The 254,966-nt window shown below is 37.0% G+C and overlaps 3 protein-coding genes and 1 long non-coding RNA gene across 6 annotated transcripts; 1 reads left to right on the plus strand and 3 right to left on the minus strand.

The window, feature by feature from the left end:
- Window positions 1–2,629: 2,629 nt before the first annotated feature.
- LOC137398581 (lysosomal thioesterase PPT2-like) lies at window positions 2,630–23,250 on the minus strand. 2 transcript variants are annotated; one of them, XM_068084742.1, is made up of 7 exons: window positions 23,196–23,250; window positions 21,411–21,580; window positions 18,994–19,101; window positions 15,728–15,930; window positions 9,316–9,458; window positions 5,339–5,478; window positions 2,630–3,393 (listed from the first exon to the last, which is right to left on the minus strand). In XM_068084742.1, exons 2-7 carry the CDS (start codon window positions 21,570–21,572, stop codon window positions 3,250–3,252), a joined length of 900 nt encoding a protein of 299 aa, XP_067940843.1. In that variant the 5' UTR covers window positions 21,573–21,580; window positions 23,196–23,250; the 3' UTR covers window positions 2,630–3,249. The 2 variants fall into 2 exon arrangements, with proteins under 2 accessions (XP_067940843.1, XP_067940842.1); XM_068084741.1 differs by lacking the exon at window positions 23,196–23,250 and adding an exon at window positions 23,059–23,175.
- A 232-nt stretch (window positions 23,251–23,482) lies between these two features.
- On the plus strand, window positions 23,483–84,682 carry LOC137398949 (calcium load-activated calcium channel-like). Of its 2 annotated transcripts, XM_068085113.1 has the most exons (7): window positions 23,484–23,640; window positions 37,609–37,686; window positions 43,195–43,251; window positions 44,660–44,774; window positions 45,149–45,293; window positions 81,291–81,454; window positions 84,338–84,682. In XM_068085113.1, exons 1-7 carry the CDS (start codon window positions 23,577–23,579, stop codon window positions 84,348–84,350), a joined length of 636 nt encoding a protein of 211 aa, XP_067941214.1. In that variant the 5' UTR covers window positions 23,484–23,576; the 3' UTR covers window positions 84,351–84,682. The 2 variants fall into 2 exon arrangements, with proteins under 2 accessions (XP_067941215.1, XP_067941214.1); XM_068085114.1 differs by lacking the exons at window positions 81,291–81,454; window positions 84,338–84,682 and adding an exon at window positions 54,755–55,230 and having other exon boundaries at window positions 23,483–23,640.
- A 1,235-nt stretch (window positions 84,683–85,917) lies between these two features.
- On the minus strand, window positions 85,918–132,928 carry LOC137398210 (uncharacterized). The gene is made up of 17 exons (XM_068084317.1): window positions 132,484–132,928; window positions 131,243–131,446; window positions 128,088–128,261; window positions 127,231–127,451; window positions 118,377–118,446; window positions 117,041–117,163; window positions 116,086–116,304; window positions 111,583–111,732; window positions 110,260–110,480; window positions 108,501–108,687; window positions 107,247–107,348; window positions 105,447–105,556; window positions 96,683–96,744; window positions 92,637–92,727; window positions 90,669–90,781; window positions 90,432–90,542; window positions 85,918–86,261 (listed from the first exon to the last, which is right to left on the minus strand). The coding sequence occupies exons 1-17, from the start codon at window positions 132,926–132,928 to the stop codon at window positions 86,066–86,068; spliced, it is 2,799 nt and encodes a 932-aa protein (XP_067940418.1). The 3' UTR covers window positions 85,918–86,065.
- A 104,490-nt stretch (window positions 132,929–237,418) lies between these two features.
- LOC137398927 (uncharacterized) lies at window positions 237,419–246,852 on the minus strand. The gene is made up of 3 exons (XR_010979066.1): window positions 246,744–246,852; window positions 243,361–243,514; window positions 237,419–237,523 (listed from the first exon to the last, which is right to left on the minus strand). It is a non-coding gene; the product is annotated as an uncharacterized lncRNA (long non-coding RNA).
- Between the last annotated feature and the right edge of the window lie 8,114 nt (window positions 246,853–254,966).

Consider the following 254,966-nt stretch of genomic DNA (forward strand, 5'->3'; position numbering starts at 1 on the left):
GGATAATGACATTATCGTCATTATCCGAGTCCATTGAGTCCATTGCATCTCGTCTAGTTTAATGGGTTAGCTTGTTGCCTTGTACATGGGAAGCTGCGTCTAGTTTAATGGGTTAGCTTGTTGCCTTGTACATGGGAAGCTGCGTCTAGTTTCATGGGTTAGCTTGTTGCCTTGTACATGGGAAGCTGCGAGATCAACTTTTTTATGGTACAGATTTTTTTCTTGCTTGATTTTAATTGCTAACTGGATGCAGGGTGTGATATAGATATATATAATGTAATATATAACGTATGTAGTATATTGAGTATATTATATATATTCAATATACATATATGTTCAATTGAATATATTATAAACAAGTGCCACAAGTGGTGGATATATATATATATACATATATCCACCGACCTGAATGCAATATATTCGATTAAATATATTTTATATATATAATGGATATATATAATATATTCAATATATTATAATGCATACATTATTCAGTTAATCAGGTCAATTAGTGATTAACAAACAACACTCTCCTTTTATACATTATATTATTACTATTATATTATATTATTATTCACTCTGCACAATCCGTGCTTTTTCTTTATTACTTTTCACAAAACTAGCAATGATAAATCTATATATATATATATATATATAAACAGTTAAAGACAATAAAGTATTAAACACATAAACACATTAAAGTATGTGTTTTGGTTTGTCCAGCTACAGCTATTAAAATTTAGAAATGAAATCTGTTTCATACTGGAGCATAATAGCAAGTGGTCAGTAGAAAAGAGTCCATTAAATCAGACTAATAATGACTCCGTTACATCAATAACAATTAATTCTTTCTGTTTGTATCAAAGTCCATTTTCTAACTCCAAAGCTTTAAGGCTTTTCATTAAAACTTTGAAAGCAGCACCATAGAAATAGTCAATAACTATATCAGGCTGATAGTAGTTCCCAGTTTAATGCAGTCTTCATACGTCGATGTATATGAGAAAATGCTTTAGTAATTACAATGGAATCTGTACTACTATATTGAGGGTAGAGCTGCTTAGCACACATGTGCAAGATTACATGGTCTTTTTTGTTTGCACCCAGTGTATTCTAAATAGCAATGCGTAAAAGTTTTACTCTGTTAAAAAAAGGTTTGAACCCTAATAATAATATCGACCAGTTCATCAGCGCAGAAGAGTTGAAAAGTCAGAAGACACTGTAGAAAGTATTAAGCATCCAGAAGAGAATGAAATGGTTTCAAACATAAGCAACAATCATAACGCAACTGGCCGAGCAGATGATGCAAATATTGTTTTAAAAATGTTAATTTTGTTTCTGCATGTACAGCAGTATGGTAAATATGGTTTGTTTGTCACTTGTTCGTGAACATATATTTTTAGCATTTGATTATTATTATATAACTTATAAACTTGCAGATTTGTAGCATATTATTTGGTAGCATGATTGCGGTAATCTGATCATAAAATGGATTGACGCTCATAACTCCTCCTCTATTGCACATAAAAAGCCAGTTTTGGCTGCAAACTGTAGCAAAAATATTAATGAGTGTAATGAGATTTGATACAACATTGTTAAATATAGTTAAATATGTACAGTTTTGAATGAATTAAATAATTGAAAGCTCCAACAAATTGCGACGCAGACTATAAGATCATCGTAGGTTGATTGCAAGTAATAGATACCAACTGGTAGAGATATTTCTGTGTTCAGCCACTCAGCTTATTAATAGATCTACGAAAAGTGGGAGGTAAGTTGTATGTTAGCAGATTTGCATCCAAAAGGGTTAATGTCACTCCGCCCGAAGGAGAGTGTAAAACATAGGCAGCTATCGCTACGCCCGTAAAAAGGGATAAATTGATCTTTCCAAACTTCTGATGAACTATTTGAAAAAACCTTTATTTTTATTTGAACGTCACCTTGAATAAAGCATCACCTTTAATACAGCGTCACCTTTAATAAAGGTGACGCTTCTTCCCCTTCAACTAGAGTTGAAAGGGAAAGAGTTAAAAAATAGAGTGCCATGGCGGTCAAATAGAGGTTTTACAGTAATTATATTTCTCTGTGCATCAAAATCACCTGCAGATTGTCTAGTTGGAGTTATTAGACCTTCGATGACGGAAAGTGTCCCTAATTATACATCAGCTGTAACATCTTCAAAAACCCTGGTTTACATTTACTAAGTTTTCATACTGCGATATTGTAGCAACATACCCCCTTACGGCGCTGCAATATCATCATGGCAACAGCTAAGTTGCTGTCATTCTGTCGTGATTCAGTGTCTCTGTTTGAAAACAAAACAACCATGCGATGCACCATCTTTGTGCTGTGAAAACGACCTTAGCAAGCAACGGCGTAGAACTTGTGCATCCGCATGGGTCTTGTTTTCCTGTTGCTTCATATACAGACCTATGTACTGCACTGGTGTACCCAAATGCCTCGACATATGTACTGCACTGGTGTACCCAGATGCCTCAACATATGTACTGCACTGGTGTACCCAGATGCCTCGACATATGTACTGCACTGGTGTACCCAGATGTTGCTACAATACCGCTGTATAGAGACTTGGTAATAATCAGCTTGTTTACAAATTAAAGACATGTCAAGGTCAAATAAATCAATAAACTTTTATTTCTTATAAAGCTTCTCGAGAGGTAACAAAACATTTATATATATATATAAAGCGGGTAAAGAGAATAAAAACAGTCACTTAGTAACAGAATCAGCACAAATACTAGGAACATAAACAATGCCAAGAGGACGCAACCGGGAAGAATGTAAAGCTTGTACATGACTAGAATCAGGTTCTACTATTTGGAGCGATGAACATGGACAAGCGATGGTAATTTGTGCATATGATGGGGGCCTGAGAACGTCCCATAACCGCAATCAGGTTCAACTTTTAAATATTTAAGAAGCTATAAAAGATATGAAATTTCAAAATTTAATTCTCGCATCATAAAAGATGATGTGGTAAAGCAGTTCCTGAACAGGTAGTAAAAACTAACAGATAGTTTCAACATATAGTTTCAACATATAGTTATAATTTTGTAGCCAAATGGAGCAGTCATGTGACCCCAAAGGTTAAGTAAACCAAATGGAGCAGTCATGTGACCCCAAAGGTTAAGTAAACCAAATGGAGCAGTCATGTGACCCCAAAGGTAAAGGAAACCAAATAGAGCAGTCATGTGACCTCAAGAGTAAAGTAAAGGTGATGATATAAATAGACTACTTGATGTAGGGGATAACACAACAGTCAAAGACAGCAGGAGTACGATACCAGTAGATGTGCTCAAGACCGCCATATGTGTGTCTCATCACCTTATTAGCTTCATTTAGTGTTCGCAGCCCAAAGGCATCATTCAGGTACCACTGCAATATAGGGCTAGCATAAATACGAGGTTTATGCATCATTCAGATGAATATCTTAGTAATCCATTGAGATACTTGCAAAAGGAGACTTCTTGTGAAGACTGCAAACTGTTTCCTTATAATAAAGATACGAGCGCAACACTGCCTAATGGGGTGCCGACAACATATCATAGCACTAAGACGCCTGTCACATGAATAAAATATTTACAGGCTTTCCTAATACTTATAAGGGGTTATTTATGTAACCTCGTAACCACAGTGAGAATACATCATGTGATCACATAACCACAGTGAGAATACATCATGTAACCATGTAATCACGGTGAGAGTACATCATGTGACCACATAACTATGGTGAGAATACATCATGTGACCATGTAACCACGGTAAGAGTACAGTCATACTTCAACCTACGAGCTTAATGCGTTCGGAGACTGAGCTCGTATGTCAATTTACTCGCATGTTGGTGCAATTTATTTATATATAGAACAATTAAATATATATTTATTGGTTTCCATACTCTGTAAAATGCAAATAAAACACTCAAAACAAGATATTGTAACAGAAAGAACATGTTGGTTATTGTCCTAACTTAGAATTTTCTTTCAAAAAGCAACAAATAAAAAATAATGCAAGGAAATGTGTTAAATTAAAATGTAAAATTAAATACATACAATAGCAGCTAACGCTAGCATTTGCCAGAGAGAGATATATAAGTTATCCTTCATTACAACATTTGACTGATAAATTTGGATTTTATCAATGACTTAAAAGACAAACTTAGAAGCAAATCTAAAAGCAAACTTTCATTTTTAACTTAACGTAATTAAAATTTCTTCGGCGTTCATAGCTTGAAGTTTCTCGCTAGTTAGCTAATTTTTCCTTTGTTTCGCTTTCACGACTAGCCGGCCGTTTTAAGATGAACCTATCTAAGGACGTTTGCCTTTGTCGCCCTTTCAACATGTCGCGATTAGGACGAACACAGGTGTCGTCACAAAGGTTTAATGCGCGACCACTATCCAACTTGTCCGAATGTCAATTTTTATAGTTTTGATAGATAGCAACGGCCTTTTCAAATAGCTTCGTTTCAGTTACGCTGTCACCGGCCAATTGTTTATCTTATATCCAATGCCTGAGCGGTCTCTCCATCAACGGTGGTGAAGATCGCCGCGCCGTTTAGAAACTACGGTTAGTACTTTTGCGAGCTAAATGCCCTGAATATAATCCTTCTGTTTGATAATTGTGGATGTATTTCTGTCCTATTGTTGAGCTAGCTCAATCATGCATACACATTTCGCATATTTTTCAATAATTTTCCGTTTAATATCAATTAATATCATTTGCTTTTTCTTTGCATTATTTTTCATTTTACTGTCAAACTTTCGGTCTACGCACAGTACTTTTAATTCACATAATTCTGCACTGAAAAGCGTGCACAAAAACACGGTACAAAAGTATAACCTGCGCAGTTGAAAAATACAGATTGATGCTGTTGTCATAAAACACCTCCGGCATACTTGGCAACTGACTCACGTGCTCGTATCTCAAATATGGCTCGTATGTTAGTGCTAAAACTTGCTTAAAAGCTGGCTCGTATCTCAAGTTTCTCGTACGTTGGAGCACTCGTAAGTTGAAGTATTACTGTACATCATGTGACCACATAATCACGGTTACAATACATCATGTGACCACGTATCCACGGTGACAATACATCATGTGGCTTCAGATTTAAAGATTTTAGCGTCGCATTTTATTCACTTTTAAAATGTGATGCATTTCCATAAAATAGTTTGTCGGAAGCGAAATGAAATATTCAAGGTATATTTTAAGCATACCTAACCTAAGTTCATCTAGCCTAAGTTCTTCCCCATCAACGATATTCCTACAAAATAAGAAATACTCTATGAAAAATTTTATGCTCTTGAAGAAATAATATTTCGCCTACCGGTTGCTTCTCAAAGGGAAGAGCCGTCTCATTTTTGTCATAGAAGCCAAAATGAGCACTTTGCCAAGGAGTGATGATTGTGTCATTTGGTCCGCCAATCATCACGAGTCTCTCCAGCCTCACAAAGTTCCTCTTATACTCTATTGGTTAACCACACGACAGGATCGGTATGAGGGGTTTAGTATATCAAGTACTGTAAGCTCATGTATAACATTCTCAAGTCTCATCCAGTACATACAACTAGTCCCCTTATCCGAGACTGTGCTAACAACATCCATCTACTCAGTAAAAGCACTTATAATAACGCATCCTTTGTTACTAAGAGTTTCAATCTGAGTCTCGTTAGAAACTAATGTTCTGTTCGAAGACATTTTATATCTTTCAATCGACTAGAAGTGCCCTAGAAGGTAGACTAGAAGTACCCTAGAAGGTAGACTAAAAGTGCCCTAGAAGGTAGAATAGAAGTGCCTTAGAAAGTAGACTAGAAGTACCTTAGAAGGTAGACTAGAAGTACCCTAGAAGGTAGAATAGAAGTGCCCTAGAAGGTAGACTAGAAGTACCTTAGAAGGTAGACTAAAAGTGCCCTAGAAGGTAGACTAGAAGTACCCTAGAAGGTAGACTAAAAGTGCCCTAGAAGGTAGAATAGAAGTGCCTTAGAAAGTAGACTAGAAGTACCTTAGAAGGTAGACTAGAAGTACCCTAGAAGGTAGACTAGAAGTGCTCTAGAAGGTAGACTAGAAGTGCTCTAGAAGGTAGACTAGAAGTGCCCTAGAAGGTAGACTAGAAGTGTCGTAGAAGGTAGACTAGAAGTGCTCTAGAAGGTAGACTAGAACTGCCCTAGAAGGTAGATTAGAAGTGCCCTTGGTATTTGGGTATCTCAAGAACTAGGGTTCAAACTTTGAAATTACACTGAAAGTGTACACCACACAAAACGATTGAAATTACTTAGTCCTATATGTACGTAAAGCGGAAGTATGGAAAAACAAAGTGAAACAGCAAAGTCAAGTTTACTCAGGCGTAGGATCAGGTGGGAAAGCAACTCCCCGAATTATCATTGGCGCAGGTTTCAAAGTCTTAACTGAATTTAAACTGCTTCCTGACACAACTTAAGGCCATGTGCATCACGTGAACATATCTATATATATAAATATGGATATGTTCACGTATATATATAGATATATATATACGTATATATACATACATATACATATATATATCTATATATCATATATACATATATATATATATATATGATAGATATATATATATAGATATATATATATAGATATATATATAGATATGTATATATACATGTATACATATCTATATACATATATATATATATATGTATATAGATATACTCGCCAGTCCGACACCCTACTAATTTAGCCACACAAGCTTGATAGATTCCTTGGACGCCAATGGGAGCAAATACAGTACGCTTTCTGTCACTACGCAAAGTCATGGCGAAACGTTATGAGAATCCATAGCTCTTAATAGTAAGCTTACCCAAATTATCCATTGGCAATGTGTCAGGGTTATAACAAGTGGTAGGCAACTCTCATTACCTGTTTATAAGCTGATTTTTAATACTCGGGCAATGCCGCGTAGCACAGCAAATTCTTTTACTATAAAGTGTAGTCACAGTTTCACTCTCAGCTCAAACTCGTTATTGCATTTTTACTTGTCTCACTTTAGCTTGTTTTCCACACATCACCAGCCCATCACCAGCATAGCACCAGCACAGCATCGCACCAGCATAGCACCAGCACAGCATAGCACCAGCACATCACCAGCATAGCACCAGCACAGACCAAGAACAGCACCAGCATAGCTATTGTCATCATTGTTATTGGGATTGCAATTCTGGTATTTCAACACAAACCATATACCCTACAGGATGAAAATATTCGATAGATATAAAAATTCACGATTTCTCGAACAGTCAATTCCGCGAATTAAATTCCGCAAATAATTAGTTCTATTTTTAAACACAAGGGAGAATAACTACTGCTTCAAATTAAAAACTAGCTGCTAGGCAGAAATACTAAACATAGCCGAGTTCCAAAACCAGTTCCAAAAAAGTTACAAAATTATTCAAGGTTGTCACAAAATATGCAGAATGGCATCATCACAAAAATCTCTCCTACAGTCTTTTGACATTGAAATCAACTCCATCAATCTCTAATACCGAAGTTGATGACGATAATGATTCTGATCTGGACATTATGGTATGTATTTGATTTGCAGAGCAGATACGTTTTTCCATAATTAACTGCGTTAGTTCACTATCTTGTTTAAAAACTGATCGCTTTCATTAAATACTTCAGCTAATGTTTTTGTACTTCCTTAACACTTCTTAATATTTTTTTGTGTTTACTGCAGATTGAGAATGAAACATAACCTATTCCAAAAACTAGAGACAATTAGTAATATTAATCAAGGCAGGAATATTAGCAGAGAAGCAACCAGTCAACCTAGATCCCTTCGATGACAACAACTCCTTGATATCGCTGCGGCAAACATGATTAAATTATATATTTTATTTCATGTATAGATATATTATAATTTATTACAAACTTGAGTGTACAAATAAAATATTTCAAATACAAATAAAATTTTACAAACAATGAATGGAGTAAATATGAATTAGTCAATATGGCGGTTGTCTAGAGCAATAAAATTAAACTGGTACTCTTGATAAGTGAATACTAGTGTGTAATGGTGCTCTCTGACTAGTTATTTTGGTAATAGCAGCTCTATATCGCTGTCACTGTCTTGGGTAGATGTTAAGGCAATTCTCTCGCTACTACATGACTGGTAAGAGAGTTACCATCAGAACTCTCCTCGTGGCTTACTATTGCAAAATTCTGCCGGTTGACCAAAAATTTGTGCTCGTAAAGGCGTTTTTGTTCCTTTTTTAAAACAGATATATTCTCCTCGTTAACAGCTGCGGTCACTTCTACCTCAATTTCAAGACCTCCCTGAATGATTGGTGATCTTGTAGGAATGACATCTACCACTCTTGCAGTCATTGTGCCTCCGTGTATGATGAAAAAGCTGCTTACTCTACTTATTTCACGGGGTAGATGAACAACCGTTGCGCAGCCTGCGTTTATAAGCTTTATTGCAAATAGGTCGTGCAGATTATTGGACTCTCTCTCTCACACAAAAACAAATAATGAAGCGATAGTGATGGGAAAAATAAATCTTGCGTTTAATCAACGTAAAATTCAATTATTAATTTAGTAAATGGTTTTGAGAAAAACTCATTACTTACCACAAGTTGTTGGTTCATCAAAGGCCTGCAAATCGATGAATATTCGTGAAAATCTCTGAACGCAGCAAGAAATTTATAGCTTAGCATGATCGACTCGTAGTTGTAAGCTAAATAGAAACCTAAACACGCGGTGTGCGCATGCGAAGGGTTAACTCTATTGCTAGCCGCAATAGAGTTAATACTTAATAGAGAGTGATTGTGTTCACCTGCAAATAAATTAGTTCGCCAATATGCATGAAAAAGGCAATTTGCGCGAAACTTAACTCCGCGAATAAATTCATCCTGTAGGGTAGCTTACAAAACAAAGGTCCACGCTACCTTGCGTGGTTTATTCTTATTGCGGCGCATGATATATGAACTTGACACATCAAAAGCGCACCAAATAAGTTACTGTCTTTTTACCAGTTTGTTTATTTGCTATACCAGGTCATTCACACAACTTCTTATCTGCTGCTTTCACAAATCTCCCCTGCTAGACTATGTCTAGACACCCTGCTAGACTATGTCGTTTCTACACGACTTGAACTTTAGACAACACCACATCTACCACATCTCATTTGATTTCATACAACATCACACCTGTTATGTTGTATCACCTCACAGCAAATCTCCCTGGTTAACCGAGTAAACTTGAACAATAATCCAAATGCTCATATCAAGAAACAAAAATATCACATAATCCCAAGAAATGCATTACCTGCGGTAAAATTGTGCGCGAACTGGTTGTTGAGTCGGGCTAATGGTACGTTCAGTTCAGGGTCAGCGAATTTAGTCTGGTGATGTGGATCATTCCAGTAGTTGCCGATGGAGATCGCTTGCCCTTCCCATGAGTACCAAAATCTACAAACAGCGCAAAAGAAAGAGTTGTCCACCCACACAAAAGCTAAAGTTGTCTACCCTAATGAATTATCATACCTGAATGATAGAAGAATTATACGATGATATTAACAACCAGGCATTCTGTTGTACTAGAAGCTAACACACGTGTCTGGCTCATGAAGGTCATGTAAATGTCACTTCATAGTTCAACTAAATGATGTATTTTATACCACTTAAAGCAGTGGATATAGAACTATACATGTAATACTGAATGCCCGACGTTGCCCAGGCAATAAAAAAGTTTTTGGATAGAAAATTTGTTTTTAATTAATATATGCAACATTCACCATCCTAACTTTTAAACTTCATACCATGAGAAAAGTATTTTTTGTGCAGTTCAAATGAATTGAGAAAAAAAAACAATTGTAAAGGTTTTCAAACAACTGTAACTTTTAAATTTCATACCATGAAAGAAGTGTTTTGTTGAAATAAATTAGGAGGAAATTGGGATAAAAATGTAAAGGTAAAATCATTAGCAAGTAATGGCTAAACATAGTTCTGTTTGCTACGATTACAATAAAAAATGAGAGAAGTGTGTCCTGTAGTTGAAATAAATTAGGAGAAAATAAAAACAACTGTAAAGGTTTTAAAACTTTGTCAAACAACTGCAACTTTCAAGCAATTAGCCTGGCACATTGCCAATGGAAAATTCCACTAAGCTAGTTCATACTGCTAGGCTTTTAATGAAGGTACTCCATGACCTTGCATCAGCATTGTCCAGCTCGGCTACTCTAATAATATCTATAGCTGGAGGGACATACATACTTTGAGAAATATATAGACTAGCTGCATTACCCACCTACAGGAACAGATTCACGTGCAGCATAAGGTTTATTGAGCCTTTCATACTGTAAAACAACTCCAAATATGCAGTCTACTGAAATTGTTGCCCTGATCAGAGTATGCATACACATATATACAGTGGTGTGCATAAACTTGGAATCACATTGTTTTGTTCACTCTATATCGAATGGATATTCCATTTGCTTTCTATTTTCCCGCCAATTATGGTGCCATGCCAGATATTATATATCAATCTGATCAGCAGAAGATGTGGTTGTTCTCAGAAGGCAGTCTACACAGCAATCAAGACTTGGACCTCCAATGGCAGTCTTAAACCCACCTACTCTGCTGGACGACCCAAGAAGATGACTATCCATGAAGATCGGTACCTGGTACGAAGGTCCCTCGCTGACAGACATCTGAACAGTACTCAACTTTGTAAGGAGATCAAGGACAACAGAGATATTGAGATTCACCCCAGTACAGTGCGAAGAAGACTGCTTGCAAATGGTTCGAAAGGCGGCAAGGCGCAAGCCCTTAGTTTCTGAGAAACAGCGAAAGCGTCGTCTAGAGTGGGCTAAAGATAAACGGTTCTGGACAACAGCCCAATGGCAAAGGGTCTTGTTCAGTGATGAGTCAACATTTACCATCCAAAACCACTCTGGAAATTGTTATGTGAGGAGACGACCTGGAGAGGAGTACAGCCCGGCTTGTACGCTACCAACCATCAAGCACCCTACTGGAGTCATGGTATGGGGTTGCATGACAGCTTTTAGTGTGGGAAGACTCTCCATTTGTGAAGGCATGATAAATGGAGACAAATACATCAAGACCATGGAAGATGTCATGCTTCCAAGTGCTCGGAGCCTGTTCACCAGCAACGACGAACCCTGGTACTACCAGGATGACAATGCACCCTGCCGCCGTGCCAAGAGAGTCAAGGAGTGGATGACCAGAAGTAATGTGAGGGTAATAGACTGGCCAGCACAAAGCCCTGACCTGAATCCCATTGAAAATCTTTTGCAGCGTATTGGTGTGGTAGTCAGCAAAGAAAAACCAAAGACAAAACGGGAGCTCATAGAGAAGATTATTCATGCTTGGAATCACATCATCACTCCTGAAGAGCTCAGGAAGTTGGTAAACAGCATGCCTCGACGGTGCCAGATGGTGATCAAGAACAAGGGCTGGCCAATAAAATACTAATGCTCAGCTCAAGACACCTTACCAGTCCTTCTGAAGACCAACAATAACCCAACGGCCCTTCTCAGGGCCACCAATTTGTATAAAAGAGTTTTTTTGTATCCAATTTTATCAATTTTCACTAACAACATTCATAGCCTGCAATAAGTCTGCCTTTCGGTAGATCCACCCCCAGCGATAAAAATCTGAGAATATTTTCGAGTATTTGGCATCATCTTGTTCTTCAGAATTCTCCCTTTCAAATGATATATACATGTATATTGATGGGGTTGAGGCACTTAACTCCAAAGAATTTCTTAGACAACAGCATATAAACATACATATTTGAAGATTTAACTGGTGATTCCAAGTTTATGCACACCACTGTACATGTCAATAATGTTGAGAACAATGGAAATCTGCAATACGGTTTACAGCTAGTCTACAATGCATCAGTCTCAAACCACTCAAATTGGAGTTGCCCTATTTGTGTACAGAGAACTGATAATGAAATTGACATTGCTAAGCAAACTGAAAATCTTCAAACTGGCAGTAATGAAAAACTTTGCATCTTTTAAAAAATTATACAAACTATTTTTCTATCACTAGCATTAATTGAATGGTGACTTCTAAACACTAATCATGGCTCACCAGTTCTTCATCTATAGCCTGTGTTTTGACATGGTATATACTATATACAAACAGTAATGAGGTTGTGTCGATAAAATTTATATGTATAAAAGCACAGACAGTATGATGTCAAGGCAGATACGGCATTAGCACCTCACAATGATAAAACATAACACCAACACGGTAGCCTTTTTATGAGATACAATAAGGAAAACAAATGCATGAAATATATATATACTGAAAAATATTAGAAAATGCTGCATGTGGATAATATGTAGGTAAAGCAAAACACGGAGAACATAGCCTGACATAACAATAAAACTATGTTAGTTCAACGCAACACTTGCGAATAGACAAAATTTTTTGTTTTTTGTCGGGTGTATGAACAAACAGTTTTCGGCTTGTGCCTACTTTGTAGCAGGTGACGTACAGCTGGTCATGGCTAAAGCAGGGTGACAGTAAGTCGATACGAGCTGCTCTTTTTCTTTTCACCATCGCCTATCCCAACCCTCGGAGTACTCGTGCAAGTTCTGTAGTAGTAAGTTACAGTAGGCCTACTCGTAGCTGGAAAAAAATTAGTAACTCAGCTGCTGAAGGAAATGAACATGTTCCACTACCACGAACAGTGGCAAATCCAACGTTTTTAAGTAGTTGAGGTATGGCAATTCATAGACAATACACTACAACTTTGAATGAGAAGTACTTACTTTTTTGAAGTAGAAATTTAGTAGGTAAAACGCAATAGCAGTACCCGTGCAAGTTCTGTAGTAGCTGTAGTTTTGTAGCACTTGTAGCTGAAAAAAAGTAAAAATAACTCGGTTGCGGAAGGAAATGAACATGTTTACTATCACAAACAGTGGCAAATCCAACATTTTAAACCCTTTCACTGAAGTAGACTCATTTATGCGTTTTCTATGGTAAACCGCGTAGACACATTTTTGCCACTTTACCAGCAATTGCTAGTAACTGAATTTTATTATTCGCTGATAACATAACCAACGATCTTTAAGACTTTTATGGTAATGACAGTGTTGTCCTAAGATTTCTCTATAAAATTCGCCTAAAGTTTAATATTTTAATCTTTGTTTGGGAATTTCCAACTTAAGAATGAACATTTTTTGTGTAAGTGTACACAAAATGCGTCCGAGTTAGAAAACAAATACCGTGCTTTTCGGACTATAAACCACACCCTTTTATAAGCCTCATCTGCTTTATTTTCCAAAAATGATAATAAAACAATACATAGGTCGCACCTTTGTATAGGCCGCAGAACTCAGAACGGTGCTTTTTAACACGGCAGCAACTTTGCTGTTTAAAATGGAACAGTGCCTAATGACACTGTTTCGTACTAACCGACGCTTTTAATTTAGTGCCAAACGGAACAGTACCGTCAGGCATTGTTTCGTATTTTCTTTCACCGCTAGAGGCGCACTAACCGGAGACTGGTTAATGTGCCCTAGCGGTGAAAGAAAAAGCCACAGATTACCCGCACCCATATATAAGCCGCATGGCTCAAATCATCAGAAAAAAGTAGCGGCTAATAGTCCGAAAAGTACGGTAACTACTAGATTGTCTTGACAAACTTGTTTTTGCGGAGTTGTCCCCCGTCGAGCGGGCGAGTAACAACAGCTTGTCACAAGACGTACTGCACCTGATGCATCAGCTGCACTTATAGGGAGCTGTTCTCTTCTGTCTACGCGGCTTGGCTGCGATGTTATGTCGGTCGCTCCATTGGTAATCAACGGATTTCACACAAAAATTTATGTAGAAAAAATAAGATTACAACGTTTAACTAAAGACCAGTCTCTATAAACTTTAGTAGAACTTAAGAATAAAATAAATTGAAAATAAAATCAATAAGAACAAATAAAACTTGACTGATACAAAAATAGAAATAAAACTGACTGAACGCACAAATAACGACATGTTTAGTCGCTGTTGTTGCCTAAGTTCTCAAATTCTACTAAAGTTTACTGCAGAGACGGGTCGCTAATAAAACGTTCTTATCTTAATTTTTCTACATTAATTTTTGTGCAAAATCCGTTGTGATTACCAATGGAGGGACCAACATAACATCGCAACCAAGCCGCGTAGACGGAAGAGAACAACTCTCTATAAGTGCAGCTGATGCATCAGGTGCAGTACGTCTTGTGACAAGCTGTTGTTGCTCGCCCGATCGACGGGGGACAACTCCGCAAAAAACAACAGTTTGTCAAGACAGGCTAGGTAACTACCTATGTTGATGACATTATAGCTGATTCAGATTTCTGTGATTACGCAGATAATTAAAATAGCAATAGCAGCATTGAGGCTGATGGCGATGGAAGTAATGGTTTTGTAAGAATAAGGAACATTGGTAGAAGATCGTTTTAGCTTCGTAGCTTCACATCGCTTTATCAATGCACAAAGGATAGATACAATGAATTTTTTGCACAGCAGTGTTTGTTAACATGTTGGCAAAATGAAATTTATAACCAAAACAAATGTTCTAAATGGAGTTTGAAATTGAAATAATATTGTATACATATGAAGCAATATCGGCAAAATGGCTGGCAGTAGGCCGATAGCTAAATTTATACATGGACACAAGTGAAAGGGTTATGTAGTGGAGGTGTGGCAATTCATAGACAATACAACATTGAATAAGAAGTACTTCTTACCTTTTTGATGTAGAAATTTAGTAGGTGAGAACAGCGTTTTTTCCAGTGGCCGCAAAAAACAAACGTTCACGTGACCTTCTCAGTACACATTGGCAGTAAATATTAATTACATGTAAATTACTACTCATTAATTTACTTTATTTAATGAGTAGTACATTTGTATAGCTGTATAGGCACCTTTGTATAGGCCGCATAACTCAGGACGGTGTGTTTTAACATGGCAGCAACTTTGTTGCTTAAAACGGAACAGTGCCGTTGGGCACTGTAAAGAGATTTCGGTTAATGAGCCCTAGCGGTGAAAGAAAAACCACAGAATCACCGCACCCTTATATAAGCCGCTTGGCTCAAACCATCATAAAAAGTAGCGGCTAATAGTCCGAAAGTACGGTATTTACTACTCATATTAATTCAGTTGGCTTCGTATGACCGAATGGAAACAAGAAAGCTCTAAAAAAGACCGCTCTATAAATTGTTTACTACTCATATCATATTAATTCAGTTCGCTTCGTACAACCGAAATCCATACGACGAAAAAAGGAAAGACCGCTCTATAAGGTGGACACACACACACAACGATTGCTGTTTATATAGTAGATAACACAATTCACAATAACTTGTTTTATTTTAACCCTTTGAAGGCACAAGGCCATAAGGCTGATTCCCAGCTGATCAGTCCGAGTAAACTCTGATGCGTAGACCTACCTTGTTTATTTTAACTTCCATTTCATGTAAAAGTGTGAAATTTTGGTCGCTTTGAGCGTAATAAGTTTTCAGTATAATTCAGAAGTTTCAAATTGATTGAATAATTTTTGTTCTTGAGAGATACCGACAACCGAAATACCGACGGCACTTCCAATCGACCAAAAATAAAAAATGGCTACTCGGGTGAATGAAGGTAAAATCAAACAATTATTCAGTTTATAATGAAAAGAGTTAGCTGAAGAAATGGGACTTTAACATGCCCAGTCAATTACGGACCTCCACAAGAACGCCCGATCCTTGCTAGGAACAAAGGGTTCTACGTCACTCGTCACCCCATACTGTCCACTCAGAGGAGAGCTGAGAGTTATCAAGGTGTGGACATTGTGATGAGCCAGCATCTCCACGGCAGCTCTGCAGATAACTCCTCCCTGCGAGTAACAAAGTAGGGTAACTCCTGTATCTGTATGGTTGTCCATTATCTATAATGAACAGGCATTTGTCATTATATTTACAAACTGTGTGTTAGGCGTAAGGGAGCTGTATACTGGCTGTATACCAGCTGTATATCAGCTATATACCAGCTGTATACTAGCTATATACTGGCTGTATACTAGCTATATACCAGCTGTATGCTAGCTATATACTAGCTGTATGCTATAACATAACACAGTACCTATTATGAGGGCAGGTTATTTGCATCTAAAAGGCCCCACTAGCAATTCTAGGACATACTACAGCAAGGAACAACTTTTCTGGCAATCCCCTATGGGCCTGTAAGAGGAAATTCATATTTCCAACATCAATATGTCATGTCATCGGCCTCAGTGCCATGAAACAGTTGGAAAGGTTGACCTCTGAGTGAACTCTATTCTCAAACTTGAAGCAGGCGTGTCATCACAATACCCTGCATCGAAAGTGGCTTACAACCAGACAGGATGCTTTCGGATTCTCTATGCACTCGCTGCGATTGGGGTGTATGATAAGAGAGCTGAGTTTGTCGACAGTACCATTAGCCGAGATATTCATAGATAAATTAATGTTTTAGGATAGGATAACCAAATGCTTGCATGACAGCAGTTGCATTTAATGTACACTAAAGATGTTTTATGGCATCGACTGATTTGTCATCAGTAGAATTATCCCTATAATGCAGGTCCCAAGTCGCTGAAGAAAACGTGTAGATGATAACTCCATGTTCACGTATTAATACAGGAACAGCGAATGCTTACTGGCGTGCCCCATGCCACAATAGATATATTTTCAATATTCCGCCATACATGTTATCAGCCATACCGCCCTCTAGACTATATATAGGGAATATGTTGGGTATATGTAGGAAAGTGTAGGGTATATGTAGCGACTATGTTAAGATTGGAAAAATAAAAGTCTCGCATGTAAGTTTAGGCTCAACTGCTCAATAAATATTTATAGAGATATAAGAGGAATGCGAAGGACCAACCCATCTGCCAACCCACTTCCCTGTTAACTGTAATAACATACTAGTCACGTACTTACAGATATTGTAGCAAATCACATGACAGAGATAAACAAGTGGAAAGGATACAGGTACAGGCAAATAAACACTGGTTAATTCAGCTATGGTAACTGTCTTGCATGAATAAATCACGAATGAATCACGCTCAATGCCCTTAAATATTAACTTTAAATGCTCAAAAGAGTTACATAACTGCCAGCTCTCTAATGCCATCAAATGCCTGACAGGTACTGCTAATACTGCCACCACACGAATTGCTTTTGTAAACTTATGGCACTAAACTAGGCAGAGCCCAACGTAGAGCTTTGATAATTTACTTTGCACAATAGTGATGTTTAAGAAACTTATTGGTTCTGTTAGCACCGTGTTACTAGACAGTCTGTTAGCACCGTGTTACTAGGCAGTCTGTTAGCACCGTGTTACTAGACAGTCTGTTAGCACCATGTTACTAGACAGTCTGTTAGCACCGTGTTACTAGACAGTCTGTTAGCACCGTGTTACTAGACAGTCTGTTAGCACCGTGTTACTAGACAGTCTGTTAGCACCGTGTTACTAGACAGTCTGTTAGCACCGTGTTACTAGACAGTCTGTTAGCACCGTGTTACTAGACAGTCTGTTAGCACAGTGTTACTAGACAGTCTGTTAGCACCATGTTACTAGACAGTCTGTTAGCACCGTGTTACTAGACAGTCTGTTAGCACCGTGTTACTAGACAGTCTGTTAGCACAGTGTTACTAGACAGTCTGTTAGCACCGTGTTACTAGACAGTCTGTTAGCGCCGTGTTACTAGACAGTCTGTTAACACCGTGTTACTAAACAGTCTGTTAGCACAGTGTTACTAGACAGTCTGTTAGCACCGTGTTACTAGACAGTCTGTTAGCACAGTGTTACTAGACAGTCTCGTGTAGAATCACCAAATTTCACGTCATTATAAGTTCCTATATAACAATGTAACGATATAACTGGCAAAAATACCCAGATATACTTCATCAGAGCTCAAACAACTAAAGGTTGGTTCATACCATATTGCTGTATGGTGTTGATGACCCACTTCCGTTGATCATCGATGTACACACTATCCCAAACCATTTGCCTTTGCATCAGCGAATACTCCGCGTCGTAGCATTCTCATTTTTCTTGTAGCGTTTTTAATTTTTCTCGAAGGAACCTCTTTGTTATTGTGTCAGCACATGAGTCAGCACACGCAAACGTTAGCGTAGTAAAACCTGGTTCACACTATATCACCACTCGTTATGGCTTGCTCGAATCAAATACTAGTCTCGCGACAACTATTATAAATGAAAATAAACCAATCACACTATCCGTGATAGCGAATTACCATTGCTGACATGGTGCACATTGTACAGGCTGTCGTCGATGTTCAACAAAATATTGGGAGTGTTTGATAGCGGCAGACCTATCCGCGTTGCGCCATCGATGCTATCATTTTACGATGCACATAGTCAACGATGAACGCCGAGAGGACAACTCCTACATACGGCGATATAGTGTGAATCAGCCTTACGGTTTCAACCGTACGATTCTACATAGAAGACTCTGCCTAACAACAAATGTTCACAGGTAGTTTCACATCAACACGGCTCAACAGGACTACTGAGGATTTTACCTGCTGTCACCAATACTATAATTACTGACTTCTCCCGAACAACCAGCCATGAAGGCAGGCTTGCTGAGGTATGACTATTTAGTGCCAATCAAGGTAATTGTGGAGCTTGACCAGCTGTGGTGAGGATTATATTGACGACAAGCTGTGTGCCAGCACTCGTGCAATTGTCACACCAGCTTCATTCTCGAACAGTTTGACTGACTCGTGGTGTCAGGTGGTTGAGTATCACATTTGTTTATATATTCATCTGCATCTTCCGTCATATTTTGTGTTCATTTATGTGCGTAGATAAGTCTAGGGAATGGAACTAGTGTGAACATCTATTTGCTACGCTGATACAGGTGTGATATCTAAAGTCTGTGCAATAGAAATGGAATGATAATAATCATGGCTGATACAGGGACCATTGATAGTACTCACTGCTTGCATGGTCGGTAAAATAGTGGAGAGCTGTGTGTCGATATTGCGGGCACTTTCCACTATCCCATTCCATAAGTCAATATGATAGAACAGGATTCCTGGAACAGCCTGAAATGCGACCTTTTTACATGATTTTTTTCCCACAATTTTCACCACAATAGGACAAACACCAGGGTTTCATTACACGTTAGGCCCGGCAGGTAAACCAAGCTTATCTACAGGCCTGACGTACCCTAAGCATTTGGACTAACAATGCTCAGTACTATGTTACATGATTGCTATATATAGCATCAGTGTGTTACATGATTGCTATATAGAGCATCAGTGTGTTACATGATTGCTATATAGAGCATCAGTGTGTTACATGATTGCTATAGAGAGCATCAGTGTGTTACATGATTGCTATATAGAGCATCAATGCGATACATGATTGCTATATATAGCATCAGTGTGTTACATGATTGCTATATAGAGCATCAGTGTGTTACATGATTGCTATATAGAGCATCAGTGTGTTACATGATTGCTATATAGAGCATCAGTTCGTTACATGATTGCTATATAGAGCATCAGTGTGTTACATGATTGCTATATATAGCATCAGTGTGATACATGATTGCTATATAGAGCATCAGTGTGTTACATGATTGCTATATAGAGCATCAGTGTGTTACATGATTGCTATATACCCTAGGACACTTATATTTCGCTAGTATTTAGTTTCGTGAGTAGCATACAGAGTAAAATTTCGCTGCAACTCAATTTCACAGCTCTGATGAGTGCGAAAATATAGTGATGTGAAAATAAATGCAGTAAAACGAACAGGCCTGTATTCACTGGTTGCAAGTTGGGGCGGCTAATGTTAGTCGACTAGTTATGAACACCTGGGGGTGTTGAGGGGGGCGGTGTAAGCCCCCAACAGGTTTCTCTTATGTAGGGCCTCAGCCGGGCCTCTCATGTGAAGTTTTAAAAGATCTTATCGGAAAGTATCAACATTTTTCTATTTTTTGAGATTTGTTTTGTTTTAGGTGATGTGACTGACGAGACGTTTTTAGATTAAAATAGGCAAAACTTGACCGCAGTTAAAATGCTCAGAAAAAGACATCCTTTTCTTTTGAGCGTTTTAACAAAGATCAATTTTACAGATTTTATTTTAAGTTCATATGGAGGTTTCCACGCTTTCGATGGGGCATGGCCAAACGGATATTTGGTAAAACTTGATATTTTGCAAACCTTTATAAAGGTCATTAACAAGAATATTTTGCCACTGATGATGATAATAATGACGCCTAAGAACTACTAAAAGTTGATGTTTGTCTCTATGGCTTCAAATAAAGTGATATTCTACAGCGATAAAAACCGTCTCAATAGCCGTTGGGCAAAAAACTTTTCGAATAAATGATGTTGAGGTCGAGTTATCTGAAGGGTTACTCTGAGTTATCATTGCGTGGGAACGGACCAAACAAATCCGTTCGAGTTAACCTTGTGTTTGAGATGAAATGTTACATTTTATCCGAGGGCGAGTTATCCGAGTTTGACTGTACTTAGCCGCGGAAAGTTCCTAAGAAGTTGGGGCGGCTCAGCCGGCCAGCCACCCCAGGGAATACGGGCCTGGGAACAAACGTAATTAGATTGCTCAGGTTCAGTTCACCAAAAAGAAAAAAATTAAATTTGGGACTAGGCTGTAATTGTAAACCGCAGGTAGAATGGTATGGGCGAGATCGATAATGCAATTTGATAGCTTGCTGCCATTTGTTTCTTGGACTATCAACGAACAAAGCTATTTAATTTAGCGTTTTCGCTCGTTCGTTATCATAGTTAAGTTTCGCACATGAAATTTTCGCGAGAGGATGACTCCGCGAAATCGCGAAAGTTAGATGAGACGAATACATAAATGTCCTAGGGTAGAGCATCAGTGTGTCCCATGATTGCTATATAGAGCATCAGTGTGTCACATGATTGCTATATAGAGCATCAGTGTGTCACATGAATGCTATATAGAGCATCAGTGTGTTACATGATTGCTATATAGGGCATCAGTGTGTTACATGATTGCTATATAGAACATCAGTGTGTTACATGATCGCTATATAGAACAACAGTGTGTTACATGATCGCTATATCGAGTAACAAGTATATAAAGTAACAATTAAGTAATTGTCAAGCAATTAGTCATGCGGTCAAAAGCCTATATACACGTATGTCCATATACTACGAAAACATACAATGGTTTAAAATATAAAACTGAAAAGGAGGTGTTTATTTAATATGCAGCAGATGATTCAAACGCTGCTGAGTAAACTAGACTGCAGGTAGATAGCGTTGTCTAACTCCCCTTATACATAGACTATGGACATTATCTCACGGGTAATCAAGGGCGAAGTCGTATACAATACGAATTATGTATAACAACACACCTGTGAAATGTAGTCTCTTGAAAAGTTTGATTCACCTGGCTTGTTGAAGATGCCATGCATGAATATGACGGGACGTAGTTTATTAGAATTGCCTTTGTAATTTGGAATAGAGGCAATTCTAGAGAGCAGCAAAGAGAAGACAAGTCCTGACAGTAGTTTCATGTTCTAGTCTACAAATAATAAAGCAGAATATGGTATGTTTAGTCAGTTTTCCATTTCTCCAGACTATGGAATACTGTATCAACTATCGCCTCCGAATATCAACAACTACCCCATGTTATCCATAGAATTATACTATCACCCCTGATTATTTGTAGAATTTCAACTATTACCCCCAAGACTATCCATAGTTATCAACAGCTTTTAAAGCTGTTGATAACTATGATGGTTGATAAATGCGAGACTAATATTCATCAGCTGACGATTAGGTCTAAAGTTGTTAACTCCTTCCCTGACTTTTTTGTATTTGCAAATGTCACTCAACCTGTCACTCAAATGACACTCAAATGTCACTCAACCAAAATAAATCTTGGTTTACCATAAATCTTGGTGAAAATATCTTTTTCTTACGCAAACGAAAGATGGCCCGATAGCGCAGTTGCATGTCCATAACTACATAATGCTTGCAAACTGCAGTCCTGCGAGGGCTAATACCAAGCGCATTACTAAAGATAATCACAGAATGAAAACCTTGTCTTTCGGCCAAGGTTCAAAAAATATAGCACCAGCTGAGGGCTGCCAAAAGATAGCTTATCACAACCAGGTGGCAAATCTGATTAAAGCGGTCACACAAGCATCCATACCATGACACTTGCAGCAGGTGTGCAAAGAAAGGTCTTAGAATTAGAAGCCTTTTGTGTTCTAAAAATAAAAATATACAATACACTATGGAAATATGGGACTTATATGGGAGGTTATTGTATGGTCCTTGATCTTAAATAAAAAAATAAAAAAATGGGAAAAACATTTTGCAAACTTTAAAAATGCTGCAACAACACTGACTACATATACTTGTACCTTAACTTATACTTGTAAAATATGGTCTATTGAAAGGTTGAATTCACCAGGATTGTTGAATATGGTCTAGAATATCAGGATTCTCTTTCAGCATTGGAACAAAGTTTTACTAATTACTGTTTTCTACTTAAATGAATGTGAGTACTTATAACATGGCTATCAATTACCCAGCTCTCATAACCTTTTAGATGTTCAGCATCTACTAACAACTTCATCCAGCTTCATGTCTTCTAATAAGTTACACTAGTTGTGCAATATTACCTTTCACAATTTTGTCTTGCATACTTTCTCTCTTAAAATACTGCCAATACGTCGAACTAAGAAAAACAAATAAATATAGTTATTACAACTTAATAACCATACTTCAAACACTCCAATTTTACCTGAATAACTTTATTTCGTAAGTAAAAAAATAAACACAATGATAAGTGCATTAAAACTAGTAGCAATTCAATTTTACAGCCAACACTAACTGTAACTGATCAAAAATACGTTTATAATTATTATCGTTCGCCAGACAGACTACTGAATTTTGGGCCACAAAATGTTTGTAAATACATTAACTATCTGTAAGCACGTGTGATCAAATCGCAGTAGCGCAGAAAATGATTGTCAAAATACGATGACTTACATGACCATATAAAGTTCGAACAATAGCTATAAAACAGTTGCTTGCGGAGACTAGATTAGAAAGCCACGGTTGCAATTCTTTTATAGCAAGAACCCTAGTTATATCACAGTGTGTTACCAAGACAAATAAATACCTACCTATATAAAGACTGACCATAAAAACTAAACACATTATTGGACGATTTGTTTTGCGATTGGTCGAAAAGATTAGCGTAAAACCTGTAATTTCATAGACTATGGTCTCAAACTACCCACCTCAAATTCAGAGCCATATATGTGCACGATGCGGCTCTGATCAAATCGACGAGTCATTCTGTTCGTGCTCGTACATACATACAATCGTATGGACTGGGATCCACAACGAAGTTTCGCCAGTTCTTTCTGTTGCGACTTGATTTGAGTTGTGGAGGATGCCACAAGTTTTATGCTAAACAAGCGAGTCGGCGAAACGTGTCTCATACGAGGCTTCCCGTTCACTGCCGCTCATCCATTTGCTCTCTCACCAGCACACTTTTGAAAATGGTGCTGTCTGATACACTTTTGATCGTTGCAATTTCTACATGCACTGCGCTTCTCGGAGAAGGTAATAACTGAACTGTAATATAATTTTTACTTCCAAGATTCTTGCATCATATGTCTATATATGTATTGTACCAGTATGGATAACTTGATTGGTTAGAAGCGAGGTCTGGCAACGACTTCATCTTTATTGTAAAGTAATTAGTGTACCTTGTTAAGAAAATGAACATAGGGTTAATGAAGGTTATGAAACAAAAAGTAAGCATTGCCTGAAATTCTAAATTGACTGACTAATTGAATATGAGTTGTGTAAATAATAAAGAGAGAATTTACGCTAAGTAATATACTGTTAAACTTTACAAATTTATTGCCCTCTTTTATTACCTAGAATGTGTTGCTTGCTGTACTAGATTATTATGTCACGTAGACTGCACCACCGGTGAGGAGGCAAAATAATAATGAATTAATCACTTAATCGAATACTAACTAAAAAACTTAATTAGTCTAAAAGGAAAAAAAATTGACAGAAATCTAGAAAGCAAAATGATATTCAAAAATAATAAAATACTATCAAGTGCACATATAATAAAGAATTTGAAACTCTTACATGAGTGATGCTGTTCCTTTGATGGAGTATTAAAACTAGAAATTCCACTGTCATACAGCCCACGACCAAAGTGATATTGGAAAAAAGAAAGGGTACTGATGGTTGAGAAATGCATTATTAGCAGTCAAATAGGACAACTGCAATGGTAGCTGTAATGTACTGGGTGTGGGTGTTATTATATACAACAAATAGCAATAATGAAAGGAAAAGATTATATGTTTATATCTCTCCTCCTGCAAAAAGAGAAATGCAATATTGGCCAATATTAGAAGTAAACTGCACTGATATTATTAGAATAACCAATATTATTTATATAGTAGGCCTAATAATAAAAAACCAATGTACAATTTTGTCTACATTTCAAAACGGCATAGCTAACAATATCACGAAGTTGTGATATTTATATAGATTTTTAGAAAATCTGTACTACGTAGTCATTGTTTTGTAGTCATCCAAACTTATAATTAATTATTGTAATAATCTCATTAGAACCGTTAGAAAAAATATCATCGACATGCCTTTACTTACACTGCGTTAGATTTTTAGAAAATCTGTGCTACGTAGTCATTGTTCTGTAGTCATCCAAACTTATAATTAATTATTGTAATAATCTCATAAGAAACGTTAAAAAATATCATCGTCATTTGCTTTACTTATACTGCGTTGGACATCAGTTAGAATGCGAAAGTATTCAAATGTGTCAGCAAATGAAAATGAAAAAATTGAAGTCGGCAAAAATGAAACGATTTCTGTACTCCTATGTTAATTGCCGAAACCTTCGGCAATTCGACAATGCTATAGACTGGTGAAAAGTGCACGTTATTTTTTCGTGAAGTGCGCAAGACTTCATCGTTCTATTATCTGTCCCTCGACGTTTCAATTTTCGGTCTTAACTTATATACAACCAAGCTTTTCAAGCGTTTTGTGGCGATTTTCGTCCTAATTAATTTGTCTATTTGTGCATAATCCGATCGGTAAGTTTTAAGATAATACCGACGGTTTACAAAGACTTGGTAACATATTTAAATAGGTTTAAATGTGTTTTGTATCGTTATTATACTTTAACGACTATACATAACGATGCTTAAATTTGTTGATGAAATTTCTTGACGAGGGTTCGTTTCATTGTTGATGAATAATTTTCGTAAGTTGTGTGCACATGCATTTATTATAAAAACTCCCACACTTCGCTCGGATTACATAATTTCTCTCTAGTAAAATATAGAATATGAACGGAGTAAAGGAAAGAATATATGATAATATTTTAGCACTTGTCAGCTCAGCTTGACAGTTAACTAGCATTTGTAGAAACAACTGTTTGAAGAAGAAACCGCAGTGGTTTACCAGGAATTTAATATTAGGCTGCTATGAGTAACCATTTGTTATTGCTAATTGATATGAATAGAATCGGAGCTTTACTGATACATTCCCAGGATGAGATTTTACAGAAGGGTCTGTCAAGTACAAACCGTGAATAATAGTAATGTTAAACGTATGATATTGCTACATACATTCAAAGTAAAGTTGATACTGAATTAGGGACCAGGCAACAGGATCAGCGAATCAATATTGCGTCAGTGAGAAAGTTATCAACAGGAATTTGACCGATTTATTATTGTCCGTTTGGGATACAGTCTGGAGATCAGCCTAGTGACGGGAGCACACTCGCCGCTCAGAGTTCAGCGAGTCAGCTTACTGCTCTTCCATTGGCACAAGGAGGGCTAAACGGTGGACACTACGTATTATAATGGTATCCTCAGTACTTTGATACCACTTTGATACCTCTGTGTCATGTGCAACTTGTTCAGTGCAGAATCTTGTTGGAAAAAGAATCAATAACGTCATCTACATATGTATCTGTTTGCAGTAACTCTGAAACTCTTAGGTACTCCTGTTGGAAAAGCTCCGCTGACTTCTTAATAGCTTCTGAACTAATTGCTGATGCTGCGCGATCTCCCATATTTACTCTGTTGATCACATAAACATCGGGCTTTCTCTTTTCAAAGTCTTGTCATAGAAATCAATGTGTATGTTGTTCTATCCTGCCAGTGAATATGGAATTATACATCTTTGATACATCTGCTACGTCAGCTATTCTCTCCTTTCTCCATGTGAGCAAGAATCCCAGTATATTATTGAGATATGAATCTGGGCACTAGGCTAGGCACAAATTCAGCAACACCCCTTTGAAGAGCTGTGAGAAATTAAATACGATTCTCACTGGAGCGGACTCTGATTTTGGGCTATGAACTGCCAAATGACTTACATAATAGACAGGCACTGTCCATTGATTCATCTCTTTTTGGGTGGCGAGCAGCCTGTCGATCGATCATATCTCTAATGTGCCCGAATAGATATTGGCCTACCTTTCGTCTTTGGAAAGCGTCCTCTCTGTGCTCCGAAGAGTAGCTAATGCCGATGAAAAATTATCTGGTAATGTGGCCGGGTCAACCAAGGATACGAGATGACCCATTGTTGATTGGTTTTGTCATACTTTAGGCTTTTATGAATCATTTGAAGTTCCTGTTCCTTTTTGAAAGTCGTTTGATGGGACATTTGCTACATCGACAAGCTCCGAATTTGGGCTCCACCTCCACACCAAGCTCTTCACATGTTACAAAGTCTTCCAGGGCGGATTTCTCAGCCCTCGTAAGGCAAGTGAATATTGCGCTACTGAATAACCGGTGTTGAGGATCGGCGCAAGGCGACCCATGCAGAGAAGCAGATGCCCATGCTTGAGCAGTGAGCAGGTAGTGAGAAGTCATATTTGACAAAGCCGGATGACTTCATTGCAGACACAGACCAAACGGGATCCTGAGAACACTGAGATGCTTCCCAGCTTTAGCTACTTCATTTTTTGGATGGAGCCCAAAATAATCGTTGCCGACAAGGACATCTACTTGGCGGGTTTTTTGAGAAGCTGATTGACATCTATACCAGAGAAAAGCTCAGCAAGTGTCGCTGAATTCAGTTGCTGAACTTCTGATGTTATTTGGTCAAGCCCGTACCCCTTGACAGCCACAGCCTTTTCTTCATTGGATAGTAAGTCAAACATGTACTAGACTGTTAATTCCAACCTGTTGTTGTTACCGAGCGTAGTTACATCTAAATCAACTCGATGTAATCTGGCGCTGAATCTCTTTGCCGGATTGTTGGAGATGAAGTTCTCGTTGGAGCCTCCGTCAAAGAAGACTAGAGTGGCCTTCTAGCGGATGTGCTTACTGTTGGTCACCACGGTCTGCTAGAAATCTCAAGGAGATGCAGTATCTGGGTAATTGTAGGCCATACCAACGAGCTCTCTAAAAGCACTTCACCAGGACAGCACGCAAACGTTCATCAACGTTTATTTGATTAGTTGTTTGTGACATTTCCCCCTTGCCTCCCTTTGTTTTTAGATTTTTGGAATAATAATATATGGTGATTTATCATGTTACAATTTGGACATTCTTTCGCTCGGCATGATTGATTAGCATGTTTTCCTAGACACTTCACGCAACTGCCATGAGATTTAACCAGATCAAACCCTTGTCTTACCGCTAAACTAGCAAAACTAACTCTTGATCTAAGCCGGGTAAGTTTTGCGTTCACTATTTTGGTCAACTCATGAAACCATTTGTTTAGTACTTGAATCAACTAATCAAGTGTGACCATTAAATTTTTTTATACAAATTGATACTAATAATGACTAGATAACGTTGATAACGATATACATGTACATGACTTCAGGAATGCAGTTAGGTTTCGCCATGTAATCAAGCATATTCTTTTCAAAGATGCGACTTGCTTATTTTATCTAGTGACTAGTTTTCGGTGTGGGTAGCAACTGAAAACTTCGCTGATACAAAGGCCGCGATGAAATAAGTTAACTTGACGACGTAATTACCGTAGACCGGCAGAATCGTAGTCGGTACTCAAATGTTTACACAGCATTTAGAGGAAACTAATATGACAAATTTTTCAACTTCACTTATTTGAGGCATTTGAGACATTTATAATGTGTCTGTTGCAAGATTTAAAATTTTGTCGTAACAATCATGAGCAAATACAAAATAAAATATATGCCAATAAGCCGCGTAAGATTAGACTTTTATCGCAATAGCCGATGTGAATACAAGAGATAGGGTCGGGTTGTTTCACTTTATACATCATTTTGAGCAAGTCTTGGCACATCTTTATTTTTCTGAGCATTTTTACCGCGATAAATTTTTGTCGATTATAAACTTTAAATCTCTTGACAATGACATTGCTTGAAACAACATCAACTGATAGCAAAAGATCAATACTTTGTGTCAGACTCAACAAAAGTTTGACGCAATCACATCTTTAAGACCTGAAAGCCAGCTACAAGTGCTACATTATGGCAAAAAAGTGCCATCCATTTCCTCATGCTTTCATTCTTCCTCCTTGAATTTTATAAGTTGTCGTAAGCTGCTAGAATGTGTAGGATAGACAGCTTACTTTATTAGACCCTCTCCAATTGTTTGCAATTGTTGAGTACTTTTTGCCCTCACAGTCTGCCTTCTTCAAGATTGATTCTTTAACCTGTGTCCTTTGTCCCACCTATGCTCGCATATAGGTTAAGAAGCCTTCTCGTTCTTATCGTTCTATTTCCGTGAAGTCTAAACCTCTGCTTGCACCACTGGCTTTCTTCCATAACCTCTCTTGTTCATAGAAGTCTCTAAACACAAAAACCCTCACTCATCTTTCATTTTCTTTTGTCTCGCTGCTATAGTTGTCTTTTTGCGCCTCTTTCTATTATTGCTTCATTTAGGTCATTAAATCTGCTGAAGTTGTTAACCATAGCCAAAGACTTAAGATGTTTTGGCTTGAAGGGTTTTGTGTCCCTGTTATGGGGTTTTCCTTCGCTAGACCTATCATGATTCTCTTCCTATTCAAACCATAGCTTAAAGATTGGACTTCTGCTACAGCAAAGGTTTGTATGTTTTCATTTTTCAAGGTCATCGGTGCTGAAATTTCTGATTGATTGTATTTCTGCATACTTCTCATCATGCTATTTTGCTCATTTTATATACATCCAACGTGCTGTCCATTACGCAAACATGTTTATCCCCTCAATATTTTATTCATCTGTTTATGAAAAAACTTGTTTAATTACTGGAGGGGGTTATGAAAGTAATCAGTAAAGGGTCTGGGATCTTCAGTCGTATCGAGTGTTCTCACAAATTGGTTTTGGCTCCTTCAAGTGTATAAACTTTTCATCTGGTTTTCATTTTCCTTAGGTTGGAATAAGCCAAATAATTTTTATAATTTATCTGTAATCAGCTTTTCCATCAGCTTTAAAAGATACTTTGTGGGTTATCATCTATCTAATCATTTGTTTCTCTGAACTTAGAGGCTGCCTTTTGCCACTACAATATTCTTTCTTTTGGCAAAGTGGCTCTCAAACTCTTCTCCGAGTGATTCATATGGCACTGTGTTGCTTTTTATTTCGCATGTCACAGTAATGTTAAAGCTGTATTCACCTATGCTGCCACAAAAGTCTGCAGCTTTCTTTTCAATTGTATTTTTCTCTGGTTTTCCTTGGTCCCTCTTACCTCTCGATTAGGCTCTGTTTATTTTCTTATATTTATTTCAGTTTAATAACTGCCATATCAAACATCCCACATTCTAGGAAATATAGACTTCCAACTCTCCAATTAAGCTCCACTCTTAATATTAGTATTTTAATAAGTTAATTTATCCTAATTTTAAATCTTTTACGATTTATTCACCTTTTTTCGACAATAGAATTGCAGATGTGGCACTTTTTCTGGAACTGAAGGACAAACTAAAATGTCATAGAGTCATGAAAACTGTTTCTATTCCGGTTCAAATGAGAACTTACTATATTTGGAACTCCCTAGCACTCAGTTTATTCTCGGCTCATCCGACAAGATTGATTGTCTGACTTCAGACACGAGAAGACAACTTCTTATTAGCCATCAGTTCTAGAACACTTCTGACGCAAGAAGACTTCTTATTAATTATCAGTAACTGATGGTTAATAATAAGTTGTCTTCTGGTTTCTGAAGTGTTCTTTTAAAACTGATACTATGATCCTATTCAGTTTAGTCAGCTTAACACCAGTCAGCCTTGCTGCTAATCCCTGCTGCTAGTTGTAAATCTCATTGAACTTCTTTAGATCATTGGTAATCGCAGGAGTCATGCCTCGTACGTCACAAGTAGCGCGGTTCGTTCACATTTAGAATCTGAATGGTTTTGTAAGTATAACTAGAAAAACAATTATCTTTTTAATATTCATATACCCTACCCAATACTATTCATGGAGTTATATTTTGCAGATTAATATTTTCATGCATTTTCAAAGACTATTTTATTCATGGTGGAACTCATACGTAGATAAATTAATCTGGTCATGAAGCTAGCGATAGAGGGAAAAACTTTCACATGCGTATAGCATGTGTTTAACTTTTTATTTGACTTTTCTATTCTACATGTATATGTAGATGTATCTATAAATAAAATCATATACCTACCATGTCTAAATCATTGTCAATGTCATCAACTTCAGTATTAGAAGTTGTTAGAAGGGATTTCACAGTGAAAAACTATAAGAGCATCTTTTGAGTGACGGGCCACTCAAAAGATGCTCTTACAGTTGGCCTTTGACTGTGACGGACCATTCAAATGTGTGGTGCCATGCTGAATTATGAAGAAATTGTGACAGCCTTGAATAAATTTATGAAAAATTGTGATGCATGGACAATGGCGCGCATGCAATTTTTAAACCCTTCGAATAATATCATCCTGTAGGGTATCATAAGATATCTTCAAATCGAAGCAGACGAATTTATAAATACAAAAAACATTGTAAAGGACGTCAGCTTGATCCATTACTCAACCACATCAATACACAAGGGAATAACTTGTAGTTGAAATTCAATGAATATATTTGTATGTAATTATATGGCGAAATACAAGAAAGGTACAAAATGAAACCTAAGTTCTCTCTTCGATGGTGAATCTTGGCCCTTTATATAGTAGGTCTCGCTCGGCCCAACCCTCTAGTTAATGTTGAATCACTCGTTGCCTATTTCGCGCATCATCTGACTAGCCCTTCTGTCGTGTCGTCTATTGAGCTAGCTTGGCTATGAGTCAGCTGACCATAGATATAGTAAACCCTAGATTGGCGAATAGCTGTCAATACAATGGAGCAAAAGTGAGGCCTATAATTGGCTGTTGTTTTCACGACGTTACGTCGTAGTGATGTGCATCACAGCATCAAAGCCTTCAATTGAGCAATAAGTTTAGTAGCGGAAGCACGCTTGGCATGCTAGTTTTTAAGCCATAAACATAACAATAAGACCAAATTCTTAGTGAAATGTCATCAGAAGAGACCACAACACCCCAGGTATATCCTGAATTGCCCATAACAAAACAGAACTTCAACTCAAAACAAGAAGTTCTCAACAATATCATAAGCTATCTATGCCGATTAAAGACACCAAGCTGAAAGCTGCTAGTGGAAAATAATAGGAAAATCATCATCATTTCGTCATTGGTTTTGAGTCAGCAGCCAAATCTGTACATGACATTGCTCAATATCTTTTCAGCAACTACCCTTACATTAACTACTTCCTAACCTTTAAGATCAACCAGGATCTCATTGAGATTCTGTTTTCCACAATACGATCTAAGGGTGGCTATAACAATAATCCGGATGTGCAGTGCTTTAGATCTGCACTTCGAGCACTGTTCATAAAAGCAGATATCACAACATGTCCCAATGTTAACTGTATTGATCTGGATGTGAGCAGGGCTGAAAAAACTGGCCAACTCCTGCTACATTCTCTGGCTAGAAAGAAAAAGAAAGAAGAGACAAAAGCTGAGGAAGGTGAAGATGAGGAGTTCGGTGATGAGGATTATTTTCTAACTCAAATGTGATGAGCGTATCAAGTTCTTGACCGGTGTCGAAATAGGGGGAAGTAGAAATAGTGATGACATAACCCTAATCTCAGTTAAAAACAGAGGAGGATTGGTCACCAGATTGATAGGCCGAATATGAATTGCTGCAGAAAAGTGCCTACGTTCACACATGGAGAGCTGTGGTATCACACAGAGAGCTTTTAAACAAGTAACAGCACAGACAGTAACATATATGTCTTCTTACATAACCTCCATCAAGGTTTTACATGTACAGTGCATGCCAACCGTCTACTCAAAACTATAGTAAATCCCTATACTAAAATCAGAAAACACTATGCCACTTCAAAGCAGGAATCTAGTTCAACCAACCTTAGACAAAAACTATCTCGTCTAGTTATCTTCAGTCATGTCTAATGGGTGTTTAATACAGTGGTCCAGCGTAACTGCTTCTAAACCTCATTTGATTCATTAGTTTGTTATTAGTTTAATTTCTATTTGGTCACTCTTTGTATTATCAATAATATAGAAGCTTCTAAATCATTGGTATTATTCATTATCGTGTGTGTAAGATTCTTGCCTTTCTCATCCAAAGTCATTACAGTCATACTTCGACTTACGAGCTTAATTCGTTCAGAGACTGAGCTAGTATGTCAATTTACTCGCATGTTGGTGCAATTTATTTATATATAGAACAATTAAATACATACTGATAGGTTTTCATACTCTGAAAATGCATATAAAACACTCAAAACAATGTATTGTAACAGAAAGAACATGTTGGTTATTGTCCTAACTTACCACATGCTTTCAAAAAACAACAAATAAAAATAATGCAAGGAAATGTGATTAATTAAAATGTAAAATTGAATACATAAAATAGCGGCTAACGCTAGCATTTGCCAGAGAGGGAGAGATAAGTTATCCTTCATTACAACAGTTGACTTTGATAAATTTAGATTTTATCCAAGTCGTAAAAGACAAACTTAAAAGCAAACCTAAAAGCAAACTTTAATCTTTAACTTAACGTAATTAAAGTTTCTTCGGCGTTCATAGTTTTAAGTTTCTCGCTGGTTTGCTAATTTTTCTTTTGTTTCGCTCTCACAACCAGCTGGCCGTTTTAAGAGAAACCTATCTAAGGATGTTTGCTTTTGTCGCCCTTTCAACGTGTTGCGATCAGGATGAACACAGGTGTTGTCACCAAGGGTTAATGCACGACCGCTAGGCAACTTGTCCGAATGTCTATTTTTTATAGTTATGATAGATAGCACCGGCCATTTTACGTAGCATCGTTTCAGTTACGCAGTCACCGGCCAATTGTTTGTCTTTTATCCAAAACCTGAGCAGTCTCTCCATCAGTGGTCGTGAAGATCGCTGCATCGTTTAGAAACTTTGGTTAGTCCTTTTGCAGACTAAATGCCTTGAATATAATCCCTGTGTTTGATAATTGTGGATGTATTTCTGTCATATTGTTGAGCAAGCTCAATCACGCATACATCTTTTGCATATTGTTCAATAATTTTCCATTTAATATCAATTGTTATCATTCGCTTTTTCTTTGCATTATCTATCCTTTTACTGGCAAACTTTCGGTCTACGCACGGTACTGTTAATTCACATAATTCTACACTGAAAATCGCGCACAAAAACATGGTACAAAAGTATAATCTGAGCAGTTGAAAATACAGATTGATGCTGTTCTCATAAAACACCTCCGACATACTTGGCAACTGTCTCATGTGCTCGTATCTCAAACATGGCTCGTATTTTAGTGCTAAAACTTGCTTAAAAGCTGGCTCGTACCTCAAGTTTCTCGTACGTTAGGGCACTTGTAAGTTGAAGTATTACTGCACATAAGTTTTACATATTTTCAATAAAATATGCAGTCTCAGATGCACAAACTATAGAAAAATTGAGCAGTTTTTAGTGCTAAGTCAATAGGAGTTAATACCCTAGGACACTTATATTTCGCTAGTATTTAGTTTCGTGAGTAGCATACAGAGTAAAATTTCGCTGGAACATAATTTCGCAGCTCTGATGAGTGCGAAAATATAGTGATGTGAAAATAAATGCAGTGGAACAAACATTAGATTCCTCAGGTCCAGTTCACTGGTACGAAATATTTTTCAATTTGGGACTACCGTACTGTTTGGAACCGCACCTCTATATAAGCTGCATGTGCTTTATTTTCCAAAAACGATAATAAAACAATACATAAGCTGCACCTTACTATAGGCCGCAGAACTAAGGATTGCTTTTTAACGTGGCAGCAACTAAGCCATTTAAAACGGAACAGTGCAGAACGGCACAGTTTCGTATTATCCGACGCTTTTTAACTTAGTGCCTAACGGGACAGTACCGTGAGGCATTGTTTTGTATTTTCTTTCACAGCTAGAAGTGTACTAATTGGAGATTCCCGTTAGTGCGCCCTAGCGGTGAAAGAAAAAGCCACAGAATAAGCCACAGTGATTAGCCGCACCCTGTAGGCCTACCTATAAGCCGCCTAGCTCAAATCATCAGAAAAAAGTTGCGGCTAATCGTCCGAAAAGTACGGTAGTTTGTATTTGCGAACCGCAAGTAGAAATGTGTAGGCGAGATCAATAATGCAATTTGATCGCTTGCTGCAGTTTGTCTCCTGGACTATCAATGACGTCAAGGTCACTGCTGCAGTGACTGATGTTGTACCAATATTAGAATTCAAGTATTTATAGCATGGCGGTGGCCATGGCCCCGGGTTGTTATTGCTTTTGGTTGGTAATAAAATTCACCACCACAATAATTATTATTCAATTTTATGACTTTCCCTACCAGACTGTCATCCTCATCAGTTACAAATTCAATGGCAAAACTAATATCATCATCTTCTTCATTTGTCTAGGCTTTTCCAAAAAAACTTATCTTAATTTGTTTTGCCAAGCTGCTCAGTCGGTGTATTAGCTATGAGTTTAGCAAAACTTGCCCAATGAGCCAATCACATACGAAAATTGCCTGCATTTCTAATATGACGATTTTATAGTGAATATCAATGAAGAAAGCCATTTATTTTCGCTCGTTCGTTGTGATAGTTTAGTTTCGCTCATGAAATTTTCGCGAAAGGCTGTTGCCGCGAAAACGCGAAAGTTAGATGCCGCGAATACATAAGTGTCCTAGGGTAGATCAGCTGATTCGCTTTGCACATCACCATGACGGTGCGTCATGCTAATTATAGGCCTCACTTGTTTTGATTATTCGCATATCTAGGGTTTACTATATCTATGCAGCTGACTCCAGCACAATATGACACATCTAAGCCATCTATGACACATCTAATCACGTACTATTAATGTCTTTCTATTTAGATGGCCAGCTCAGCCATCGGTAGTTGAGCTGGCAGCCATACATGTGCATACCAGGGATTACGTGTTTGTCACAATTTCCATTTCCATAACATTTCCATAATTCATTTTCATATTATTTCCATTTCCATAACATTTCCATAATCTATTTCCATATTATTTCCATTTCCATAACATTTCCATAATTCATTTCCATATGATTTCCATTTCCATAACATTTCCATAATTTATTTCCATATTATTTCCATTTCCATAACATTTCCATAATCTATTTCCATATTATTTCCATTTCCATAATTCATTTCCATAGTTTTTTTCCATTTCCATAACATTTCCATAATTCATTTTCATATTATTTCCATTTCCATAACATTTCCATAATTTATTTCCATATTATTTCCATTTCCATAATATTTCCATAATTCCTTTCCATATTATTTCCATAACATTTCTATAATTCATTTCCATATTTTTTCCATTTCCATAATTCATTTCCATATTTTTTCCATTTCCATAACATTTCCATAATTCATTTCCATATTTTTTCCATTTCCATAACATTTCCATATTTCTAAAATAAAATTTCCATATCCATTTCCATAAAAATTATGGAAATATTTATGTTTATGGAAATGGAAAAGTAAACATTTCCATAATATGTTTAGCGATTCCTGGTGTGTATGTATGTGTCGCGCTTGCGTGTCAAATGAGCGTGTGTGTGTGTGCAATCGTCAACTCTTACCGAATATGTGATTAATTTATACATAATATGAATATGATATTTGCTTGCTAATATACTTTATTTAGGGTCCAGGCAACATCAAAACTGTATGCTACCATTGCCTATAACTAAGCCAGAGACGATTTGAGATGTTTTGAGAGTTTCTTTCAGACTTCCTTAATAGTTTCTGTAATACCACTGATGTTAGCTGGGTTTGTGTTACCATTGTCCGTACATGTAGCCAAGTCCAGAGACAGTTTGAGTTAATTTCTCCCAGACCACTTTATTAGTTTCTGTAATACCACGGATGTTAGCTGGGTTTGTGTGTTACCATTGTCTATACATGTAGCCGAGCAAGAGACAATTTGCGTTAGTTTATTCCAGACCCCTTTAATAGTTTCTGTAATACCACTGATGTTAGCTGTTTGTGTATTACCATTGTCTATTCATGTAGCCTAGTCTATACAATATAACTCCCCTCTGTTTATATCTTGGATTACGTGTATGTTACAATTTCCATAATTCAATTCTATATTATTTCCATTTCCATAAAATTTCCATAATTCATTTCCATAATTTCCATATTATTTCCATTTCCATACCCTTTCCATAATTTATTTCCATATTATTTCCATTTCCATAATATTTCCATAATTCATTTCCATATTATTTCCATTTCCATAATTTATTTCCATATTTTTTTCCATTTCCATAACATTTCCATAATTTATTTCCATATTATTTCCATTTTCATAACATTTCCATAATTCATTTCCATAGTTTTTTCCATTTCCATAACATTTCCATAATTTATTTCCATATTATTTCCATTTCCATAACATTTCCATAATTCATTTCCATATTTTTTCCATTTCCATAACATTTCCATAATTCATTTCCATATTATTTCCATTTCCATAACATTTCCATATTTCTAAAATAAAATTTCCATATCCATTTCCATAAAATTATGGAAATATTTATGTTTATGGAAATGGATATGGAAAAGTAAACATTTCCATAATATGTTTAGCGATCCCTGGTGCATACTATCACCATTAGCATACACTTGTTGGTGTCTGTTCTTTGCAGGAAATATTCAACGTGGTACATTTATTAGCAAATTAGAGTTAGTGTAAGTTTCTCCACATATTCCTATCAATACCTTTACCTCCAAACTGAGCCTTCTTGGTTACTTTAGTCTTTTGCATGATTCTGGAATTTTATATGTGGTTACTACAAATCTTATAATTGTTTTTTGAGCTTTAGAATGAATCAAATAAAAAACCATGCATTTTTATAAGAATGTTTGAGATATGAGATAGAATACTTTACGCCACATTAGCGACAAGTGGAAAGAGGGAACAGTAAGAGAAATTCGCAGAACAAGTTAGTTTTATGTGTAGATTTAGCACTAATCAAGCGTGTCGCTTGCTGGTGATAGATAACTCTTGTTGTCTTCTCAGTGTTTGGGACTACTTGTAGGTTTAACATGGCTGCTCGTCTACCGAACAGAGAACTATCAGAGATTAAAGAATGAAGTGGAAAAACAAACTAAGAAAGGTTTGGCTCTACTTCATAACTACTGATATACTATCCCTTTGTATGTTGGTTAATCCCAGTACATGCTACTGATATACTATCCCTTTGTATGTTGGTTAATCCCAGTACACGCTACTGATATACTATCCTTTTGTATGTTGGATAATCCCAATACAGGCTACTGATATACTATCCTTTTGTATGTTGGATAATCCCAATACACGCTACTGATATACTATCCTTTTGTATGTTGGATAATCCCAGTACACGCTACTGATATACTATCCTTTTGTATGTTGGATAATCCCAGTACACGCTACTGATATACTATCCTTTTGTATGTTGGTTAATCCCAATACACGCTACTGATATACTATCCCTTTGTATGTTGGTTAATCCCAATACACGCTACTGATATACTATCCTTTTGTATGTTGGATAATCCCAATACACGCTACTGATATACTATCCCTTTGTATGTTGGTTAATCCCAACGCACGCTACTGATATACTATCCTTTTGTATGTTGGATAATCCCAATACACGCTACTGATATACTATCCCTTTGTATGTTGGATCATTGCTAAAGATGTTAACAGTGTCAGAAATATAGAATACACCGTAAAACCTTTCGTTGAACGCCATGGCGCTCTATTTTTCAACCTTTTGCTATAGTGTCGGTCAATTGAAGGTGACGTTCAAATAGAAGAAGCGTTGTATTTTTAAATTGCTCATCAGATTTTTAGGTAGATAAATGTAGCCCTTTTACAAAAAAAGCGAATTTATAGCGAAATGAAAGGGCTATATTTTGCCTTCCGCTGGAGCGACATTAACCCTTTTGATGCAATAAATCTGATAACCTACCTCCAACTTGTCAAAGATCTCTGAATAAATACGCATTGGGAAGCCGTGAAGTATATCTATCAGTTAATATCTATAGCCTGTGTCTTTCTTTGCAATTTGTTAGAACTTTCCATTTTTATTTAGTTGCAAATTTGAAGACATACATGTATTTTTATTTATTAACTATATTTAACAATATTGAATAAAAGCTCATTGCACTCATTGATATGTTTGCAAAAACTATCTTTTTATGTTCAATATAAGAGGAGTTACGAGATCAGATTGTAAGACCAGACTGCAATGATGCTATCAAGCAATGTGCTATAAATCTGGAAATTTATAAGTAATATAACAATCTATCAAATGCTACAAATATATATTTATGAACAAGTGAAATAAACAAACCATACATGCAGAAACAAAAATTAACATTTTCGAAGCAAAAATGTTTGCATCGTTTGCTTGGCCAGTTGCGTTCTGACTGTTGCTTTCCATGTAATGAACATCCTCTGATTGTTCAATACTTTTCACAATATCTTCTGATGTCAACTCTTCTTCAGCACTGCTTCACTAGTGTAAATTAACTTCTGATGTCAACTCTTCTTCAGCACTGCTTCACTGTAAATTAACTTCTGATGTCCACTCTTCTTCAGCACTGCTTCACTAGTGTAAATTAACCTTCTGATGTCAACTCTTCTTCAGCACTGCTTCCCTAGTGTAAATTAACTTCTGATGTCAACTCTTTTTCAGCACTGCTTCACTGTAAATTAACTTCTGATGTCAACTCTTCTTCAGCACTGCTTCACTGTAAATTAACTTCTGATGTCAACTCTTCTTCAGCACTGCTTCACTAGTGTAAATTAACCTTCTGATGTCAACTCTTCTTCAGCACTGCTTCACTAGTGTAAATTAACGTCTGATGTCAACTCTTCTTCAGCACTGCTTCACTGTAAATTAACTTCTGATGTCAACTCTTCTTCAGCACTGCTTCACTAGTGTAAATTAACGTCTGATGTCAACTCTTCTTCAGCACTGCTTCACTGTAAATTAACTTCTGATGTCAACTCTTCTTCAGCACTGCTTCACTGTAAATTAACTTCTGATGTCAACTCTTCTTCAGCACTGCTTCACTGTAAATTAACTTCTGATGTCAACTCTTCTTCAGCACTGCTTCACTAGTGTAAATTAACCTTCTGATGTCAACTCTTCTTCAGCACTGCTTCACTGTAAATTAACTTCTGATGTCAACTCTTCTTCAGCACTGCTTCACTGTAAATTAACTTCTGATGTCAACTCTTCTTCAGCACTGCTTCACTGTAAATTAACTTCTGATGTCAACTCTTCTTCAGCACTGCTTCACTAGTGTAAATTAACGTCTGATGTCAACTCTTCTTCAGCACTGCTTCACTAGTGTAAATTAACCTTCTGATGTCAACTCTTTTTCAGCACTGCTTCACTGTAAATTAACTTCTGATGTCAACTCTTCTTCAGCACTGCTTCACTAGTGTAAATTAACCTTCTGATGTCAACTCTTCTTCAGCACTGCTTCACTGTAAATTAACGTCTGATGTCAACTCTTCTTCAGCACTGCTTCACTGTAAATTAACCTTCTGATGTCAACTCTTCTTCAGCACTGCTTCACTAGTGTAAATTAACTTCTGATGTCAACTCTTCTTCAGCACTGCTTCACTAGTGTAAATTAACGTCTGATGTCAACTCTTCTTCAGCACTGCTTCACTGTAAATTAACTTCTGATGTCAACTCTTCTTCAGCACTGCTTCACTAGTGTAAATTAACTTCTGATGTCAACTCTTCTTCAGCACTGCTTCACTAGTGTAAATTAACCTTCTGATGTCAACTCTTCTTCAGCACTGCTTCACTGTAAATTAACGTCTAAACAATTTTTTTAGCAGAGCAAAACTTGCGCGTTCCATTTGACACAAATAAATGTAATGATAAACTTTAGTCGCATGAGCGTTAAGGACGACTTTTTGCCTAAAACTAGTCATTCGTATACCATTGTAAATGTAAACCATTTTTTATATACTTCAAAGTATCAAGAATGAGTTAACCAAGCGACTATTATTAGCCTTTTTCAATTACTAATTTTATAGTGTTCCTTTCAAAGTTTTAACGAAAAAATACAAGAAGTCTTAGAGTTGGACAACGAGAGAATTAATTGTTATTGGTGTAAACCGTAGATATAGTAAACCCTATAGTAAACCTATATAGTATAGGGTTTACTATATCTATGGTGTAAACCATTCATTATTATTATGAGTTTGAGGAGACTTTTCTACTGATCACTTACTAATCACTTGGGTTCGTAAAGATTAAAGAATGTCAAATTGGCGCTCTATTTTTCAACCCTTCTCCCATAGTGGCATTCAAATAGAGGTGGAATTATAATAGAGGTGGATTTCAAATAGAGATGGCGTTCAGTTACAGATTTTACGGTAGGTGCCTTGATATCTAGCAAGCTCGGTGTTATTGCTCTCTAGTTGACCTCTTCCTAATCGGCCATGGCACTTCTAAGGTCAGCTGAAAATAGTCAAAGTTTCTAGCGTAAAACTTGAACAGCATTCAGAATACTTGACACCGTCTCGTGTTTGTCTGTAAGAGATAGAAGTTATACACTGTGTTTCCATGCTTTAAATGGGTTTGGAGTGGCCCGCTGCCGATAAGTTTGGACCCTACCGCTTCAATGATTTGGAGTTGCTCTATGAAGATCTTTGCAAGATTCATAATGCATCCTTCAAAATGAAACTTCTCTTTCATGTCATGGTCACTTTTCAATTCATGCATAGTCAATTACCAGATATTTAAAAGTGATTATTCCGCCATCAAACAGGCAACCCATCCTTAGCATGTAAATGTTAATATAAAGGCGGAAGGTCAAGCAGAAACAGTAGTGAACAGCAGTAGAACATTTTCATAGCAGAGACCCGCGTGGTTGTGTGCTGAAATTTTTCCTCCATTGTGGAGAGCTTAGTCTAGTCCCACGACCAAACAAGAGTGAAACAATTGATTGGGAGAATTATGGTAAATGCACATGTGCACACAACTCCCGAAAAATTATCTGTTAACGGCCGTCACCAAACCCTTGCAACGAAATCCTATCAACAAATTTAACTATTTTTCAGTAAAGTCGTTTAAGTATAATAATGATACAAAACGCATATAAACCTATTTAAATATGTTACCAAGCCTTTGAAAGGTTACCGCAAATTCCTAAAACTAACCCATCTGATCGGATTCTACACAAATAGACAGACTTTTTTGGACGAAAGTCGCCACAGAACGCTTGAAAAGCTTGGATTAATAAAAGTTAAGACCGGAAATTGAAACGCCGGGCGACAGAGAATAGAACGATAAAGCCTTGCGCGTTTCACCAAAAAAACGTGCACTTTTCACCAGTCTGTAGCATTGTCGAATTGCCGAAGGTTTCGGCAATTAACATAGGAGTACAGAAATCGTTTCATTCTTGCCGATTTGTATTTTTTTCATTTTCAATGTCATTTGCCGACATATTTGAATACTTTCGCATTCTAACTGATGTCCAACGCAGTGTCAGTAAAGCAAATGACGATATTTTTTTAACGTTTCTTATGAGATTATTACAATAATTAATTATAAGTTTGGATGACTACGTAGTTCAGATTTTCTAAAAATCTATATAAATATCACAACTTCGTGATATTGTTAGCTTTGCCGTTTTGAAATGTAAAAAAATAGTGCTTTTGTTTTATATTACTATATAAATAATTTTGGTTATTCTAATAATATCAGTGCATTTTACTTCTAATATTGGCCAATATTGCATTCTCTTTTTGCAGGAGAGATATAAATATATAATCTTTTCCTTTCATTATTGCTATTTGTTGTATATAATAACACCCACACCCAGTACATTACAGCTACCATTGCAGTTATCCTATTTGACTGCTAATATTGCATTTCTCAACCATCAGTACCCTTTCTTTTTCCAATATCACTTTGGTCGTGGGCTGTATGACAGTGGAATTTCTAGTATTATGGATACCGATCCATCAGCAGTGAGCGTTTGTTTTTATGATGTCAAATAGTACTCTCACAGTGAATGTCTTCGCACAAGTTTAATAAAGCATTTGGTTTTACAGTTTTTATGATTTGAAATGGAAGTAACTTCAAACTTCCAAACTTCATAGCAGAGACTCGCTTGCTAGTGTGCTGAATAATTTGGCCTCTGGGGAGAACTTACATGTAGTTGAGTATTATCGATTCGCATCCTTCAGCACTCAACGTATCTATGATATCGAAGTACACTCACAGCCGAATGTTTTCACACAAATTTAGCTAAATGCTAAATCTGAAGCTAAAACAAAAAGCTAAATGGTGTCGAATGCATTCCGATTTTACTTTTTTTGGTTCAGAGTGGAAGCAACTCCGTCCGTACCTCTTCGCAGGTTGGAAACGCAGTGATAGATCAACTGTAGCCTGCTACAAGACGGACATGTTCTAGGCTAGCTATGTGACAGTGACACAGTAGGGTGACAGTGACACAGTAGGGTGACAGTGACACAGTAGGGTGACAGTGACACAGTAGGGTGACAGTGACACAGTAGGGTGACAGTGACACAGTAGGCACAGTAGGCACAGTATATGAAATGAAGTATTTAGCTGGCTCCGCTTGCTGTCCTCTTGTAGTTGAGAAACAGAAGGCAAGCATTAATGAGAGTGATAAAAATGCAAAGAAGAAGCTGGGTGAGTTTACTTTGGTGGGTACCTACATGTAGGTGTCTTAAGCTGCTTTACATATTATATATATATACATGTATATATATCATCAGTAGTCCTTGTTCACCATGGTAACTATGGCAACCATAGTAACTATGGTAACTATGGCTTCTGTTTAAACTATATTTGAACATGTGACCGAAGTTCTGCGCTAGTTTCTAGCCATGGTTTCTAGCCATGGTTTCTAGCCATGGTTTCTAGCCATGGTTTCTTACCATGGTTTCTTACCATGGTTTCTAGCCATGGTTTCTAGCCATGGTTTCTAGCCATGGTTTCTAGCCATGGTAGCCAGTAGGAGTCTATGTCTATGAGTATAACAATTCAGCCAGACTATCAAGATAGTTCAACATGAATTTTGGACAGAAAATATCAGACTAACTTTATTGTATCTGATCACCAATTATATCCTTATTTATTTAACGAAGTAATAAAATATGTATTTGAGATTACACTCGGGCACATTTATTATATATATATATCATTTATTATGGTGGTTGTGTAAGTCAGTAAATATTTGAACTTGTTTTTTGTATTTAGCCAATGGTTGAACTTGTTTGTATTTAGCCAATGGTTGAACTCCTTGTTTGTATTTAGCCAATGGTTGAACTTGTTTGTATTTAGCCAATGGTTGAACTCCTTGTTTGTATTTAGCCAATCGTAGAACTCATTGTTTGTATTTAGCCAATGGTTGAACTTGTTTGTATTTAGCCAATGGTTGAACTCCTTGTTTGTATTTAGCCAATGAGTGAACTCCTTGTTTGTATTTAGCCAATGATTGAACTTGTTTGTATTTAGCCAATGGTTGAACTTGTTTGTATTTAGCCAATGGTTGAACTCCTTGTTTGTATTTAGCCAATCGTAGAACTCATTGTTTGTATTTAGCCAATGGTTGAACTTGTTGTTTGTATTTAGCCAATGGTTGAACTTGTTGTTTGTATTTAGCCAATGGTTGAACTCCTTGTTTGTATTCAGCCAATATTCAGCCAACTCCTTGTTTAAGCTATAAGTAGTTATCTACTTGTTCAGCTACACGTTATCTCTTCTGCTAGAGTCTCGCTGTCCTATAGCTCTTCAGGTGACTGAAAGTAATCCAAACACCCACTCTACTTGATAAAATCTTGCTCTAAATATCAAATTGAGAACAACAAATTACATTTACGTCTTGCAACATTTCAAGTTTAGTTACCACCATGCCTAAGGAAAAATGTTTCTTTTTTTTTATCTTTTTAAAATATCAACTGTGATTTAATGTAAAAAATATGTCTCGCGCTTCAAACCGTTAATTAACTTACCAATTCACATTGCCGTTTTAGTTTTTGTGATGCATTCTTCATATTTGCAGTATTCATGGAATTGTCTATTTGTTTCTTTCCAGAGCGGCAGGAGGAAAGACTGAAGAATGACAGCAGAGACCTGAATATGACCAAAATGAAGTCCATGTTTGCTATTAGCTTTGTCTTTATGGCTCTCTTGAGTGTGTTTAACTCTATGTGAGTGTATTTGTTATCTTTTATACCTCTTATACCAGCAACATTACGATCATCTACTCATTTGTTTGTTCTCAAAAGGCATGAGCGCTTAACACTGCTCGTTTTCGAAAATCAAAACAAAAATGAATGCTGTTTTATTATTGGAGAAACCTTCACAGATAGCTCAAAAGCTATAAAAATAAATGTTAGTTTTTGAGCTATTAATTGTAATCTGTGAAGATTTCTCTAGGGCACATTTTCAGAAAATGGAAAACCCAAACGTGCAGGATGTAGCAGTGTTACGGAAACACTGGCATGTTTGTCTGGGCACCGCTATAACCAATTGTCTAACAGATTTAAATAGTTATGTAGCTTCATGCTGTCTTCTCATCTAGATTTGATGGTCGGGTGGTTGCCAAGCTTCCCTTTGAACCGATCTCGTGGTTCCAAGGCATCAGTCACAGGAACCTCTCAGGCTCAGATTATACTGACTGTTCCTTTATATTTCTATACATTCTCTGCACCATGAGCATCCGGCAGGTAAGGACATAAGACATAACATCAAGGGACAGGTGGGGACATATGGCATAGTGTCAAGGGACAGGTGGGGACATATGGCATAGTGTCAAGGGACAGGTGGGGACATATGGCATAGTGTCAAGGGACAGGTGGGGACATATGGCATAGTGTCTAGGGACAGGTGGGGACATATGGCATAGTGTCAGAGGGATAGGTGAGGACAAATGGCATAGTGTCGAGGGACAGGTGAGGACTTTTAGCACAACATAGTGGGAGGCCTGTAGGCGTGGTCGATAGTCACAATGTTATAAGGACACAACTAATACAAGGAATTGCTGCCATATTGGCTGTCAGTGGTTTACTGCTTGTCTCTCATTAGTTGAGAGGGTCATGAGGCTGCCATGCAAGGTTCTGTCATTGGTGGAGAGGGTCATGAGGCTGCCATGCAAGGTTCTCTCATTGGTTGAGAGGGTCATGAGGCTGCCATGCAGGGTTCTGTCATTGGTTGAGAGGGTCATGAGGCTGCCATGCAAGGTTCTCTCATTGGTTGAGAAGGTCATGAGGCTGCCATGCAAGGTTCTCTCATTGGTTGAGAGGGTCATGAGGCTGCCATGCAAGGTTCTGTCATATGTATAATATGATTCTTTCTGTGTTGGTTTTAAATTGATACCCGAATCTAAAATGAGAAAAATTTATTTATATGACAATAAGAGAGCAGTACATTTAGAAAAATATAGTGAGTATACATGTGAATTCAATTTGGTCTGTGATCTGCTCCATATAGGCATTAATGTTCCCTCATGTTCTATATTTGAAGTTACAACAATTTTGCGCTCATCCCATGCTATATTGATGTAATAAATATATACTGTATGTAATAATATATCATAATATATGTTTATAAAAATATATATACATGGTAAGTAATATTGTTACAAGTGATAATAAGAAACTGTAGTTTGTCTGACTCGTTACAAACTCCTTAATATATGCTGAAGGCAATTACACATTGTGTGCACCGTGCGTGGGCGGACCATGTGTGTGTGTGTACCGTGCGTGTGTGTACCGTGTGTGTGTGTACCGTGCGTGTGCGGACCGTGCGTGTACATCTATTTTGGCTTTAATTTTCACCTCAAATCTTTTCATTTACATCTTTGTACAAGCCTCTCTACGTCCTAGATATCTGTTTGTGTCTGATATATCTACTGTCTCCGTGTCTCAATACCTGTAATATACCTACATACCTACGATATCCTACAGCTCTATCTGTAGTAATAAGAGAAAATAACTCATTAATATGTCATCTTTGGTAAATAGGTAACTGAGGCTGTCTTTAACAGTAGTTGCTAGTGTAACTGTTATAACCATATTCTCATCTCTCTCATAGTCTCGCTCATAGTCTCTCATTTTTATTTCCTATATTTATATGACTCAAGAAAGGCCGGGGCATTACTTGAATTTATATTATTTGCTGCAGTGACATTGCTGCCACCTTCTTACCTGGATAAGTGTTCATAAATATTCTGTGGTTAAATTCTCATACAATCACATCCAGTAAGTAACGATGAACGATGTTCTTTAGCAAAAGAGGCTCCTGTGACCTCTTTAGGTTAGCCCTGATACTCGCTACTATCTCCTACATATAGCTTGACATGCGCTCTTCATGTCTTCTGTGACTTAGTTCCCATGTCAATTCACTGGTATCTCCTACATATACCTTGACATGCGCTCTTCATGTCTTCTGTGACTTAGTTCCCATGTCAATTCATTTGTATCTCTTACATATACCTTGACATGCGCTCTTCATGTCTTCTGTGACTTAGTTCCCATGTCAATTCACTGGTATCTCAAATAGAATACTCAAACTACATACAAATTAATCCATTCACATCTCAAACAAGACCGCCTAAATGAGATATTACAATGAAAAATTGGTTTTTAATTATTTTAATTTACCACCTATGCTCACAAAGTAACAAGTGATTATGTGTGATTAGTGATTAACTTAAGTGTTTTATGTTATCAATTATCTTCCCATTACTTTCAAATGTACTTTGTAATATTAGCTCTATGTTTGATGGTCGGTGATTTTGCCCTCTAGCATTTAGAATTATGGATTTATCTTTAAACTCTGGGTAGTTTTATAAGTAGCAACACCATTGTGGTATTTATAAGTAGCAACACCATTGTCGTATTTATATGTAGCAACATCATTGTCGTATTTATAAGTAGCAACATCATTGTCGTATTTATAAGTAGCAACATCATTGTCGTATTTATAAGTAGCAACACCATTGTCGTATTTATAAGTACCAACATCATTGTCATATTTATAAGTAGCAACACCATTGTCATATTTATAAGTGGCAACAACATTGTGGTATTTATAAGTAGCAACACCATTGTCGTATTTATAAGTAGCAACACCATTGTCGTATTTATAAGTAGCAACATCATTGTCGTATTTATAAGTAGCAACACCATTGTCGTATTTATAAGTAGCAACACCATTGTCGTATTTATAAGTAACAACACCATTGTCGTATTTATAAGTAGCAACATCATTGTCGTATTTATAAGTAGCAACATCATTGTCGTATTTATAAGTAGCAACACCATTGTCGTATTTATAAGTAGCAACATCATTGTCGTATTTATAAGTAGCAACATCATTGTCGTATTTATAAGTAGCAACACCATTGTCGTATTTATAAGTAGCAACACCATTGTCATATTTATAAGTAGCAACATCATTGTGGTATTTATAAGTAGCAACAACATTGTGGTATTTATAAGTAGCAACACCATTGTCGTATTTATAAGTAGCAACACCATTGTCGTATTTATAAGTAGCAACATCATTGTCGTATTTATAAGTAGCAACATCATTGTCGTATTTATAAGTAGCAACATCATTGTCGTATTTATAAGTAGCAACACCATTGTCGTATTTATAAGTAGCAACATCATTGTCGTATTTATAAGTAGCAACATCATTGTCGTATTTATAAGTAGCAACACCATTGTCGTATTTATAAGTAGCAACACCATTGTCATATTTATAAGTAGCAACATCATTGTGGTATTTATAAGTAGCAACAACATTGTGGTATTTATAAGTAGCAACACCATTGTCGTATTTATAAGTAGCAACACCATTGTCGTATTTATAAGTAGCAACATCATTGTCGTATTTATAAGTAGCAACACCATTGTCGTATTTATAAGTAGCAACACCATTGTCGTATTTATAAGTAACAACACCATTGTCGTATTTATAAGTAGCCACACCATTGTCGTATTTATAAGTAGCAACATCATTGTCGTATTTATAAGTAGCAACATCATTGTCGTATTTATAAGTAGCAACATCATTGTCGTATTTATAAGTAGCAACACCATTGTCGTATTTATAAGTAGCAACATCATTGTCGTATTTATAAGTAGCAACATCATTGTCGTATTTATAAGTAGCAACACCATTGTCGTATTTATAAGTAGCAACACCATTGTCGTATTTATATGTAGCAACACCATTGTCGTATTTATAGGTAGCAACATCATTGTCGTATTTATAAGTAGCAACACCATTGTCGTACAGACGGTTCCCTACTTACGAACATTCGAGTTACGAACAACGGTACATACGAACGCATGTACGTTGTTCGTAACTCGATTAACTTTCGAATTATTTGTTTGAACTTTGTTTGAACTTTACATACGTATTGTAAAGAGATTTGCCAGCCTTTACTTGGCAAGATCTTTACTAATAAATAAAGATAAGAGAGTGCCTGTAATTAATTAAAGTGCTTTTAATTAGCGAAGGAAATTCACCAGCCGAGGAGCATACGGCTATCTGCTCTGCTCAACTAAATGGGCGCACTCATTTATATAAAATAATATCAACCGTTCCGGCTAACGGCAAACGGTAAGAACACCGGCTAACAAGGTGAATGAATAGGACCGCTAGCGCGTTGGAATGACAACAATCTAAGTGACGATAAGTGATAGTATTATGACGGTATATCAGATGTAACAATAGCATAACGAGTGAGACAGCGATATAATAAACGGACAACACATACAAAAAAATAAGACAACAACGATAAGTGATAGCATAACGATTAAAACAACAATGTAATAGAAAGGACAATACATACCATAAATAAGAAATGCAGTGTCATGGCCCGGCGTCCACCAAAGTATTATTTCCATTTTATTAAATATTTTTTCTCAGTACAAACCAATACAGGTTAATTATACAAGCCTTAAACATACTTATATAAACCTTCAATATACTTATATAGGCCTTAAACATAAATTATAATACAAAATATAGCACAGAAGCAACTTACGAACAAATTCACCTTACGAACAACCGTCCGGAACGTAACGCGTTCGTAGGTTGGGAACCGTCTGTATTTATAAGTAGCAACACCATTGTCGTATTTATAAGTAGCAACACCATTGTCATATTTATAAGTAGCAACATCATTGTCATATTTATAAATAGCAACACCATTGTCGTATTTATATGTAACAACACCATTGTCGTATTTATAAGTAGCCACACCATTGTCGTATTTATAAGTAGCAACATCATTGTCGTATTTATAAGTAGCAACAACATTGTCGTATTTGTAAGTAGCAACATCATTGTCGTATTTGTAAGTAGCAACATCATTGTCGTATTTATAATTAGCAACATCATTGTCGTATTTATAAGTAGCAACACCATTGTCGTATTTGTAAGTAACAACACCATTGTCGTATTTATAAGCAGCAACACCATTGTCGTATTTATATGTAGCAACACCATTGTCGTATTTATAAGTAGCAACATCATTGTTGTATTTATAAGTAGCAACACCATTGTCGTATTTATAAGTAGCAACACCATTGTCGTATTTATAAGTAGCAACATCATTGTCGTATTTATAAGTAGCAACACCATTGTCGTATTTATAAGTAGCAACAACATTGTCGTATTTATAAGTAGCAACACCATTGTCGTATTTATAAGTAGCAACACCATTGTCGTATTTATAAGTAGCAACAACATTGTCGTATTTATAAGTAGCAACATCATTGTCGTATTTATAAGTACCAACATCATTGTCGTATTTATAAGTAGCAACATCATTGTCATATTTATAAGTAGCAACACCATTGTCGTATTTATAAGTAGCAACACCATTGTCGTATTTATAAGTAGCAACACCATTGTCGTATTTATAAGTAGCAACAACATTGTCGTATTTATAAGTAGCAACATCATTGTCGTATTTATAAGTACCAACATCATTGTCGTATTTATAAGTAGCAACATCATTGTCGTATTTATAAGTAGCAACAACATTGTCGTATTTATAAGTAGCAACATCATTGTCGTATTTATAAGTACCAACATCATTGTCGTATTTATAAGTACCAACATCATTGTCGTATTTATAAGTAGCAACATCATTGTCATATTTATAAGTAGCAACATCATTGTGGTATTTATAAGTAGCAACAACATTGTGGTATTTATAAGTAGCAACACCATTGTCGTATTTATAAGTAGCAACACCATTGTCGTATTTATAAGTAGCAACATCATTGTCGTATTTATAAGTAGCAACATCATTGTCGTATTTATAAGTAGCAACATCATTGTCGTATTTATAAGTAGCAACACCATTGTCGTATTTATAAGTAGCAACATCATTGTCGTATTTATAAGTAGCAACATCATTGTCGTATTTATAAGTAGCAACACCATTGTCGTATTTATAAGTAGCAACACCATTGTCATATTTATAAGTAGCAACATCATTGTGGTATTTATAAGTAGCAACAACATTGTGGTATTTATAAGTAGCAACACCATTGTCGTATTTATAAGTAGCAACACCATTGTCGTATTTATAAGTAGCAACATCATTGTCGTATTTATAAGTAGCAACACCATTGTCGTATTTATAAGTAGCAACACCATTGTCGTATTTATAAGTAACAACACCATTGTCGTATTTATAAGTAGCCACACCATTGTCGTATTTATAAGTAGCAACATCATTGTCGTATTTATAAGTAGCAACATCATTGTCGTATTTATAAGTAGCAACATCATTGTCGTATTTATAAGTAGCAACACCATTGTCGTATTTATAAGTAGCAACATCATTGTCGTATTTATAAGTAGCAACATCATTGTCGTATTTATAAGTAGCAACACCATTGTCGTATTTATAAGTAGCAACACCATTGTCGTATTTATATGTAGCAACACCATTGTCGTATTTATAGGTAGCAACATCATTGTCGTATTTATAAGTAGCAACACCATTGTCGTATTTATAAGTAGCAACACCATTGTCGTATTTATAAGTAGCAACACCATTGTCATATTTATAAGTAGCAACATCATTGTCATATTTATAAATAGCAACACCATTGTTGTATTTATATGTAACAACACCATTGTCGTATTTATAAGTAGCCACACCATTGTCGTATTTATAAGTAGCAACATCATTGTCGTATTTATAAGTAGCAACAACATTGTCGTATTTGTAAGTAGCAACATCATTGTCGTATTTGTAAGTAGCAACATCATTGTCGTATTTATAATTAGCAACATCATTGTCGTATTTATAAGTAGCAACACCATTGTCGTATTTGTAAGTAACAACACCATTGTCGTATTTATAAGCAGCAACACCATTGTCGTATTTATATGTAGCAACACCATTGTCGTATTTATAAGTAGCAACATCATTGTTGTATTTATAAGTAGCAACACCATTGTCGTATTTATAAGTAGCAACACCATTGTCGTATTTATAAGTAGCAACATCATTGTCGTATTTATAAGTAGCAACACCATTGTCGTATTTATAAGTAGCAACAACATTGTCGTATTTATAAGTAGCAACATCATTGTCGTATTTATAAGTACCAACATCATTGTCGTATTTATAAGTAGCAACATCATTGTCGTATTTATAAGTAGCAACAACATTGTCGTATTTATAAGTAGCAACATCATTGTCGTATTTATAAGTACCAACATCATTGTCGTATTTATAAGTAGCAACACCATTGTCGTATTTATAAGTACCAACATCATTGTCGTATTTATAAGTAGCAACATCATTGTCATATTTATAAGTAGCAACACCATTGTCGTATTTATAAGTAGCAACACTATTGTCGTATTTATAAGTAGCAACAACATTGTCGTATTTATAAGTAGCAACATCATTGTCGTATTTATAAGTACCAACATCATTGTCGTATTTATAAGTAGCAACATCATTGTCATATTTATAAGTAGCAACACCATTGTCGTATTTATAAGTAGCAACACCATTGTCGTATTTATAAGTAGCAACAACATTGTCGTATTTATAAGTAGCAACATCATTGTCGTATTTATAAGTACCAACATCATTGTCGTATTTATAAGTAGCAACATCATTGTCGTATTTATAAGTAACAACACCATTGTCGTATTTATAAGTAGCAACACCATTGTCGTATTTATAAGTAGCAACACCATTGTCGTATTTATAAGTAGCAACACCATTGTCGTATTTATAAGTAGCAACATCATTGTCGTATTTATAAGTAGCAACATCATTGTCGTATTTATAAGTACCAACATCATTGTCGTATTTATAAGTAGCAACATCATTGTCATATTTATAAGTAGCAACACCATTGTCGTATTTATAAGTAGCAACACCATTGTCGTATTTATAAGTAGCAACACCATTGTCGTATTTATAAGTAGCAACAACATTGTCGTATTTATAAGTAGCAACATCATTGTCGTATTTATAAGTACCAACATCATTGTCGTATTTATAAGTAGCAACATCATTGTCGTATTTATAAGTAGCAACAACATTGTCGTATTTATAAGTAGCAACATCATTGTCGTATTTATAAGTACCAACATCATTGTCGTATTTATAAGTAGCAACATCATTGTCATATTTATAAGTAGCAACACCATTGTCGTATTTATAAGTAGCAACACCATTGTCGTATTTATAAGTAGCAACACCATTGTCGTATTTATAAGTAGCAACAACATTGTCGTATTTATAAGTAGCAACATCATTGTCGTATTTATAAGTACCAACATCATTGTCGTATTTATAAGTAGCAACATCATTGTCATATTTATAAGTAGCAACGCCATTGTCGTATTTATAAGTAGCAACACCATTGTCGTATTTATAAGTAGCAACAACATTGTCGTATTTATAAGTAGCAACATCATTGTCGTATTTATAAGTACCAACATCATTGTCGTATTTATAAGTAGCAACACCATTGTCGTATTTATAAGTAGCAACAACATTGTCGTATTTATAAGTAGCAACACCATTGTCCTATTTATAAGTAGCAACATCATTGTCGTATTTATAAGTAGCAACACCATTGTCGTATTCATAAGTACCAACATCATTGTCGTATTTATAAGTAGCAACATCATTGTCATATTTATAAGTAGCAACAACATTGTCGTATTTATAAGTAGCAACACCATTGTCGTATTTATAAGTAGCAACATCATTGTCGTATTTATAAGTAGCAACAACATTGTCGTATTTATAAGTAGCAACACCATTGTCGTATTTATAAGTAGCAACATCATTGTCGTATTTATAAGTAGCAACATCATTGTTGTATTTATAAGTAGCAACACCATTGTCGTATTTATAAGTAGCAACATCATTGTCGTATTTATAAGTAGCAACATCATTGTCGTATTTATAAGTAGCAACATCATTGTTGTATTTATAAGTAGCAACACCATTGTCGTATTTATAAGTAGCAACATCATTGTCGTATTTATAAGTAGCAACATCATTGTCGTATTTATATTTAGCAACATCATTGTCGTATTTATAAGTAGCAACATCATTGTCGTATTTATAAGTAGCAACATCATTGTCGTATTTATAAGTAGCAACACCATTGTCATATTTATAAGTAGCAACACCATTGTCGTATTTATAAGTAGCAACATCATTGTCGTATTTATAAGTAGCACCATCATTGTCGTATTTATATTTAGCAACATCATTGTCGTATTTATAAGTAGCAACATCATTGTGGTATTTATAAGTAGCAACACCATTGTCGTATTTATAAGTAGCAACATCATTGTGGTATTTATAAGTAGCACCATCATTGTCGTATTTATAAGTAGCTACAACATTGTGGTATTTATAAGTAGCACCATCATTGTCGTATTTATATTTAGCAACATCATTGTCGTATTTATAATTAGCAACGCCATTGTCGTATTTATAAGTAGCAACATCATTGTGGTATTTATAAGTAGCAACACCATTGTCGTATTTATAAGTAGCAACACCATTGTCGTATTTATAAGTAGCAACACCATTGTCGTATTTATAAGTAGCAACATCATTGTCGTATTTATATGTCGCAACACCGACACATTGTATTTTTTGTAGAATGTGCAGAAGATGTTGGGCTTTGCACCTTCTCGTGCCGCATCAAGTCAAAACCCATTCTTTCCTACTGCACCCGAATATAAATAGACCTTTTTGATTGTCATACTTGGCAGGTGCTCTGCCCGCTCCATGTGCCCCAATTCACGTGAACAAAATAGCCAATGCACGGAGACAAAGATGGTATTGGTAATTTCCTAATGTTGGAACACTTGTATTGAACTCACAGGCTTTTGCAAGTTTATCAATGTGGCTTTCAGCTTTTTCAGGATTATTATGATCATGAATGGTTTAACATTTCAATAAGTTTTTATTCAGTGATGTCTGCGACCAGTTGATGTGAGAACATCTCCGCAATCTGTACGAACACCTTGCAGCCAACTACCAGACCTTTAATTACAGTATTTTGTCAATTGATGTACTATTCCATTAGCAATTATGGGATCATCTCACATTTTAAGAGACATTTACTGGTAGTGGTGATTTACTGCCTTAATTTTGCTAGAAACCACCACAAACCGAATATCATTAGATGCTGAATTTTCTAGTGATTAACATAGATTGAGTTATGAATAAGCAGCAATTAGCAATCGATTTGTTTAGATGGAAATGTGTATGCAACTGACCTTGACATGAATCAAAATATAGCCTGGTTATTTGCCTATATTCTCAATTATTTAATTTTGTGATACTCCTGCAGCACTCAACAACTTGCAGTAACTGGTGATCCTGAAAAGGGTTATTGGGGTGTTTAAAGTGATTTGTGATAAAACGCTGTAGATGTAACAGGATGACACAACTCCATCACCTCTGCTATAAAATGTGACTTAAGCTTTTTATTTGCTATATTTTGCTAGAGAAAGGAAAAACTGCTGCATTTTATAAGATGCTATATGTAGTAGGTATATGGATTCATGTGGCTCCAGCGAGGATGCCAAGATGAACAAAGAAGCGAGTTATTGGGTAGACACATAACTCGCGCTGTAGGTTATGCATATAAAATCGGTAGAAGAAGTAAAGATTATTGATGGTTGTCAGCTGACTGGAATCCGACAATTGATCTTTCCTTTAGACTTGTACATTGTCAGAGATACGGTGCTATTATGTGCTACCAAACTCTCTTAATAAAAGCAATAAACTTAGCAAAAACGGTATAATTACAATTTACCTTGAATGTGAGGATGTAAGTGGCTCACACTGGCTGCTTGTGAAGGCTACTGAAGCTGAGCAGTGAATCTTTACTGTAACTAGAGTAATGTAACGAGTAACCCGCTAAGAGTACTAGGAGAGACACTGCACCTCATGGCAATCAAACCCAGATATTCCGATATACTGCTAAGTTCAATCCCATCTGCACCACCCACCCGCCTTTCTACATCTGAGAATAATTGAGTTCGTAGTTATTACACATGACAATCTCTCACAGTGCATGTGACTGCCAGGGTACGAGTCTCTACGGTAACGAAAGACATGACACTGCCAGGGTGCGATTTTCTACGGTAATGAGACCCATGACTGCCAGGGACTTTCACAGCCCACCGGATTGCCAGGCTACTACTAGTATGTGCAGACAGTTATTACATATGGCAATCTCTCGCACCACTCGAGACTGTCATCAACAAATGTGATAAGTTTTCGCTATTTCTAGCATGATCAAGTGGATTAAAAATTACAGTGAACTAAAATGTTTTGTGTCTATAAATAGGCTCAAACTAGCTTTAAAATTTATATTTTTTGGATTAACGTTCCAATATGAATATACTTTATATTTTAGAGTTTTACTAGCCTCAAAAGCGAAATTAATGTATGATCATAATAAGGAGTAATAACATGGAATATGCAGATGTGTGCGCCATGTGTAACTGCATTATAATGACAGAAGCTGTAGGATGTCGCTAAGCAACAGCAGACTTTGAGCAACAGACCTATCGAAGGTAAACCGGAAACCAGAAAGTCTCATGGTTTTATCTTGAAATCTCACGGCGGTTTTATTACTAGAGTTACAAGTCAGCGGGTAACCGAGCATTACGTATATGTTATTGAGCTAGCTAAAACATTCTAAATTTAGTAATATAAAAATTGTTTTATTTCAATATGAATATCTTCGCTGTCATTAGGTATAGCTTGTAGCTGTTCTCCAGCAAACAATCTAATAATAGCTGTCTTATTGATTTAGTTTTACTGACCTCAAAGTACATCCAAATGGGAACAAATGGATCAGTTACTCAATATTCATTGTCTCCTCACTACACTGAGCTTGTATAAATAATGGATGGTCAAGTCTATGGGAAAATCTTCCAGAATCTCTTTATGTTCCGTAATTTTCAATATTATCAGTCACTGGCTTGCCATTCTAATTTCTTTATCATTTATTGTTTCTTATCCTTCCATGACGAGCAATTTATTATCCACCGGTATTTGGGATTATTTTTAGTTTCTTAAATTTTAGTGTCGTTTGTTTCGGTTTTATAGATAAAGGCTTAGTAAATCTTTCTACAAATGACAACATTTTAGTATTTTTTGTTTAGTTAATTCAAGGACTTTTTTGTTTAGATTGCGGAGGCTGCCGTGTTTTTTGATTTCCAAAGAACATTGTAGTTGCTGTATAGAAATATTAGCAAAAGCAGATATCAGAAGGGAGCAACTCCTAAACCACAGAGATACAATATGTGTTATTACAATGTACAAAAACACCCAGTACATCAGAGGACCATGAAGAAAAGGAGCCATTCACAAGTGGATTAGAAACCTTCATGGGAGAAAAGAGGCGCCAGTCGGCCTGCCTGCGGGGCTGAGCGAAAGAACATGGATGACCGTTTGTGTCAAAGTTTGTGTAAGAGTTTGTGTAAGAGTTTGTGTAAGAGTTTGTGTAAGGGGGTGTAACTCTCACTGGCTAGTTTAACCTTTTGTCATTAATATTATTATTGCTTTAGAATGTTTTTAGTTGTTTTTAATTTTAATGTTTAGTCTTGAGAAATAAAGAAGTATCTTTATTGGTAAATACTGGTAGTGCTTATAATAGACTAACACTTCACTGCTGCCTGAACGAGTAATAATCCAATTAGTTTACGAAATTTATTATTAATTAGTGAACAGCTTTTAATTAGTTCCTAATGAATTAGGATTCCTAATTAATTAGTTACCAATTAAATTTAATTAAACTAAACGCTGCCAAAATAGAATAAGAAGACCAAACAGACTCAACACTGATGTTGTGGATTCAGATTGGATGGCGTATGACACAAAGTAGGGGACTTCGACAACTATTAGATACTGATAAACCTAATAAAGGGTTCTTACTCAAGTTTATGTTGTTAATTAGTTAACTTTATACCATCAGCCAACAATTTCTCAACTTGGCCTTGATTTATTACGATTAGTTATAAAAGCAAACTTAGCAACCCTTGTCAATATCAGGGGTGTAGACCAACATTTTCAATTGAGGGGTCCATTTAGGCGACTTATATACAACTGGGGTTTGGGGGGGCGTTGTGAGCCACCCAATGAGGTCTGGGGCTTCACCCCAGACTCTTGTAGTCTTGTAGTCTGGGGCTTGTAGACCCTGTGTAGTCTACAATGCACCATATGGCCATATGGTGCATTGTAGACTACTTAAAACATTTTTCCTGAGCTTTGAGGAATGGTCATAGGAGATGGTGTGTAAATGATATGAACTATGAATGCTCAATATGAACACAAGGCAAAACATGAGATATCTATGATAATACATGGCTTAGTGTATTTTCTGTCAGCACCATAGAAATATCATCACATATCACAGCAAGAAACCATGTGACCAGAAGTAAAACCGTAAGGGTAGCAGCACTACCCTAGATATAAATAGATAACACAGCTAGTTTACTTGTAAGTGGCAATATCACGTTCTCTACCAGCAAAGCCTCTCACATATTCAGAGATGACTTGCTGTACATCTAAGCTGTCTGTTTCTGTTTTGCAGGTATGTAATCATAGAAGATGATTCAGTCTCTGTTAGCCCATCAGACCTGCCAACCCAAGAGTGGGGCAATGCATGAGATTTGGTTTTGGGGCAATTGATGTATCAATGATAGTATATATAAAATTGTGGAAATTGGGGCAAAAATCTCTCACATTTCTCACGCATTTTCATTTTTTCTTTGGGATGATTGCGTGAGTCTCACGCCCAATAGTCGGCAGGTATGTAACCCATACAGGCCATACTGTTACCATGGCTGTCTTTAACTTTTTCAAAGCACTGAATGACCTTTCACTACCAGCATTAGTGGCTGGCAAAACAATGATGATGACAAGCAGGTCATAGATAGTGGGAAACAAAGTTTTGTACACAAAACAATCTGCTTTAAATATAGAGATAAAAGCAATGATATTTGCAGCTTGATTGTCATATGCAAAGAAAACAACTCACTCTCAAGAGTAGGTCTGTCCATCTTCTTTTATCTATTTCTCAAACTCCGTCTGTATGTCAAAAATCCAATTATAGATCTTAAAATCTTGGAATAAATATTCCGTACAGATGAGGACTCAATCTCAGACCAAGCCGTTAACCCATCTGACACCTTGACCACAAGACTATCATGTCAAATCACTAATCTGCCAATATAAGTCATTATATCAGAGCAAAACCTAACTGCTTTGTGCGTGACCTGACCGGGTCATAGCATAACGTCACGAGAAGCTGTCCGCTCACATTATTAAACTTGCTAATAGCAAAACTCTCACTACTTCTCAATGTTTATAAGACAAAAACTTTTTTCATGATATGTAGTTTGAAAGTTAGAATGGTAAACGTTGTTATATGTTAAATACAAATCAATTTTCTGTCCAAATACTCTTCTATTGGTCTATTACAATTTACATGGGCAACACCGGGTGGCACAGCTAGTCTTATATAAAGAGCAGAGCTTGGTGATCACCTGCATATCACAGGTAGGATCAGTAAGCACTCTCTACCGGTATATCGGAGTCATTGACCTACATGTAGGTATTTACTATACTAGACTGGGCAATGCGAGGCCACGGCGTCCTACATGAAGAGCCACATTCTTTGTGACACAACGTCAATGCTTTGTTCACTTGCAGCTGGTCAGGCAAGCGAGTCATCATTGTTTACGTTGAAAGAATGAAGAGAAACTTTTGTTGCTCCATGTAATTTGACATAACTACTAAGTACACAAGATGTTGGTTTAAAATTTTAGATACCAAGTTTATACACTATGCATTTTCTACCCTGGGAATTTGTAAGCATAAAGTAGAATATTTCATATGTAAAGTGCGAGTAAAAATTGATCTATTCCAAAAATATTGCAAAATTATCAATGTTGCCCAATGCTATGGGCTAACATGTCAGGTAGATAGGTGTACAACTGATTTCAAATGCTTACACACTGGTAAAGGGTACACTGATCGCAGTCGGACATGAATATAAATGTTACGTCTTGGGTGTTATGCAAACAGCATCAGAAAAATCGTAGAAAACAAGCGACATATGGTGCACCTTTTTATGCGTGTTGCGAAGGGCTAGACATGACTAAAGACAACCAGTCGGCTGAGCTTGGATCTGAGATTACTCTTGTTAACTGCTGCCTTTGTAGCCTCCTGGTGAATTCTAACAATTCTTGACATATCTGGATGTATTAGTTTTAACTAACGCTGTGCTGTGGATTGAGCATGAAGATTCCTGATGCAAATTGCTTTGTAAAACCAAAGAAAGAGTCTTAGTGACCACCAGCTTGCGTATGTCTGCAGTGACTCCTTGTAAGTCGACACACTGCTTTATGATATGTTCTGAGTCTAGACATATCTCTGTGATGACAGGATGAGGTGTAAACAGACCACCTCTATCTTTTACACTGATCAGTGCCGCATAATCACTGGTGCATAAATCTGGACCAGAGACTAAAAAGCTGGTTCAGTCATTGCAGTTGAGTTTTAAGGATCGCATTCTACAGACTCGAGCCAGCATCTTAAGCTATGGCCACACGTAACAGTTTTTTCGTTGATTCTGACCGAAATCACGAATTGAACGAAAAACGCAGAATTATTCGCATGAAATTCACAGAATTGTCTGAGTCGTGCATGCACACCGAAATTGTCAACGAAATGCTTTTAATTGGCTAAACAAATTATTAGCGAGCGTGATTCTAGCAGCTTTCAAGATTTATATAGTCCAAGACACGTATGACGACACGCAATAAAAGTACCAGCACAATTTGATATAGTAGGCCTACATACGATGCATCTGCCTAAATTGCGCTGTTGTTGATTCTTTATCGTTCGGAAACTATGGCTACAAATCATTTCTTTTTTAATAATAACAATTTATCTTTTTAGCAGCAAAAGTTCCGTTGTAAAAAGAGTTGCCATCTTCGGCACAATCAAGTCAGTTGCATCGTATTTACTATGGCAAATCGGGTTAGTAATTTCTTGCGTGTCGTGTTATGTGCCTCGAACTATATAAATTGCAAAAGCTGCTAGACTCGTGCTCCCTAATAATTTGCTTAGCTAACTAAAAACGTTTTGTCGATGATTCGGTGTGCATGCACAGCTCAAACAATTCTGTGAGTTTTAGCCGAATAATTCTGTGTTTTTCATTCATTTCGTGATTTCGGTCAAAATTCAACTTTTGGCCATACTTTTAGAGTTCGTTCATTAGAAAGTTTGAACAACGTTCTGAGATAGGCATATTCTTTTGGAGAATAGTAGTACACAGTAATAGCAAATTCTTTGATTTTTGTACTGTAAACCGTTTTGGTTTTTGTATTTTGGTTTTTGGCTCCATTTTCTACTAGCTCTTGCAGGCAACCATCTATTGAGTTAAGCTTAGCGCTTTGGATTTTATCTTCTTTTTGCAGTAATGCAAGCAAATACGTCTGAATAAGTATGGTGTTTTGAAGCCTTTGAAGCTTGTGGTTAAGCTCGTTGACTTTCTTTAAAATATTTGGTATACATATCTCTGATGCGATATGTGATCTACATGTACCTTGTGCGTGCTTATGTAGAGGATCGAGAGCGACCTATTCAGATTGCTTGGCAGCTGTTGGCTCTTCAGAGCAAAGTGAAGGTTCCATGGCTGGCTCATCTCCGTCTGGTGTAGATGATGTGGATGGTGTTGGTCGGCATAGCGAGTCGTCTATGCTTTGGTTGATTCGGTTGTAAGTATTTTGGCAGGGAATCAAATATCCTTGGTGCAGCAGTAGGCTAAATGGTGAGACATATGGCAGCCATCTTCTGGCAGCACTTCTTTGTAGTTCTTCCTTAGCGTTTGGTCAGAGGTGAGTTGAGCAGTGGTGTAATTGGTCTCATCGTATCGTATAGGCGCTCTCCTAGCACGTGGCTCTTTAGACAGATTGATGGCAAAAAGTTAACATGCAAATCATGAATGACTAATTTGAGAAACTGCTAATTAATAAATGAACACCCCACGGCTGGGTGACAAACTAAATACATGTAATGTATGATGTACATGTAATGTTGGATAAACAACGTGCACCGATAACATAGTAATCCTTTCTTGTAGCTGTGATACAAGTATCACAAAACACAAGGTCTCTTGAGACATCATAATGAATCCAAGGATGTTTGGCGTAGTACCCATGACTAAATCTCTTCTCTCACTTACCAAACTTACGAGATGGGTATGTGTAAGTATGTGGGGCTTGAAACTTTAAATAGCTTGGATCTAAAATATACAAATTATGGATTACTAAACAGGAGCTAAGATTTGGTATTAAGGGATAACTTTTTTACCGTAAACCATAAGCTATGACTTTCATTAGTGTGGTATGTAGTGCAGCAGAGTTCAATTCACAATCTCCTGATATGCAATTACAGCCGCTGGGTCATGTTAGCAAATGAAAATATTATTGAGCTTTTATAAAGTGACTAGTGAATACATACAGTACACATGTAGCTGGGCTACAGCGCACCTATGGCTCCATCATCATTATCTCGTGCTCAGGTTGAGTGAATTTTGCTATACTCTTTTCATTTTCTCACTAATTTGTAATTAACCTGATATATTTACTAATATGCAGTTTATTTTTCTGTATTGTTTCTGTTAATGAAAATAAATACACACACACATACACGCACGCACGCACACACATTTTCTCACCTTCAAGTGGTTTAGGTTTAACGAGACTAGCATCAGCATGTGCAGGTATGTCAGTCTGGATCTCTGGCTCTCTTACTTCTTGTTCTACTTCCTCTGGTTCTTGAGGCTGCTCTTGACCTTGACTTAGACTGCAATAGAATTTAAAAAGCTACACACACTATGACTGTCAGAGAAACAACTTGCCATTTAATAAATGCTGGGTTTAAGCCGACATCATATTATATTCATATCATCAGTCAGCCATACCAGTCAGACTAACTGGTATGTCTGGGGACTTAGTCTGACTCAGTCAGACTAATTTATCAGCCATACCTGACTCTGCTTTATTTCATCCACTCAGTCAGTCACTTAATCAGTCTAAGCAAGACTAGTAGTAGAAGAACTAGTAGTAGTAAAAAAGTGCATTGACTGTGAGCGTGATATAAATTAAATAATCCCACGACCAAACACGAGCGTAGCGAGTATTTGGGAGCTTTATGATAAATGCATATGTGCAAACAATTCACGAAAATTGTTCCTCAACGGCCGTCCCAAACCCTTGTACCGAAATCTCATCTACAAATTTAACCATTTTTGTATGGAGTCGGTTAAGTATAATAACGATACAAAACACATATAAACCTATTTAAATACATGTATGTTACCAAATCTTTAAAAACTGTAGACAATATCCTAAACTTACCCATTTGATCGGATAATACATAACTAGACAGATTAATTTGGCCTAGAATCACCATTAAAACCTGGCAAGCCTTTTTTAATCAAATTTAAGACCGGCCAACGAAACCGCCGATAAAGCCATACGACAGAGAGTAGAACCATTAAGTAGTGCTCATTTCACGAGAAAAACTTGCACATTTCACCAGTCTATGACCAATTGCCGAAGGTTTTTGTAATTAAAGTAGAAGTACTGAAAAGTAATAATTTCTTTTTTGTCGATTTTAAAGATAACTGACATTTTGGACACTTATAATGAGTACTTTGGTATTTCAACTGATGTCCAAAGCAGTGAAAGAAAATGAAATAGCGATATTTTTATTTATAGATTCTTATAAGATTATTACAATAATTAATTATAAGAATAAGTATTTGATTTTATAAGATTATTATAAGATTTAATTATAAGAATAATCATTCGAATTTACAAGATCAAAGGATATAGTGACCGATGGTGTGCAATATGCCACGGCTATTATTTTTCTAAAGATTTTGTTGATGATACTACGGCTGTGCCCAATATCGCGGGACTGCCAAGCCGTTTTTAATGTCTGCAAAATTAAGTTATAAGCCTACACTTTCTTATAGATATACAGCTATTTCTATGACAACCAGCTAAAATCTGCTTAGATTTTTAAATTCAGCATAATTTTTTGCATGTAAATACAAAAATCTAGATAAATATCACAACTTCTTGATATTGGTTGCTATGACGTTTTGAAATGTAAACAAAATTGTGCATTGGTTTTCGTTTCTTAAACTTTAACACCAGTTTTCTCAAAACTATGTCTTCGCACTAATAGTAAACATGCATTCAGTTTATTGATCATAAAATCTGCTGTAATTAAGCTGGAATCAAATTTATTTCGCAAAATAACTGAGAATTTTCTCCTTCTGCTAGTGTAGACAACTCTAAATCTCACGCCCGACTTAACCATGGTTTCTGTGATCATGACCCATTTCTTTATTTTGGTTACAGATCGCTGTCAAAACCATTCTACATTCTTTAGTGGAACTGGGCTGGCCTTACTCTAAGTGTTGGCTTTCCTTGCTTATGTTATGTTACATAGTTTTGTCCTTGACATCGGTGATCATCTTGGGCATAAGTTAAATATAATAAATAAACTACGAAAAAAACCACAACTCTTCAATTCTACCTTTAGCCAAACGCAATAATACTACATGGTGGCAGCGAGTTGGTTTGGTGATTCCCATGTTCAGTGATCTCTGTTGAACCAGAGAGCCAATTATTTAACTCAAGTACCAAAGATATAGCAACTGACCAAACTGTTTTTGTGAGCCGTGAGTCAACCTGCAACATGTCAACAGTATATCAACCTGTCATACAACAGCCCGCTGCAATTGACTTACTGCAAGACAAGGAGGAAAATTACAGGTCAGTTGTGTCAAGCTGGAAAACATTTTATATACTAACCGAGCTAAGCAAACTGCCGAATGAATACCAAGTGGCTATTCTAAAAAATTGCGTAGGCGTGTAAGCAGTCAAAATCATTGAAACAAGCCCACAATATGAGGAAGATTCATCTAAATTGGACGATATTCTTACAATCTCACATGTATACTGTGTTGGAGAACGTAATGTCATCCATGATTGATATTTATTCAACTCTATGTCACAGACTGGAGGACAGTCATTTGAGGCATTTTATCTTGAGTTGCATCAAAAGGCTCTGAAATGCCAATTTGGTTATGTAGAGTCAGACCTCCTTCGTGACAAGATTGTTCTAGGCATCCGCGAAGACTGTACTAGAAAAAAGCTGGTAGCCTTCGGGAAAATCTTACAGTTGAAGAGGCTGTGAAAATCTACAGATCACAAGAATTGGCTGCCAGGGTGATGAAAGATATCAGCTCACAAGCACTCACCTCTGACTTGCCAACTACATGTAAATCAATCGAAGCCGTCTCCCGTTCATCACGACGACAAAAACCAGCTCATGTAGGTAAACCAAGTGGTGGCAAGTCAGACACATGTGGCTACTGTGCAAGGAATGCAACAAAGTTAGTCACTGGGTAAAGCTTTCAGATCAGCTATCTATTCCAAGCGAGTCAATTTGGTTGAAACAGAATCTGATGGCCCCGCAAAAAAACTCTGTTTTGCGAGGACCTCAAGATCGATAGTGTCCACAACCATCCAGGATGGTCAGCTACTATAGTGAAATTCAAGCTCGATTGTGGCGCAGATGCTTCAGTTATGAAAATTACGGAGCCCATGGTTTAGAGGATCAATCTGGACCAAGCCCGGTCTCGTCTTCGTGGTCCTGGAAATCACAGCAGTAACTGCTTAGGAACTTTTACAGAGTGCCTCAGATATGTCAGAAAATCTACCAATGAGACTATATATGTGATAGCTAACCAGAACATCAACCTACTCAGTAGGGAGGCCTGAAAAAACCTTGGGCTGCTAATGTGCAATGTGTACCAGGTTGAGACAGGCATAGAGGCAATATATCAGCAATACCCTACAGTCTTCAACGGACGAGGGTTTGTCAAGGACTACTCTCACGAAATAAGTCTCAAAGAAGATACCCGACTTATGTGTATATACACCGCCCGCTCTGTACCGCGGCCTCTGTTACCGAAGGTTAAAGATAAACTCCAGGAGATGGTAAAAATGGGCGTGATATCCCCGGTAAAGGAAGCCACGGAATGGTGTAGTGGAATGGTGCTGGTACCAAAACCAGATGAATCCGTGCGCATATGTGTGGATCTGTCCTACCTAAATCAATCAGTTAAACGAGAAATTTATCCAACTGCTTGTGTCGATGACAGCCTAGCCAAACTTGAACAGAGTAAGGTTTTTCTCGTCTGGATGCCAATTCTGGGTATCATCAAATCAACCTCACAAAACACTCTCGATTGCTGACCACTTTCCTTACACCGTCTGGTAGATATGCATTCAACAGACTGCCATTTAGAATTTCAGCCGCACCAGAGTTTTTTCAGCGATATATGAATGAGGTACTAAGTGATATCAAGGAGGTAATAATTCACATAGATGATATTCTGATCCATGCTGCTACTAGGGAAATCCATGACGACCATTTCAGGAAGGTTCTTGATCGTATCGCTCACTCAGGCATGACTCTCAATAGAAAAAATTGTCTATTCAGGCAGACATTGGTCAATTTTTTTAACATACCATAGATGGGGAGGGCATACACCCTGACACTGAGAAGACCAAGGCCATTTTAAAATTTCCTGAACCTCAGAACCAATTAGACATCAGACGCCTAAACGGTATGTTGAATCAGCTAATGAAGTTCATCCCTAATCTAGCGGAGCTCATGGCACCGATTCGTCAGTTACTTCAAGAGAACCAAGAGTGGGTCTGGGGCACGGCCCAGCAAAACGCATTCGCAAGACCAAAAGGAATACTAGCTTCTGACAAAGTTCTTGCTCCATATGACCCAAAACTCGAGACAGTATGTGCCACAAATTCGTGTAACAGCGAAGTAGGAGTGGCCTTGTTTCAGATACAAACTGATGGTACACATCGATCAGTCAGCTTTGGTTCAAGACTCTTGACGGAGGTTGAAGAGAGATATGCAGTCATTGATAAAGAGGCGCTGGCAGTAGCGTGGGGCTGTGAACGATTCAACCAGTGCTTACACGGGCTAATGTTCACTGTAGAGGTAGACTACAAGGCTCTAGTCACGCTGCTCAATTTGAGGAATCTTGCAGATATGCCGACCCGTGTTCTTCGATTTAGTTTTCATCTGATGAAGTATTCTCCCATAGTTACTTATGTTCTAGGGTCGAAACACCATGTAGCAGACTATCTATCGAGAACCAATGGAGCCCCGACTACTGTTAGCGAGGTGCAGTTCATTGATGAAGTGGAATACTTCAATAAGGTGTTCATACCAAAGCACTCATCTGTGAATCGCATACGAGATGCTCAAAATGATGACCCAATTCTGCGGAATGTAATAGAGTTCCGTCAGCCTACAAAAGTGAACATCCATCACTTACACCTTATTTTGATCATCAGGGCCATCTGACTGTAGATAAAGATGTGTTGCTCTATGATGGGAGACTTGTGATACCTGGCGGTCTTCAGCTGTAGGTGCTCAATCTTTTACATGAGGGCCATCAGGGCACAGCGAGATGTAGAGTGAGAGCAAGGAAAAATATATGGCTGCCAGGTTTGAGTGGCGACATAGAAGCGGTAGTTCGTCAATGCAACATCTGCCAACAAGTTCTTCCTACTCCAAGAGAGACACTGGCACCCAGCTCCTTTCCTGATCGCCCATAGGAGAGACTCGGGATAGATCTGTTTGATTTAGACGGGAAGGTCTACCTTCTGATTGTAGACTACTATATTAGTAGAGTAGACTACTTCGATTACTACTACTACTACAATATTAGTAGACTACTTGGATTGAGGTTTATGAAACCACGAAGAATCAGACTTCAGCTAACACAGTAGCCATATTAGACAAAGTCTTTGCGACACATGGGTTCTCAGACTATATAGAATCAGGCAATGGTCCTCAGTTTGCATCACATGGTTTTGAGCGATATGCAAAAGACAACAATTTTACATTCATTACCTCATCACCCCGCTACCCACGAGCTAACGGAATAGCTGAACCCGCAGTTGGCACCATGAAGCGCCTAGTGGTTAAAACAGGAGACCTCTCCACAGTTCTGCTGATTTATCGATCAACCCCTCTAGAGAATGGATCCTCTCCTTCACAGCTTCTGATGAGCCGACGCCTCAAAACGCGTACACCTATCCTTCAGGATCACCTTATGCCTGCTCTTGCCAATCAACAAAAGATTTGCAGCCGGGAGAAGGGCAGACGAAAGTATGCAGCAGAGCATTACAATAAACGTCATCAAGCTAACGACCTTCCAGAGGTGAAACCAGGTCAACAGGTATACATCCGGGATCAGAAAGCCACAGGAGTAGTCTTACGACAAGTAGCTCCTCGTTCCTACACTATAACCAATAGAGTAGACAACACAATATGCCGAAACAGATCAGCTCTCACTCCAATGACAGCCCCCTCAGATACTCAGATGAGCACACCAGCTAAACTACAGTGTAGACCAGTGGATATACCGAAAAAGGGGCAAGACATTCAGTCTCCAAACATTAACAGTAGACAGTGACGTGATCGCAAACCACCACCATATCTTGTAAAAAACTACCAAACATCCCTCGGATAGTCATGACATATATATTCTATGATGTACTTTTTGTACTGAGACAAATTCTGCTGATAATCATTTTCGTTGTATATTCTATCTTTTGCCGTACACACTTTAAGTTAACATTTGCTGCTTTTCTCAAATTCCAGAAGGGGAGATGTAGTGGAACTGGGCTGGCCTTACTCTAAGTGTTGTCTTTCCTTGCTTATGTTATGTTAAGTAGTTTTGCCCTTGACATCGGTGATCATTCTGGGCACAAGTTAACGCAATAAACTATGAATAAAACCGCAACTCTTCAATTTTACCTTTTGCCAAACGCAGTTATACTACACATTCAACACAACCAACTTACAAACTGTGTATATTACACAGCAGCCATTTTACTTCTAATATTGTATTTCTCCTATTGCAGGGGAGAGATATAAACATATAATCTTTTCCTTTCATTATTGTTGTTTGTTGTACATAATAACACCCAGTACATTACAGCTACCATTGCAGTTCTCCTATTGCACTGCAGTGCCATTTGACTGCTAATATTGCATTTCTCAACCAGCAGTATCCTACCCTTTTTTTCCAATACCACTTTCGTCGTGGGCTGTATGACAGGGGATTTTCTAGTTATTAAAATATTTAATTTATATTATAATTGATCTAAATGTTTGTTGTATAAATAATTAAAAAAAATCGTTATTTTTGTAGGAATATTGCAGTCTGCTACAAAACCATGTGATTACAAGGAAAATCATTAAAAAAACTCAAACCTGCTGCTTTTTTTGCCTAGAAATTCATGAGAGTTGGTACCTTTCTTTTAGGTGTCATGGCGCTGACTTCAATGACATAATAGTTGCGCCAGGAGGCTGACTTGCTGCTGTTCTCAGAGTCATCCTCAGCCTCTGCATTTAATTTTCTCATAACTTTATCGAAGACCGGTGCGCAGGCCTGCCAACCCAAGAGTGGGGCAATGCTTGAGATTTGGTTTTGGTGCAATTGATGTATCAATGATAGTATATATAAAATTGTGTAAATTGGGGCAAAAATCTCACGCATTTCTCACGCATTTTCATTCTTTCTTTGGGGTGATTGCGTGAGGCCGGAGCGCCATTTGCCGGTATTTGCCATTTGCGGTTCTCCAATGGTAGAGGACATAATGAGGAACAAAAGAGTATAGGGCATAGACCTATTAACTATGCAGTTATTATACTGTATAGTTAATTATAAGTCTATGGTATAAGGCAGTTCGTACTGGCAAAAGCTCGTTTCCTGGTACTTAGTTGACTCGCTGATTGCCGCGAGATATAAGATATTGGCCTGAGTAGTGAACCTACATGTAAGTTACCGTTGGAGTATCTGGAAACTATACAATAGGAACCTGTTATAATCTTTCAACAGAATCAGAATGAGTTATCTATCTATTTAGGGTATCTCCGGTGGCGTGATTAGCTTGTGTAGATAATTGTGTTTAATTTTAGGAAAATAGAGGAAAATGTTAAATAAATTGCGAAACTTTAATGCTTCAACAAAAAATAGATTTTCTATCGTGTTAGTATTTATAGTATTTATAGTATGCCGTAAGTTGTTGCACCTAGTAAAATATTGAGAGTTGGTTTGTGTGAACCGATGAATAGTAACTTTAAGATCCTGAGATTGGATTTTACTGAAGGTGCGCAATTCTTTCAGCTCCTGTCTGTGTTCAAGGAATTACCAGTTGCTACTTATCACTTTAAAGGAGATATAATTAATTCTACTAAAGCTATATATGTTCATATAAAAACCTTATGATTAATTTTCTCCAATAATCTATATAACTAAGTATTTTAGATCAGGATACCATATCTCTGACGCGTATCCATTATAGGCAAGCAAATACCAAATGAGCAGTTCACTTAGCTAAAGAGGAAGCGTCTTTGAAGGTCGAAAGGGGTGGCATTTAATTCCTGAACAGTATTGTTTATAAACCCAGTAAAGTCTAAAAATATAGCTTGATATGGTATGCCTAATATAGCAATCAATCAGCTGATAGTGTTATTGTATAAGGAAATGTTCGACTTATGTGGGAACTACATTTATTATTATATCTCCTAAAGAAAGTGTGCAGCAAACTTGTAGACAACCAGTTTTATCCTAAAATTCTCTCCTATACTAGTTGAGCACAATTGTAAATGTTCAGAGACATTCTCAAACAGTTTGAGGGAGTAGTTTGTTGTGAGGTAAAAGGGAATGCAGCCTTCTGTTGAGGATATAATTTATAGTTATCCATTTTGAATTTGCTTTCAGGGGTTCATAGGCCAAAGGTAAGACGGATTAGAGCCCACACTATCACTGACAAGGTAAGACTTTGTTGTATAAACCATAGTAAATAACCACAGTACCCTTTTGATGACATAAGCACAGCCCTTAGTCAAGGTGGCACATTTCATATAACACAACTGGAAACTTGAAGGACTATCTATTTTGCAAGATTTTTCCTTACTATTTCTTCACTGTAAGAGGCTAGATTTCTGTTAACAAGTTTGCCTTTGCTCAGTTATTCCCATTGCGTGCATGTCATATAGCTCACAATGACATCCATTTGGAAACACCTGGATGGAGAGATTATTGATTGTGGCTCATATATTTTATGCCTGGTTTGTTGTAGATTCACTATGTATCACTGGCCATACAACAAGCATCAGCTTGAGAATGACTATCATAGAATAGCATATCTATGGTTCAGTGCAGTACTTGCAACAAGTGATACCACAGGAGATGTATAACTCTCGAGCTAACATATCTCTGATCTATACTTTCTGATTTTTGATCTATACTGAAAAGATTTCTGATCTACACTTTCAAGCCTATCTTCTTGTTGAAACAGATTACATATACTCTGTCTTATATACCCACTGATAATAAGTTTCCATTATTTTCTATGTCTACTGTAACTGGGGATAACATACTTGGTGTTGTGCACGCACACCTATTGTTAGCCTGTCTTGACAAACTGTTATTTTTGCGAAGTTAGCCCTCCGCTGAGCAGGCGAGCGAAACAACAGCTTGTCACAAGACGCACTGCACCTGATGCATCAGCTGCACTTAAAGGGAGTTGTTCTCTTCCGTCTATTCGATTAAAGCATCAGACTTGTAAGGCTGGTGACATGCTTTCGGCACATTAGCATGACTTCGTGGAATTATCGATGGTAGTTGCATGAAACAGATATTGTGAGCCACAGATCCCAAAATCAAACGGGCTTACTTCGACAATTATTCTATATGCGAGTATAGTTCTGGGCTGCATAACATTTGTATTTACATGTTGTTTCTGCAAAAGACATAGATAGAACAAGAGCTGTTACTTCTTTATTACAATAGCTATTGTTCGGTCAATGTGTCCATGGAAGAAACCTTTCAAATTCTTCAAATTTATGGAGCCTTACAGTGCCCCGTGTTCCATGTTATCAAACCGAGTTGTTGAACTTGGGTTGCTGTTCAAAGAACTCAGGCTGGGTTTTTGATGAACTCAAGCTGTGTTACGCAAAACTAACTCGGGTTTGTAAAAAGAGAGCAAAGTGAGTAATTGGGGTGTCTCATTTACAGAACCGCATTTGCGCATTATATAATGTAATATATATGCGCATATTATATAAAATTTAATAATTAATTAATAATAATAATTTTACATATTTAAATTATATATATTGGCGATATTTGGGCATGTTTATTTATATAAATGTAAAAAGACAAAAACAATTGTAGAATGTAAAAAGCAAACTAAAAAACAATCTATGTGGGGGCTGGGCAACTTCTTTTTCAAATGAAAAAAAGTGTTCTCCTTCTAGAACCTGACAAGAAATTAAATGAACACCGGAAATGAACAAACAAAAATTATATCAAGGTCATTTAATGATGCACCAAAAAACTTCCATATAAAATTATAGCTACAACAATCATTAAAAATGAAATTATGAGAACAATTGAGTTGTTAGTTAGTAATCTTTTATTTGGCTGATAAAAAATAACAAAAAGCCTCTATTTGCAGGCATAAAATAAAATCAGGCATCAAATAAAATGAAAACTGTAAAAGTGTCCTGAATGCAAAATAGTAGTGAACAGTTCATGTTTAGTTTGAGATTACTTGTGTAAAAATTAAAAGAAAATTCACATGAGAAGATGACTTCAAAAAAGTAATGCAGGATAACTTATACGAAAATAAATTGATTGATACTATATACAAGGGTTCAGGTCTGAAGAATAGATCCTCTATGAGTATTGATGTGGCAAGATTGATTGTTATTAATAATTGGATGACTATATTATGGTCTGTATCATCTGTCTGTGTAAGTATCATTGATGTTTACTTATATGGTTTATCTGCAGTGGGTTAATTATGCTTTCAATTGAATCAGCCACTTTCATGTACAAATTCTAGTTGTTTAAAGTGAGTTGGATTATTGCCAACTCGGAAACGGTAACTCGGGTTTTCAACTTGCTTTCAATCAGATTTTCCCGGTTTGCAGAAAGCGAGTTCTTCAAAATTGGTTTATAACTCGATTTCCTGGTAAAAGCAATGTTTTAGTTTTACAGTACGTACATACATAGTTTAATTTCTATTAGCCAACGGGACCTGTCTGTGTAACATTGTTAATATAACCAGATCTACGGTTCAGCTACCGTAACACTAGTATATTTGTTGTAGCTGATTTTGTTCTAAATGAGCTATCTATCTTCAGTATTAGTATGAGTCCAAATCTTCTTATATATGGATAGTCTTCACTTCAGTTGTGTTTGTCGTTAGGTGCAGAGGACTCTGGTTAGCTGGTGCCATAGTGTTATTCACCGTCTATGTGAGTGTCGATGCCGATAGGTAAGAGGTAGTCTAGTGATGGTCAGGTTACGGTTCTACAACAAGGTTAATCCAACCTATAGTTCATGTACCGATGCCTCATATATACACTACTGTACGTACACCTCCAACCAGCCCTCTACAGTCTGGGTTGGGGTTAGAATAGCAGTCTAGACGTAAGATATTACGATACAATATACATGTTGTTCGATCAACTATTAGTATACAATTAAATGATGTTGCTTCCTTAGTTGCTCGACATAGAATGAATATAACTATTAAGCTACTTACCGTATATATGTATGAATGGACCTAATAGGAGTTGTATTCCTACTATAGTGTTGCTATGGATTGAGTAGATAAATCCCAACTCCACAATAAATGATAGGAATATTGTACATGTAAGCAATGATTGTTGTTGTATGGAGAATACTGCAAAAACAAGATACCGACAGGGAGTGCAGCCAGACCGCAGGATAAGCATATAATACGTACAAGCAGCAAGACACCCAAAGACATTAAAATATTCAAAAATTAGAAAATGTCAAAAGCAAATTAGGAACTTCAGATTTGGAAGAAATCAGTCATGGAAACTGTGTCAACACCAGATGGAGAACATGCCAAAGGGAAGTCGAAGCAATTAAACCTACCAAACACCATCATCAAAAAGCCATCAGAGAAACATTAGAGACGAGTCAAATGAGTCACATACAGATCTGCCACTCCTGTCAAACATGACCTAGACACCAGGAGTAAGTCACGAGCTCCACTCTACATGTCAACATTACGTGCACCAGCTGAAGACTTACGCAAACAAGATATCTTCACACGCCTGACAAAAAGCATTGAACCTTAACACTCAACCTACACCTACAGGCTAACCATCCCACATGCCAGACATCTATAAAAGAGAACAGCTCCAATGACTTAATATCTCTATCCCCATCTTTATCTCCGGCTCTAGCTTGAGCTCTGGCTCTCTCTCTCTCTCTCTCTCTCTCTCTCTCTCTCTCTCTCTCTCTTCCCGAGGGCCTCCTTGGACGCTTTCCCATCTGCCTGCTGAGGAGCCTCTCTCTTCTCTACCGATGGAGCCACTTTTCTTTCATCAGCTGAGCCTCCTCTATGCCACTATCTCAACTGCCGACACTCTCTACCTATGGCCTCTCACGACTCTCGGTTTAACTGTCAAAACTAACAGCTGTACAGGACTGATCAACAAGCATAGACAACGGTTCGAGTAAGGATGTAATTTTCATTAGCTATTCTAATTGTTTTGTCATTAATATTATTGTTTTAGAATTTTGTTAGTTGTGCATTTTAATTGTTCGACTTATAGAATAAAGAAGTAACTTGTACTGGTAAATATCAGCATTACTTACAATAGCTTAACATCTCCCTAGTACCTGAATCAATAATAATCAAATTAGTTCCCACAAGCTAAGCAAAAGTACACAAACTAAACATAGTCAAAATAGAATAATATGACAAGCAGATTCAACACTGATGTTGTGTGTGGATTCGAATTAGTTATTCGTAACACAATTTCTCCACAACCACACATAACATTGTTAAGATGCATACTTGTTTCTGTTAGTGGGAGATAATATATGCTGTAGGAATGTATTGTAACTGCTAAGTTTCTTACCTAACAACTAATCTTTTGACATTTACATGCGTGAGAACATGGCTAATATACAGCTATTTCAAAAACATGATTTTCCCCTATAACATATTGCACCTTATTTTTACAAATTCGAGTTTGTAAATATAACTCGGAATATGCAAACCCGGGGCACTCTAATCCGCCATAAAAAGCGATAAGTTCTAGTTTCACAGTACATACATACATAGTTTAATTTCTATTAACTAACGGGTGACTGTCGGGATACCATTGTTAATATAACCAGGACTACGGTTATGCTACCGTAATACCAGTTTATTGCACCTTAATTTTACAAACTTGAGTTTGTAAATACAACTCGGTTTATGCAAATCGGGGCACTCTGATCCAATGAACATATATATCACATACTCTGTTTTTTTGTACGCCTACTGATATTAATGAGTATCACATAGTTTTTTCGCATTACAAAATGTTGCTTTTGTGTGTTGAGACAAAATTGTGAATAGTTATCACATACTATGTATTGTTTCACACCTACTACTGTTTAGTAATAAGTTACCAACTGCTGCAGTAAGTACAACATACATACGGTAGTAGTTTTATGTAACAAAATAAAGGGAGCTCGTTTACTTTCAGAAACCTGTTAAACTTATTGTTTTGCCCAGTACAAGGGGCCAGGCACACATTTTTGGTTTAATTTCCAAACATTTTTTTAAAATTAGAAATCATAACAAGAATTATAATGTTCACTATAAGAAAAACAACAATCAATTAATACCATAAGACAATATTAGTAACAGTGAATTTCAATGCAGCTCACGTTTTTGTGGTGATAACATTTACATGTCTCTATAACAAATGGCGCTTCTGCTCTTACTCTGCTCTTCGGAATGCGGACCAATGGTAACTACCTATAGTGTGTGTCATTGTGTGATTGTATCTTGGCAACAACAAGCAAAATGGCGACCTCCATGAAAACTAATTTTTTTTCTCACAACTCTCATTTTTAACCAGTTATTATCATTTTCTGCGAATTTTGGGACAAAAAAATAAAGCGGTGTCATCAGTCACCTTAGGAATTTACGGTCTTGCTTAAGAATCTACGGCCTTGGACAATATACTAAACTTTTGATCATGAATTGCTGGTCCCTGTACAGTCCATTAATATTTTTTAGGTAAAAATACATCTAGTAGAAGTCATGAGTAGTGAGTTGCTGAATGAGAGAGCTAGTGGAAGTCATCAGTAGTGAGTTGCTGAATGAGAGAGCTAGTGGAAGTCATCAGTAGTGAGTTGCTGAATGAGAGAACTAGTGGAAGTCATGAGTAGTGAGTTGCTGAATGAGAGAGCTAGTGGAAGTCATGAGTAGTGAGTTGCTGAATGAGAGAGCTAGTGGAAGTCATGAGTAGTGAGTTGCTGAATGAGAGAGCTAGTGGAAGTCATGAGTAGTGAGTTGCTGAATGAGAGAGCTAGTGGAAGTCATGAGTAGTGAGTTGCTGAATGAGAGAGCTAGTGGAAGTCATGAGTAGTGAGTTGCTGAATGAGAGAGCTAGTGGAAGTCATGAGTAGTGAGTTGCTGAATGAGAGAGCTAGTGGAAGTCATGAGTAGTGAGTTGCTGAATGAGAGAGCTAGTGGAAGTCATGAGTAGTGAGTTGCTGAATGAGAGAGCTAGTGGAAGTCATGAGTAGTGAGTTGCTGAATGAGAGAGCTAGTGGAAGTCATGAGTAGTGAGTTGCTGAATGAGAGAGCTAGTGGAAGTCATGAGTAGTGAGTTGCTGAATGAGAGAACTAGTGGAAGTCATGAGTAGTGAGTTGCTGAATGAGAGAGCTAGTGGAAGTCATGAGTAGTGAGTTGCTGAATGAGAGAGCTAGTGGAAGTCATGAGTAGTGAGTTGCTGAATGAGAGAGCTAGTGGAAGTCATGAGTAGTGAGTTGCTGAATGAGAGAGCTAGTGGAAGTCATGAGTAGTGAGTTGCTGAATGAGAGAGCTAGTGGAAGTCATGAGTAGTGAGTTGCTGAATGAGAGAGCTAGTGGAAGTCATGAGTAGTGAGTTGCTGAATGAGAGAGCTAGTGGAAGTCATGAGTAGTGAGTTGCTGAATGAGAGAGCTAGTGGAAGTCATGAGTAGTGAGTTGCTGAATGAGAGAGCTAGTGGAAGTCATGAGTAGTGAGTTGCTGAATGAGAGAGCTAGTGGAAGTCATGAGTAGTGAGTTGCTGAATGAGAGAGCTAGTGGAAGTCATGAGTAGTGAGTTGCTGAATGAGGGAACTAGTGGAAGTCATGAGTAGTGAGTTGCTGAATGAGAGAGCTAGTGGAAGTCATGAGTAGTGAGTTGCTGAATGAGAGAGCTAGTGGAAGTCATGAGTAGTGAGTTGCTGAATGAGAGAGCTAGTGGAAGTCATGAGTAGTGAGTTGCTGAATGAGAGAACTAGTGGAAGTCATGAGTAGTGAGTTGCTGAATGAGAGAGCTAGTGGAAGTCATGAGTAGTGAGTTGCTGAATGAGAGAGCTAGTGGAAGTCATGAGTAGTAAGTTGCTGAACAAGAGTTTTTACCATTTTGCATGGGTTTATAATCTGTTGTTCTCCTCATGCTTTAATTGACTTACCACTCATGTCAGCGTCCTTTTTACAGCGAAGGTCTCTCCAGCTCTCAATATTGAGTCGCAGCTGTCATTCCATGTGACAACATGAAACCAACATGCAACGTTGGTGGTCTTATCTCCAATTTCTTCTATCATTGTTAATTTTGCTACTTTAGCAAATTATTTTTTATGTATTTTTTAAATGATCCACTGCATCAGTGACTACTAACAATTTATCGAATGATAATATCAATTACAATTAATTTATTACTTACGTATATTTATGAAGTTGAGAAAATATTCAAACTTGGCTAGCACTACGAATAAATTTCTTCATCACGGGCATGAACACTTAAGCAAGAATTGAACTTTTTATTTGTGTACAATTTTAGACAACCCGAATTTCAACAAAGCTGAGTTTGAAAAATGCTTATTGTAGATGCTTGAATATACGCAAGGAGAACAGCATATCCACTTTTATTAGTTATTGCACTGCATTCGCTATAATGGTGATTGCAACATTTTAAACAAATATCATTTGCCTGACATTGAAATAGCAAACTAGATGATATTATATAACATGTCTTTTATAACTTTTTGATGCTAATATAAATAAATGAGAACAACAATGGTAAACATTATGAAATGTTTCGGTATATTAAGGTATAAAGATCAAACCTAGAGACCAATTCAAGACATGACCAAATGTCAACAATGATATGGCAGAATAAGCGTCTGCATTTATCAAATTACAAAAGCAACTGCTGCATATCTTTAAAAATCTCTAAAAAAACCTTTGATGTTTTTGGAGAGCAAACAACTTTTACATAAAACTTTCAGTTTTTATGACACTCCAATAAATACTTCATGATACATGAATGGCCTCCTGTAACTAATGTACATGTAGTTTTTGTATTCCTAAAATTCAATTGCTCATTTGTTCAATGATATCACAATATTAAAAAAACCGGATTTGAAGCCAACTGTTATCTATATGCATTGTTTTATAAAGTGTTATAACACAATTATATTATATATATGTTATAAAGTGTTATAACATATATTATATATATGTTATAAAGTGTTATAACATATATTATATATATGTTATAACACTTTACATACAGACAACAGAACTTGAACTTTAAATACTCAATAATATTATTGTCTAAATACAACTTTGGCTCAAAACTAACATTATTTCAGATAAGTAAGCTAAATCAAAGAATATTTATAGAAATATCAAGGGCTGCGTTTTTTGCCTGTTTAACAAATTAGAAGAATCACTTTAGTTAGGCCCACTGTTCGTAGCAAAATCTGCTCTGAAGGAATTAATCTAAGAGTAACCTTGAAAGCTTATCTCATGTAAGTGCCGTAGTTAGAACAGGTCAAACAAAACCTATTATTACATGCTAATAACTGGGGTAAGATTTCAAGCACATGTAGTGGATAGAGCAAATTTATAAGCTGTTACATCATATGCATTTGCAGATTACAACACCTAATTTTGTTGCATCATATCTACATTTTGATTAATACACTTTTAGTACAAAATTATGCACTTGCGTGTTATCGGGGTGTTATATGGAGCCTGTTTAAGACTTTGTTATATACAGTGTTATCATTCCAGATTCGCTTTTTCATCTACGTAAATAAATCAAGAGTTGTCAAAACATGTATGCAGAGAAGACAACTACCATTAAAACAAGAGCGTTTTTGCTTTTCACTCTCAGTGTGCTTGGACGGCACAATTATTTTCTAGTTTTGTCATTTTGGATTTTGTAATTTTCAAAAAAATTTTGTCAACCGCTTGCGCTGTTTGGACCAACTAATATAATGATTCGGTTTTGCCTAGGTTCGTTCTGTAATTCGAATCGCAATAATCCATGCAAAGTATTTACGTATGCGAACAGGGCACACGTTAGAAACCGATTTGCTTTATTTGAGATTTATCTTCCCATCATTTTACATCGCGCAGTTGCAGCGGATATGGAATGACAGGAAACAACAGTCACATGACACCAACAAGCTAATAAAGTGGATGATCCTTACTATTAGACCGGTGTCTAGAAACTGGTCATCAGCAGCTTCGAACACACTTTCAGTTACAATGGCAAGCAACAGTCAAGGAGTTCAACAACTTTTACAGGCAGAAAAGGCCGCAGCTGAAAAAATATCTAGTGCTAGAAAAGGTATAGTTGCTAGAATTGTGGCTAGTTTACTACAATAAAACGTCTTCATTGTTCTGTTTTTAACATTGCTAACTTATTAAATTATCATTGACTCTGCATATGTCAAAATATTGACCTTAGACGCTAATGCTTTTACGTAATTTTTTTAAAGTTTGACCGTAACGTCTGATTTTGATACTACTTTTTCTTCAACTGTTAGCAGTCTGCATTTAAAATGTGTTTCATAAGTTTGTTTTCATGTTTGTAGATTGATGTGGTTTATCTTATTTTACAGCTAAAGCAAGAAGGCTAAAGCAAGCCAAAGAAGAAGCACAAGCAGAAATTGAAGCCTATAGAAAAGAAAGAGAAACTAATTTCAAACGATATGAAGAACAGGTGACTATTGTCCCATTTCATCGATGTGAGGAAACCTTTGCCATTTATTCATATTTTCCATTGTTTTAAGGCAGTCAATTTGAACTTAAAAATTCAAATGTACATATTAGAATGGCTTACATGTCATATTTGGCTGAGAATCAGAAATTAAAAGAGTCATATTCAGTCATTGGACTTTTGTGTGTTTTTGTTAAGTATCGAAAGTATCATAATCGTACCTCACTAACTTGATTGTTTGAGCTATTTAATAATAAGGTGGTTGCTAAGTAAGTAATAGGTTGCTCATAGCATGACAGCTACCTGTAACACAACAGATTGTGATGAATAGCCATTTTTATTAAATCTCCAATGCGCAGCTACTTGACGTTCACAAGCTCACCTAGTGAATATTTTCAGTTATTGCATAGGTAGACATGTTTTTAATGTTTGCTTGTGTTCACCTAAAGCCACGCCACTGATGACCATATGCCAAGCTGCTATAAAAGTTCAAGGAAATAACTGTACTTGACAGAGAAGCAAGATTATTTGTTTCATATCTTCTGCGATATTCTGACAGCAATCTCGTGCCAACCTTCACCTGTTAAGTGTATTTTGAGAAGGTTTCATTTGCAGTTCACCTACAAAAATTGGAGCAACTTTAAATTCTTGCCATCATCGTTCGCAACACATTGTGGTACTTGGGGCCTGAGACGTCCTTGTAAATGGCAGACAAGCTTTTCGCTGGTGCAACATTGAAAACAGACTACCTCGCTGTTTCAAATGTGCACATTCATTGTATGTTTAAAAAGCATTCAACATGAATATCGGAGAATAGTTGGTTCGCCACTTAACAGTTTCGGAGTCATTTTTCACAATTGAACACTTGATGTTGTGACAAAGCATTTTTTACAGCCATGTTTTTAAGTACAGCTCAAGCCTGGGTTCACTATATATGCAGGTGCTAGGGAGCAAAGATGATATGGCCTCTACCATAGATAAAAAGACCACACAAGAAATTGCCAACCTCGGTCATAGGGTCAATGAAAAACGGGAAGATGCTCTCAGCCGGTTGCTCGATATCGTATATAACATCGATGTGGCTGTCCACACCAACATGCAAGTGTAGGTGCTAGGTTTGGTTTTCATGAGCTATACCATCAGCTGATTAGATATTATAGATAACCTATGTAGTTGTACCATCAGCTGGTTGGATATCATAGATAACCCATGTAGTTGTACCATCAGCCGATTAGATATTATGGATAACCTGTGTAGTTGCACCATCAGCTGGTTAGATATTATAGATAACCTGTGTAGTTGTACCATCAGCTGGTTAGATATTATAGATAACCTTTGTAGTTGTACCATCAGCTGGTTAGATATTATAGATAACCTGTGTAGTTGTACCATCAGCTGGTTAGATATTATAGATAACCTGTGTAGTTGTACCATCAGCTGGTTAGATATTATGGATAACCTGTGTAGTTGCACCATCAGCTGGTTAGATATTATAGATAACCTGTGTAGTTGTACCATCAGCTGGTTAGATATTATAGATAACCTTTGTAGTTGTACCATCAGCTGGTTAGATATTATAGATAACCTATGTAGTTGTACCATCAGCTGGTTAGATATTATAGATAGCCTGTGTAGTTGTACCATCAGCCGGTTAGATATTATAGATAACCTATGTAGTCGTACCATCAGCTAGCTAGATATTATAGATAACCTATGTACATGTAGTTGTATCATCAGCTGGTTAGATATTATAGATAACCTGTGTAGTTGTACCATCAGCTGTTTAGATATTATAGATAACCTGTGTAGTTGTACCATCAGCTGTTTAGATATTATAGATAACCTGTGTAGTTGTACCATCAGCTGGTTAGATATTATGGATAACCTGTGTAGTTGCACCATCAGCTGGTTAGATATTATAGATAACCTTTGTAGTTGTACCATCAGCTGGTTAGATATTATAGATAACCTATGTAGTTGTACCATCAGCTGGTTAGATATTATAGATAACCTATGTAGTTGTACCATCAGCTGGTTAGATATTATAGATAACCTATGTAGTTGTACCATCAGCTGGTTAGATATTATAGATAACCTGTGTAGTTGTACTATCAATTGGTTAGATATTATAGATAACCTTTGTAGTCGTACCATCAGCTGGTTAGATATTATAGATAACCTATGTAGTTGTACCATCAGCTGGTTAGATATTATAGATAACCTGTGTAGTTGTCCCATCAATTGGTTAGAGTCACACATCTATTATAACACGTAGCATGTTCGCTCTCTATTTTCATTCCCATCACAGTAAGAAAAGACTGGTCAAACGGTATAACAGATCATATTTACATTTCCTGTTTTCTCTTGTATCTTTTGTTACCCTCTTGCTCATGCAAACTGGTTACAAGTTCAACTATTTATTAAGTTTCATTCTTGTTTTCACATTTTAAAAAGGAATGTTCTCTACCTTTTTTACATTAGTACTAAATTATTACTAAACTCAACCCAGCAGAACTTGTTTTTATGTTCATGTTGTTATTATTGTTGGTATAGATAAGTCATTATCCGCCTAGCCTCCCTTCGATATATTACCAGAGTAAAGGTCCGGCCACACGTAACGAATTATTCGTTCAATCTGACCGAATCCACGAATTTCACAGAATTCACAGATTTATTCTGCCGAATATCATAGATTCGTCTGAGCTGTGCATGCACACCGAATTCGTTAACGAAACGCTTTTAATTGGCTAACCAATTTTTTTTAGCGAGCACGGTTCTAGTAGCTTTGACAAGTGGTATAGTCCAAGACACGTACGACGACCCACAATAAAAGTATGACCGCGATATGACTTGATACATACGATGCAACGGCCTATATGCGCTATTGTTGGTTCTCTCTCGTTGGTTCACCATGACAGGAACTTCTCATCGTGTATCCAGAATTTTCTTTTAGATGTTTTAGAAGCTATGAATTATTTCTTTTTCAATAATAATAATTTCTTTTTATGCAGCAAAAGCTCCGTCGCAAAAACAGCCGCTATCTCTAGCGCATATAGGCAGCTGCATCGTATGTATCAAGTGATATCGCGGTGATACTTTTATTGTGTGTCGTCGTACGTGTCTTGGACTATATCACTTGTCAAAGCTACTAGAATCGTGCTCGCTAAAAAAATTGGTTAGCCAATTAACCGTGTTTCGGTAACAAATTCGGTGTGCATGCACAGCTCAGACGAATCTATGATATTCGGCAGAATAGATCTGTGAATTCTGTGAAATTCGTGGATTCGGTCAGATTGAACGAATAATTCGTTACGTGTGGCCGGACCTTAACCGTGGCCTCTTACATCATCAAAATGTCTGTTGGAGTTGTGAGACCCTTTAAGCCATATCTACTATACCATCTACCATACCTCTATCATGTATGAGATATGAGGGCTGTGGGGGCAACAATGGCCTAGTGCTCTAGAACTCCTGACCTCTAAACAGCAGGGTTGGGGTTAAATTCCCAGTAAAGCCCACTCATGTTGACAGGAATGATATCCAACATTAAATTTCTCTCTTCAACTGGCTGTCTCCAGTCGTCGAGGGTTCCTAGCCACGTGACTCACACATGTCCAGCCAATATCCCAGAGACATTATTTGTGAAATAGTAATTTTACAAACATGCATAGCCTCTCCTTGCAGGAAGCTAAGCATACATCATGCTTGATCTTTGCGGGGTTGCTCACTTTATTCTGTGGCATTTAATTCTATACTCTGCTATTTACATCTGCGCTGCACATGCTGAGACGTGACTAGATGTTTGAGTGTTCCATGGCTGTAGGGATGATGGTATCCATTACCCCACCCCATTAGCCTGTGGTCCATCATATTGAGATTCAACAAATAATCATCATCTGTTACAACTGATAAGAAAGCGCTAGCTTGTGTGTTTTCTATCTAGCTGTCCGCTTACTCCAACCAATTATTTTCTGCTGCTGTTTTTAGGAATGCAGTCTAGTGGAGTTGCCTCCTCATTGAGTCAAAGATGTATGCTGTGCAAATAGCAGGCAAGCTCTTCTTTCACCAAACCAATCTAAGTACCTGCTGGGTCACTTCTAGCCAAGTTCTCACCGCTGTTAACACTTTGAATGTCCTACTCGAATTGCATATATACCTAAATGGGCAATTACACCATTATTACTATTTTTGGTGGTTAATATACGCAAAACTATATTATTATTCTTGTGTTTTACTAAATGTTGTTGATTAGTCGCTCTGGTATGCATACTAGAGCGACCAGGTATGCATACCATAATACTTACTAAATATTCATTATTTCTATGAACCTTATTTGAGTTCATGTTTTACTTATCAGTGTTCATACTGAGTTTATCTTGTGTCGAGTTCTTCGAGCAGCGATGCACTATTCAACATAGCCATATACAAACCATTGAAATTCAATTCTTCAATCGTTAATTTAAATGAATTTATTTGAGACACATGATTAAGCTGTTCCAAAAAAATTGACAGAAAATTATAATTGAGTTAAGGTGATTCCTAAGATAAAGGAAGCTATCAGAAGATTCGGTACCTTACATGGTGGCATTTTACCATGGTGGCTCATATATCTTGTTTGGACAGCTTGAATACTTGAAGTGTTTTGCAAACAAAAAAAAGTTGCAGATAGCGCTGCCTACAAGACAGCGCTGCCTACAAGACAGCGCTGCCTACAAGACATCGCTGTCTACAAGACATCGCTGCCTACAAGACACCGCTGCCTACAAGACATCGCTACCACAAGACATCGCTGCCTACAAGACATCGCTGCCTACAAGACACCGCTGCCTACAAGACACCGCTGCCTACAAGACATCGCTGCCACAAGACATCGCTGCCACAAGACATCGCTGCCACAAGACATTTAGTTGGACAAGTAATCTTTACTATAATCTTCTTTACTATAGTAAGAGCCATGTTTGTCTGTTCGAATCCACACTGAGAATCCGCACTGAGAGTGTTAGGAAAAAGACTACACTGCATGGAAATGGGACCCGGAAAATCAGATTATCAGCCAAGCACGCTACCATCTACACCACTCGACCACCATTATACACCCCGGAACAATTGTGCGCGTACTTATTACACATGACGATCTCCTATGGTGCACAGGGCTCTCAGGCTACCGGTTGTTAATTGTCGGTAAAATAACTGCTAGCAACTATGGGTGGTATGTCTACGAGCCAAGCCAGAACTTTGCTTTGATGAAAGCTAATATGAAAACTGCAAACTATAGAACTATTATGGGTTTGACAATGTTGAATGCCTAAACCTACAAAAAGCATACATGCATTGCTAATAACATCATCTGACATAATTCGCGCCGCATAAGTCGCTGGAAATAAGGTAGCCATACTTCCTTTGGTAAAGTTTTAGCTTCTTTTAAAATAAATGCACGTGACCTCGAAGTGATGTGTTGCAATCAACTAATGCAAGGTGGGGGGGCAGAGTTGTCTTGAGTAATCCTAGAAAATCAAAGACCTAAAATGCTACAATCCGTTTGAAATTAACAACCTGATCCATTTTATCCAATCAACTCCCTGTTGCTTTTATTCTAAAATACATTGTATAAGTTGCATGAAATCAATATTTATTTACAAATCAACATTCAGAGAGAATCCCGAACTAATATAGAGCTGTCTGAAACACAAACATCTTGTGTATGTTAGCAAAGATCTAAGCAAGCTTGGCGCGACTGGGATTGGGTATGTTAGACCAGCCTGATGTGCCTAGGTTCTCATCACTCTCTTCAACAGGCATTCTGTTGAGCAGGGCTTGAGAGGCCTTCCTTTTTTCTTCTGCGATTCTCTCTTGTTCAAGTTGGTGTGCTTTCTTAATTGCCTCTATTCTGTCTCGCTGTGCCTTCTCTCGGCTGAAAATATGCGCAACTCGACCCATGTAAACAACTGACAACTGTACTACCCAAGGACACATGTATTCGCCTCATCTAACATTCGCATTTTCGCGGAGTCATCCTCTCGCGGAGATTTCATGAGCGAAACTAAACTATAACGATTGAGCGAAAATGCAAAATTAAATAGCTTTGTTTAATGATTGATATTCACAATAGAATCGTCATATTAGAAATGCAGGTAATTTTCATGCGAGGTTGGGCTCATTGGGCAATTTTTGCTACACTCATTACACCTAATAAACCGACTGAGCAGCGTGGCAAAACGAAGTAAAATAATAAGTTTTTTTGAAAAGCCGAGACAAATGAGGAAGATGATGATATCAGTTTAGTCACTGAATTTGTAACTGATGAGGATGAAAGTCTGGTAGAGAAAGTCATAAAATTGAATAATAATTATAGTAGCGTTGAATTTTATTACCAACCAAAAACAATAACAACCCTGAGCCATGGCCACAGCGTGCTAGAAATACTTGAGATATAATATCGGTACCACATCAGTCACGGCGGCAAGGACCTAGACGTCATTGATAGTCCAAGAAACAAATAGCAGCAAGCGATCAAATTGCATTATCGATCTCGCCGACACATTTCTACCTGCATTTCACAAATACAAACTAATCCGAAATTGAAAATTTTTTTCTTAGTAGTGAACTGGACCTGAGGAATCTAATTATGTCTGGTTCACTGCATTTATTTTCACATCACTATATTTTTGCACTCATCAGAGCCGCGAAATTAAGTTGCAGCGAAATTTTAGTCTGTATGCCACTCGCGAAACTAAATACTAGCGAAATATAAGTATCCTAGGGTATGTAAAGTTTAATGAGATCGTAACAGCTTGCTACTAAATGGTAGAGGACAAACATATCTCGCTACTGTGGCGCTCTCGGTACTGCGACACTCTCGCTACTATGATACTCTCTTTGCTACGACACTCTCACTACTATGACACTCTCACTACTATGACACTCTCACCACTATGACACTCTTACTACTATGAAACTCTTACTTCTATGACGCTTTTACTTCTATGACGCTCTTACTACTATGACACTCTTACTACTATGACACTCTTACTACTATGACACTCTTACTACTATGACACTCTCACACTCTGACAGTAGGACTATGTTGAATAAGATATAGGTACAGACAATAGGACCATGTTGAATAAGACACAGGTACAGACAATAGGACTATGTTGAATAAGATATAGGTACAGACAATAGGACCATGTTGAATAAGATATAGGTACAGACAATAGGACCATGTTGAATAAGATATAGGTACAGACAATAGGACCATGTTGAATAAGATATAGGAACAGACAATAGGACTATGTTGAATAAGATATAGGTACAGACAATAGGACCATGTCGAATAAGATATAGGTACAGACAATAGGACCATGTTGAATACGATATAGGTACAGACAATAGGAATATGTTGAATAAGATATAGGTACAGACAATAGGACCATGTTGAGAAAAATATAGGTAGAGACAATAGGACCATGTTGAATAAGATATAGGTACAGACAATAGGACCATGTTGAATAAGATATAGGTAGAGACAATAGGACCATGTTGAATAAGATATAGGAACAGACAATAGGACTATGTTGAATAAGATATAGGAACAGACAATAGGACCATGTTGAATAAGATATAAGTACAGACAATAGGACCATGTTGAATACGATATAGGTACAGACAATAGGAATATGTTGAATAAGATATAGGTACAGACAATAGGACCATGTTGAGAAAAATATAGGTAGAGACAATAGGACCATGTTGAATAAGATATAGGTACAGACAATAGGACCATGTTGAATAAGATATAGGTACAGACAATAGGACCATGTTGAATAAGATATAGGAACAGAGAATAGGACCATGTTGAATAAGATATAGGTACAGACAATAGGACCATGTTGAATAAGATATAGGAACAGACAATAGGACCATGTAGAATAAGATATAGGTACAGACAATAGGACTATGTTGAATAAGATATAGGTACAGACAATAGGACTATGTTGAATAAGATATAGGAACAGACAATAGGACTATGTTGAATAAGATATAGGTACAGACAATAGGACCATGTCGAATAAGATATAGGTACAGACAATAGGACCATGTTGAATAAGATATAGGTACAGACAATAGGACCATGTTGAATAAGATATAGGAACAGACAATAGGACTATGTTGCATAAGATATAGGAACAGACAATAGGATCACATTGAATAAGATATAGGTACAGACAATAGGACTATGTTGAATAAGATATAGGAACAGACAATAGGACCATGTTGAATAAGATATAGGAACAGACAATAGGACCATGTTGAATAAGATATAGGTACAGACAATAGGACCATGTTGAATAAGATATAGGTACAGACAATAGGACCATGTTGAATAAGATATAGGTACAGACAATAGGACCATGTTGAATAAGATATAGGTACAGACAATAGGACTATGTTGAATAAGATATAGGTACAGAGTACAGACAATAGGACTATGTTGAATAAGATATAGGTACAGACAATAGGACCATGTTGAATAAGATATAGGTACAGACAATAGGACTATGTTGAATAAGATATAGGAACAGACAATAGGACCATGTTGAATAAGACACAGGTACCGACAATAGAACCATGTTGAATAAGATATAGGAACAGACAATAGGACCATGTTGAATAAGATATAGGAACAGACAATAGGACCATGTTGAATAAGACACAGGTACCGACAATAGAACCATGTTGAATAAGATATATGAACAGACAATAGGACCATGTTGAATAAGATATAGGTACCGACAATAGAACCATGTTGAATAAGATATATGAACAGACAATAGGACCATGTTGAATAAGATATAGGTACCGACAATAGAACCATGTTGAATAAGATATAGGAACAGACAATAAGACCATGTTGAATAAGATATAAGTACAGACAATAGGACCATGTTGAATACGATATAGGTACAGACAATAGGAATATGTTGAATAAGATATAGGTACAGACAATAGGACTATGTTGAATAAGATATAGGAACAGACAATAGGACCATGTAGAATAAGATATAGGTACAGACAACAGGACCATGTTGAATAAGATATAGGCACAGACAATAGGACCATGTTGAATAAGATATAGGTACAGACAATAGGACCATGTTGAGAAAAATATAGGTAGAGACAATAGGACCATGTTGAATAAGATATAGGAACAGACAATAGGACTATGTTGCATAAGATATAGGAACAGACAATAGGATCACATTGAATAAGATATAGGTACAGACAATAGGACCATGTTGAATAAGATATAGGTACAGACAATAGGACCATGTTGAATAAGATATAGGTACAGACAATAGGACCATGTTGAATAAGATATAGGTACAAACAATAGGACCGTGTTGAATAAGATATAGGAACAGACAATAGGACCATGTTGAATAAGATATAGGTACAGACAATAGGACTATGTTGAATAAGATATAGGTACAGACAATAGGACTATGTTGAATAAGATATAGCTACAAACAATAGGACCGTGTTGAATAAGATATAGGAACAGACAATAGGACTATGTTGAATAAGATATAGCTACAGACAATAGGACTATGTTGAATAAGATATAGGTACAGACAATAGGACTATGTTGAATAAGATATAGGTACAGACAATAGGACCATGTTGAATAAGATATAGGTACAGACAATAGGACCATGTTGAATAAGATATAGGTACAAACAATAGGACCGTGTTGAATAAGATATAGGAACAGACAATAGGACCATGTTGAATAAGATATAGGTACAGACAATAGGACTATGTTGAATAAGATATAGGTACAGACAATAGGACTATGTTGAATAAGATATAGCTACAAACAATAGGACCGTGTTGAATAAGATATAGGAACAGACAATAGGACCATGTTGAATAAGATATAGCTACAGACAATAGGACTATGTTGAATAAGATATAGGTAGAGACAATAGGACCATGTTGAATAAGATATAGGAACAGACAATAGGACCATGTTGAATAAGATATAGCAACCAACAAAGAACGTGTTGCTCATCAAACTTACGCTTTCCGAGCGGCTTCTTGTTGTTTCTTGAGAGCAAGCCGCTTAGCTTCTTGCTCTTCTCGTAGTCGTCTTTCCTTTTCTTCCTGTTCCCTCTTTAGCCTTTCTTCAGCTCTGCAAAAGGAAAAAAGATTGGTCCAACATTTTTGAAAGTGCATGTAAAGAAAGAAATCAAATGAAGTAAATGGCTGTGAACTAGTCGTATGAATAACGACTATTGCCTTTAGCCTATCTTCTCACTCTTTTTCTGCTTTGATTCTGGCTGCTTCCTCTTCTTCACGCCTTCGTCTCTCCTCTTCTATTCTTAGCCTCTCAGCTTCCGCTTCTTCCGCTAGTCGTTTCCTCTCGGCTGCCTGGAGATCATTAACAGATCTGAACAGTGTTCTAGAACAATCCACTCGGTAGAGCCATGACGGCAAAGAATACCTTATGCTCAGTATAGATATGCTCATTCTACGAGTCAAGAGATCATTAACAGATCTGAACATTCAGTGTACGAGTCAAGCCAGTTTTGTTACTCACAAATATTTATGGAATGTTTCCTTGCAAAAGATGGCAACGGCACCTGCGAATGATGCGCAAGGAAATGCCAAGTGAGCTGTTCCACTTTAACCATTTTCTACACTTTGTTTGTTTCTATTTCGAAAGTGCGCTGCTAATCAAGACAAAAGTGTGCCAAAATAAAATTCGGCATAGAATCTCTTATCTTTTTTAACAAAGTGCCTGCATTAATCAGAAACACACGACGGTCTTTTGAAATGCTTATCACACTGTAACTCAACGTGTGCACAACTCCAAATCAGCAACTCAATGGGTGTACAACTCCAAATCCGCTCCATCTGCACTTTTGAAACAATGAATGCCACTTTCTAGCTGATCTGTATATGTTATCTGACCTTCTATTAGAAACTCGTCATATGTTAAACTATTCTCTATAGACATGTTCATCACAGACCTAAACTATACTCTATAGACATGTTCATCACAGACTTTAACTATTCTCTATAGACATGTTCATCACAGACTTTTACTATTCTCTATAGACATGCTCATCACAGACTTCAACTATTCTCTATAGACATGTTCATCACAGACTTCAACTATTCTCTATAGACATGTTCATCACAAACCTAAACTATTCTCCATAGACATGTTCATCACAGACTTTAACTATACTCTATAGACATGTTCATCACAGACTTCAACTATTCTCCATAGACATGTTCATCACAGACTTTAACTATTCTCCATAGACATGTTCATCACAGACTTTAACTATACTCTATAGACATGTTCATCACAGACTTTAACTATTCTCCATAGACATGTTCATCACAGACTTTAACTATACTCTATAGACATGTTCATCACAGACTTTAACTATTCTCCATAGACATGTTCATCACAGACTTTAACTATTCTCCATAGACATGTTCATCACAGACTTTAACTATACTCTATAGACATGTTCATCACAGACTTTAACTATTCTCCATAGACATGTTCATCACAGACTTTAACTATACTCTATAGACATGTTCATCACAGACTTTAACTATTCTCCATAGACATGTTCATCACAGACATAAACTATTCTCTATAGACATGTTCATCACAGACTTTAACTATACTCTATAGACATGTTCATCACAGACTTTAACTATACTCTATAGACATGTTCATCACAGACTTTAACTATTCTCCATAGACATGTTCATCACAGACTTTAACTATACTCTATAGACATGTTCATCACAGACTTTAACTATTCTCCATAGACATGTTCATCACAGACTTTAACTATACTCTATAGACATGTTCATCACAGACTTTAACTATACTCTATAGACATGTTCATCACAGACTTTAACTATTCTCCATAGACATGTTCATCACAGACTTTAACTATACTCTATAGACATGTTCATCACAGACTTTAACTATTCTCCATAGACATGTTCATCACAGACTTTAACTATACTCTATAGACATGTTCATCACAGACTTTAACTATTCTCCATAGACATGTTCATCACAGACATAAACTATTCTCTATAGACATGTTCATCACAGACCTAAACTATTCTCTATAGACATGTTCATCACAGACATAAACTATTTTCTATAGACATGTTCATCACAGACTTTAACTATTCTCATAAAGTTGTGTAAAGCAAAAAAAGCAAAAGTTATCTCATATAAACTCACTGCTCTAGCTTTCCGCTCTGCAATTGCTTTTAATCTAGCCTCTTTCTTTAGCTTTTTCTCCAGAGCTTTTGCTTCTCTTTCCTCTTCCTCTCTGCAAGTGCATACCGACAAGCTATGGCATTTAGGCTATGTCACTGTATAGCTAATATCAACAGCAAAACATTATTCTAGCCGCTGTATACAACTAGTTGAGGAAGCATTAGTTCAATATTATAATTTCTAAACACATAAATATAGTGTACAGAAATACCTCAACATACGAGTGTCCCAATATATGCCAAGTTTGCGATTCGGAACAAAATGATTTGAGATGAGAGTGAATTGACATACAAACTCAGTTCCGGAATGCATTAAGCTTGTATCTCAAGGTATTACTGCATTCAATGATTACAAACAATTTTTAATGAAGCATTGCCCTTAAACTTATACGTAACGTTTATTACGTTATATAAAATATAATGTTATATGTTAAAGTGAATATAAACACATAATTTTAACATTGTTTTATATGATTGGTAATGCATCATACTATGTTAATTGAATGAGAAAACAAAATTTTAGCAGATATTTCCACTAGTTTAGCAAGTTCAAAGTTGAAAATATATTTTGGTGCATTTACGTCGGACCATCATTGAATCCTAATAAAGCCATTTCCGGTAAAGATTTCTTTACTTTTTCGTTAGCAATTCAACGAATTTTATTTTCTTTTAACTACAGTCAGTTAATTATGATGGGTAGATGTCTCTTTGCTAGTTGTGAATCTGACAGTAGAAGTCGTAGCATAACCTTTTTTTAGAGTTTTTGTCTCTCAGTCGCCAAATTTAGCGAAACTATGGCTGTTTAAGGCAAAGCGTGCCGACTTAACTTTTCGCTAGTGCGGCCGTGTGCAGTAGGCACTTTCATAAGAGCCAGCTTTATTCGGAGCAATTTGGGACAACTATACAAGATTAAAGGTGGGAGAGGTTCCATTCCCTAATGGTGTTATACCATACAGCAAGAAAGCATCGTCTAACAGGAAAACTTCAACCGTAAGTAATTCATGAAGAATTTTAAAGAAATATTAATAACAAATATAGTTATTTTACAATACAAATTAATAAATATAATAAGTCAAAATATGTAGTACTGTACATTAGTACAAAGAAATGATTTGATATGACTGGGTGACAATGAGACTCAGGCTGAGTTACTCAGGCTGAGTTGCATAGGCTACGTTTGATGTTAACCTGATTCACTTGAATTAACGTGGTTAACCGAGTAAATGTTAGTAAGGGAATTTAAATTTTCTGTTCGGTCTGAATTGTCAGAAATGCTCTAATTGTTCATAAAATGTACATGTATGACTGATATTATCACAAAATTTGGATTCCATTATTATTTATGATTCATGCTACCTTTACTAATATGGGCTTTACAGATCACTTGAAGCGATTAGCCCGCATGATTATATTTGTAATATTTGCGTTGTTTTGTAATGTTGTTTCATCAAAAGAAAACCTAATTTTTACAATCTAATTATATAATAAATTGTAGATTTAAATTAGGCCTCAGTTTGTTATTGTTTGTGTTGGCATTTATTTTTTCCTCTATACTTTTAGCAATCATCCCATGCAAGTATACAAACCAAGTCGCTAATATTCACAGGAGCTTTCCAGGACACAACAAGTTCATCCAGTGCTTTCATGAACCAATTGATCCGTGAGTGATGAAAAAATATATTATTTATACCCAATGTTGGCATGAAAGCTGTATGCTGAATCTAATAATATATTCAGAAATATCAAAGCACAGGGAGATGTGTAATATAATATTTTATATATCACTTAGAATGCCTTTGGTTTGTGATATAAGAATATGTAGTCATTTGTTGCATAATAGTAAACAGAAATTGTACAAATGGTTAAATATTCTGCATCTGGTTGACATTTGAATAAACAAAAACTTTGCAGATTTATAATATTTTGAAAAATAACAACGAATAATTTGATGTTGACAGAGAAATGGAAAGAAAGGTGAAATGGTTAATTCCAGCAAGTGTAGGGCACAAAGTCCTTTGTGATTCGTTAGGACAAGCGAGACTGCAAAAACACATTGCATGTGTTGAACCATGGTCAACGCACGGGTGCTTTAGAAAACCTCCACAGCCTCATTAGACAACCTCAACAGCCTCATTAGAAAACCTCCACAGCCTCATTAGAAAACCTCCACAGCCTGTGAAACATTCTGTAATTACCATGATGGTGTAATATACAAATATTTGAATTGCAGGACAGAGCAGCTCCACTTTCAAAAAATCTTATAAAACCAGATGGTAACACAGCGAAAGAAATGCAAAGGTCAAGATTTACATAAAAGTTAAACTCAATCCCTAGTTTTATGTGAAATATGTTTTGATGAAGTTAATATAACAGGCTATTCAAATTATAAATATTATGCAGTTCTTTGTATAACACGATTTAGATTCATGTAACGTAACTTGTTAAATGTGGTGTTTTTATGTCATGGCGCAAGTCAAATAATTGAAATATAATTATTTCTCAAACCATACATTATTCACTTATTCACTGTACAAGTCATGAAGATCTGCTAAGTAACGTTGCTGTCAGATTCAGTTAAAAGATTTATAAAAACCATATTTTGCTCAACTGAACTTACATTAATTTCCTTCATCCATAATAAAAAGCTCCACTTCATCTGCGTCATTCTGATCTTCATCTTCCGATTCCACATTTTTGAAGCCTAAATAACTCCCATTTGGATCAGGCCACATTGTGCGAATATAGGCAACAACGCATGAAGGAATATCTTTCCGGTTTCTTCTTCCAAGGTATCCAAGGTACCCGTAGACAAAATCTATATAGTTTCTATAAGCATGGTATCTGTAGTTTAAATTAGTCATGTTAGTAAACAGAAGAGCATCCCCTCTGAAGCCAAGATACCTTTGATGCTTGAACCATGAGAGTTGTATGGCAACTTTCCCCAATACCTGATGTATTAGTAAATTAGACTGCAGGATGCAACTATTTATACCGGGAATATACTGATCATCCTGAAAGTTTGTATTAGCCAAATTTTCAGTGTAGCAACATACTTTTTCAATAGCCGTCGGCAAGTCAGAACAATTGCAACACCTGCAAAATTTATCTGGAGTTGGTAAGACGCCAGTGGAGGTAGTTGTAGGCGAAGCAATTGTAGTTGAAGCAGTGGTAGTAATAGTAGTGCTCGTGGTCGTTGCTATACTAATCGTTGTTGAACATGTTGATGATGAATCTGACTGTCTGTTTCGCTTGCGCTCATTGAATAGTTCACCACTGATATATTTATATCTTTGCCCATCTTCAATTTCGTCATCAATTGGGTAGCTTCTATAAGGAGTGGTTGTTTTAGCTGTGAGTTTTAGTCATTGTATTGTGAACGTAATAGAACAACGACAAAAATATATTTAAGTGGAAATATTTTAGTGATATGTGTATTAACAACAACGGTCAAAGACGGGTTCTAAATGTGCACTTGTTTCCGGATTGTCACAATTGCGGGAGACGTGCGATGTCCCTCACATTAGATCACGATTCAAGTCAAACGCTACATGTCTCGTGATTGGATGAATGATTAGGATTCAGTGTTCCCAGTGGAGAGTCCGTTTCACACTCATTTTCGCAATGGCGTTATCTATCCGATTTTTGTAAAATATGCGATTGAAAAGAGATTCTGTACTTAGTTATATGTGTATGCACAGGCATTTTTTGTTTTGAAAATATTATTCTGAATATTTATCTGCTGTGAGAAATACTTTATATTTTGCTAAACGCAGTAAATTACACATAACAAATAGGGTAAAAGTTGGCCTTCATCAGCAAATTGTGTTTACTTTCCCTTTAAATCTATACGTTATGCGACAGACAAAACATGATGCTAGTCTCCATTCTGACATACGCCCCAACGCCTCAACAACGTCTCAACATTTTGACATCCTGACATACACCCCATACGCCAAACAAGATAAACTGATGTACAACAAGATGCATGATTAATTAGTAGAAACGAACCTTCTGCGTCTCTCTGCTTCCTGTCTTTCTAGCTGCTCCCTTAGCAGCCGCTCCTCCTCTTCCTACAATAAGAGAAAGATAATTCAGAGATGATTTTCCTGGTTCATGAAGTGCACAAATTAAAGTTAATATTATAACTATAATATATTATTATGTAATATATTACTTAACGGCACATTTTTACATCATGTTTTTCAAGTATAATATATTTACTTGAGAACATACTATACTATATAGCATATTATGCTATATAGCATAATATGTGCAACATCATAAAAGATGAACTGGAATGAATAATATAGACTGTAACTTGGAAGATGTACTTTAGGATGTACCAAACTCCTGGAGGGTGAGCTGACAAACCTGACATACCCGCGCTATCAATATGGTTCAGAGCAATGTGTTTTAACCTTTTCGAGTCAAGGCACATTTTGTACTTTGGAAAAATTTTGTGGCACACCACTAACCAAAACTGTTATAAAATAACACTCTGAACAGTATATTTAATCACAATATAATTTCTCAATTTATTTATACTCAGTGTGAAACCTGGGCCTGTTTAGACAAACACAAAGCCGATATCCCGGCAGGAATAAAAGAAAGACACACACACAAAGCTCTTCTTCAACAGCTCTCAGTCTCTCTTTGTTTTTAGTTTTTAAACAAGTTAGGGTTAAAAAGCTCAGCTCACACAGACATGTGGTGGAAAATGGGAGCAGTGTGAGAACAGCTTTTTTGGCCAGAATTGGAACTCCTTGGAAGCAGTCAACTAAAAACTTCAAAAGATTATCAGGAAATTTTAGTTTTAAACCTTGATCCTGTTTCAGTTTAGTTTCCTTTTGCTCTTGTAAAGTCCTTCCCAACCACTGAGCTGTACGGGTCCCTAACCCAGTCAAAGTATTCAGTGGAGGCTGAAGAGAAATAAAATGACAACTTCTGTTCGAGACTTTTCAGATGTTTACATATTACCTCACACAGTGCAGCAGTGGGACTTTGCCGTTTCTCTGTGAGTGAAAACATTGCCAGGTTGGCACGTAGCATATGTGTCATGATCACAGAAACCATGGTTAAGTCGGGATTATAAGATTTAGAGGTATCTACACTTGCAGAGGGAGAAATTTCTCACAGCCATTTTGCAAAAAAAAACTTTGATTTTAGCTTAATTACAGCAGATTTTATGACCAATAAATTGAATGCACATTTACCATTAGTGCGAAAACATAGTTCTGAGAAAACTGGTGTTAAAGTTTGAGAAACGAAAACCAATGCACAATTTTGTTTACATTTCAAAATGTCGTAGCAACCAATATTAAGAGGTTGTGATATTTATCTAGATTACTGTAATTATATTCAAAAAATTATGCTGAATTTAAAAATCTAAGCAGATTTTAGCTGGTTGTCACAGAAATAGCTTTTTATTAATAAAAAAAGACGTATTACCTAATTTTGCAGATATTAAGAACAGCTTGGCAGTATCGCGATATTGGGCACGGCCAAATCATCAACAAAATATTTAGACAAATGACAACAGCAACATATTGCACACCATCAATCACTATATACTTCGATCTTGCAAACTTGAATGATTGTTCTTAAAATTAAATCTGAAAACAATCTTCTAAAATCGAATAATTATTCTTACAATTAAATATTGTAATAAGCTTGTAAGGATTGTTAGGAAAATATCATCGAAATTTCCTTTACTTTCACTGCTTTTGACATCAGTTGGAATACCAAAGTACCCATTATAAGTGTTCAAAATGTCTAAGTTATCTTTAAAATCGGCAAAAAATAAATGATTATATTTATCGGACGCCACTTTTTAGTACTTCCTGTTTAGCATAGTAACGGATTTAAAGGGGTTTTTCCGAGGGTTAAAGACTTCTATTGGCTAAACAGACTTCAGATTCAGAAAGATCACTCTTTGATTGGTCCAGATGCACGTGTTACAAAAATCGTTACCAATATTATAAAATCAGTTAGTGCAACTTCAAAGTCAGATAACTCAACTTTGTTATTTGCGACTTAACCATGGTTTCTGTGACCGCAACCCATATGTTGTTGCCAAAGGTGAACCTTTAAACGGGATCCATTTACTTTATCTGTGCAGGTGTTCATTTCGACTTTGCATCCTTGTGTTCAGTTCGCTCAGGTGATGAAATATACCAGCCAGGTATGCCAGCTTTGTGCACCACTCATCACTTGAAAACAAATTTGAGTAATCAGACTTCTCAGTTGTCAGAAACCTTCCAAGTTCTTCTCGCAGCTCATACTCACAGGCCAGCACCTTACCGCGTGACCACCATCGGACCTCCGTATGGAACAATAAGACCTTATATTCCTCTCCCATTTGCTCACACAGAGATGCAAATATACAGCTTATTAAAGGTCGTGTCTTTACAAAATTCACTAAGGGCACCACATCATCTGTGCAACCGCTTGTGCGGCTTTCCCATGTAAGTCCTCCACGGTTCAGATATTGCAATGTGACCAGAAAAACTTCTTCCCCAGTTTTTTTTCTGGCAGTGCCTTGCAAGATAGGAAGTTTTCTCTAATGGCATCTTCATCCACAAAACACACATTAGCCAAGAGCTGAGAATGTCCACTAATATCTGTAGACGCAGCAACTTGCAACGCAAATTTCCTCCTAATGCGTATCTTTTCCAAAACATGGCTTTCGATGTCTGTAGACATGTCATCAATACGTCTGGCAATTGTGTTATCAGATAATGGTACTTTAGCTATGTCTTTAACAGCGTCGGGGCCGAGCATCTCGTTGGCAATGGCTATACAAGCAGGTAGTATTCGTGTCTCTGCCAGCGTGTGGCTTTTTGGACTTAGCTGTGAGTTCGGCTACTAGGTAACTAGCTTTTAGCGCTCTATCATGTACTTTTGTGGATTTTCTCATAAAGGTTGCTTGTTTCTCTGTATTTACCGCAAGCGAACAAAATAGTCTGTCGGCTTGTTTTGAAGCGATGGGTGTTTCATTTGGAGATGGCGTTTAAGCTTGCTCGGCACCATCGAACCGTTAAATAGCTTCTCACCACACACCAGGCATAATGGAGTAGGGATTGTCTCATCTCCGGTGAAAGTACATCTATACGAAAGATAGCTTTCACTATATTGCCTTGAGCTCACCGTCTTTGCTTTCTTTTTCCCACCAATTATACTAAGGCCTTCATGTGGGTCAGAATCTTGTACAAAGCCCAATTCGGAGTTTGCAATTGTCCTTTTCAAAAAAATTCTCCATGACTGTCACCACGACCTCTCATGTACATCAGTCAGTCAGCTGTGTGTTGCGACACAGATGAAAATTACCGTAAAACCTGTATTTGAAGGCCACTTTTATTTGAAGGCCACCTATATTTGCGCGACACTTTGACATTCATCACGCTAGTTAGTAATCAGAGGTACCCAACTAGGCATATTGTACTAAACGGCCACTCCCTTTCGGTTAACTTTGAGTTTTGTGGACCAATGCATTGACCACGCATCAAACACGTGAATAGATGCACCTGGATCAGGGTGCCTGGATATTTAGCAGCCATAAATTATATACTAAATTAATCCTTACTTTGTTATGGTTTTATATATGTAAACTAAACAGTTGCCAAATTATGTTTTTAAATGATTATGTAGGCAAATTCAGAATATTTCATTTTGTTAATGGTTGAAGATAACCATCTGTACAGATATTAGCCCAAACACGGCTCTTTGCTTATTTGCTGTAGGTGCATCAGCTATAGCTATTATTTTAGCATTGTGCCCACGCGTTACGGTGCAGCTGTTAAGAAATGTTTTGGATTTAAGTATATGGAACACTTTGCTTCTTCGTCTTTTGTTCCTTAGGGCTCATTTGTTTTGCATCACGATATCGACTATAGTTTATCTCCAACTTAAATTTTGGCAATTTTACGTTTTCGGCCATTTGATTATATTATACGTCATTAAAATGTTATTATATATATATATATAAATCTCAAAGTTTATCGTTCATCTGTCCAGTAATAGCAATAAAGTTCTAGTAATGAAACTTTTTATACTGCATTTCAACTCGCGACATTCACACAGGAAGGAAAAAAATAAAAGCAAGAGTCTACTAATAAGCGTATTTAACCACATGTCTAAGAAACCACTAGACTAAGGAACCATTAGGCTGAGGAACCATAAGGCTACGGAACCACTAGGCTAAGGAGCCACTAGACTAAGGAACCACTAGACTAAGGAACCACTAGACTAAGGAACCATTAGGCTAAGGAACCACTAGGCTAAGGAACCACTAGATTAAGGAACCACTAGACTAAGGAACCATTAGGCTAAGGAGCCACTAATTCTGATCTCTTCATCAATCCTTATAGCAATTGCAAATGCTAAACACGTACAGTGCGCCCTTAGGTTAGGAAAACTCTATTATACAAATTTTTGCCTTACGACGTGGAACACCTTGTAAAGCAGAAAAATTGTATTGCATGTTCGCACTTGCCGTATAAAATCTTTTTCGCTATACGAATCAACTAAAATTTTTTTCGAAATTCAAATTTGGCAGACGGTGTGCTGAATACGTCGAAATAATAAATATGCCGACATGCTATTCACCAAAGTCCCTCCCATAACGCCTGAAAGGAATATGACGCTCGCTCTCTCTCAGTTTAATTTTATTCGTTATTAGTTATTGTTATTCGTTATTAGTTATGGTGACAACAAAACCAGAAACAGATATGTGATAAAACTTTAGCCGAAGAAAAAGTTGAAGTTTAGTAAAATACTACTAAAACTTAGCTTTAAGTTTGTGTTTACTAAGCTAACTTCATTTAAGTTAAATTCAACGTTTATGTGACACGTTTGGCTCAAAGGAACTTCCTACGGTATGTACTGCGCATAGTACATTGTAATGTTACATTGTATTGCAGATCATAACTACTAAATGTGACCCAGGCTGTCAGATTGTACAATCGTGCTAAAACAACATTTTTGAATTATTCAAAGATTTAAAATCAGCAAATTCTGAGGAATTTAATGCATTTTAAATTTTGTAAATCGGATTATATATGCCCAGGTTATGGAAGATTTAGTAGAGAGGGTCTCGTGGTGAACTAACACTGTTGTTTTGAGTTTAAGCAGGATAAAGTTGACGATTCATGAATCATAAATCATAGTATTTGTTTACAAATCGAAATGCCATAGCAACTGACCACTTAATCTCAACCTATATTGATGAAACCTGGCATTCTACACATTAAAACCCTGAAAAAGGTGATGGTTGTATTTTTATTCAAATTTGATTGACGGTTGACTTCCCAATGGTCATGGTAAGGACAACAATATATGTGGCTAAAAGCTCACTGTCTTGGAGCCACTTATTGTGTAGGCAGCTGTATTTCTAAAGTTCCCTTATTATCACAATCCTCATCATCGCTTTCGCCATGATTTGAAGCAGCTGACTCAGATTCTAAGTAGAAATACTCATCTAAATTGTTAGCATCAACTAGCCGTAAATATTGCGACGGTTCCATTTTGTTTTAGCCTGAAGCGTTAAAAAGAAAATAGCCACATACATGCGTGCACCCACAATTAAAGCCTATACTTATGATTTTGGGTTATGAAAAATCCCATAGCAACCACCGATATAGATAGCGTTAAATGGCAATTCTAGCTTTATGATTGGTTAGGCACAAAAATAAACAAGACCTTGTGAAAGAGCAGGGTTGAATGCACTATAAACCACTGTTTACAAAAATAGTGACGGTGAGTCATGTAATAGCGTAAAACACGCGGAGCGCGCTATTGTGAACAATGCAATTACCGCACGATTGTACATTTTGACTGCCGGGGTCACAAATACTAAAATTACTGCAGGTAACTATAGTTACTGCGGTTAATATATTATTTTGTCACTAACTTTTAATATTTACAGTACGTATATCCAGTTTTTACATTTGTACCTGTATCGAGAAGTACCAATATTGCCCATCAAAACTTTGAATAGAGCGAACTTCTGCTGCAACAATAACCTTTTTATACACACACACTTCTGTGTAGTCATTGTTATCATTAATTCAACATATTCATGGTTTTTATTTTGTCTTCTCAGTTTGTATTAATTTACCAATATCAAATCATGTTCCATTGTAACCATTGTAGTAAAACAAACTATCTAGCCATTACTTGCTAATTACTTTACATTTAAACACTTTTACAGGTGTCTAATTTTTTCTCTTAGTTTATTTGAAAACGCAAAACACTTTTCTCATGATATGAAGTTTACAAGTTGAAATTGTAAATGTAATAACAAAAACAATAATGTTGTATATGTTAACATATACAACATTTACAATATGTATATGTTAACATATACATATAACAATAACTAATTACATTCTGAAAAAACCAAGATTAGGTGGAAGATTGTAAATGGTGAAACCCAGCACTTTATTGGGCTGTGGTCAATACCTACACCCCCAAACAGCTACACTCCCAGATAGATACACCCTTACACAGCTACAACTCCAGGTAGCTACAGCTCCAGATAGTTACATGTACACCCCCAGACACAAATCAGTAGCAGATTTAATAAAATCTGCTACTGATGTTCAGATGTTTTCTTCTCAAAGACAAAAAACTATGTCACAGTTTTTGTTTTTCTCAGCATATTACATACACTCCTTTTTTAAAATGGCTGACAAAAGTGACAGTGATGTAAAAAAATTAAAAAATATTATATAAAAATAAAATTTCACAAATTAAAAAAATGTTATTAGGCCTACATTTGTAAAATTGTGGACTTTTTATGGGAAGTTGGGTGCAATAATCTTGAACTGTTCCTTGTCACTTCGCTTAAAATGTACCAATATTCCACCCACTGCGATGCTTTGCTAGTACTTGCAATATTCCACCCACTGCGATGCTTTGCTAGTACTTGCAATATTCCACCCACTGCTACGCTTTGCTAGTACTTGCAATATTCCACCCACTGCGATGCTTTGCTAGTACTTGCAATATTCCACCCACTGCTACGCTTTGCTAGTACTTGCAATATTCCACCCACTGCTATGCTTTGCTAGTACTTGCAATATTCCACCCACTGCTATGCTTTGCTAGTACTTGCAATATTCCACCCACTGCTATGCTTTGTTAGTACTTGCAATATTCCACCCACTGCTATGCTTTGCTAGTACTTGCAATATTCCACCCACTGCTACGCTTTGCTAGTACTTGCAATATTCCACCCACTGCTATGCTTTGCTAGTACTTGCAATATTCCACCCACTGCTATGCTTTGTTAGTACTTGCAATATTCCACCCACTGCTATGCTTTGCTAGTACTTCCAATATTCCACCCACTGCGATGCTTTGCTAGTACTTCCAATATTCCACCCACTGCGATGCTACCTTTTGCCTGCTTGCCTTTTGCTTTCAAACTAATACCAATAGTTTTGGTACTATTAAACTCCCACTAAACTAGATTAGACTTTGACAACTAAAAACATCAAAATGATCAAACATATAAGCAGAAAGTTGTGCGGGACTTGTGTGAGAAATTCCTCGAAAATTGAATATTATTTTTATTTGCTTTATTCCATCATTAATATATGAATATATACAAAAGAAATGAAAACTAGACAACGAGCATCTAGAGAAGATGATGATGAGGCCATGTGCGCGATAGCAAAATCTAATATTTAGCACGGACCTAGGGGGCAGGATACAGGCAAAAATTTATTAAACATTATAGTTAAAAAAATTATCCCAATAGCCATGCCCTTAAGCTCATCTTAAAACCCTAACACATTTTGTATACTGCTAATAGAGATAGGCAGAGTGTTCCATAAAACAGCTTCTTGATAAATTGTTCCTTTGTGACCAGCAGCGGAAGATGATTTAGGTAGAGGTAAGTTGAATTTAGAATTGCGAGTGAAATAGTGCTGTGAGAGATGAGAATATGACGAGTAAAAAGATATATGAGCTCTAAGCAAAGTTCGAAATTTAAACAACTGACTAACATTCAAAATGTTGCATTTATGAATGTCAGTCAGCAATGTTGCATGTATGCTTAGCAGAGACTGTAAGCAGAGAATGCAAGTTTTAAGAGTCAGTGTTACATGAACAATGTCTCTGTGATCCTGGCTGGACATGTCTGAGTCCAGTGGCAGTTCATTTCTCAATGACACATGTCCAGTTGCAGAGAACATGGATGACATTCCTGTCACCAGTAACAGCCTTTGTTGGGATTTGAACCTCAACCCTATGATTCGGAGGTCAGGAGGTCAGGAGTACTAGACAACTAGGCCACAGCCACTCTCGATGAACTACAGGGGAAGTAGAAAAACCTCTTGCAACAAAGAAATGGTGAGTATTGGCTCCGTACGAGATACTCTGAGCCAAAGACCCTTCTAGTGAAGTCACCAAAACTGAAGGAATAGTCAATTTGGAAGAAAGAAAGTAGGCGCTACTAGCCAAGACAAAAGTGTTGTTCAAACGATATTACTCGCAACTGCTTATGTATGCTTATGGTCAATTGTATTGATTGTCAACTTATTTCTTTACTAATTAAATAAATACACTCATATGTTGCAAGCAAACCAGGCATTCCTGCATTTCTCTTTAGCAGAGTTTTCTATTTAGCGGTAGGAAATCTACATTTAAATTCTAGGCTATTTTACAGCAACATCTTATAACCGCATCCTCTTCATTTCTCCGCCTAATTTAGCCATAAAGATCCCCTTATCACTACAATATAATGGCATTCTTGTATAGTATTACAAACCCGTTTAAGCCTTTCTCTCTCCGCTCTCTCCGCCTTCTCTCTAGCTTGTTGCTCACGTTTCTCTTTTAGCTTCTGGAGATACTCCTGTTTTCTCCTTTCCTGTTCTTCCTCTGTGAGTAAACAGAAGGTCATAGGGTGCATAAAGGGTGCATAAAGGGTGCTAAAAGGGTGTTAAAATGGTGCATCGTGTTCATCTGGAGTCCGCATGATATCATATTTACATTGTGCTTTTAGGTCTTAAACCAAACCTTAACTTGTTTGCCAAAGTTGGCCTCAAACTTGATAGCCATTGTAAAAGCGGAAGCAAAAATATGTTTACTATAGAAACAGACCTAAAGTAACAGGTCTGTTTCTATAGTAACAGACCTGTCAATAATAAATAAAATCTAAGGGGGAGACAGAACAAATGTCAACGGCAAATGTAAGGGAGGCTATTGGTTGGTTTTTATTGCATGGAATACCCACAAAAAATTCTGACAAGTCAACTTATAGACAGCATTATAGACAAGTGCATTTTTCACTTCATAAATATTTTGAGCTGACGCATGAAACAGGCCTCTTTGGATAGTAGTATTTTGGATCTCCAAAATAGAAGCGTCAAAAAACATACACATTAAGAGGACCGCCATAGACTGTTCCACCTTACCATATCAGCCCCAGAACGAATTAATGCTGTATCCCAAGGATTTACTGTACCATCACCTATTACTAAACACCTTGTACTACATACGACCAGCTTGTACTACATACGACCACCTTGTACTACATACGACCACCTTGTACTACATATTACCAGCTTGTACCACATACTACCATCTTGTACTACATACTACCACCTTGTACTATATACTACCACCTTGTACTACATACTACCACCTTGTACTACATACTACCACCTTGCACTGCATACTACCACCTTGTACTACATACTACCATCTTGTACTACATATTACCACCTTGTACCACATACTACCAGCTAGTACTACATACTACCACCTTGTACTACATACTACCACCTTGCACTACATATTACCACCTTGTACCACATACTACCACCTTGTACTACATACTACCATCTTGTACTACATACGACCACCTTGTACTACATACTACCACCTTGTACTGCATGCAACCACCTTGTACTACATACTACCGCCTTGTACTACATATTACCACCTTGTACCACATACTACCAGCTTGTACTACATACTACCACCTTGTACTACATACTACCACCTTGCACTACATACTACCACCTTGTACTACATACTACCATCTTGTACTACATACGACCACCTTGTACTACATACTACCACCTTGTACTACATACTACCACCTTGTACTACATACTACCACTTTGTACTACATACTACCACCTTGTACTACATACTACCACCTTGTACTACATACTACCACCTTGTACTACATACTACCATCTTGTACTACATACTACCACCTTGTACTACATACGACCAGCTTGTACTACATACGACCACCTTGTACTGCATGCAACCACCTTGTACTACATACTACCACCTTGTACTACATACTACCATCTTGTACCACATGCTACCAGCTTGTACTACATACTACCACTTTGTACTACATACTACCACCTTGTACTACATACTACCACATTGTACTACATACTACCACTTAATACTACATACTACCACCTTGTACTACATACTACCACATTGTACTACATACGACTAGCTTATACTACTTACTAGCTAGTACTATAAACTACTGTTTACTACTACCGACTACTTCCTATGACTAGCTATTTAGGTAACTGACCAAACTCTCGTTCCATTCTGTCTAGCTCCTCTTCCTCAGCCTTCAATCTTGCTTCTTCTGCCTCCCAATATTTCTTCTGCTTCTCAGCCTTCGTAGGAGCGCCTGGATGCACAAACATATTAGTGTTCGTCAAATAGTAGTAACAAGTGAGTACTTGTGTACTTGCAGGGTTTAACCCAGTTGATGCTGCACATCACAATTTTAATGTTACTGTAGTAAGATGCTTACGGCCAGCCAGTACATACAACGAAACCAATGAAAAGACAGTTTATGGACTGTATGAATAACATGGTTAACTTACAGAAGACAAACACAACAATGTGAAATCATCACCACAACCCAGCAGTAATACAATTGTCATAAGTTATTGTCATATCTGGCTTGAAAAAATAACTTATCTCATTTACCATTTATGATCTAAAACACTTGATTTGCAAACAACAGATTGGCGGTTCAATTTCCACAAAGGCAAATAGGTGGTAACAGGAATACCGTCTAACCTTAAATTCCTCTCTGCAACTGAACATGTCTCTAGTGATCAAGGTTCCCTTGCCACTAGACTGAGACATGTCCAGTTAAATCACAGTCAATGTTTGTACAATATGGTTCTTTAGAAAAACACACACAGCCTCTACTTGCAGTAAGATAAGCAGACACAATACTTGATCTTCAAGGGATCGATCACAGAGTGCTACCATAAATTGGCAGACAAACCAATAAGTTTAAAACAATTTGATTTTAAAAAATGCAACTGCGATAAAGACCTAAACGTTTTGCACAAACCGGTCATAAAACACACAACTGAATTTAAGTGATGGGCTTTATCTAGTGAAATAATTTTTAACCATTCAATATGCTTGCAGAGGTCTGTGACAAATATACTTGCAGAGGTCAGTGACACCTATGCTTGCAGAAGTCTGTGACAAATATGCTTGCAGAAGTCTGTGACAAATATGCTTGCAGAGGTCTGGGACAAATATGCTTGCAGAGGTCTGTGACAAATATGCTTGCAGAGGTCTGTGACAAATATACTTGCAGAGGTCAGTGACACCTATGCTTGCAGAAGTCTGTGACAAATATGCTTGCAGAGGTCTGTGACAAATATACTTGCAGAGGTCTGTGACAAATATGAACTACTGTCGCTATGGACACCCACCATAATTCTGTTGGCATTTCAAATGCTAAACAAATAAGTGATTCAAAAAGTTACTAGCATGTCAAGTGAAGCAATGAATGCATATGAAATCCCCTTACATTTTCTATATAATAAGAATATGAGCGCCAAAAGGACAAGGAGGCCTGCGAGTGCTGAAATGGCGATCGTAGCCTCTGGTATCACATTGATTTGTATGGCTGGTGCGGTGGGTGGCGGAGTAGGCTCCCCAAATGGTACACACACTCCAGATTCAGAGCAAGTGGCCCAACCTCTACATTCCAAATTCTAAAACAGTGGGGTGTGTGAGCCTGCATAGACACCATCTTATATCTTTATAAATACTATCTTTATTCTTATAACTAGAAATTCCCCTGTCATACAGCCCACGACCAAAGTGATATTGGAAAAAAGAAATGGTACTGATGGTTGAGAAATGCAATATTATCAGTCCAATGGCACTGCAGTGCAATGGGACAACTGCAATGGTAGCTGTAATGTACAGGGTGTGGGCATTATTATATACAACAAAAACCAATAATGAAAGGAAAAGATTATATATATGTTTATATCTCTCCCCTTGCAATAGGAGAAATGCAATATTGGCCAATATTAGAAGTAAAATGCACTTATATTATTAGAATAACCAATATTATTAATATAGTAATAATATAAAACCAATGCACAATTTTGTTTACAATTCCAAACGTCATAGCTAACAATATCAAGAAGTTGTGATATTTATATAGATTTTTAGAAAATCTATTTAACAAAACTATTTAGCAAAAATAATAACAGTAGCATACCATCATTGATGTTGTTACTGTGACTATAAGACTTCAATTATAGTCATCCAAACTTATAATTAAATATTGTAATAATCTCATAAGAATCATTAGAAAAAAATATCATCGTCATTTCCTTTACTTTCACTGCTTTGGACGTCAGTTAGAATATCAAAGTACTCAAAAGTTTCCAAAATTTCAGTTACTTTGAAATCGGCAAAAAAAGAAACAATTTCTGTACTTCTACGTTAGTTACAGAAACCTTCGGCAATTCGACAATGCTATAGACTCGTGAAATGGGCACGTTATTTTTTTGTGAAATGCACACGACTTAATGGTTCTATTCTCTGTCGCTCGGTTGCCCGTCCTAATTTTTATAACAGTGAGGCTTAGCAAGTTTTAATAACGGTTTTCGGCCAAATTAATCTGTCTATTTGTTTATAATCTGATCAGATGGGTAAGTGTTAAGATAATACCGACGGTATACAAAGACTTGGTAACATATTTAAATAGGCTTATATGTGTTTTGTATCGTTATTATACTTTAATGACTCTACAAAAAATGGTTAAATTTGTTGATGATATTTCGAAACAAGGTTTTGCGACGTTGTTGATGAATAATTTTCGTAAGTTGTGTGCACATGCATTTATCATAAAAACTCTCAAACATTCGCTCTGCTCGTTTGGTCGTGGGAATACTATCTTTATCACTATAAATACTATCTTTATCCCTATAAATATTATATTTATTCTTATAAATACTATCTTTATTCTTAAAAATACTATCTTTATTCCTATAAATACTATATTTATTCTTATAAATACTATCTTTATTCCTATAAATACTATATTTATTTTTATAAATACTATCTTTATTCCTATAAATACTATATTTATTCTTATAAATACTATCTTTATCCCTATAAATACTATCAACCACCTCACTGTATTGTGAATAATTGTGCACATAGTTACTACACGTGGCAATCTCTAATCTCTCACAGGACTGCCAGTATTAAATGAATTGGATTAATGTACAAGGAGAGATATTAGAAAAGTTAATGATTCGTCTTACCTTGCTACATTTGACAATTAGACATTGCAGATCTCCATCCGCATTCTCAACGACAACAGCTCCTCTCTCACAGGTGCACTTGCCATGGTAACAGAATGCCGTACCACACTTCCTGTAGTAACACGCTTCAGCGCTGTACTTTCTGCAGTCAAGTGAGTCGTCACACTTGGCATCGTCACTATTCACACCAAACGTCGGTATACCCGTGGCAAAGTCAACAGCTGTGAAATGTATCAGACAATGACATTTTTTCTACATTAAAACAAATCAATCAACTTAGTTATCGGGCAAAGAAACGAATGAAACATGGAAAAATTCTGTTCATCTGCCATCCAGAAACTGTAACCCCTTTTAGTTTTGTTTTTCTCCAGACTCTTGCATCTCATCTGCAGACTCATTCAAGCATCTCGCACAAGTCTTGCAGTAATCTCAACCCCGGTTTACTATAAGACTCATTTCAGTCTGATAGGTAAGACAATTCTGGGGCAGCCAACTCCGATGAGCGATTGCTTGAGGCAATTGTCTAAGCTGACAAGAGATTCTGCATGATGTGCTTAATATACTCTAAGTAAACCCTACCAGCTGCGCCAATCCAACCACCATTCAGATTCATAAACTTATCTTTACTAAAACAGGAATAGTGTTCCGAGATGTTAAAGAATTCTCTCATGGGGAGGAATTATAAGAGCAGACTGCGGAACTGCACACGTTACCTACGGCTTATTTAATGTGAAAATACAGGCCCACTACAAGCAATGCTCAATTTGTGATCTTAGAACTTCCGTTTCTGAAATAAATGTGCCATGATCAACTTGATTTAAAACTTGGAAATGCGCCTCTGCATGCATTAAGGACAATTGTATTGTTAATTTATTGTTAATGTATTATTAATGTATTGTTAATTTATTGTTTATTGTTAATGGGCTTGCTGCTATTACATAAAAATTTACTGATTGACATGGACTCCAAGTTGCTAGTAAGTAATACTTCAATATTCCAATCAACATACTAGAGTAAGACTGGAAGTACACATGTACAGTATGTTGATTAGAACATACTGTATTCTATGGACAGAACTTTAGTAAGATGCAATTACTAACTAGAATTTAACAAAATTTCATCTATCCTTTTAACAGAGAAGGTATTTGAAACGCTACAGTATATGTCAAACGATTTATTTGATTGTATTTTCTAACTGCTGCCCTTTTTTGTTTTTTATGATTCTTGGCATAATTTGAAAGCTGACTCGCTCCGAGTATAAGTCAGAGAAGATACTATAATATATTACAAGGCCGGTAGACTTGGGTGAATGCTGTCACCTACCAGTACACTGTGCCTTCTCCCTGCACATCGTGTTTAGACATACCGTGTCCTCCCAGCAATTAGTAGAATTAAGGTCATTAAGGCATTCATTCACATCTGGTACACAGTCACCATCTTGGTAGCACAGGCCTGGTTGACAGATGCATCTACCTGTCATACAAGTGAAAACCACTAGCGAGTGACTCTGAGACACCCAGTAACAAATCTATTGGAGAACAATATTAGATATCGAACTTTGACTAATCATTGCTATATTTTTAATATAATTAAAAGCATGTCTGTGAGGTAGGAAAAAGAGAGTTAGGAGAACGGAACGAGAATCCAACCTAAATACCCTGATTCTTAGTCAAGCAAACTAACATCTGCCCCACTCAACCACCTTCCCACATCTTGGAATAACTGTGTACATGGTTATTATACAGGATGATCTCTCACGCCGCACAAGACTGCTTGGGAACTGATAAGTATAGATTTTGTAGGAGATTCTTGCAAAAATGTAGAGTACTAATGTGGTTTCTTATATTTTTCTATTTCGTTGACCAACAAAAACAGTAGGAAACGTTGGTAGTAGGAACCGTTGTTAGTAGGAAACGTTGTTAGTAAAGACCGTTTTTAGTAAGGACAGTTGTTGCTATTTTAAATGATGATAATAGAAAAGGTAACAAACAATACAATGTATAATAGACTGTTACAGTTTTAACATTAGTTTAATAAACAGTTCATATAGAGTTTATGATTTTCAGAGATGTATTTGAAGCAGCATTTGAAAATTTTGACGATGTTTGAAGATGACAGGCTTGAAAGACAGTCTCATTAACGTAAGTGTTGAGGTAGTCTGTCACATGGTGGTTAGACCATAAATAGTCAATTTTATACCAGTGAAGTTTGTGGTTGAAAGTCTTGAAGTAGTCATTCGGGTGTCTGTTTTGAGACAATCAGACACAATGTAATCAGTATACAAACTCTGGTTTATTAAAGAAAGTCAGTATACAAACTCTGGTTTATTAAAGGAAGTCAGTATACAAACTCTGGTTTATCAAAGGAAGTCAGTGTACAAACTCTGGTTTATTAAAGGAAGTCAGTGTACAAACTCTAGTTTATTAAAGGAAGTCAGTATACAAACTCTAGTTTATTAAAGGAAGTCAGTATACGAACTCTGGTTTATCAAAGGAAGTCAGTGTACAAACTCTGGTTTATTAAAGGAAGTCAGTGTACAAACTCTGGTTTATTAAAGGAAGTCAGTGTACAAACTCTGGTTTATTAAAGGAAGTCAGTATATAAACTCTGCTTTATCAAAGGTAGTTATATATATGAGCAATCTTTATTGCGGTCAATTGTCTTATTTTTCAACATGTTTTCTACAGGTACCACGGCAAGTAAACTAACTAAAAACAATGTACAAAAAACTAATGAATATTCTAACTAATATAATCATGCTGGAATTGAAAGCCTAAAATATGTGAAAAGCAAGCTTGAGGATTGATATGGATATTATTTAAACAAAAAGTAGACAAATAAAAGCTCTGTGAAAATAGTTATCCGTATCTATGACAACCAAGTTTTAGTTATGAAAACAACATAAAATATAAAAATGTTAAAACATGTCAGGCTAGATGGTGAATGGTCTTATCGGTCAGAGGATAGTAGGTGTAGTTTGTGTTTTGTTTTCAAAGATTGAAGAAGGAGAGTTCTTAAAGAGTGCAGAGGTTATTAAATGAATTTAGTAGGTTACTGTTGAGTTTGTTGTGGTTTATGGTAATTTAAATCTGGTCCTGGTTTTGTGATCATGGTTTACGGTTTGAAAGCTATAGCTGAGATATTCAGGGCAGTTATCGTGGAGTATTGAATGAGCAGTGAGGCAGGTAAAGTACTGTGATAGCTTAGGTAAGGGAAGAACACCAGTAGTGCTTGTTATTAAGTTGGTAAGTGATGATTTTTATGGGGTATGTTTAGGTCTTTGCATATAAGTCGTCAAGCTTATTTTTGTAACATAAATAGTGTGTTGGTATGTTTAACAGATGTTGTAGGGTAGAACACATGTAGGCCATATATAACATAGGAATGGATAAAGTTAAGTAATATAGTCTTCATAAGATGACAAATGTTATAAAATAAACGTAGGTTAGATGATATTTTATTTGAAATGAATGCGATGTGGTCTAGCCATGATAAAGAGTCATTGATGATAAAGCCAAGTAGTTTAGAAGTAGATTGTCTTGTTAGGGTACTGTCGAATATAGAAATTGTCAGAGGGAAATTCAATGGTGGATTTTCTAAGATATAGTGAGATTCCGAAATATTAAGAGGCATTTGATTTGTCACACACCACTGCTGGATAAGTCTTAGGTCTGAATTTATTTTAGATTGGAGGCATGAAGGGTCAGTTTTGGATAGAGAATGAGGTATCATCAGCATAAGCATGAGGTGTGCTGTGGAGTTGCAATTTAAGTCAATCATTTATAAAAATTTGAAACAGTGTGGGTGCAAGGATTGAACCTTGTGGAGGGCCAGTAGCTATAGGGAGAACATCTGAGCAGGTATTTTCTATTTTCACGCATTGGCGCCGTCCATTCAGATATGACTTGATGGTGTCAAGAAATTTACCAGTTATTTCTATGTTTGCTAGTTTTGAAATAAGGAAATTATGATTAACCATGTCAAAACCTTTTTGAAAGTCAAGAAAGATAATGACTAAAGTATTTCTGTTTTTGACCATGTTTGACCAAGTGGAGTAGAGATGATGAATGGTGGTGATGCAAGAGTGGTTTTTCTAAATTATGACTGTAGGCTGTTTATAGTTTTGTTGCTATCTAAGTGTACTTGAAGCGCAGTAAGTATATGTCTTTCATAAAGTTTAGAAAGTATAGGAAGAACAGATATGGGTCTATCATTAGATAAATTATTTCTATCACTACTCTTTTGTAGTAGGGTAACTATAGCAGGTTTCCATAGTTCAGGGAAGGTTGCTTTCTTAATAGCTCTATTAATGATATCTGTGAGCAGGATGATTATGAATAGCAGTGATATGAGAAAAATTCGAATCGAGTTATTGTCAATACCTGTAGCTTTGTCCGAATGAATGTGATGCAGTATGTTTACTACGCCGGTTGTATGTAGTCGGAGAAATAGTTCATGCGAATTCAGTCGATGACTTTTCAATTGTTACAACGTCTGACTAATAACTCAGCAAAACATGTCTGATTTGGTTTTGATAACTAGACAAAAACTTAAAGAATAGAGAAAGCATAATATTTTTATGCTTTATTATTTATCTTGAGGTGTTGACTGATGTTCTAAAAAAAGAATCAAGGAGATTGACCAACCAGAAGCTGAGATATAGCCAGCCAAACACAGGTCTACCAAAAAACATAAGTGTTTTGGTAATCATCAATATATGACGTATGAAATCGACTTGTGCGCCATTGGTCAATTAAGCCAACTAATGCGCTCTCCTTTAACAATCACGGCGTTTTAATTGGTTTAATCTCTGGAAGTATAGAACAATCAAATTGGGCCTAACAATCATTGCTCTGAGAATTCCGAACCAGTCCCTCTGACGTGTAGATTAGTTTTAGAATAAAATAATTACACGCATCTATTATTTCGCAACTTTCTGCTGTCACTTTCTACAAATTATATTAGTTACATCATTTATTCTATACGCAGTTATATTATTATTTTGTATAATATGCATTATGATTATAATATTAATCATAAAAAATAATCATAGATAAGATAATAGATCAATAGAAAAATCAAATCAAAAGTTATCGTTTTCTTTTTTACAGCAAGAGCAGCACGGTCAAGTTATTCTTTTTAAGATTATGGCTGTAGTGAACTTACAGTCTGTTAATAGTGACGATAATCATGAAAATCAACTAAATGCTGCAGTAGATACACAATAGAAAAATGATGAATGAACAAAAATTCACATTCTCATTTCTTATTCTAAACGACTTGCAATCGACTTGCAATCGCGGATGTCGCATATAGACTATACACGCGCCGTTCGTTGAACAGAGGATCTTCGGAGCATATCCGTGGAGATCGAGTTAAAATTTGAAGCACAATAGTTAAAATATGCTCTTCTGTTTTGACAAATCACGGCGAGGGGTTGTGGGCAAATGCCTTTACCACACAATGTTTGCTTGATTTTCTTGAGAAACCAGAGCTAGTCTGTAAATTATTTACTATCGCGAGAAGCTTTTCACATTTCGTAGCCAAAACAATCATTATACGTAACGGCGGTAAGGGTGGACAACTCCGGCACATGAACATTAAGTCGATTTTATACGTCACAGTTTTCGGGATTTTCGAAGGGTTTTCCTCTGATTCTTTATTAGGTAGACCTGTGTTTGGCTGGCTATATCTCAGCTTCTAGTGGGTCAATCTCCTTGATTCTTTTTTTAGAACATCAGTCAACACCTCAAGATAACTAATAAAGCATAATAATATTATGCTTTCTCTATTCTTTAAGCAGAAGTTGGTAACCATCAAGCATACCTGCTGCTGGGCTGCATATAGTCGAAGGAAAGCTAGCGCAGTCAACCTGATGTCTGCATGGGATATTGCTTGTTTCCCCAGAGAGCCTGCTGCAGACTAAACCTGTTGGATCCAACTTGTATCCCTCAACACATACGCATAACCTACTTAGACTATTGCAGACCATATTAGCTCCAGAGCAGCTTCCACTGCAGGCTGGACAGCTGTGACACACCTTGTCTAAAAGTGAGTAAAGATTTTGGGTTAGTAAAAAAATGAGTGTAATATGAAAATGACCGAAAACCAAGATTTGAGGAAAATTGATGGTTCAGTGACAGGCAGTAGACACAGACTATAGATAACTTAGCTACACAGACTATAGATAACTTAGCTAGATATAAAGTTATGGGGTACATATACATACATGTATATATACAGATAAAATGGCATTGGATAAATATAAATAGAAATTATTAAGAATTTAAGAATGTCATATGCTCGTATGATACTCAATAAATAGAATATTTAGTTATCAATATGGTTTCATTTACCAGCATAACAGATGCCTACGAAAACCAGTCACACTATAGAAAAACTTAACTGCAGCCCTACCAAGCTGCTAATGTGCTATTGAAGTATGTCAAGCAGAAGTTGGTCCTTTCAGTCAAACTTTATGTCTTGAATTTCTAAGAAATTAAAAAGATGCATGAGCGGGAGAAACAGAAGTGTGTATATATGAGTGTGAGTGAGAGAAACAGAACTGTGTATATATGATTGTGAGTGAGAGAAACAGAACTGTGTATATATGACTGTGAGTGGGAGAAACAGAACTGTGTATATATGAGTGGGAGTGAGAAAAACAGCACTGTGTATATATGAGTGTGAGTGGGAGAAACAGAACTTTTGTAAATAATTTTATTAATATGAGTGAGAGAAACAAAACTGTGTATATATGAAGAAGGTGTAAAGATCTAACCCAAATCCCAGACACATGTGCCATCAGTTGACCTCATGCCTCCCAGCTGACACTGGCATATGTTAAATACACATTCCTCAATTTTACCACAGTCACGGTTGTTAGCACAAGAAACACCAACATCTGAAACAAATGAGAGATTAAAAGGTTGGAATTTTACAACTCTCCAACTTATGGATTTCCTACATGAAGCAATATACTGTAAATAAGATATTACAATCCATTTGATTCTAGTATATACATAGTTGTTTATAATTGACATCTACTACTACTAGTATATACATAGTTGTTTATATAAGACATCTACTACTACTAGTACATATGTATATACAGTACTTAGTTGTTTATATAAGACACCTACTACTGCTAGTATATACATGGTTGTTTATATAAGACATCTACTACTACTAGTACATATGTATATACATAGTTGTTTATATAAGACATCTACTACTACTAGTATACACATAATTGTTTATATAAGACATCTACTACTACTAGTATATACATAGTTGTTTATATAAGACACTAGCCTGTCTTGCCAAACTGTTATTTTTGCGGAGTTGTTCCCCCGCCGAGCGGGTGAGCAACACAACAGCTTGTCACAAGACGTACTGCACCTGATGCATCAGCTGCACTTATAGGGAGTTGTTATCTTCCGTCTATGCGGCTTGGTTGCGATGTTATGTCGGTCGCTCTTTTGGTAATCATAACGAATTTCGCGCAAAAATTTATGTAGAAAAAATAAGATTACAACGTTTAACCAGCAACCAGTCTCTGCAGTAAACTTAAGTAGAAATTAAGAACTTAGGCAACAACAGCGACTAAACATGTAGTTATTTGTGTACTCAGTCAGTTTTATTTCTATTTTTGTATCAGTCAGTTATATTTGTTCGTATGGATTTTTTGTTTTCAATTTATTTTATTCTTAAATTCTACTACCGTTTACAACAGAAACTGGTCTTTGATTAAACGTTGTAATCTTTTTTTTTACATAAATCTTTGCGCGAAATCCGTTATGACTACCAATGGAGCGACGGACATAACATCGCAGGCAAGCAGCATAGACGGAAGAGAACAACTCCCTTTCAGTGCAGCTGATGCATCAGGTACAGTGTGTCTTGTGACAAGCTGTTGTTGCTCGCCCGCTCGACGGGGGCAAAACTCCGCAAAAACAACAGTTTGTCAAGACAGGCTAATAAGACACCTACTACTACTAGTATATATGTGTACATAGTTGTTTATATAAGACATCTACTACTAGTATATACTTGTTTATGCGACAGTAGAAAAAAAGTTCCATTTGCTTCTCCTATTTTCGACGGTTGATATTTACCTGCTGATGGAAGCGGTCCAGGACACTGGTACTGTTCATGGTTGCATCTGCATCGGCCATTTATGCATTTCTGTGAAAAAGAAACAATTCGTATTATCCCTAACATGATAATGTTTTATTTTTATCAAAGTATGGCTTACATTCATAAAATTCTACTAATAGTAAATCACTACAGAAAAATAACTCTATGTTGCTCAATAAATATTTTTGCTCAGAATGTTTTTTCTTTAGTGAAGGACAATAGTAAACGACATCAGTTTAAACATTTTTAAAGGGTTCACTCTGGTGGTCGTTTATACATAAAAGGCAATACAAACTGCAATGTTTGACCAAGCAAAACATTGCCTGCCTGTATAAAAGCCTTTACCTCATTAACAACTGCCAATCTGGATGAGGCTAAAATAATAAATGTTGTCTCTACTCTTTTTATCAAAGATGTATACATACATGTATATTGGTATATATAGACTATAGTATATATATATACAATATATATATATACAATAGTCTAATAATATATATACAATATATAGTATATATATATAGTAATACTAGAGTATATATACCATGTATATACCATGTATACTATATACATGTATATACTATATATATACTACATATACTATATATATATAATATATACTATATTTATATAGTATATATATATAATATATTTATATACTATATATATATATTGATATACTATATATATATATATATATAATTATATATATATATATATATATGTATGTACATATGTTTCAAATGTGCCGTTATACTTCTATTTTCGGTTTTTTAAGAAGTCGGCATGTGAAATTGCTGAAAACTAGTACTTTTCACGCGGATATTATATATATTATATTATTATTATATGTATTATCTCGAGTAGGAATAGCTTTTACATTCTCTCTCCGTTCAATCAGACAAAGTACCAGTCAAAAACAGTCCGATATTTTATTTTACAATTCTACTAGTATCGAGACTCATCGAGCGGTACCAGTATCAACGTTTTGATGAACAGCTTCTGCTGGAAGAGTAACCTTTTTCATACACACACTTCTATGCTATGCTTCTAAACTCATCTTCATTTCCATGTATCCAGTATGTACGTATATGCATATATACAAAAAAATGTTTCCTCACCCCGGATACCCCGTATGGGTGGTAAATTCTGCTCTAACTCGGGTCTCTTACCAGAGACCTGAGAGTTTGACCACTCGCCTCAAGATCTTAGCTGTTCCCAATAGCGCACTTTTCTGCAACTCGCCTGAGTTGATTGTTGTTGGTATTTGGGCAAGCCACATTTTATACGCCGGTGTTATTGCGCCCAGTGCCCCAATGACTACTGGGATTACAGTTGTTCTTACATTCCAGCATTTTTCAATCTCTTCTCCAAGAGGGAGATATTTCTCTACCTTTTCTTTTTCTTTGCTAGCTATATTGTAGTCATTGGGTACTGCTATATCTATTATAGTAGCTCTCTTGTTCTCCTTGTCTACCACCACTATATCTGGTTGGTTTGCTAGGACATGCTTGTCAGTTCGGGGGGTAGAAGTCCCAGAGGATCTTAGCGCAGTCATTTTCATTGATCTTACCAGGAGCTTCCCACCAGTGTTGTGGTTTATTAAGGCCATACTCATCACATAGACTTCTATGCACAACACCTGCGACATGATTATGCCGCTCAGTGTATGCGGTTCCTGCTAGCTGCTTGCATCCACTGATGATGTGTTAGATGGTCCCAGGTGCATCTTTGCACAGTCTGCATCTAGGATCATCTCTAGTGTGATAGATTTTCGTTTGGAGTTGCCTTGTTGAGAGCACTTGCTCCTGGGCTGCCATGATTAGCGACTCTGTATTGGCCGTTAGGTTTCCTTTGTTCAGCCACATATATGTCTGGTGAAGATCGCCAACCTTAGATATTTGTTGGTGGTAAGCACCATGAAGAGGTTTCGTGTACCAGTCAATTTCCTCATCATCAGGGCGTAGGTCCGTTGTAAGAGCAGCCGATTGAAATTCAGCTAGCAACTTATCTGAAATGGCCATGGAGGCTGCATATGCTTTGATGTTTTGCTCCTCCTCTTTCACTGTCTGCTGTACACTTTTGAGCCCCTACCGCCATCTTTCCTATCAAGGTACAATCTAGTAGTATCAGATTTTGGGTGAAGTGCTCCATGCATGGTCAGCAGTTTACGAGTTGCTATATCTGTTTCTTTGATGGCTTCCTCAGTCCGCTTTATTATGCCTGCTGGATATCTTATTACTGGCAGTGCGTAGATATTTATTGCCATGACTTGGTTCTTGGCATTGAGCTGGCTCTGTAAGACCTGCCGAAGGCGTTTCTTGTATTTGGTAATGACTTTGTGACGTACCTCGGCTTTGTGGTTGATGATGCTTTGCATAATCCCCAAGTACTTGTACCCTTCTTCTATATCTTTGATGGTACCATTTGGCATTCTTAAGCCATCTGTGAGCATAGAATGGCCTTTCTTAAGAATTAGCCTTCCACATTTCTCAATACCGAAGGTCATTCCGATGTCCTTGCTGTATACCTGAGTGAGGTGTATTAGCGAATCAATGTCCCTTTCTTTGTTAGCGTACAGCTTGATGTCATCCATGTAGAAGAGGTGGTTAATCTTGGTGCCACTCTTAAACTGGTACCCATATTGAGTCTCCTCCAGCATATTGCTTAGAGGGTTTAGGCATATGCAGAAAAGCAGCGGTGATAAGGAATCACCTTGATAGATGCCTTGCTTAATTTTTACACTCGCCAGCTTTTTGCCATTAGCCTCCAGTTCCGTCTTCCATTTGGTCATTGACATCTTGATGAATGCCACAAGAGCAGGGTGAACATTGTACATACTGAGGCACTCAAGTATCCAACTATGGGGAATTGAGTCATAGGCCTTTTTGTAGTCAATCCAAGCCATGGCAAGATTGGTTTGCCTTTTCCTGCTGTCTTGACAGACCGTCCGATCCACCAGTAACTGATGTTTGGCTCCTCGGGTGTTGCGCCCAATTCCTTTCTGAGCACTGGTCATATAGTGACTCATGTGCTCTTCCAGTTTGTCTGCAACTATTCCTGAGAGCAGTTTCCAAGTGGTAGTATATATATATACATATATATATATATAAAACCTCAAAAATTGCTAATCTAATACTCATACAATCTTTATTTTTAAGTATCATTCTGTAAATTTAATACCATTATAACACTGTAAAAATCTGTACAGGAACAATTACACGGTAGATCGTATTTATACACTCTCAAATATTAACCTTTCATCTTGGCTCGCACAAAGGGGTATTTTTCTGTTTTTGTATTATTTTTAATCAATAAAGAGTTCATCATATGTATATATATAAAATTGTTTCCTCACCCCGTTAACCCGTATGGGTGATACGTTTCTGCTCCAACTCGGGTCTCCTAGCAGAGACTTGGGAGTTTGAGCACTCGCCTCAAGATCTTAGCTGTTCCCAATAGCGCACTTTTCTGCAACTCACCTGAGTTGATTCCTGTTGGTATCTGGGCAAGCCACATTTTATGCGCCAGTGTTATTGCGCCCAGTGCCCCGATGACTACTGGAATTACAGTTGTTCTTACATCCCAGCATTTTTCAATCTCTTATCCAAAAAGGAGATATTTTTCTACCTTCTCTTTTTTTTGCTGGCTATATTGTAGTCATTGGGCACTGCCGTATCTATTATAGTAGCCTTTTTGTTCTCCTTCTCTACCACCACTATATCTGGTTGGTTTGCTAGGACACGCTTGTCAGTCTGAATGTAGAAGTCCCAGAGGATCTTAGCGCAGTCATTTTCATTGACCTTACAAGGAGCTTCCCACCAGTGTTGTGGTTTATTAAGGCCATACTCATCATATAGACTTCTATACACAACACCTGTGACATGATTATGCCACTCAGTGTATGCGTTTCCTGCTAGCTGCTTGCATCCACTAATGATATGTTGGATGGTCTCAGGTGCATCTTTGCACAGTCTGCATCTAGGATCATCTCTCGTGTCATAGAATTTTGTTTGGAGGTGCCTTGTTGGGAGCACTTGCTCCTACATATATATAGTATATGTGGTTTACACTGTAAAGTGCTCAATAATCGAGTAAATTAGAGCTGTGTATGAAGTTTATTAAAAACTACAGGTTAAAATCATTACTACTATTAGTTTCATGCAATCACGTTGCAATCTTCAGGTAAAATGACTAAAATGTATAATGTACAAGCTATAAAATTACTTTATAAAGCTGAGGGCTCAATACTATTGCATGATATATACATAGTATATACAGCAAATATGTAGTCAAATTATGTTATGTTACATAATTTGACTACATATTTGCTGTAGCTGACTACATATTTGCTGTTTACTATATATATATATATATATATATCATACAATAGTATTGAGCCCTCAGCTTTATAAAGTAATTTTATAGCTTGTACATTATACATTTTAGTCATTTTATCTGAAGATTACAACGCGGTTGCATGAAACTAATAGTAGTAATGATTTTAACCTGTAGTTTCTAATAAACTTCATACTATATATATACATGTATATATATATACATGTATATATATATATATATACATACTAGCTGCATTACCCGCCTACAGGAACAAATTCACATGCAGCATAAGGTTTATTGAGAGTTGTCTTTCATACTGTATAACAACTCCAAATATGCAGTGTACTGGAATTGTTGCTCTGATGTATTATTATGTAATTTGTCTACTGACATTGTTGCCCTGAATATGCCTACAAATATACACATCAATAATGTTGGGGAGAGCAATGGAAAACTGCAATGTTTTTTACAGCTAGATGCGTGTCAAATCTAGTAAATATTCTAGATTCATGTGTCTAGATTCAAGCATCCGTTCATACCCGTCTATATTTGCAGTTGACGATCGCTCACTGCTGCCGCCGAGCCCCCGCCTTGGCTGACCAGTCTATACTCGCTTCGCAGTTAACCATCGCGCTCTTGCACTCGCCTCGCAATCAATTGGCCAGCAGCCGCCTCGCAAACAATCGCCTCGCACTCGCCTCACAATAAATCGCCTCGCAATTAATCGCCGCGCAATCAATCGCCTCACAATAAATTGTCTCACACTCGCCTTGCAATCAATCGCCTCGCAACCAATCGCCTCGCAACCAATCGCCTCGCAATCGATCGCCTAGTACTCAATCGCTTCGCAATAAATCGCCTCGCACTCGCCAACTCATTCATCTGCAAAGCCGCTCCTGGATACTCTCACTGCACTGCGGGCAAAAAAGGTCTCCCGTGCATCCTCGAGTGATGCCACGGCCCTAAACTAACATGGTAACAGATTCATGTACAGCAAAATGTTTATCGAGATTTGTCTTTCATACTGTAAAACAACTCCAAATATGCAGTTTACTGAAATTCTTGCCCTGATCACAATATGCATACACATATGCAGTCATACATGTCAATAATGTTGGAAAGAACAATAGAAATATGCAATGGGTTTTACGGCTAGTCTACAATGCATCAGTCTCAAACCACTCAAATCGGAGTTGCCCTATTTGTGTACAGAAAACTGATAATGAAATTGACATTGCTAGGCAAACTTAAGTTCTTCAAACTGGCAGTGTTAAAAAGTTTTGAATTTTTAAAAAAGTTATACAAAATATTTTGCTATCGCCAACATTTATTGAATGGAGACTTCTGCATGCTTAAAATACTAATGATAGCTCACCAGTTTTTCGTCTATAGCCTGTGTGTTGACATGGTATATACAAACAGTAATGAGGTTGTGTCGATAAAATTTATATGTATAACAGCACAGGCAGTATGATGTCAAGGCAGATACAACATTAGCACCTTACAATAATAAAACATAGCGCCAACATGATAGCCTATGTATGAGATACAATAAGGAAAACGAATGCATGAAAATATATATATACTGAAAAATATGTTAGAAAATGCTGCATGTGGTATAGCAGAACATGAAGAACATATCATGACATAACAATAAAACTATGTTAGTTCAACGCAACACTTGTGAATAGACAAAATTTTTTGTTTTTTATCGGGTGTATGAACAAACAGTTTTTGGCTTGTGCCTACTTATGAGCAGGCGACGTACAGTTGGTCATGGCTAAAGCAAGGTGACAGTAAGTCGATACGAGCTGCTCTCTTTCTTTTCACCATCACCTATCGCAACCCTCGGAGTTCAAGTGCAAGTTCTGTAGTAGTAAGTTACAGTAGGCCTACTCGTAGCTGGAAAAAAATTAGTAACTCAGCTGCTGAAGGAAATGAACATGTTCCACTACCACGAACAGTGGCAAATCCAACGTTATTAAGTAGTTGAGGTGTGGCAATTCATAGACAACACACTACAACATTGAATGAGAAGTACTTACCTTTTTGAAGTAGAAAGTTAGTAAGTAAAATGCAGTAGCAGTACCTGTGCAAGTTTTGTGGTAGCTGTAGTTCTGTGTACTCGTGGCTGGAAAAAAAGTCAAAGTAACTCCGCTGCAGAAGGAAATGAACATGTTTACTGTCACAAACAGTAGCAAATCCAACGTTTTAACCCTTTCACTGAAGTAGACTCATTTATGCATTTTCTATGGTCGACCGCGTAGACGCATTTTTGCAATTTTACCAGCAATTGCTAGTAACTGAATTTTATTATTCGTTGATAACATAACAAACGGTCTTTAGGACTTTTATGGTAGTGACAGTGTTGTCCTAAGATTTCTCTATAAAATTAGCCTAAAGTTTAACTTTAAATCTTTGTTTGAGAATTTCCAACTTAAAAACAAAGATTTTTTGTGCAAGCTTATTAAATGCGTCCGAATTAGAAAACAAATAACTACTTATGTTGATGACATTATAGCCGATTCAGATTTTTGCGATTACACAGATAACTAAAATAGCAATAGCAGCACCGACTCTGATGGTGGTGAAGGTAATGGTTTTGTAAGAATAAGGAACATTGTAGAGGAACGTTTTAGCTTCGTAGCTTCACATCGCTTTATCCATGCACAAAGCACAGATACCATGAATTTCTTGCATAGCAGTGCTTGTTAACTTGTTGGCAAAAAGAAATACATAACCAAAGCAAACGCTCTAGATGGAGTTTAAAATTGAAAAAATATTGTCTACATATGAAGCAATATCGACAAAATGGCTGGCAGTAGGCTGATAGCTAAATTTGTACATGGACGCAAGTGAAAGGGTTATGTATTGAAAGTGTGGCAATTCATAGACAGTACAACATTGAAACAGAAACACTTACCTTTTTGATGTGGAAATTTGGTAGCTGAGAACAGCGTGTTTTTCCAGCATCCGCAAGAAACGAACGTTTACGTGACCTTCCCGGTACACGTTGGCAGTAAATATTGATTGCATGTAAATTACTACTCATTAATTGATTTTATATACTGAGTAGTACATTTGTATAGCTGTATAGACACCTTTGTATAGGCCGTAGAACTCAGGACGGTGCTTTTGAGGACAGAGCATTGCCGTCGGGCACTGTAAAGAGGCGTGGTAACCAATGATTTCGGGTAAGTACCCTAGGGATGAAAGAAAAACAACAGAATCGCCGCACTTTTATATAAGCCACCTGGCTTAAATCGTCAGACAAAAGTAGCGGCTAATAGTCCCAAATTACGATATTTACTACTCATATACTAATTCAGCTGGCTTCGTACAACCGAATGGAAAAAGAAAGACCGCTCTATAATTTATTTACTGTTACTACACATATTAATTCAGTTTGCTTCGTGCGACCAAAATTCGTTCGACGATAAAAGGAAAGACCGCTCTATAAGGTGGATACACAGACACAACGATTGCCGTTTATATAGTAGATATATATATATATATATATATATATCTAATGGATATCTTCTGACTAAAAAGTGCTCAATGCCGTAAAGGCAGTGCATATAGAATAATATAGGACCGGAGAAATGTTTTTTAACACGAAACTATCAGTAGTGTAAATATAATAGTCAAAATTCTTATCTTCTTTTAAATTATTCTATATATATAATATATATATATATATATGCCTTTGTGCAAAGCTCATCACTTTTGAGATTTGAGCACTCTGGTGTCAGCACATCGGCTTTTTTAAAGTCTGTGAAGCAACTTAAGTTTTTTCATGGCAGGAAGTCAACTCTCATTGGCAATGGGATTTGTGTCCCTTGCCTAAGCTCTGAGCTCCACTGATGAGGCTTCAATAGTACTGTCTGTAGCATGAGTATATGCTCCCTTACTTCAGTTTGGTTGAGCACTCTGTGAGAGGTGCAGCACTATTTGCCTTCATGCATAGCTCATCACTTTGTGATTTGAGCACTCTGGTGTCAGCACATTGACTTTCATAAAGTCTGTGAAGCAACTTAGTTGTTTTCACCATAGACTGACCTGACCGTTAGTCTCATGAGTCTAAACTCTCTTTACCTAAGAAAAGTTAACTTGAGCCCAGAGACAGGTCTCATATCACTATGCTGAACATGAAGAGGCTGAATTAAGACAAAAACTACTTTAAAGCTGTTAAAATTATGAGAAGTGATTCTCAACTTTTCATAATCTTACAATTATGAGAAATCATTATTTCATGAATGTACGGTGCATGGAAAGCTATGGAATGTGCTGAAACTTCAAAGCCAATGTGTTCTACTTCTAGTGTCACTCACTCTGAAAATTGTATCGTACAAGATAAATTCATTTTACACATTTATATTATTTATGCAATCTCTTTATATGGTGGCGCTTTTCAAATTATCTTTCTGAAGAATTTCGACCGAGCCATAAAATTGTCGCATCGTGAATCGCTACTTAGCACTGTTGTCTAACCTGATTCGCTGCACAGGCCACGTCAGTTGCGCACTGGTAGATGCAAAAACCATTTTCGCACCTCCAATTTAGAGAACAGAGGAGTTGGGGACCACATCGGGCTGTAGTGATGCCTTCGATGCAAGGAGTAGTAGAAAGAAGGGTCCGAGAGCACATTGTCACACAGACGCCATCATTTATCCCTCCAAGACAGGACTGGCTGCTAGATGCGCAGCCAACATCTGCAATAGTGTGACAGACTACAGTCACCAAATGACACCACAGAACCGTCAAGTGTGTAAACATAAACTCATCTTGATTTGTTGAGGATAGTATGCTGTTTTACATAGAATAGATCTAGTAAAAGTTGTCCAACACAAATATATATATATTTATTAAGTATATTTGTGTCGGATATATTTATTATTTCATATACATATTTTTGACTATATATATACAGTCATGTATGCATAAATAGTATATATACATACATACACATACATAGCCATATGTATAAAAGTGAGCTTCAATGGCTAAAGAAGTGCGAATGGAAAATTCCAACGATTATGAACATTTTCTTACACACAAAAGGATAATGGTTGAAGTAGCAAAAATCTTTTGAAGTATAACAAAGCGGTAGAAAATAAGACAAAAGTGAGCAATATGTGTGTACTCATGAGATATTGACGATTAACTGAGTAACAGGTCTGAACTCACCTGGGTAACAGGCCTGAACTCATCTGAGTAACAGGCCTGAACTCACCTGAGTAACAGGTCTGAACTCATCTGAGTAGCGGGTCTGAACTCATCTAAGTAACAGGACTGAACTCACCTGAATAGCAGGTCTAAACTCACCTGAGTAACAGGTCTGAACTCACCTGAATAGCAGGTTTGTAAGCAGAATCCATTCCTGCATCGTGTGTCTAGAGGACAGACGTCTTCTGAGGTGCCATAAATATCTTCATCTCTCTCAGGGTCTGTGACACATTTTGTGTAGCAAGTGAAGTCATAACAATCCTGAGTTGGTCCACAATCACTCTTGTCTGAGCAGCCTACGTAAAGCAGAGCTAACGTAATGCATGAATAACAAATTACATCTAAACTAACCAATATCTTCTAAATCTGCTGATGATTGGCTTATAATTTTTCTTCCTACATTTTTTAAATTCCTAACTATTAATTTTTGAGGTTCAAATCTTGAAATTTCACAAAACTGGAGCAACAAGAATTACAAAGAAAATTTCTCAGATGCTTCAGTTGATGGTCGACAACAGAGATATAAAATGCAATTTTCAATAAAAAGCGCTGCAGTAACTGGGACCTTACTCTGCTGGAATATATCTGTGTAATCATATAGATGTGAGTGTCTGTCATTTGTGTATCCAGCTATTGCGATAAAATACTAACAAAAAACCTGTTTCACACAGGATTTGAACTCAGAATCATCGGTTTGTCAGACAGGTGAGCTAACCGCTATACCAAGCAGCCACATTGATATACCATGGAATAATCAAGCACACGCTTATTACACATGCATGCCAATGATGACTTGTCAAAATATCCATACTTTATACTTAAATACCAGATGAACAATACATACCCAAAATGCTACAAATATATGTGTATATAACATAAAAGTAATTAAACTTATAGCGCACACGATAATACACCTTCGTTTGAAAGTTATAAACATTTAAAATCATAAACATCTTCATTTAAAAGTTAGAATGGTATATGATTAGAAATAAATTCTCAATGCAAAAACTTATTTATTGCCTGCGCAACATCGGGCATTCAGTAGTTATATATATATATTTATATAGATATAAGCATGTATATATACTAATATATATATACAGTATATATATTAGTATTTATCAGAAATACATATAGCTAATAGCAATCTCACCGCAAATAAAAACGTTCTTACTAGTTACTAGTTAAAAGAAACTTGTGGAAACCTATCCAAACTTAAGAGTTTATTTATTCGACAATATTTTAGATGATTACCATAGTAAGTGCTAATCAAGGTCTACACAAATATATTCAAAGATTTGAGCCTACAAATAACTCTTTGTGGCGTTTTGTCTCTCCATCTTTGTAGTCATCTTCATTCTATTTTGATATAATCTTACTTTTACTAACACTTCGTCTCTAGCCGTGCTTTGTGTGTGAGAACATATCCTTCACTTATTGTGGGGAGATAACCGCTGCACCCTCTTTGTAATGTTGCGTGTCACATAACAGGTGCTTGCATCTGTATATACAGTATATATGACAATATTTCCTCCCCTCTGTTAACTCGAGTGTGTGTTAATGTCTCCTCATCCTCGGGTCTCCTACAAGAGACCCGGGAGGTTGAGCACTTGCCTTAAGATCTTAGCCTTTCCCAATACATACAGCTCTCTCTTCTGCAACTGAATTGTATTGACTGTTACTGGCATTTGGACTGTTGCCATATTTCATGTGTAAGTATAAATCCACCCAATGCTCTATTCACTTCTAGAATTACAGTTGCTCTTATACACTAGCACCTGTCAGCACTTTTCAATCTATGTCACAGTGGGAGATACTTCTCCACTTTCTCCTTTTTCATGTCTAAGTTGTAGTCAGTGGGTACTTCTATGCCTATTATAGTAACACTCCTGTTCTCCTTGTAGCTGTTTCAGAAGATATCATGGTCATTCTCATTGATCTTATTAAGAACTTCCCACTAGTGATGTGGTTGAAGGAATATACTCTTTGCATAGACTTCTGTAAAGCACTAGTGTTATGGTTGAAGGGCTATTCTCGTTTCATAGACTTCTGTAAAGTATATCTGTGATATAATTTTGCTGCACGGCGTATGAATTTTCGGCTAGCTGTTTGCATCCACTGATGTGTTAGATGGTCTCTGGTGTATCTTTGCACTGTCTGCATCTAGGAGCATTTCTAATATGATAGATCCATATTTGAAGCTACTTAGTTGAAAGTACTTGCTCCTGCGATGCCATAATTAGTGACTCTGTTCTTGCAGTTAGATCACCTTTGTTCAACCACCTATATGTCAAGTGAAAGTCGCCAACTTCAAATACTTGTCAGGGGTAAGCACCATGGAATGGTTTTGTGTGCCAGTCAGGTTCCATTGTCACATCAGTCGAGTACGATTCAGCTAATAACTTATCTATGTTGGCCATAGGCTTTCATGTTCTGCACTTTTTCTTTCACTGCCTGCTGTACACTTTTGAGTCTCTTGCCTCCATCTTCTTACTACGATATAACCCAGCAGTATTGGACTCTGGGTGGAGTGCTCCATGCATTGTCTACAGCTCACGAGTCGCTTATGACCATTGTCAACTTGTTATACCTGCTAGATACCTCATTACCTAGTATCTATATACGGTACATATATATACCGTATATAGATACTGTATATATATACACATGTATATAGCAATTTCTTAGTAACTTCTTCCATGTGCATGACATCATGTTGCATCCATGGACTGGTTGCCACATAGTTTATATCTGCATGAGGAGCGCCTGTCATCACTGAACTTGTGGCCAAAAGACTCCAAACTGAAAGACTTTACATCAACATCTTTTGGAGCACAATGCACACAGCCAATCAGTTCTAACTAAATGACACCTGCGAAAACCGACGAGTCTTGTCTTGCATGCACAAAACCGCACATTTGCACTTAGCCCTTTGCTTTGCTCTTTTTATGAAATGCCTTTTCTCATTTGTAATTCTCTCTTGCCTTCGCTGATATCTCTCAATGTGAGCCCTTTCTGTTGATCCTCTGAGCCTTTAATCTCCCTCCTCACCAGAAACAGAGAAATATTAATGATCGTCTTTTCACGTTCTTTTGGCTTTCTTTAAGGCGGCCAAATATATGAAGATTAGTTAGAGCTAACTATAAATAATTCATTTCAACACTATCTATTATTACTTATTAAATAAAGTTGAAGTTTCATGGCAGTTTTAAAGGTAAAAACAAAGCAGAGGCTTCAAATGTTGATGAAAATATAGAAGTATAAGTCTGAAACATACTCTTCAGATCGGAAACACAACCAGTTGAGCTAAGTCGAGCTCCGTCTCGGCATTCACACACCTGCCTCTCGGTGTCACAGACAGCCAGATTGTCTAATTTGGTACAATCAGCAGCGGCGGTGCAAGAGGTTAACTCCAAGCATTCACCAGTGCTCTGCTTAACACACTCGCACTGTGACAGGCCGTTGCAGTACTCCCCAGAACCTACATAATGTATAACTGACTGAGCGCTGAGATATACATAAGTGACCTTTTAAGGAAACTTATTTTTCACAAATCATGTTATCATATGGTGATGGTCTAATGACATAATACGAGAGTGACATGGCATGGTGTGAAAGACAAAGAATGGTATGGTATATACTGTATATAGCGTGGTATATACAAGGCATGGCATATACATGGCATGGTATATACATGGCATGGTATATACATGGTATGGTATATACATGGTATGGTATACACACGGTATATACATAGCATGGTATATACAAAGCATGGTATATACATGATATGGTATACACATGGTATATACATGGCATGGTATATACAAGGCACGGTATATACATGACATGGTGTAATATGTACATGGCATGGTGTAATATGTACATGGCATGGTATATACATGGCATGGTATATACATGGCATGGTATATACATCGCATAGTATATACAAGGCATGGTATATACATGGCACGGTATATACATGGCATGATATATACAAGGCACGGTATATACATGGCATGGTATATACATGGCATGGTATATACATGGCATAGTATATACAAGGCATGGTATATACATGGCATGGTATATACATGGCATGGTATACTCATCGCATAGTATATACAACACATGGTATATACATGGCTTGGTATATACATGGCATGGTATATACATGGCATATACATGACATAGAATATAAATAGCATGGTATATACATGGCATGGTATATTCATGGCATAGTATATACTAGAAATTCCCCTGTCATACTGCCCACGACCTGCTAATGGAATAAGTGATAATGGAAAAAAGAAATGGCAGTGCTGGTTGTTGAAAAAGTAGTTGTCAGCAAGAATTAGCAGAGTATAGTGCAAATGAAAGTTGTTCGAGATGATATAAAATAAATTTGAGGGAGCACGACTTCAAAAAGGAGCAAATAACAACTTTAATAAATATAGATAGGTTAAATAATTTCAGCGTTCTGTTAAAGGTCATGCAGTCTAGTCTCCTCTCTTTTACGTTGTAAGATTTGGTCATTGATAGCTAATCGAGTGATGCGCTCCCTAGCAAAGTTGTTAACAAGTAAGTCATTAATGTTTCGAACTCGAGTGAGAGCAACAAACGATATTCCAGCGGCCATTTCGTGGTGTCCTATATCAATGACAGCCTTAGCCATGGTAAGACCTTGACTCTTGTCGATTATCAAACCCCATGCTAGATCAAGAGGAATGCCTGTACGGCTAAGAGTGGCATGGCCAGCAGTCCAAGTACGCTCGATAGGTATAACTGAAAAACTGTTGGGGTGTTCGGGAAGAAATGTTGGACCAGTATAATCTGGAAATATGCAGACAATGAAAGCAGGTAATGCCGGTGGGCCTTGATTTGCACAGTATATGATACGCAAGACAGTACCAATTGAACCATTGACTAATCCCTTCTCAACCCAAAGATTTGCTCTAAGCATAACTCGCGAACCGCCTGATAGAAATTCAGTTGAAGACTGCATGCAAGAATAGAAGATGCCAAGTGAGCATTGCGGCCAGCGTGTTTTGATTTAATCTACTTTACACCTAATCAACTACTTTCTCAAACCTATGTTTTACAACAATAAAATAAATATTAATTAAAGCTGTAGGCCTAACCTACTGTAATGTATGTAATTTAATTACAACAATAAGGAAATATGTTTATTATAATTCTGAAATGCAAAATTAGAAGTAAAATGGCAAGCTACTGTGTACTATACACAGTTTGAAAGTTGGTTGTGTTGAATGTAGAATGGTTTTGATAGCGATCTTTAAGAGAAAGCAAGTATGAGCGTTCACGCGTCTGGTAGTTTTCTGCAAACTGGAGCAAAATAAAAAAATGTTCTCGTCATAAAGGGGCATTGTAGTTTGGCCCTAGCTTGTACATAAGTTGTAAAGAATTTCGGCTAACGTTTTAAATAATTTAATAAAACCTTCGGTAATTGGACAAAAAATATAGGCTGATAAACTGTGTACCACAATTTCGTTCCTGTAAATCGGCCTACGCCCCAAACGGTCTATGTTTATTACAGAAACCTTCGGATAAATTCGTTAATTACTCTTATAATTACATCTAACAAAAATATTAGAAACCTTAGCAAGTAAACAATGCCATAGACTGGTGAAATGAGCACATTTTTCTCTCGTGAAATGCGCACTGCTAAATAGTTTTACTATCTGTCGCAGGGCTTTATTGGCGTATCGTAGGCCAGTCTTAACTATTATTAAACCAAGCTTTTCAAGCGTTTTGTGGCGATTTTTGGCTGAATTAATCTGTCTATTTATGTATAATCCGATCAGATGGGTAAGTTTTAAGATACTGTCGACACTTTTCAAAGACCTGGTAATATATTTAAACAGGTTTGTATGTGTTTTGTATCGTTATTTTACTTTAACAACTCTACAAAACCATGGTTAAATTTGCTGATGAGATTTCGGTACAAGGTTTTGCAACGTTGTTGATGATTAATTTTCGTGAGTTGTGTGCACATGCATTTATCATAAAAACTCTCAAACATTCACTCCGCTCGTTTGGTCGTGGGACAAGGCATGGTATATACGTGGCATGATAGATACATGGCATTGTATACACATGGCATATACATGGTCTGGTATACACATGACATAGTATACACATGGTATATGCATAGCATGGTATATACATGGCATGGTATACACATGACATGGTATATACATGGCATGGTATATACATGGCATAATATATACAAGGCATGGCATATACATGGCATAGTATAACAAGGCATGGTATATACATGGCATGGTATATACATGACATGGTATATACATGACATGGTATATACATGGCATGGTATATACATGGTATGGTATATACATGGCATGGTATATACATGGTATAAACATGACGTGGTATATACATGGTATGGTATATACATGGCATGGTATATACATGGTATGGTATATACATGGCATAATATATACAAGACATGGCATATACATGGCATAGTATAACAAGGCATGGTATATACATGGCATGGTATATACATGGCATGGTATATACATGTACATGGTATGGTATATACATGGAATGGTATATACATGGCATGGTATATACATGGTATGGTATATACATGACATAGTATAACAAGGCATGGTATATACATGATATGGTATATACATGGTATGGCATATACATGGTATGGTATATACATGACATGGTATATACATGGCATGGTATATACATGGTATGGTATATACATGGTATGGTATATACAAGGCATGGTATATGCCTTGTTATGCCAAAGTTATATGTTATATAGCGGACAATACAAAGGCATGGTATATGATAGTGGACAATACTCACTGCAATCAAAGGTTCTGTTGCATGTTTTGCCAGGAGTTCGCCGAGAAATGCATTCCGAAAAATAACACACCAAATCTTCTTCCCCACATATAGACTTCAACATACATACAACATGCATACAACATATAAGAAACATATGTACAACATATATACAATGAACACACAACATACATATAACATATGTACAACATATCTACCAAAATGTACAACATATAACTATATAACTTACACACAACATACATATAATATACATACAACATATGTACTACATATATACAACTTGGTACTACATGTATATGTTTACCTATTGACAGCTTTGTGTCTTTCTTCCTCTGTACTTCTTACTGTCATGCAGCTATTTATAAAGATCATTTGTGTGTTGTGTTACGCTTACCTTGATGTTAACACTAGAAACACAAGACTCCCCAAGAGACGACTGGCAGAGGTCATTGTCTCCGCAGACCTGTCCTGTACTGACAGCACACTCACTGTTTGTGCTGCAAGCTATATAGCATCCACCTAGAGTAGTATCACACCTCGATGCATCTCCTCCACACTGGGAGTTGTCTGTACAACGAGCTGTGCACAATCCTATAACAATTGGACAATTATCAGCCCCTTACTTATAAGGGCAAGTATAAATGTAACTGAATGCATGCATGTAAGTGAATGCATGCGTTTATATTTATATGTGTACTAGCCGAATGTCCGACGTTAAAAAACGGGTAATAAAAACTGCTTATTAATTAGTAGCAGGTATTGTAACTGCCTGCTGCTTGCCATTAGCCTGGTACATTTCCAATGACTAATTCGAGTAAGGTAGTATCTGTATTGCTAAACTTACTAATAATAGCCGTGATAGCAAGCTTTAGTGACATTGCGTAATGCAGAATGCTATGCATATTCTAGCCGAGATAACGACTCATATGACCTAATGAATCCCTTGTATCTTGCGTAGCTCAACGGTTAAGTTATGGCCTGATGAATGTTCCAAGATGAAAGTCAGCCCAAAGTAAACCTATCATTCCTAGCTTTTGATAGCTTTAGCTAGACAGACCCAACGGCGATAGACTTTAAGATTTCTATAGATGTATTAGTATATTTATGTAAACATATGTATGTATTTGTATGTATATGTATGTATTTGATATATTTATGCACGTCTATATATTTCACATTTGTAAACCTTTGCAACTCTTACAGTGCTTGCAATATAATCTTTTATTATTGCTATTTGGCAAAATATTGTACATATACATTTAATTACCAAATTTTACGCAATCTGAGACAAGTTTTTTTGCAACTTTCTAAAAGGTATGTGTACATTTGATTACAGATTGACAAGCATCAATAGTATAAAACAGTCATTTGATGACCTCTAATGACCTTTGTGTTAGTATAAAATTGTTCAGCTACTGAGAACAGCCCAGTTCTTATAGCATTCTGAACATTCGAGGCTGTTTTTTTCTAATAATAATAATGGCCTCATATTTCGTCATACTGGATGATAGGACTGTGTCTAATTTGGTGGTGATTCAAATACTTGAAACAATTCATTTGTTTAATAACTCAAATCAGTTTTCCTTTGATTTGATTTGGGCAGATGCGAAGGTGGTTTGAGTTCTGGATTTCATAAACAAAGTAAATTACCAACAAAAACTTTTCTCATGCAATCTTTGGGGAAAGTTTATATTATTCCAAGCAGCTGAGCCTTACTGAAATCTGAGCCTTACTGAACTTGTAGATCCAATTCAAGGAAATAATACTTTATTTTTCATCTACTTATTACTATTACTTGTATACAGTACTATAATATATAATACACACAATATATAACATTATATATAATATATACAATATATAACATCATATATATAATATATACAATATATAACATCATATATATAATATATACAATATATAACATCATATATATAATATATACAATATATAACATCATATATATAATATATACAATATATAACATCATATATATAATATATACAATATATAACATCATATATATAATATATACAATATATAACATCATATATATAATATATACAATATATAACATCATATATATAATATATACAATATATAACATCATATATATAATATATACAATATATAACATCATATATATAATATATACAATATATAACATCATATATATAATATATACAATATATAACATCATATATATAATATATACAATATATAACATCATATATATAATATATACAATATATAACATCATATATATAATATATACAATATATAACATCATATATATAATATATACAATATATAACATCATATATATAATATATACAATATATTAAGTAGAATAAGAATAAGAAGAGACTTGTGGAAACCAAACTCCAAACGTAGGAGTTTATTTATCCAACAATATTTTAGATGATTACTAATTTGATTACTACGCAATTAAAAACTAATATCAAGTGATATTAGTTATGAATTGTGTGTAATCAAAGGTAACTCAAAAGTAACAAAGTAACTCAAAGCCTGATTTGAGTAGAGTTGACACAATCAGATTATTTGATTTCAGTGAAGTCATCAAATGAACCATCAAATGAGATTTTATTTCTAAACTGATTTGAAATCAAATCAGTTTGTAACTGAATTGACTTTAAATAAAACATTGATTTGAACACAGTGTTGGGGCAAAAACTCAAACTCAAAATTTATAGTTGGAAGGTCTAATTTTACTTGCTGAGCCTCAGATCTGCAGCTACATGCATACTAGCTGTTTGTTTGGAGTCTAAGCAATACACATTCTAGCCTCATTTCAATAGCCTTAGATCATAAACTAAAGTGTGTTTAATTGTGCATTGGCAAATTTTATAAAGAACTACCTGCTGCACATGCTGCTTCACCACAGTTTGTGGTAACTCCAGTAACACAAATTAAAACACACTGACCATCATGGCATCTAGCACCAGGCTTTGCACAATCTGCATCTGTCTGTAATAAAAGGTTTTATTATGTAGGTCAGCTCATTTAAGTCATGACGCAATGTCGCAATGACTTATGTCATAATGCAGTACTTTGGCGGACGTTGCATTTACTTTATTTACTCCTATATGCCTTATACTGTCTTGTCCTATTAAATATCGTGATTCGTCTCCCCTGTCTGTTGTATATGCTTATTTTTTATTACTATGTACGTTTTTAATGGGCTACGCCAATAATTATTTAATCATACTTATACTTCTTATTATATTATTATTATATTCAGTTTCGACCGTGTGCTATGTTTTTACTTGTTTTTGTACATATCCACCTTCCTTTTATATGGTAGTAAATTGGGTGACTTGGCAAGATGGGCCAGGCTCCGAGTTGAGCCGTGAATGCCTCTGTTGTACATTGATTGTGGCGCTTACAGTCAAATACAAACTTATTCACTTTGAACTCATACACTCTTTCTCTGCCTGAAACAGGGGTGGATTGCAGTAGCCAGTTAAGGGAAGGTTGACCTTAACAGTACAATATGAATATAATATGTAACAATAACACAAAATACAATAATATAATGAATGGTAATATAGTATGAACTATGAACAACTTACAACATAATTATTCAATATAATAGCAAGAAACAACAAACATCGAATGTAATTTAGGCTAAACAGATAATTAATGATTTATGACCGATTTTAAGTTAACATGCTTAAAACTAGAGTAATTCCCTCAAGTAATCGCTAATAATTAATTATTGTTGTAGTAGATATGTTACGTTACTGGCTACCAACTCAGTTAACTAGACAAGTTACTGACTATATACTCAGTTAACTGTATAAGTTATTGTTATTGGCGATTTCGTGAGAGCCGCGATAACTGTTCGTTTTTTAGCTTTCAAGAGCTTGTAATGACATTTCTACATGTTTTGCACCTTCTACACAGCAGAGTAAGACATGGTGAATCTTTTGATACCAAAAAATTGTAACGTGAATTTGGTTGCAATTCAACTTTTAAATAAAAATAAATTTTTTGTCCGAAAACTTTTAATTAACGGCAATGCCGGGCATTCAGCTGGTTCCACAATAAAGTATGATGGTTGAGTGGCGCAGATTATGGTGTGCCTTGTTGCTGCCCTAAATCTCGGAGTTCTAACCTTTTGCAATGTAATCTTCTTTTTCCACATCTACTCATGGCTTCAGGCGGGTGGATAATAAACGCCGTGTTCCCTGGGACATGGCGCTTATTATAGGAACCATTGAATTACAAGTTAGTACTATTAAACCTTTTTAAACGTAGTTAAATTTCAAAATACAAAGCTAATCATTTTCAATATTTGCTTCAGATGTTGAGACCACATTGTATGTTGAAGCAAAGATTCTCATAGAAATACATTGTGTAATGTTTTATGGTTTTTAGCCCAAAAGCTTTAACAGTAAATACTCGTAGTATGTATGAGTAGCATTGAAAGCATTGAAGCATTATAAATCGCTGTGCAAAAGCTTGACAACAAAATTATAGATCACAAAGTAATTACATAAAATAAAAATCAATATAGACCTGTTTTGTTGTCCTATCACATGGTTTATATAATTCATTTTCAATAATGTTATTAGTTATCATGAACAGCTGATGGACAGCTTTTACTTTCACTTGTTATAAGTTTTACTTTGCTCAACTTTCACTCTCGTGATAACTGCTAGAGTCACTACTAGAGTCACTGCTAGAGTCACTGCTAGAGTCACTACTAGAGTAACTACTAGAGTCACTGCTAGAGACACTGCTAGAGTCACTACTAGAGTCACTGCTAGAGTCACTGCTAGAGTCACTGCTAGAGTCACTACTAGAGTCACTACTAGAGTCACTGCTAGAGTCACTGCTAGAGTCACTGTTAGAGTCACTACTAGAGTCACTGCTAGAGTCACTGCTAGAGTCACTGCTAGAGTCACTGCTAGAGTCCCTGTTTATTTTTATTGCTTACTGTTTTAATTTTTAAAAAATCTCGCCTTTTCTTTTCTTGTAACTATTAATAATAGTAAGACTACTGTTGTCTGAAATCTGAAGCCCCTCACTTTTCCAGCTTCAAAGGTTTTTGCTACAGTCCTTTTGCTATATAACACATTGTATAATATATCATAGCCAGCAACATATAAACAGTCCTTTTGCTATATAACGCATTGTATAATATATCATAGCCAGCAACATATGTCCTTCTAAATCTGGTTTTGACTTAAATCAATATATGAAAAATTTATTACTTCAAAGAATTTGTAATGCACCCGTATTACATTTCTCTACATCTATTGCGACAAGCATAACTCTGTGTTTTATTGAACTCGCAGGACTTACCGAGCATGTGGGGGAGCATAGTCCAAGTTTACATTGGTAGGAAGGAGGACAGCTTGATGAGAGCGAGCAGGTAGGCGTACATATACCTACGAGGCAATGTTCACCAGACTTGCACTGTTCATCTGTGAGGCACAACGCCATACAACTCTTTGATAGTTCATCACATATTGAATGGACGCCACAGTCGAAGGCTATCCAATAAATAGTATGAACAAGTGATATAGTTACCAAAATTCAAGTGCTGCCAAATTCAATTCTTTGCTGCCCTCAACCTTTGACTTAAGTGTGTCAGATGGAAGCTCAAAGGATATTGTTAAAAGTTACAAGTGCTAGTAGTTACAAGTACTAGTAGTAGTTACAAGTACTTGTAGCTACTAGTAGTTACAAGTACTAGTAGTAGTTACAAGTACTTGTAGCTACTAGTAGTTACAAGTACTAGTAGTAGTTACAAGTACTAGTAGTAGTTACAAGTACTTGTAGCTACTAGTAGTTACAAGTACTAGTAGTAGTTACAAGTACTAGTAGCTACTAGTAGTTGCAAGTGCTAGTGGTTATTAGTAAGTTACAAGTAAACCTGTCACTATTGCACATACATGACTTTTGTCGAGCCAATCATAACTTGTTGTTGAGTTGGTTATTGCTTAGTAAGCAACAACAAAAATGACGTTTTTCATCACATGCCAAAACAAAAAAAAAACCAAAATGAGAACACAGAAACCAGGAATTATTGAGTGAGTTGAACAGACGTGTTTTAAAAGTCTGTAATTTAATAATATTACGGAGTCAGGATAGTGAATTGAAAGTTACAGTTATAAAAAGTGAGTCATAGTAATAAAAAGTTTATAAACAAAAATATATGATGATTGATGTAGTATATCGGGGTCATGGGGTCATGGGGTCATGGAATAGATATCATAGCTCATGACGAGATAATCAAGAGAATTTCAACTCAATATCATATACTTCAACTATAGAAAGCCAACATGCTTTATTCATATAATCCAGTTTGACTTGATTTGAGAATATGTTTACAATGTTTCATTGATTGACAGTTTGTCAATATAGAAAGCTGATGAATAGAAGGATAGATTACTTTAACAAACTTCCTGTCACAGCCTTCAGAGCGCGCTGAAGGAGCATGCCAAGGCAAAGTTGCACTGCGCAAAACAGGTCTGGACATCAGAGCAGAGCTTACGAAACGCACCATAAATGACCCGTATATCCGTACTCACATGATTGACAACTCTGGACACATATGGGACGCCTACAGAAAGAGTTTACTCCGGTTGTGGTGTTCACACAATTTCTGTTCTCCTCGCAAAGTCTACAACAATAATGAAAATAATAGAAAGACTTCTAGTGAGAAACTAGTCGATATAACATAGAGAAAAATGATGAATAACTAGTCGATATAATAGAGATAGGAATGATGAGAAACTAGTCGATATAACATAGAGAAAAATGATGAATAACTAGTCGATATAATAGAGAGAGCAATGATGAGAAACTAGTCGATATAACATAGAGAGCAATGATGAGAAACTAGTCGATATAATACAGAGAGAGCAATGATGAGAAACTAGTCGATATAACATAGAGAGCAATGATGAGAAACTAGTCGATATAATACAGAGAGAGCAATGATGAGAAACTAGTCGATATAATACAGAGAGCAATGATGAAAAACTAGTCGATATAACATAGGGAGCAATGATGAGAAACTAGTCGATATAATACAGAGAGAGCAATGATGAGAAACTAGTCGATATAATACAGAGAGAGCAATGATGAGAAACTAGTCGATATAACATAGAGAGCAATGATGAGAAACTAGTGGATATAATACAGAGAGAGCAATGATGAGAAACTAGTCGATATAATACAGAGAGCAATGATGAGAAACTAGTCGATATAACATAAAGCAATGATGAGAAAATAGCCGAGAGCGAGAGTATAGTGAGGAAAACTCTGTCAAACGTCATCAGAGCACATTATGGAGACTAAGGTGGCAGACTAAGAACAAGGCCTTCACGAGCTACATGTATATCCCTACATATTAATAGTAGTAACAAGCCTCTGGCCCTTGAATGGGGCTCAGGCTTGCTTACAAACAGTTTTGAAGGTTGTGATAAAAACCTCCCATAATAGTAATAGTGCCCATCGCCAACCATTATTATGAGAAAGCTTTGTTGATTGCGTAAACAAATCATATGAGAATGATATTGGTCAGCTCTTAGAGAGCAGATAGGTTTGATGGATAAATTGGCAGACACTGCGGCACGGGTCACAATAGCCTCCTATTTCTTTGTATACAAAATAAAAACAGTACAACTACCCTACCGAATCATTTAACAGAGCCTTTGCTTACTTCAGAACTCATACCAGTGCTGCCTAAAGCTGAACAGCAATATTCAACGTTATTTAAGACTTTCCATAGAGTTATTTCTAAATGTTAGTATTCCAGGTAGGTAAAATTTTCATAGAATTATTACTAAATGTAAGTATTTTAGCTAAGTAAACTTTCCATAGAGTTATCACTAAATGTCAGTACTGTACTTCATCTAAATATACTTTCCATAGAGTTATTACTATATGCCAGAATCCCAGCTAGGTATACTTTCCATAGAGCTATTACTAAATGCCCGTACCCCGGCTAAATTCACACCTACTCCTTAGTTTTGAAGAGCCTCATTTATACAACCAGAGAAACGTCATTACATATATTGTAAGACATTAATATGAAAAAAATTATGCCAGCGTTTCTTCTATTGTGAGGAACTGTCTACTCACGCCCGACATATGCCAGTATCTGTTTCACAGCTCTGCTGTATTCCGCATGGATCAGAGGTTACACCATCGCAGACTGTCACACAGACCTCTCCGATGCATCTCTGATTATAATCGCAGTTGGCTAAGAACAGATGAGACGCACTAAATCAAACTGGTGCCTGTGTGTGGATATCAAGAAACGTCAAACTACAGTCAAACCTCTACACATTTCAACATACCATATAAATTTGAGCAAGTTTCCAACATCTGATATTCCAAGTTTTTTAAAACATTACAGGTTCACACCAAATCTTGTGAAAGGCCAGAGTAAAAGAAGAATTTGAAAAGGTTTGACTCTAACTATATTCATTTTAAGGTTTTACTGTAACTATATTCACTCTGAGGTTTGACTGTAACTATATTCATTTTAAGGTTTTACTGTAGCTATATTCGCTCTGAGGTTTGACTGCAACTATATTCACTCTGAGGTTTTACTGTAACTATATTTGCTCTAAGGTTTGACTGTAACTATATTCGCTCTGAGGTTTGACTGTAACTATATTTATTTAAAGGTCTGACTGTAACTATATTCATTTTAAGGTTTTACTGTAACTATACTCGCTCTGAGGTTTGACTGTAACTTCATTTCATTCATTCTACAAGTCATTTACCGAAGTTCTAGAGCCTCTCAAAACTCTTGTTTACAATATATATACACAAATATATATATATTTTTACACATGTATATATATATATAAATGTATAGATGTGATTGTCCAGCTATAGCTATTATTTTAGCATTGCGCCCATGCGCTACGATGCTCTGCTACGAAATATTTTCGTAAAGTTCAATTACTGTATATGATGTCAAGGCCAATTCTTCTCACACGGACATTTATACAAAGCTTTGACATTCTTTTTTCATTCAATCGGACTAAGACAGTATGATATCTTATTTTTTACATTTGTACCGGTATCAAGAGGTACCAGTATCGTCGTATTCAAAGCTTTGATGGATAGTTTCTGGTGGAACAGTAACATTTTTTATACACACACACTTCTATGCAAGAATTGCTATTACTTCTACATAATTATTCAGGATTTTTATCTTGTTTTCTCAGTTCGTATTAATTGTGTCATTACCGAATCATCTTTTATTGTAATCGTAGCAAAACGGATTTAATTTAGCTATTACTTGCTAATTATTTCACAATTATGTCTAAAACCTTTTATAGTTGAGTTATTTTTTTAATTTGTGTGATCGGTACAAAACTTTTTCTCCTGATATAAAGTTTAAAAGCTGTTTGACACAGTTTGAAAACCTTTACAGTTGTTTTTATTTTCTCTTAAATTATTTCAACTACACAAAACACTTCTCTCATGATATGCAGTTTGAAAGTTAGAATGGCAAATGATGTTATACGTTAAATACATACCAATTTACTGTTCAAAAACTTATTTATTATCCTGGCAACACTGAGTTGCACAGTTAGTTAGATTATAAAACAGGCACTCAATTGCATGAACTGAACCATAAGTTGATGTTACTCCTCAGCTGTCTAGTTGAGCATTAAATAATACACCTACCGTGACCTCTACACTTTAAAGAACAGAGGCCATTGCTGCAGATGAAGCCATCTAAACATGGGATTTCTGGGCCACAATGCTGGTAACAGTGGAATGATATGCATGAGCCGGTCAGACAGTCGTCATCTGTCGCACACACTGTGATAACAGAGTCAGAATGTTTCACTTGGAGTTGTGAAAATTTTACATTTTACTTAATAGCCATCATGCTGGCTACTATTCAGTTACAATGCAAAACACATGTACATGTATATGCAAAATATATTTTACGTCAAGTTGGAGTTGTCTTCTCAAAGCTTTTGGGTTTATATGACTAAGGAGGGAGCCATAACTAAAGACTCGCATGATATGCAGTGTTAAACTGTTACAGTGATGTGTGAAATAAACTGGACTCCTTTGTTATTTATCCAAAATTCTCATTTATGCTACTCATTATGAATTTAGTCAATAGCCATGAATTATTTATTAAATTAATCCTTATTTTGTCCTGATTTCAAATATGTAAACTAAACATCATTATGTCAAATTATATTTTTAAATGATTATGTAGGCAAATTCTGAACATGTCATTCTTATTATGGTTGAAGATAACCATCTATACAGATATGACCACATACATGACTCTTGGCTTATGTCGAGTCGTATCTATGTATACGACTTGTAATCAGCAAATGAAATCTAAACTCTAGTAGCTGAAAATCTAAACAATTTATCATTGTTTAGACTTTCAGGTAATCTTTCCTGAAAGTTCCGGTAAGACTTTCAGGTATCTTGATTTTAACATATCCTAATATTACCTTATCTTGATATTAGCTTATTCTAATATTAATTTATCATAATATCACCTTATCCTGATACTAACTCATCCTGATGTCAACTTGTCATAATCTTGATATTAACTTGACCTTATCTTGATATTAATTTATCATAATATTACCTTATCGAGATCTTAACATATCCTAATACAGTAAACGCTCCTAAAACGTAGATAAGCCATTCAGAGAATGCTTACCTTAAAAGGATTTTAGTATCATAATTTACATTATATGAACTGTTAAAGCACATAAATTACATAATTTTTTTATTGTATATTTCAATACATCAGAGTCTTGGCTTTCGAATGAGCTATTGTTTGCTATGGCGAGACAGACATTGGTTGGTGTTTATAGGATTTCCCCGGAGCTCTACTGCAGAAATGTTTACTGGCGTAGGCTTGGAAATTGTGACGAAACAAATTTCATATGCGGTGTTGTGTGCTCTTACCGCCTATTTTATTGCTTACCGCTTATATTTATCAACTACGATAATGACGCTAGTGTCAGACGAAGGTAGGACAACTTCAGAGAACCAATGAAGATGACAAACGAATCAGTATCATTAGTTCTCCATGTACAGATTATTTCTATAATAAATAACTCAGATTCCAAGCACCATACTATGTTTTCCCGATGATATTATGCACTAGCCTTCTCATTTTATTGTGATGTTGAGGGTCACGACTGAGACTAATTAGTTTCAAGCATTGCGTGATCTCGAGAAAGCCAATTGACATATAGTCCTAGGGCCATGCAACCGCAGGTCACAGTTTAATCGATGTGATTTCATTACCTTTATCAACGACAGTACATTTATTGAAGCATAATTAATTAACCCAGAACATGTGTTTGTATTGGTCGGCGTTAGCTCGATCGCTGGCATTGTTGATTATCTAGAATCTTAGTTTATTATTAGCGCTCTCTGGGTTTAACAGCACCGATTGTCGCAGAAAAGTGGAGCCTCAATGGCAGCGAAAGAGATCGATTACCTAAGGCTAAATAATAATTGTGGCATCACATTTTGAGAACCTGAACCAAGTGTTTTTTTTGCAGGACATACTTTTGACACCCTGTTTTTCATAGTTCTATTATTCTTTGTGTATTGAATATAGGCTCATTCGAAAGCCAAGACTCTGATGTATTGAAATATATAATAAAAAAATTATGTAATTTATGTGCTTTAAATACAGGTAAATTGCCTAATCCATTCCAAGATCATCACAAACTCACCCTTTTGGACCTTCTGAAAGGAAAAAACCACACATAACTTTTCAATTTTACAATTTGGGTCGCGGTCACAGAAACCATGGTTAAGTCGCAAATCACGAAGTTGAGTTATCCGACTTTGAAGTTGCACTAACTGAATTTATAATATTGGTAACGATTTTTGTAACACGTGCATCTGGACCAATCAAAGAGTGATCTTTCTGAATCTGAAGTCAGTTTACGCAATAGAAGTCTTTAACCCTCGAGAAAAAAAACCCTTATAACCGTTGCTATGCTAAACAGGAAGTACTGAAAAATGGCGTCCGATAAACATAATCGTTTCTTTTTTGCTGATTTTAAAGATAATTTATAATGAGTACTTTGGTATTCCAACTGATGTCAAAAACAGTGAAAGTAAAGGGAATTACGACGACATTTTCCTAACAATTCATACAAGCTTATTACAATATTTAATTGTAAGAATAATTATTCGATTTTAGAAGATTGTTTTCAGATTTAATTTTAAGAACAATAGTGATTGATGGTGTGCAATATGACACTTGTTATTTTTCTCAATATTTTGTTGATGATTTGGCTGTGCCCAATATCGCGATACTGCCAAGCCGTTTTTAACATCTGCAAAATTAGGTTATACGTCTTTTTTTTAATAAATATAAAGCCATTTCTGTGACAACCAGCTAAAATCTGCATAGATTTTTAAATTCAGCATAATCTTTTGAATATAATTACAGAAATCTAGATAAATATCACAACTTCTTAATATTGGTTGCTACAGAATTTTGAAATGTAAACAAAATTGTGCATTGGTTTTTGTTTCTCAAACTTTAACACCAGTTTTCTCAGAACTATGTTTTCGCACTAATGGTAAACATGCATTCAGTTTTTTGACCATAGAACCTGCTGTAATTAGGCTAGAATCAAAAATTTTTTTGCAAAATAGCTGTGAGAGATTTCTCCTTCTGCTAGTGTAGATAACTCTAAATCTTATAATCCCGACTTAACCATGGTTTCTGTGATCATGACACATTTTTCAGCAGCTGTAGCATTATTGGATTGTACCAACAACTGGTCTTTTTTCTTATCAGTTTCACTCAGTTTAGAGCTCATGATTACAATAATTCTACTTTAAGTTAAGGAGAGCGCACAAATTCAATATTATTCACTTTTTCCCTTTTTCTACACAGCAATAATAAATTTTATATGTCAAAAATAAAGTGAAACAAAACTATATCTATATAAAGTGTTTTAACCGCATCAAGTTTTGTCGTTTTTAATCTTAAAACATTCTAACAGTCAGATCACCTCAAAAATCAAAAACAATTGCAAAGATAGAAAAATACAGTTACTTTCTGATAAAACCTACTAAAATTTCTGTAAGTATATCTATAAATATCTTAAAGTATTTTGGTCATGCTATTATGTGAATTGTTAGTCGTGTGTTTGTAATTGAAATATAAAGTGATGACTAACATGTGGTGTTGACGCAAGTTCTGGCTATTTGCACTTGGCCCTCCGGGCATTCACATGTCCTTCTTTCCTCGCTGCAGATGGAGCCTATGATCTCATCTTTGCACTTACCAGGAGATTTGGTTATAGAAGGGCAGTAGTTAAGGGGCCCCAGACAGTCGCCCTCGCTATTCCGGATACATTGGCAAATTCCATCCGCGCAGACCTCGTTGAACGCTTAAATATATGAGACTTTATCAAGACTTGATCATCTTTAACCAAGATAAAAGTCTGTATGTTCTCATCATTGGGGAGCCTTAAGGCTTGTTATCCATCTTACTCACCACCATAATACTTGGGGGAAACTTAAGGCTTGTTATCTATCTCACTCACCACCATAATAATTGGGGGAACCTTAAGGTTTGTTATCCATCTCACTCACCACCATAATAATTGGGGGAAACTTGAGGCTTGTTATCCATCTCACTCACCACCATAATAATTGGGGGAAACTTAAGGTTTGTTATCCATCTCACTCACCACCATAATAATTGGGGGAACCTTAAGGCTTGTTATCCATCTTACTCATCACCATAATACTTGGGGGAAACTTAAGGTTTGTTATCCATCTTACTCACCACCATAATAATTGGGGGAACCTTAAGGTTTGTTATCCATCTCACTAGCCACCATAATAATTGGGGGAACCTTAAAGCTTGTTATCTATCGCACTCATCACCATAATACTTGGGGGAACCTTAAGGCTTGTTATCCATCTCACTCACCACCATAATACTTGGGGGAACCTTAAGGTTTGTTATCCATCTCACTCACCACCATAATAATTGGGGGAACCTTAAGGCTTGTTATCCATCTCACTCACCACCATAATAATTGGGGGAACCTTAAAGTTTGTTATCCATCTCACTCGCCACCATAATAATTGGGGGAACCTTAAGGCTTGTTATCCATCTCACTCACCACCATAATAATTGGGGGAACCTTAAGGTTTGTTATCCATCTTACTCACCACCATAATAATTGGGGGAACCTTAAGGTTTGTTATCCATCTCACTAGCCACCATAATAATTGGGGGAACCTTAAAGCTTGTTATCCATCTCACTCACCACCATAATACTTGGGGGAACCTTAAGGCTTGTTATCCATCTCACTCACCACCATAATACTTGGGGGAACCTTAAGGTTTGTTATCCATCTTACTCACCACCATAATAATTTGGGGAAACTTAAGGCTTGTCATCCATCTCACTCACCACCATAATTATTGGGGGAACCTTAAGGCTTGTTATCCATCTCACTCACCACCATAATAATTGGGGGAACCTTAAGGTTTGTTATCCATCTCACTCACCACCATAATAATTGGGGGAACCTTAAGGCTTGTTATCCATCTTACTCACCACCATAATACTTGGGGGAACCTTAAGGTTTGTTATCCATCCCACTCACCACCATAATAATTGGGGGAACCTTAAGGCTTGTTATCCATCTTACTCACCACCATAATACTTGGGGGAACCTTAAGGTTTGTTATCCATCTCACTAGCCACCATAATAATTGGGGGAACCTTAAAGCTTGTTATCCATCTCACTCACCACCATAATACTTGGGGGAACCTTAAGGCTTGTTATCCATCTCACTCACCACCATAATACTTGGGGGAACCTTAAGGTTTGTTATCCATCTCACTCACCACCATAATAATTGGGGGAACCTTAAGGCTTGTTATCCATCTCACTCACCACCATAATAATTGGGGGAACCTTAAAGTTTGTTATCCATCTCACTCGCCACCATAATAATTGGGGGAACCTTAAGGCTTGTTATCCATCTCACTCACCACCATAATAATTGGGGGAAACTTAAGGTTTGTTATCCATCTCACTCACCACCATAATAATTGGGGGAAACTTAAGGCTTGTTATCCATCTTACTCACCACCATAATACTTGGGGGAACCTTAAGGTTTGTTATCCATCTCACTAGCCACCATAATAATTGGGGGAAACTTAAGGTTTGTTATCCATCTTACTCACCACCATAATACTTGAGGGAAACTTAAGGCTTGTTATCCATCTCACTCACCACCATAATAATTGGGGGAAACTTAAGGTTTGTTATCCATCTTACTCACCACCATAATACTTGGGGGAACCTTAAGGTTTGTTATCCATCTCACTAGCCACAATAATAATTGGGGGAATCTTAAAGCTTGTTATCCATCTCACTCACCACCATAATACTTGGGGGAACCTTAAGGCTTGTTATCCATCTCACTCACCACCATAATACTTGGGGGAACCTTAAGGTTTGTTATCCATCTTACTCACCACCATAATAATTTGGGGAAACTTAAGGCTTGTTATCCATCTCACTAGCCACCATAATAATTGGGGGAACCTTAAGGTTTGTTATCCATCTCACTCACCACCATAATAATTGGGGGAACCTTAAGGCTTGTTATCCATCTTACTCACCACCATAATACTTGGGGGAACCTTAAGGTTTGTTATCCATCTCACTAGCCACCATAATAATTGGGGGAACCTTAAAGCTTGTTATCCATCTCACTCACCACCATAATACTTGGGGGAACCTTAAGGCTTGTTATCCATCTCACTCACCACCATAATACTTGGGGGAACCTTAAGGTTTGTTATCCATCTCACTCACCACCATAATAATTGGGGGAACCTTAAGGCTTGTTATCCATCTCACTCACCACCATAATAATTGGGGGAACCTTAAAGTTTGTTATCCATCTCACTCGCCACCATAATAATTGGGGGAACCTTAAGGCTTGTTATCCATCTCACTCACCACCATAATAATTGGGGGAACCTTAAGGTTTGTTATCCATCTTACTCACCACCATAATACTTGGGGGAACCTTAAGGTTTGTTATCCATCTCACTAGCCACCATAATAATTGGGGGAACCTTAAAGCTTGTTATCCATCTCACTCACCACCATAATACTTGGGGGAACCTTAAGGTTTGTTATCCATCTCACTCACCACCATAATAATTGGGGGAACCTTAAAGTTTGTTATCCATCTCACTCGCCACCATAATAATTTGGGGAACCTTAAGGTTTGTTATCCATCTTACTCACCACCATAATACTTGGGGGAACCTTAAGGTTTGTTATCCATCTCACTAGCCACCATAATAATTGGGGGAACCTTAAGGCTTGTTATCCATTTCACTCACCACCATAATACTTGGGGGAACCTTAAGGTTTGTTATCCATCTCACTCACCACCATAATAATTGGGGGAACCTTAAAGTTTGTTATCCATCTCACTCGCCACCATAATAATTGGGGGAACCTTAAGGCTTGTTATCCATCTCACTCACCACCATAATAATTTGGGGAAACTTAAGGCTTGTTATCCATCTCACTCACCACCATAATTATTGGGGGAACCTTAAGGCTTGTTATCCATCTCACTCACCACCATAATAATTGGGGGAACCTTAAGGCTTGTTATCCATCCCACTCACCACCATAATAATTGGGGGAACCTTAAGGCTTGTTATCCATCTCACTCACCACCATAATACTTGGGGGAAACTTAAGGCTTGTTATCTATCTCACTCACCACCATAATACTTGGGGGAAACTTAAGGCTTGTTATCCATCTCACTCACCACCATAATACTTGGGGGAAACTTAAGGCTTGTTATCCATCTCACTCACCACCATAATAATTGGGGGAACCTTAAGGCTTGTTATCCATCTCACTCACCACCATAATACTTGGGGGAAACTTGAGGCTTGTTATCCATCTCACTCGCCACCATAATAATTGGGGGGAACCTTAAGGCTTGTTATCCACCTCACTCACCACCATAATAATTGGGGGAACCTTAAGGCTTGTTATCCATCTCACTCACCACCATAATAATTGGGGGAACCTTAAGGTTTGTTATCCATCTCACTAGCCACCATAATAATTGGGGGAACCTTAAGGCTTGTTATCCACCTCACTCACCACCATAATAATTGGGGGAACCTTAAGGCTTGTTATCCATCTCACTCACCACCATAATAATTGGGGGAACCTTAGGACTCGTCCCCATAATAATTTCAATTTCCATGCAAATACAACAGTAAATACCAACAGCAAATACCAACAGCAAATTCAAACAGCAAATTCAAACAGCAAATACAACTAGCAAATACAACTAGCAAATACAACTAGCAAATACAACTAGCAAGTAAGGATTTACCGCATTCTCCCCTTGTACACTTGCTGCCCACCAGAACTCTTGGAGCACATTTACCCACCTCAGATTCATCCTCTTTTTTACAGTAAAAGTGAGGAGCGCATTGCTGTTCTTTTACACAGTCAGTTTGGTATATCTAAGATTATCAGAATAGCAGCTTGAATACTGTTACTTTATCTAGATGAGTACCTATTACTAGTAGCTATTACTAGTAGCAATTACTAGTAGCAATTACTAGTAGCAAGTACTAGTACCTATTCTTAGTACTTATTCCTAATACCTATTCTTAGTACCTATTCTTGGTACCTATTCTTAGTACCTACTCTTAGTACCTAATCTTAGTACCTATTCTTAGTACCTAATCTTAGTACATATTCTTAGTACATATTCTTAGAACCTATTATTACTACCTATTATTACTACTTATATCAGTACCTATATTAGTACTTTTTATTAGTACATATATTTAGAATTTTCAGTACCATAGTTTTATTTTATTAGGATAGTCTTATAGTCTTATTTACCTGCCAGCAGAGGGCATCTCTGCACACTTGTGCTTCATTACAAGTATGTGAACATGTTGGGGCGCACCCTTCTATGCTGTCTCCTACATCAATACATCAACCAACAAAACATTGAAATATATAACTAACATATTTGCAGATGCCTAGGGGAAATACATATTCTCATGTAACCTACGGAAACAAACAATAAGAAAAATCATTTTATTTCCGTTTTACATTCTTTGCCATTAAGTCTTGAACTATAACATATTGCAATATAATACTGACACATGCAAAGTACTGCATTCGTACACTAAGTGTACATACAGCCCAGTAGTCATTCCTCGCACAATCAAAGGGCAAACAGCAAGATATGTTGCTAGACCCCCTAGTCAGATTACTGTCTGAAACCAAAGTAAGCACACACTCTCACAATGATTTCTTTTACATACAATGAATATAGATTCAAGAGTTACTGTATTACATGTTGACTAAACTTCCATACAGTGATAGTGTACTGACAGGTTGGCTTCAAGTACTGACAGGTGGGTGCGCCAGGTACTGACAGGTGGGTGCGCCAGGTATTGACAGCTGGGTGCGCCAGGTACTGACAGTTGGGTGCGCCAGGTACTGACAGGTGGGTGCGCCAGCTACTGACAGCTGGGTGCGCTGGGTACTGACAGCTGGGTGCGCCGGGTACTGACAGCTGGGTGCACCAGGTGCTGAAAGCTAGGTGCGCCAAGTATTGACAGGTGGGTGTGCCAGGGACTAACAGCTGGGTGCGCCAGGTACTGACAGCTGGGTGCGCCAGGTACTGACAGGTGGGTGCGCCAGGTACTACAGCTGGGTGCGTCAAGGTCAAAACGCTAAGGTTGAAGTGCTACACTTAGCCGACAAGCGGAAGATAACGCGTGATCTTTCCAAAGGGTGTTACAGTAAAGCGATGGTTGTGCGACGCCTTATGGTATTTTATTCAGCTTCAAGTAAAAATCAACAGATTAAAGAGTTTTAAGAAATGCCATCACTGAAACCACAACAGAATGAAATTCTGTTGTGGTTTCAGTGATGGCAGTTCAGCAGCACCATGTGGTGGAGTTTCGCTATGTTATCACTCAATGGAATCACTCTATGGAAACTTAGTGTTTACAATGAAACAAAGCAGAGCACACATCAAAGAAGTGCTACATAACACTATGCAGAGTATACAGTGAATTTACGTCTGATACAGTCATCTCCCCTGTCACAATTTCTATCCCCAATGCCATCCAGCTGACACTCGGAGCTACAAAGGCCAGCAAAGCAGATCTGGGGAGGGTTGTGACAGTCGCTGTCGGAGAGGCACATGAGCCGGCATGTCTTGGAGAAACAAACTTCACGTGTGCCGCATTCAGAAGAACCCTTTAAACAGAGCCAAATAAGAATTGTTTTACAATCATCAATACACGGCGTCTAAGAAAATATACTAGCGCATAGATAAACAAAACCCTTGACCAAGTGTAAACTCACAAGTAAAGCAAATATTTCATAGTGTAAAGGTACAGAAGCGAGGCAAGACAAACCCTTAAGAGTAAAACAAACACTATATATTACAGTAACACCATAACCACAATTGTTCACTTACTAAACACTCGTTCACTTACCAAACACTCGTTCACTTACCAAACACTAGTTCACTTACCAAACACTCGTTCACTTGCCAAACACTCGTTCACTTACCAAACACTAGTTCACTTACTAAACATTCGTTCACTTACCAAACACTAGTTCACTTACCAAACACTAGTTCACTTACCAAACACTCATTCACTTACCAAACACTAGTTCACTTACCAAACACTAGTTCACTTACCAAACACTCATTCACTTACCAAACACTAGTTCACTTACCAAACACTAGTTCACTTACCAAACACTCATTCACTTACCAAACACTCGCTCACTTACCAAACACTCGTTCACTTACCAAACACTCGTTCACTTACCAAACACTAGTTCACTTACCAAACACTAGTTCACTTACCAAACACTCGTTCACTTACCAAACACTAGTTCACTTACCAAACACTCGTTCACTTACCAAACACTCGTTCACTTACCAAACACTAGTTCACTTACCAAACACTCGTTCACTTACCAAACACTAGTTCACTTACCAAACACTAGTTCACTTACCAAACACTCGTTCACTTACCAAACACTCGTTCACTTACCAAACACTAGTTCACTTACCAAACACTAGTTCACTTACCAAACACTAGTTCACTTACCAAACACTAGTTCACTTACCAAACACTAGTTCACTTACCAAACACTCGTTCACTTACCAAACACTCGTTCACTTACCAAACACTAGTTCACTTACCAAACACTCATTCACTTACCAAACACTCATTCACTTACCAAACACTCATTCACTTACCAAACACTCATTCACTTACCAAACACTCGTTCACTTCCCAAACACTAGTTCACTTACCAAACACTAGTTCACTTACCAAACACTCATTCACTTACCAAACACTAGTTCACTTACCAAACACTCGTTCACTTACCAAACACTCGTTCACTTACCAAACACTCGTTCACTTACCAAACACTCGTTCACTTACCAAACACTCGTTCACTTACCAAACACTCGTTCACTTACCAAACACTAGTTCACTTACCAAACACTCATTCACTTACCAAACACTCATTCACTTACCAAACACTCATTCACTTACCAAACACTCGTTCACTTACCAAACACTCGTTCACTTACCAAACACTAGTTCACTTACCAAACACTCATTCACTTACCAAACACTCATTCACTTACCAAACACTCATTCACTTACCAAACACTAGTTCACTTACCAAACACTCGTTCACTTACCAAACACTAGTTCACTTACCAAACACTAGTTCACTTACCAAACACTAGTTCACTTACCAAACACTCGTTCACTTACCAAACACTCGTTCACTTACAAAACACTGGTTCACTTACCAAACACTCGTTCACTTACCAAACACTCGTTCACTTACCAAACACTCATTCACTTACCAAACACTGGTTCACTTACCAAACACTAGTTCACTTACCAAACACTCGCTCACTTACCAAACACTCGTTCACTTACCAAACACTAGTTCACTTACCAAACACTCGTTCACTTACCAAACACTAGTTCACTTACCAAACACTAGTTCACTTACCAAACACTAGTTCACTTACCAAACACTCCTTCACTTACCAAACACTAGTTCACTTACCAAACACTAGTTCACTTACCAAACACTAGTTCACTTACCAAACACTCATTCACTTACCAAACACTCATTCACTTACCAAACACTCATTCACTTACCAAACACTCGGTCACTTACCAAACACTAGATCACTTACCAAACACTGGTTCACTTACCAAACACTCGTTCACTTACCAAACACTCATTCACTTACCAAACACTCATTCACTTACCAAACACTCGTTCACTTACCAAACACTCATTCACTTACCAAACACTCATTCACTTACCAAACACTCATTCACTTACCAAACACTGGTTCACTTACCAAACACTCGTTCACTTACCAAACACTCATTCACTTACCAAACACTAGTTCACTTACCAAACACTCATTCACTTACCAAACACTCATTCACTTACCAAACACTCATTCACTTACCAAACACTCATTCACTTACCAAACACTCGTTCACTTCCCAAACACTAGTTCACTTACCAAACACTAGTTCACTTACCAAACACTCATTCACTTACCAAACACTAGTTCACTTACCAAACACTCATTCACTTACCAAACACTCGTTCACTTACCAAACACTCGTTCACTTACCAAACACTCATTCACTTACCAAACACTCGTTCACTTACCAAACACTCGTTCACTTACCAAACACTAGTTCACTTACCAAACACTCATTCACTTACCAAACACTGGTTCACTTACCAAACACTCATTCACTTACCAAACACTCATTCACTTACCAAACACTCGTTCACTTACCAAACACTAGTTCACTTACCAAACACTCATTCACTTACCAAACACTCATTCACTTACCAAACACTCATTCACTTACCAAACACTCATTCACTTACCAAACACTAGTTCACTTACCAAACACTCGTTCACTTACCAAACACTAGTTCACTTACCAAACACTAGTTCACTTACCAAACACTAGTTCACTTACCAAACACTCGTTCACTTACCAAACACTCGTTCACTTACCAAACACTGGTGCACTTACCAAACACTCGTTCACTTACCAAACACTCGTTCACTTACCAAACAATCATTCACTTACCAAACACTGGTTCACTTACCAAACACTAGTTCACTTACCAAACACTCGCTCACTTACCAAACACTCGTTCACTTACCAAACACTAGTTCACTTACCAAACACTCGTTCACTTACCAAACACTAGTTCACTTACCAAACACTAGTTCACTTACCAAACACTCGTTCACTTACCAAACACTAGTTCACTTACCAAACACTCCTTCACTTACCAAACACTCATTCACTTACCAAACACTCGTTCACTTCCCAAACACTAGTTCACTTACCAAACACTAGTTCACTTACCAAACACTCATTCACTTACGAAACACTCATTCACTTACCAAACACTCATTCACTTACCAAACACTCGTTCACTTACCAAACACTCGTTCACTTACCAAACACTAGTTCACTTACCAAACACTGGTTCACTTACCAAACACTCGTTCACTTACCAAACACTCATTCACTTACCAAACACTCATTCACTTACCAAACACTCGTTCACTTACCAAACACTCATTCACTTACCAAACACTCATTCACTTACCAAACACTGGTTCACTTACCAAACACTCGTTCACTTACCAAACACTCATTCACTTACCAAACACTAGTTCATTTACCAAACACTAGTTCACTTACCAAACACTAGTTCACTTACCAAACACTCGTTCACTTACCAAACACTCATTCACTTACCAAACACTAGTTCACTTACCAAACACTAATTCACTTACCAAACACTCGTTCACTTACCAAACACTAGTTCACTTACCAAACACTCGTTCACTTACCAAACACTCGTTCACTTACCAAACACTAGTTCACTTACCAAACACTAGTTCACTTACCAAACACTAGTTCACTTACCAAACACTGGTTCACTTACCAAACACTCGTTCACTTACCAAACACTCGTTCACTTACCAAACACTCATTCACTTACCAAACACTGGTTCACTTACCAAACACTAGTTCACTTACCAAACACTCGCTCACTTACCAAACACTCATTCACTTACCAAACACTAGTTCACTTACCATACACTAGTTCACTTACCAAACACTCGTTCATTTGCCAAACACTCATTCACTTACCAAACACTCGTTCACTTACCAAACACTCGTTCACTTACCAAACACTCGTTCACTTACCAAAGACTAGTTCACTTACCAAACACTCGTTCACTTCCCAAACACTAGTTCACTTACCAAAGACTCGTTCACTTACCAAACACTAGTTCACTTCCCAAACACTAGTTCACTTACCAAACACTCGTTCACTTACCAAACACTAGTTCACTTACCAAAGACTCGTTCACTTACCAAACACTAGTTCACTTCCCAAACACTAGTTCACTTACCAAACACTCGTTCACTTACCAAACACTAGTTCACTTACCAAACACTAGTTCACTTACCAAACACTAGTTCACTTACCAAACACTCCTTCACTTACCAAACACTAGTTCACTTACCAAACACTAGTTCACTTACCAAACACTAGTTCACTTACCAAACACTCATTCACTTACCAAACACTCATTCACTTACCAAACACTCGGTCACTTACCAAACACTAGATCACTTACCAAACACTGGTTCACTTACCAAACACTCGTTCACTTACCAAACACTCATTCACTTACCAAACACTCATTCACTTACCAAACACTCGTTCACTTACCAAACACTCATTCACTTACCAAACACTCATTCACTTACCAAACACTCATTCACTTACCAAACACTGGTTCACTTACCAAACACTCGTTCACTTACCAAACACTCATTCACTTACCAAACACTAGTTCACTTACCAAACACTCATTCACTTACCAAACACTCATTCACTTACCAAACACTCATTCACTTACCAAACACTCATTCACTTACCAAACACTCGTTCACTTCCCAAACACTAGTTCACTTACCAAACACTAGTTCACTTACCAAACACTCATTCACTTACCAAACACTAGTTCACTTACCAAACACTCATTCACTTACCAAACACTCGTTCACTTACCAAACACTCGTTCACTTACCAAACACTCATTCACTTACCAAACACTCGTTCACTTACCAAACACTCGTTCACTTACCAAACACTAGTTCACTTACCAAACACTCATTCACTTACCAAACACTGGTTCACTTACCAAACACTCATTCACTTACCAAACACTCATTCACTTACCAAACACTCGTTCACTTACCAAACACTAGTTCACTTACCAAACACTCATTCACTTACCAAACACTCATTCACTTACCAAACACTCATTCACTTACCAAACACTAGTTCACTTACCAAACACTCAGTCACTTACCAAACACTAGTTCACTTACCAAACACTAGTTCACTTACCAAACACTAGTTCACTTACCAAACACTCGTTCACTTACCAAACACTCGTTCACTTACCAAACACTGGTGCACTTACCAAACACTCGTTCACTTACCAAACACTCGTTCACTTACCAAACAATCATTCACTTACCAAACACTGGTTCACTTACCAAACACTAGTTCACTTACCAAACACTCGCTCACTTACCAAACACTCGTTCACTTACCAAACACTAGTTCACTTACCAAACACTCGTTCACTTACCAAACACTAGTTCACTTACCAAACACTAGTTCACTTACCAAACACTCGTTCACTTACCAAACACTAGTTCACTTACCAAACACTCCTTCACTTACCAAACACTCATTCACTTACCAAACACTCGTTCACTTCCCAAACACTAGTTCACTTACCAAACACTAGTTCACTTACCAAACACTCATTCACTTACGAAACACTCATTCACTTACCAAACACTCATTCACTTACCAAACACTCGTTCACTTACCAAACACTCGTTCACTTACCAAACACTAGTTCACTTACCAAACACTGGTTCACTTACCAAACACTCGTTCACTTACCAAACACTCATTCACTTACCAAACACTCATTCACTTACCAAACACTCGTTCACTTACCAAACACTCATTCACTTACCAAACACTCATTCACTTACCAAACACTGGTTCACTTACCAAACACTCGTTCACTTACCAAACACTCATTCACTTACCAAACACTAGTTCATTTACCAAACACTAGTTCACTTACCAAACACTAGTTCACTTACCAAACACTCGTTCACTTACCAAACACTCATTCACTTACCAAACACTAGTTCACTTACCAAACACTAATTCACTTACCAAACACTCGTTCACTTACCAAACACTAGTTCACTTACCAAACACTCGTTCACTTACCAAACACTCGTTCACTTACCAAACACTAGTTCACTTACCAAACACTAGTTCACTTACCAAACACTAGTTCACTTACCAAACACTGGTTCACTTACCAAACACTCGTTCACTTACCAAACACTCGTTCACTTACCAAACACTCATTCACTTACCAAACACTGGTTCACTTACCAAACACTAGTTCACTTACCAAACACTCGCTCACTTACCAAACACTCATTCACTTACCAAACACTAGTTCACTTACCATACACTAGTTCACTTACCAAACACTCGTTCACTTGCCAAACACTCATTCACTTACCAAACACTCGTTCACTTACCAAACACTCGTTCACTTACCAAACACTCGTTCACTTACCAAAGACTAGTTCACTTACCAAACACTCGTTCACTTCCCAAACACTAGTTCACTTACCAAAGACTCGTTCACTTACCAAACACTAGTTCACTTCCCAAACACTAGTTCACTTACCAAACACTCGTTCACTTACCAAACACTAGTTCACTTACCAAACACTAGTTCACTTACCAAATACTCGTTCACTTACCAAACACTAGTTCACTTACCAAACACTCGTTCACTTACCAAACACTAGTTCACTTACCAAACACTAGTTCACTTACCAAACACTAGTTCACTTACCAAACACTAGTTCACTTACCAAACACTAATTCACTTACCAAACACTCGTTCACTTACCAAACACTAGTTCACTTACCAAACACTCGTTCACTTACCAAACACTCGTTCACTTACCAAACACTCGTTCACTTACCAAACACTAGTTCACTTACCAAACACTAGTTCACTTACTAAACACTCGTTCACTTACTAAACACTCATTCACTTACCAAACACTCATTCACTTACCAAACACTGGTTCACTTACCAAACACTCGTTCACTTACCAAACACTCATTCACTTACCAAACACTAGTTCATTTACCAAACACTAGTTCACTTACCAAACACTAGTTCACTTACCAAACACTCGTTCACTTACCAAACACTCATTCACTTACCAAACACTAGTTCACTTACCAAACACTAATTCACTTACCAAACACTCGTTCACTTACCAAACACTAGTTCACTTACCAAACACTCGTTCACTTACCAAACACTCGTTCACTTACCAAACACTAGTTCACTTACCAAACACTAGTTCACTTACCAAACACTAGTTCACTTACCAAACACTGGTTCACTTACCAAACACTCGTTCACTTACCAAACACTCGTTCACTTACCAAACACTCATTCACTTACCAAACACTGGTTCACTTACCAAACACTAGTTCACTTACCAAACACTCGCTCACTTACCAAACACTCATTCACTTACCAAACACTAGTTCACTTACCATACACTAGTTCACTTACCAAACACTCGTTCACTTGCCAAACACTCATTCACTTACCAAACACTCGTTCACTTACCAAACACTAGTTCACTTACCAAACACTCGTTCACTTACCAAAGACTAGTTCACTTACCAAACACTCGTTCACTTCCCAAACACTAGTTCACTTACCAAACACTCGTTCACTTACCAAACACTAGTTCACTTCCCAAACACTAGTTCACTTACCAAACACTCGTTCACTTACCAAACACTAGTTCACTTACCAAACACTAGTTCACTTACCAAATACTCGTTCACTTACCAAACACTCGTTCACTTACCAAACACTCGTTCACTTACCAAACACTAGTTCACTTACCAAACACTAGTTCACTTACCAAACACTAGTTCACTTACCAAACACTAGTTCACTTACCAAACACTAATTCACTTACCAAACACTCGTTCACTTACCAAACACTAGTTCACTTACCAAACACTCGTTCACTTACCAAACACTCGTTCACTTACCAAACACTCGTTCACTTACCAAACACTAGTTCACTTACCAAACACTAGTTCACTTACTAAACACTCGTTCACTTACTAAACACTCATTCACTTACCAAACACTCATTCACTTACCAAACACTGGTTCACTTACCAAACACTCGTTCACTTACAAACACTAGTTCACTTACCAAACACTAGTTCACTTACCAAACACTCGTTCACTTACCAAACACTCATTCACTTACCAAACACTCGTTCACTTACCAAACACTAGTTCACTTACCAAACACTAGTTCACTTACTAAACACTCGTTCACTTACTAAACACTCATTCACTTACCAAACACTCATTCACTTACCAAACACTCATTCACTTACCAAACACTAGTTCATTTACCAAACACTAGTTCACTTACCAAACACTAGTTCACTTACCAAACACTCGTTCACTTACCAAACACTCATTCACTTACCAAACACTAGTTCACTTACCAAACACTAATTCACTTACCAAACACTCGTTCACTTACCAAACACTAGTTCACTTACCAAACACTCGTTCACTTACCAAACACTCGTTCACTTACCAAACACTAGTTCACTTACCAAACACTAGTTCATTTACCAAACACTAGTTCACTTACCAAACACTCATTCACTTACCAAACACTCATTCACTTACCAAACACTGGTTCACTTACCAAACACTAGTTCACTTACCAAACACTCGTTCACTTACCAAACACTAGTTCACTTACCAAACACTAGTTCACTTACCAAACACTAGTTCACTTACCAAACACTCATTCACTTACCAAACACTGGTTCACTTACCAAACACTAGTTCACTTACCAAACACTAGTTCACTTACCAAACACTAGTTCACTTACCAAACACTCATTCACTTACCAAACACTCATTCACTTACCAAACACTGGTTCACTTACCAAACACTAGTTCACTTACCAAACACTAGTTCACTTACCAAACACTAGTTCACTTACCAAACACTAGTTCACTTACCAAACACTAGTTCACTTACCAAACACTGGTTCACTTACCAAACACTCGTTCACTTACCAAACACTCATTCACTTACCAAACACTCATTCACTTACCAAACACTCATTCACTTACCAAACACTCATTCACTTACCAAACACTGGTTCACTTACCAAACACTCGTTCACTTACCAAACACTCATTCACTTACCAAACACTCATTCACTTACCAAACACTCGTTCACTTACCAAACACTCGTTCACTTACCAAACACTAGTTCACTTACCAAACACTAGTTCACTTACCAAACACTCATTCACTTACCAAACACTCATTCACTTACCAAACACTGGTTCACTTACCAAACACTCGTTCACTTACCAAACACTAGTTCACTTACCAAACACTAGTTAACTTACCAAACACTAGTTCACTTACCAAACACTAGTTCACTTACCAAACACTAGTTCACTTACCAAACACTAGTTCACTTACCAAACACTAGTTCACTTACCAAACACTAGTTCACTTACCAAACACTAGTTCACTTACCAAACACTAGTTCACTTACCAAACACTGGTTCACTTACCAAACACTCGTTCACTTACCAAACACTCATTCACTTACCAAACACTCATTCACTTACCAAACACTCATTCACTTACCAAACACTGGTTCACTTACCAAACACTCGTTCACTTACCAAACACTCATTCACTTACCAAACACTAGTTCATTTACCAAACACTAGTTCACTTACCAAACACTAGTTCACTTACCAAACACTCGTTCACTTACCAAACACTCATTCACTTACCAAACACTAGTTCACTTACCAAACACTAGTTCACTTACCAAACACTAGTTCACTTACCAAACACTCATTCACTTACCAAACACTCATTCACTTACCAAACACTGGTTCACTTACCAAACACTAGTTCACTTATCAAACACTAGTTCACTTACCAAACACTAGTTCACTTACCGAACACTAGTTCACTTACAAAACACTAGTTCACTTACCAAACACTGGTTCACTTACCAAACACTCGTTCACTTACCAAACACTGGTTCACTTACCAAACACTAGTTCACTTACCAAACACTAGTTCACTTACCAAACACTAGTTCACTCACCAAACACTAGTTCACTTACCAAACACTAGTTCACTTACCAAACACTGGTTCACTTACCAAACACTCGTTCACTTACCAAACACTCATTCACTTACCAAACACTCATTCACTTACCAAACACTGGTTCACTTACCAAACACTCGTTCACTTACCAAACACTCATTCACTTACCAAACACTAGTTCATTTACCAAACACTAGTTCACTTACCAAACACTAGTTCACTTACCAAACACTCGTTCACTTACCAAACACTCATTCACTTACCAAACACTAGTTCACTTACCAAACACTAATTCACTTACCAAACACTCGTTCACTTACCAAACACTAGTTCACTTACCAAACACTAGTTCATTTACCAAACACTAGTTCACTTACCAAACACTCGTTCACTTCCCAAACACTAGTTCACTTACCAAACACTCGTTCACTTACCAAACACTAGTTCACTTCCCAAACACTAGTTCACTTACCAAACACTCGTTCACTTACCAAACACTCGTTCACTTACCAAACACTAGTTCACTTACCAAATACTCGTTCACTTACCAAACACTAGTTCACTTACCAAACACTCGTTCACTTACCAAACACTAGTTCACTTACCAAACACTAGTTCACTTACCAAACACTAGTTCACTTACCAAACACTAGTTCACTTACCAAACACTAATTCACTTACCAAACACTCGTTCACTTACCAAACACTAGTTCACTTACCAAACACTCGTTCACTTACCAAACACTCGTTCACTTACCAAACACTCGTTCACTTACCAAACACTAGTTCACTTACCAAACACTAGTTCACTTACTAAACACTCGTTCACTTACTAAACACTCATTCACTTACCAAACACTCATTCACTTACCAAACACTGGTTCACTTACCAAACACTCGTTCACTTACCAAACACTCATTCACTTACCAAACACTAGTTCATTTACCAAACACTAGTTCACTTACCAAACACTAGTTCACTTACCAAACACTCGTTCACTTACCAAACACTCATTCACTTACCAAACACTAGTTCACTTACCAAACACTAATTCACTTACCAAACACTCGTTCACTTACCAAACACTAGTTCACTTACCAAACACTCGTTCACTTACCAAACACTCGTTCACTTACCAAACACTAGTTCACTTACCAAACACTAGTTCACTTACCAAACACTAGTTCACTTACCAAACACTGGTTCACTTACCAAACACTGGTTCACTTACCAAACACTCGTTCACTTACCAAACACTCATTCACTTACCAAACACTGGTTCACTTACCAAACACTAGTTCACTTACCAAACACTCGCTCACTTACCAAACACTCATTCACTTACCAAACACTAGTTCACTTACCATACACTAGTTCACTTACCAAACACTCGTTCACTTGCCAAACACTCATTCACTTACCAAACACTCGTTCACTTACCAAACACTCGTTCACTTACCAAACACTCGTTCACGTACCAAACACTCGTTCACTTCCCAAACACTAGTTCACTTACCAAACACTCGTTCACTTACCAAACACTCGTTCACTTACCAAACACTAGTTCACTTCCCAAACACTAGTTCACTTACCAAACACTCGTTCACTTACCAAACACTAGTTCACTTACCAAATACTCGTTCACTTACCAAACACTAGTTCACTTACCAAACACTCGTTCACTTACCAAACACTAGTTCACTTACCAAACACTAGTTCACTTACCAAACACTAGTTCACTTACCAAACACTAGTTCACTTACCAAACACTAATTCACTTACCAAACACTCGTTCACTTACCAAACACTAGTTCACTTACCAAACACTCGTTCACTTACCAAACACTCGTTCACTTACCAAACACTCGTTCACTTACCAAACACTAGTTCACTTACCAAACACTAGTTCACTTACTAAACACTCGTTCACTTACTAAACACTAGTTCACTTACCATACACTAGTTCACTTACCAAACATTCGTTCACTTACCAAACACTAGTTCACTTACCAAACACTCGTTCACTTACCAAACACTAGTTCACTTACCAAACACTAGTTCACTTACCAAACACTAGTTCACTTACCAAACACTCGTTCACTTACCAAACACTAGTTCACTTACCAAACACTAGTTCACTTACCAAACACTAGTTCACTTACCAAACACTAGTTCACTTACCAAACACTAGTTCACTTACAAAACACTAGTTCACTTACCAAACACTCATTCACTTACCAAACACTAGTTCACTTACCAAACACTCGTTCACTTACCAAACACTAGTTCACTTACCAAACACTAGTTCACTTACCAAACACTAGTTCACTTACCAAACACTAGTTCACTTACCAAACACTCGTTCACTTACCAAACACTAGTTCACTTACCAAACACTAGTTCACTTACCAAATACTCGTTCACTTACCAAACACTAGTTCACTTACCAAACACTCGTTCACTTACCAAACACTAGTTCACTTACCAAACACTAGTTCACTTACCAAACACTAGTTCACTTACCAAACACTAGTTCACTTACCAAACACTAATTCACTTACCAAACACTCGTTCACTTACCAAACACTAGTTCACTTACCAAACACTCGTTCACTTACCAAACACTCGTTCACTTACCAAACACTCGTTCACTTACCAAACACTAGTTCACTTACCAAACACTAGTTCACTTACTAAACACTCGTTCACTTACTAAACACTCATTCACTTACCAAACACTCATTCACTTACCAAACACTCATTCACTTACCAAACACTGGTTCACTTACCAAACACTCATTCACTTACCAAACACTAGTTCATTTACCAAACACTAGTTCACTTACCAAACACTAGTTCACTTACCAAACACTCGTTCACTTACCAAACACTCATTCACTTACCAAACACTAGTTCACTTACCAAACACTAATTCACTTACCAAACACTCGTTCACTTACCAAACACTAGTTCACTTACCAAACACTCGTTCACTTACCAAACACTCGTTCACTTACCAAACACTAGTTCACTTACCAAACACTAGTTCACTTACCAAACACTAGTTCACTTACCAAACACTGGTTCACTTACCAAACACTCGTTCACTTACCAAACACTCGTTCACTTACCAAACACTCGTTCACTTACCAAACACTCATTCACTTACCAAACACTGGTTCACTTACCAAACACTAGTTCACTTACCAAACACTCGCTCACTTACCAAACACTCATTCACTTACCAAACACTAGTTCACTTACCATACACTAGTTCACTTACCAAACACTCGTTCACTTGCCAAACACTCATTCACTTACCAAACACTCGTTCACTTACCAAACACTAGTTCACTTACCAAACACTCGTTCACTTACCAAAGACTAGTTCACTTACCAAACACTCGTTCACTTCCCAAACACTAGTTCACTTACCAAACACTCGTTCACTTACCAAACACTAGTTCACTTCCCAAACACTAGTTCACTTACCAAACACTCGTTCACTTACCAAACACTAGTTCACTTACCAAACACTAGTTCACTTACCAAATACTCGTTCACTTACCAAACACTCGTTCACTTACCAAACACTCGTTCACTTACCAAACACTAGTTCACTTACCAAACACTAGTTCACTTACCAAACACTAGTTCACTTACCAAACACTAGTTCACTTACCAAACACTAATTCACTTACCAAACACTAGTTCACTTACCAAACACTAGTTCACTTACCAAACACTCGTTCACTTACCAAACACTCGTTCACTTACCAAACACTCGTTCACTTACCAAACACTAGTTCACTTACCAAACACTAGTTCACTTACTAAACACTCGTTCACTTACTAAACACTAATTCACTTACCAAACACTCATTCACTTACCAAACACTGGTTCACTTACCAAACACTCGTTCACTTACCAAACACTAGTTCACTTACCAAACACTAGTTCACTTACCAAACACTCGTTCACTTACCAAACACTCGTTCACTTACCAAACACTCGTTCACTTACCAAACACTAGTTCACTTACCAAACACTAGTTCACTTACTAAACACTCGTTCACTTACTAAACACTCATTCACTTACCAAACACTCATTCACTTACCAAACACTCATTCACTTACCAAACACTAGTTCATTTACCAAACACTAGTTCACTTACCAAACACTAGTTCACTTACCAAACACTCGTTCACTTACCAAACACTCATTCACTTACCAAACACTAGTTCACTTACCAAACACTAATTCACTTACCAAACACTCGTTCACTTACCAAACACTGGTTCACTTACCAAACACTCGTTCACTTACCAAACACTCATTCACTTACCAAACACTAGTTCACTTACCAAACACTAATTCACTTACCAAACACTCATTCACTTACCAAACACTGGTTCACTTACCAAACACTCGTTCACTTACCAAACACTAGTTCACTTACCAAACACTAGTTAACTTACCAAACACTAGTTCACTTACCAAACACTAGTTCACTTACCAAACACTAGTTCACTTACCAAACACTAGTTCACTTACCAAACACTAGTTCACTTACCAAACACTAGTTCACTTACCAAACACTAGTTCACTTACCAAACACTGGTTCACTTACCAAACACTGGTTCACTTACCAAACACTCGTTCACTTACCAAACACTCATTCACTTACCAAACACTCATTCACTTACCAAACACTCATTCACTTACCAAACACTGGTTCACTTACCAAACACTCGTTCACTTACCAAACACTCATTCACTTACCAAACACTAGTTCATTTACCAAACATTAGTTCACTTACCAAACACTAGTTCACTTACCAAACACTCATTCACTTACCAAACACTAGTTCACTTACCAAACACTAGTTCACTTACCAAACACTAGTTCACTTACCAAACACTCATTCACTTACCAAACACTCATTCACTTACCAAACACTGGTTCACTTACCAAACACTAGTTCACTTATCAAACACTAGTTCACTTACCAAACACTAGTTCACTTACCAAACACTAGTTCACTTACAAAACACTAGTTCACTTACCAAACACTGGTTCACTTACCAAACACTCGTTCACTTACCAAACACTGGTTGACTTACCAAACACTAGTTCACTTACCAAACACTAGTTCACTTACCAAACACTAGTTCACTTACCAAACACTAGTTCACTTACCAAACACTAGTTCACTTACCAAACACTGGTTCACTTACCAAACACTCGTTCACTTACCAAACACTAGTTCACTTACCATACACTAGTTCACTTACCAAACACTCGTTCACTTGCCAAACACTCATTCACTTACCAAACACTCGTTCACTTACCAAACACTCGTTCACTTACCAAACACTCGTTCACTTACCAAAGACTAGTTCACTTACCAAACACTCGTTCACTTCCCAAACACTCGTTCACTTACCAAACACTCGTTCACTTACCAAACACTAGTTCACTTCCCAAACACTAGTTCACTTACCAAACACTCGTTCACTTACCAAACACTAGTTCACTTACCAAACACTAGTTCACTTACCAAATACTGGTTCACTTACCAAACACTAGTTCACTTACCAAACACTCGTTCACTTACCAAACACTAGTTCACTTACCAAACACTAGTTCACTTACCAAACACTAGTTCACTTACCAAACACTAGTTCACTTACCAAACACTAATTCACTTACCAAACACTCGTTCACTTACCAAACACTAGTTCACTTACCAAACACTCGTTCACTTACCAAACACTCGTTCACTTACCAAACACTCGTTCACTTACCAAACACTAGTTCACTTACCAAACACTAGTTCACTTACTAAACACTCGTTCACTTACTAAACACTAGTTCACTTACCATACACTAGTTCACTTACCAAACACTCGTTCACTTACCAAACACTAGTTCACTTACTAAACACTCGTTCACTTACTAAACACTAGTTCACTTACCATACACTAGTTCACTTACCAAACACTCGTTCACTTACCAAACACTAGTTCACTTACCAAACACTCGTTCACTTACCAAACACTAGTTCACTTACCAAACACTAGTTCACTTACCAAACACTAGTTCACTTACCAAACACTCGTTCACTTACCAAACACTAGTTCACTTACCAAACACTAGTTCACTTACCAAACACTAGTTCACTTACCAAACACTAGTTCACTTACCAAACACTAGTTCACTTACAAAACACTAGTTCACTTACCAAACACTCATTCACTTACCAAACACTAGTTCACTTACCAAACACTCGTTCACTTACCAAACACTAGTTCACTTACCAAACACTAGTTCACTTACCAAACACTAGTTCACTTACCAAACACTAGTTCACTTACCAAACACTCGTTCACTTACCAAACACTAGTTCACTTACCAAACACTAGTTCACTTACCAAATACTCGTTCACTTACCAAACACTAGTTCACTTACCAAACACTCGTTCACTTACCAAACACTAGTTCACTTACCAAACACTAGTTCACTTACCAAACACTAGTTCACTTACCAAACACTAGTTCACTTACCAAACACTAATTCACTTACCAAACACTCGTTCACTTACCAAACACTAGTTCACTTACCAAACACTCGTTCACTTACCAAACACTCGTTCACTTACCAAACACTCGTTCACTTACCAAACACTAGTTCACTTACCAAACACTAGTTCACTTACTAAACACTCGTTCACTTACTAAACACTCATTCACTTACCAAACACTCATTCACTTACCAAACACTGGTTCACTTACCAAACACTCGTTCACTTACCAAACACTCATTCACTTACCAAACACTAGTTCATTTACCAAACACTAGTTCACTTACCAAACACTAGTTCACTTACCAAACACTCGTTCACTTACCAAACACTCATTCACTTACCAAACACTAGTTCACTTACCAAACACTAATTCACTTACCAAACACTCGTTCACTTACCAAACACTAGTTCACTTACCAAACACTCGTTCACTTACCAAACACTCGTTCACTTACCAAACACTAGTTCACTTACCAAACACTAGTTCACTTACCAAACACTAGTTCACTTACCAAACACTGGTTCACTTACCAAACACTCGTTCACTTACCAAACACTCGTTCACTTACCAAACACTCATTCACTTACCAAACACTGGTTCACTTACCAAACACTAGTTCACTTACCAAACACTCGCTCACTTACCAAACACTCATTCACTTACCAAACACTAGTTCACTTACCATACACTAGTTCACTTACCAAACACTCGTTCACTTGCCAAACACTCATTCACTTACCAAACACTCGTTCACTTACCAAACACTAGTTCACTTACCAAACACTCGTTCACTTACCAAAGACTAGTTCACTTACCAAACACTCGTTCACTTCCCAAACACTAGTTCACTTACCAAACACTCGTTCACTTACCAAACACTAGTTCACTTCCCAAACACTAGTTCACTTACCAAACACTCGTTCACTTACCAAACACTAGTTCACTTACCAAACACTAGTTCACTTACCAAATACTCGTTCACTTACCAAACACTCGTTCACTTACCAAACACTCGTTCACTTACCAAACACTAGTTCACTTACCAAACACTAGTTCACTTACCAAACACTAGTTCACTTACCAAACACTAGTTCACTTACCAAACACTAAATCACTTACCAAACACTCGTTCACTTACCAAACACTAGTTCACTTACCAAACACTCGTTCACTTACCAAACACTCGTTCACTTACCAAACACTCGTTCACTTACCAAACACTAGTTCACTTACCAAACACTAGTTCACTTACTAAACACTCGTTCACTTACTAAACACTCATTCACTTACCAAACACTCATTCACTTACCAAACACTGGTTCACTTACCAAACACTCGTTCACTTACCAAACACTAGTTCACTTACCAAACACTAGTTCACTTACCAAACACTCGTTCACTTACCAAACACTCATTCACTTACCAAACACTCGTTCACTTACCAAACACTAGTTCACTTACCAAACACTAGTTCACTTACTAAACACTCGTTCACTTACTAAACACTCATTCACTTACCAAACACTCATTCACTTACCAAACACTCATTCACTTACCAAACACTAGTTCATTTACCAAACACTAGTTCACTTACCAAACACTAGTTCACTTACCAAACACTCGTTCACTTACCAAACACTCATTCACTTACCAAACACTAGTTCACTTACCAAACACTAATTCACTTACCAAACACTCGTTCACTTACCAAACACTAGTTCACTTACCAAACACTCGTTCACTTACCAAACACTCGTTCACTTACCAAACACTAGTTCACTTACCAAACACTAGTTCATTTACCAAACACTAGTTCACTTACCAAACACTCATTCACTTACCAAACACTCATTCACTTACCAAACACTGGTTCACTTACCAAACACTAATTCACTTACCAAACACTCGTTCACTTACCAAACACTAGTTCACTTACCAAACACTAGTTCACTTACCAAACACTAGTTCACTTACCAAACAGTCATTCACTTACCAAACACTCATTCACTTACCAAACACTGGTTCACTTACCAAACACTAGTTCACTTACCAAACACTAGTTCACTTACCAAACACTAGTTCACTTACCAAACACTCATTCACTTACCAAACACTCATTCACTTACCAAACACTGGTTCACTTACCAAACACTAGTTCACTTACCAAACACTAGTTCACTTACCAAACACTAGTTCACTTACCAAACACTAGTTCACTTACCAAACACTAGTTCACTTACCAAACACTGGTTCACTTACCAAACACTCGTTCACTTACCAAACACTCATTCACTTACCAAACACTCATTCACTTACCAAACACTCATTCACTTACCAAACACTGGTTCACTTACCAAACACTCGTTCACTTACCAAACACTCATTCACTTACCAAACACTCATTCACTTACCAAACACTAGTTCATTTACCAAACACTAGTTCACTTACCAAACACTAGTTCACTTACCAAACACTCGTTCACTTACCAAACACTCATTCACTTACCAAACACTAGTTCACTTACCAAACACTAATTCACTTACCAAACACTCGTTCACTTACCAAACACTAGTTCACTTACCAAACACTAATTCACTTACCAAACACTAGTTCACTTACCAAACACTAGTTCACTTACCAAACACTAGTTCACTTACCAAACACTAGTTCACTTACCAAACACTCGTTCACTTACCAAACACTCGTTCACTTACCAAACACTCGTTCACTTACCAAACACTAGTTCACTTACCAAACACTAGTTCACTTACTAAACACTCGTTCACTTACTAAACACTAATTCACTTACCAAACACTCATTCACTTACCAAACACTGGTTCACTTACCAAACACTCGTTCACTTACCAAACACTAGTTCACTTACCAAACACTAGTTCACTTACCAAACACTCGTTCACTTACCAAACACTCATTCACTTACCAAACACTCGTTCACTTACCAAACACTAGTTCACTTACCAAACACTAGTTCACTTACTAAACACTCGTTCACTTACTAAACACTCATTCACTTACCAAACACTCATTCACTTACCAAACACTCATTCACTTACCAAACACTAGTTCATTTACCAAACACTAGTTCACTTACCAAACACTAGTTCACTTACCAAACACTCGTTCACTTACCAAACACTCATTCACTTACCAAACACTAGTTCACTTACCAAACACTAATTCACTTACCAAACACTCGTTCACTTACCAAACACTGGTTCACTTACCAAACACTCGTTCACTTACCAAACACTCATTCACTTACCAAACACTAGTTCACTTACCAAACACTAATTCACTTACCAAACACTCATTCACTTACCAAACACTGGTTCACTTACCAAACACTCGTTCACTTACCAAACACTAGTTCACTTACCAAACACTAGTTAACTTACCAAACACTAGTTCACTTACCAAACACTAGTTCACTTACCAAACACTAGTTCACTTACCAAACACTAGTTCACTTACCAAACACTAGTTCACTTACCAAACACTAGTTCACTTACCAAACACTAGTTCACTTACCAAACACTAGTTCACTTACCAAACACTGGTTCACTTACCAAACACTCGTTCACTTACCAAACACTCATTCACTTACCAAACACTCATTCACTTACCAAACACTCATTCACTTACCAAACACTGGTTCACTTACCAAACACTCGTTCACTTACCAAACACTCATTCACTTACCAAACACTAGTTCATTTACCAAACATTAGTTCACTTACCAAACACTAGTTCACTTACCAAACACTCGTTCACTTACCAAACACTCATTCACTTACCAAACACTAGTTCACTTACCAAACACTAGTTCACTTACCAAACACTAGTTCACTTACCAAACACTCATTCACTTACCAAACACTCATTCACTTACCAAACACTGGTTCACTTACCAAACACTAGTTCACTTATCAAACACTAGTTCACTTACCAAACACTAGTTCACTTACCAAACACTAGTTCACTTACAAAACACTAGTTCACTTACCAAACACTGGTTCACTTACCAAACACTCGTTCACTTACCAAACACTGGTTGACTTACCAAACACTAGTTCACTTACCAAACACTAGTTCACTTACCAAACACTAGTTCACTTACCAAACACTAGTTCACTTACCAAACACTAGTTCACTTACCAAACACTGGTTCACTTACCAAACACTCGTTCACTTACCAAACACTAGTTCACTTACCATACACTAGTTCACTTACCAAACACTCGTTCACTTGCCAAACACTCATTCACTTACCAAACACTCGTTCACTTACCAAACACTCGTTCACTTACCAAACACTCGTTCACTTACCAAAAACTAGTTCACTTACCAAACACTCGTTCACTTCCCAAACACTAGTTCACTTACCAAACACTCGTTCACTTACCAAACACTAGTTCACTTCCCAAACACTAGTTCACTTACCAAACACTCGTTCACTTACCAAACACTAGTTCACTTACCAAACACTAGTTCACTTACCAAATACTCGTTCACTTACCAAACACTAGTTCACTTACCAAACACTCGTTCACTTACCAAACACTAGTTCACTTACCAAACACTAGTTCACTTACCAAACACTAGTTCACTTACCAAACACTAGTTCACTTACCAAACACTAATTCACTTACCAAACACTCGTTCACTTACCAAACACTAGTTCACTTACCAAACACTCGTTCACTTACCAAACACTCGTTCACTTACCAAACACTCGTTCACTTACCAAACACTAGTTTACTTACCAAACACTAGTTCACTTACTAAACACTCGATCACTTACTAAACACTAGTTCACTTACCATACACTAGTTCACTTACCAAACACTCGTTCACTTACCAAACACTAGTTCACTTACTAAACACTCGTTCACTTACTAAACACTAGTTCACTTACCATACACTAGTTCACTTACCAAACACTCGTTCACTTACCAAACACTAGTTCACTTACCAAACACTCGTTCACTTACCAAACACTAGTTCACTTACCAAACACTAGTTCACTTACCAAACACTAGTTCACTTACCAAACACTCGTTCACTTACCAAACACTAGTTCACTTACCAAACACTAGTTCACTTACCAAACACTAGTTCACTTACCAAACACTAGTTCACTTACCAAACACTAGTTCACTTACAAAACACTAGTTCACTTACCAAACACTCATTCACTTACCAAACACTAGTTCACTTACCAAACACTCGTTCACTTACCAAACACTAGTTCACTTACCAAACACTAGTTCACTTACCAAACACTAGTTCACTTACCAAACACTAGTTCACTTACCAAACACTCGTTCACTTACCAAACACTAGTTCACTTACCAAACACTAGTTCACTTACCAAATACTCGTTCACTTACCAAACACTAGTTCACTTACCAAACACTCGTTCACTTACCAAACACTAGTTCACTTACCAAACACTAGTTCACTTACCAAACACTAGTTCACTTACCAAACACTAGTTCACTTACCAAACACTAATTCACTTACCAAATACTCGTTCACTTACCAAACACTAGTTCACTTACCAAACACTCGTTCACTTACCAAACACTCGTTCACTTACCAAACACTCGTTCACTTACCAAACACTAGTTCACTTACCAAACACTAGTTCACTTACTAAACACTCGTTCACTTACTAAACACTCATTCACTTACCAAACACTCATTCACTTACCAAACACTGGTTCACTTACCAAACACTCGTTCACTTACCAAACACTCATTCACTTACCAAACACTAGTTCATTTACCAAACACTAGTTCACTTACCAAACACTAGTTCACTTACCAAACACTCGTTCACTTACCAAACACTCATTCACTTACCAAACACTAGTTCACTTACCAAACACTAATTCACTTACCAAACACTCGTTCACTTACCAAACACTAGTTCACTTACCAAACACTCGTTCACTTACCAAACACTCGTTCACTTACCAAACACTAGTTCACTTACCAAACACTAGTTCACTTACCAAACACTAGTTCACTTACCAAACACTGGTTCACTTACCAAACACTCGTTCACTTACCAAACACTCGTTCACTTACCAAACACTCATTCACTTACCAAACACTGGTTCACTTACCAAACACTAGTTCACTTACCAAACACTCGCTCACTTACCAAACACTCATTCACTTACCAAACACTAGTTCACTTACCATACACTAGTTCACTTACCAAACACTCGTTCACTTGCCAAACACTCATTCACTTACCAAACACTCGTTCACTTACCAAACACTAGTTCACTTACCAAACACTCGTTCACTTACCAAAGACTAGTTCACTTACCAAACACTCGTTCACTTCCCAAACACTAGTTCACTTACCAAACACTCGTTCACTTACCAAACACTAGTTCACTTCCCAAACACTAGTTCACTTACCAAACACTAGTTCACTTACCAAACACTAGTTCACTTACCAAACACTAGTTCACTTACCAAACACTAATTCACTTACCAAACACTCGTTCACTTACCAAACACTAGTTCACTTACCAAACACTCGTTCACTTACCAAACACTCGTTCACTTACCAAACACTCGTTCACTTACCAAACACTAGTTCACTTACCAAACACTAGTTCACTTACTAAACACTCGTTCACTTACTAAACACTCATTCACTTACCAAACACTCATTCACTTACCAAACACTGGTTCACTTACCAAACACTCGTTCACTTACCAAACACTCATTCACTTACCAAACACTAGTTCATTTACCAAACACTAGTTCACTTACCAAACACTAGTTCACTTACCAAACACTCGTTCACTTACCAAACACTCATTCACTTACCAAACACTAGTTCACTTACCAAACACTAATTCACTTACCAAACACTCGTTCACTTACCAAACACTAGTTCACTTACCAAACACTCGTTCACTTACCAAACACTCGTTCACTTACCAAACACTAGTTCACTTACCAAACACTAGTTCACTTACCAAACACTAGTTCACTTACCAAACACTGGTTCACTTACCAAACACTGGTTCACTTACCAAACACTCGTTCACTTACCAAACACTCATTCACTTACCAAACACTGGTTCACTTACCAAACACTAGTTCACTTACCAAACACTCGCTCACTTACCAAACACTCATTCACTTACCAAACACTAGTTCACTTACCATACACTAGTTCACTTACCAAACACTCGTTCACTTGCCAAACACTCATTCACTTACCAAACACTCGTTCACTTACCAAACACTCGTTCACTTACCAAACACTCGTTCACGTACCAAACACTCGTTCACTTCCCAAACACTAGTTCACTTACCAAACACTCGTTCACTTACCAAACACTCGTTCACTTACCAAACACTAGTTCACTTCCCAAACACTAGTTCACTTACCAAACACTCGTTCACTTACCAAACACTAGTTCACTTACCAAATACTCGTTCACTTACCAAACACTAGTTCACTTACCAAACACTCGTTCACTTACCAAACACTAGTTCACTTACCAAACACTAGTTCACTTACCAAACACTAGTTCACTTACCAAACACTAGTTCACTTACCAAACACTAATTCACTTACCAAACACTCGTTCACTTACCAAACACTAGTTCACTTACCAAACACTCGTTCACTTACCAAACACTCGTTCACTTACCAAACACTCGTTCACTTACCAAACACTAGTTCACTTACCAAACACTAGTTCACTTACTAAACACTCGTTCACTTACTAAACACTAGTTCACTTACCATACACTAGTTCACTTACCAAACATTCGTTCACTTACCAAACACTAGTTCACTTACCAAACACTCGTTCACTTACCAAACACTAGTTCACTTACCAAACACTAGTTCACTTACCAAACACTAGTTCACTTACCAAACACTCGTTCACTTACCAAACACTAGTTCACTTACCAAACACTAGTTCACTTACCAAACACTAGTTCACTTACCAAACACTAGTTCACTTACCAAACACTAGTTCACTTACAAAACACTAGTTCACTTACCAAACACTCATTCACTTACCAAACACTAGTTCACTTACCAAACACTCGTTCACTTACCAAACACTAGTTCACTTACCAAACACTAGTTCACTTACCAAACACTAGTTCACTTACCAAACACTAGTTCACTTACCAAACACTCGTTCACTTACCAAACACTAGTTCACTTACCAAACACTAGTTCACTTACCAAATACTCGTTCACTTACCAAACACTAGTTCACTTACCAAACACTCGTTCACTTACCAAACACTAGTTCACTTACCAAACACTAGTTCACTTACCAAACACTAGTTCACTTACCAAACACTAGTTCACTTACCAAACACTAATTCACTTACCAAACACTCGTTCACTTACCAAACACTAGTTCACTTACCAAACACTCGTTCACTTACCAAACACTCGTTCACTTACCAAACACTCGTTCACTTACCAAACACTAGTTCACTTACCAAACACTAGTTCACTTACTAAACACTCGTTCACTTACTAAACACTCATTCACTTACCAAACACTCATTCACTTACCAAACACTCATTCACTTACCAAACACTGGTTCACTTACCAAACACTCATTCACTTACCAAACACTAGTTCATTTACCAAACACTAGTTCACTTACCAAACACTAGTTCACTTACCAAACACTCGTTCACTTACCAAACACTCATTCACTTACCAAACACTAGTTCACTTACCAAACACTAATTCACTTACCAAACACTCGTTCACTTACCAAACACTAGTTCACTTACCAAACACTCGTTCACTTACCAAACACTCGTTCACTTACCAAACACTAGTTCACTTACCAAACACTAGTTCACTTACCAAACACTAGTTCACTTACCAAACACTGGTTCACTTACCAAACACTCGTTCACTTACCAAACACTCGTTCACTTACCAAACACTCGTTCACTTACCAAACACTCATTCACTTACCAAACACTGGTTCACTTACCAAACACTAGTTCACTTACCAAACACTCGCTCACTTACCAAACACTCATTCACTTACCAAACACTAGTTCACTTACCATACACTAGTTCACTTACCAAACACTCGTTCACTTGCCAAACACTCATTCACTTACCAAACACTCGTTCACTTACCAAACACTAGTTCACTTACCAAACACTCGTTCACTTACCAAAGACTAGTTCACTTACCAAACACTCGTTCACTTCCCAAACACTAGTTCACTTACCAAACACTCGTTCACTTACCAAACACTAGTTCACTTCCCAAACACTAGTTCACTTACCAAACACTCGTTCACTTACCAAACACTAGTTCACTTACCAAACACTAGTTCACTTACCAAATACTCGTTCACTTACCAAACACTCGTTCACTTACCAAACACTCGTTCACTTACCAAACACTAGTTCACTTACCAAACACTAGTTCACTTACCAAACACTAGTTCACTTACCAAACACTAGTTCACTTACCAAACACTAATTCACTTACCAAACACTAGTTCACTTACCAAACACTAGTTCACTTACCAAACACTCGTTCACTTACCAAACACTCGTTCACTTACCAAACACTCGTTCACTTACCAAACACTAGTTCACTTACCAAACACTAGTTCACTTACTAAACACTCGTTCACTTACTAAACACTAATTCACTTACCAAACACTCATTCACTTACCAAACACTGGTTCACTTACCAAACACTCGTTCACTTACCAAACACTAGTTCACTTACCAAACACTAGTTCACTTACCAAACACTCGTTCACTTACCAAACACTCGTTCACTTACCAAACACTCGTTCACTTACCAAACACTAGTTCACTTACCAAACACTAGTTCACTTACTAAACACTCGTTCACTTACTAAACACTCATTCACTTACCAAACACTCATTCACTTACCAAACACTCATTCACTTACCAAACACTAGTTCATTTACCAAACACTAGTTCACTTACCAAACACTAGTTCACTTACCAAACACTCGTTCACTTACCAAACACTCATTCACTTACCAAACACTAGTTCACTTACCAAACACTAATTCACTTACCAAACACTCGTTCACTTACCAAACACTGGTTCACTTACCAAACACTCGTTCACTTACCAAACACTCATTCACTTACCAAACACTAGTTCACTTACCAAACACTAATTCACTTACCAAACACTCATTCACTTACCAAACACTGGTTCACTTACCAAACACTCGTTCACTTACCAAACACTAGTTCACTTACCAAACACTAGTTAACTTACCAAACACTAGTTCACTTACCAAACACTAGTTCACTTACCAAACACTAGTTCACTTACCAAACACTAGTTCACTTACCAAACACTAGTTCACTTACCAAACACTAGTTCACTTACCAAACACTAGTTCACTTACCAAACACTGGTTCACTTACCAAACACTGGTTCACTTACCAAACACTCGTTCACTTACCAAACACTCATTCACTTACCAAACACTCATTCACTTACCAAACACTCATTCACTTACCAAACACTGGTTCACTTACCAAACACTCGTTCACTTACCAAACACTCATTCACTTACCAAACACTAGTTCATTTACCAAACATTAGTTCACTTACCAAACACTAGTTCACTTACCAAACACTCATTCACTTACCAAACACTAGTTCACTTACCAAACACTAGTTCACTTACCAAACACTAGTTCACTTACCAAACACTCATTCACTTACCAAACACTCATTCACTTACCAAACACTGGTTCACTTACCAAACACTAGTTCACTTATCAAACACTAGTTCACTTACCAAACACTAGTTCACTTACCAAACACTAGTTCACTTACAAAACACTAGTTCACTTACCAAACACTGGTTCACTTACCAAACACTCGTTCACTTACCAAACACTGGTTGACTTACCAAACACTAGTTCACTTACCAAACACTAGTTCACTTACCAAACACTAGTTCACTTACCAAACACTAGTTCACTTACCAAACACTAGTTCACTTACCAAACACTGGTTCACTTACCAAACACTCGTTCACTTACCAAACACTAGTTCACTTACCATACACTAGTTCACTTACCAAACACTCGTTCACTTGCCAAACACTCATTCACTTACCAAACACTCGTTCACTTACCAAACACTCGTTCACTTACCAAACACTCGTTCACTTACCAAAGACTAGTTCACTTACCAAACACTCGTTCACTTCCCAAACACTCGTTCACTTACCAAACACTCGTTCACTTACCAAACACTAGTTCACTTCCCAAACACTAGTTCACTTACCAAACACTCGTTCACTTACCAAACACTAGTTCACTTACCAAACACTAGTTCACTTACCAAATACTCGTTCACTTACCAAACACTAGTTCACTTACCAAACACTCGTTCACTTACCAAACACTAGTTCACTTACCAAACACTAGTTCACTTACCAAACACTAGTTCACTTACCAAACACTAGTTCACTTACCAAACACTAATTCACTTACCAAACACTCGTTCACTTACCAAACACTAGTTCACTTACCAAACACTCGTTCACTTACCAAACACTCGTTCACTTACCAAACACTCGTTCACTTACCAAACACTAGTTCACTTACCAAACACTAGTTCACTTACTAAACACTCGTTCACTTACTAAACACTAGTTCACTTACCATACACTAGTTCACTTACCAAACACTCGTTCACTTACCAAACACTAGTTCACTTACTAAACACTCGTTCACTTACTAAACACTAGTTCACTTACCATACACTAGTTCACTTACCAAACACTCGTTCACTTACCAAACACTAGTTCACTTACCAAACACTCGTTCACTTACCAAACACTAGTTCACTTACCAAACACTAGTTCACTTACCAAACACTAGTTCACTTACCAAACACTCGTTCACTTACCAAACACTAGTTCACTTACCAAACACTAGTTCACTTACCAAACACTAGTTCACTTACCAAACACTAGTTCACTTACCAAACACTAGTTCACTTACAAAACACTAGTTCACTTACCAAACACTCATTCACTTACCAAACACTAGTTCACTTACCAAACACTCGTTCACTTACCAAACACTAGTTCACTTACCAAACACTAGTTCACTTACCAAACACTAGTTCACTTACCAAACACTAGTTCACTTACCAAACACTCGTTCACTTACCAAACACTAGTTCACTTACCAAACACTAGTTCACTTACCAAATACTCGTTCACTTACCAAACACTAGTTCACTTACCAAACACTCGTTCACTTACCAAACACTAGTTCACTTACCAAACACTAGTTCACTTACCAAACACTAGTTCACTTACCAAACACTAGTTCACTTACCAAACACTAATTCACTTACCAAACACTCGTTCACTTACCAAACACTAGTTCACTTACCAAACACTCGTTCACTTACCAAACACTCGTTCACTTACCAAACACTCGTTCACTTACCAAACACTAGTTCACTTACCAAACACTAGTTCACTTACTAAACACTCGTTCACTTACTAAACACTCATTCACTTACCAAACACTCATTCACTTACCAAACACTGGTTCACTTACCAAACACTCGTTCACTTACCAAACACTCATTCACTTACCAAACACTAGTTCATTTACCAAACACTAGTTCACTTACCAAACACTAGTTCACTTACCAAACACTCGTTCACTTACCAAACACTCATTCACTTACCAAACACTAGTTCACTTACCAAACACTAATTCACTTACCAAACACTCGTTCACTTACCAAACACTAGTTCACTTACCAAACACTCGTTCACTTACCAAACACTCGTTCACTTACCAAACACTAGTTCACTTACCAAACACTAGTTCACTTACCAAACACTAGTTCACTTACCAAACACTGGTTCACTTACCAAACACTCGTTCACTTACCAAACACTCGTTCACTTACCAAACACTCATTCACTTACCAAACACTGGTTCACTTACCAAACACTAGTTCACTTACCAAACACTCGCTCACTTACCAAACACTCATTCACTTACCAAACACTAGTTCACTTACCATACACTAGTTCACTTACCAAACACTCGTTCACTTGCCAAACACTCATTCACTTACCAAACACTCGTTCACTTACCAAACACTAGTTCACTTACCAAACACTCGTTCACTTACCAAAGACTAGTTCACTTACCAAACACTCGTTCACTTCCCAAACACTAGTTCACTTACCAAACACTCGTTCACTTACCAAACACTAGTTCACTTCCCAAACACTAGTTCACTTACCAAACACTCGTTCACTTACCAAACACTAGTTCACTTACCAAACACTAGTTCACTTACCAAATACTCGTTCACTTACCAAACACTCGTTCACTTACCAAACACTCGTTCACTTACCAAACACTAGTTCACTTACCAAACACTAGTTCACTTACCAAACACTAGTTCACTTACCAAACACTAGTTCACTTACCAAACACTAAATCACTTACCAAACACTCGTTCACTTACCAAACACTAGTTCACTTACCAAACACTCGTTCACTTACCAAACACTCGTTCACTTACCAAACACTCGTTCACTTACCAAACACTAGTTCACTTACCAAACACTAGTTCACTTACTAAACACTCGTTCACTTACTAAACACTCATTCACTTACCAAACACTCATTCACTTACCAAACACTGGTTCACTTACCAAACACTCGTTCACTTACCAAACACTAGTTCACTTACCAAACACTAGTTCACTTACCAAACACTCGTTCACTTACCAAACACTCATTCACTTACCAAACACTCGTTCACTTACCAAACACTAGTTCACTTACCAAACACTAGTTCACTTACTAAACACTCGTTCACTTACTAAACACTCATTCACTTACCAAACACTCATTCACTTACCAAACACTCATTCACTTACCAAACACTAGTTCATTTACCAAACACTAGTTCACTTACCAAACACTAGTTCACTTACCAAACACTCGTTCACTTACCAAACACTCATTCACTTACCAAACACTAGTTCACTTACCAAACACTAATTCACTTACCAAACACTCGTTCACTTACCAAACACTAGTTCACTTACCAAACACTCGTTCACTTACCAAACACTCGTTCACTTACCAAACACTAGTTCACTTACCAAACACTAGTTCATTTACCAAACACTAGTTCACTTACCAAACACTCATTCACTTACCAAACACTCATTCACTTACCAAACACTGGTTCACTTACCAAACACTAATTCACTTACCAAACACTCGTTCACTTACCAAACACTAGTTCACTTACCAAACACTAGTTCACTTACCAAACACTAGTTCACTTACCAAACAGTCATTCACTTACCAAACACTCATTCACTTACCAAACACTGGTTCACTTACCAAACACTAGTTCACTTACCAAACACTAGTTCACTTACCAAACACTAGTTCACTTACCAAACACTCATTCACTTACCAAACACTCATTCACTTACCAAACACTGGTTCACTTACCAAACACTAGTTCACTTACCAAACACTAGTTCACTTACCAAACACTAGTTCACTTACCAAACACTAGTTCACTTACCAAACACTAGTTCACTTACCAAACACTGGTTCACTTACCAAACACTCGTTCACTTACCAAACACTCATTCACTTACCAAACACTCATTCACTTACCAAACACTCATTCACTTACCAAACACTGGTTCACTTACCAAACACTCGTTCACTTACCAAACACTCATTCACTTACCAAACACTCATTCACTTACCAAACACTAGTTCATTTACCAAACACTAGTTCACTTACCAAACACTAGTTCACTTACCAAACACTCGTTCACTTACCAAACACTCATTCACTTACCAAACACTAGTTCACTTACCAAACACTAATTCACTTACCAAACACTCGTTCACTTACCAAACACTAGTTCACTTACCAAACACTAATTCACTTACCAAACACTAGTTCACTTACCAAACACTAGTTCACTTACCAAACACTAGTTCACTTACCAAACACTAGTTCACTTACCAAACACTCGTTCACTTACCAAACACTCGTTCACTTACCAAACACTCGTTCACTTACCAAACACTAGTTCACTTACCAAACACTAGTTCACTTACTAAACACTCGTTCACTTACTAAACACTAATTCACTTACCAAACACTCATTCACTTACCAAACACTGGTTCACTTACCAAACACTCGTTCACTTACCAAACACTAGTTCACTTACCAAACACTAGTTCACTTACCAAACACTCGTTCACTTACCAAACACTCATTCACTTACCAAACACTCGTTCACTTACCAAACACTAGTTCACTTACCAAACACTAGTTCACTTACTAAACACTCGTTCACTTACTAAACACTCATTCACTTACCAAACACTCATTCACTTACCAAACACTCATTCACTTACCAAACACTAGTTCATTTACCAAACACTAGTTCACTTACCAAACACTAGTTCACTTACCAAACACTCGTTCACTTACCAAACACTCATTCACTTACCAAACACTAGTTCACTTACCAAACACTAATTCACTTACCAAACACTCGTTCACTTACCAAACACTGGTTCACTTACCAAACACTCGTTCACTTACCAAACACTCATTCACTTACCAAACACTAGTTCACTTACCAAACACTAATTCACTTACCAAACACTCATTCACTTACCAAACACTGGTTCACTTACCAAACACTCGTTCACTTACCAAACACTAGTTCACTTACCAAACACTAGTTAACTTACCAAACACTAGTTCACTTACCAAACACTAGTTCACTTACCAAACACTAGTTCACTTACCAAACACTAGTTCACTTACCAAACACTAGTTCACTTACCAAACACTAGTTCACTTACCAAACACTAGTTCACTTACCAAACACTAGTTCACTTACCAAACACTGGTTCACTTACCAAACACTCGTTCACTTACCAAACACTCATTCACTTACCAAACACTCATTCACTTACCAAACACTCATTCACTTACCAAACACTGGTTCACTTACCAAACACTCGTTCACTTACCAAACACTCATTCACTTACCAAACACTAGTTCATTTACCAAACATTAGTTCACTTACCAAACACTAGTTCACTTACCAAACACTCGTTCACTTACCAAACACTCATTCACTTACCAAACACTAGTTCACTTACCAAACACTAGTTCACTTACCAAACACTAGTTCACTTACCAAACACTCATTCACTTACCAAACACTCATTCACTTACCAAACACTGGTTCACTTACCAAACACTAGTTCACTTATCAAACACTAGTTCACTTACCAAACACTAGTTCACTTACCAAACACTAGTTCACTTACAAAACACTAGTTCACTTACCAAACACTGGTTCACTTACCAAACACTCGTTCACTTACCAAACACTGGTTGACTTACCAAACACTAGTTCACTTACCAAACACTAGTTCACTTACCAAACACTAGTTCACTTACCAAACACTAGTTCACTTACCAAACACTAGTTCACTTACCAAACACTGGTTCACTTACCAAACACTCGTTCACTTACCAAACACTAGTTCACTTACCATACACTAGTTCACTTACCAAACACTCGTTCACTTGCCAAACACTCATTCACTTACCAAACACTCGTTCACTTACCAAACACTCGTTCACTTACCAAACACTCGTTCACTTACCAAAAACTAGTTCACTTACCAAACACTCGTTCACTTCCCAAACACTAGTTCACTTACCAAACACTCGTTCACTTACCAAACACTAGTTCACTTCCCAAACACTAGTTCACTTACCAAACACTCGTTCACTTACCAAACACTAGTTCACTTACCAAACACTAGTTCACTTACCAAATACTCGTTCACTTACCAAACACTAGTTCACTTACCAAACACTCGTTCACTTACCAAACACTAGTTCACTTACCAAACACTAGTTCACTTACCAAACACTAGTTCACTTACCAAACACTAGTTCACTTACCAAACACTAATTCACTTACCAAACACTCGTTCACTTACCAAACACTAGTTCACTTACCAAACACTCGTTCACTTACCAAACACTCGTTCACTTACCAAACACTCGTTCACTTACCAAACACTAGTTCACTTACCAAACACTAGTTCACTTACTAAACACTCGATCACTTACTAAACACTAGTTCACTTACCATACACTAGTTCACTTACCAAACACTCGTTCACTTACCAAACACTAGTTCACTTACTAAACACTCGTTCACTTACTAAACACTAGTTCACTTACCATACACTAGTTCACTTACCAAACACTCGTTCACTTACCAAACACTAGTTCACTTACCAAACACTCGTTCACTTACCAAACACTAGTTCACTTACCAAACACTAGTTCACTTACCAAACACTAGTTCACTTACCAAACACTCGTTCACTTACCAAACACTAGTTCACTTACCAAACACTAGTTCACTTACCAAACACTAGTTCACTTACCAAACACTAGTTCACTTACCAAACACTAGTTCACTTACAAAACACTAGTTCACTTACCAAACACTCATTCACTTACCAAACACTAGTTCACTTACCAAACACTCGTTCACTTACCAAACACTAGTTCACTTACCAAACACTAGTTCACTTACCAAACACTAGTTCACTTACCAAACACTAGTTCACTTACCAAACACTCGTTCACTTACCAAACACTAGTTCACTTACCAAACACTAGTTCACTTACCAAATACTCGTTCACTTACCAAACACTAGTTCACTTACCAAACACTCGTTCACTTACCAAACACTAGTTCACTTACCAAACACTAGTTCACTTACCAAACACTAGTTCACTTACCAAACACTAGTTCACTTACCAAACACTAATTCACTTACCAAATACTCGTTCACTTACCAAACACTAGTTCACTTACCAAACACTCGTTCACTTACCAAACACTCGTTCACTTACCAAACACTCGTTCACTTACCAAACACTAGTTCACTTACCAAACACTAGTTCACTTACTAAACACTCGTTCACTTACTAAACACTCATTCACTTACCAAACACTCATTCACTTACCAAACACTGGTTCACTTACCAAACACTCGTTCACTTACCAAACACTCATTCACTTACCAAACACTAGTTCATTTACCAAACACTAGTTCACTTACCAAACACTAGTTCACTTACCAAACACTCGTTCACTTACCAAACACTCATTCACTTACCAAACACTAGTTCACTTACCAAACACTAATTCACTTACCAAACACTCGTTCACTTACCAAACACTAGTTCACTTACCAAACACTCGTTCACTTACCAAACACTCGTTCACTTACCAAACACTAGTTCACTTACCAAACACTAGTTCACTTACCAAACACTAGTTCACTTACCAAACACTGGTTCACTTACCAAACACTCGTTCACTTACCAAACACTCGTTCACTTACCAAACACTCATTCACTTACCAAACACTGGTTCACTTACCAAACACTAGTTCACTTACCAAACACTCGCTCACTTACCAAACACTCATTCACTTACCAAACACTAGTTCACTTACCATACACTAGTTCACTTACCAAACACTCGTTCACTTGCCAAACACTCATTCACTTACCAAACACTCGTTCACTTACCAAACACTAGTTCACTTACCAAACACTCGTTCACTTACCAAAGACTAGTTCACTTACCAAACACTCGTTCACTTCCCAAACACTAGTTCACTTACCAAACACTCGTTCACTTACCAAACACTAGTTCACTTCCCAAACACTAGTTCACTTACCAAACACTCGTTCACTTACCAAACACTAGTTCACTTACCAAACACTAGTTCACTTACCAAATACTCGTTCACTTACCAAACACTCGTTCACTTACCAAACACTCGTTCACTTACCAAACACTAGTTCACTTACCAAACACTAGTTCACTTACCAAACACTAGTTCACTTACCAAACACTAGTTCACTTACCAAACACTAAATCACTTACCAAACACTCGTTCACTTACCAAACACTAGTTCACTTACCAAACACTCGTTCACTTACCAAACACTCGTTCACTTACCAAACACTCGTTCACTTACCAAACACTAGTTCACTTACCAAACACTAGTTCACTTACTAAACACTCGTTCACTTACTAAACACTCATTCACTTACCAAACACTCATTCACTTACCAAACACTGGTTCACTTACCAAACACTCGTTCACTTACCAAACACTAGTTCACTTACCAAACACTAGTTCACTTACCAAACACTCGTTCACTTACCAAACACTCATTCACTTACCAAACACTCGTTCACTTACCAAACACTAGTTCACTTACCAAACACTAGTTCACTTACTAAACACTCGTTCACTTACTAAACACTCATTCACTTACCAAACACTCATTCACTTACCAAACACTCATTCACTTACCAAACACTAGTTCATTTACCAAACACTAGTTCACTTACCAAACACTAGTTCACTTACCAAACACTCGTTCACTTACCAAACACTCATTCACTTACCAAACACTAGTTCACTTACCAAACACTAATTCACTTACCAAACACTCGTTCACTTACCAAACACTAGTTCACTTACCAAACACTCGTTCACTTACCAAACACTCGTTCACTTACCAAACACTAGTTCACTTACCAAACACTAGTTCATTTACCAAACACTAGTTCACTTACCAAACACTCATTCACTTACCAAACACTCATTCACTTACCAAACACTGGTTCACTTACCAAACACTAATTCACTTACCAAACACTCGTTCACTTACCAAACACTAGTTCACTTACCAAACACTAGTTCACTTACCAAACACTAGTTCACTTACCAAACAGTCATTCACTTACCAAACACTCATTCACTTACCAAACACTGGTTCACTTACCAAACACTAGTTCACTTACCAAACACTAGTTCACTTACCAAACACTAGTTCACTTACCAAACACTCATTCACTTACCAAACACTCATTCACTTACCAAACACTGGTTCACTTACCAAACACTAGTTCACTTACCAAACACTAGTTCACTTACCAAACACTAGTTCACTTACCAAACACTAGTTCACTTACCAAACACTAGTTCACTTACCAAACACTGGTTCACTTACCAAACACTCGTTCACTTACCAAACACTCATTCACTTACCAAACACTCATTCACTTACCAAACACTCATTCACTTACCAAACACTGGTTCACTTACCAAACACTCGTTCACTTACCAAACACTCATTCACTTACCAAACACTCATTCACTTACCAAACACTAGTTCATTTACCAAACACTAGTTCACTTACCAAACACTAGTTCACTTACCAAACACTCGTTCACTTACCAAACACTCATTCACTTACCAAACACTAGTTCACTTACCAAACACTAATTCACTTACCAAACACTCGTTCACTTACCAAACACTAGTTCACTTACCAAACACTAATTCACTTACCAAACACTAGTTCACTTACCAAACACTAGTTCACTTACCAAACACTAGTTCACTTACCAAACACTAGTTCACTTACCAAACACTCGTTCACTTACCAAACACTCGTTCACTTACCAAACACTCGTTCACTTACCAAACACTAGTTCACTTACTAAACACTAGTTCACTTACTAAACACTCGTTCACTTACTAAACACTAATTCACTTACCAAACACTCATTCACTTACCAAACACTGGTTCACTTACCAAACACTCGTTCACTTACCAAACACTAGTTCACTTACCAAACACTAGTTCACTTACCAAACACTCGTTCACTTACCAAACACTCATTCACTTACCAAACACTCGTTCACTTACCAAACACTAGTTCACTTACCAAACACTAGTTCACTTACTAAACACTCGTTCACTTACTAAACACTCATTCACTTACCAAACACTCATTCACTTACCAAACACTCATTCACTTACCAAACACTAGTTCATTTACCAAACACTAGTTCACTTACCAAACACTAGTTCACTTACCAAACACTCGTTCACTTACCAAACACTCATTCACTTACCAAACACTAGTTCACTTACCAAACACTAATTCACTTACCAAACACTCGTTCACTTACCAAACACTGGTTCACTTACCAAACACTCGTTCACTTACCAAACACTCATTCACTTACCAAACACTAGTTCACTTACCAAACACTAATTCACTTACCAAACACTCATTCACTTACCAAACACTGGTTCACTTACCAAACACTCGTTCACTTACCAAACACTAGTTCACTTACCAAACACTAGTTAACTTACCAAACACTAGTTCACTTACCAAACACTAGTTCACTTACCAAACACTAGTTCACTTACCAAACACTAGTTCACTTACCAAACACTAGTTCACTTACCAAACACTAGTTCACTTACCAAACACTAGTTCACTTACCAAACACTAGTTCACTTACCAAACACTGGTTCACTTACCAAACACTCGTTCACTTACCAAACACTCATTCACTTACCAAACACTCATTCACTTACCAAACACTCATTCACTTACCAAACACTGGTTCACTTACCAAACACTCGTTCACTTACCAAACACTCATTCACTTACCAAACACTAGTTCATTTACCAAACATTAGTTCACTTACCAAACACTAGTTCACTTACCAAACACTCGTTCACTTACCAAACACTCATTCACTTACCAAACACTAGTTCACTTACCAAACACTAGTTCACTTACCAAACACTAGTTCACTTACCAAACACTCATTCACTTACCAAACACTCATTCACTTACCAAACACTGGTTCACTTACCAAACACTAGTTCACTTATCAAACACTAGTTCACTTACCAAACACTAGTTCACTTACCAAACACTAGTTCACTTACAAAACACTAGTTCACTTACCAAACACTGGTTCACTTACCAAACACTCGTTCACTTACCAAACACTGGTTGACTTACCAAACACTAGTTCACTTACCAAACACTAGTTCACTTACCAAACACTAGTTCACTTACCAAACACTAGTTCACTTACCAAACACTAGTTCACTTACCAAACACTGGTTCACTTACCAAACACTCGTTCACTTACCAAACACTAGTTCACTTACCATACACTAGTTCACTTACCAAACACTCGTTCACTTGCCAAACACTCATTCACTTACCAAACACTCGTTCACTTACCAAACACTCGTTCACTTACCAAACACTCGTTCACTTACCAAAGACTAGTTCACTTACCAAACACTCGTTCACTTCCCAAACACTAGTTCACTTACCAAACACTCGTTCACTTACCAAACACTAGTTCACTTCCCAAACACTAGTTCACTTACCAAACACTCGTTCACTTACCAAACACTAGTTCACTTACCAAACACTAGTTCACTTACCAAATACTCGTTCACTTACCAAACACTAGTTCACTTACCAAACACTCGTTCACTTACCAAACACTAGTTCACTTACCAAACACTAGTTCACTTACCAAACACTAGTTCACTTACCAAACACTAGTTCACTTACCAAACACTAATTCACTTACCAAACACTCGTTCACTTACCAAACACTAGTTCACTTACCAAACACTCGTTCACTTACCAAACACTCGTTCACTTACCAAACACTCGTTCACTTACCAAACACTAGTTCACTTACCAAACACTAGTTCACTTACTAAACACTCGTTCACTTACTAAACACTAGTTCACTTACCATACACTAGTTCACTTACCAAACACTCGTTCACTTACCAAACACTAGTTCACTTACTAAACACTCGTTCACTTACTAAACACTAGTTCACTTACCATACACTAGTTCACTTACCAAACACTCGTTCACTTACCAAACACTAGTTCACTTACCAAACACTCGTTCACTTACCAAACACTAGTTCACTTACCAAACACTAGTTCACTTACCAAACACTAGTTCACTTACCAAACACTCGTTCACTTACCAAACACTAGTTCACTTACCAAACACTAGTTCACTTACCAAACACTAGTTCACTTACCAAACACTAGTTCACTTACCAAACACTAGTTCACTTACAAAACACTAGTTCACTTACCAAACACTCATTCACTTACCAAACACTAGTTCACTTACCAAACACTCGTTCACTTACCAAACACTAGTTCACTTACCAAACACTAGTTCACTTACCAAACACTAGTTCACTTACCAAACACTAGTTCACTTACCAAACACTCGTTCACTTACCAAACACTAGTTCACTTACCAAACACTAGTTCACTTACCAAATACTCGTTCACTTACCAAACACTAGTTCACTTACCAAACACTCGTTCACTTACCAAACACTAGTTCACTTACCAAACACTAGTTCACTTACCAAACACTAGTTCACTTACCAAACACTAGTTCACTTACCAAACACTAATTCACTTACCAAACACTAATTCACTTACCAAACACTAGTTCACTTACCAAACACTCGTTCACTTACCAAACACTCGTTCACTTACCAAACACTCGTTCACTTACCAAACACTAGTTCACTTACCAAACACTAGTTCACTTACTAAACACTCGTTCACTTACTAAACACTCATTCACTTACCAAACACTCATTCACTTACCAAACACTGGTTCACTTACCAAACACTCGTTCACTTACCAAACACTCATTCACTTACCAAACACTAGTTCATTTACCAAACACTAGTTCATTTACCAAACACTAGTTCACTTACCAAACACTAGTTCACTTACCAAACACTCGTTCACTTACCAAACACTCATTCACTTACCAAACACTAGTTCACTTACCAAACACTCGTTCACTTACCAAACACTCGTTCACTTACCAAACACTAGTTCACTTACCAAACACTCGTTCACTTACCAAACACTCGTTCACTTACCAAACACTAGTTCACTTACCAAACACTAGTTCACTTACCAAACACTAGTTCACTTACCAAACACTGGTTCACTTACCAAACACTCGTTCACTTACCAAACACTCGTTCACTTACCAAACACTCATTCACTTACCAAACACTGGTTCACTTACCAAACACTAGTTCACTTACCAAACACTCGCTCACTTACCAAACACTCATTCACTTACCAAACACTAGTTCACTTACCATACACTAGTTCACTTACCAAACACTCGTTCACTTGCCAAACACTCATTCACTTACCAAACACTCGTTCACTTACCAAACACTAGTTCACTTACCAAACACTCGTTCACTTACCAAAGACTAGTTCACTTACCAAACACTCGTTCACTTCCCAAACACTAGTTCACTTACCAAACACTCGTTCACTTACCAAACACTAGTTCACTTCCCAAACACTAGTTCACTTACCAAACACTCGTTCACTTACCAAACACTAGTTCACTTACCAAACACTAGTTCACTTACCAAATACTCGTTCACTTACCAAACACTCGTTCACTTACCAAACACTCGTTCACTTACCAAACACTCGTTCACTTACCAAACACTAGTTCACTTACCAAACACTAGTTCACTTACCAAACACTAGTTCACTTACCAAACACTAAATCACTTACCAAACACTCGTTCACTTACCAAACACTAGTTAACTTACCAAACACTCGTTCACTTACCAAACACTCGTTCACTTACCAAACACTCGTTCACTTACCAAACACTCGTTCACTTACCAAACACTAGTTCACTTACCAAACACTAGTTCACTTACTAAACACTCATTCACTTACTAAACACTCATTCACTTACCAAACACTCATTCACTTACCAAACACTGGTTCACTTACCAAACACTCGTTCACTTACCAAACACTAGTTCACTTACCAAACACTAGTTCACTTACCAAACACTCATTCACTTACCAAACACTCGTTCACTTACCAAACACTAGTTCACTTACCAAACACTAGTTCACTTACTAAACACTCGTTCACTTACTAAACACTCATTCACTTACCAAACACTCATTCACTTACCAAACACTCATTCACTTACCAAACACTAGTTCATTTACCAAACACTAGTTCACTTACCAAACACTAGTTCACTTACCAAACACTCGTTCACTTACCAAACACTCATTCACTTACCAAACACTAGTTCACTTACCAAACACTAATTCACTTACCAAACACTCGTTCACTTACCAAACACTAGTTCACTTACCAAACACTCGTTCACTTACCAAACACTCGTTCACTTACCAAACACTAGTTCACTTACCAAACACTAGTTCATTTACCAAACACTAGTTCACTTACCAAACACTCATTCACTTACCAAACACTCATTCACTTACCAAACACTCGTTCACTTACCAAACACTCATTCACTTACCAAACACTAGTTCACTTACCAAACACTAATTCACTTACCAAACACTCATTCACTTACCAAACACTGGTTCACTTACCAAACACTCGTTCACTTACCAAACACTAGTTCACTTACCAAACACTAGTTAACTTACCAAACACTAGTTCACTTACCAAACACTAGTTCACTTACCAAACACTAGTTCACTTACCAAACACTAGTTCACTTACCAAACACTAGTTCACTTACCAAACACTAGTTCACTTACCAAACACTAGTTCACTTACCAAACACTAGTTCACTTACCAAACACTGGTTCACTTACCAAACACTCGTTCACTTACCAAACACTCATTCACTTACCAAACACTCATTCACTTACCAAACACTCATTCACTTACCAAACACTGGTTCACTTACCAAACACTCGTTCACTTACCAAACACTCATTCACTTACCAAACACTAGTTCATTTACCAAACATTAGTTCACTTACCAAACACTAGTTCACTTACCAAACACTCGTTCACTTACCAAACACTCATTCACTTACCAAACACTAGTTCACTTACCAAACACTAGTTCACTTACCAAACACTAGTTCACTTACCAAACACTCATTCACTTACCAAACACTCATTCACTTACCAAACACTGGTTCACTTACCAAACACTAGTTCACTTATCAAACACTAGTTCACTTACCAAACACTAGTTCACTTACCAAACACTAGTTCACTTACAAAACACTAGTTCACTTACCAAACACTGGTTCACTTACCAAACACTCGTTCACTTACCAAACACTGGTTGACTTACCAAACACTAGTTCACTTACCAAACACTAGTTCACTTACCAAACACTAGTTCACTTACCAAACACTAGTTCAATTACCAAACACTAGTTCACTTACCAAACACTGGTTCACTTACCAAACACTCGTTCACTTACCAAACACTAGTTCACTTACCATACACTAGTTCACTTACCAAACACTCGTTCACTTGCCAAACACTCATTCACTTACCAAACACTCGTTCACTTACCAAACACTCGTTCACTTACCAAACACTCGTTCACTTACCAAAGACTAGTTCACTTACCAAACACTCGTTCACTTCCCAAACACTAGTTCACTTACCAAACACTCGTTCACTTACCAAACACTAGTTCACTTCCCAAACACTAGTTCACTTACCAAACACTCGTTCACTTACCAAACACTAGTTCACTTACCAAACACTAGTTCACTTACCAAATACTCGTTCACTTACCAAACACTAGTTCACTTACCAAACACTCGTTCACTTACCAAACACTAGTTCACTTACCAAACACTAGTTCACTTACCAAACACTAGTTCACTTACCAAACACTAGTTCACTTACCAAACACTAATTCACTTACCAAACACTCGTTCACTTACCAAACACTAGTTCACTTACCAAACACTCGTTCACTTACCAAACACTCGTTCACTTACCAAACACTCGTTCACTTACCAAACACTAGTTCACTTACCAAACACTAGTTCACTTACTAAACACTCGTTCACTTACTAAACACTAGTTCACTTACCATACACTAGTTCACTTACCAAACACTCGTTCACTTACCAAACACTAGTTCACTTACTAAACACTCGTTCACTTACTAAACACTAGTTCACTTACCATACACTAGTTCACTTACCAAACACTCGTTCACTTACCAAACACTAGTTCACTTACCAAACACTCGTTCACTTACCAAACACTAGTTCACTTACCAAACACTAGTTCACTTACCAAACACTAGTTCACTTACCAAACACTCGTTCACTTACCAAACACTAGTTCACTTACCAAACACTAGTTCACTTACCAAACACTAGTTCACTTACCAAACACTAGTTCACTTACCAAACACTAGTTCACTTACAAAACACTAGTTCACTTACCAAACACTCATTCACTTACCAAACACTAGTTCACTTACCAAACACTCGTTCACTTACCAAACACTAGTTCACTTACCAAACACTAGTTCACTTACCAAACACTAGTTCACTTACCAAACACTAGTTCACTTACCAAACACTCGTTCACTTACCAAACACTAGTTCACTTACCAAACACTAGTTCACTTACCAAATACTCGTTCACTTACCAAACACTAGTTCACTTACCAAACACTCGTTCACTTACCAAACACTAGTTCACTTACCAAACACTAGTTCACTTACCAAACACTAGTTCACTTACCAAACACTAGTTCACTTACCAAACACTAATTCACTTACCAAACACTCGTTCACTTACCAAACACTAGTTCACTTACCAAACACTCGTTCACTTACCAAACACTCGTTCACTTACCAAACACTCGTTCACTTACCAAACACTAGTTCACTTACCAAACACTAGTTCACTTACTAAACACTCGTTCACTTACTAAACACTCATTCACTTACCAAACACTCATTCACTTACCAAACACTGGTTCACTTAACAAACACTCGTTCACTTACCAAACACTCATTCACTTACCAAACACTAGTTCATTTACCAAACACTAGTTCACTTACCAAACACTAGTTCACTTACCAAACACTCGTTCACTTACCAAACACTCATTCACTTACCAAACACTAGTTCACTTACCAAACACTAATTCACTTACCAAACACTCGTTCACTTACCAAACACTAGTTCACTTACCAAACACTCGTTCACTTACCAAACACTCGTTCACTTACCAAACACTAGTTCACTTACCAAACACTAGTTCACTTACCAAACACTAGTTCACTTACCAAACACTGGTTCACTTACCAAACACTCGTTCACTTACCAAACACTCGTTCACTTACCAAACACTCATTCACTTACCAAACACTGGTTCACTTACCAAACACTAGTTCACTTACCAAACACTCGCTCACTTACCAAACACTCATTCACTTACCAAACACTAGTTCACTTACCATACACTAGTTCACTTACCAAACACTCGTTCACTTGCCAAACACTCATTCACTTACCAAACACTCGTTCACTTACCAAACACTAGTTCACTTACCAAACACTCGTTCACTTACCAAAGACTAGTTCACTTACCAAACACTCGTTCACTTCCCAAACACTAGTTCACTTACCAAACACTCGTTCACTTACCAAACACTAGTTCACTTCCCAAACACTAGTTCACTTACCAAACACTCGTTCACTTACCAAACACTAGTTCACTTACCAAACACTAGTTCACTTACCAAATACTCGTTCACTTACCAAACACTCGTTCACTTACCAAACACTCGTTCACTTACCAAACACTAGTTCACTTACCAAACACTAGTTCACTTACCAAACACTAGTTCACTTACCAAACACTAGTTCACTTACCAAACACTAAATCACTTACCAAACACTCGTTCACTTACCAAACACTAGTTCACTTACCAAACACTCGTTCACTTACCAAACACTCGTTCACTTACCAAACACTCGTTCACTTACCAAACACTAGTTCACTTACCAAACACTAGTTCACTTACTAAACACTCGTTCACTTACTAAACACTCATTCACTTACCAAACACTCATTCACTTACCAAACACTGGTTCACTTACCAAACACTCGTTCACTTACCAAACACTAGTTCACTTACCAAACACTAGTTCACTTACCAAACACTCGTTCACTTACCAAACACTCATTCACTTACCAAACACTCGTTCACTTACCAAACACTAGTTCACTTACCAAACACTAGTTCACTTACTAAACACTCGTTCACTTACTAAACACTCATTCACTTACCAAACACTCATTCACTTACCAAACACTCATTCACTTACCAAACACTAGTTCATTTACCAAACACTAGTTCACTTACCAAACACTAGTTCACTTACCAAACACTCGTTCACTTACCAAACACTCATTCACTTACCAAACACTAGTTCACTTACCAAACACTAATTCACTTACCAAACACTCGTTCACTTACCAAACACTAGTTCACTTACCAAACACTCGTTCACTTACCAAACACTCGTTCACTTACCAAACACTAGTTCACTTACCAAACACTAGTTCATTTACCAAACACTAGTTCACTTACCAAACACTCATTCACTTACCAAACACTCATTCACTTACCAAACACTGGTTCACTTACCAAACACTAATTCACTTACCAAACACTCGTTCACTTACCAAACACTAGTTCACTTACCAAACACTAGTTCACTTACCAAACACTAGTTCACTTACCAAACACTCATTCACTTACCAAACACTCATTCACTTACCAAACACTGGTTCACTTACCAAACACTAGTTCACTTACCAAACACTAGTTCACTTACCAAACACTAGTTCACTTACCAAACACTCATTCACTTACCAAACACTCATTCACTTACCAAACACTGGTTCACTTACCAAACACTAGTTCACTTACCAAACACTAGTTCACTTACCAAACACTAGTTCACTTACCAAACACTAGTTCACTTACCAAACACTAGTTCACTTACCAAACACTGGTTCACTTACCAAACACTCGTTCACTTACCAAACACTCATTCACTTACCAAACACTCATTCACTTACCAAACACTCATTCACTTACCAAACACTGGTTCACTTACCAAACACTCGTTCACTTACCAAACACTCATTCACTTACCAAACACTCATTCACTTACCAAACACTCGTTCACTTACCAAACACTCGTTCACTTACCAAACACTAGTTCACTTACCAAACACTAGTTCACTTACCAAACACTCATTCACTTACCAAACACTCATTCACTTACCAAACACTGGTTCACTTACCAAACACTCGTTCACTTACCAAACACTAGTTCACTTACCAAACACTAGTTAACTTACCAAACACTAGTTCACTTACCAAACACTAGTTCACTTACCAAACACTAGTTCACTTACCAAACACTAGTTCACTTACCAGACACTAGTTCACTTACCAAACACTAGTTCACTTACCAAACACTAGTTCACTTACCAAACACTAGTTCACTTACCAAACACTGGTTCACTTACCAAACACTCGTTCACTTACCAAACACTCATTCACTTACCAAACACTCATTCACTTACCAAACACTCATTCACTTACCAAACACTGGTTCACTTACCAAACACTCGTTCACTTACCAAACACTCATTCACTTACCAAACACTAGTTCATTTACCAAACACTAGTTCACTTACCAAACACTAGTTCACTTACCAAACACTCGTTCACTTACCAAACACTCATTCACTTACCAAACACTAGTTCACTTACCAAACACTAGTTCACTTACCAAACACTAGTTCACTTACCAAACACTCATTCACTTACCAAACACTCATTCACTTACCAAACACTGGTTCACTTACCAAACACTAGTTCACTTATCAAACACTAGTTCACTTACCAAACACTAGTTCAATTACCAAACACTAGTTCACTTACAAAACACTAGTTCACTTACCAAACACTGGTTCACTTACCAAACACTCGTTCACTTACCAAACACTGGTTCACTTACCAAACACTAGTTCACTTACCAAACACTAGTTCACTTACCAAACACTAGTTCACTTACCAAACACTAGTTCACTTACCAAACACTAGTTCACTTACCAAACACTCGTTCACTTACCAAACACTCATTCACTTACCAAACACTCATTCACTTACCAAACACTGGTTCACTTACCAAACACTCGTTCACTTACCAAACACTCATTCACTTACCAAACACTAGTTCATTTACCAAACACTAGTTCACTTACCAAACACTAGTTCACTTACCAAACACTCGTTCACTTACCAAACACTCATTCACTTACCAAACACTAGTTCACTTACCAAACACTAATTCACTTACCAAACACTCGTTCACTTACCAAACACTAGTTCACTTACCAAACACTAGTTCACTTACCAAACACTCGTTCACTTACCAAACACTCGTTCACTTACCAAACACTAGTTCACTTACCAAACACTAGTTCACTTACCAAACACTGGTTCACTTACCAAACACTAGTTCACTTACCAAACACTCGCTCACTTACCAAACACTCATTCACTTACCAAACACTAGTTCACTTACCATACACTAGTTCACTTACCAAACACTCGTTCACTTGCCAAACACTCATTCACTTACCAAACACTCGTTCACTTACCAAACACTCGTTCACTTACCAAACACTCGTTCACTTACCAAAGACTAGTTCACTTACCAAACACTCGTTCACTTCCCAAACACTAGTTCACTTACCAAACACTCGTTCACTTACCAAACACTAGTTCACTTCCCAAACACTAGTTCACTTACCAAACACTCGTTCACTTACCAAACACTCGTTCACTTACCAAACACTAGTTCACTTACCAAATACTCGTTCACTTACCAAACACTAGTTCACTTACCAAACACTCGTTCACTTACCAAACACTAGTTCACTTACCAAACACTAGTTCACTTACCAAACACTAGTTCACTTACCAAACACTAGTTCACTTACCAAACACTCGTTCACTTACCAAACACTAGTTCACTTACCAAACACTCGTTCACTTACCAAACACTCGTTCACTTACCAAACACTCGTTCACTTACCAAACACTAGTTCACTTACCAAACACTAGTTCACTTACTAAACACTCGTTCACTTACTAAACACTCATTCACTTACCAAACACTCATTCACTTACCAAACACTGGTTCACTTACCAAACACTCGTTCACTTACCAAACACTCATTCACTTACCAAACACTAGTTCATTTACCAAACACTAGTTCACTTACCAAACACTAGTTCACTTACCAAACACTCGTTCACTTACCAAACACTCATTCACTTACCAAACACTAGTTCACTTACCAAACACTAATTCACTTACCAAACACTCGTTCACTTACCAAACACTAGTTCACTTACCAAACACTCGTTCACTTACCAAACACTCGTTCACTTACCAAACACTAGTTCACTTACCAAACACTAGTTCACTTACCAAACACTAGTTCACTTACCAAACACTGGTTCACTTACCAAACACTCGTTCACTTACCAAACACTCGTTCACTTACCAAACACTCATTCACTTACCAAACACTGGTTCACTTACCAAACACTAGTTCACTTACCAAACACTCGCTCACTTACCAAACACTCATTCACTTACCAAACACTAGTTCACTTACCATACACTAGTTCACTTACCAAACACTCGTTCACTTGCCAAACACTCATTCACTTACCAAACACTCGTTCACTTACCAAACACTCGTTCACTTACCAAACACTCGTTCACTTACCAAAGACTAGTTCACTTACCAAACACTCGTTCACTTCCCAAACACTAGTTCACTTACCAAACACTCGTTCACTTACCAAACACTAGTTCACTTCCCAAACACTAGTTCACTTACCAAACACTCGTTCACTTACCAAACACTAGTTCACTTACCAAACACTAGTTCACTTACCAAATACTCGTTCACTTACCAAACACTAGTTCACTTACCAAACACTCGTTCACTTACCAAACACTAGTTCACTTACCAAACACTAGTTCACTTACCAAACACTAGTTCACTTACCAAACACTAGTTCACTTACCAAACACTATTCACTTACCAAACACTCGTTCACTTACCAAACACTAGTTCACTTACCAAACACTCGTTCACTTACCAAACACTCGTTCACTTACCAAACACTCGTTCACTTACCAAACACTAGTCACTTACCAAACACTAGTTCACTTACCAAACACTAGTTCACTTACCATACACTAGTTCACTTACCAAACACTCGTTCACTTACCAAACACTAGTTCACTTACCAAACACTCGTTCACTTACCAAACACTAGTTCACTTACCAAACACTAGTTCACTTACCATACACTAGTTCACTTACCAAACACTCGTTCACTTACCAAACACTAGTTCACTTACCAAACACTAGTTCACTTACCAAACACTAGTTCACTTACCAAACACTAGATTCACTTACCAAACACTAGTTCACTTACAAAACACTAGTTCACTTACCAAACACTCATTCACTTACCAAACACTAGTTCACTTACCAAACACTCGTTCACTTACCAAACACTAGTTTCTACTTACCAAACACTAGTTCACTTACCAAACACTAGTTCACTTACCAAACACTAGTTCACTTACCAAACACTAGTTCACTTACCAAACACTAATTCACTTACCAAACACTCGTTCACTTACCAAACACTAGTTCACGTTACCAAACACTAGTTCACTTACAAACTCGTTCACCTTACCAAACACTCGTTCACTTACCAAACACTCGTTCACTTACCAAACACTAGTTCACTTACCAAACACTAGTTCACTTACTAAACACTCGTTCACTTACTAAACACTCATTCACTTACCAAACACTCATTCACTTACCAAACACTGGTTCACTTACCAAACACTCGTTCACTTACCAAACACTCATTCACTTACCAAACACTAGTTCATTTACCAAACACTAGTTCACTTACCAAACACTAGTTCACTTACCAAACACTCGTTCACTTACCAAACACTAGTTCACTTACCAAACACTCGTTCACTTACCAAAGACTAGTTCACTTACCAAACACTCGTTCACTTCCCAAACACTAGTTCACTTACCAACACTCGTTCACTTACCAAAACACTAGTTCACTTCCCAAACACTAGTTCACTTACCAAACACTCGTTCACTTACCAAACACTAGTTCACTTACCAAACACTAGTTCACTTACCAAATACTCGTTCACTTACCAAACACTCGTTCACTTACCAAACACTCGTTCACTTACCAAACACTAGTTCACTTACCAAACACTAGTTCACTTACCAAACACTAGTTCACTTACCAAACACTAGTTCACTTACCAAACACTAATTCACTTACCAAACACTCGTTCACTTACCAAACACTAGTTCACTTACCAAACACTCGTTCACTTACCAAACACTCGTTCACTTACCAAACACTCGTTCACTTACCAAACACTAGTTCACTTACCAAACACTAGTTCACTTACTAAACACTCGTTCACTTACTAAACACTCATTCACTTACCAAACACTCATTCACTTACCAAACACTGGTTCACTTACCAAACACTCGTTCACTTACCAAACACTAGTTCACTTACCAAACACTAGTTCACTTACCAAACACTCGTTCACTTACCAAACACTCATTCACTTACCAAACACTCGTTCACTTACCAAACACTAGTTCACTTACCAAACACTAGTTCACTTACTAAACACTCGTTCACTTACTAAACACTCATTCACTTACCAAACACTCATTCACTTACCAAACACTCATTCACTTACCAAACACTAGTTCATTTACCAAACACTAGTTCACTTACCAAACACTAGTTCACTTACCAAACACTCGTTCACTTACCAAACACTCATTCACTTACCAAACACTAGTTCACTTACCAAACACTAATTCACTTACCAAACACTCGTTCACTTACCAAACACTGGTTCACTTACCAAACACTCGTTCACTTACCAAACACTCATTCACTTACCAAACACTAGTTCACTTACCAAACACTAATTCACTTACCAAACACTCATTCACTTACCAAACACTGGTTCACTTACCAAACACTCGTTCACTTACCAAACACTAGTTCACTTACCAAACACTAGTTAACTTACCAAACACTAGTTCACTTACCAAACACTAGTTCACTTACCAAACACTAGTTCACTTACCAAACACTAGTTCACTTACCAAACACTAGTTCACTTACCAAACACTAGTTCACTTACCAAACACTAGTTCACTTACCAAACACTAGTTCACTTACCAAACACTGGTTCACTTACCAAACACTCGTTCACTTACCAAACACTCATTCACTTACCAAACACTCATTCACTTACCAAACACTCATTCACTTACCAAACACTGGTTCACTTACCAAACACTCGTTCACTTACCAAACACTCATTCACTTACCAAACACTAGTTCATTTACCAAACATTAGTTCACTTACCAAACACTAGTTCACTTACCAAACACTCGTTCACTTACCAAACACTCATTCACTTACCAAACACTCGTTCACTTACCAAACACTAGTTCACTTACCAAACACTAGTTCACTTACCAAACACTCATTCACTTACCAAACACTCATTCACTTACCAAACACTGGTTCACTTACCAAACACTAGTTCACTTATCAAACACTAGTTCACTTACCAAACACTAGTTCACTTACCAAACACTAGTTCACTTACAAAACACTAGTTCACTTACCAAACACTGGTTCACTTACCAAACACTCGTTCACTTACCAAACACTGGTTCACTTACCAAACACTAGTTCACTTACCAAACACTAGTTCACTTACCAAACACTAGTTCACTTACCAAACACTAGTTCACTTACCAAACACTAGTTCACTTACCAAACACTGGTTCACTTACCAAACACTCGTTCACTTACCAAACACTCATTCACTTACCAAACACTCATTCACTTACCAAACACTGGTTCACTTACCAAACACTCGTTCACTTACCAAACACTCATTCACTTACCAAACACTAGTTCATTTACCAAACACTAGTTCACTTACCAAACACTAGTTCACTTACCAAACACTCGTTCACTTACCAAACACTCATTCACTTACCAAACACTAGTTCACTTACCAAACACTAATTCACTTACCAAACACTCGTTCACTTACCAAACACTAGTTCACTTACCAAACACTAGTTCACTTACCAAACACTCGTTCACTTACCAAACACTCGTTCACTTACCAAACACTAGTTCACTTACCAAACACTAGTTCACTTACCAAACACTGGTTCACTTACCAAACACTTGTTCACTTACCAAACACTCGCTCACTTACCAAACACTCATTCACTTACCAAACACTAGTTCACTTACCATACACTAGTTCACTTACCAAACACTCGTTCACTTGCCAAACACTCATTCACTTACCAAACACTCGTTCACTTACCAAACACTCGTTCACTTACCAAACACTCGTTCACTTACCAAAGACTAGTTCACTTACCAAACACTCGCTCACTTCCCAAACACTAGTTCACTTACCAAACACTCGTTCACTTACCAAACACTAGTTCACTTCCCAAACACTAGTTCACTTACCAAACACTCGTTCACTTACCAAACACTCGTTCACTTACCAAACACTCGTTCACTTACCAAACACTAGTTCACTTACCAAACACTCGTTCACTTACCAAACACTCGTTCACTTACCAAACACTCGTTCACTTACCAAACACTAGTTCACTTACCAAACACTAGTTCACTTACTAAACACTCGTTCACTTACTAAACACTCATTCACTTACCAAACACTCATTCACTTACCAAACACTGGTTCACTTACCAAACACTCGTTCACTTACCAAACACTCATTCACTTACCAAACACTAGTTCATTTACCAAACACTAGTTCACTTACCAAACACTAGTTCACTTACCAAACACTCGTTCACTTACCAAACACTCATTCACTTACCAAACACTAGTTCACTTACCAAACACTAATTCACTTACCAAACACTCGTTCACTTACCAAACACTAGTTCACTTACCAAACACTCGTTCACTTACCAAACACTCGTTCACTTACCAAACACTAGTTCACTTACCAAACACTAGTTCACTTACCAAACACTAGTTCACTTACCAAACACTGGTTCACTTACCAAACACTCGTTCACTTACCAAACACTCGTTCACTTACCAAACACTCATTCACTTACCAAACACTGGTTCACTTACCAAACACTAGTTCACTTACCAAACACTCGCTCACTTACCAAACACTCATTCACTTACCAAACACTAGTTCACTTACCATACACTAGTTCACTTACCAAACACTCGTTCACTTGCCAAACACTCATTCACTTACCAAACACTCATTCACTTACCAAACACTGGTTCACTTACCAAACACTAGTTCACTTACCAAACACTCGTTCACTTGCCAAACACTCATTCACTTACCAAACACTCGTTCACTTACCAAACACTCGTTCACTTACCAAACACTCGTTCACTTACCAAAGACTAGTTCACTTACCAAACACTCGTTCACTTCCCAAACACTAGTTCACTTACCAAACACTCGTTCACTTACCAAACACTAGTTCACTTCCCAAACACTAGTTCACTTACCAAACACTCGTTCACTTACCAAACACTAGTTCACTTACCAAACACTAGTTCACTTACCAAATACTCGTTCACTTACCAAACACTAGTTCACTTACCAAACACTCGTTCACTTACCAAACACTAGTTCACTTACCAAACACTAGTTCACTTACCAAACACTAGTTCACTTACCAAACACTAGTTCACTTACCAAACACTAATTCACTTACCAAACACTCGTTCACTTACCAAACACTAGTTCACTTACCAAACACTCGTTCACTTACCAAACACTCGTTCACTTACCAAACACTCGTTCACTTACCAAACACTAGTTCACTTACCAAACACTAGTTCACTTACTAAACACTCGTTCACTTACTAAACACTAGTTCACTTACCATACACTAGTTCACTTACCAAACACTCGTTCACTTACCAAACACTAGTTCACTTACCAAACACTCGTTCACTTACCAAACACTAGTTCACTTACCAAACACTAGTTCACTTACCAAACACTAGTTCACTTACCAAACACTCGTTCACTTACCAAACACTAGTTCACTTACCAAACACTAGTTCACTTACCAAACACTAGTTCACTTACCAAACACTAGTTCACTTACCAAACACTAGTTCACTTACAAAACACTAGTTCACTTACCAAACACTCATTCACTTACCAAACACTAGTTCACTTACCAAACACTCGTTCACTTACCAAACACTAGTTCACTTACCAAACACTAGTTCACTTACCAAACACTAGTTCACTTACCAAACACTAGTTCACTTACCAAACACTAGTTCACTTACCAAACACTAATTCACTTACCAAACACTCGTTCACTTACCAAACACTAGTTCACTTACCAAACACTCGTTCACTTACCAAACACTCGTTCACTTACCAAACACTCGTTCACTTACCAAACACTAGTTCACTTACCAAACACTAGTTCACTTACTAAACACTCGTTCACTTACTAAACACTCATTCACTTACCAAACACTCATTCACTTACCAAACACTGGTTCACTTACCAAACACTCGTTCACTTACCAAACACTCATTCACTTACCAAACACTAGTTCATTTACCAAACACTAGTTCACTTACCAAACACTAGTTCACTTACCAAACACTAGTTCACTTACTAAACACTTGTTCACTTACTAAACACTCATTCACTTACCAAACACTAGTTCACTTACCATACACTAGTTCACTTACCAAACACTCGTTCACTTGCCAAACACTCATTCACTTACCAAACACTCGTTCACTTACCAAACACTCGTTCACTTACCAAACACTCGTTCACTTACCAAAGACTAGTTCACTTACCAAACACTCGTTCACTTCCCAAACACTAGTTCACTTACCAAACACTCGTTCACTTACCAAACACTAGTTCACTTCCCAAACACTAGTTCACTTACCAAACACTCGTTCACTTACCAAACACTCGTTCACTTACCAAACACTAGTTCACTTACCAAATACTCGTTCACTTACCAAACACTAGTTCACTTACCAAACACTCGTTCACTTACCAAACACTATTTCACTTACCAAACACTAGTTCACTTACCAAACACTAGTTCACTTACCAAACACTAGTTCACTTACCAAACACTAATTCACTTACCAAACACTCGTTCACTTACCAAACACTAGTTCACTTACCAAACACTCGTTCACTTACCAAACACTCGTTCACTTACCAAACACTCGTTCACTTACCAAACACTAGTTCACTTACCAAACACTAGTTCACTTACTAAACACTCGTTCACTTACTAAACACTCATTCACTTACCAAACACTCATTCACTTACCAAACACTGGTTCACTTACCAAACACTCGTTCACTTACCAAACACTCATTCACTTACCAAACACTAGTTCATTTACCAAACACTAGTTCACTTACCAAACACTAGTTCACTTACCAAACACTCGTTCACTTACCAAACACTCATTCACTTACCAAACACTAGTTCACTTACCAAACACTAATTCACTTACCAAACACTCGTTCACTTACCAAACACTAGTTCACTTACCAAACACTCGTTCACTTACCAAACACTCGTTCACTTACCAAACACTAGTTCACTTACCAAACACTAGTTCACTTACCAAACACTAGTTCACTTACCAAACACTGGTTCACTTACCAAACACTCGTTCACTTACCAAACACTCGTTCACTTACCAAACACTCATTCACTTACCAAACACTGGTTCACTTACCAAACACTAGTTCACTTACCAAACACTCGCTCACTTACCAAACACTCATTCACTTACCAAACACTAGTTCACTTACCATACACTAGTTCACTTACCAAACACTCGTTCACTTGCCAAACACTCATTCACTTACCAAACACTCGTTCACTTACCAAACACTCGTTCACTTACCAAACACTCGTTCACTTACCAAAGACTAGTTCACTTACCAAACACTCGTTCACTTCCCAAACACTAGTTCACTTACCAAACACTCGTTCACTTACCAAACACTAGTTCACTTCCCAAACACTAGTTCACTTACCAAACACTCGTTCACTTACCAAACACTAGTTCACTTACCAAACACTAGTTCACTTACCAAATACTCGTTCACTTACCAAACACTAGTTCACTTACCAAACACTCGTTCACTTACCAAACACTAGTTCACTTACCAAACACTAGTTCACTTACCAAACACTAGTTCACTTACCAAACACTAGTTCACTTACCAAACACTAATTCACTTACCAAACACTCGTTCACTTACCAAACACTAGTTCACTTACCAAACACTCGTTCACTTACCAAACACTCGTTCACTTACCAAACACTCGTTCACTTACCAAACACTAGTTCACTTACCAAACACTAGTTCACTTACTAAACACTCGTTCACTTACTAAACACTAGTTCACTTACCATACACTAGTTCACTTACCAAACACTCGTTCACTTACCAAACACTAGTTCACTTACTAAACACTCGTTCACTTACTAAACACTAGTTCACTTACCATACACTAGTTCACTTACCAAACACTCGTTCACTTACCAAACACTAGTTCACTTACCAAACACTCGTTCACTTACCAAACACTAGTTCACTTACCAAACACTAGTTCACTTACCAAACACTAGTTCACTTACCAAACACTCGTTCACTTACCAAACACTAGTTCACTTACCAAACACTAGTTCACTTACCAAACACTAGTTCACTTACCAAACACTAGTTCACTTACCAAACACTAGTTCACTTACCAAACACTAGTTCACTTACCAAACACTCGTTCACTTACCAAACACTAGTTCACTTACCAAACACTAGTTCACTTACCAAACACTAGTTCACTTACCAAACACTAGTTCACTTACCAAACACTAGTTCACTTACCAAATACTCGTTCACTTACCAAACACTAGTTCACTTACCAAACACTCGTTCACTTACCAAACACTAGTTCACTTACCAAACACTAGTTCACTTACCAAACACTAGTTCACTTACCAAACACTAGTTCACTTACCAAACACTAATTCACTTACCAAACACTCGTTCACTTACCAAACACTAGTTCACTTACCAAACACTCGTTCACTTACCAAACACTCGTTCACTTACCAAACACTCGTTCACTTACCAAACACTAGTTCACTTACCAAACACTAGTTCACTTACTAAACACTCGTTCACTTACTAAACACTAGTTCACTTACCATACACTAGTTCACTTACCAAACACTCGTTCACTTACCAAACACTAGTTCACTTACCAAACACTCGTTCACTTACCAAACACTAGTTCACTTACCAAACACTAGTTCACTTACCAAACACTAGTTCACTTACCAAACACTCGTTCACTTACCAAACACTAGTTCACTTACCAAACACTAGTTCACTTACCAAACACTAGTTCACTTACCAAACACTAGTTCACTTACCAAACACTAGTTCACTTACAAAACACTAGTTCACTTACCAAACACTCATTCACTTACCAAACACTAGTTCACTTACCAAACACTCGTTCACTTACCAAACACTAGTTCACTTACCAAACACTAGTTCACTTACCAAACACTAGTTCACTTACCAAACACTAGTTCACTTACCAAACACTAGTTCACTTACCAAACACTAATTCACTTACCAAACACTCGTTCACTTACCAAACACTAGTTCACTTACCAAACACTCGTTCACTTACCAAACACTCGTTCACTTACCAAACACTCGTTCACTTACCAAACACTAGTTCACTTACCAAACACTAGTTCACTTACTAAACACTCGTTCACTTACTAAACACTCATTCACTTACCAAACACTCATTCACTTACCAAAAACTGGTTCACTTACCAAACACTCGTTCACTTACCAAACACTCATTCACTTACCAAACACTAGTTCATTTACCAAACACTAGTTCACTTACCAAACACTAGTTCACTTACCAAACACTCGTTCACTTACCAAACACTAGTTCACTTACCAAACACTCGTTCACTTACCAAAGACTAGTTCACTTACCAAACACTCGTTCACTTCCCAAACACTAGTTCACTTACCAAACACTCGTTCACTTACCAAACACTAGTTCACTTCCCAAACACTAGTTCACTTACCAAACACTCGTTCACTTACCAAACACTAGTTCACTTACCAAACACTAGTTCACTTACCAAATACTCGTTCACTTACCAAACACTCGTTCACTTACCAAACACTCGTTCACTTACCAAACACTAGTTCACTTACCAAACACTAGTTCACTTACCAAACACTAGTTCACTTACCAAACACTAGTTCACTTACCAAACACTAATTCACTTACCAAACACTCGTTCACTTACCAAACACTAGTTCACTTACCAAACACTCGTTCACTTACCAAACACTCGTTCACTTACCAAACACTCGTTCACTTACCAAACACTAGTTCACTTACCAAACACTAGTTCACTTACTAAACACTCGTTCACTTACTAAACACTCATTCACTTACCAAACACTCATTCACTTACCAAACACTGGTTCACTTACCAAACACTCGTTCACTTACCAAACACTAGTTCACTTACCAAACACTAGTTCACTTACCAAACACTCGTTCACTTACCAAACACTCATTCACTTACCAAACACTCGTTCACTTACCAAACACTAGTTCACTTACCAAACACTAGTTCACTTACTAAACACGCGTTCACTTACTAAACACTCATTCACTTACCAAACACTCATTCACTTACCAAACACTCATTCACTTACCAAACACTAGTTCATTTACCAAACACTAGTTCACTTACCAAACACTAGTTCACTTACCAAACACTCGTTCACTTACCAAACACTCATTCACTTACCAAACACTAGTTCACTTACCAAACACTAATTCACTTACCAAACACTCGTTCACTTACCAAACACTGGTTCACTTACCAAACACTCGTTCACTTACCAAACACTCATTCACTTACCAAACACTAGTTCACTTACCAAACACTAATTCACTTACCAAACACTCATTCACTTACCAAACACTGGTTCACTTACCAAACACTCGTTCACTTACCAAACACTAGTTCACTTACCAAACACTAGTTAACTTACCAAACACTAGTTCACTTACCAAACACTAGTTCACTTACCAAACACTAGTTCACTTACCAAACACTAGTTCACTTACCAAACACTAGTTCACTTACCAAACACTAGTTCACTTACCAAACACTAGTTCACTTACCAAACACTAGTTCACTTACCAAACACTGGTTCACTTACCAAACACTCGTTCACTTACCAAACACTCATTCACTTACCAAACACTCATTCACTTACCAAACACTCATTCACTTACCAAACACTGGTTCACTTACCAAACACTCGTTCACTTACCAAACACTCATTCACTTACCAAACACTAGTTCATTTACCAAACATTAGTTCACTTACCAAACACTAGTTCACTTACCAAACACTCGTTCACTTACCAAACACTCATTCACTTACCAAACACTCGTTCACTTACCAAACACTAGTTCACTTACCAAACACTAGTTCACTTACCAAACACTCATTCACTTACCAAACACTCATTCACTTACCAAACACTGGTTCACTTACCAAACACTAGTTCACTTATCAAACACTAGTTCACTTACCAAACACTAGTTCACTTACCAAACACTAGTTCACTTACAAAACACTAGTTCACTTACCAAACACTGGTTCACTTACCAAACACTCGTTCACTTACCAAACACTGGTTCACTTACCAAACACTAGTTCACTTACCAAACACTAGTTCACTTACCAAACACTAGTTCACTTACCAAACACTAGTTCACTTACCAAACACTAGTTCACTTACCAAACACTGGTTCACTTACCAAACACTCGTTCACTTACCAAACACTCATTCACTTACCAAACACTCATTCACTTACCAAACACTGGTTCACTTACCAAACACTCGTTCACTTACCAAACACTCATTCACTTACCAAACACTAGTTCATTTACCAAACACTAGTTCACTTACCAAACACTAGTTCACTTACCAAACACTCGTTCACTTACCAAACACTCATTCACTTACCAAACACTAGTTCACTTACCAAACACTAATTCACTTACCAAACACTCGTTCACTTACCAAACACTAGTTCACTTACCAAACACTAGTTCACTTACCAAACACTCGTTCACTTACCAAACACTCGTTCACTTACCAAACACTAGTTCACTTACCAAACACTAGTTCACTTACCAAACACTGGTTCACTTACCAAACACTTGTTCACTTACCAAACACTCGCTCACTTACCAAACACTCATTCACTTACCAAACACTAGTTCACTTACCATACACTAGTTCACTTACCAAACACTCGTTCACTTGCCAAACACTCATTCACTTACCAAACACTCGTTCACTTACCAAACACTCGTTCACTTACCAAACACTCGTTCACTTACCAAAGACTAGTTCACTTACCAAACACTCGCTCACTTCCCAAACACTAGTTCACTTACCAAACACTCGTTCACTTACCAAACACTAGTTCACTTCCCAAACACTAGTTCACTTACCAAACACTCGTTCACTTACCAAACACTCGTTCACTTACCAAACACTCGTTCACTTACCAAACACTAGTTCACTTACCAAACACTCGTTCACTTACCAAACACTCGTTCACTTACCAAACACTCGTTCACTTACCAAACACTAGTTCACTTACCAAACACTAGTTCACTTACTAAACACTCGTTCACTTACTAAACACTCATTCACTTACCAAACACTCATTCACTTACCAAACACTGGTTCACTTACCAAACACTCGTTCACTTACCAAACACTCATTCACTTACCAAACACTAGTTCATTTACCAAACACTAGTTCACTTACCAAACACTAGTTCACTTACCAAACACTCGTTCACTTACCAAACACTCATTCACTTACCAAACACTAGTTCACTTACCAAACACTAATTCACTTACCAAACACTCGTTCACTTACCAAACACTAGTTCACTTACCAAACACTCGTTCACTTACCAAACACTCGTTCACTTACCAAACACTAGTTCACTTACCAAACACTAGTTCACTTACCAAACACTAGTTCACTTACCAAACACTGGTTCACTTACCAAACACTCGTTCACTTACCAAACACTCGTTCACTTACCAAACACTCATTCACTTACCAAACACTGGTTCACTTACCAAACACTAGTTCACTTACCAAACACTCGCTCACTTACCAAACACTCATTCACTTACCAAACACTAGTTCACTTACCATACACTAGTTCACTTACCAAACACTCGTTCACTTGCCAAACACTCATTCACTTACCAAACACTCATTCACTTACCAAACACTGGTTCACTTACCAAACACTAGTTCACTTACCAAACACTCGTTCACTTGCCAAACACTCATTCACTTACCAAACACTCGTTCACTTACCAAACACTCGTTCACTTACCAAACACTCGTTCACTTACCAAAGACTAGTTCACTTACCAAACACTCGTTCACTTCCCAAACACTAGTTCACTTACCAAACACTCGTTCACTTACCAAACACTAGTTCACTTCCCAAACACTAGTTCACTTACCAAACACTCGTTCACTTACCAAACACTAGTTCACTTACCAAACACTAGTTCACTTACCAAATACTCGTTCACTTACCAAACACTAGTTCACTTACCAAACACTCGTTCACTTACCAAACACTAGTTCACTTACCAAACACTAGTTCACTTACCAAACACTAGTTCACTTACCAAACACTAGTTCACTTACCAAACACTAATTCACTTACCAAACACTCGTTCACTTACCAAACACTAGTTCACTTACCAAACACTCGTTCACTTACCAAACACTCGTTCACTTACCAAACACTCGTTCACTTACCAAACACTAGTTCACTTACCAAACACTAGTTCACTTACTAAACACTCGTTCACTTACTAAACACTAGTTCACTTACCATACACTAGTTCACTTACCAAACACTCGTTCACTTACCAAACACTAGTTCACTTACCAAACACTCGTTCACTTACCAAACACTAGTTCACTTACCAAACACTAGTTCACTTACCAAACACTAGTTCACTTACCAAACACTCGTTCACTTACCAAACACTAGTTCACTTACCAAACACTAGTTCACTTACCAAACACTAGTTCACTTACCAAACACTAGTTCACTTACCAAACACTAGTTCACTTACAAAACACTAGTTCACTTACCAAACACTCATTCACTTACCAAACACTAGTTCACTTACCAAACACTCGTTCACTTACCAAACACTAGTTCACTTACCAAACACTAGTTCACTTACCAAACACTAGTTCCCTTACCAAACACTAGTTCACTTACCAAACACTAGTTCACTTACCAAACACTAATTCACTTACCAAACACTCGTTCACTTACCAAACACTAGTTCACTTACCAAACACTCGTTCACTTACCAAACACTCGTTCACTTACCAAACACTCGTTCACTTACCAAACACTAGTTCACTTACCAAACACTAGTTCACTTACTAAACACTCGTTCACTTACTAAACACTCATTCACTTACCAAACACTCATTCACTTACCAAACACTGGTTCACTTACCAAACACTCGTTCACTTACCAAACACTCATTCACTTACCAAACACTAGTTCATTTACCAAACACTAGTTCACTTACCAAACACTAGTTCACTTACCAAACACTCGTTCACTTACCAAACACTAGTTCACTTACCAAACACTCGTTCACTTACCAAAGACTAGTTCACTTACCAAACACTCGTTCACTTCCCAAACACTAGTTCACTTACCAAACACTCGTTCACTTACCAAACACTAGTTCACTTCCCAAACACTAGTTCACTTACCAAACACTCGTTCACTTACCAAACACTAGTTCACTTACCAAACACTAGTTCACTTACCAAATACTCGTTCACTTACCAAACACTCGTTCACTTACCAAACACTCGTTCACTTACCAAACACTAGTTCACTTACCAAACACTAGTTCACTTACCAAACACTAGTTCACTTACCAAACACTAGTTCACTTACCAAACACTAATTCACTTACCAAACACTCGTTCACTTACCAAACACTAGTTCACTTACCAAACACTCGTTCACTTACCAAACACTCGTTCACTTACCAAACACTCGTTCACTTACCAAACACTAGTTCACTTACCAAACACTAGTTCACTTACTAAACACTTGTTCACTTACTAAACACTCATTCACTTACCAAACACTCATTCACTTACCAAACACTGGTTCACTTACCAAACACTCGTTCACTTACCAAACACTAGTTCACTTACCAAACACTAGTTCACTTACCAAACACTCGTTCACTTACCAAACACTCATTCACTTACCAAACACTCGTTCACTTACCAAACACTCGTTCACTTACCAAACACTAGTTCACTTACCAAACACTCGTTCACTTACTAAACACTCATTCACTTACCAAACACTCATTCACTTACCAAACACTCATTCACTTACCAAACACTAGTTCATTTACCAAACACTAGTTCACTTACCAAACACTAGTTCACTTACCAAACACTCGTTCACTTACCAAACACTCATTCACTTACCAAACACTAGTTCACTTACCAAACACTAATTCACTTACCAAACACTCGTTCACTTACCAAACACTGGTTCACTTACCAAACACTCGTTCACTTACCAAACACTCATTCACTTACCAAACACTAGTTCACTTACCAAACACTAATTCACTTACCAAACACTCATTCACTTACCAAACACTGGTTCACTTACCAAACACTCGTTCACTTACCAAACACTAGTTCACTTACCAAACACTAGTTAACTTACCAAACACTAGTTCACTTACCAAACACTAGTTCACTTACCAAACACTAGTTCACTTACCAAACACTAGTTCACTTACCAAACACTAGTTCACTTACCAAACACTAGTTCACTTACCAAACACTAGTTCACTTACCAAACACTAGTTCACTTACCAAACACTGGTTCACTTACCAAACACTCGTTCACTTACCAAACACTCATTCACTTACCAAACACTCATTCACTTACCAAACACTCATTCACTTACCAAACACTGGTTCACTTACCAAACACTCGTTCACTTACCAAACACTCATTCACTTACCAAACACTAGTTCATTTACCAAACATTAGTTCACTTACCAAACACTAGTTCACTTACCAAACACTCGTTCACTTACCAAACACTCATTCACTTACCAAACACTAGTTCACTTACCAAACACTAGTTCACTTACCAAACACTAGTTCACTTACCAAACACTCATTCACTTACCAAACACTCATTCACTTACCAAACACTGGTTCACTTACCAAACACTAGTTCACTTATCAAACACTAGTTCACTTACCAAACACTAGTTCACTTACCAAACACTAGTTCACTTACAAAACACTAGTTCACTTACCAAACACTGGTTCACTTACCAAACACTCGTTCACTTACCAAACACTGGTTCACTTACCAAACACTAGTTCACTTACCAAACACTAGTTCACTTACCAAACACTAGTTCACTTACCAAACACTAGTTCACTTACCAAACACTAGTTCACTTACCAAACACTGGTTAACTTACCAAACACTCGTTCACTTACCAAACACTCATTCACTTACCAAACACTCATTCACTTACCAAACACTCGTTCACTTACCAAACACTCATTCACTTACCAAACACTAGTTCATTTACCAAACACTAGTTCACTTACCAAACACTAGTTCACTTACCAAACACTCGTTCACTTACCAAACACTCATTCACTTACCAAACACTAGTTCACTTACCAAACACTAATTCACTTACCAAACACTCGTTCACTTACCAAACACTAGTTCACTTACCAAACACTAGTTCACTTACCAAACACTCGTTCACTTACCAAACACTCGTTCACTTACCAAACACTAGTTCACTTACCAAACACTAGTTCACTTACCAAACACTGGTTCACTTACCAAACACTAGTTCACTTACCAAACACTCGCTCACTTACCAAACACTCATTCACTTACCAAACACTAGTTCACTTACCATACACTAGTTCACTTACCAAACACTCGTTCACTTGCCAAACACTCATTCACTTACCAAACACTCGTTCACTTACCAAACACTCGTTCACTTACCAAACACTCGTTCACTTACCAAAGACTAGTTCACTTACCAAACACTCGTTCACTTCCCAAACACTAGTTGACCTACCAAACACTCGTTCACTTACCAAACACTAGTTCACTTCCCAAACACTAGTTCACTTACCAAACACTCGTTCACTTACCAAACACTCGTTCACTTACCAAACACTAGTTCACTTACCAAATACTCGTTCACTTACCAAACACTAGTTCACTTACCAAACACTCGTTCACTTACCAAACACTAGTTCACTTACCAAACACTAGTTCACTTACCAAACACTAGTTCACTTACCAAACACTAGTTCACTTACCAAACACTAATTCACTTACCAAACACTCGTTCACTTACCAAACACTAGTTCACTTACCAAACACTCGTTCACTTACCAAACACTCGTTCACTTACCAAACACTCGTTCACTTACCAAACACTAGTTCACTTACCAAACACTAGTTCACTTACTAAACACTCGTTCACTTACTAAACACTCATTCACTTACCAAACACTCATTCACTTACCAAACACTGGTTCACTTACCAAACACTCGTTCACTTACCAAACACTCATTCACTTACCAAACACTAGTTCATTTACCAAACACTAGTTCACTTACCAAACACTAGTTCACTTACCAAACACTCGTTCACTTACCAAACACTCATTCACTTACCAAACACTAGTTCACTTACCAAACACTAATTCACTTACCAAACACTCGTTCACTTACCAAACACTAGTTCACTTACCAAACACTCGTTCACTTACCAAACACTCGTTCACTTACCAAACACTAGTTCACTTACCAAACACTAGTTCACTTACCAAACACTAGTTCACTTACCAAACACTGGTTCACTTACCAAACACTCGTTCACTTACCAAACACTCGTTCACTTACCAAACACTCATTCACTTACCAAACACTGGTTCACTTACCAAACACTAGTTCACTTACCAAACACTCGCTCACTTACCAAACACTCATTCACTTACCAAACACTAGTTCACTTACCATACACTAGTTCACTTACCAAACACTCGTTCACTTGCCAAACACTCATTCACTTACCAAACACTCGTTCACTTACCAAACACTCGTTCACTTACCAAACACTCGTTCACTTACCAAAGACTAGTTCACTTACCAAACACTCGTTCACTTCCCAAACACTAGTTCACTTACCAAACACTCGTTCACTTACCAAACACTAGTTCACTTCCCAAACACTAGTTCACTTACCAAACACTCGTTCACTTACCAAACACTAGTTCACTTACCAAACACTAGTTCACTTACCAAATACTCGTTCACTTACCAAACACTAGTTCACTTACCAAACACTCGTTCACTTACCAAACACTAGTTCACTTACCAAACACTAGTTCACTTACCAAACACTAGTTCACTTACCAAACACTAGTTCACTTACCAAACACTAATTCACTTACCAAACACTCGTTCACTTACCAAACACTAGTTCACTTACCAAACACTCGTTCACTTACCAAACACTCGTTCACTTACCAAACACTCGTTCACTTACCAAACACTAGTTCACTTACCAAACACTAGTTCACTTACTAAACACTCGTTCACTTACTAAACACTAGTTCACTTACCATACACTAGTTCACTTACCAAACACTCGTTCACTTACCAAACACTAGTTCACTTACTAAACACTCGTTCACTTACTAAACACTAGTTCACTTACCATACACTAGTTCACTTACCAAACACTCGTTCACTTACCAAACACTAGTTCACTTACCAAACACTCGTTCACTTACCAAACACTAGTTCACTTACCAAACACTAGTTCACTTACCAAACACTAGTTCACTTACCAAACACTCGTTCACTTACCAAACACTAGTTCACTTACCAAACACTAGTTCACTTACCAAACACTAGTTCACTTACCAAACACTAGTTCACTTACCAAACACTAGTTCACTTACAAAACACTAGTTCACTTACCAAACACTCATTCACTTACCAAACACTAGTTCACTTACCAAACACTCGTTCACTTACCAAACACTAGTTCACTTACCAAACACTAGTTCACTTACCAAACACTAGTTCACTTACCAAACACTAGTTCACTTACCAAACACTCGTTCACTTACCAAACACTAGTTCACTTACCAAACACTAGTTCACTTACCAAATACTCGTTCACTTACCAAACACTAGTTCACTTACCAAACACTCGTTCACTTACCAAACACTAGTTCACTTACCAAACACTAGTTCACTTACCAAACACTAGTTCACTTACCAAACACTAGTTCACTTACCAAACACTAGTTCACTTACCAAACACTAATTCACTTACCAAACACTCGTTCACTTACCAAACACTAGTTCACTTACCAAACACTCGTTCACTTACCAAACACTCGTTCACTTACCAAACACTCGTTCACTTACCAAACACTAGTTCACTTACCAAACACTAGTTCACTTACTAAACACTCGTTCACTTACTAAACACTCATTCACTTACCAAACACTCATTCACTTACCAAACACTGGTTCACTTACCAAACACTCGTTCACTTACCAAACACTCATTCACTTACCAAACACTAGTTCATTTACCAAACACTAGTTCACTTACCAAACACTAGTTCACTTACCAAACACTCGTTCACTTACCAAACACTCATTCACTTACCAAACACTAGTTCACTTACCAAACACTAATTCACTTACCAAACACTCGTTCACTTACCAAACACTAGTTCACTTACCAAACACTCGTTCACTTACCAAACACTCGTTCACTTACCAAACACTAGTTCACTTACCAAACACTAGTTCACTTACCAAACACTAGTTCACTTACCAAACACTGGTTCACTTACCAAACACTCGTTCACTTACCAAACACTCGTTCACTTACCAAACACTCATTCACTTACCAAACACTGGTTCACTTACCAAACACTAGTTCACTTACCAAACACTCGCTCACTTACCAAACACTCATTCACTTACCAAACACTAGTTCACTTACCATACACTAGTTCACTTACCAAACACTCGTTCACTTGCCAAACACTCATTCACTTACCAAACACTAGTTCACTTACCAAACACTAGTTCACTTACCAAACACTCGTTCACTTACCAAAGACTAGTTCACTTACCAAACACTCGTTCACTTCCCAAACACTAGTTCACTTACCAAACACTCGTTCACTTAACAAACACTAGTTCACTTCCCAAACACTAGTTCACTTACCAAACACTCGTTCACTTACCAAACACTAGTTCACTTACCAAACACTAGTTCACTTACCAAATACTCGTTCACTTACCAAACACTCGTTCACTTACCAAACACTCGTTCACTTACCAAACACTAGTTCACTTACCAAACACTAGTTCACTTACCAAACACTAGTTCACTTACCAAACACTAGTTCACTTACCAAACACTAATTCACTTACCAAACACTCGTTCACTTACCAAACACTAGTTCACTTACCAAACACTCGTTCACTTACCAAACACTCGTTCACTTACCAAACACTCGTTCACTTACCAAACACTAGTTCACTTACCAAACACTAGTTCACTTACTAAACACTCGTTCACTTACTAAACACTCATTCACTTACCAAACACTCATTCACTTACCAAACACTGGTTCACTTACCAAACACTCGTTCACTTACCAAACACTAGTTCACTCACCAAACACTAGTTCACTTACCAAACACTCGTTCACTTACCAAACACTCATTCACTTACCAAACACTCGTTCACTTACCAAACACTAGTTCACTTACCAAACACTAGTTCACTTACTAAACACTCGTTCACTTACTAAACACTCATTCACTTACCAAACACTCATTCACTTACCAAACACTCATTCACTTACCAAACACTAGTTCATTTACCAAACACTAGTTCACTTACCAAACACTAGTTCACTTACCAAACACTCGTTCACTTACCAAACACTCATTCGCTTACCAAACACTAGTTCACTTACCAAACACTAATTCACTTACCAAACACTCGTTCACTTACCAAACACTAGTTCACTTACCAAACACTCGTTCACTTACCAAACACTCGTTCACTTACCAAACACTAGTTCACTTACCAAACACTAGTTCATTTACCAAACACTAGTTCACTTACCAAACACTCATTCACTTACCAAACACTCATTCACTTACCAAACACTGGTTCACTTACCAAACACTAGTTCACTTACCAAACACTCGTTCACTTACCAAACACTAGTTCACTTACCAAACACTAGTTCACTTACCAAACACTAGTTCACTTACCAAACACTCATTCACTTACCAAACACTCATTCACTTACCAAACACTGGTTCACTTACCAAACACTAGTTCACTTACCAAACACTAGTTCACTTACCAAACACTAGTTCACTTACCAAACACTCATTCACTTACCAAACACTCATTCACTTACCAAACACTGGTTCACTTACCAAACACTAGTTCACTTACCAAACACTAGTTCACTTACCAAACACTAGTTCACTTACCAAACACTAGTTCACTTACCAAACACTAGTTCACTTACCAAACACTGGTTCACTTACCAAACACTCGTTCACTTACCAAACACTCATTCACTTACCAAACACTCATTCACTTACCAAACACTCATTCACTTACCAAACACTGGTTCACTTACCAAACACTCGTTCACTTACCAAACACTCATTCACTTACCAAACACTCATTCACTTACCAAACACTCGTTCACTTACCAAACACTCGTTCACTTACCAAACACTAGTTCACTTACCAAACACTAGTTCACTTACCAAACACTCATTCACTTACCAAACACTCATTCACTTACCAAACACTGGTTCACTTACCAAACACTCGTTCACTTACCAAACACTAGTTCACTTACCAAACACTAGTTAACTTACCAAACACTAGTTCACTTACCAAACACTAGTTCACTTACCAAACACTAGTTCACTTACCAAACACTAGTTCACTTACCAAACACTAGTTCACTTACCAAACACTAGTTCACTTACCAAACACTAGTTCACTTACCAAACACTAGTTCACTTACCAAACACTGGTTCACTTACCAAACACTCGTTCACTTACCAAACACTCATTCACTTACCAAACACTCATTCACTTACCAAACACTCATTCACTTACCAAACACTGGTTCACTTACCAAACACTCGTTCACTTACCAAACACTCATTCACTTACCAAACACTAGTTCATTTACCAAACACTAGTTCACTTACCAAACACTAGTTCACTTACCAAACACTCGTTCACTTACCAAACACTCATTCACTTACCAAACACTAGTTCACTTACCAAACACTAGTTCACTTACCAAACACTAGTTCACTTACCAAACACTCATTCACTTACCAAACACTCATTCACTTACCAAACACTGGTTCACTTACCAAACACTAGTTCACTTATCAAACACTAGTTCACTTACCAAACACTAGTTCACTTACCAAACACTAGTTCACTTACAAAACACTAGTTCACTTACCAAACACTGGTTCACTTACCAAACACTCGTTCACTTACCAAACACTGGTTCACTTACCAAACACTAGTTCACTTACCAAACACTAGTTCACTTACCAAACACTAGTTCACTTACCAAACACTAGTTCACTTACCAAACACTAGTTCACTTACCAAACACTGGTTCACTTACCAAACACTCGTTCACTTACCAAACACTCATTCACTTACCAAACACTCATTCACTTACCAAACACTGGTTCACTTACCAAACACTCGTTCACTTACCAAACACTCATTCACTTACGAAACACTAGTTCATTTACCAAACACTAGTTCACTTACCAAACACTAGTTCACTTACCAAACACTCGTTCACTTACCAAACACTCATTCACTTACCAAACACTAGTTCACTTACCAAACACTAATTCACTTACCAAACACTCGTTCACTTACCAAACACTAGTTCACTTACCAAACACTAGTTCACTTACCAAACACTCGTTCACTTACCAAACACTCGTTCACTTACCAAACACTAGTTCACTTACCAAACACTAGTTCACTTACCAAACACTGGTTCACTTACCAAACACTAGTTCACTTACCAAACACTCGCTCACTTACCAAACACTCATTCACTTACCAAACACTAGTTCACTTACCATACACTAGTTCACTTACCAAACACTCGTTCACTTGCCAAACACTCATTCACTTACCAAACACTCGTTCACTTACCAAACACTCGTTCACTTACCAAACACTCGTTCACTTACCAAAGACTAGTTCACTTACCAAACACTCGTTCACTTCCCAAACACTAGTTCACTTACCAAACACTCGTTCACTTACCAAACACTAGTTCACTTCCCAAACACTAGTTCACTTACCAAACACTCGTTCACTTACCAAACACTCGTTCACTTACCAAACACTAGTTCACTTACCAAATACTCGTTCACTTACCAAACACTAGTTCACTTACCAAACACTCGTTCACTTACCAAACACTAGTTCACTTACCAAACACTAGTTCACTTACCAAACACTAGTTCACTTACCAAACACTAGTTCACTTACCAAACACTAATTCACTTACCAAACACTCGTTCACTTACCAAACACTAGTTCACTTACCAAACACTCGTTCACTTACCAAACACTCGTTCACTTACCAAACACTCGTTCACTTACCAAACACTAGTTCACTTACCAAACACTAGTTCACTTACTAAACACTCGTTCACTTACTAAACACTCATTCACTTACCAAACACTCATTCACTTACCAAACACTGGTTCACTTACCAAACACTCGTTCACTTACCAAACACTCATTCACTTACCAAACACTAGTTCATTTACCAAACACTAGTTCACTTACCAAACACTAGTTCACTTACCAAACACTCGTTCACTTACCAAACACTCATTCACTTACCAAACACTAGTTCACTTACCAAACACTAATTCACTTACCAAACACTCGTTCACTTACCAAACACTAGTTCACTTACCAAACACTCGTTCACTTACCAAACACTCGTTCACTTACCAAACACTAGTTCACTTACCAAACACTAGTTCACTTACCAAACACTAGTTCACTTACCAAACACTGGTTCACTTACCAAACACTCGTTCACTTACCAAACACTCGTTCACTTACCAAACACTCATTCACTTACCAAACACTGGTTCACTTACCAAACACTAGTTCACTTACCAAACACTCGCTCACTTACCAAACACTCATTCACTTACCATACACTAGTTCACTTACCAAACACTCGTTCACTTGCCAAACACTCATTCACTTACCAAACACTCGTTCACTTACCAAACACTCGTTCACTTACCAAACACTCGTTCACTTACCAAACACTCGTTCACTTACCAAAGACTAGTTCACTTACCAAACACTCGTTCACTTCCCAAACACTAGTTCACTTACCAAACACTCGTTCACTTACCAAACACTAGTTCACTTCCCAAACACTAGTTCACTTACCAAACACTCGTTCACTTACCAAACACTAGTTCACTTACCAAACACTAGTTCACTTACCAAATACTCGTTCACTTACCAAACACTAGTTCACTTACCAAACACTCGTTCACTTACCAAACACTAGTTCACTTACCAAACACTAGTTCACTTACCAAACACTAGTTCACTTACCAAACACTAGTTCACTTACCAAACACTAATTCACTTACCAAACACTCGTTCACTTACCAAACACTAGTTCACTTACCAAACACTCGTTCACTTACCAAACACTCGTTCACTTACCAAACACTCGTTCACTTACCAAACACTAGTTCACTTACCAAACACTAGTTCACTTACTAAACACTCGTTCACTTACTAAACACTAGTTCACTTACCATACACTAGTTCACTTACCAAACACTCGTTCACTTACCAAACACTAGTTCACTTACCAAACACTCGTTCACTTACCAAACACTAGTTCACTTACCAAACACTAGTTCACTTACCAAACACTAGTTCACTTACCAAACACTCGTTCACTTACCAAACACTAGTTCACTTACCAAACACTAGTTCACTTACCAAACACTAGTTCACTTACCAAACACTAGTTCACTTACCAAACACTAGTTCACTTACAAAACACTAGTTCACTTACCAAACACTCATTCACTTACCAAACACTAGTTCACTTACCAAACACTCGTTCACTTACCAAACACTAGTTCACTTACCAAACACTAGTTCACTTACCAAACACTAGTTCACTTACCAAACACTAGTTCACTTACCAAACACTAGTTCACTTACCAAACACTAATTCACTTACCAAACACTCGTTCACTTACCAAACACTAGTTCACTTACCAAACACTCGTTCACTTACCAAACACTCGTTCACTTACCAAACACTCGTTCACTTACCAAACACTAGTTCACTTACCAAACACTAGTTCACTTACTAAACACTCGTTCACTTACTAAACACTCATTCACTTACCAAACACTCATTCACTTACCAAACACTGGTTCACTTACCAAACACTCGTTCACTTACCAAACACTCATTCACTTACCAAACACTAGTTCATTTACCAAACACTAGTTCACTTACCAAACACTAGTTCACTTACCAAACACTCGTTCACTTACCAAACACTCATTCACTTACCAAACACTAGTTCACTTACCAAACACTAATTCACTTACCAAACACTCGTTCACTTACCAAACACTAGTTCACTTACCAAACACTCGTTCACTTACCAAACACTCGTTCACTTACCAAACACTAGTTCACTTACCAAACACTAGTTCACTTACCAAACACTAGTTCACTTACCAAACACTGGTTCACTTACCAAACACTCGTTCACTTACCAAACACTCGTTCACTTACCAAACACTCATTCACTTACCAAACACTGGTTCACTTACCAAACACTAGTTCACTTACCAAACACTCGCTCACTTACCAAACACTCATTCACTTACCAAACACTAGTTCACTTACCATACACTAGTTCACTTACCAAACACTCGTTCACTTGCCAAACACTCGTTCACTTACCAAACACTCGTTCACTTACCAAACACTCGTTCACTTACCAAACACTCGTTCACTTACCAAAGACTAGTTCACTTACCAAACACTCGTTCACTTCCCAAACACTAGTTCACTTACCAAACACTCGTTCACTTACCAAACACTAGTTCACTTCCCAAACACTAGTTCACTTACCAAACACTCGTTCACTTACCAAACACTAGTTCACTTACCAAACACTAGTTCACTTACCAAATACTCGTTCACTTACCAAACACTAGTTCACTTACCAAACACTCGTTCACTTACCAAACACTAGTTCACTTACCAAACACTAGTTCACTTACCAAACACTAGTTCACTTACCAAACACTAGTTCACTTACCAAACACTAATTCACTTACCAAACACTCGTTCACTTACCAAACACTAGTTCACTTACCAAACACTCGTTCACTTACCAAACACTCGTTCACTTACCAAACACTCGTTCACTTACCAAACACTAGTTCACTTACCAAACACTAGTTCACTTACTAAACACTCGTTCACTTACTAAACACTAGTTCACTTACCATACACTAGTTCACTTACCAAACACTCGTTCACTTACCAAACACTAGTTCACTTACCAAACACTCGTTCACTTACCAAACACTAGTTCACTTACCAAACACTCGTTCACTTACCAAACACTAGTTCACTTACCAAACACTGGTTCACTTACCAAACACTAGTTCACTTACCAAACACTAGTTCACTTACCAAACACTAGTTCACTTACCAAACACTCATTCATTTACCAAACACTCATTCACTTACCAAACACTAGTTCACTTACCAAACACTCGTTCACTTACCAAACACTAGTTCACTTACCAAACACTAGTTCACTTACCAAACACTAGTTAACTTACCAAACACTCATTCACTTACCAAACACTAGTTCACTTACCAAACACTCGTTCACTTACCAAACACTAGTTCACTTACCAAACACTAGTTCACTTACCAAACACTAGTTCACTTACCAAACACTAGTTCACTTACCAAACACTAGTTCACTTACCAAACACTAATTCACTTACCAAACACTCGTTCACTTACCAAACACTAGTTCACTTACCAAACACTCGTTCACTTACCAAACACTCGTTCACTTACCAAACATTCGTTCACTTACCAAACACTCATTCACTTACCAAACACTAGTTCACTTACCAAACACTCGTTCACTTACCAAACACTAGTTCACTTACCAAACACTAGTTCACTTACCAAACACTAGTTCACTTACCAAACACTAGTTCACTTACCAAACACTCATTCACTTACCAAACACTAGTTCACTTACCATACACTAGTTCACTTACCAAACACTCGTTCACTTACCAAACACTAGTTCACTTACCAAACACTCGTTCACTTACCAAACACTCGTTCACTTACCAAACACTAGTTCACTTCCCAAACACTAGTTCACTCACCAAACACTCGTTCACTTACCAAACACTCGTTCACTTACCAAACACTCGTTCACTTACCAAACACTAGTTCACTTACCAAACACTCGTTCACTTACCAAACACTAGTTCACTTACCAAACACTAGTTCACTTACCAAACACTCGTTCACTTACCAAACACTCGTTCACTTACCAAACACTCGTTCACTTACCAAACACTCGTTCACTTACAAAACACTAGTTTACTTCCCAAACACTCGTTCACTTACCAAACACTAGTTCACTTACCAAACACTAGTTCACTTACCAAACACTAGTTCACTTACCAAACACTCGTTCACTTACCAAATACTCGTTCACTTACCAAACACTAGTTCACTTACCAAACACTCGTTCACTTCCCAAACACTAGTTCACTTACCAAACACTCGTTCACTTACCAAACACTCGTTCACTTACCAAACACTCGTTCACTTACCAAACACTCGTTCACTTACCAAACACTAGTTCACTTACCAAACACTCGTTCACTTACCAAACACTAGTTCACTTACCAAACACTAGTTCACTTACCAAACACTAGTTCACTTACCAAACACTAGTTCACTTACCAAACACTCGTCCACTTACCAAACACTAGTTCACTTACCAAACACTCATTCACTTACCAAACACTAGTTCACTTACAAAACACTAGTTCACTTACCAAACACTCGTTCACTTGCCAAACACTAGTTCACTTACCAAACACTCGTTCACTTACCAAACACTGGTTCACTTACCAAACACTAGTTCACTTACCAAACACTAGTTCACTTAGCAAACACTAGTTCACTTACCAAACACTAGTTCACTTACCAAACACTAGTTCACTTACCAAACACTAGTTCACTTACCAAACACTAGTTCACTTACCAAACACTAGTTCACTTACCAGACACTCATTCACTTACCAAACACTAGTTCACTTACCAAACACTAGTTCACTTACCAAACACTAGTTCACTTACCAAACACTAGTTCACTTACCAAACACTAGTTCACTTACCAAACACTCCTTCACTTACCAAACACTCGTTCACTTACCAAACACTAGTTCATTTACCAAACACTAGTTCACTTACCAAACACTCGTTCACTTACCAAACACTCGTTCACTTACCAAACACTCGTTCACTTACCAAACACTCGTTCACTTACCAAACACTCGTTCACTTACCAAACACTAGTTCACTTACCAAACACTCGTTCACTTACCAAACACTAGTTCACTTACCAAACACTCATTCACTTACCAAACACTAGTTCACTTACCAAACACTAGTTCACTTACCAAACACTAGTTCACTTACCAAACACTCGTTCACTTACCAAACACTGGTTCACTTACCAAACACTAGTTCACTTACCAAACACTAGTTCACTTAGCAAACACTAGTTCACTTACCAAACACTAGTTCACTTACCAAACACTAGTTCACTTACCAAACACTAGTTCACTTACCAAACACTAGTTCACTTACCAAACACTAGTTCACTTACCAAACACTTATTCACTTACCAAACACTAGTTCACTTACCAAACACTAGTTCACTTACCAAACACTAGTTCACTTACCAAACACTAGTTCACTTACCAAACACTAGTTCACTTACCAAACACTCCTTCACTTACCAAACACTCGTTCACTTACCAAACACTAGTTCACTTACCAAACACTAGTTCACTTACCAAACACTCGTTCTCTTACCAAACACTCGTTCACTTACCAAACACTCGTTCACTTACAAAACACTAGTTTACTTCCCAAACACTCGTTCACTTACCAAACACTAGTTCACTTACCAAACACTCCTTCACTTACCAAACACTAGTTCACTTACCATACACTAGTTCACTTACCAAACACTCCTTCACTTACCAAACACTCGTTCACTTACCAAACACTAGTTCACTTACCAAACACTAGTTCACTTACCAAACACTAGTTCACTTACCAAACACTAGTTCACTTACCAAACACTAGTTCACTTACCAAACACTAGTTCACTTACCAAACACTCGTTCACTTACCAAACACTAGTTCACTTACCAAACACTAGTTCACTTACCAAACACTAGTTCACTTACCAAACACTCGTTCACTTACAAAACACTAGTTTACTTCCCAAACACTCGTTCACTTACCAAACACTCCTTCACTTACCAAACACTAGTTCACTTACCAAACACTAGTTCACTTACCAAACACTAGTTCACTTACCAAACACTAGTTCACTTACCAAACACTCCTTCACTTACCAAACACTCGTTCACTTACCAAACACTAGTTCACTTACCAAACACTCCTTCACTTACCAAACACTAGTTCACTTACCAAACACTAGTTCACTTACCAAACACTAGTTCACTTACCAAACACTAGTTTACTTACCAAACACTAGTTCACTTACCAAACACTCGTTCACTTACCAAACACTAGTTCACTTACCAAACACTCCTTCACTTACCAAACACTAGTTCACTTACCAAACACTAGTTCACTTACCAAACACTAGTTCACTTACCAAACACTAGTTTACTTACCAAACACTAGTTCACTTACCAAACACTAGTTCACTTACCAAACACTAGTTCACTTACCAAACACTAGTTCACTTACCAAACACTCATTCACTTACCAAACACTAGTTCACTTACCAAACACTAGTTCACTTACCAAACACTAGTTCACTTACCAAACACTAGTTCACTTACCAAACACTAGTTCACTTACCAAACACTCCTTCACTTACCAAACACTCGTTCACTTACCAAACACTAGTTCACTTACCAAACACTAGTTCACTTACCAAACACTCGTTCACTTACCAAACACTCGTTCACTTACCAAACACTCGTTCACTTACAAAACACTAGTTTACTTCCCAAACACTCGTTCACTTACCAAACACTAGTTCACTTACCAAACACTCCTTCACTTACCAAACACTAGTTCACTTACCATACACTAGTTCACTTACCAAACACTCCTTCACTTACCAAACACTCGTTCACTTACCAAACACTAGTTCACTTACCAAACACTAGTTCACTTACCAAACACTAGTTCACTTACCAAACACTAGTTCACTTACCAAACACTAGTTCACTTACCAAACACTAGTTCACTTACCAAACACTAGTTCACTTACCAAACACTCGTTCACTTACCAAACACTAGTTCACTTACCAAACACTAGTTCACTTACCAAACACTAGTTCACTTACCAAACACTCGTTCACTTACAAAACACTAGTTTACTTCCCAAACACTCGTTCACTTACCAAACACTAGTTCACTTACCAAACACTAGTTCACTTACCAAACACTCGTTCACTTACCAAACACTAGTTCACTTACCAAACACTCCTTCACTTACCAAACACTCGTTCACTTACAAAACCCGCCTTCACTTACCAAACACTTGTTCATACAAAGGCCAACATGACACTTCTGATGTGAAGTACAGTCGTCACCACCTTTACAGGTGATGTAGCATCTGCCATTAATACACTTGGAGGAAATGGCACAGTCATCATCCTTTCGGCATATCTGTGTACAAATTCCACCTAAGAGTAGCGTAAGTATGGCATCAGGAAGCATGTGCTGTACAGCAAAGAGATCTCATTCGTTGAATTAAAACGTACTTCTTACCATTCAATATGGAAAGTAAAACCAATTCATAGTGCGCCCTCAGGATACGATTATCCCGATATATGACTGTTTCACCATAAGAAGTTGAACATGATAACTTCATCAGCTCGCAATATGAAGCTTATTTCACATAATTCAACAAAACTTTTGCACGAGCTCAAAATTGGCAGTCGGTGTGCTTATTATGTACATAAAAATAACAAAGATGCCAAAATGCTGTTTGCCGAAAACATTTTCACAATGCCTAAAAGAGACACGATGGCGGATTTATTTTCAGATCAGTAATTCTCAGGTGTGAACCGGTAGTATTCTCCTTTTAAAACAAGAATTGGAGTTGCAATCTTTTCAAACAGAAAGTCAGTGTTCAGACAGCTTCCCTTAACCTGCTAACAAAAATGCACTTCACCATAAGGACAGCGTCGTTCAGGTTTTCTTGCCAAATTAAGTTGAAAAAAGTGTTAATGGGATCAGCTAAAATTATATTGAAAACGAAGCCAGAAACTATTAAGTAATAAAATTTTAATGATAAAAAGTTGAGATTCAGTGAAATAGTTAAAAATACATACTCAAACTTAGCTTTATGTGTGTGTTTAGTGAGCTGAACTTATTCAAAGTAAATTCAATGTTTGTTATACGTATGTCTGTCTTGAAAGTAAGTCTGTCTTAAGCTCACTACAGTACGTACTGAACATAGCACATTGTAACCTCAGATTTTAATGCAGATCATAACTAATCAACTAACACTAAATACACTAAAGTTACTGTAGGTAACTATACTTACTGAAGTTACCATACTATTTTGTTACTAATTTTTAATATGCACAGAACTTGTATAAAACTTTGATGACTTATACCAAAGGATGTTTGCATTACATAATTAGTGATGTTTCTATACCCCTCCTTACGATTCTTTCACATTACGATGCCAACCATGGAACGGTTTAAAAGCGTATTCTGAGGGTGCACTGCACTTGGAATGACAAGATTTTACAGCTATGCATGTGTGTGTGGTGGGAATTCCAAGACAAGAATTCCAAGACAAGAATTCCAAGACCGGAATGTGTACATAGAAATAAAGAAACTACTCAAGAAAAAAGTGTACCAAAAGTATGAAAACTGCTGGTAAAGAATAGGGTATAGTGCTGCACGATATCTTTGCATGCACATTCGATTATTTGGTCTCAAAATATATCGAAAAACATCGAACATTGGAGTTGTCTTCTTTCGATATATAGTGTTAGACTTTAACATGAACGATATGAGAGGATATTGGTTAATATTAGAGTTGCCCCGATTTTGGTATCGGAATCGGTATCGGTGCCGATATGAGTGTCAAGTATCTGAATCGGTATCGGCCGATCTTTTCTTAAAAAATCTGAACCTTCCGTACTTTTTACAGATCAACCATTTAGCAGAAAACTGTATTTTAGCCTGCTATACTAATAAAAAATCATCAGCTGTAAGCTTCTTACTTTTACTTAATGAATTTCAGGCCTGCCACACAATTTATTTCATGTCTATAGCCTGATCAACACAGCGAAGGAAACTTTTTAGCCAGAACGTAAACAAAAAGTGTGGTATTTCCCAATTACAGCGATAGGTTTTATTGCAAGCAATCACGAACAAGATAACAAAAATGGGAAACAAGAACACAGTGTAATATTTCTATTTACTAGCATTACGAAAGTAATTTAAACAGTCGACGCACAAAGTTATCTATCACTCTCTTGATCCTGACGATACAATGGATCGTTTGTATTGTACAAAAAACGGTAACCCCAGTGGCGTATCGGTATGTAGCCTGTCCTCCAACATCTGTTGCAAGGGAATCCCCCTTCAGGACGCTTGGCTACATTGATAATGATGGAAGAAAAGAGACGTCTTACTGAGATAATTGAATCACTAACGGTTTTTAAAAGAAACATTGATTTGCTCTAAACTTGTACAGGCACAGCAGTTCATCTAACAATAGAAGAGGGACTTCGTTATCACAGATAGAACTGTACCACTAACAGTAATTACCTTTATTTACAAATTACAAGAAACATGGACTGTTTTGTTACTACATGCACGGTATGTCAGTATGTGAATATGTATATATTTTTTTCCAAAAATGCAAACAAATAAATACAATAATATTCATGTTTTCTTTGCATTATGTTTGTATTTGCATAATAAAATGAGCTACTATCTATGCAACACAAAAGATCTGAATCGGATTATTTTTCAATTAGGATCGGTATATCGGATCGGTATCTGAATCGGCTGGTGAATTTAGAATTGGGGCATCTCTAATTAATATCGGTTGAAAAACAGGAGTTGTCACCTCGGTATAATAAAGAAAATAGACAACTACAATTTTGCAAAATAAAATAAGTCGGATATTTCGATAAATATCAGTTTCGATATTCATATCGACTTAAAAACTGGCCAAATATAAAAATCATCCACTGAAATATATCGTCATATCGAATTATATCGTGTTATCGTGCAGCACTAATAGGGTGTACCTCAAAGTATCAAAATTAGAGGTGTAACCAGAAAAAAGGGGTGTAACCAGAACTATTAAAACTAAAAAAGGGAAGAGTGTACATCTAAGTATCAAAACTAATAAAAGAGGCTGTAACCAAAAGAATGAAAACTGGGAAAGGGAGGAATACGTCTGAAAGCATACTGAGATCAGCATATTATTATATTATATATTATTGTTACATAATAACACAATATTATTATTATTATTGTTGATACTCACTAACGCAGACTTCGACTCCTGGGAGACAATGGACATCCTTGGCACAAGTTGTAGCACAGCCAATGGCGCCGATGCATACGGAGTCCGTTCCACATGAACTGTCTGAAATGTTACAGCAACAACCTTAATCTCAGCACAAACTTGACAATATTTCTGCTGTTTGTCATGGGATATGCTCAACCTACACTTCGTGACCTTGTGTACTGTAAGTGTATTATATACGTATTACTGACCTTTTGTACTGTAAGTGTAGTATATATATGTTACTGAATTTTTTTACTGTAAGTGCATTATGTATATTAATGACCTCTTGTAATGTAAGCTAATTATAAATATAGTACTGACCTTTTGTAATGTAAGTATATTATATATATATATATACATATATATATATATAAATTGGAAAGTCAAATAGTTTACTTATCTTTCAGCTACTGTCAGTTTCCTGCTGGCGCATTCTTCAGGCTGTAAGCTTCAACAGTTGAAGCTTACAGCCTGAAGAATGCGCCAGCAGGAAACTGACAGTTACTGTAGCTGAAAGATAAGTAAACTATTTGACTTTCCAATTTATACTGCTCCATCCTATGTTGAGCACTCTGATTTTAGTTTCAAGTAGGATACATTGTGTATATATATATATATATATATATATGTATATATATATTATGTATATATATATATACATATATATATATTACTGACTTTTGTACTGTAAGTGAATATGGTATAAGTAGTATAAATGTTCATTATAGTTGGTGTATAATACAACGCAATACAATGCTGTAGGATTGTAGCTTGGGGCAGACTATAAAATACACAGACAACACTTTGTCTGCTGTGATTTGTATTTGTATATACAAATTTGACTGTAACTATCATATATTAAGAGTTTGACTGTATCTATCATATAATAAAGAATTTGACTGTACTTATCATATAATAAAGAGTTTGACTGTACTTATCATATAATAAAGAGTTTGACTGTACTTATGATATAATAAAGAGTTTGACTGTACTTATCATATGATAAAGAGTTTGACTGTACTTATCATATAATAAAGAGTTTGACTGTAACTATCATATAATAAAGAGTTTGACTGTAGCTACCATATAATAAAGAGTTTGACTGTACTTATCATATAATAAAGAGTTTGACTATACTTATAATATAATAAAGAGTTTGACTGTACTTATCATATAATAAAGAGTTTGACTGTACTTATCATATAATAAAGAGTTTGACTGTAACTATCATATAATAAAGAGTTTCACTGTAGCTATCATATAATAAAGAGTTTGACTGTAGTTATCATATAATAAAGAGTTTGACTGTACTTATCATATAATAAAGAGTTTGACTGTACTTATCATATAATAAAGAGTTTGACTGTAACTATCATATAATAAAGAGTTTGACTGTACTTATCATACAATAAAGAGTTTGACTGTAGCTATCATATAATAAAGAGTTTGACTGTACTTATCATATAATAAAGAGTTTGACTGTACTTATAATATAATAAAGAGTTTGACTGTACTTATGTATCTTCTATTTATATAGGCCTATGTACTGGTATATATTTTTCAAAGTATGTCGTGTATATGTCGGTTTTCCAGCAATAGATTTTAAAAACTTGATTTTCGGCGATCTGATGGATTCTAACTCATGACAATTTTCTCATCGACGAGGGTCTATCCAGATGATCTACCACTGAGCTATAACGCCATAGTTACCCTGCACGTTTTCATATAAAATATACAGCTTGCGCGTGCTAATTATATTAGCCTTAGGTTTTTCACCAAAGATTTTGATATTTGTTTGCCTCAGAGCTTGAACATAAATTCAGTTCTCGACTACACTACAGCGTGCGCATTGCAATTAGCCAACTCCGGAAACGCTTGGAAACGGATAAGCATTTTACGCTTCATAAAATCTTTACAAAAAGGGAGAAACAATGTAGGACGACGCCTCCTCTACCGAAGAAATGTGCTAAAGAGTTAACTCTTCCAGTCGAGTTACCCTAAATTGTATTGGAGGATGAGTCTCCTTTAAAGATATGAAGTAAACAGGCCATTGATGTTTATATTTTTTCCTACGATTTTTGATGTAACTATCTGTTGCATATTTTTTAGTATTGTATTTTAGCCTTTACTGCTTTGGATGTTTTAAAAGCCAAACGCACGAAATGTTTACCTTTGCTTTCTTTTTCCATCATCATAAATATAAAACATTTTATTAAAATTAAACACGATCTATATATACCCGTTTCTATTTATAGTATGCAGTATGCAGTATACAGTACATCTTATGGTGTAACATTTTGAAAACATACTTTACCGAAGTATATCTCCGAATTTACCCAAGTTTTTGCTCATCGTGGAACGAATTAAAATCTACCTAATTTTATTTTCATGGGAAAAATTGTTTCGGATCTCGAAAAAGTCGGTTAGCAACGCTAGAACAACCTAACACATAGCGTAACCTAACAGGTAATACATAACAACCTTTCGGAACGATTATGTTCGATAACCGAGGTTCCACTGTACGTTACTAAAAGCTATACGTCACTGAAAATTATGAACTTTTAAATTTACAGTAGTTTGAAAACATTTACAGTTGTTTTATTTATTTTTAATTTAGTTGTCCTGCACAAAACCTTTTTCTCATGATATGAAGTTTGAAAGTTTCAGTTGTTTGAAAAGTTTTGAAAACTTCTACAGTTGTTTATATTTTGTTAAATGTTATTCATTTTGTTAATTAGCGTGTTTCAAAAAATTTTCTATTAGTTCTCCCTTTGTGTATTATCTTACACATCTTTCCTTCTAAACCAATTAGTAATTCGTAATTATTTTCACATTTTACAACAATCATTTGTAAGATTATCTGTAAGATTTATCGTTAGTATCAGTTATTCCTCACTCTTTTATATTTACATACATTTACATACTTTGAAATATATATATATAGATAGGTTTACATTCTCTTATTACTGTACATTTATGAACTTTGTATAATTTTTGAAGCTTATAACATAAGTTTTTACAGTCTGTTACGTTATCGTTTTTATTGCAACTAGCATTTTTTTAAAACATAATTTGAGTTTAGTATCTGTTTGAAGTTTAACCATTATTCATTGTCCTATCACTGTTACCTATTATTACTTAGTTTCCAACCTTTATTACTAATATCAATTTTTCATTCAACCATTTTTGGCAGACATTGTTCTAATAAAATTTCAACCACAAAATACTACACATATTCTGTCATATTTTTTCGTTGATCCGTTAAATACATGTATTCTCAGAAGTTACACATTGTCCAATACCTCCAAAGAAAAGAACCTGTTCTGCACACAATCATTCCCTCATGATATAAAGTTTGAAAGTTACAGTTTGACAAAATTTGAAAACTTTTACAGTTGTTTTTATTTTCTCTCCTATTTTATTTCAGCTACAGAGAACACTTCTCTCATGATATGCAGTTTGAAAGTTAGAATGGTAAATGTTGTTATATGTTAAGGATAAATTAATTTTCTGTCCAAAGACTTTTTATTACCCGGGCAATGCCGGGTGGTACAGCTAGTCATATAATAAAGAGTTTGGTTGTACTTATCATATAATAAAGTTTGATTGTAATAAAGAATTTGACTGTACTTATTGTATAACACGGTATTGACTGTACTTATCGTATAACAAGGATTAGACTGTACTTATCGTATACCAAGGATTTGACTGTACATATCGTATACCAAGGATTTGACTGTACTTATCGTATAAGGATTTGACTGCACTTATTGTATAACAAGGAGTTGACTGTACTTACCGTATCATATACCCTACAGGATGAAAATATTCGTTGGTCATAAAAATTCGCGATTTCGCGAACAGTCAATCCGGCGAATTATTAAATTCAGTGAATAATTAGTTCTATTTTTAATCCCAAGAGAGAATAACTACTGCATCAAATTGAAAACTAGTAGCTAGCCTAGTTTTTAATGTAAATACTAAACGTAATTGAGTTTCAAAACATTTTTAAAATCATTGCCTGAGCTTTGAGCTAACACCATTGGCAATGCATCACATTTATTTACAAAATTATTCGAGGTTGTCACAAGATATGCAGAATGGCGTCATCGCAAAAATAGCCGCGAGGCAGAAGTACTAAACATAGCCGAGTTCCAAAACTTCTTTAAAATCATCGCCAGGCTTTGAGCTTTATTGCCATTGCATCGAACTTTACAAAATTATTCAAGGTTTTTACAAGTTATTCGGCATGGCTTCAGCATAACAAAAAAGCTCTCCTAGTCTTTTTACATTAGAATCAACTCCATCAATCTCTAATACCGAAGTCAAGGACGATCATGATTCTGATCTGGACTTATGGTATGTATGTGATTTGCAGTGCAGATACGTTTTTCCATAATCAACTGCATTAGTTAATTCTTTTGTTTAAAAACTGATCGTTTTCATTAAATGCTTCAGCTATTGTTTTTGTACTTCCATAACACTTATTAATATTTTTTCTTTTTTGTGTTTACTGCAGATTGAGAATGAAACAACCTACTCCGATTACGAAAACTAGAGACACGTAGTAATATTCATCAAAACAGGAATATTGGCAAAAAGGCAAAAAGGCAACCAGTCAACCTAGACCCCTTCATAGACAACAACTCCTTGATATCGCTGCAGCAAACATGATTAAATTATATATTTTATTTCATGTATAGATATATTATAATTTATTACAAACTTGAGTGTACAAATAAAATATTTCAAATACAAATAAAATTTTACAAACGATGAATGCAGTAAATATAAACAGTTTAGTCCATATGGCGGTTGTCTAGCAATAAAATTAAACTGGTACTCTTGATATGTGAATACTAGTGTGTAATGGTGCTTTCTGACTAGTTATTTTGGTAATAGCAGCTCTGTAACTGTCTTGGGTAGGTGTTGAAGGCGATTCTCTCGCTACTACATGGCTGGTAAGAAAGTTATCATCAGAACTCTCCTCGTGGCTTACTATTGCAAAGTTCTGCCGGTTGGCCAAAGATTTGTGCTCGACAAAGGCGTTTTTGTTCCTTTTTTAAAACAGATATATTCTCCTCGTAAGTAGCTGCGGTCACTTCAACCTCAATTTCCAAACCTCCCTAAATGGTTGGTGATATTCTAAGAATGACATCTACCACCCTTGTAATCATTGTTCTTCGGTGTATGATGAAAAGTCTCTCTCTCACACTAAAACAAATAATGAAGCGGTAGGAATGGAAAAATAAGTATTGCGTTTTACCGAAGAACCAAAGTAAAATTCAATTAATTTAGTAAATGTAAAAAACTCATCACTTACCACAAGTTGTTGGCTTATCAAAAGCCTCCAAAGCGATGAATATCCGTGAAAACCTCTGGACGCAGCAAAAATTGTTTACAGTAGAATAGCATGATCGCCTCGCAGATGTAAGCTAAATATAAACCGGAACACACGGTGTGCGCAAGCGTAGGAATAACTATTACTAGCCGCAATAGAGTTAACTTTTCCTAGAGAGTGGCAGTATTCATCCGCGAATATGCACGAAACGACAAATAACTCTATTCTCTAAGTCATTGTCTTTATACAGTGAATAACTCTATTCACTAAGTCATTGACTTCAGGCAGTGAATAACTCTATTCTCTAAGTCATTGTCTTTATACAGTGAATAACTCTATTCTCTAAGTCATTGACTATATACAGTGAATAACTCTATTCTCTGAGTCATTGCCTTTACACAGTGAATAACTCTATTCTCTAAGTCATTGTCTTCATGCAGTGAATAACTCTATTCTCTAAGTCATTGTTTTTTTCTCATTCTCACAGCCTGTTTATAGCTTATGAAGAATATCCAAGTAAATATGACCCTGTACCATGTAACCATGTAACTATGTAACCATGTAATCAACATACCATCAGAGCATGTTGTCCGACACCTGTAGGAGTCGCAGGTTTGACGGACATCGTCACAACCGGACTCATCTGTACAACTCTGTAAACAGTGGCCATTGATGCACAACTGATTGGCGTCACAGGATTCGTCTCTCCAGCAAGTCCGAGTGCACACCTCGTAGATAACAAATAGAATTAATAGAATAAAATCTCCGAGACAATCATAAAAAAAACGTCGAAACCTCAACTCATGTTTATAGGTGAAGGGCAAGGACATAGGACTTCGGTAAGACATCTTACCTATCTCGGCATACACCTAATTTCCAACTCAGGGCACACAACAATGTTTTGAAATAGCAGTTGTTATGCGAGCAACAACAGTTGTGATGAGAGTAAGCCGTGCGCTTGCATACCCTAGGACACTTATGTATTCGCGGCATCTAACTTTCGCGTTTTCGTGGTGTCATCCTCTCGCGAAAATTTATTGAGCGAAACTAAACTATCATAACGAACGAGCGAAAACGCGAAGTTAAATAGCTTTGTTCATTGATATCCACAATAAAATCGTCATATTAGAAATGCAGGTAATTTTCGTCTGTGGTTGGGATCAATGGCAAATTTCTGGTAAACTCATTATAGCTAATACACCGACTGGGCAGCATGGCAAAGCAAATTAAGATTATATCAGTTTAGTCACCGAATTTGTAACTGATGGGGATGAAAGTCTGGTAGGTGAAGTCATAAAATTGAAGAATAATTATTGTAGTGATGAATTTTATTACCAACCAAAAACAATATCAACCCTCATCAGGTCCAACCACATTATCTCTTTCACTGCCAACCATGTACAAATTCGCTACCGGCCTCGTGCCAGCCATTTTACCGAAATTGCCGATATTGCTTCATGAAATGTATACAGTATTTTTTCAAGTTCTACTTTAATTATCTGTATAATCACGAAAATCTAAATTGGCTATTATGTCATCAACAACTATTGGCCCCAGCTATATATGCATATATATATATATATATGCAGATATATATATATACATACATGTATATGTATATATATATATACATGTAAATATATATCTATATCCTTGGTAAAACCAATGAAACCCCAGTAAATGACAAAAATTGTAACTGCCGAGTCAAAAGTGAATGCCCACTTAATGAAAACTGCCTGCAAAAAAGTGTGATATACCAAGCCAAAGTGACACGACTAGACAAAAACACTACTGAATCATACATAGGACTTTGTGAAACTGACTTTAAAACACGATATAGTAACCACAAAACTAGTATCAAAAACAGCACCAAGCGAAACGCAACTGAACTAAGCAAACTAGACTGGACTGTACTAAAACAAACAAAATCCTACAACAACTCCAGCAAAAGGTGCAACCTATGTTTGACATAAAAATACTACATCATTAATAGACCTGACTTAGCAACACTTAATAAAAATCTGAATTAGTCTCAACCTGTCGTCATTCCAGAAGTTATCTTCTCTCTCATTTTGTAGCTACTAACCAACAGCCAATCAGAAGAAGAGGAAATTAAACAATAAGAACTAAGGGAGGGAAAAATAGCCAAGAAGAGATTAGTCACCATCTTGTTTATTTCAACACAGCCTGATGAATGAGAATATCATGAAACTGACAGTAGCTGAGAAAAAAGATAAATATTGCTTTTAAATAATTTATTAGTATATATATATATATATATATATATATATATATACATATATATATATATATATATATGTATATAACGCAGCTATTATCAACAGCAAACGAAGCCACCAGAATGAACGACTATGCAGAAGGCCAGAGGAGTGCATGCTAGAAGGGAACTAAAGGAATAATATATCAGGCAACAGCTGCAACGGGAAGTAACGCTAAACACACATATATTGGACTAGCAAACACTACATTCAAACAACGATACAGCTTCCTTTAATCACTGAGATAAAAAATCGCAAACAGAACTGAGCAACTTCATATGGGAGCTAAAGGACAAACAGGCAGGCAAACTACTCTATAAAATAGCAAATTATATCTAAAGCCAAACCATTTGACACAGCAAAGAATTACTGCGGATTATGTATAGCTGAGAAGTATTACATAATACATTTGCCGGAAATGGCTAGCTTGAATGAAAGAACCGGCCTGGTTTCAGCTTGTAGACATAAAGCTAAATACAGTGAAACTCGGATAACTCGAACTTCACGGAACCGAGCAAAAGTGTTCGAATTATCAGAGCATTCAGGTTATCAGAGCACTGTCACAAGTCCATATATTTACTTATTTATTAGTAGATACATGTACATATACAAACTATAATATAAATCAAAAGCACAAATGGCTTGTTTCAAATTAAATGCTTCTAATGTAAAGTTTAAAACGTTTTCATGAAAAAGTATAGAGATTTTTCTATCACTTGAGATTGGTTTGTTGTTTGAGGTGATGTTATTGCCAGGACGTTTTTCAGATTGACATTGGCAAAACTTGATCGTTGTTGAAATGCTCAAAAGAAAAGACATTTTTTTCTTTTGGGGTTTTACCCACGATCAATTTTGCCGTTTTTTCTTGAAGTTGGGCAAAAAAACAGTACGAATTAACAGTGTTGAGTTCGAGTTATCTATAGCAATTTATCATTACGTGGGAACGGACCAAAGGAAATGTTCGAATTAACCATGTGTTCGAGCTATCCGTGGACGAGTTATCCATGTTTGACTGTATATATATATATATATATATATATATGTATATATATACACATATGTATATCTCTATATATGTATATGTATGTATATATATGTATGTATATGTGTATATGTATGTCCGAACATACGTATGTTGATAAACATGTACGTGTAAACATGCACGTATAAACATGAGAGATATAAACATATCATCTTTCACTTTCATTATTGCTGTTTGTTGTACATAATAAGACCCAGTTCATTACAGCTACCATTACAGCTACCATTGCAGCTACCATTGCAGTTATCCTATTGCACTACAGGGCCATTTGACTGCTAATATTGCATTTCTCAACCATCAGTACCCTTTCTTTTTTCCAATATCACTTTGGTTGTGGGCTGCATGACAGTGGAATTTCTAGTATATTACTATTATATTCTATTACTATTATATTACTATTATAATATATTACTATTATGATATATTACTATTATAATATATTACTATATAATCTATTAGGCTCGACCTAATAGATTATATAGTAATCTATTAACCTATATATTAACCTACATGTAGATTAACCTAAATTATATTATAATCTATTAACCTCGTCTGACCGTTGTTCTAGTTGTATTTACTGATGACTGATTGAACACTAAGCAAGCAACCCAAATCAATCAAATCAATCCAAAATACCTTTTCATAACATGCCATGCCTTTTGGACAATTGTCTGCGCCAACTTTACAACCTTTATAGCAATGTCCATTCCTACATTGCATCGACCTTGGGCATGCCATTCCTTCCTTGTGACACACTGCAAAACAATTAATAGCAACTATAACATATGTTATAATAATAACAACTATAAAACGTGTTATAATAATAACAACTATAACACATGTTATAATAATCACAACTATAACACATGTTATAATAATAACAACTATAAAACGTGTTATAATAATAACAACTATAACACATGTTATAATAATCACAACTATAACACATGTTATAATAATAACAACTATAAAACGTGTTATAATAATAACAACTATAACACATGTTATAATAATCACAACTATAACACATGCTATACATTTCTAAGAATGACACTACAATAATGTTAGTATGATATCTGTCTTCAAGACTTCATCAGCAAGCTACATCAGCAAGCTACATCAGCAAGCTACATCAACTAGCTACATCAACTAGCTACATCAACTAGCTACATCAACTAGCTACATCAGCAAGCTACATCAACTAGCTACATCAACTAGCTACATCAACTAGCTATATCAACTAGCTACATCAACTAGCTGCATCAACTAGCTACAATTAATGAGAAACATCTCTAAACCTGGTGGACAGTAGTATCCAGAAAAGTTCTGGATACTGTCATATGTAAGCTTTTTATAGCAAAAGACACCCATAATTTTGGACTCATCCTAAAATACAGTGAAACTCGGATAACTCAAACTTCAAGGGACCGAGCAAAAGTGTTCGAATTATCAGAGCGTTCAAGTTATCAGAGCACTGTCACAAGTCCATGTATTTACTTATTTATTAGTAGATACATGTACATATACAATCTATAATATAAATCAAAAGCACAAATGGCTTGTTTCAAATTAAATGCTTCTAATGTAAAGTTTAAAACGCTTTTATCAAAAAGTATAGATTTTTCGATCACTTGTGATTGGTTCGTTGTTTGAGGTTATGTTATTGCCAGGAAGGTTTTTTAGATTGACATAGGCAAAACTTGATCGTTGTTGAAATGCTCAAAAGAAAAGACATCTTTTTCTTTTGAGCGTTTTACCCACGATCAATTTTGCCGATTTTTCTTGAAGTTTATGCAAAGATTACCTCACTTTACCTCGCTTCCGAAGGGCGATCACTACGCGGATGTTTGGTATAAATCAAATTTCACCAAACCTTTAGAAAAGCCGTTGACAAAAATATTTTGCCGATGGTGGTAATAACGACGCTTATGAATTACGAAAAGTTGAGGTTTACTTCTATGGCTTGGAACAAAGTGATTTTCTAAAGCGATAGCAACCGTTTCGGTAGCTGTTGAGCAAAAAACAGTTCGAATCAACAGTGTTGAGTTCGAGTTATATAGAGCCATTTATCATTGCGTGGGAACGGACCAAGCAAATCCATTCGAGTTAACCATGTGTTCGCTATATCCGAGGGCGAGTTATCCATGTTTCACTGTAGTTTCATTTACAGTAAGCCATTACAAGACCACAAATGCTTTAAAAAGAACTCAATTTTTAACAAATTCTTGCCACATGGCAGTCATGATCTGATTGGTGAAATCTTGAAGTTAAACTCACAAAGCATGTCAGGGTAACACCTGTCTCTTATGACAGAGCCCAATTCTCCACACTGACAGATAGCTCCATTACATCTGCTCCCTGATGATACATACTGACAGGCATTAGAGCCGGCTTGACAGGTTGCAGGAGGGAGTTCACAATGGCCATCTGCATCTCTAACGCACTCGCAGAAACCGTCTGAGCTATCTGAACAGACTGCATTATAACCTGTCAAAAATAAAATTGTACTTACCATAACAATACATCCTGTCACTCTTTTTCAATTGTGCGGGTTTGAAATTGTGCACACGCGCGGGGGTTGAATTACCGTGCGAAAAATATTCATATTGACACGCACATATTGCGGTTTAACCATAAATATAGTAAACCCTAGATTGGCGAATAGCTATCATTACAATGGAGCAAAAGTGAGGCCTATAATTGGCTGTTGTTCTCACGACGTTACGTCGCAGTGATGTGCATCATTGCAACAGAGCCTTCAGCTGAGCAATGAGTTTAGAAGTGAAAGCACGATTGTCCTACTAGTTTTTAAGTCATAAACGTTACAATAAAAACAAATTCTTGGTGAAATGTCATCAGAGGAGACTACAACACCCCAGGTATGTGAACCCACAATACAAATTTTAAATACTTGGTGAACCTAACCTTTGCACATGTACTTTATCATTGGTTCACGTTGTAAGAAACTACTGGAAACAAACTAACTACCAACTCAACTGAACTTACTTGTCTTATCATGGTCTCATAACAACGAACATACATTTCTATGATTATTCTAAATTGAAAGTGAAGTGAATGAATGCTTGGGACTATCAAAAGAAAGAGTGTCTAGACTGATTACAACAACACATACCTATTACAAACTTGTTTCTCAGCTGATAGGGTCGTAATCTAGCTTGGCATAATTGAGTTCATAGATCAGCTGATTCACTTTACACATCACCATGACATTGAGTCATGCTAATAATACATGTAGGCCTCACTTGTTTTGATTATTCGCATATCTAGGGTTTACTATATCTATGGGTTCAACGCAGGTGCTTTGCTTAAAAAAATACGAAATTCTACGCAAGAGGTTATAGCTGTGCATTCCTGTCTCGTCAAATCGAAATAAGAATGACTGAGGCGTGAAAACTGCTTAGAAGGGAATAAGAATGACTGAGGTGTGACAACTCCTTAGAAGGGACAACTCCTTATTTCTTGCACATCATTCCTGTTTTTATTTTTTGCATAAAACATTTGATAAAAATTTGAGCGTAAAAAACTTGCTCAATTTGCAGGTCTTCGCCATTGCTATCTTGCTGATGACACAAACTTGCAGACCATATAAACATGGTAAAAAAACGGTAGCAAGTAGCCGCAATGAACATCAGATATTTCAGTAGCATCTTCTGTATACTGACAACAGACTGGGTAGCAATGCTTTTTATACTCTATTTATAGCGTCTTAACACAAGTATATTTAATCTACTCGCCACAGAAGCTATCTGTTGAGTTGCAAGGAAGTCCAATGCGCTCTATCATTCTGCAGTCCCCGCCGTCACATCTCAGACCACAGTCACAATCTGTCTCTACTCCGCAGCTGCCTCCAAAAGGTCTACTGCAAAAAAGCCAAAAATTAGGAATCGGAAGTTATTAACTTAGATAAAGACATGTAGCTCACTCAAAAGCCTTAAACATTCTATGGACCGTTAAAATGGACCGTTAACATCCAATGATGAAGATTTGTTAGCACATTTTGTACAAAACAGAGGTATTGCGGTATTGTGGCCCTGTATCTGGCCCAACTCTCAACTCGGGTTGGCTCAAACCGAACGGTCAGAGTTCCAGAAAGAAGAACGGCCCAGAATAGAGTGGAGCTAAGATGCGACAAAACAGTATATAAGAAGACCTGCCAGGGAGGGAAGACAGACCTTAACACCTAACTTTATGTTTACAGCGCTATATATGTATATACAAAGGATTATCACATTGTTTGAAAAGTGCTCAATAGTGAAACTAGAGCTGAATAAAATCAAATTTGAGTAAAAGTTACCAAAACGGTTAAAGTATTTTACTACTAAATAGTTTCTTGCATAGTAGGTGCACTCTTCAGGTAAAATGACTAAAGGTTAGTAAAATGTATTAAGCAATTATAGGTTTAAAATAAATAGGATTAAAAAAGACTATTAAGGAATATTGTAAGGTAACAGAATTCATGTAATGTAATGAGCCAGTCTGTGCTTTTATGCATGTCCACATGTCGATATCATTTCTACTCTGTTGTTTAATGTTGATAGCTGTGGCTCATGAACTATATAGACTTTTCCCATTGACAGAGGTTGCAGAGTTTTGCAGACCATTTAAAAGAAGATGCATGCTTGAGAATTTTCCAAGTTATGTTACAGTTAATGTCACTCTTTTAGCTTCTATATCTATAGTTTCTATAGCTGTGCTACCTGGCATTGCCCGTGTATTAAAAATCAGCTTATAATTAATGGGAGGTAATGAGAGTTGCCTGCCACTTGATATTAGCCTGGCACATGGCCAATGGATAGTTTGAGTAAGCGGATAATTTGACTAACTATAGATAGAGTATCATGATATGTGTACCAGTAATCATAGGTAGAGTATCATGCCATAGTTTAGATGATATACTACATCCTACCAATTGTGTGTATATGTAGCGTGTAGATATATTTATATATAGCATTTCTTGACAGACCAGCCAAATATTGTATTGGTGGACAAGGAGAGCAGGAGTGTTACTATAATATGCTTTGTACTAATACTATAATATGCTTTGGTTTTAACTTTAAAACTGCCTTAAAACTTCAACTGTATTTAATAAGTAATAAAATTAAATATTGTTGAAATGAATTATTTATAGTTAGCTCTAGCCTCTAACTAATCTTAGAGAGAATGTATGAGAGAGCTATAAGAGAGAATTACAAATGAGAAAAGGCATTTCATAAAAAGAGCAAAGGGCTAAGCGCAAATGTGCGGTTTTTGTGCATGCAAGACAAGACTCGTCGGTTCTCGCAGGTGTCAATTAGTTAGAACTGATTGGCTGTGTTCATTGTGCTCCAAAAGATGTTGATGCAAAGTCTTTCAGTTTGGAGTCATTTGGCCACAAGTTCAGTGATGACAGGCGCTCCTCATGCAGATATGAACTATTTGGCAACCAGTCCATGGATGCAACATGATGTCATGCACATGGAAGAAGATACTAAGAATTTGCTATATACATGGATATATATACAGTATATATATACGGTAAATATATGTACCCACGAACACCCGGTAATGAGGTATCTAGCAGGCATAACAAGTTGACAATAGTCATAAGCGACTCGCGAGCTGTAGACAATGCATGGAGCACTCCACCCAGAGTCCAATACTGCTGGGTTATATCGCAGTAAGAAGATGGAGGCAAGAGACTCAAAAGTGTACAGCAGACAGTGAAAGAAAAAGTGCAGAACCTGAAAGTCTATGCAGCCTCCATGGTCAACATAGATAAGTTATTAGCTGAATCGTACTCGACTGCTGTGACAATGGAACCTGACTGGCACACAAAACCATTCCATGGTGCTTACCCCTGACAAGTATTTGAAGTTGGCGACTTTCACTTGACATATAGGTGGTTGAACAAAGGTGATCTAACTGCTAGAACAGAGTCACTAATTATGGCATCGCAGGAGCAAGTACTTTCAACTAAGTAGCTTCAAATATGGATCTATCATATTAGAAATGCTCCTAGATGTAGACAGTGCAAAGATACACCAGAGACCATCTAACACATCAGTGGATGCAAACAGCTAGCCAAAAATTCATACGCCGTGCAGCAAAATTATATCACAGATATACTTTACAGAAGTCTATGAAACGAGAATAGCCCTTCAACCATAACACTAGTGCTTTACAGAAGTCTATGCAAAGAGTATATTCCTTCAACCACATCACTAGTGGGAAGTTCTTAATAAGATCAATGAGAATGACCATGATATCTTCTGGAACAGCTACAAGGAAAGCAGGAGTGTTACTATAATAGGCATAGAAGTACCCACTGACTACAACTTAGACATGAAAAAGGAGAAAGTGGAGAAGTATCTCCCACTGTGACATAGATTGAAAAGTGCTGACAGGTGCTAGTGTATAAGAGCAACTGTAATTCTAGAAGTGAATAGAGCGTTGGGTGGATTTATACTTAAACATGAAATATGGCAACAGTCCAAATGCCAGTAACAGTCGATACAATTCAGTTGCAGAAGAGAGAGCTGTATGTATTGGGAAAGGCTAAGATCTTAAGGCAAGTGCTCAACCTCCCGGGTCTCTTGTAGGAGACCCGAGGATGAGGAGACATTAACACACACTTGAGTTAACAGAAGGGCGGAAACATCGTTTTATATCTTTGTATATACATGCAGTTACTAGGTGTACACGGTAATAAAAAAGTTTTTGCGCAGAAAATTTGCGCAAACATATACCATGCTATCTTTTAAATTAAGAGTTTTGTTTATTTCTGTGCACTCTGTTTATTTTTGAGTAACTAATACTGTACTGGCTGCATTGCCTACTACAAATCTATACTGTACCAGCTGCAGTACCTACTACAGATCTATACTGTACCGGCCGCAGTGCCTACTACAGATCTATACTGTACCAGCTGCAGTGCCTACTACAGATCTATACTGTACCGGCTGCAGTGCCTACTACAGATCTATACTGTACCGGCAGCATTGCCTACTACAGATCTATACTGTACCGGCAGCATTGCCTACTACAGATCTATACTGTACCGGCTGCAGTGCCTACTACAGATCTATACTGTACCGGCAGCATTGCCTACTACAGATCTATACTGTACCGGCAGCATTGCCTTCTACAGATCTACATTATACTGTACCGACTGCATTACCTACTACAGATCTATACTGTACCGGCTGCGGTGCCTACTACAACTACTGGTTGCAATAGTCTTGTTGGCCATGTGAATTTGAGTATTTTTTAAACACCTGGGCACATACTTTAGTTTTTGTGTGGCTTCACGCATAACGCTAGGTAAAGTGTTAAGCGTGAAGCCATGAAAGATTGGCAGGTGTAATAAGCATGTGCACAATTTATTCCATAGCATAGCCAGTTGGACAGCGTAGTGTATTTGATAAATGCCTGTATGCTGAACTGGAGGTTCCGGGTTTAATAAGCCATGCAAAACAGATTTTTCATCCCAAAAGCTTTATCGCTCTAACTGGACAGGCAGACAGACACATAAAATACAGACAAACATACAGTTTTATCGATATAAAAAATATATATTTATTTATCTATATATATTTTTCAAGGGTTGTCTGTATGTCCTTCGGGATCTTCGGTTATAGCTATTAAAATCTTGGAATTTAAAGCTCCCATTATGCTGGATTTGAACTCATGAAGATTGCAACCACAAGTTTAAGCCACCAAGCTACGCTGTTCTTGTAATACCATCGCTCTTATCACACACTGCATACCCCGTGCATACGCTAAATGTGCACTTTTGATTAATTAATATTACCTTTCGCATTTGTTATTTTTAAAAATCGAATAAAAACTAAATTTTTGTCCATTTACAGATGTTTTAATTTGTAATTTTTATTATTATACATCTTAATTTCCGGTTTTTCGGTCGGATTAAGGATTAAGGCTAAATCGGTAAAGATTAATACTTTTTATTATCTCAAGTAAGAGCCTCTACATTCTCTCTCCATCTATTCAGACAAAGACAATCTGATATTTAATCTTTACATTTGCACCAGTATCAAAGGTACCAGTATTGTCGTATTGAAAGTTTTAATAGATAGCTTCTGGTGGAACAATAACCGTCTTATACACCCACTTCTATGCGCGAATTGTCATTAAAATTCAACATATTCAAGATTTTTATTTTGATTTCTCAGTTCGTATTAATTGTATTTAATACAATTTTAATCTTTTAATTTAATCATAGCAAAACAGACCTAATTTAGCCATTGCTTGCTAAGTATTTCACACATTTACATTTAAACACTTTTATATTTGTTCTATACTGTTTCTCAATTTAATTGACTTGCACACAAAATTTTCCTCATGATATAAAGTTTTAAAATTAAAATTGTTTGAAAAAGTTCAAAAAACTTCTACAGTTTCATTTATTCTTTAAATTTCTTTAAACTCTACAAAAGAATTTCCTCATGGTATGAAGTTTAAAAGTTAGAATGATAACTGTTATTATATGTTAAACAAAAATAGTTTTTCTTGCGCAAAGACTCTTATTACCCATCATATCATATTACCTCTTATTACTATTATTATTATTATTAGTTAGTCTATATATATATTTCTCAAAGTTGGCCGTAGGTGTATTCATAGATCTGATTGTCCGGCTATAGATCTTAAAATCTTGGAATAAAGAATCCGTATCGAAGAAGATTCGATCTCTGACCCTGCCGCTTGCCAGTCCAACGCCATACTCACTAGACCAGGGGTCGGCAACCTGCAGCACCGGAGCCGCATCCGGCTCTTTCATCCCTTCGCTGCGGCTTCCTCTGACTTTGGAATTTTCTCCTTTTTTTACCATATGCCAAG

This window comes from Watersipora subatra, chromosome 6, assembly GCF_963576615.1.
Source record: "Watersipora subatra chromosome 6, tzWatSuba1.1, whole genome shotgun sequence".
Lineage (NCBI taxonomy): Eukaryota > Metazoa > Bryozoa > Gymnolaemata > Cheilostomatida > Watersiporidae > Watersipora > Watersipora subatra.

Excerpts from the sequence above, each read along its gene's own strand:
- LOC137398210 (XM_068084317.1), bottom strand. The coding sequence starts at position 132,928 with ATGCTTAGAGCAAATCTTTGGGTTGAGAAGGGATTAGTCAATGGTTCA. Across the intron at positions 110,481-111,582 it reads GGAGAAGGCACAGTGTACTG|CTGTTGACTTTGCCACGGGT; the intron begins GTAGGTGACAGC and ends TACATTTCACAG. Across the intron at positions 96,745-105,446 it reads AGAGAGAAAGGCTTAAACGG|GAAGAGGAGGAGCGGCTGCT; the intron begins GTTTGTAATACT and ends CTCTTATTGTAG.
- LOC137398581 (XM_068084742.1), bottom strand. The coding sequence starts at position 21,572 with ATGAAACTACTGTCAGGACTTGTCTTCTCTTTGCTGCTCTCTAGAATT. Across the intron at positions 5,479-9,315 it reads CGCGCACAATTTTACCGCAG|AGTATAAGAGGAACTTTGTG; the intron begins GTAATGCATTTC and ends GTTAACCAATAG. Across the intron at positions 3,394-5,338 it reads TTCCCTTTGAGAAGCAACCG|TGGTACCTGAATGATGCCTT; the intron begins GTAGGCGAAATA and ends CCTATATTGCAG.
- LOC137398949 (XM_068085113.1), top strand. The coding sequence starts at position 23,577 with ATGGTGCTGTCTGATACACTTTTGATCGTTGCAATTTCTACATGCACT. Across the intron at positions 43,252-44,659 it reads AAATGCAAAGAAGAAGCTGG|AGCGGCAGGAGGAAAGACTG; the intron begins GTGAGTTTACTT and ends GTTTCTTTCCAG. Across the intron at positions 44,775-45,148 it reads TTGAGTGTGTTTAACTCTAT|ATTTGATGGTCGGGTGGTTG; the intron begins GTGAGTGTATTT and ends CTTCTCATCTAG.